We start from the raw sequence: 287992 nt of genomic DNA, 5'->3' as shown, positions 1-287992 counted from the left end.
GAGACAGGAGAGGTCTGCCATGCCATGTGGGTAGCTCCCTGGCTGGGGCTCCAACTCATGCTGCAGTGGCTGCGGATAGCTTTATAGGTTGCATCTTAACCCCTTGCACCACCAGGGAGGCCCGAAAATGCCTTTTAAAACTGGGTTGAGTGAGCAATAACCCAAAGGCCTTCCATCTATCAGAATGGGTATCTAGACCCATAGCACATAGTTAGCTGATGGTGAAATTTTCGAGGGTCCTTAATTTTCTGTTTGATTTAATAAATATCAAGAGAAGTTACAGTGCCCAAAATATTCATTCTTGGGAGGAGGGGTTTGGATATGTATCAGATTCTAAAATCATCAAACTCCCAATCACAGTGGAAAGCATAACATTCTATTTTTATTATAAAATAGGATATTTTTGATTTGGGTTTTTTTTCCCTGATTATAAAAGAACTTTTTATTCTTTGTTGGAAATTCAAGAACTAAAGGCACCAAAAAACCCATGAAAGTGGGCCTCCCCGGTGGCGCAGCGGTTGAATGCTGGGTTGCGAAGCTGCCCGCAGCCTCTGTAGCGCCGGTTCCATCACCGGCCACCGGTGAGTGTCCCACATGGTGAGCAGACCTCTCCTGCTGCGCCCGCTGCTCCCCTCAGCAGTGTACTTCGTCAGTCTGCCTGTTCTGCTCTCCGTTCTGGCTCTGGTGAATTCTCTCACCCTCCCGCTCTTCTGACCCAGTGCTTGTATAAATAAATAAATAAATCTTTAAAAAAGAAAGAAAAAAAAAAAAAAACTCACAGGGCGGCGGCGAGCGCGGCGAGCAGAGGCGGCACTCTCCGACCGGCAGAGAGGAGGAAACAACAAACCAAAACGGCCAACAAGAACAAACGACGCAGCAAGTGGGACTGTGAGCGGAAAGGAACTATTGCAGCCACCACACCCCGTGAACGGGAGCTGAGGCGAACCCTGCAGGATCCGCCGCGGCGGTGAGCGAACGGCTCCGGGCGCCATTAGAGAAGAACAAAGACCCCGGGAGACGTGCACACAGCCCGGGGCTGCCGGTAAGCTGGCGCGGGAACGCGGCGCGCTCGGGGAGCTTGAAAAGCAAGTGTAGACCGGAATCGTGGCTGCCCAGGTCCCCGCGCCTGCGACCTAGGCTTAGGAGACGACCTAGGCTTGCGGGGAGACACGCGGAGGTCCTCACTGAGGTGAAGGTCCCTCCCTGAGTGAGCAGGAACCAGGCGCCCAGGCACGGGAGCTGTGCAAAAGGCGCCATTCCCGCGCCACTGAACTGGGCTACAGCCCGCGTCCTGGAACTGAGGGCTTTGAACTGAGACCCGGGGCACGAAGTTAGGGGCGTGGGTTCCCCACGACGGTGGGGCACAAGGCAGACACAGCACCCCAAAGCTGTTGAGGTGTACCCTACCATTCCCGCTCTGTTCTCTGTCCCACGGGTTGGGGGGAGGCGAAAAACAGCCCCCCAAGGACAATAGGAGAGATCTCTGGCGCCACCTAGCGACCAGGAAAAAAAAAGTCACTAACACCCCATAGAACAGGAAATTTCTTAAGACTGCTTGAAAAGGGCAGAAGGCTTCTGGAGGACCCAGTGGCCAGCCGGGAAGTTATTCCACGCCAGGCCCCTTCCGACCAGCAGTCTGAGCCCACAGAGGGAGCAGGCACCCACGTCCGGGGCAGACCGGGTGCGCAGAAGAGTGTGCCTGAAACCGGAGGCACAGGGACTGCATCCCGCTTCGCCATTTGAGAACAGGGACATTTCTTCAGTAAAAACTGCCTAAAACCAGCAGAAAGCTCCCCCAGAAGACAGAGATGGCTCCTGGAAGAGCCAGAGGGGAGCGGAGAAGTTCACCCAAGATGTCAGTCAGTCTGAGCAACACAGTGTCCCAACGCATACGACAAATTAGAAAACAGACAGTAGGGAGTAGAAGAACCACACGCAACCTAAAAACTCCTCATGAAAGAAGCACACCACAAAAAGAAAACCACTCCCCAGATTGCAACGACAGCAACTTGGAAGAACTTCTGAGCCTTCCAGAAAGAGAATTTAAAATTGCCATGATTAAAAAAGTGATAGATCAGAAGAAGGAAATTGAGTCCCTAAAGAGGGAAGTAAGAGAAATGCAGGAGATCAAAGAATTAATGGAGGAACTAAAGAACTCTGGGAAAAGCAATGAAAGCAGAATAGATGAAATGGAAGAACGAATAAGTAATCTTGAAGACACAGAAATAAAAAGAACCAAAACAGAAAAGGAAAGAGAAGTACGAAGGAAAAAGAATGAAGAAAGACTTCGGGAACTATCTGACTCCATGAGGAAAGGAAATATAAGAGTTATAGGAATTCCAGAAGGAGAGGAGAGAGATGTAGGAACAGAGAAAATATTCATGGATATAATTGAAGAGAACTTCCCAAATGCGAAGAAGGAGCTGAAAATTGATATACAAGAAGCAAGAAGAACACCAAACTTCCACGACGAAAGGAAAAACACAGCAAGACACATAATAGTAAAGCTCCCAAGAATCCAGGACAAGGAAAAAATAATGAAGCTGACAAGAGGGAAGAAACAGATAACATTCAAAGGAAAACCAATCAGGCTGACATCAGACTTCTCTGAAGAAACACTACGGGCAAGGAGAGAGTGGAGGGACATAGTCAACAGACTCCAAGAAAACAGATGCCAACCAAGAATACTCTATCCCGCAAAGCTCTCTTTCCTCCATGAAGAAAGAATATGGACCTTCCCAGACAAAGAGAAACTCCGGAATTTCATTGCGACTAAACCCCCACTCCAAAAAATACTACAAGGAATCCTAAAGCCAGAACCTCAGAGGGACGAATAACAACGAAAGAAGACCAAAAAAAAAAAAAAAGTTATTAAAAGAATAAATAAATAAAATCAAAGGAAAGACAAACATAATGGCAAATACAGATGCTAACATATCAATATTAACTCTAAATGTAAATGGACTAAACTCTTCAATAAAAAGACACAGAGTTGCAGCCTGGATTAAGAAACAAAACCCAACCTTTTGCTGTCTCCAGGAAACACATTTAGCTACAAAAGATAAAAATAGGCTCAAAGTCAAAGGATGGAAAACAATCCTACAAGCAAATGGGCCAAAAAAGAAAGCAGGAACAGCTATACTTATATCAGATAAAACAGACTTCAAACTCAAAAAAATAAAAAGAGACCCCAATGGTCACTACATTATGATTAAGGGGACAATACTTCAAGAAGAAATAACACTCATTAACATATACTCACCAAACGAAAGAGCACCAAAATATATCAGACAACTGTTGTCCTCTCTGAAAACAGACATCAGAGAAAACACATATGTAGTGGGAGACTTCAACACACCACTATCAACAATGGATAGATCAACAAGACAAAAAATAAGTAAAGAAACTAAAGCTCTAAATAAGGACCTAGAGCATTTGGGCTTAACAGACATCTATAGAACACTAAACCCAAAAAAAACGGAGTACACATTTTTCTCAAGCACACACCGATCATTCTCCAGGATCGATCACATACTGGGGCACAAGACAAACATCAACAGATACACCAAGATTGAAATCATACCAACCATCTTTTCTGACCACGAAGGCATCAAACTAGAAATAAATCATAAAAAGAAGGCAAGGAACTATCCTACCTCATGGAGACTAAAAGCCACACTACTGGAAGACCACTGGACTAACGAGGAGATCAAAGAAGAAATTAAAAAATTCTTTGAATTGAATGACAAGGAGGACACCAATATCCTAAATGTATGGGATGCAGCAAAAGCAGTAATAAGAGGAAAATATATAGCAATAGAAGCTCACATCAAAAAACAAGAAAGAACTCAAAGAAACAACCTAATCTCGAAGCTCAAAGATCTAGAAAAAGAACAACAAAAAAACCCAGAACCAGTAGAAGAAAAGAAATAATAAAAACCAAAGCAGAAATAAATGAAATTGAAACTAAAAAAACAATCCAAAAGATCAATGAAACCAAGAGCTGGTTCTTTGAAAAAATAAATAAAATAGACAAACCCCTAGCCAGGCTCACAAAGGAAAAAAGGGAGAAAGCACAAATACACAGAATCATAAATGAAAGAGGAGAAATCACAACGGACACAGCAGAAATCAAAAGAATAATCAGTAACTACTATGAACAGTTATATGGAAACAAGTTCAACAATCTAGAGGAGATGGACAAATTCCTACAACTCTACAATCACCCAAAGCTAGATAAAGAAGAAATAGAACACCTAAACAGACCAATTACAAGCAGCGAAATTGAAATGGTAATTAAAAACCTCCCCAAAAACAAAAGCCCAGGACCTGATGGATTTACAAATGAATTCTACCAAACATTCAGAGACGAATTAGTGCCTATCCTTCACAAACTCTTCCAAAAAATTGAGAAGGAAGGGACAATACCAAACACGTTCTATGAAGCCAATATTACACTAATACCAAAACCAAATAAGGACAACAAAAAAAGGAAAACTATAGGCCAATCTCCCTAATGAACACTGATGCAAAAATCCTCAATAAAATTTTAGCTATCAGAATCCAACAATGTATCCATAAGATAATTCACCACGACCAAGTTGGATTCATTCCAGGGGCACAAGGATGGTTTAACATCCGAAAATCAATCAACGTTATCCAACACATCAACAAAAAGAAATATAAAAACCATATGATAATATCAATAGATGCTGAGAAAGCTTTCGACAAAGTGCAACACCCATTCATGATAAAAGCCCTTGAAATTCTTGGGATACAAGGAACATACCTCAACATCATAAAGGCCATCTATGACAAGCCAACAGCCAGTATCATTCTCAATGGTGAAAAGCTGAAAGCAATTCCATTAAGATCTGGAACAAGACAAGGATGTCCACTCTCACCACTGCTTTTCAATATAATACTGGAAGTCCTAGCCAGAGCAATAAGACAAGAGAAAGACATCCAAGGAATCCAAATAGGAAAAGAAGAAGTCAAACTATCACTATTTGCAGACGATATGATAATATACATAGAGAACCCCAAAATCTCCACAGAAAAACTAATTCAACTCATCAATCAATTCAGTAAAGTGGCAGGATACAAAATCAACATGCAAAAGTCAGTAGCCTTCCTATACACAAACAATAAATCTGAAGAAGAAGAAATCAAAAAAACCACCCCTTTTATTATCGAAACAAAAAAAATCAAATATTTGGGAATAAATCTAACAAAAGAGGTAAAGGACCTATACAAAGAAAACTATAAAACACTGTTAAAAGAAATAGAAGAAGACACAAAGAAATGGAAAGACATCCCCTGCTCATGGATTGGAAGAATAAACATTATTAAAATGGCCATCCTACCAAAAGCAATATACAGATTCAATGCTATTCCAATCAAAATCTCAATGGCATTCTTCAAAGAAATAGAACAATTATTGATGAAATTCATATGGAATCACAAAAAACCCCGAATAGCCAAAGCTCTACTGAAAAAAAAAGAAGGAAATGGAGGCATCACACTCCCAGACTTCAAACTCTACTACAAAGCCATAATCATCAAAACTGCATGGTATTGGAACAAGAACAGACATACAGACCAATGGAATCGAATAGAAAATCCAGAAATAAACCCACAGATTTATGGTCAACTAATCTTTGACAAAGGAGCAAAGACTATGCATTGGAGCAAAGAAAGTTTGTTCAATAAATGGTGCTGGGAAAACTGGGTCGCTACATGCAAAAGAATGAAGCTTGACCACTACCTCACACCATACACAAAAATCAACTCAAAATGGATTAAAGAACTAGACATAAGACCTGAAACCATAAAATACATAGAAGGAAATATAGGCGAAACACTACGGGATTTGCACATCAAAGACATCTTTAAAGACACATCACCCAAAGCAGTGATAGTGAAGAGAAAGATAAACAGCTGGGACTACATCAAATTAAAGAGCTTCTGCACAGCAAAAGAGACAATAACAAAAACAAAGAGAAACCCCACCAACTGGGAGAACATTTTTGCACCCAACACTAATGATAAAGGACTGATCACAAAAATCTGCAAAGAGCTGATGAGACTCAGCAACAACAAAGAAAATAATCCAGTCAAAAAATGGGCAGAAGAGCTAAAAAGAAACTTCTCTGAAGAGGAAATGCAAATGGCCAACAGACATATGAAAAAATGTTCAACATCACTTGTAATCAGGGAAATGCAAATCAAAACTACCATGAGATACCATCTCACACCAGTGAGAATGGCACATATTAAAAAAACTAGCAACAACAAATGTTGGCGAGGATGTGGAGAAAAAGGAACTCTTGTGCACTGTTGGTGGGAGTGCAAACTGGTCCAACCACTATGGAGAGCTGTGTGGAGATTTCTGGACCTACTAAACATAGGGCTTCCATATGATCCAGCAATTCCACTCCTAGGTATTTACCCAAAGGACACAGAAACATCAATTCCAAAGAGCACCTGCACTCCTATGTTTATAGCAGCACTGTTTACAATAGCTAAGCTTTGGAAACAACCCAAATGCCCAAAAATAGATGACTGGATCAAGAAGATGTGGTACATATATACCATGGAATATTACTCAGCATTCAAAAAAGATAAACACATGCAATTTGCAGCAACATGGATGGCACTGGAAGGGATCATGCTCAGTGAAATAAGCCAAAAAGAAAAAGAAAAATACCGGATGGTCTCACTCATAGCAGGAATCTAGAAAACTTAAATAAGGGACCAGGAAAATGAATATAAGAAAGTGAAAATCAAAATCAACAAAAAACTATGAACCAGAGACACTTTTTGGGGGGTGGGGGGGCGGGAGGGGAAGGATTGGGGTCAGAATGGGGCGTTTGCAATTGTATGGGGGAATAGAAAAATAAAATTTAATATTTAAAAAAAAAAAAAAAACTCACAAAAGTTACTTATTTTCCTAGCACCGAGTTTTAAAAAAAACACAATTAATGCTTAAGTATTTTTTTCCTTGGTCTTCATATTGAAATTATTTTAAAGTTAGAATTCTGTTGCTTATATAGCTATATTTTGCCTATATTTTATGCACAAAGTAACAAATACTGGTTAAAAGTCAGTATTTGGAAGGCATTAAGTTACAACAGCTCAAATTATCGCTAATTCTTGTTCTCCAGAGCAACCACTTCATTTTTTTTTTTTTTTAGTCAATTATGGTATTTAAAGTTGTATTTCTAAATAAGCCTCTTTGCCATTTCTTGACTTGCCCAGAATAGGTGTACAATGGGAAGTTGACAGTGTAATTAGTCTATTACGGAACATTTAGGATTTGGGGGAAGTTTTCACTATTGTAGGTAATATGTAAGCTAATCTTTTTTTTCCCCCTGCCATAAAGGAAGCATTTAATTCCTTTTTGTATAAGGTAACTGGTAAAAAAATTGGGTTTCATTCATATTATTTTATGTTTTCCATTTGTCTCGTATTTTTCTTCCTTTGAATTGAACTAGTCAGCAATCACAACTTAAAATAAAATGGAAAAAAATGTGGTACCAATTGAAGAGAGACATAAATTAATGGAATAGAACTGAGAGTTCAGAAATTTGCCTTACATAGATACTCAATTGGTTTCTGAGAAGCTTGTCAGGGGAATTCAATGGGAAAAGAAAATAATCTTCATTAAGTGATAGTGGGACAAAAGAATAAATTTAACACCCACCCACCCCGCCGTGGCAAACATGGGCCTGCTACCCAATGGCATATGTGAGCTAATCTTCTCCACAATTATTTTTATTGTTTTGTGTAGGATGAATTCATTTTCAAGATTTTTTTTTTTAATTTATACAAGAGCTGGGGTACAGGCCAGAGTCGTGGGAGGCTGAGAGGATTCACCAGAGACAGAGTGGGGAACAGAACAGGCAGAAGACCGAAGTACACTGCTGAGGGGAGCAAGCAGCGGGCAAGACAGGAGAGGTCTACCTCGTCATGTGGGAATATCACTGGCCGGCCGGGAATCGAACCGGCACTACAGAGGCTGCGGACAGCTTCACAGCATGGCGCTCAACCCGCTGTGCCACTGGGAGGCCCAGGATGAATTCTTTAAAGTGTAATTCCACATTAAAAATTGCTGAATTTCCATACAGAATGCTGTATATAGTGTTCCCTGTCCTAAGTTAGTTTTTATGTGGTCAACTATATCAATCTTTTCCTCCTTCATTCTGTTTGCTTTTATGCTAAAACTTCTCCACCCAAGATCAAATACAGACACACTTGTATTTTGTTTTAGGTGTCATGAGGCTTCATAATTTTACAGCAGAGACTTTGATCTAGCTGAAGTTTATTTTTGTCTATAATGAGACACAGAAGTCTGCTTTTTCTTTTCAAAATATTAGCCACTTGCCCATAACCATTTAGTAATTATTCTTTCCTTTTCCCACTGAGTCAAACGTTACCTGTATTGTCTGTGAGATTCTTCTATTCTAGGACCTGTTTGGGAAGGAGGTGGGGAAGTGATACAGAGGAACTTCTAACCTCTTGAATGAAATTAACTCAATGTAGATAAACCCACACAAATTGGGACAGCTTGTCTTTGACAAAGGAACTAGGGCCATATGGAGAAAAGATTGCCTCTTTATTTATTTATTTTTAAAGATTTATTTATGCATATAAGCACAGGGTATAGGCCAGAGGTGCAGGGGGTGAGAGGATCCACCAGAAAGAACAGAACAGACAGATCTACTGAAATCCACTGCTGTATTTTCAGTGAGGGGAGCAGCGGGCGAGACAGGAGAGGTCTGCCGCGCCATGTGGGTTAGCTCCCTGACTGGCTGGGGATTGAACTCATGCTGCAATGGCTGCTGATAGCTTGAAAGCACTGTGTCTTTAACCCCTGCCCTACCAGGGAGGCCCCAAGGTAGCCTCTTTAATAAATGGTCCTGGAAACATGGGGAGCCACTTGCAAAATAATGAAACAAGATCCATACTTAACTCCATACACAAAAATTAATTCAAAATGGATGAAATCTGGATGTAAGAACCGAAATCATAAAGTACTTGAAAGGAAATATGGGGCCACACTACAGGACATCTACCACAAAGACAGATTTGGGGACTCAACCCCAACAGTAAGGAAAACAAATGCAGAAATAAACATGTGGGACTACATCAAACTTAAAATCTTTTGTACCTCAAAAGAAACCATCACAAAAACAAAAAGGCAACCTACAGAATGGTTAAAATATTTGCACACCACACATCTGGTAAGAGGCTAATCTACATAATTTACGAAGTTCTTACACAATCCAACAACAAACATCCCAATTAAAAAATGGGCAAAGGACCTAAATAGACACTTTTCTAAAGAAAACATTCAGATGACCTACAGACATGAAAAATTGTTCAGCAGCACTTATTGTAAGGAAAATGCTAATTAAAACCACACTGAAAAACCACCTCACCCCTGTGAGAAGAGCACATATAAAAAAAGAATGGAATCAACAGATGTTGGTAAGATTGTGGTAAGAAGGAACTCTCATTCACTGCTGGTGGGAATGCAAGTTGGTACAGCCCCTTGGAAAATAGTATGGAGATCTCTTAATAAAATAAAAATGGTAATTCCATATAATTCAGCAAAACCTCTATCGGGTATTTATCCAAATATGAAAACTCATAAAAAGATTGATCTATGCTTTGTACATAGCAGCACTCTTTGTAATTGCCAAGTCATGGAACAAATCCAGTATCCTTCAACAGACGAATGGGTAGAGAAATTTTGTAGTACTCTCTGGAGTACTACAGAACTGTGAAAAATGGTGAAATGATGGCATTTGGGACAAAATGGATGGACCTCCAGTTGATTATATTGAGTGAAACAAGTCAAAACATGAAAGATATTGGATGGTTTCCACTCATCTGTAGAAAATAGATTAAAAAAATATGCTGGCAAAGTATAATAGGAATAAATCTTGAACTCTGTGAAATAATATCATGGTTACTAGAGGGAACAGGCAGAAGAGGGTGGAGGGTGGGAGAGGGAGGCATCTGGGTGTGGGAATGGGTAGTTTGGGGAGACAGGTGCATAGATGGGAGAGCAAAACTATAAACCCCCACATTAAAATAAATACTTTTTAAAATTAATTCAACATAATAGAGTTCAAGACAGATCTCCCCATGGTATGGATCACCTTTCCTTCTGTAGGGTTGCAGAACACACCACCCCCAAAACATTCCTCTTGGCAGACGGATTACTTTGGGCTGCTTCTGTTCTTTGGCTGTATACCCAGAAATGGAATTTCTGGATCATCTGAGAGTTCTAGTTAAGTTTTCAAGGTTTCGTTCATGTCTGCACGACCTTGAGTGCTTTCCTAAGGACCACACTCAAGGTCTGATATCCCCAAATCCTTGTGAATACTTAGCATCAAACCACTTTTTTAAAAAGTTTATTTTATATATTTTTGCATCATTTTTCATTTTTGTACAATGTATGCATTTTCATCTTGGTTATAGTCCCCATACAATTTGGGGATCCTTCTCCCTTCTACCCACCCCCCCCGTAGTGTGTCTCTGGTTTATGGTTGTCTGTTGATTTTGATTTTTACTATATCATAATTAGTCTTTTTCCTGATCCCTTATTTAGGTTTTCTAAATTTGGGATTTTTCTTTTTCTTTTTGGCTTATTTCACTGAAAAATATGGAATGCTTCACAAATTTGGGTGTCATCCTTGCACAGGGGCCATGCTAATCTTCTCTGTATCATTCCAATTTTAGTATATGTGCTGTCGAAGCGAGCACTGAAACCACATTCTGTTTTGACAGCAGCCATCTAAATGCATGTGAAATGGTCCCACATTGCGGTTTCGAGCTGATGTTGAACATCTTTGACATGCTCCCTGGTCATCTATAAATCTCCTGTGGACCAAAGTCAAGTCCTTTGCCCATTTTTTAAAAATTGTTTACTTGCATATTTTTGGTTTTGGTGCCTGTGGACATAGATACAGTTTTGATTCTTCTCAAAAGATGACAGGAAATAAATCAAATCATTGAAAACCATAGCAACAGTTGCTATCAACTTAAACATCTTAGGACCTAATGCTTTTCACGCTCCAATGTGTATGTTCTCAGGCATGAAAAGAAATGAAAAGCTTTTAAAAGTCATAGTGAAATGAATTTTGAAAATCTTAGGAATCATTTCAGCATTGTAAATATATATTCTCTAAATCACATGTATTTTATATCAGAGCTAGCCCGTGGTGTTTGGGCCACCCTTCTCCAACATGCCTGGGATGTGGGTAAAGAAATAGCCCCCTTTTTCATGTTGAATCCAATTGGGCTTCTCAGTCTTCTCAACACAGAGCTCACCCATCACACTAAGGCAGCACACCAGACGAAGCCCACTGGCCATGCTGTCCTTGAAAACACTTCCCACACATGGTGGCAAAGCACAAGTCCTCCCACAACTACACCGAAGCAGGACTGGTTCGGAGTCCAAATGAGCACACGGTACTAAACCCACTGAGAAGCCCTCCCAGAAGGACACCCACACACGGGTTGATCCATCACTCGCCCCAGCAATGTGGCCACACTTTTTTTTTATTACACTGTTCTTATTATAAACTATGAAGCTAGATGTTGATGACGTAGGTATTTGAAATGTTGTAACAGGTCTCTGGTATGTCCCATAGAAGGATCACTTATTATACTGCTCTCAGTGGTCTGAAAAATGTTATTCAAGTGTCTTGTGGGATTTGGTCTCCACAAACATTGTAATGGTTAAATAACAAGAACATGTGTTTTAAAACAGGAGATTACTCTATCTTCGAACTGGGGATGAAATTTCCAAAGTCTCAGAAAGGAATTTCTAAAAACACTCTCCAGTGTTTATTTTAAACCACAAATGATCAAGAATGAACAACAAAAGGGAGGTGTCATTATTCCCTGGATTCCTACCTGGTATTTTTGCACGAATGAGCAGCATGGCTCTCTGTCACACTACCTACAACCTGACTGTCATTTAACTATGTATTTTTGTTTCTGTACACTTTTTGTTCTTTTCGAGGGATGATAGGAAATAAATTGAATCATTAAATACCATAGTGACAGTTGCTGTCAACTTTGGAAAACATCTAACACCTAATGCTTTTCACTCTCCTGTAGGTGTGTTCCCAGGCATCCCATTAGAAGAAGTAACCTGTCTGTTCTCCGGAGAGTAACTTACTGTATGACAGGAAACATGAAGAGCTGATTTCTTAAACATGACCTAGCATGGAAACAGAATTTATTCAAGAATAAATGTAACCATCACAATGGTTATTAACATGACCCTGGGTGGTCTGGAAGCTTATGGGAAATGCAAATTGCAGGGCACCTCACTTTCCTGCCCCCTCCACTGATTCAGCGGTACTGAGGGAGGGTTCGGTAAACTGCATCCTCCAAGCTCTCCAGGTGATTCTGGGGTACAGTGAGGTTTGAGAATGATCCTTCTAGTTAGAGCTTGCTCTGTCAAGGCTCATTCCTGTGATGTGGATAAGAACGGAATTCCACCCCCCCCTTCCCCCGACTGAAGAGCAGAACAGAGAGACCATTTCCAAACATAACATCTAATGAGCAATCTGAAGTGACCCTCCCTCTGCAGCAAAAATGAGGACAGAAGTTGTGTATTTTTAGAACACAAAGATTTGCTAGTGTTTTCAGCAAAATAAACCAACTAAAAAAGACCCACTTTCTTTGGTCACTGGATTTAGATGACTGGTTTATAAATAACAAATAAAAGGGAAAAAATAACAGGATAAGAGTACTGCCATGAAGTTGACTAATATCACTGGCAGCTTAAGGAGAAAATACTGTAGCCATTCCCCAGCTGTGACAAAGATTCCAACTTCTGTGAATAGACAGAGGACATCTTAAGCAATGGAAGGCTGCCTGCAAGGCAAATGTAAGGGTATCTTTGTAGTTGGAATGGATCCTGCGACCCGGGAGGCGGAGGAGGCTGTGGGTTGGGCATAGGTGGCATCCAGCAGCTGGCCAGGAGGGAAACATCAGGACCCACCACCACTTTGCGAGTGGTTGAAGTCTACCTACCTCTCACTGACCTTGGCATTCAACTGTAGAACAGTATAAACTGTGCTGGAAAACTGGGATTCCCTGGTCAGGCATTGTTTAAAATCCTGGGTATTGCTTCCATTTGGGGGGACACTTTCTTGTATGTCTCTGGAGCAGATCTTCCCTACCTGGTCATTGTTGACATTCTGGTCTGGATCATGCTTTGTGGTGGGAGGGTGCCCTGCACAATGTACAGTGCTTAGCAGCATACCTGGCCAAGACCCCGCAGATGCCAGGTATATCCTCCACAGGTCCTCTCAGGCTCACCTGTATATGACATATATAATCCCTGGCCCCAGCGTCCTTCAATCTCACTGAACTCCAGAAAAGCCCTGCTCTGGATTAAGTCAGCTCTGACACTCCCTCTCCTACAGCATAGAACTTCCACTGAGAAAATCCTAAGTTTATGTAAATTCATGGTCTCCCACGAATGAGTCGTGATAAGGGAACAAGAGGTTCTTGTTTCTCTTCCCCCACCCCAATCTTTTCCATCCTCACTTTGGAAAGGTGCTCAATATTGAACAGGTTATTTTCTTCTGTCTTAATTTTGTTTTATTAATTCTGCACTTCGAAGAATGAAAAACATGGGGTGGGGCAGGGAGGGTCATGTAGCTATAAGGAGAGACCAACCCAATGGATGCACCTTTACCCAGCCAGAAGAAGCCATGAACAGTCCTTTCCCCAGCCCCGACCATAAGGCCAAGCTCAGGAAGGATCTCCCAAAAGATGAGAGGAAAAGAAATAAAAAGGTAGGTGGGAGAGGGCAGGGAGAGACCGAGTTATTAGTAGGCATCCTGCATGAGTAGCCACATAAATCTACTAGAGAAAAGCTTGGCTCCATCCACTGACTCCTCAGTATGTCCCTGGTGATCTAGCTAAAGGCAAGGTTGTAGGACAGTGCCTCTCCTGGTGATGGACTGCAATCACATATCTCTCAGGTGTTACAGGGCAAGGGACTTATACTTTATGGAAGCCACAAAGCAAATGTGTGTAGCAGATGTACAAGTGCTAAAGAGAAGGGAGCGAAAGCATACCTCTATAGAAAGCCAACAAATCACAAACGAAGAGAGCAAGGACAGAGAGAGAGGGGAAGGAAGGAATTACAAAACAATCAGAAACCAATTCATAAAATGGCTGAAGGACATATCTATTAATACTTACTCTTAATGTAAATGGACTAAATTCACCAAAAAAAGAAAGTGAATAGAAAAAAAAAAATTAAGCCTCAATTCTATGCTGCCTGTAAGAGATTTATTTTGCCTTTCAGGACAGACACACTGAAAGTGCAAGGCTGGAGGAAGATAGTCCATGCCACTGGCAATCATATGAAAGCAGGGAAAGCTAAGCTTGTATCAGACAAGTTTAAGCCAAAGTCTCTCTCAAGAAGATTATATAAGGATTAAGGGATCACTATAACCCATAGTGATCTACAGACTCAATTCAATCCCTGTGAAAATTCCATTTTTTCATGAAAAGAGAAGACAATCCAGAAGGATCAACTCATCAAGAGGATATTAGTTACTGTTTCTACATCCAATGTAGGAGTAACTCAAAATATAAACATAAACAGTTCTTTTTTTTTTAAGATAATACTTTATTTTTTTTTAAGATTTATTTATTTATACAAGAGCTGGGGTACAGGCCAGAGGCACAGGAGTGTGACAGGATTTACCAGAGTGGGGAGCAGAACAGGCAGACGACCGAAAACACTGCTGATGGGAGCAGCAGGCGAGATAGGAAAGGTCTGCCACGCCATGTGGGACTCTCCCTGGCTGCTGGGAATTGAACCCGTGCTGCAGAGGCTGTGGACAGCTTCACCATCTTGAGCTCAACCAGCAGCACCACCAGGGAGGCCCTAAACATGAACAGTTCTGAAAGGAGAAAAAGGCAGTAATACAATAGGAAGGGCCTAACAAAAGTCACTTTCAGCAGTGGATGATCATACAAACAGAAAATAATATAGCAACAGACTTTACGTGTCAGATCAGATGGACCTAACCTGCATCTACAGAACATTCCATCCGACAGCCTTATACACATTCCTCTTAAACCCATGCGGACCAGTCTCCAGGACAGATTAAATGCAAGGCTACAAAATAAATCTCACCATATTTTAAAGTACTGAAATCCTATCAAGCATCTTTTCTGTTCACAATGGTATGAAGTTAGAATTGCAATAACAATGGAAAAATTCACAAATATGTGGAGACCAAAAAGGCTCCTGACCAACCAGTAGTTCAAAAAAAGACATCAAAAGAGAAATCAAAAAATACCTTGAGATAAATAGAATAGCTCCTCAAGAAACTATTGAAACAGAACAACAAATTAAGCCTAAAGTCAGAGGAAGGAAATAAACATGAGAGTAGAAACAAAAGAGGCCTAAAAACACAGTAGAAATATCAATGTGAACAACATTTATATTAAATGTTTTTATATTTAAAAATATAAAATATATAAAATGAATATATAAGGATGCCCAATCTTACCACTTATATTCAACATAGTATTGGAAATCCCAGCCAGAGAATTTAGGCAGGAAAAGAAAAGACCTCAAAACACCAAAGTCACTTGTCTCTTTGTTGATGACATGCTCTTCTACAGAAAACCCTGGAGACTCTACCACAGAAATGATTAAAAGAAAAAATTCAGTAATTTGCAGGCTATGATAATCAATATATAAAAACCAGTAGTATTTCTACACACCATCAGCCTATCAGAAAGAGAAATAACAATCATTATAATACTATGAAAATATTACAATTTTCAGTATAAATTTAACCAAGAAAGTGAAAAGTCTGTATATGGAAAACTATAGACACTGATGAAATAAATGTAAAGGTATCCTATGCTCTTGGAGTGGAAGTTTCAGGGAAAATTGCATTGACATTTTTCATGGAAATAGAAGACAATCGTAAAATTGCATGGAACCATAAGAGGATTCCCCCGTCCCCCGCCACCTCCCAGCCAAGAGCTTGAGAAAGAATACAACTAGAGGCATCCCACTTCCTGATTTCAATATATGCTGTGACACTACAGTAGTCGAAACAATGTGACACTAGCATAAAAATCAGCACATAGGTTGTTAGAACAGAATCAAGAGCCCAGAAATAATCTTATGCATATGGTCCATTTTTGACAAAGGAGCCAAGAATATCCAGTGGGGAAAAGACAGCCTCTTCAATAAAGATATTGGGAAAACCGGACACATTAGAAAGAATAAAACTATCTTTCACCAAAACTATAATCAGCTCTAAATGGGTTAAAGACTTTAATAAAAGAACTGAGACCACAGAACTTCTAAAAGGAGACAGTGTTAGCTTGTTGACATAGTCTTAGCAATTATTTTTTGAATTTGATACCAAAAAGGGAATAGAAGCAAAGAAATCATCAACCAAGTGAGCCTACGGAATGTGAGAGTATATTTGCAAATCACATACCTGATAAGGGGGTAATATCCAAAATATATAAGGAATTCATATAATTAAATAAAATAGGCTAGACACTTAAAAGGACATTCACCCAAGAAAGACACACAGATGGGCAGCATCACATATCATCAGAAAATTACAAACCCACAGTGAGATCAACCGCTATTTGCTAGGGTGGCTACCATCAAGAAAAGAGACAAGTGTTGGTGGGGACATGAATTGGTACAGCCTCTATGGAAAACAGGAGGGAAGATCCTTAAGAAATGAGAAATACAACGTCCACGTGAACCAGCAAATCCCACTTCTGGGGATATACACACAGGCAATGACATCAGCATCTCAAAGCTATATCTGCACCCCCACCTTCACTGCACTATTATTCACAGATGCCAAGAAAGGGAACAACACTGTCCGCCACCAAGCAAATGGGTGGTATATCTAATACGTTTCAGCCACAGAGAGAAACCCCGCCACTTGCGACAGCATGGATGACCTTGAGGATTTCATACTGAGTGAAATAAGCTAGACACACCAAGACATGGTCTCTCCTAGTGCAGATTCTGTGAAGTAGACTTATAACAGGGGGCAGAATGGCCATTACCAGGGGCTAGGGGGGTGGGGGCTCAAGCACGGCTGGGGATCTGTAATCAGCAATCATGTACTGTGTATTTGAACTTTGCTTAATAGTAGATCAAGTGTTCTCACCACACACAAAAATGGTAACTATGCAGTTATGGTTGTTAATTAGTTTGATTATGGTAATTATACTACTACCTTCATAATGTGTAAACATCAAAACATCACATTGTATGCCTTAAATACATGCAATTTTTGTCAATCACTAGAAAAAAAATAGAAAAAAGGTGTCATTGTGTGCTCCCATTGTTAATCTTCTGAGCTAGGACAAGGCATTTTTGAGTGGGTCCATTAATGGAGTATAATATTTGAATTCTGCCAGTGAGTTGTTTGTGGTATCCCCTTTGACTTTCTTTCAGTGAAGCAATCAACGCGAGTACAACATCTCATTAGATTTTTACACCATTTAAATTTTTCTGAGTGCTGTTACATTAAAACACATGCAACGGGGTTAGACTTTTTTTTTTTTTTAAAGATTTATGTATTTATTTGTACAAGCACTGGGTACAGTCAGAAGCGAGGGAGGGTGAGAGAATTCACCAGAGACAGAGCAGGGAGCAGAACAGGCAGCGTGACAAGCACACTGCTGAGGGGAGCAGTGGGTGGCAGGAGAGGTCTGCGCGCCATGTGGGACCCTTGCTTGCGGCCGGGGATCAAACCGGCACTGCAGAGGCTGCGGGCAGATTCGCAGCCCAGCGCTCAACTGTTGCACCACTGGGGAGGCCCAGGTTAGACATTTTTACACTACTTTAAAATCAAGCATTTACAGTTGTATTGCTCACATCATTTTACCAAAAAAACAAAGTAGCAAATTCCCTTTTTAAGATTTTCCCCAAAGATTTGTTTTCATAGAAACCATCCCTGTATATCAAATTTTCATCACTTTACAATATGCTCTATAAGCAGTACCACTGGCAAGAGCTGTCACAAAGAAGAAAGTGTTCTTTAGGGAAGAGGCCACCCCCAAGCTGACCTGCTACCCAGTCCGCATGCCCCGTCCTCCCAGGCTGAACAGAGGAGGCTCCTCTTCTTGCCCCAAATCTCTCATCTGGGACTTGCCTCTTGTCTCCAACACCTCAGAGCCCTCAGTTCATCTCCTCCTGGATCTTCAACAAGTTCCTCCATCTCTTCAGCATTTAAACCCACTCTATTGACGCTGACGAAAAAAAACAATCATTGATAGTCCTAGTCTTCATCCACCATTCTCCTCCACAGCTGGATTATTAACATCTGTTAGTCACCCACATTCCCACTGTCCCTGTCTTCTCCTCCTCACCTCCAGTTCACTTGCTGTCCCACACCCTTCCACCTGCCCCTGAAATGCTCATCAGGGGACACAGTGACATCCTGGTATGTCCACACTTCTGGGTACTATTCGTCACCGGAGACCATTTCCTCACTCTCTGGAATATGCCTTCTCACTCCTGCTTTTCTCTCAACTCCTCAGTCATCCAACTCTGGAGTCCCTCCAGGCTCAGTCCTGGCCCTCTTTTCATCTACACATCTGATTGTCTGTGACCTCATCCACTCCTGGAGCTTCCCTCCCACCCAAATGCTCTAATCTATTATTCTAACATGATCCTTCTCCTTAATTCTAGAACTGTGTCCCAGTAATCCACTGGTTATACTACCCCTCAGTTTCAGAGTTAATCTGGACATGTCCAAAGTGTAACTCATCCCTTTGCCCTTCCTACCCAATCAAATTTTCCTCCAGTGTCCCTTGTAGTCCTGTAAAGTTCCAGATTTACCCAGTTTCCAGGGCAAAACCCTACCAGGTGCCCTTAATTCATCATGATTCACTCTATCCACTGGAGCAACTACTTTCAATAAATATACAGCTATCTACAGCAATTCTTTACAGGTTTAAGATGTCAGTTTAGCAGAGAAAAATCCAAAACCCCTAGTTAAATTCTAATTTCCAACAATGAATATAATTTTTTGTGTGTAAGTAAAAATAAACCCATGCACTGAGACATGCCTATACTGAAACAATTCTTTGCTATTTGTCTGAAATTCAGATTTAAATGAGCATCTTTCATTCAACCTGGCGATCTTAACTATAGATTTTCCATTTCAGTTAGTCATGTCGTGGCCTTACAATGCTAAAAATGAAACAGAAGCCATTACTGCAAAATTGATAAATGGCAACACCAGCTCTCTGAGCTCAACTTGTATTAGCTGAAAGCCCATGAAATAGTTCAACAGTAATTCACAGGGCCTGGGGCAGCAAGACAAGCTTGTTACTGTTCCAGAAGTACCTTAGTCTACACAGGCTTCCATAATTAAATGCCAGAGACTAGGCAGCATGAACAGAAATGGATTTTCTAAACTGTTCTGGAGCTGGAAGGTGGAAGGAGTTGGAGGAGCCAGTCTGGTGGGAGAGGGAGACTGGGCCACTGCCACCACACTCCCTAAAAAGACTCATCCCATCATGGGCTCCACCCTCACATGCTCACCTGAACCTAACTGCCTCCCAAAGGCCTCACGGGAAACACCCCCTCACTGATGGACAGGGCTCCCACACACAGGAATGTGGGGGGCCACAGTTCAACCCCCACACAGGAGGTGCTTAGTGCAACATTGGACCAGTCCTGCCCGAATGTCACTAACTCACCCCCACCTAGCGGTTGCCCCACACCTACATGCTTCCTAACTCCCCACCTGGAGCCGCTGCTGGGATTCCAGCAAGACACTGTTCTCCCCCATCAACAAGGCTGTGGTGTGGGGCTGTAACAGCATTATCAGGTCTGTGCCCCTAATGGCCAAGGAGGTTCCTTTCCCTCCTCTCTTTTTCTGTCTCCCTCTGCGTCTCTCTTTCAGTGACACAGCGTTCAGCCAGGGCTCAGCTCTCTTCCCTTCAGGGGAGAAATCTGTGGAGGCCACTGCACCACAGCCTATCCTGTCCTGGGGTCACACCTGGTCAAGCTAAGCAGATTCTCCTCAAGGCTATAGACCCTCTGCCCTTGCTTCCACCCCCTTATCCCTTCCCGAGAGTAGGAGACAGCACCGAGGTCTGCAGCATAGCACCCCGCTCCCACCTTTGCAGGCAGATGGCTCCTCTGACAAGCTCCTTTTGACATGACCTGTTTCTCCTCATGCGCAGTTCTCATGGACCCACTTATGTCCTCATCATAAACAGACATTATCAACTGGTTGAGGCTTTTCCCACCCAGATAAGTTTGTTAGAATCTGCCATCACTTGGGGACCCAGGGCAGGACTGGGAAGCACGAAAGATGAGAGGGGCTGGACCGACCCCTGGCTGGAGTCTGTATCCACTGACACTGGCTGTGAGTTGGGCTCCCAATGCCAGAATTTTAATTTAGCAGAGGGATGGGCATAGAGCAGGTTTTCCATGGTCCTGTGCAGACAGGGGAAAGGGGGAGAGTGGCGGTGCCAGCGGAGAGCATGAAAACATCAACAGGGCTGCTTGAACCAGCGATGAACCTACCCGGTATGGGTTGGTTGTGCTACATTTGGCGTAGATGGCAAGACGGTTCAAAGCAGGATGGTTCGACACAGACCATTAAATCCTTTGAAACCTGGGGAGGGATTGAGAGGTGGCCGGGCTTCTCTCCCAGTGGGCACCTCCCCGGGAATGGCCAGAGGTAGGTGGATCCCCGGTGCAGTTGGAACAGGCCCTATACGAAATAGAAGAGACCCTGGATAGAGTGCCTGCGAGGCGGCAGGGGCTGTGGGATGGGTGTTTCTCACAGCTCTGCGAGAGGCTAGGCAGACAGAGCGATCCAGAATCCAGCAAGTGCAGGATGAGACACGGGAACTGCAACAACGTATGAGGATTCTGGAGGAAGAAGTTCAGAGAAACCAGCCCAACATTCTGCAGATGCCAGACCCCTCCTCAGGAGAGGCGGAGAGGGAGGCTGGCCCTTTGCCCGAGTCCCAACCGGCGATGGCAAACCAACCTGCGACCCCGGAGATGCCGGACTCCTCTGGAGAGGAGGAGGAGGCTGGTCCCATGCTCTGGGCCCACCCGGTGGCGACTCAGAAAATGAAGCCACAGCGGCCCATGGCCCCAGGGGGTGAGGCTGCTGGACCACCACAAATGACAGAATTTACTACGTACCGACCATACACCCAGGTGGAACTGGTGGACTTGGGCAACAAGTTCCACCAGAAACCAAGAGAACCCTTGTGGGACCTGGGGGCAGATGGGATTATTTGCATGTCACAAGAGAGGGAGAGACTGGCCTCAGTGACTTTTTATCTATCCTTGAGACAGAGGCTGCAGAACAGCTGGTGGCATGGCCGGGGTGATCACACCCTGCTGGAATGGATAATTCTGCTATGTGAACAGTATGGGCTGGTGCAGGAGACGTGCCGGAGATAGTGAGCAGATGGCAGATGTACCCCGAGTTGGTGCAGGTACTTCAGGAATTGGGGATGCGGCAGGCCATGTTCAATGTGAATACCCGTGGTCCTGACGACGAGCGTTTCACAGCAGGGATGAGAGACTTGGTATTAAAGAGTGCCCCTTTATCCTCATTTGGATCTCTCATGGCAGTACTAGCACCCTCTGTGGGACGTCAGATACACAACAATGATAGCTAGCGTGGGCGAAGTTGAGAGCCGGCACTCTCAAACTCAGAAAGGAATATGGGTAGTTGTTGAACAGTCAAAAGGAATGCCAAGTAGGGCAAGGAAGCCTCTTGGCATTTAACAGAATCTGTTAAAGCTACCCATAACCAAATGTGGACAGATTTAGTGAGAGCAGGTGTAGATCACACTAAAATACATGTGAAGCCCAATTCGCATTTGTTAGAATTATGGAAGCAGCTGCAAGAAGACCAGAGGTTCATGCCCATGAGAAGGCCTGCTGCTAAAGGGAAGCCTGGAAGCTTCAGGCGTCAGGCACGCGCCCTGCACCTGGAAGACCACTTGCTGCCTACCCCGTCATCGGGCGATGGCCTGATCACTTTCGAATAGGGTGAGGGCCAAGGAACTCATTCATAGGGGATGGGTAGGGACTGGAGGCCACATATGGAGCTTGCCCTACACTGGTCCCCAACTAAAGTGCAAAGTGTTTTAGCTCTGGTAGACACAGAAGCAGAATGTACTCTGCTCTATGGAAATCCAGAACAGTGGGCATTGTGTGCAGTGCCCCCAGACCCTACAATTCGCCAGTGAAGAAGCCTGATGGCTCTTGGCACATGACAGTGGATTATCATGAGTTAAATAAAGTAGTTTCCCCCTCGCATGCCTGCTGTGCCTTCAGTGGCAGACTTAACCGATTGTCTAAGCCATGAGCTGGGCATGTATCATTTTGTAGCCGATCTGGCAGATGCTTTCTTTCTAATTGATATAGCTCCAGAGATTCAGGACCAATTTGCTTTCACCTGGGAAGGCTGACAGTGGATATTTACTGTGCTCCCACAGGGATACCTGCATAGCCCTACAATGTGCCACCAGCTGGTGGCAGCAGATCTGGCCCAGTGGGAGAGGCCATCTTCAGTCTGTTTGTATCATTACATTGATGACATTTTATTGACTAGTGACTCTTGCAGATTTGGAAAGGGCAGTCCCTCTCTTATTGATACACCTGAAAACATGTGGCTGGGCAATCAACAAAAGCAAACTACAGGAGCCTCTACTGTCTGTTAAGTTCTTGGGGGTTGTTTGGTCGGGTAAGACAAAGGTTATCCCTGATGCTACAATAAAGTACAAGTTTACCCCACTCCAACTACAGTGAAGTAGCTGCAAGCCTTTCTGGGCCTGCTGGGTTACTGGAGGGCATTTATAACGCACATGGCCCAGCTCCTACGACCCCCGTATGTGTTGATACGTAAGGGGGCCACATGAGATTGGTCAGCTGAGGCAGACAAAGCATTTGCCACAGCCAAACGGACTATAAAGACTGCTCAGGCCTTGCAAGGTTTTCAACTCAGCCTGACCCTGTGAGCTCGATGTGCATGTTACTCAGGAAGGGTTGGGGTGGGGACCTTGGCAGAAATCAGAGAGGCTACAACAGCTTATTGGGTTCTGGTCCCAACTCTGGAAGGGGACTAAGATTAGGATTTCCTAATTGTAAAACAGCTAGCTGTGGTATATGCAGCCTTCCTAGCTACTGAAAGTATAACTGCTATAGTTCCTGTCTTAGTGAGAACCACCTACCCAATAGCCGGGGTGGAGGAGGGTTGGGGGGAGGGCCGGGCAGTGCACAGGATGCTTTTGGCCACCAAGGCCTACCGGCCATGCCTTAATTTTCATCTCCTGGGGTTTACAAACGATACCATCCACCCCCAGGTTCCCCAAAACATAACCTGTCAAGGTTCCTCCGCCTTCTGGCAGGATCGTCAGTCCAGTCCATTGGCCTCTCCCAGCATCAGCACTGGCGAGCTCCGAATCGTGGTCCTTTCTTCCCCGACGATTCTGCTGCCTCAGGAATCGTAGGCTGGTCCTCGCAGGCCATCTCATCCTCCAGGCGAGGTCTTGTCCCACAGCTCCTGGACCTTGTCCACCTCCTATGTTGCCACGGCGCCTCCAGCGTTGTCACAGGCTCAGTCAGCTACTCCTCAGTCCCTCCTGAGGTATTCGGAGGGCTCCATACCCGTCTGCTTCGGATTGTCTTGCCGACTTACACCAATTGTAGGGGCTGAAAGGGCACAGGGCAGATTCTCTATGATCTGAGCAGACGGGTAAAGGAGGAGTCCTGGAGCCCTCAGTGACTTTTGCAGGCTTTTACTGGGATTTACCAGGTACACGGCAACCAGAGGTGCCAGGGGCCAGGAGGCTGGTAGGCCTCCTAGCCCCCAGCGAGTCTTCATTCTCTCTGGGGTCTCTGGCGTTCTCCTTCATTCTGCTTCACTCTGCTGGCATCCCTGTGACATCACCCTTATAAGCCCAGTCTCTCAGCCCAGGTGTACCCACCTATGTATGCCCACACCCTACTCCAGGTGCCCGCCATCACACATGTATTCGGGGCCACAGGGATCCATCATCAAACCTAATGGCAGGAGGGCAGAAAAGCCTGATACTTTTTTACCTTACCCTACAATCCACCCCCTCAGGGTTTTCTGCCCTACAGTCTTTATCAGTCTATATACAAGTCATATATGTCTCTCTTGGCAATAAAATACTGCAGCCATGGCCCACAAAAGTAAATAGAATACATCACAATATAACAAAACAAAACAGAACACAAATAAGTCCAGGCAGGACACCAACCCAGTGGCAAAAGACAATTATTGGCACCAGCAGATGATCCACCAAGTCTGCTGCCGAAGGCACTGCTCATACGAGGGAGGGAACCACTCAGGCATCTGCCATCACACACCAGGAGCCATCAGCCTTCCTGGCCTTCTCCAGCTGTGGGGTCAGCCACAAGCCGCATAACGCATCCACCCCCAGGATGCACTCACTCTTGGATTGGTGATTCTGTACTTTGGGGATAATTGCCCAACCCTCAGGGTTTCTGTCTGCAGCCACTCCAACACTTGGCTTTCATAGCCACCATTGCAACACACAGACGCCTGCACTCAGGCCAACCCACTGCACAAGCACATGGGTCGGGGATCCATGGCTACAAGCTCCACAAGAGGCCTCTCTTGGGTCCCCTCTTCGGTTTGGGCCCCACCCCAAGCCACATTCCTCACCCGTCCCCCAAGGACGGGGTCCTCAACTCCTCACTCGCACTCGACAGCGAGCAGGGCATCACCCACAGGTGATTTTAAGAGACTCGTTGCCTTCTTTAGCATACGTAGGCTGCTTAACAGCCGCTCACGGCTTCCAAATCACAGCACCAGCTTTTGCCTTTCTAAATTGGCTTTTTTCCTCTGCCTAGCTGCTGGACAGTACACAGGCTGCTTTTGGCCACGGGAGCCCATTGGCCACCCCCAGATTCCCATCTCCTGGGGTTTACAAACGATACCATCCACCCCCAGGGTCCCCAAAACATTAACAACCTACCAAGGTTCCTCCGCCTTCTGGTGGGATTGTCAGTCCAAGTGCATTAGTTCCAAGTCCATAGACTTCTTCCTTGGGTCAGCACTGGTGCGCTTTGAATCATAGTCCTTTGTTCCCCAATGATTCTGCTGCCTCAGGGGTCGTTGGCTGGTGCTCTCGGGCGTCTCCTCCTCCAGGTGAGGTTTCGTTCTGCAGCTCCGAGAACTTATTCATCTCCTGTAGTGCCATGGAGCCCCCAGCATTGTCACAGGCTCTCAGTCTGTGTAGGGGCAGGAATAGACACGGTGCAGGTTTTCTATGATCCAGCAGACCAGTTGAAGGAGGAGTCAGAGTCCTCAGTGGTTTTTGCAGGTCTTTTATTGGGATTTACCCAGTACACAGCAGGCAGGGGTGCTGGGGGGCCGGGAGGCTGACAGGCCTCCCAGCCCCAGCAAGTCTTCACTCTATCTGGGCTCTCCGGCGTTCTCTGCTTCTCTCTCGGCTTCTGCTGCTTCTTTCTCGGTTTCTTTTTCGGCTTCTGCTGGCGTCCCCGCCCTTAAAAGCCCAGTCTTAGCCCAGGTGAATCTCATCTACCTATGCCCACACCCTACTCCAGGTGCCCGCCATCAGGCATGCATTCAGGACCGCAAGGATCCATCATCTATCCTGATGGTGGGAGGGCAGAAAAGCCTGACATTTTTCCTTACCCTATAGTCTGCTACTCCTCAGTCCCTCCAGAGGTCTTCAGAGGGCTCCATACCTGTCTGCTTCAAATCATTCCACCGACTTATGCCAAATGTAATTTAAGGGCAGGAGAACACAGAGCAGGATCTCTATGATCGAGCAGATGGGGTAAAGAAGTCCTGGAGCCCTCGGTGGCTTTTGCAGGCTTTTATTGGGATTCACCAAGTACACGGCAGACAGAGGTGCCAGGGGTGCCCAGCAAGAGGTGCCCAGCAAGTCTTCACTCTGTCTGGGCTCTCTGGCGTTCTCTGCTTCTCTTTCACTCTCATTCTCTCTGCTCCTAGTAGTTCTCTTCTCTTCTACTCTGCTTCTCCTGTGGTTCTGCTTCTCTGTTCCTGACATCCCCGTGACTCCGCCCCTAAAAGCCGAGTCTCTTAGTCTAGGTGTACCCACCTACGCATGCCCACACCCTGCTCCAGGTGTCTGCCACCAGGCATGCATTCAGGACCGCAGGGATCCATCATCAATCCTAATGGCAGGAGAGTAGAAAAGCCTGATACTTTTTTACCTTACCCTACAATGTGACAGTCATTGGAATGGATGGGACAGTCAGTGTGGATGAGGGGGCACAGAACCCAGAGACCACACTAGTCTGGAGAAAACAGGACAGCCTCCTTAGTCTATAGGAAGTTCCAAAATCAAGGAGTCTGGGCTTCCCCGGTGGCACAGTGGGTTGAGTGTAGCGCTGTGGAGCTGTCCGCAGCCTCTACAGTGCGGGTTTGATTCCTGGCCGGCGCAGAGAGATAAGACATGGCACAACAGACCTCTCCTGTCTTGCCCGCTGCTCCCCTCAGCAGTGTATTTCAGTCAGTCTGCCTGTTCTGCTCCCCACTCTGTCTCTGATGAATTCTCTCACCCTCCTACACATCTGGCCTATACCCCAGTTCTTGTATAAATAAATAAACCTTTCAAAAAAAATCAAGGCATCTGAAGAGCCACTCGGAGGCTCTTGCCTTGCTGTTTGCCTCCCAGTTGCTCCAGTTGCTCCTGGGGTCTGAGCAGTCTGGTCTGCTGCAGTCCAGGAGCGAGAGTCCTCGTCCAGGAAAAGGACAAGGCTCAGGGGCTGACCACAGAGCTGGAGCTTGCAATGAGGGAGGAATTGGAGTGATTGGGAGTGGGGGAGAAGGGTGATAGTTTGAGGGTGGAATATTGCTGGGAGGGCTGCACCTAAGGGGAATGATTACCATGCAAAGGTGACTAGGTAAGAAAATAAAATAAAAATTCTGTTTAAAATTGGAAAAAAAGGGGCCTCCCGGGTGGCGCAGCGGTTGAACTCTGGGTTGCGAAGCTGCCCGCAGCCTCTGCAGTGCCGGTTCAATCCCTGGCTGCCAGCGAGGGTCCCACATGGTGCGCAGACCTCGCCTGCCGCCCGCTGCTACCCTCAGCAGTGTATCATCAGTCTGCCTGTTCTGTTCCCCGCTCTGGCTCTGGTGAATTCTCTCACCCTCCCGTGTTTCTGACTGTACCCAGTGCTTGTATAAATAAATAAATAAATCTTTAAAAAAAAAAAATAAAATTGGAAAAAAAGAAAGAATCTGCCAATACTAAGCTTAGGATTTTTATTCAACAGAAGCCTCGAGCTAGCTCTGGTGCCAACTCAATTCATCTACACCCCCTCCCCCCACCATCTAGAGCATTGGGAAACCTCACTCCAGAAAAGCTAAATTCACACACTCAAGATGTGGTCCAGAGTCCTCACAGAAAGGGCAGGTGGAGGGTAAGGTAAAAGGTATCAGGCTTTTCTGCCCTCCTGCCATTAGGATAGATAAGGGAACCCTGCGGTCCTGAATGCATGCCTGATGGAGGGCAATTGAAGTGGGTACACCTGAGCTGAGAGACTGGACTTTTAAGGGTGGCATCACGGGGATGCCAGCAGCAGCAGAAGCTGAGAGAGAAGCAAGAGCGGCAGAAGCCGAGAGAGAGAGAGGGAGAATGCCGGAGAGGCCTGTCAGCCTCCCGGCCCCCCGTACCCCTGCCAGCTGTGTACCTGGTAAATCCCAATAAAAGACCTGCAAAAAACCACTGAGAACTCTGACTCCCCCTTTGCCCAGTCTGCTGGATCAGAAAACCTCCTCAGTGGTCATTCCTGACCCTACAGCAGGACTTCAAATCTTGACCAAAACCAGGAGCAGAGAATTCTTTAGCTACTGAGGAGATGAAAGATACAGTGATTACTGGGGAAGAATTGCTTCTGTCATTATTTAGAAATGGCATTTCAGGCATATTAGCCTGTCACACAATGATGAAAAGTAAAGGCAAATATTAAGGTGAAATGAGCTAAAACTTGGTAGGTGGAAGTTTCTGGGTGTAGGGTAAGAAAAAAGTATCAGGCTTTTTTGCCCTCCCACCATTAGAATTGATGATGGATCCCTGCAGTCCTGAATGCATGCCTGATGGCGGGCACCTGGAGTAGAGTGTGGGCATGCGTAAGTGGATATACCTGTGCTGAGAGACTGGGCTTAGAAGGGCAGTGTCATGGGGACGCCAGTAGAACCATGAGGAGCAGAGACCACCAGAGAACGCTGAAGAGCCCAGATAGAATGAAGACTTACTGGGGGCTGGGAGGCTGGCAGACCTCCCAACCCCCAGCACCCCTGCCAGCTGTGTACCTGGTAATCCCAATAAAAGCCTGAAAAGCCACTGAGGGCTCCAGGACTCTCTCCTCCTTTACCCCGTCTGCTCAGGTCATAGAGATCCTCCTCCGTGTCCCTATCCTGCCTCTACACTGGGTCATTTTGTATCTTTGGCTTTTATAGCACGAGCACTGTGATGGCCTGCCAGTAACAAGTATCCTCACAGGGGGAGAGTTGCTGCCCTCAACGATTCCATGCGGGAGTGAAAGAGAAATTTTGTAATCTTTATGAGAATTGATCGTTCCAAGAAAGTCTAGATTTTGATCAACTTTACAAATTGCCAAGCCAAGTTTCTCATTCATCTTCTATCAAGTGAATACTAGAAAGCTAAAATTAATTTTAATTAACTTAATTCATTTAATTTGGCATCAATTTTATTAGTAAAGATAGTTATTTATCATTTACTAATGCTTTTCCTTCCAAAGTTTTAGCTTACTGTTGATTCTTGTTATCCATGGTCATATTCTATAACATTTCCGTGAATACGGAATTAGCAAATACTGAATTGCAGCTCCCTACAGGAAAGTCAGGAGTAGGTTCCTTTGAGCCTCTGGTCCTGACATTTTCATCAATTGATCACCACCTAACTTTGTTTTAAGTGTGTTTCTACGAAAAGACACCACATTTAATATGCACTATCAGTTCATTAACACAAAATCACCAGCCAACAGCACTGGAGCTCATGCCTGGCTGATGCTTATCACACACTTTTTTTGTCTGTAAGGCACATCACAGCCTTCTTGTACAAAGGCACGGGAGAGAGCACTCTCACACTGTATTTGGGGGGCCATTTTAAACAGTGACATCACCAACAAAAAGCACAGAAATCCAAAAGCATGGTAACACATAGTCCACAAGAGGGCACATGTTTACAGCATGAGAGCTGGAACAGAGGGGGCACCACTCTGTCCATCCTCAGCTGGGCCATGTGGTCAGACAATTCTGCACAAATCCTCAAGGGACCTCAAAAACAGCAAGTACTGGGGCCTCCCTGGTGGCGCAAGGGGTTAAAACGCAAACTATGAAGCTATCCGCAACCTCTGCGGCCCAAGTTCCATCCCCAGCCGATAGGGAGCAACCCACATGGCACAGCAGACCTCTCCTAACTCGCCCGCTGCTCCCCTCAGCAGTGTATTCGGTCTGTCTGCCTGTTCTGTTCCCTGCTTTGTCTCTGGTGAATCCTCTCACCCCCACCCCCACACCTCTGGCCTGTACCCCAGCTCTTGTATGCATAAATAAATAAATCTTAAAAAAAAAAACCCAGCAATTATTGATTTGGGGAGTTCACACATCCACTAATAAGTAGATCAATTGGCAAATAAGAAATCTGTGATACTGAGGCCTCGTTGTATATATTCTTGGTTCCTGCAGCACCTCTCTTTCAAGTCCCTTCTTTCTTTCTTTAAACATTTATTTGTTTATGCATACAAGAACTGGGGTACAGGCCAGAGGTGCAGGGGGGTGAAAGGATTTACCAGAGACAGAGTGGGGACAGAACAGGTGGATCCACTGAAATACACTGCTGAGGAGAGCAGTGAGCAAGACAGGAGAGGTCTGCTGCACCATGTGGGTTACCTCCCTGGCCAGGGATCGAACTCATGCTACGGTGGCTGTAGAAAGCTTCATAGTGCTGAGACTTAACCCCTTGTGCCACCAGACAGGCCCCAAATCCCTTCTTTCTTAGCCTATTATTCTAGAATCTTCCTGGGCTTGCTTTCCTAAGGCAAGGTCCTAAAGGGGAAACTTTTCCTCCTTCTTGTTAAGTAGCCTAATATTTATCACTCTCTGCAGAGAACATTCATGAGTTAGCAGTAATTGGATGGAAAAATTCAACCACATTTAAGAGGTGATAGCTGACATGATCCCTGATTCAGAAATATTTATAATTCTATAAAATCTGTTCCTTAATATTACAGACTGAAATTTCAACAGGAGGATGGCAAATTTACAGTAGGGGGTACCAGAGGAAACAAACGAAGGAGGGCACACCTTTCTGCTATCAGATCATAGAAAGGACCCCTGACTTTAGGTTCTGAATTTTTCGTCTTAGACCCCTGGTACTAAAGCATGTTCCTGTGAAGTCTGTGGTTCTGGAATTTTCGTTGACACCAGCCACGCCTGGACATTGAGCCCAATCTTCCTGGGGTCTCCCTGAGGATGACAAGCTTCCATCTCAGTGTCCAAGGGGACATATACCTGCTGATGGGCCCCCATCAACCCCACCAGGTGGGGTTTTGGGGTTGAGTACCCACATGCCATAGGAGATCCTAGCCTACTGGCTGGAAAGCAGGTTCCATGACAGCCTTCCGCGGGCCATCAAGACTCCATAGCGCGGTTTGTGTCCACCGTCTGTTTAAAGGCTTATTGTTAGGAAAAGGGGATTCAAAGCAGAGCCTGCTGAGATGAAAGCTGCTGTCCCGTCCCATGCTGGGAGACATGAACGCTGGTTCAGTGGCAGTGCACACAGCTCTACAAATCTCTACCTTGGATGAAAGCCCAGCTGCAGGATGCAACCTCTGCTTGTCTGTCTTCCCTAAAAAATGGTCACATGCGCTCAGACATGAAAGGATGACAAGGTGGCCCTGGGCAGAATTTCAGAAATGCCTGTGGCCTTACCAAAATGAATCTTCTGAACCAAAGGACAAAGGAGGAATGAGAGGAGACGGGGTGCCGGGTGCTGGCTGGACCCCTCCTTTGCCCCAGCCGCCTGCCCTCCAGATGTTTTTGCTGAGCTTCTTGGCTTACTCTTTGGCTCGCTCCCCAGGGAGCAGTTTGAATACAGCAAGTAAGGCAACTAGTGCACAGATCAAGAGGAAAAGGGCCTTTTGCTAGCTAAGAGACTTTAGTTTACTTTTCAAATGACACTTTTTCCCCTAATTACCAAAGTCGTCAAACTCATGACAAAAAGAAAGTTGAAAAATGCAGAGAAGTCACCAAGTCAAAACTATAGCATGCAGCTATAACCAATTTTGAACTTTTGTTAGTTTCTTTCTCTTTGACCTTCTCTCTCAGTGAATCAATGGTAGCAAATGTGCTTCCTGTGGGATTACACCCGGCACACTGTTTTGAATCCTGACATTTCCCATGCTTGGCAGTACAGTCTAAACATTAATATTTTGCCTTGAGATCCCCTATCTTCAAACTATCATTTAAAAAAAACAGGTCTTGGTTTTTAGTGCAGTCTTTAGGTTCACAGAAAATTAAGCAGAAACTACAGAGATTTCTCATATGTCCCTGTCCCCACACATGCACAGCCCCCCTCATTGTCAACACACCCTTAACCAACATTTTCAATCACTGTGTGGTTTTCCCGGGTCACAGTTCTCTTAATCAGTTCCTACTGTTGAATTTTTACATAATTTTCAGACACTGTATTCAAAATATGTAGGAAGCATTTAACAGCCAGTAGCCATGAGAGTCAGCAGAGCTGTGCCCAGCTGTGCCCAGTTGTGTCCCAGGCTGTGCCCAACACTAGCCTTAGTCAAGATCTGATGCCAGGGGCTCCAGGGAAGGATCCAGAAACAGGCGGTGCAAGGATACCTAGGCCAGGGAAGGGAGGAATTCCAGCAGGATCTGTTTATCAATCACAACAAAAGATTTTGAATATGTTAATAATCCATATCACATGCTGGGGCAAATTTCTGAATATCAGAAAATTTATCAGTATTACAGATAGAACAGTTGTGAACATCTTTCTAGATCTCTGATTATTCTAGATGCACACTGGCTCCAAAGGTAAGATATACCTGTAAGGCATTCAGTAAAGAGTTCCAAATTGTTTTACAAAAGCTAATATGATTTGTACTTTTACTGAGCTTATTAATTTTTTTTTAAGCAACTTTCCTCTGAAAACTTGTGCACCATGGGGGGTGGTTATATCTCACCTCCTCTTAATCTAGAAAATCTACTTGTAGACATGTACCTAAGAAAATTGTCTTGTATGTTCCCAAAGAGAGAATCATACAGATATTCATTGAATCATTCGTAATGAGAATAGCCCCCCAAACTGAAAGCGAATGAAATATTCAGAGATAGAGAGAATGGAGATTTAAATATGGGAAACCATATTGTGGATTATTATACAAATTATTTTTAAAAATGAGGAAAAATAGAGGACTGATATGGGAAGATTTAGACACATTGAGAAAGAAAAACAAGTTGTAGGATAGAATAAGCATTATGATCGCAGTAATGTTTAACAAAAAATATTTGACTATGTAAGGCAATGCATAAATAAAGACATAGTGACTGGGAAGAATGTACATCAAAATAGCTATACCTCTGGGAAGAGGAATGAAATTATTGTATAATGCCAGTGCATATTTATGCATTCAGGCTGCATATTTTTATAGTGTTTGAGTTCTTATGATGGTCAGCTATTCATAGTCAGTGACTTTTAATGATATTCTTTAGAGTATAAAGGAGTTGAAGCCTGTTGTTTTCTACTTGTGTCTTTTGTTTTCTAGCAGACATCCCCCACCCCAAAAAAAAAAACAAAACTCAGTGAAATTTGAACAGATGAATCCTAAAATTATCACTGGTCTAGTGGCACCCCAGCCTTAAGGGCAAGCGATTGGGGTGGCTGCATTCGACCCTCTTTGACTACAAACTCTGCTGCTTGAAATCAATAATTTCTGACTAAGGGGCCCCCATTTTCTCTTTACTCTGCAAATTGTGTTTGGTCATGACAGAAGATAAGACTCTCACTTCCAAGAGTCTTCTGTGAGCTTTCAAAGTGTGAGAACCAGTCACTCCCCAGCTTGGAATTGGCCTCTGTGGAACATTCTGGGTGGCCCTTGACATCTCAGCTTGAAAGGGCAATCATCTGTGCAAGCACATCTTTGCAGTCAACAGCATGTGAAGGCTAAGTACATCTGTACCACTTTCATAATAGCATTTCTATCTGAGTGTCTTCCAGATTTCTGGAGAAAGTCCCTAAGAGTATAGGCCAAGTCAAAATCTTCATATGAATAATAAACTTTTTAACCCTAAAAAAATTTTTTTAAAGATTTATTTATTTATTTATACAAGCACTGGGTACAGTCAGAAGCGCAGGAGGATGATAGAATTCACCAGAGCCAGAGTGGGGAACAGAACAGGCAGACCAATGAAATACACTGCTGAACCCTAAAAAATTTTTAACCAGAACTTTAAGCTAAAAATGAAATGTAATATTTTCATGTTATCTCACCTGGGAGGATATAGGACAGTTGAAACTTTAGGTACAAGAAGAATATGAATTAATCTACCTGATTTGTGGGTATTTTCTAGCAGAAAAATTAAATTTCTTCTCATGGCTTACTGGGGACTTCCACAATGATTTTGTTTTCTCTTCCGCTGTCTACTGAACTGTTAGATGTTGGGGAGAAGATTTTGTGCACAGAGAAGTGAAACTGCATCTTCGTTATACAAAAAGCAATAAAGTGAGGCTTATGGACTTGTCTTGGAAAACCCACATCAGTGGCCAGAAACCACTGCTTCCTCTTCTAACAGCTTGGAAACCAAGAGCCTCCCTAAAGCCTTGCCTGAAATTGCCATGTTCCCAAAGTGCAGACTGGAAAATGTTGTGCCCTTACAAGAAGCCCCAGCCTGACCCTAACCCAAGCTTGCCTGACTTCCTGCCTCTCTCCTTTTCTTCCTTCCTGAAATCGTCACTATATAGAAAAATCACAAAACTTTCCCAAATATTTATGTTTAACCTTTAGGTGAACACTGTGCAAATTCTCTATGTACAGAAAAAATATAAACATGGATCTAAACCTGTCTTCATATAAATTTCTTTCTTTATTGCCTTCACAGCAATTAAATAACAAAGGAAGAAAACACAATGAAATCTGTCAGAAAAACTCTCTCTTCATCAAATTCCATTTAAACCGGAGTTCCTTACCTGTGCATTTTAGACAATTTCCCCTGACAACTTCCTTCCCCTTTCTGCATTTTCCCAAACAATAGTTGAGGCTGCTTGCACTTATGGTGGAAAACACTTTAAAAGTGTTAGAAAGGCCATCCTGCCCCCATGAGGGTCCTTGCCTGACCCCTGTGCTCGGCTGATCTACAATGTTTGCTCCACGGGCCACACATCAGTCACTCAAACAACAATGACTGTTGATATTATTTCTCTTTTTCTAACCTGGAGGTCAAGACTGTCCTGGGCATCCTTTTATGTCCTGCCTTATTTAGCACAGTGCCCTAGATTCCATAAGCAGATGATGAATATTTGATAACAGACGAGGATGCTATTACCACCGCATAAAGAGAGGTCCCCTTGATGCTTTATTCCACAATCTCTGTGAAGCTGTACACCCTGCGTCCCTCACCGTTCCCACTCCATGCACCCTGTAGCAATTTCTACAGTTCAGACTCTCTGACGTCAGTCATATATTGTTTAGAGTTTCAGTTCCAAGATCTTTCCTTAAGATCACAGGACACAACACAGCCTCCTCCCTTTTTCAATTTCTTTTTCATTCTTTCAGCTCAATATCCTGTCAGACAGCACGTTGCCCTTTTACTAGAGGGCTGGAAGGCAGGGGCTTTCCAGGTGTCGAGTTAATCATCTTTTCCATATCCTGGGGCTGTAGGCCTTACCACCCAAGGTTTCTGGGCTGCCACTTCTCTTTTTGAGGCCTGCCTTTTTCCAGGGACAGGACTGAGAGCTTTACGTGTGATGATTCCACTTCCTATTATTTACAAGACGCCCACGAGGTAGACAGGGTTCCTGTGTTTGTTGTTGAGAAAAGGCAGATCCCAGAGACATTAAGTGACATGCAGACATCCCTCCGTCCTGGCAAACTTTGAAAGGAGAAGTAATCAAAACAGATTAGTTTTTCTAACTACTGGGTTCACAAAAATGTTTTAGTGCATTGTTACTTTGATTATATATATTTACCAATGAATACCCTCCAAGGAAAGTGGCTCATTGGAAGGCTGTGATTCCTTTGAGAATAGAATTGTACATCTTTGTTCCTTTCTGGGAGGTGTAATTCCTGAAGTCCCTGGTCCGCATTGGGACCTTCTGCCAATATATTCAGGGTTCAAAATTGCCACTGGGTGTCCAGTCTCAGGACCTGCTGGGGTTGGGGTGTCCCAGTGACCGGTAGGTAGGACAAGCCAGGTCACAAGCAGAATGCCCAGTGGGGTAAGACAGATGCTATGGTGAGACCCACAGGCCTGGGTAGGGGGCATCTATTTCCCATTACCTAGAGTTTATGACGCTGGACGAGAAGTGTTTTTGGAAAGCTGCCAGGGGCGTGAAATCCAAGATGCAACAATGGTGGGAGGGCCTAGGTTCGGTGCTGCCACCATCTGCCGGAGCTGCCTGAGCACCCCAGCTTCACTTACATTATCTATAATCTTTAAAATGGGATTCCCAAAGGGTAGTCCAAGGAGCACAAAAAACTCTCTGGGGCCTAAAAAGTACGAGAAACCAAGGGGCCATTTCCAACCCACCAAAGCAACGCGATTGTGAAAGGCCTTGGAAATACAAAAACAAGCAAAAACCTGGCCATCAACAAGCCACATTCGAAGCATTAAAGACCAGAATGTGTAATGAGCACTGGAGATGGCAACTCCAGTCTCTGCAACGTTGAGACACTTACTATGAGGATGGAGACAGATGCTAAAAGTGAAAAAGGGAAGGATTTTTTTTTTCCTAGGAGGAAACAGGAGCAGTTTGGACACAAGGCAAAGCACCAGCACAGAGACCAGTTTGACAACAGAAGAAGGGTTAGTAGGTCTTTCCTCAAGGAAACAGTGAGCCCGGTGGGCTGGCAGAAGAGCAGCTCAGAAAGTGGTTATGAAATCGCAAAGAGAATTGATAATTCATGGACAATCACTCCCAAAAGGAATGAGGTCTGGATGAAGGAACTTGAGGAAAGCATGGGCCGCACTATCTCTGAGCGAGAAGGGGAAGAACACAAAGGAATATTCTGGATGGAGAAGAGTCCCATTCAGAGCCAGATCAGCAGGTAATGCAGAGCCCAGGTTACTGCTTACAGGATGGGGGGAGGGTTGGTGGCATTGGTGGGCAGAGGGCAGAGTGAGGAAGCTACTGAGAGATGACAGCTGTGGGGGCCCTTCTGCTTGTGGCATTAAGTTTTGCTGAATGATCTTGAGAAGCCACGGTGAACAAGCTAAAGATATGGTGGAGCTTAACCAGTTGGTGGCTGGGGCCAGATTAACCAGGTCCAGGTTAGACCTCCAGAGTCCTCCCTTTTCAGAGGTGGTTGTAGTGCCAGCAGGGCACAGAGCTGGTTCTCTATGATCCAGGCAGATGGGTAAAGGAGAGTTCTGGAGCCCTCGGTGGCTTTTTAGGCTTTTATTGAGCGCTTTTTACACTATATGTAGTGCAGTAATCAGGTAGACGGCAGGCAGTGGGTGGGGGGCCGGGAGGCTGGCAGGCCTCCCAGATCCCGGCGAGTCTTCACTCTTTCTGGGCTCCCTGGTGTTCTCTCATGGTCTCTACTTCTCCTTTGCTGCTCTGCTGGTTCTGCTCTTGTTCTCGTTCTTGTTCTCCTACTGATATCCCCATGATGCTGCCCTTATAAGCCCAGTCTCAGCCCAGGTGTCCTATGCATGCCCACACCCAACTCCAGGTGTCTGCCATCAGGCATGAATGTAAGACCGCAGGGATCCATCATTAATGCTAATGGGGGGAGGGTGGAAAATCCTGATAATTTTCATTTAACCTGCAGTGGTGGAATTAGTTAACATATGTAAATCACTAAGAAGAGCACCTGGCACACTAGCAAGTACTTTTATTGTTGTTGCTGCTGCTGCTGTTCCTATTATTGATATAAAAATGTGTGGAATCTCTTATAAGATCTGGTGATTTTTCTTCAGGGAAATTGAGGTCATCTGGAACAACCACAGCAGGGAGCATCGTTGTGCTAAGGCAGGGACCCAGGGCTGCAGGCTCCCCAACAGGACCGTGGGAGGTGACAGGTGGTGGAGTCAGGGTTCCTAAGTTGGATGGAGGTATATGGGGCCCAGGGGAGAAAAGTGAGATACCTGAGTTTGAGCTTTTAGCTGAGAAAATGCTCCGGGTCCTGGAGAGCCCTAGATCATCGCCATCGAAACCATGACTACTGTCTGCCTATGTGTTCACCCCATTCCTTTGACAAAAGCTTTTTGAGCACGTACTATATGCAAGCCATTCTCGTGCTGGGGCACAGCAGCCAGCATGTGTGCAAGCAGGCCTGTCCTCAGGGAGCAGCATCTAGCAGCTGTCCCTGCCCAGTTCCACCTAAGCTCCCTCCTCACTTATCTCCTTAATCTTTTCAACAAACTGATTAGCCAGCTGTTAGCCAACCCAGTTTTCAGACAAAGAAATTCAACTTTGGCTTGGAACCAAAATGCTAATACGGTAATAGCAGCTTTCAAGCACTGACCTCACTCTAAAGTGCAGGCCTGCAAAAACCATGCTGTCCCTTGCTGCCTGGTAACTTTGGTAGCTGAAGAGGAAAATCTTGAGCATTGAGGGGCTGGGATTGTAGGGCTGAGGTTCTTGAGCGGGACCTTGAGGCACGGAGGGAAATGTGACTGTGGCACTGGTCACATGGACACGTGCTGTGGAGGGGTAAGTGGTAATGGAGCTTGCAGTGAGGTGGCAGAGGCCCAGGGCAGGAGCAGCCCAGGTGTGCAGATCAAGTGCCTCCTGTTCTTTTTTTTTTTTTTTTAAGATTTATTTATTTATGCATACAAGAACTGGGGGGTAAGCCAGAGGTGCAGGGGGTGAGAGAATTCACCAGAGACAGAGTGGGGAACAGAACAGGCAGATCCACTGAAACACACTGCTGAGGGGAACAGCAGGCGAGACAGGAGAGGTCTGCTGCACCCTGTGGGTAGCTCCCAGGCTGCTGGGGATGGAACTCGTGCTACAGTGACTGGCGAAAGCTTGATAGCTCTATCTTTAACCCCTGCACCACCAGGGAGGCCCTGCCTCCTGTTCTTGCTGTGTAGGAAGGCGTGGGAGAAGTGGCCTCCATTGCGAAGGGCTTGGATCTTGCCTGAGGAGCAGGTGTGGAGAAAGTTAGGAGAGAGATGGACAGAGGGCTGGAGCAGGAGGATTTCATTTCCAGAGAAACAAGGAAGCTGAGACAAGCTGAGATGTACATTAGGAGAGAGGCAGATGAGCGCTACATCCCCGGAATCTTGCAGGAGGGGTTGAAGGTGTTCTGAGTGGAATGTCAGAGAGGCAAGACCAACTGCAAACTTCCCTGCCGAGGTGCACAGCACCCACCGATGGCCTGCTCTGTGCCTCTGGCGCCAGGGGAAGGAGGCTCTGGCTTCACCACAACTTGCCAGGGAAGCTTGCCTGTTGCTAGTCTACCCCACTGAATTAGGAGGTTTTGTGATTTCCGAGTCGGGAGGGGCAAGGATATCACGAGGTATGTGTTATTTCACTGTTGTTCCCTCTTATCATAACCTTACCAGGCACCTAGAGTGACGTCAAATTCCCAACTATGGGAATCGTGTTTTAGTAACTGGTCCAGCCACCAGGTACAACATGAGGGAGATCTGTCCTGGAGAAACTTCTTCGAAATGCTGGAGTTCATCAACTGTCTTTGAACTGATGTTGACTGATGCTTCTCCAAACACGATATTCAAGGTTCTGATGAGGTGGAGGAAGGAGGAAAGATCCATCCCATTTGTTCCAAACAGTCCCAGAGGCCAGTGATGTAAACATAGAGGAAGGAAGGGAGAGGGTGTAGGGAGAAGAGGGGTATGAGCTTAGGTCTTGAGTTCAAGTCCTACTGAATGTTAATATGCCTGTGAATCCTGGGGGGTCTTATGGACAAGAAGATGCTGAGTGAGGGGTGGAGCTGGGTGAGGGAGCCTACCCATTCAGAAAGCCCGGCGAAGCTGCTGCTGAGCCCTGTGGGCCATCCTCTGAGTGGCATGGACCTACCCAATTAGTCAGACGTTAGCTCCAAAAGATAGCTGGGTTTTGAGGTAAAAAGGCCACTAACCAATCCATTCCAACATATCAGGCATCAAAGTGATATATAGTAGGATGATGGCAGAACTTGTAGCCAGAATTTGAGGTTTCAAACCTGATTCTACCTCTTTCTGGCAACAAAATCACGGATGATTTCTGAGTCTCAACGTCTGTTTTTACAACAATAGGGAAAATAAGATCTGCCTGAGTTGGCTGACCAAACGGGGTGGATGTGAGGGTCAGGAGAAATGACTCAGTGGAAGTGCTTTATAAACTGAAGGTACTAGACATGTGTAAGCATCACCATCATTATTGTTGTTGTTACCACCACCACGATCACCATCACCACCACCACCATCACCACCAACACCACCATCATCACCCCCATCATCATCACCATCATCACCCCCATCGCCATCATCATCACCATCATCACTTTCACCATCATCTTCCTCCTTCTCATCTTCATCACTTCTATGAAGTTAAAGCAACCTTACTGGTAGCTCTCATTTCCACTGGTTTTATTTTGATAGATAACATTGCTGAGTGTTTGTATCTGACACTGTGTCAAGCACAATAAGAGTTACTGGGTTTATTCCCACAGTCCTAATAGCATCAGTAGTGCTCAGTGCAAGCCATTGGGACATCAGTTGCCAAAATAAGGAAATCTTCCTTGTTTTCCATAGTCTCATTTTTGGACAGGAAAAAAGGCACTAAACCAGGCAGATGTCAGTGTCCATTCATCTTTCGGAGCCTGGGATGTTGTCAGCAATGCCTAACATCTTCAGGAAACAGATGAATCTGTCTGCATAGGACTGATGGCCTGGGTGGGTTACAGTGTCCTTCCTGGAAGGGCTCAAAGCTTTATTCTTCCTCATTCCATCTGAGTCGAGAAGATGGAGTTGCCAGTCAAAGGTTCTGCCTTTTCCTGTTGCTTCTTTCTCCCTGGGGGCCCACTAGCACCGCATCTGCCACGTATCTACATGTAGGTTAAGGCTAAAGCTCCATGTAGAACCTAGATGAGGGACCTGGCCCTGGTGGGCTGCAGAGTTCCAAGACCTCTGAGGCTACCAGTGTCTCTCTCCTCCTTCCCCTTAGTCCTAACCCGACCATCAGTCAGCCTTCCAGGAGACTCACCATCACTCTACCTTTCCTGTCAGTCTTCAACCCTGCTACATCTCTGGGATTCTGTCCCTCAGAGACCTGGGGACCAGGACACTCTCCAGTTCAAGGTCTATTTACCAATTGTCACTCACCTAGACAGAAAGAGGGTTTCCTCCTGGGATGCTGAGTTCCCTGGTAAGCGGGACATAGGCTCCATATGCACTCTGTCTCATAGTTTTGCAGATGAGCTTCCTAGAGCCTGACTCTCCCCTCTCTGCCTGCTTCCCATTCCTCTCATCTTTATTTTCCCACAACTTTGGCTGCCAGTAATTCCCCTCTCTGCTGCCAGCCCACACTCACCTGTCAGGCTAGGATGAAAAAGGATCCTATTCTCAGGCACAGCTGGTGGTGGTGTCTACTGGTTGAAGCTTTTGGAAAGTAATTGGGGGATATTTCTCTAAGTCCTTAAAAATTTCTGTATTGTTAATTCCAATTCTAGGGAAATAATAGAGATGCACTGAAAACTACTAACAAGGATATTCATGACTATATTTTTATAATTGTGGAAAATTAGAACAAACCTAACTTTTAAAATTAGGAAAAGAATAAAACAAATATCAAATGAGTGAATGGAAAGAAAGAAACCAATATATTGAGAGGGGCTGTGTCTGGACATCTCTGAGGTATCTCCAGTTATTCCTAGGCTATCAGTGACTTTTATTTTGTTCTTTCTCCTCCTCTATTATTATGATATATATGTATATAATCAGAAAGAGGTTACCAAAACAAAGGTTCTCAGGGGCCTCTCTGGTGGTACAAGGGTTAAATCTCAGCACCAAGAAGCTATCTGCAGCCACTGCAGCACGAGTTCGATCCCTGGCCAGGGAGCTACCCACATGGTGCAAAACCTCTGCTGTCCCACCTGCTGCTGCCCTCAGCAGTGTATTTCAGTAGATCTGCCTGTTCTGCTCCCAGCTCTGTCTCTGGTGGGTCCTCTCACCCCTGCCCGCACACCTCTGGCCTATACCTCAGGTCTTGTATGCAGAAATAATAAATCTTTTTTTTTTTTTTTTAAGGAAGTTTCCCATGCCCCCTACCCTAGCTATTTTGTATTGCTGAATAATATTCCCATCCAAGGACTCAAAGTCTATATTTTCAGTTTCATGCAACCTTCATGTTAGCCAGAGAAATCCTGAGGGACAAGTCCCTCTCAAGACACAGGACTTTTGTATATATTTAAGCAGAGAAAACTAAGAGCTCAATTTAGGGTTCCTTACTATTGAGGGCCAGTTTGGGATGAAGAAGGGTTTAAAGCCACAGTCCTTGAAATCAGCGTGTCAGCATAGGGATGTCGTTGCCCATCCTGCCATGAACCCCTTCTTGTCATCACCATCTCCTGCAGAGCTGGGGCCATGGCCCTCATGAATCTAACTGACAAGATATCTCTGCAGATGAAGACAGTTGGGAAGGAACATCAGTGGGTCAAGGAAAACAATGACTTTCTTCAGAATGTGGGTGCTGAAAGCAGAATGCAGAAGTAAGTGGGGCTGAACTACTGGGGCTCTGTCTGGGTCCTGCTGCTGGTGGAATGCAAATGACGAGATTTCCAAGTCCAAGGTTGGGTTGACATTCTTTTCCACAGTTCTTCTAACTAACTGTGGTCTCATGAATATTTATTGTGGGAGCTTCAAGGACACACTAAAGGGACCTCGAAGCATAAGCTAGGCAGACATCTGTCAAGTAGGAATGGCCAAGACCCTCGTCTCAATTTATGAAAGTACATAGATTGTTTTGTGCGTTATTATCTTTCCTGCTAAAGGTAGAAGTCATGTAAAGTACTTTTTAGAGTAGAGGGAGTACAAATATCCATATAAGCGCACATGTGCATTTGTTAATACATGATAAAAGGCATACTAATAAAATCCAATTAATAACCACTTTTAATAGGAAATAATATTTTAAAGTATAGGATTTTCTAAAACCCCTCATATGTCAAAAACCTATTATGATATCAAGGCTGTTTTTAAGAGCATTTATAATCTATGCATAACAGAAGTACATGTATATATATAGAGAGAGAAATTTTGGCAGTATTTTCTTAAGTAGTCAATATTTATTCAGCCTAGAGAAATATATGTGGATTCCAGGACACTGTTCTCTTTGTGTAGGTGTAGAATGGTCCCTACTTCAGGGGTCAAGGGCCACAGACTGGTAACTTGTGCCCGTAGACATCTAAAACAAATTCACTGTGATTCATTTAGATGTGTGTGTGCACCTGTGTGTGTGTGTACATATGTACATGTATATTCACATCAACCCAATTCACCCAAACAATAGTCCAATAAGGAATGGGCAAAGAAAATTATCATAGAAAAGAAAATATTACTCAGTTTTATGCATACAGGCAAAGATGCTCAACCTCACTTATAAAGAGTTTAAAAGTACAGTGAGATACCATTTTAAACAAACCACATTAGCAAAAATAAAAAGTTTTAATAATCCACTTATTAGATGGATTATTAATAATCCGTTTATTACAAATGGAGAGGGAAAACAAGCACTCTCATTTTTGCTAGAGTTGTAGATGCGTTCAACCTCTTTTAAACAAAATGTGGCCAATTCTATCAAAATTTAAAATATGCCTGTTGGCTTAGCAATTCCACATTTAAGACTGTCCACCTTAAGGCTGTGCTTATGTGTATTAACACATAATCACAATGATAGAGGGTATTCATGACAGCATTGTTTGTGGTAGCGATTGATTGAAAGCAATCTACATATTCATTAATGAACAACTGATGAGCAGTTCTTACTATATATTTCCATGATTCATAATACCATAAAGCCATTTTTAAAAAGAAGCAGCTCTTTATATGCTGTTATGAAATGCACTCTAAGACAGAACATTAAAAAGAGACATACGTGCAGAATAGCATGTGCAATACTGTCTCATTTATATTTGAAAAGGCATCTATATTAACAAAACATAACTACTTAGTTATGCATAGAATTTCTAGAAGGAGAAAGAAGTAAACATCGAGTGGAAAGATGTGAGCTAGAGATCACAAAGTCACAGTAGACTTATACTCCTTTCTCCATAGTCTTTCCTATCTTAGGATACTTGGTAGATTCACTTTATAAAAAAGGATATTTATTGTTTGTTTTTTTTACACACACATGCAGCTGCAGTGACTGTGGAATTTGGAATCTGGCTGTTCAATCATTTATTGATGCAGTCAGCGCATAATTGTCCAGCTTCTGGATCCCTGTCTGTCTCACACCCCATGGTGGACATTATTTCCATGGAAGGAAATCAGTACCACAGGTGCTCCTTCGCACCAGGAACCACCCCAGGGTGCTCCCTCCTGAAATGTCCAGGGTACATAAACCATAGACTTCAGGCACCATGACCACATCTGTTTTGATTGTATGACTTGCTGTTTGCTAAGGAAAATCACCAACATGGACCACACCTTGGAAAGATCAGATGATGAGGAGGCCATTGGCTCTGGAAACCCTCAGATGAAACTCCTTCACGAGGTGGAGACTAAGAAACAGGTAAGGGAGAAACCTACACGTCTCAGTGGGTGATGAGAGGAGCTTCCCACAGTGAATCTCAAGCATGAGAACATGTGTCAGGGCTTCCTCATAATAAGAGCAGGGAGGGCAGACTGAAACCAGAGCCACGGGCTGTTTGGCTGTTGTCATGCACGGGACTTACTAGTCTTGCTGTGCAAAAAAGAAAAAAAGAAAAGAAAAGGAAAAGTGCCTGCTCTGTTCCCTTTGTCCTTGGGATTTGTGAGGTAAATGACAGTTTCCGCCTTAGAGCAAATCACCATATGTAAATTTGCCCCCAGTAGAATACATGGTGCTTCATTCCTGCTTGCTTTGATAGCAGCATCTCTGAAAAGCTTTTCTTCTACGTGATCAGAATACCACTATCACACTAGGTACACCAGTCCCACAGCACAATCTCATACCCTCCCTTCTCTCAATATTCTAAAGCTCTCAACTGTCCCCCACGTATCTGTGGCAGTCATATTTTTCTTTCTTTTGATTTACAGCGCCATGTATGATCAGGGGCAGGTTCATACCTGGCCAGATGCACATCATCAGTACACACCCTCCACCAGAGCACCAGCCAGAGAACTCCACCAAAGTCCAGTGGGTCCTCCCCACTTTGTCTGCACCCCACCCCTCCCCCTCTAGTCATCTCAATTCAGCAGTCAGATTTCTAAGTTTTGTTTTAGTTAAGGTTTTCAGTTCCTTTGTTATTGCTCTATATTCCACATATGAATGAAATTATCTGATATTTGTCTTTCTCCCTCTAGCTTTTTGATTAAATGATTGAGTTGTATTGTAAAAGGACAGGTTTATTAAGAAAAGGAAAAAGGAAAGAAGAGAGGCACCTGCACGGGCACAGGTGGGCAGGAGAGCTGCCACGGTTGCTTTGCAAAGGGAAAACGTTTGTAAAAAGAAACATCTGAATAGTCACAGGCAGGCAGGAGAATTGCTCCTCTGGCTTATGCTCCTCAGCATCAGCCCTTCCAGTTCTATCCACATTGTCACAAATGCACCATATTTTTCTTAACTAGCACCCAAACAAGCAAGATCTATTTGCAGTGCATTGGGTATTCTATCTCTTTACACTCTCTTAATACAAAACAGTTCAACCTCCCTTTTTTTTTTTCATGATACTGATTTTTAGAACAGAGCAGAACAGTCATCTTTCTGAGAAGAGAGCTGGAGCCCATGATCAGCTAGGGCTCTATCCCCTCTCAGCACTGGAAGAGCTCTGCAGGAGGACTCAGGGATCCCACGAGGGCCCGCAGAGCCTTCCTCCCTAAAAGTAGCAGAAGGGCATTTGCTCACCTTCCCAGTGTGTAAGAAGGCTCCAGCTTGACGGGGGCCTCTTGGGAAAACCCTTACCTTCTGCTCTGCGCTTTCATCCTATTTATCAGGATATGTTGGAGCTGGAAGCTGAGCATGACCAGCACCTGCAGAGGGAACAGGATGAGCAAGAAACATATCACCTTCAACCTGAGGATCCTTCTTTGAAATTTTCTGAGAACATCCCTAAAAGGTAAGCCTTATTACATGCAAAGGGGAACATTATTAATGTCTTGTGCAAGGGAAAGTGAAATTTAGCAGAGGAGTTAAGGGAAGCTTATAAGATTTAAAATTCATCATGTCTTTAACCATAAATCACTTGTGTGCACAAGGAATTCCCTGCATGTCCCAGCAAGAATGCAGAGTGAGGACATTTCTGGGGAAAGAGGCAGAGAACTGGGATTCTCTTTGCAAACTTTTCTTTGCAGCCTGGAATTAATACATACATTTTCACTCTCAGATTATTTTCTTGATCTGAAAATTATAAGCCCTGATGGGCCTTTTCCTTCTTATAAACCTTTCCTCTCCTACCAAGATGCAGTCAATATCCTAAAATCAATACGGAACATTCATTCCATGCTGGGAAATAAAAAGTATAACAATGTATTAGTTTCCTAATTATAAAGTGTGCTTTATTTTCTCAACCTATAGAAAGTTCTGTTAAAGTGGCTATCAAATAAATGCCCGAAATCTTTTTCTTGAAGCCTAAGTGCCTGCCTTGCTCATTTTAGTGACAGAAAATAAACAAGTAGGCCACCTGCCATTTGAAGGAAGAGGGCTTCAGGTTATGTGAGATGTTTTCCACTTTCTACCTTAAAACTGATGACGCTAATTGTTCTACAGGGGTCAGAACATGTTCTTCCAGCTAAACCACTGGAATGTACACATGGGAAAGCAAGAGAAAGAGCTCGGGGCTGATGACAAAGACTGGCTGGAGAAAATTAACAGTATTATACAAAACATAGACCTAACAGAAAACACAGTGAAGAGGTAATTGGAGGGTGGGCGGGTCAGATAGTAGTGACAAATTCACAGCTCCAGAAACTTCAGAACTCCTGATTTAACACGGAATCAGAAGTAAAAATCTGGTGATTAGAAGTCAGTGTAACAAAAACTCAAGGCTGCCTGGGTCTTGGCACTCTCTTCTCTCACAGGAAGGATTCCTCAGAAGTTCTCCTTTTGAAACTATATTAGTAGTTATTAAAGGGAGGGCTTCAGGTCCCTGGACTCTTGAGCTTTGTCCAGTATTTTCCAAAGGGCTCCTACCAGTATGACAAGAAAACAAATCAGAAAAGATATCTGTAATGCTTCTCTGATTTGAAGTGGAAAATTTCAAGATGAAATAGAAAAGACAAAATTAATTGGTATTTTTGTAGTCACTGGGCTCTGGGGTCAGAGGTACCAAGTGTCACCCTTGACATTGACATGGATAAGTGAATCAAGCTTTTTTATGTCTTGACTTTCTCTTCTATAAAACGGGACTAATGCCAGCCATGTCACTGGGCTATTGTGGGTATGACATGAAATGTCATATGTAAAGAATTAAGGGAGCGCTGCTGTATGACGGACAATTAATAAATGGAAGCTGTTCTTACACATCAATTCTTACAGTTTTCCAAGCTTTCTTACTCAATTCCAAGCTCCTCTAGATATAATCTGTCTCCACTTTTATCTCAACATCTTTATGTTCAGTTTATCACCAGACTTTTCATGTACACATGTTCTCATGGTGGGTTTCTCCCTTTCTAACCCTATCCAAATCGGCCTTTTTCTTCTTCCAAAGCATTAATAATAATTTTAAAAACAAATTCTGTGACTTTTTATGAATTCAAACCCATGTATTAATGGAAATTTTCTTTCCATTAAAACAATTAAGGTGTAGTTTATACACAGTAAAATTATGTACAGATTCGTGAGTTTTTGAAAAGGACCGACAGCTGTGTAGACACCATAGAGAAGAGACACACACACTTTCATCACTTCCCAAGTAGCTAATCACTCTCCCCGCCAAGCTGCCAGTGGCCACGATCTCTATCCCAACAGTTTGCCTTTTCCAGAATGTGGCAGGAGTGGAATCATACTGTGAACTGCCTGTGGGGACACCTCCCTTTACTCGGTATAAAGCATGTGAGATGCACTTGTGTTCTTGCCCACGCTGGACTCTGTATAGGCCAGAGGAAGCCATCTTGACTTTTTCTGCCATATGCTGCTGGCAATTCTGTGACTCATGGACCCTTCCCATGGTCTGAGTTTGCATTTCTCTGATGATGACTGCGCTGAACATTCACGTGTCTACCATCCAAGCATCTCTCAGGGAAAGTCTATATGTGTCTTTTGTTCATTTACTAACTGAATAGTTTGCTTTTATTAATTCTGAGTTTTGGGAGGTTTTTATATATTCTAGATACAAAGCCTTTGCCAGATATGTCATAAGCAAATCTAACCAGGGTCTTTGGCCAAGCATAAGTTTTAAATTTTGATGAGCTCCAATTCATCCATTTTCCTTCCTATAGGATGTGCTGTTACTGCCAACCCAAAGAATTCTTTGCCTAGGCTTAGATTTTTCAAGGTTGAAAATTTGTTTTTACATAAAAATTTACCTAACCTTCTATTTTAATCATTTAAATCTCCAGCCCTTGTATCCATTAGTCCCTTTATCTCTTTCCTATCACCTAGGTTATTTAGAGTGGTTTTTTACTTTCTTAGATTGCATTTATAACTTCACATCCCAATACAATCACTACCCAGGTATCTTCTTACATGAGAATAAGATTTCATCCCTGAAAGATCAAAAAAGATTGTCCACTGGGTGATTTTTTTCTTAACCCACAGGACTTAGTTCATTTCCTGGTTTGTTTGCAGCTTATTACAGGAAGTGATGTCCCTGGAGGGCCAAATTGAAAAGCTAGAGTTACATGGGGACCTCGACCCTGACCAGTGGACAAACATCGAGGTAAGCAAGGGCTTGGACAATCTGGGAGGTTGTGGGAACCCTGCCATCTCTTCCCACCCTTCCTGTTGATGGACAGGTCAGACTTAACAAGAATTAACACTTACCTTCTGTCACTAGGAACAATCTCCCTGGTGGCCACTGACTTGTGTTTAGTGATGATACAAAAAGTCTAGACCTTTCTATTCTAACTAGACACTTGGTCAGGCCAATCTGATAGGTTTATATCTTGATGCCAGTGGAAGGGAATGACCCTCTGTTCTTACTCTTTGCTCCTCAGCACCTAACAGAACACAGAAGACAGCCAGTGGGTAAACGCATGTGAAGCCCTGCTTCTGAGAGATATTTGACTTTCTTTGAAGCCCTCCCAAGAAGTTCTTGTTTGGGATTGCACGGGCTCCAGTTTTCCTGTCGTTCTATGTTCTTGCACTTCTTAGAGACACTCTTCAGAGAAAAGTTTAATTTCCCCCTTTAAAAAGAGACTGTAAGAAGGGAAAGGCAGTGATCTGCACTGCCTTGATCTGCACTGGATAAGAAGCAGACTTAAGACCAACTGGTAGTTTTTCTGTTCTACTAGAACTTCAGGACTTTGAAGTAAAGATTCTAAAATAGTCTGTTTCTAATCCCTAAGCTCTGCTCCATAGGTCTGAAGGTTGATGGGAAAGGCTGTGTTAGAACAAATGCAGTGATACAAATGATAACATGCTTTAAATACCATCACTACAGAAACAAAAGCTGTAGGAATGTTGTGGGTTTACTCTGATGAAGAGGAAACTAAAGATCTTGAAAAAGAGATATAAGAACAGCAAACAGTGTGAGAGAACTAAAGGAGAAATGAGTTAATTAAGTTAAAATAATATGTGTTTTGGAGCATTTATTTCTCAGGAAGGAATGAAATGACTCAGAAAGGCATGAAAAGAAGAGAAAAATTGATAGAATTATTTCTAAAGCGCTTGCGTGTACGCACACACAAGAAACAAACAAGTTTAAAAAACCTGTCAGCTATAGAAAGGACCTGAAGGTGGCCTTGGGCAAGTCACAAAGCTTTCTGAAATCTCCACCTGTGCTTCTAGACTTTCACTCTGAGACTGACTCCTATCTCAGCACTTTGAATACAATTCTCTTTGATAAGTTTTGTGTAAAGATATCTATCACATGAATAAATTAGGGAACCTAATAAAATAAGATGATCCTATCACAACTCCTTTCTAAACAACTGAAATACACAGTGTACCGGCTGGTGATGAATAAACTGGGTAAAAGAAAGGTATAGACTAGACATTCTTTATAGGCTGTCGAGGGCAAACACTCTTATTGCCTGTGTCCAAACAGCATAATGGCCCTTAACATAGGGTGTGGCCAATAATACTGATTTGATTTGATTTAATGTTGACTTTGGAGATCAGCATCCAGAACAGTTTGGAGAAAAAAAAACCAGCTTCTATTGTATCTGAGATTTTTTGATGATGGGTAAATTTTCTCCTAAAAATTATTATGTTTAGTTTCTCCAATTCCACACATCATTCATTTCAACTTGTATTTTCCTTTTGTTTTAAAGGAGAAGATCGTGGATATTAAAAAGCAATTAGGAGAAATCGATTGTGAATCTGTCCAGGTAAGGATAAAGTAGCTTTATAGGAACAAAGAAAAGCAGTTCTTCAATGAAATCTCAGACTTGCAGAATTTTCATGACTGGAATCGAAAATTCAATGAAAAATAAACTTGAATTTTAGACATGGAAGGGAACTTACTGTTATTTAGTCTCTACCATCATTTTCAAAAGAGAAAACTATGACTTGGAAAGATAAAGTAAATTTCAAGATGAAAAGAATCATTCTTGCTCAGTGGACTTTGGTGGAGGATTATGGGGGGTTTGGTGGTGAATGTGACGTGATACCATACATTTGTAGAATTATGAACCTGTATTTCTAACACATATACAGTGCTGTAAACCATTACCTTTGCTCTTGCTCTCCCATTAAAAATTAAAAAAACAGGGCCTCCCTTGGTGGCACGGCAGTTGAGCGCTGGGTTGTGAAGCTGCCGCAGCCTCTGCAGCTCCAGTTCAATCCCCGACCGCTGGTGAGGGTCCCACATGGCGCGCAGTCCTCTCCTGCCGTGCCCACTGCTCTCCTCAGAAGTGTACTTTGGTCCTTCTGCCTGTTCTGTTCCCCACTCTGGCTCTGGTGAATCCTCTCACCCTCCCGCACTTCTGACTGTACCCAGTGCTTGTATAAATCAATCAATCAATCAATCTTTAAAAATTTAAAAAACAGGAAATGCTTTTTTTTTTGGTTGATAAAGCATTTCCCGAAAATTATAAAACACTGATAAAAGAAACCGAGTAAGACAAATAAATGGAAAGATATCCTGTATTCATGGATCAGAAACACTAATATTAATAAAAATAATATAAAAAGAAAAAAATACACATGTATATTTTTCTTTAAACAAAAGTAATGCATGCTTAATTTAATCATTGCAACATAAGAGAACTATTTCATATTTAAAAATAAAGAAAAAACCTACCCCCTCATAGATAAGCACAATGGGCATTTTCTTATACTTTCATTCTTCCAACATTTTCTATACGTATATTTACATATTATTGTTACTGACTTAATAAGATTATATTATACAGATTGTTTCATGACTTGCTTTTTTCACTCATTTTTTTTCCTTAACAATTTATGATGCCAAGTGATGTCATTTTAACTTTCCCTTTTCAATGTTTACATGATGAGGGATCTAATTTTCAGATAGATGAAATTAATTTTGTTGGATAGTTGGGATTTTATAATCAACATTTGTCATTGCAAAGTATGCCTCAGGTATCTATCTTTGCTTGCCTTTGCAGTTACTGGGGAAGGAAATTCTATGGGGACTACACCTGAGGGGATGGGGGAAGCAAATATTGTTTAAAAATAAACAATGGTATAAAAAAATTTAAAAATTAAAAAAAAATAAAACAGAAGATATGCAGGCTAAAAAAAAAAAAGAATCAGTTCCCAGACATGGCATCTCAACAATGCATCTTTCTTAAATCTCAGAGCAGGGTCCTTCCTGCAGTGGCTCTGATTTTCAGGGTATCCTGTAAGTCCATTATGGGATGATTAATTAAAAACCTTTCAAAACATTATTTACTCCTGACATATGTGCAACTGGCATTCATGTCCTAAGAGAGGATGGTTTGCTTTCAGCCTGTGTCTTGATCTTACTGATAGAAAGTAAGCAAACCATCTGTTCTTTCTGTCTAGGGACCTTAAGGAGGCCTGGGAAGAAAAGGGAAGCCAGACTCTTTGTGGACAGCTCTTTTGTTAAGAGATAGGCCTGGATATTCTGACTAATAGAATGAGAGCTTACATTTATAGACTCTCAATTTTAAGATATTTAACAGAGGTACAATTTTTTTCCCCATAAACATATTATATTTCTCCAGCTAGTTTTTTTTTTTCATTTTTTTGTTTATTTATTTATTTATTTATACAAGCACTGGGTATAGTCAGAAGCGCGGGAGGGTGAGAGAATTCACCAGAGCCAGAGCAGGGAGCAGAGCAGGCAGAAGGACCGAAGTACATTGCTGAGGGGAGCAGCGGGCAGCAGGAGAGGTCTGCGCGCCGTGTGGGACCCTCCTGCGGTGGCCGGAGAGCAGCCGGGGATCGAACTGGCACTGCAGAGGCTGCGGGCAGCTTCGCAACCCCGTGCTCAACCGCTGCGCCACTAGGGAGGCCCACTCCAGCTAGTTTTTAAGGAGCAAGGAAAGAATATTGAATAGAAAGAAATTATTGTTTATAATGATCTGTTATTGTGTGAATTTATGCTTCTAACATATTGAAAATAATCTAATCAATCTTTGGGTTATTCCTTCTGCAATGTCTCATAATTGCATTATGAAGTTGCTCTAACAGGAAGAATTTTGTTGAGTGAAAGTCACTTTCCATGCAGCCGTTGTGCAACAGAGTGATGTCAAAATGAGCAAGATTTTATTGTATAAACCTGACAATTACTGGGTTTTTTTATTTTATCCAAAATTGTGTCTTTTCAGGAAGATGCTTATAATGAAGTTCATGAGCTAAAGGAGAAACTCATTGCAAGAATAGAGGTAAGATTTCAAGTTACACACATTCAAATAATGGTAAAATTTTAAAAAGACTTAAATTTAAATCATGGTTAATTCTTTCCCTAGAGGTTGGTGTATTGCTAGTCTTGCCACCTACTTCTTCCCTCCTTGCCTGCTGCTTTGGACCAAAGCCCCCCATTTATCCTTATACACCCCCCAGTGCTTAGAGCCTTCAGTGCCTCTACCTTGCTCCTCTCCATCTGGAGCGAGTCCTCTGTGTCTCCACAGAGCACATTTTTCAAGGATCAGCTTAGACATCATCTCCTCTTCCAGACTTCTCTTAGTCTCTCCTTGAAGAAAAATGACTATCTCTGATCTCCCACAAATCATATACACTGAGGCAAATTGAGAATGGGTGAATGAAACAATGATTCAATCAACCAACCTGTTACCTGTGCAGAGGCACCCAACCATCCCGCCTGCAGACCTCAGCCACCTCTGTCTCAATACCTTGTTTCCTCCTTAATCTACAGCATAAAATGTCTATGTTCTTAACTGCTTATTGCCTGGCCCCCAGCTCCTTAAACACACCTGTAATTCCCCATCTATTGTGTTAACACTGTATCTGAGCTTAGTGCCTGGTAGGAGTCACTCAGTAAATGTTTCTTGTAGATGAGCAAATGTAATAGATGAATTCAGCACAAAAATATTCACCATCCTACGTAAACAGTGTTTAATTCTCCGCTTATTATGTGGCTGTGTCTCTTTCTGTTAAGTGAGTGTGCACCTGCCAGTGACCTCCGCACAGGGCTCACATGTGATTTGCACTGTGGGTTTCCAAGAGGGAAAAGCTTCTGCCTCAGCTACAAGAAGGCTGGCAGACACCCTGAAACATTTTCAAATATGATAGCTCATTGCTTTTTCCCCCCAGAACTTTTGCAAGGATGTGACTCAGCTGAACACAAAGTTGGGGGTGTACCCTACGCAGGAAGGGAAAACAGACACTCTGAATCCTGAAGAAATGGGTGTGGGAAAAATGGAGGCTCTGCTTCGTCCATCTCCGTCACCCCCATTAGTACAGAGCTCTCCTCCCCCAATCTGGTAAGTCTGAAGTGTCTGGGGGATTCACAAAGGCCCCAAAGTGTGTGGAGTAGAGTAAGATTGAAATTTTCTAAGGGTTGACTAACATTTTGTTGTATCTTATCTTCTTTTATAAGTTATCTTTGCATATTCTTAAAAAGTCTGCTTGTTTATTAGGGTCATGTGAATTTTCTTATGGTTTTAGATATAGATTGATGCCATTAGTTACACAGATCTGGATATTTCTTAGTGCTTTAGGTAACAATATGTACACAGGTAACTATACAAAGAGGATGACACCGCCACCTTCACCAAAGCAGCATGCCTGCAAAGCAAATTTGAAAACCAGAGCTTCTTGGGCAGGCTGCCTCTCCCTTGGACATTTGGACACATGCATAATGACAAATCCTAACCTGGAGATGCGGCACCTTCATCTATGCCCTAAACAGCACCCTCCTCTAAGAAAACTTATTCGATTCTTCATCCACAATCACCAAACCAGGCAGGCTCTTCAGCTCCCTCTATATCTTGCAAATAATTGTACCCATAGTGTATTACTATGATTAAATTGTTTCAAATCTGTCCCCTCCTAATACTCCATGGGCTGCTTGAAAGTAGGAATCTTGATCATTTTGTGATGTGATGTGTGAAAAATGTTCATAATACTCAAAAACATTAAATTAATAAGTGAAGATAATTCCAATGAAATTGATAGAATAAAGACCCCATATAATCAATGAGAGACCTGGCAGGGGGAGGGGGGAGGGAAAAACAAACAAACATGGTTACAGTCAACTTTTTCAGAACCCTGGAACACTACTTACCTGAAAATAAACCTCAAATTCCACAGATTGGAGGCTCAGCACTGCAGGGGTGCTCCCCACCCACACCACCCATCCACCCCTGACTGGAGACACAAATAGTGAGTCCAGGTTCAGCCTTCTACAACTTTATTTCTGACCAACTCAGAGGTTCCCACCATGACCTCTTTGAATTCAATTATTTTTCAGAGCAACTCACAAAATTTACACTTAATTTACAGATTGTTGGCTTGTTATAAAGGGATGTAACCCAGGAATAGCCATGTGGGAGATAGGAGAGCGGGGGTGGGTGGAGAATGACCTCAGGGCTCCAGGGCTCCAAGCCCTCTCCAGGCATAACTCTCTCCCTGAATCTGCAGTTTTGGAAGCTCTCCAAGCCCCCTCCCTTTTTTGTCTTTTAATGAAGGCTCCATTATTACTTAGGCACAGTTGGTGATGGATCCAAACTCCAGGCCCTTTCCCAGCTCTGGTGGTTGGGACTGAAAGTCCAACCCTATAATCACATGATGGGTCTCCTGGGAACCAATCTCCAGACTTCCCTGCTTCCCAAACAAGAAACATGTTTGTCCACTCTTGATACCTAGGAAATTGCAAGGGTTTTGGGAGCTCTGTACCAGAAAGGAGACAAAGACCAAATATGTATTTCTTATAAATGACAGATGTGAAACACATCCGTACCCAGATTACTCTACTATAGATTTTCTGTTCTGAAATGTATTATAGAGGATAATTATTTCAAAGTAATTGGATTATCTGTGACATTGCTTTTCTTCTGTGTGTTCTTCTGGATTTTCCAGATCTTCTACCCTCATTGTATATTACATTTTTAAGTAGAAAATAATGCAAGACTTAAAAGCAAATAAATAAAATACATCAGAGGTATAGCCCAGAAGGAGGGATCATCAAAAACTTGAAAAAGTTTGTGTTACTTTATGTGACAACTTTGGTGCCAGGACAAGTCTGTGATGGAGTTGAATTCCATTTGTCCTATTGCATCTTGTGTCCCACGGAAAATCATGTGCCTTTAATTTCCCCCCAAATAGGCATCAGAAACTTCACAAGTTAGGTAAAAATAGCAAGAGTCAACTTGAGTGGGAGAAGAGCATCTGAAAGGAAAGAGCCCCACCATAACCAGGGTCCCACTGTTTCATGGATGTTGTGCCTTAGAATTCCAGAGGCTGCCCTGGTTTTAGGTGCTCATGTGCTCTAAGCTCTTCCTTTTGCAATTGTCAACAGAGGTGAAAAGAAGTTCAGTTTCTTTACAAGAATGTGTGAATGGAGGGACCACAAATTAAAAGTAGTTTTCTTCAGACTGTTCTTAACACATGTTTTCTTGCCTTACAGGAAACGTGCACTGAGGATTTTCATCATGTTATATGTCCTCACCTTCACTGGCCTGTCATTTTACATATTATTTTTTGATGCTACGTTTATCTTTGAAAGTTTGCTCCCTGCCATGCTTGGGCGAGGCAGAATGTGGGAACTCCGGGAGCTCATCACACCTTTCTTGAATTTGGAAGTGGAAGACTTGTTACCTTCCTAAAGATACAGAAGTTGCCATTGCCTTACTAACTTCCTCCCCAATGAAATTCTGGTTGTTCTTGTATTATGGTGGTTGACTCTTTTTTCAAAAAAAAAAAAAAATACTATAGAGTGTTTTACAAATGACATTGTAGTGATGTGGAAAGTGGTTGATCACAGACAAAAAAAAAAAAGTAGGAAGGAAAATGGTTTATATGTATCCATATGACTCACAGTGACTTCTGAATCATTTAAAACATCATTTAAAATATTTGCTTCAAATCACTTTTCTCCCTCCTCCTTCAACCCTGAGTATGTTGAGACTAGTGTGCTTCCTTGGTTCTCTTCCTTCATTGTGACCTCTGGATGTTTCAGGAAAGCACGAGATTCCTTTCTGTGTTCAATCTTATTTTAACTGGATTTGGGCCATATTTTGGGTTTAAGGGACATTTTCTGGTTTTTCTTCCTAACATCCACTTCTCCTTTGGCAACAGCATCCCAATTCTGTTTTGAAGGAACCATCTTTCCCCTAAGGACATAACTGTTGGTGGTCCTTCAGCCACTCTCTTGTGTTCCTCTGGACAAGTGTTCCAAATATGCTCAATCAGATACTCTCTAAAAATGAGAATTTCGAGAAGAAGCAAAGAATGGAAATGACTGGAGCTTCAATTTCATGCACTAGTTCAGACTGTTTTTTGCTTTAGTTAGATAGAATTGGTTCTAATGCTTTAAATCAAAGGAAATCTAAATGACACAGTAGGTTCATTTATTTCCCAAACTTTGCAGATAATGAGGAGATAGTAAACTTTATTTGTAACAGAAAAATAGTTATAATTGAATGGTGTAAGATTAACAGAGCCATAGAGAATAAATTGGAGTAGGGGGCAGAGGGTGTTGAAAGATCTGTTAAAAGGCCATTGAGTGGTTGTGGTGGGGTGAAGAGGTGCATATGGGAAGGAAAAGGAGGTGATGGGCGAAGTATATATTGTGAGAGTGGATGTTAATGTTTTTTGGTTGTGAATGGATCTTGAAGGATAATATTTTTCATGGCAGAGGTGAGGAAAAGACATTTCAGAGAAAAGAAAGGACATGAGTACAACTTAGGATATAAGCAACTGTAAGGCCAAGTCAGGAGACTTGGTAAAAACATGTTGCTCACAGCACCACTTTGCCCTTTTCTTTCTTTTTTTTTTTTTTAAAGATTTATTTATTGATGTGGGCGGAGCAACATGGCGGCGAGGAGACGCTGCGAGTAAGATCTCCCATTAAAAAAAGTTAATAGGGAGGAAAAGCGGCAGGTCCCAGTGAGAACTGGGACACAGAAGATAAACGGACGACTCCAGCAAATTACCCGAAGAAGAAAGTGACCATAAAAGAGGACTAGAAGGGAGGGAAGCGCAGAACCCTGCTCCCCTCCCCCGCCCACAGAGGCGGCACTCTCCGACCGACCAGCAGAGAGGAGGAAAACAACAAACCAAAACGGCCAACAAAAACAAACGATGCAGCAAGTGGGACTGTGAGTGGAAAGGAACTATTGCAGCCACCACACCCCGTGAACGGGAGCTGAGGCGAACCCTGCAGGATCCGCCGCGGCGGTGAGCGAACGGCTCCGGGCGCCATTAGAGAAGAACAAAGACCCCGGGAGACGCGCACACAGCCCGGGCTGCCGGTAAGCTGGCGCGGAAACGCGGCCCGCTTGGCGCGCTTGAAAAGCAAGTGCAGACCGGGATCGCGGCTGCCCAGGTCCCCGCGCCTGCGACCTAGGCTTGCAGGGAGACGACCTAGGCTTGCGGGGAGACGCGCGGAGGTCCTCACTGAGGTGAAGGTCCCTCCCTGAGTGAGCAGGAACCAGGCACCCGGGCACGGGAGCGGTGCAAAAGGTGCCATTCCCGCGCCACTGAACTGGGCTACAGCCCGCGTCCTGGAACTGAGGGCTTTGAACTGAGACCCGGGGCACGAAAATTCGGGGCGTGGGTTCTCCACGACGGTGGGGCACAAGGCAGACACAGCACCCCAAAGCTGTTGAGGTGTACCCTACCATTCCTGCTCTGTTCCCTGTCCCACGGGGTAGGGGGAGGCGAAAAACAGCCCCCCAAGGACAATAGGAGAGATCTCTGGCGCCACCTAGCGACCAGGAAAAAAAAGTCACTAACACCCCATAAAACAGGAAATTTCTTAAGACTGCTTGAAAAGGGCAGAAGGCTTCTGGAGGACCCAGTGGTCAGCCGGGAAGTTATTCCACGCCAGGCCCCTTCCGACCAGCAGTCTGAGCCCACAGAGGGAGCAGGCACCCATGTCCGGGGCAGACCAGGGGCGCAGAAGAGTGTGCCTGAAACCAGAGGCGCAGGGACTGCATCCCGCTTCGCCATTTGAGAACAGGGACATTTCTTCAGTAAAAACTGCCTAAAACCAGCAGAAAGCTCCCCCAGAAGACAGAGATGGCTCCTGGAAGAGCCAGAGGGGAGCGGAGAAGTTCACCCAAGATGCCAGTCAGTCCGAGCAACACAGTGTCCCAACGCATACGACAAATTAGAAAACAGACAGTAGGGAGTAGAAGAACCACACGCAACCTAACAACTCCTCAGGAAAGAAGCACACCACAAATAGAAAACCACTCCCCAGATTGCAACGACAGCAACTTGGAAGAACTTCTGAGCCTTCCAGAAAGAGAATTTAAAATTGCCATGATTAAAAAAGTGATAGATCAAAAGAAGGAAATTGAGTCCCTAAAGAGGGAAGTAAGAGAAATGCAGGAGATCAAAGAATTAATGGAGGAACTAAAGAACTCTGGGAAAAGCAATGAAAGCAGAATAGATGAAATGGAAGAACGAATAAGTAATCTTGAAGACACAGAAATAAAAAGAACCAAAACAGAAAAGGAAAGAGAAGTACGAAGGAAAAAGAATGAAGAAAGACTTCGGGAACTATCTGACTCCATGAGGAAAGGAAATATAAGAGTTATAGGAATTCCAGAAGGAGAGGAGAGAGATGTAGGAACAGAGAAAATATTCACGGATATAATTGAAGAGAACTTCCCAAATGCGAAGAAGGAGCTGAAAATTGATATACAAGAAGCAAGAAGAACACCAAACTTCCACGACGAAAGGAAAAACACAGCAAGACACATAATAGTAAAGCTCCCAAGAATCCAGGACAAGGAAAAAATAATGAAGCTGACAAGAGGGAAGAAACAGATAATATTCAAAGGAAAACCAATCAGGCTGACATCAGACTTCTCTGAAGAAACACTACGGGCAAGGAGAGAGTGGAGGGACATAGTCAACAGACTCCAAGAAAACAGATGCCAACCAAGAATACTCTATCCCGCAAAGCTCTCTTTCCTCCATGAAGAAAGAATATGGACCTTCCCAGACAAAGAGAAACTCCGGGATTTCATTGCGACTAAACCCCCACTCCAAAAAATACTACAAGGAATCCTAAAGCCAGAACCTCAGAGGGACGAATAACAACGAAAGAAGACCAAAAAAAAAAAAAAAGTTATTAAAAGAATAAATAAATAAAATCAAAGGAAAGACAAACATAATGGCAAATACAGATGCTAACATATCAATATTAACTCTAAATGTAAATGGACTAAACTCTTCAATAAAAAGACACAGAGTTGCAGCCTGGATTAAGAAACAAAACCCAACCTTTTGCTGTCTCCAGGAAACACATTTAGCTACAAAAGATAAAAATAGGCTCAAAGTCAAAGGATGGAAAACAATCCTATAAGCAAATGGGCCAAAAAAGAAAGCAGGAACAGCTATACTTATATCAGATAAAACAGACTTCAAACTCAAAAAAATAAAAGAGACCCCAATGGTCACTACATTATGATTAAGGGGACAATACTTCAAGAAGAAATAACACTCATTAACATATACTCACCAAACGAAAGAGCACCAAAATATATCAGACAACTGTTGTCCTCTCTGAAAACAGACATCAGAGAAAACACATACGTAGTGGGAGACTTCAACACACCACTATCAACAATGGATAGATCAACAAGACAAAAAATAAGTAAAGAAACTAAAGCTCTAAATAAGGACCTAGAGCATTTGGGCTTAACAGACATCTATAGAACACTAAACCCAAAAAAAACGGAGTACACATTTTTCTCAAGCGCACACGGATCATTCTCCAGGATCGATCACATACTGGGGCACAAGACAAACATCAACAGATACACCAAGATTGAAATCATACCAACCATCTTTTCTGACCACGAAGGCATCAAACTAGAAATAAATCATAAAAAGAAGGCAAGGAACTATCTTACCTCATGGAGATTAAAAGCCACACTACTGGAAGACCACTGGACTAACGAGGAGATCAAAGAAGAAATTAAAAAATTCTTTGAATTGAATGACAAGGAGGACACCAATATCCTAAATGTATGGGATGCAGCAAAAGCAGTAATAAGAGGAAAATATATAGCAATAGAAGCTCACATCAAAAAACAAGAAAGAACTCAAAGAAACAACCTAATCTCGAAGCTCAAAGATCTAGAAAAAGAACAACAAAAAAACCCCAAAACCAGTAGAAGAAAAGAAATAATAAAAACCAAAGCAGAAATAAATGAAATTGAAACTAAAAAAACAATCCAAAAGATCAATGAAACCAAGAGCTGGTTCTTTGAAAAAATAAATAAAATAGACAAACCCCTAGCCAGGCTCACAAAGGAAAAAAGGGAGAAAGCACAAATACACAGGATCATAAATGAAAGAGGAGAAATCACAACGGACACAGCAGAAATCAAAACAATAATCAGTAACTACTATGAACAGTTATATGGAAACAAGTTCAACAATCTAGAGGAGATGGACAAATTCCTACAACTCTACAATCACCCAAAGCTAGATAAAGAAGAAATAGAACACCTAAACAGACTAATTACAAGCAGCGAAATTGAAATGGTAATTAAAAACCTCCCCAAAAACAAAAGCCCAGGACCTGATGGATTTACAAATGAATTCTACCAAACATTCAGAGACGAATTAGTGCCTATCCTTCACAAACTCTTCCAAAAAATTGAGAAGGAAGGGACAATACCAAACACGTTCTATGAAGCCAATATTACACTAATACCAAAACCGAATAAGGACAACACAAAAAAGGAAAACTATAGGCCAATCTCCCTAATGAACACTGATGCAAAAATCCTCAATAAAATTTTAGCTATCAGAATCCAACAATGTATCCATAAGATAATTCACCACGACCAAGTTGGATTCATTCCAGGGGCACAAGGATGGTTTAACATCCGAAAATCAATCAACGTTATCCAACACATCAACAAAAAGAAATATAAAAACCATATGATAATATCAATAGATGCTGAGAAAGCTTTCGACAAAGTGCAACACCCATTCATGATAAAAGCCCTTGAAATTCTTGGGATACAAGGAACATACCTCAACATCATAAAGGCCATTTATGACAAGCCAACAGCCAGTATCATTCTCAATGGTGAAAAGCTGAAAGCAATTCCATTAAGATCTGGAACAAGACAAGGATGTCCACTCTCACCACTGCTTTTCAATATAATACTGGAAGTTCTAGCCAGAGCAATAAGACAAGAGAAAGACATCCAAGGAATCCAAATAGGAAAAGAAGAAGTCAAACTATCACTATTTGCAGATGATATGATAATATACATAGAGAACCCCAAAATCTCCACAGAAAAACTAATTCAGCTCATCAATCAATTCAGTAAAGTGGCAGGATACAAAATCAACACGCAAAAGTCAGTAGCCTTCCTATACACAAACAATAAATCTGAAGAAGAAGAAATCAAAAAAACCACCCCTTTTATTATCGAAACAAAAAAAATCAAATATTTGGGAATAAATCTAACAAAAGAGGTAAAGGACCTATACAAAGAAAACTATAAAACACTGTTAAAAGAAATAGAAGAAGACACAAAGAAATGGAAAGACATCCCCTGCTCATGGATTGGAAGAATAAACATTATTAAAATGGCCATCCTACCAAAAGCAATATACAGATTCAATGCTATTCCAATCAAAATCTCAATGGCATTCTTCAAAGAAATAGAACAGTTATTGATGAAATTCATATGGAATCACCAAAAACCCCGAATAGCCAAAGCTCTACTGAAAAAAAAAGAAGGAAATGGAGGCATCACACTCCCAGACTTCAAACTATACTACAAAGCCATAATCATCAAAACTGCATGGTATTGGAACAAGAACAGACATACAGACCAATGGAATCGAATAGAAAATCCAGAAATAAACCCACAGATTTATGGTCAACTAATCTTTGACAAAGGAGCAAAGACTATGCAATGGAGCAAAGAAAGTTTGTTCAATAAATGGTGCTGGGAAAACTGGGTCGCTACATGCAAAAGAATGAAGCTTGACCACTACCTCACACCATACACAAAAATCAACTCAAAATGGATTAAAGAACTAGACATAAGACCTGAAACCATAAAATACATAGAAGGAAATATAGGCGAAACACTACGGGATTTGCACATCAAAGACATCTTTACAGACACATCACCCAAAGCAGTGATAGTGAAGAGAAAGATAAACAGCTGGGACTACATCAAATTAAAGAGCTTCTGCACAGCAAAAGAGACAATAACAAAAACAAAGAGAAACCCCACCAACTGGGAGAACATTTTTGCACCCAACACTAATGATAAAGGACTGATCACAAAAATCTGCAAAGAGCTGATGAGACTCAGCAACAACAAAGAAAATAATCCAGTCAAAAAATGGGCAGAAGAGCTAAAAAGAAACTTCTCTGAAGAGGAAATGCAAATGGCCAACAGACATATGAAAAAATGTTCAACATCACTTGTAATCAGGGAAATGCAAATCAAAACTACCATGAGATACCATCTCACACCAGTGAGAATGGCACATATTAAAAAAACTAGCAACAACAAATGTTGGTGAGGATGTGGAGAAAAAGGAACTCTTGTGCACTGTTGGTGGGAGTGCAAACTGGTCCAACCACTATGGAGAGCTGTGTGGAGATTTCTGGACCTACTAAACATAGAGCTTCCATATGATCCAGCAATTCCACTCCTAGGTATTTACCCAAAGGACACAGAAACATCAATTCCAAAGAGCACCTGCACTCCTATGTTTATAGCAGCACTGTTTACAATAGCTAAGCTTTGGAAACAACCCAAATGCCCAAAAGTAGATGACTGGATCAAGAAGATGTGGTACATATATACCATGGAATATTACTCAGCATTCAAAAAAGATAAACACATGCAATTTGCAGCAACATGGATGGCACAGGAAGGGATCATGCTCAGTGAAATAAGCCAAAAAGAAAAAGAAAAATACCGGATGGTCTCACTCATAGCAGGAATCTAGAAAACTTAAATAAGGGACCAGGAAAATGAATATAAGAAAGTGAAAATCAAAATCAACAAAAAACTATGAACCAGAGACACTTTTGGGGGGGTGGGGGGCGGGAGGGGAAGGATTGGGGTCAGAATGGGGCGTTTGCAATTGTATGGGGGAATATAAAAATAAAATTTAATATTAAAAAAAAAAGATTTATTTATTTATCCAAGAACCAGGGTACAGACCAGATGCGCAGGAGGGTGAGAGGATGCACCAGAGACAAAACGGAAAACAGAACAGGCAGACTGACGAAATACACTGCCGAGGGGAGCAGCGGGTGAGATAGGAGAGGTCTGCTTTCATGTGGGATTCTTGCCAGCTGGCTGGGATGGAACCCGTGCTGCAGAGGCTGAGGACAGCTTCACAGTGCGGCACTCAACCGCCTGCAGCACCAGGGAGGCCCCATGCCCCTTTCTTAGAGACAAAAATATATGCCTTTTTCTTTCTTGGGGAACAGAGATTCTTCCCAAATTCTGGTCCATTGACTGGATGGATCAGAAGCATTTGGGGAACTTGATACATTAGAGATTTCCAAACCCACCCACAGATATTTAGATTCAGTAAAGCTAATGTGGGTTACTGTAACTTCATTTCAAAAATCTCCACAGCTAAATCTAATACAAGCCCAAATTTGGGAGCCATCCACCATAGGACAAAGCTGTGCACCCAGAAGGTATTCCACAAATACCTGTTGAAGTAAATTAAATTATCGTTGCCTTGATATCACCCCATCTAGCACTGCACTCAACACTTACTCATTAATTTCCATCACAGCCATTTCCCCAATGCCCCCATCTCCTCACACCCATGAAGTCTAGGATTTCCTGATTCTTCTACAGCAAATTTTCCTACACCTGCTCCCTTTCTTTGCATTTGTCATGGCTCTATTCTGGCAGGTCTATAATACAAATGGACTACTGCTGGGAAAGCCAGCCCATTGCTTCCACTTCCGTGGACTGTTGTTACACACAACACCTCAGAAAAGAGTAGATTCCAACATCCTGTGGCCCTACAGCCAGAAACCAAGATCAGTTTCTTGGAATGTGCGATTTGCTTGTGAGGAGTTCTCGAGTTGTGATGTTGGACAGAGACAATTAATTATACATTTGTCTGTGCATCACCTCCAGAAATCCTAAATCTTTAGATCTGGGATGAATCGCTAAATCTCTAATGTCTTAAATTTTTTAAATTGTTTCAAAGATTGATTTATTTATGCATACAAGAACTGGGATACAAGCCAGAGGTGTGGGGGGTGAGAGGATTCACCAGAGACAGAGTAGGAAACAGAACAGGCAGATTGACTGAAATACACTGCTGAGGGGAGCAGCAGGTGAGACAGGAGAGGTCTGTTGCACCATGTGGGTGGCTCCCTGGCCAGCTGGGGATGGAACTCGTGCTGCAGAGGCTGCAGATAGCTTCACAGTGCTGTGCTTGACCACTTGCGCCACCAGGGAGGCCCTATCTTAAATTTTAATTGTTTCCCGTACACTTCTAATGGCTCCAGTTCAGAACCATGATGCCATGCTCATTGACAACAGCGACCTGGGATGACAAGTTGGCTGAGGTTCCACATAAGCCAAGAAGTGACTTAATTTTTGGAGGGAGGGAGGGGGAATGAAGGACTGGGGAGGGAATTTCTAAGACATACAGAAAAGGAAAAAACCAATGCCTGAGAATCATGAGTAATAGATTCAAAAGGTTTTGTGATAGTGAATAGGCTGACAGATTTTTTTTTTAAGTCACAATTACAGGTAGAGGGATTTTTCAGACCCAGTTTTAGACAGAACTTGATGTACGTTTTAATAAATTAACATTGCTGGATAGAGTATCAGATGATTTATTTGTAAAACCAAAAAAAGAAGTGTGGGGTTTATGTAGCTCAAATAAAGCTAAAAGCCTTGTCATAATCATGTATCTCTAGTGATGAAGGTAAGGAACTAGAGATTTTTAAAGAACAAATGAATATTTTAATAACTTCTAAGATATATTTTATTAGCATTTTGACTCAGATGGGATAGTTTTCCCTGAGGGTGAATATGCTTAGAGAGGGAATGATACTATTTTCATATCAATTGGGTTTCACTTGTCAGCATCCCCAGCTAGAGAGCTGGCTGTCACAGTGTTCTACATCCTAAAGGAAAACATTTAGCAAAGCACAGAAATATTAAGATGTCAGGAATGCCTGCATGTGGTAAGTTAGCTGTTTTGGTTTGATTGGCTTTTATTCAGATCTTTTCAGTGCTCTCTTTAAGTCAAAGGCTATGCTCAAAAGCAGTTACCAAAAAAGTCAAAGTCACTGTGCAAACATTGGATGTTTAAACATTGGGTTAGGTAGAAAGAAAATGAGTGGTCACCAAATCTCCACTTGTTTTATTTGTTTTTTGTTTTTTTTTTTTTTTGAGTGAAGATAGCTGTGTGGTAGAGAAATGAGCTTTGAACTTGGATTCATGCAAAAACTGCAGGGAGCTTGTTGGCGTGGGGAAGCTGTGGGCGGGTTAACTAGAAGCAGGGCATCCTATGTAAGAGGTAGGAGTTCATGTTGGATTTTCTCTGGTTGGTCCTAAATTGGAAGGATGGACAAAAATTAGGGAAGCTGTTAGTTATTAATCACATCTTTGTTTATACAGGTATAAATTCAGGTCAATAATACCTGCTTCACAAGGTAGCTGGATTAAAGGACCTGTTTAATAGGTTTAATAGGGTATCATTATTATTATTATTATTATTATTATTATTATTAATCATCAGTACCATGGGCAAATTCTTAACTTGTGAGATTGCCTAAAGAAGAATCTTGAGTCTAACTTAAAAAAGGAAAAAATGAATTTGAACATACTTCCTAATTTACTATAACTTCAAGTAAAAGTGAGTGAACCAAAAATTTTGCCTCCTCTGTCCTCATATTCTACTCATAGATAGCCAGGAAAACTTGCTAATTCTGGGAGGGGAGGGGGACCAAAAAAGCAGAATTCAACCACTTCTCATCACCTCCCTAATACTCACTACCCTAGATTCCACCATTTTGGCAAAAATCTACCAATGGTCTCACTGATTCTTCTTGATTTTCCATAGTAATTCAGCAGCTAGACTGATATTTTTAGAATGTAGGTCAAACCACATCACTCTTCTAGTTCCCATTTCTTTCAGAGTCAAAGTCAAAGTCCTTGCTTAGAATGACTTTCACTGACCGGGACTGTTGCTCTAACTTTGCCCTATTCTACTTGACCCTCAGTCACACCACTCCAGTGTCACTGCCATCTTGTGTTCTGCAGGGACATCAGGCACTCACCTCAGAGCTTAGCCCTGGCCAGCTCTCTTCCCCTGAATAGCCACATGGTTCACTTCCTTCCACAGTGCCTTCAAATCTTAGCTTACATGTCACCTTCTTGGCTCCAACCAGGACAACTGATAATACTGAGTGTTGATGAGGATGTGGAGAGACTGGAACCCTCATATATTGCTGTTAGTATTGGAAAAAGATCTAGCCACTGAGGAACACAGTTCCTCAAAAAGCTAACATTAAAGTTACCATCAGACCCAGTAATTCCATTCCTAGGTATATACTCAAAAGAACTGAAAACATCTCCACACAAAAACCTGGACACCAATGTTCATAGCAGCATTATTCATTATAGCTAAAAAGAACTCCAACAACCATGAGTGGCAAAGTAGATAAATAAAATGTGGTAGATCCACACAATGAAGTATTATTCAACCATCAAAAAGGAACGGATCCAAGCACTGATTGTTGCTATAACATGAATGAGCCTTGGAAACACCACACTAAGTGAAAGAAGCCAGACACAAAGGCTACAGATTTTATGATTCCATGTAGGTGAAATGTCCCAAGTAGGCAAATCCCTGGGAAAGGTAGATCACTGGTGGTCAGGACCAGGGAGGAACAACCACTAAAGAGCACAGGGTTTGTTTCTGGAGCAATGAAATATCCTGGAATTTGATGGTGGTATTAGTTGTGTAACCTTGTGAAAATACTTAAAAAAAAAATCACTGAATTGATCTCTTTAAAATGGTGAATTTTATGGTATGTGAATTATAGCTCAGTTTTTTGAAACATCATGTTTTTAATGAAACCTATAGGACCATCGCATTTAAAATGTCAATCCTCCCAACCCATTCCATCTCTCCAACCCTCTTCCCTTCTATTTTTTTGCCATGACTTCTAATATAATACATAATTTACTCATTTATTACCTTTATTGTCCATCTGTTTCTTCCCATTAAAATGTGAGCTCCACAGAGTGGATACTAAGCCCGAATGATGTAGACAACACCTGATCTCTCCATACGTAGCATCAAAAAACATGTCCATTTGTAAGTGAGGATGCCAGCATCACAATTACCAAGAAAAATTCTCTGAGGGGGATTATTGTGCTCTGAACAGTAAAGCCTAAAAAGGAATAAGATATATTCAGGATGAAGGAGTAGGTTTAAAAGGGAAATGTAATTACAAGGGAGAGAAAGGGCTTAGATCAAAGAGAGGTTTGCCCCTGAATGGCGGATTAAAGGAGGAAGAGGAAAGCACATCCTTTATATGACAAGTGGCTTTCCCAGTTAAGATGACTCAATTCATCCATATAATTTGTGCCATCATCTTAGGCTGGTAAAGAGAAAGCAGACAGGCAGGAATAAATGGCCTAAGATGTCCAGGCCTGAGGGATCCTGAGGAGGTAGAATTAAAGGCACTGGCTGGTGGAAGGAAACCTAAGGTCACATGATCACTGAGGATTGGAACTGGATGAGACTCTCCTCAAATTCGGGGCCCTGAGCCCTCTGGCCAAGTAGAAATGAGGAAGGGTAGAAACTGCCATAGGACATTTAATTTGCATTGGGAGCTGGTGTGTGAGAAGGTGGGTGTGTTGGAGAGGTCAGGCCTCAGGGGCCCTTAGACTGTTGGTTACCTAGGAAATCAACTTCAATTATGGCATATTTCATGGAGTATGAGCCATTTAGTTCTCAGTTTTTTTTTTTTTTTAATATCAGTTGTCAAATCTTTTTTTTTTTTTGGCATGACATTCAGAAAACTCATTAATATTCAATGTCACAGAATAATTATAACCAAGTAACACGTGAATTTCATTTCAACTTGACCGCTTGGGATGATGACTTTTTCTCTATTTCTCCTCAATTTGAAACTGACCGATAATACTGATAAAGACTAATTGCAATTTTACTTAATAACTAGGGCAAAGTGCAGAATAAGTTCCAGTGCTTATCAGCACCGTTCCTCACATCCCTTCCTCTGGTCAGGAGTCCACCTTTGCCCTGGATGGCCCAGAATCAGACCCCAATTAGCCTCAGTCAAGCATAGTGGTCCTAATCCCCTTGTCAGTGATTAGATACAAACATGTGATTCAAGTCCCATCTACAAAACTTGAAGATATATCTGCTTGGGGAGGAAAGCTCCCTGGGCTAATGTTTTCTTGGTTTCAAGAGACTGTAGGAAGAAAAGCTCACTCACGTGTGTACTGCTCTCGCTCTTTCTTGCTTGCTTGCTCTCTCTCTCTCTCTCTCTCTCTCTCTCTCTCTCTCTCACACACACACACACACACACACACATTTGGATGTCTTTTCCTTAGGTCATCTTGTGACCATGAGGAGAATGTACAGTCCAGTCTGGCTTTGCAACTATCAGGATGAGGCTGACAGACACCACAGGGATAGATATCACAGAAAACCTGGGTGCCAAGTGGTATCCGTGAGCCACCAAATTAACCACATCTGTCATCCTATTGTAGTTGCCTTTCTAACTATTCTCTTAGATTCAGATCTGAGGAGATGGGGGCAGGGATAGGTTGGATCATTACTTTTCAAAGTTCAGCTTGATTTTTTAAACCATGTTTTATTGAAATGAGTGATATGTATTTATAGGTCTCATATATATGAGTCTTGTTTTCTTTAGTAAAGGCATCCAGAGAAATTTTAATTTATGGAAACATTAAAACAGCAAATAAAAATTTTAATGGGTGTATCCTCCATACATAGTTCAAAGTATTTCAGTGAATCCAGGCCTACATAGAAAATAAAGCTAGGAATGCTGGGCTGAGATAAGTTCTTTCAGGGATTGAATTACTGTTTTACCAAGTGCTTGTACTGTTTTCATGGTAAGTTTGTGTTCCAGAACAGGAGAAAGCTGTAGAGTCTATTGTGACAGTTGAGCTAACTGAATGAAGAACACTTGACTTGAAGTTTCATATGTGGCCAAATGCCTCCTGATAGTACTTGACAAGATCCAGATATTTTCAAAATAACACCAAATGTGTGACATTCTGTCATACCGGACAGTTAAAATTTGTGGATACAGAAATAATTTCTCATGTTCAAATTTTCTTCCTTGGGATATGGTCAGTGAGGCACTGGTGGGTGGGGTGGGGAGGGAGAGAAAGGTCTTTCATAGTAGATCAAGTGACTAAAAATCCTTTGGGTTTTCAGACTTTAGGTAATACAAATCCTTTCCGAAGTGGATGTTTATTTTGTATTTGGAAAGGTCCACTCTTATCTCTCAGAGTGAGATAATCTCTCCAGGTGAGATTATGGCTGGTTGGAAGGGAGAGTTGTCCTGGGGCACCTCACACCTTCAAGCCTCTAACTCTCAAGCTTTCTTGTGTTACAGGCCAGATGTAGAGGAAAGGAGAGTAAGGAATATTTTTGACTCTAAGATTGTAAACACATTCAAACCAACCAACTCCTTGACTGTCTTCAAAGATGAGCGTACACTCAGCTTTTGAGCAGATTATCATCAGCAATTCCATCCTCTTTAGCACAACAAAAGCACAAAAAATAAATGATAATATTGATAACAGTAGCAGCTATTACAAATGCTATACCAAATCATCCAACATGAAAACAACAAAAATAATAACAACCACCATGTTGTTTGGGAATGATTACTGTGTTCCATTGCCAGTATTAAGCATGTTATGTCCATTTTATTTTTTAATGCTTCAATATTACTTTGAAATCCAGGTACTGCTGCTGTTCTCATTTTTACACAGGAAGTCACTTAGGCACCAAGAAGATAACTAGCTTGTTCAGAGACCTGTTGTAAATGGTAGAGTCAGAGTTTGTTTTGTTTTGTATTTTTAAGATTTATTTATTTATGCATACAAGAACTGAGGAACAGGCCAGAGGTGTGGGGGGTGAGAGGATTCAGCAGAGACAGAGTGGGGAACAGAACAGGCAGACAGATTGAAGTACACTGCTGAGGGGAGCAGCAGGTTAGTCAGGAGAGGTCTGCCCCGCCATGTGGGTATCTCCTTGGCCAGCTGGGAATCGAACCGGTGCTGCAGAGGCTATGGACAGCTTCACAGCGCTGTGCTCAACCCACTGTGCCACCGGGGAGGCCCTAGAGTCAGGATTTGAATCTAGATCTTTTTGGCTGTGACACCTGCATCCTTTTTAGGTGACACACAGCCTCCGTGTGCATAAGCTCTGTGAGGGTGGGAACACTGCCAGTTCAAGCCCTGGGTATTTAGCACTGAGTATACTATTGAAAAAATAGCAGATTCTCAATAAGTACCTATCAGTGACTCAGTGGTCTGGCATTTATTGTTAAGTGCCACTTCCATGAATACCACAGCTTTCAGACGCCTCCTGCCAAAGTGCCCTTCCCTGGCATCACCTCTGTCATTGATCATTACTCCCAGAAGACATATTAATGCAAAGGTCATCACCACAGGCTTGGAATGGTTAATGGCCTGCCCTCCACCCAACCTGTACACCAAGCACAGTTACTGGGCTTCTCCTGGAGACACAACCTGGTCTGTTTACTCCAAATTTGAATTCCCCATGGAAGCCCAAACAGGTCTAAATAAAGCCTCACCACTTTTTGTATCTCTCAGGGCCTCTCTAAAATGGAGATTAAAATTGGCCTCCACTTTCTAGGCCTAAAGCCTAAGCTGCATGTCCCACTCTGGAGTCTTGTCTGTTTAGCTTTGAGCTGATGAAATAGCCTCATGCTCAAAAATCAGATATGGTCCCATGAATTTTTTCCTTTGGAGGAGCTTTTGTCACATGTGGTTGATAAATGAGCAAAACAAAGGGTTGTACTTCAAGATGCTTTTGTCTGTCACAGTACACCTAAAAAATATTTGCTCAAAGAATGGGAACATTTATTACCTCAGGTGACAAGATGTCCAGAGCAAGGGTGGTTCCAGAGCTGCTTAATAAAGCAGCTCCATGGTGTCAGGGTTCTGAATCACCTCTCACTTTCCTTCATGGTCCCACGATAGCTACCACTGCTCCATGCCTCTTTACAAGGAAAGAAAAGAACAGAGGATAATCTTTCTCATAAGCTCCCAGGAGAGCTCCTCTTAGAAACCATTGGCCATCCCAGTGGCACAGCAGTTGAGTGTTGGGCTGCGAAGCTGCCCTCAGCCTCTGCAGCGCCGGTTCAATCCCTGGCCACCACACGAGGGTCCCACATGGCACACAGACCTCTCCTGCCATGCCCACTGCTCCCCTCAGCAGTGTATTTGGTCCTTCTGCCTGTTCTGCTTTCCTGCTCTGGCTCTGGTGAATTCTCTCACCCTTCCACACTTCTGGCTGTACCCAGTGCTTGTATGAATAAATAAATAAATCTTTTAAAAAAAAAGAAACCATCAGCCAGACTAGACTAGGTCTCAGCAAAACAACTGCAACCCTCCCCATACCTCTGCACCCACGAACCAAAGCATAACAAACTCACATAACAAACTCTTACCCTGTCCAGTTGTTACCAAAGAACTCTTTCCTTCTAAAGCAATCAGGTGTTTCTTTATCTTTGAGTGGCGGGATGGCAAGTAACTTTTCCTTTCAGAAAATTTTATTCAGTGAACACATGTCACTTCTTCAAAAATATCTGATTTTATAAGAAATTCAAACTTACAGAAAATTTGTAAGACTGGAGTGAGGCACTTCCATATATTCTGGACCCAGATTCACTAGTATTTAACATTGTGCCACCAACTGCTTTATTAATTTCTTTCTCCATGTATTTGCTGGACCATTTGTAAGTCTGCATATACTATCCCCTTTACTCTATAATATCCAAATTAATGTGTCCTAACATTAGAATATTCTCTTACAGATTCACAGAATGATTATAAAATTTAGGAAAGTTATTATGAATACATTACTTTTTACAATACTTTAATCTACTACCCTTATTCTAACATTGTCAATTGTACCAATACTGTCCTTTATAGAAAATTTTTTCTCATAAGGATCTAGTTCGGGATAATGCATTGCTTGTCTTTTAAATCTTCTTTCATCAGGAGGGATTCCTCAAGTCTTTCACACTACTAATGTTTTTAAAACCCAGCAATTCCACTCCTAAGTATCTACCTTAAGAATACAAAAACACAAATTTGAAGGGAAACATGCACTCACTGTATCACTGTTCACAATAACCAAACTATGGAGAACAACCAAAGCGTCCCAAAACAGATGAGTAGACCAAGAAAATGTGGTATATACACAGTGGAATACTACTCAGCTATAAAAAATAAACGTGCGCAACATAGATGGAACTGGGTGTTTTGGTGGGAACACTAGGGTAACAACCCTTGAAACGGGGGAATCCTATACTTCCAAATACAATGTTGTAAAACAGTGTTACCTCAATAAAAAAAATTTTAAAAGAGTAGGCCAATTAGTTTATAGCATGATCTCAATGTGAGTTTGTTTAATGTCTGCTGATTAGATTCAGACTGTGCATTTGGGGCTCGGATAGTACCTCAAACTGTTACACCTGGGACCCTATGACGTCAAGCTGCCCCTCATTGGTGATGCTAATTTTGATCACCAGGTCCAGGTGTTGTCTGTTGTACCCCCACACCCTGTGTAAGTTTTTTAATCATAAAGGGAAATGTCTTTTTAAAAATAACACATTGTACAAGATCGCATTATAATAACTAGAAACTGAATTTCAAGAAAAATCATTTGTCATGCACTCTCATTTGTGCAGAGAACCCTTCCTACGACCCATTGATGGTGCTGAATTTGAGAGATCTAATGGGGCTTGAAAGCATTGAGTTGCAGAGAAGAAAATAAGGTCTGGAGAAGTGAAGTCATTTATCCAAGGTGAGGCCAAGGTGAATAACAGTGCCGGGACTGAGACCAGAGCGTTCTGTCCCTGACCTGCCCCTGCGATCCACCCGGAGAAGCTATGAGCCAAAACACAACTTGCTTTCCCTGCACAGAGCTCACCAAGCTTGTCCTGGAAAGAAGAATTCTGGTGCCCCCCTGCTTACAACTCTGTGTTATAATACCCCCAGATCTTCAGTCCAGACTCCAGATCTGTTCACATGAAAACAGTATCCTTGTTCAAAGTGGTAATGGGTTTCCTGCTTTATCATTTAAATGAGTTACCTTACTCCCCAGTTATCTCAGCAAACCCACTTCTCACAGCTCACCGCTTGGAACCAGTAAAAGAATGAGATAAAAAAGCCAGACCACAGAATGTTGGCTGCATTCCACAGAGATGCCTTTGTGTAACTTGTGAGTAAAAGTGTAATAATTTTTTTTTCTGGTTAGAAAGAGTCAACTGTGCTATTTTGAAATCCACCAAGGCAGACAGTCCGAGAACCTATAATTGTACAGAGGGGCCGTCTTTTCTGGCAGCTGTGTCTGTGTGTGTAGGTTGTACAAGACTGAACGGACCCAGCAGTAGATTCAGTGCCAGGAGAGCTGAGGTCTGGACCCAGTCTAGCATTATCCTGAGATGTTTCCTGTATTGCATTTCATTTCACGATAGCAAGTACTGATCTTTCTCTGCCTCCATCTATTTATCTGCTTGGGGATTTGTGAGGACAAATAGATCGTCGTGGGCTGAGAAAATTGTAGTGGTTCTTCCCTTACTGTGGGTGTGTTGTGGGCTGGAATCTGTGCCCTCTCCTGCCCCCAAATTCTTATGTTGAAGTCCTAACCGCTGGTAACTCAGAAAGAGGTCCTTTCTGTAGGCCCTGTAAAGGACCACTTTAAAGAGCCCCATGAGGGTCTATGAAGAGGTAATCAAGTTTAAATGAGGCCTCAATCCAGACAATCAGGTTAGGACACAGAGGTAAGGCAACTAGAGTGTTACAGCAGAGACCAAACCAGACACTGATCCTGGGCTTCTTGACCCCAGCGCTGTGAGACAATTTCCCCCAAAATGAATATCTTGGCACCTTATTAACAAGACGGCATCTGCAGAGCATTCAGCCGGGTATGGGACCTCACTTGGGAGGCCCTGAGAGACGGTGCCGGTGCTCTCTTGCCCCATGAAATCAATGCTGCTGCTTCAGTTTCTTTATCTGGAAAGCAGTGACAACATTGCCCCTTACCTTCCCATTGTTTGAGAAGATTAAATCAGATTCTCGGACTTTGCGCTCACAGAACATAAGGATGACCAAAAACAGGTATTCCAAGTTTAACATAAATGACTTGCTGGGTGGAGCCCAGGATCCCAAGAAAGATTATGTGGTTTTGAAACAGGAACCACATGGTTGCTACTACTGCCAGGCGTTAAGGGACCTGGGTAGCACTGATGTGGCTCAGGGACCAGGGACGTGCAGGCCCAAGTTTCCCTCTTGATTTGGTCCCGGAATTGAAAAACAGAGTGAGCTGATTGGAGCGTGACTGACACCAATCAGACAGCAGGACATGGAAACTGGTGAGTGAGGCTGCAGGGTTGGGGATGTCTGGTCCCAGCTCCTGGGGCTTGATGCCTCAGACCTAGGAACTTGGGCCTTCCCATTCACTCCTTGGGAAGAGGAGTCTGGACCACCAGGGAAGAACTTCCAGAACATTGAGACCTCCACATCTGATCTCAGCTTCCAAAAGCAGCCTAACCACTGCTCCTGTCTCCCACCGCCCTCCAAGGTCACCTGCCGAGGGCATGATTAGCCAGTGCCCATGACCTGGACCTGAATCTCAAAGGGCTGGATCGTAAGTGCCTGCACTCTGGCACCGGGGCACCGTTGACTTGTGGCCACTCCTGAAAGTTGCCTGCTGCTTCTGCGCGTCAGCAATGCCTTCTGGTGCTGTGGCATCTACCACTGTGTGGGCGGACCTTAAAATAGGCGTTGCTGGCTGTTGGGGTGCCCCCTCCACAGCACTGCACATCCCACTGGGCGGTGAGTTGACTCTTGGCCCGCTGCACGGCAGTGAGCCACAGGCTCCAGGCTCTCACCCAGGAACAGTGCCATCTTGGAAGAGTGGCCCTTGTTTGGGACACTGGACACTGTGGAAACTGTCTGGGATGAGACAGCAGGGCACTCTTTACCTTTGCAATTCTTTCTTTTTCCCAATGTCCCGTTTGCTAGTAAACCTGTATTTGTTGCTCCTTGAGCCTGAGTGGGCCTTGCAGTTGGGAGGGCCTGGGTGAGACCCCACAGACAGTGACCTCCAGCCTTGCCACTGTTTAACAAGCTCTTTTCAGTTGTTTTCTTTTTCTCCCTTATGGTCAAATGAGCCCTTAGACAATGGGAGGGGACAGTGTATAGGTATGGTTGTCTGGGGGACAGGGACATTTCAGAGCTGAGAGACTTTGCTGCTTCTGCTTAGTCATTTGCTGGTTTATAGAGTTAGGTGTCTGCTGCAGGGCAAGTGAGGTCTTGCTCCCTGCTCTCCCCTGCTTGTTCCCGGGGAGGGCCACTCCACTGCAAGTGGCTGGACCCTGGCTGGCGCTTCTGTGTTGTTGTCTGACTTTCTGACAAAAGCGTTATTATTTCTACACATATGACTCTTTTATTCTATAAATAAATAGAGCTTTAGAAGGCAACTGAACACACCCTGATGTCTAAAATAGGACAGAATAAATAAAGCTGATCCTTATAAGATTAAACCTCATAGGAGGTGAAGAAAGTCAGGGGTTTGGAGTGGCATTTTGGAAAGTGGCAATTATGTTCTTTGACAAGTTTATTACCTTCTAAAAGCATTTGGAAGCCAGTGGGTTGAATGGATTAGAATAAAATGCCTGACACTAATTTTCCAACTATCATATAATAGCGATAATTTTTAGTGTAAGATCTAATGTTCTCAATCTCCTACTGGTTTTTCAGCAGATTTCAATATTTTGCAGGTCAACCTCTCCAAGGCAGGGTTGAATCCAGTCACCAATTCTTTTCCTTCTTAACATGATTATGGAATCAGTGATTCACAGTATCCATCGATTCACAGTATCCACCTCTTGGGTTGCAAAGCTCAGAACTTTGCAAATTAATCCCATAAAAAAGCAACATCTGTTCCTCCCAGTGGTCAGTGTTATAAATGTACTCCAAGTAAAATGAGGTTGATGGAAATTTGTTTTTCTTTCAGTGCAACAAGAAGATGGTAACAAGATATGTCCTGACTTTATTCTCATTATAATTAGAATAAATCTAAAGTCCTTCAAGACCCTAAGCAATCTGGCTGCTGTTGTTGAGGTGGTAGAAAGATAAAACAATCTTCAAATCCTTTTCTTTTGGCCTTTGTTCATTGCCCCTATAATCATCGCCTCTTCCTTCTAGTTGCTGAGGGAAGGAATGAGGCAGAACAGGGTCATGTAATTAATATAATTATATTTAATGAATATGAAATGATAATTGCATGCTGAAAACTAATACATGCTAAAATTCCCGCAGTGTGTGGCAAAATAGACCATCGAGCCAGACTGAGCCCAGCCCTCAGGAATGTCACGAAGAAAGAAGATGTGGAGGCCAACTCAGTCCTGATCACCAGACCTTGTCCTTAGAACTTTCACCTTCTTTCAGAATGTAAACACTTCACTTTGTCCCATGCCTTTCAGGGAATGTAAAATGCTCTCACATTTATTACCTCATTTGAAGTCACAGTATTATTTAGTCTCTTTCAAGTGGTAAGGCGTTAAAGAGTGTTCTGGTGACCTCAGGCGCTGGTGGTTGAGTGGGAGACTACCCAGGGAGTGAAGGAAATTTGGGAAGTCATTGAACCTTCAAGCCTCGTGAGAACAAGAGCATGGGTCAGGACTCAACATAATCCCATTTGTCTGTCATTTTCGAAGATTTTTTATTTTGCATAGAAGAACTGGGTGCAGGCCAGAGGTGCAGGGATGTCATGAGAGGATTCATCAGAGACAGATTGGGGAGCAGAACAGGCAGATTTACTGAAACACACTGCTGAGGGGAGCAGCGGGTGAGCCAGAAGAGGTCTGGTGCATCATGTGGGTTAGCTCCCTGGCTGGGAATTGAACTCAGGCCATAGTGATAGCGCTGAGACTTAACCCCTAGGCCACCAGAGAGCCCCCATGTCTGTCACTTTTGTAAGTCAGCTTTTCTCTTAGAAAACACCGTTGGCTTGTTCTGCTTCCTGGCAGGCGACCATGGAGAGGATACTTCAGGTCTCTGTGGCATAGTTTCTTCACATGTGAAATTGAACAGACCTCACTGCAATGAAAGCATTTAAAACAGTCCCAGGCATACACAAATTGGTGTTTCCTATGATCATTCTCATTTTATTATTGCTGTGCTTTTGATTACCTCTGTGGCTACTGTTCACTGCCTGCGTGTGTCCGTGGCTTCCTGGTGTCTATTAGCTGTATGTGACTTTCAGCATCTGCCCTTTTCTGCTGATGTTCTACTTTTTCTGACTATTCTCTTCTGACCTCATTTTCTATACTTCATGCTTCTGTTTACTGCCTTCATTCTTTGTCCCTCTTTGCTTCTTTCTATTCTATTACCTGTTTTTCTATGTCATATTCAGTTTCTTGAGAGAAGGTGTGATAAGGTCACTTAGTAACTATTAAACAAGGAGCTTTGCTGAAAAATTCCTATGCTTGCTTGCCCAGACTCTTGGCAAGTTCATACTTGACTGTCTTTGATTCAGATGAAAATCCATGCTTGAATGAGTACTGTTCAAGGTAGCCAGGATCTTGGGAGGTTAACTGAGAATCCTGTGTGTAGAGAACCCTTTTGGATCCTGATTCTGTCAGAAGTAGGGTGTGAGGGTAGCAGCAATCAGGATGGCATTATTAGCATCCCATGTATAGGTGGAGAACCTGCAGCTCAAAATTTCAAGCAGTTTTCCAACTCAGAGTACATGCATTGCTTTGTAAATTTTACAAAAAAAAAAAAGAGGTGTGATTTCCTCTACTTCCTTTTATTCATAATATAAAAAGTAGTTCTATGGCTGTGACATTATATCTAATCCAGAATTCAGGCAATTTAGGAGCAAATGGAAATTATCTAAGGTGAAATTAGAGGGAAGAGGTTTAATTTTAAGACATACATTCTAAAGCAATAGTTGAGAGACTTTCTTTGCTCCCTTAATACCCAGGCGAGTTTAACAAGCCACAGTACTAATTACCTGGTAATTCAGATGCTACACAGTCAGCATCCTTCAGTGGAAAGGTTCTTCTGGAGATAGAATCTGGAGCACTTAGGGGAGAGAGTAGAGAAACCCATCTTTATGGGATGTGGGAGATAAAGGTTCTAGCCTGAAGATTTAGTTATCAGCAACTTGTTGCAACACGTCAGGAAAGCTTCTTTAATGCAAGTATGTATTTAACCCAGTTGTCTCATATTCACCTTACATCTGTTTTTTCCTAAAACTCACTCCTCTCAGTCCTTTTAGAAGTTTTGGATCAAAGTACAACAGGCCATTTTTAAATGTAAATTCTAGTTGAATAGAAGAATTTTAGTTAAGGATTAGGAGAGACTGAATAAAGTAACAGTAAATTAATGATTGTCCAAGTGGAAAGGTGAGTGGAGTAGAAATAAAGGGTTCCATATGAAGTCTGAGAATTAAGTATGGCACTTGTCCAGAGAATGGGGTTCACCATAATGTCAAATGGAATACTTATTTACTAGTGAGCCAGGACATGTTCTTTGGAAGATGAGCCTTAATTAATACTGTGGCAGGTGAAACAAGGTGGCCATTACTGGTTCCGAGGAATGCTGCTCTGTTGACTGAAGTTCTCGGACCTCTCAAGCGGTCTGTGTATGGTGCCTGCTGGGAGGAAGGAATGGAGGTGATCTGGCCCCCTGGAAAGGCCTTCAGCCTGGGGAGAGGCTTGGCTTGCGTGGGAAGAACACTATGCAACTCATCTGCATGGAATGGAAAAGAGGAATTGCTGCTATGTATTAAAAGGGCTGACTCTCCCATTTGATGGCCTCCCTCAGTGTGGGGAACAGACATGCTTTTAAAGAAATTCAATTAACTACATTTGTAAATGGGGTTAATGGTTCAAGGGAATTTAATTTGTTTAATTTAGCCATTAGCTGAACATTAATCAAAGACCATGAAAAGCAATATTCTGTATTTTTAATTAAAAATTTTCCCATTTATAAATAGAATTATCAAATGGGTAACCAGGTTTTTGGATTTATCTGGCAGGCAACCAGAGAATAACCTGCACAGTAGGGGTGGCAAGGAAAGAGTGATAAAAAGGAGACTCTGCATGGAGGGAGATAGTGGGCCAATTTCTATCGTGCAAGGAGAGCTGGATTCAGAACTGATGTCTGTGGTGATAACCAAGTCATGGCTTAGCCTCCAGCTACAGGATATTGAAACGATGCATGAGTTATCACCAAAGCCATGTTTAGAGTCAGACAGACTAAGCAGCAATTTCTTTAGAAGGAATCTTAAGGCTCAGTTTGTTTCATTTGAATTTGGGTTTATAATTTATACCATGTGTCCAACCCACTCTCTTTGGCGATGTGACTGGGAGAACAATCCGAGGCTCCCCGATCCTTGAAGATTCCTTTAGTTGAGTTCTTTCTGAACTTCTAAAGACCTACCCCATAGCAGGCTTGAAGTGTTAAACAAAAATTTTAAGCATTCATTCATTCCGTGAACTTTTATTGAATGTCTATAAGGCAACACAAGATTCTAAAGCCCATCAAGGAAACAACATTATCTCAATTTTTAAAAAAAGAAAATTCTCGGGCCTCCCAGGGGGCGCAGTGGTTGAGCGCTGGGTTACGAAGCTGCCTGCCTGCAGCCTCTGCAGGGCCAGTTCAATCCCCTGCCACCGGCAAGGGTCCCACATGCTGTGCAGACCTCTCCTGCCACCCGCTGCTCCCCTCATCAGTGTACCTCGGTCCTTCTGCCTGTTCTGCTCCCTGCTCTGGCTCTGGTGAATTCTCTCACCCTCACGCGCTTCTGACTGTACCCAGTGCTTGTATAAATAAATAAATAAATCTTAAAAAAAGAAAAGAAAATTCTAAGGATTAAAAAAAAAAAATTCCAAAAAGGATATAAAGATAAAACAAATCAGCATCCTGCCCTTAAGGACTATAGTCAGTGTGGAATATAAGCCATATATAACAATATGGGACAACTTTTATGTCATAGGAAAAAGGAGACTATACTTATTGATGACTCATGTGGTAGGTGGTGTGATCTGCTATCTTGCATACATCTCACCAGGTCCTCACAACAACTCTGGGCGGGGACTTTAGTAGAAATGGGGAAAAAAATCATCCTTCACCAAGGAGATGTCAGCAGGAGGACGGTGCGTGGTCCTTCAGCCTGGGCAGCGTGGGATTGTGAAAAGCAAGCACTCTAAGGAAGACAGTAAGTATGAAAAGGAGAACTGGGGACCAGGCTGTTTAGGCTTCTGGACATCAGTAGAGAGTTTGGACTTTTTCCCTTGCTAAAGGGTACTTAGGTAAGAGTTTTCGAAGAGTCAAGAGTGATTAGGACTGTGCTTTGGTGAGTGGCAACTGGGAGCCCATGAAAACCAGTCAGGCAACGACGTGACCTTGATGAGCCCATGAGCCTCTCCTGGCATCTGCACCTGCACTGGGGAGGGTGTGCCCTTGTGCCCTTCCACACTTGGGTGCAAGGTAACAAGACAACCTGCTCTCACTCCAGAGCACAGATGGGAAGGAAGACAGCCAACTGCAGACAATCGAGGCTTTGGATCCAGAGAAGACCTTGGTTTCAACCCTGGTTCTGGGTGTTCTGGAGTGACTGACTCCGGTAATCTTGTAGAGCCTTTGATTCCTTATGTTACGATGGGATGAGTAATGCTCTGCAGTATGGTTGTAAGGGTGACACAGAACACATGACAGTTCTTGGGGGAAGAGTCTGAAAAGCAGAGTCTGCATGCAGGAAGGAGGATCTTTTGCCATGGACTGCAGTAAAAGCGACCTGCCGGGAGTGCTGAAGCAGGGCACTTATCTCCAGCAGGTGGTTGACCGTGGGTCCATTTCAGGTTCTACTTCTGTTCCTCATTGCAGGTTTTCTCCTGCTTTCACAGCGCTCCCTTCCCACCCTCGCCCCAATAATATTACCTGCACGATCTGCAGGTCCTAAAGGTCAGGCTAGCCATAGGAATAACTAGATATTACAGAAAGTTGGTAGCTAGACCTACAGAGCTAATTAGTGTTGAAACCACAGGAGTTTAAACGGACTTGTCCACCAGTCAGCTAAGATCCAAGATGGTGGGTAAACCCTGGGTAACTGCTTATAGGGGATCCTATTTCCTATTTCACTTCTGTTACAATGTCCTCTTTCTTTAAATTATTTTGAAGGAAAACAAAACAAAATATTCACCCCATTTCTTATTGCGCCTCGGTCTTTCTTCCATCCCCCCAACATTCTTCACCTTTGCTAACCTTGGTTCAGTTATCAAAGTCTACTAGTTTATTTTTAGTTTGTTTTGTCAGTTCACCTCTTTGTTTCCTTATATTACTCATATATGTGAAATCATCTAGTATTTGTCTTGATCTTTTTGGCTAACTTCACTTCGGATAAACCCCTCAAGTTCCTTTCATTTTACTGCAAATGGCAACATTTCATGATTCTTTAATGCTAAATGGTATTCCACGGTACAGTAAATACCCTGATTCTTGGGGCCTCCCTGGTGGTGCAGAGGTTAAAGACACAGTGCTATCAAGCTATTGCCAGCCACTGCCTCATGAGTTCGATCCCAGGTCAGGGAGCTAAGCCATATGGTGCAGCAGACCTCTCCTGTCTCGCCTGCTGCTCCCCTTAGCAGTGTATTTCAGTAAATCCGCCTGTTCTGCTCCCCACTCTGTCTATGGTGAATACTCTTCCCCCCACACCTCTGGCCTATACTTCACCTCTTATATGGATAAATAAATAAGTCTTTAAAAAAATCCTGATTCTTTAAGTTTTTCTGAGATACCAGAGGCCAGTAGTGTCAATATAGTTATCTGTCATAAATAAGAAATATTACAGTAATAAATATTTTATAAATAATTAAAGTGTTAGAAGAAATGAAGCATTGTGGTGAAACATTAAATGAAGCAAATGTAGAACAGATAAGAGCTATCACTCCAATTAATGGTGGTTGATGAGGGAAGGCTGCAGTAGGCCCTTGGTTCTTTCCTCACCCACTGTGGCACTCCTGGTTAATAATGCTGCTTCAGCCCTGGCCGCTTTTCGGCTTTCTTAAGTCTTTTGTTTTCTGGACTCTGATGGCAGCTGTTATCACTCCAGCTGCAGAGGGGATGGGAGGCAACTTCCTGTTATTTTATCCTGCCATCCTTGTGGGTTGGGATATTCCCGCCCCCGTCTGCTGCCTTTGGAGAGTGTGAGCCTGGATGCAGCCTTCCTGAGGCTGGAAGGACTGCTAGCCACCCAGCTCCTGCTTGGAGGCAACTGGGAGCCAGGTTAGTAACAGGCTTGAGAAGACAAGGTGTCCCGGAGTGAGAATGAGGGAAGGGGGAGTGTCTAAGGAACAAGCTTAAGTGGTTGTTGCTGAAAATAAGAGGGGCTTACAGGTTGTTGAATGAATGGTGAGAGAGGAAAAAGCGATAGAGCATAAACAGATAGTAGTAAGGGGTGGTGGATGGAGGGAGGAGATAGTTGGGTTTCTGGCTGTGAGATTATTTGGGGGTAGGGGGCATTTAAAGGCATGAAGTGGAGTTAGGAGTGATACAAGGATCCATTTTCTTGTGATCCTGTATTTTTCCTGAGTCTTTTCCGTGAATTAGGGGTAAGGACAACATAGAGGTCAGTAGCATGGAACTTGCCCTTCAGGGTGTGAATAGGGAATGCATATAACTGGATACATTTAATCATCTGTTTACATATCTATACAATGTTGTTAAAGCTTGTATAACCTTTGATGTCTTATCAGTCCATTTTAAAGAGGCAGTAACAAAGGTTTTAATGGATGCTTTATTTACTGTCTGGTCCTAAGTTACACAGCAGATTCCTGGCAGAGTTGAGCAAAAATTCAGAACACTTTTTCTGTCCACTGTAGCACCCAGCAAGCACTTGGACCTTGTCTGTGCTTTAAGAGAAGGCAAGAAATCCAGGTAGGCCAGAAGGTGAGAATCATACCAGGTTCTGTGAATAGACCTTTTGGATCAAGGGCAGATTAGGCAAGGCTTGCAGGAAAAGGGAGGGGGTTTGACTTGAAGGGGAAGATGGTGATGAGTTTGATCCCAAACTCATGGGATAGTGATGCATAAGAGACTTAGAGCTGGGACAAAATGGAGTCAGAAATGTTAAGTGGGAGCTAGGAATCATGCAGGTCTGACAGACAACGTGATATTGTTATAGGACAGGGAGAGGGGCAGCCCAAACCCCGCAAACCTGCTTATTCTACATGGGTTCTGCCATCCGCCACATCAATACAAAACATAGGAGACTTTAATGGGAAGGAACTTTAATAAAACTAGGAAACAATACAGGTAAGGCAAAGAGTCTAGTTTCTAGTTTCTAGTCTAGTTTCTAAATAAAGCATCCAGAGTTACCCATCCCCTCGTGGGTAAAAGTCCATCCAAATGGGATTGGCCCAGAACAAGGCCCCAAAGCCTGCTACAAGTCTAAAGCATCTTCCAGTGGGGACCCACAGAAAAGGGTCACAAACAACTGGACAAGCCCGGAAGGAAAAGAGCAAAATCAACATCAAGATAAAAGCTGCCATTGTCACCTCCCCACGGGTCTCACCCACATCTGTGTCACCCAGTCCACGACCAAAAGACAAGCGCAGTTTCTTCACGTGTCTCTAGGCTCCATGCGCCTCCTCCAGGTCTCCTTGCTCCATCCTGCTTCCTTCCTCAGTCTCTTCTGCAGATTCTCCTCTTCCTGCTCAGCTCCACCCTCCCTTGGGTGGGGCAGGGAACCTCCCCCTTTCCTGGGGACCACCCTGTTACAATATGATAATATCAAGTAGGTCTGTGGGAGCAATGGCCTGAGTCTGTGGATTTTTATTTTTTAGCATTATAGTGTTTGAAAGAGTGCAAATTGTGGGCAATCAGTGCGTTAGAGTAAAGTGAACAAATGCTTTGTTGAAAAAGGAAACTGGGTTTAACCTCAGTTCTGATTGTTTTAGGGCAATTTATTTACATAATCTGGCAGAGTTTATGATTCCTTAGGTTAAAATGGGGCTGATGATTCTCACACTACAGGGGGTTGGTGAGGATGAAATGAGACACAAAGTTGGACTCTGCACCCTCTGCAATTTTTGGCACAATGGTGAAACAAATGACATCACAAAACAAATAATAAAAAGTAACAGCAGGGCAATAACCAATTTATTGTCTTTTCAGAAGATGACAGATAATATATCTCATAGAAGTAGTATGTAATATTTAGATTTATAACAAGATAAAATGTATCTCATAGAAATAAAGCCACTTTCACCATGAAGTTCTGCTTGGGATCATATATTAGGTAAATTGAAAGACCTGTCCCCTGAGAACCTTTGTGTTCTGTTAGGCAAAGGGATTATAGGCAGTGATATCCGTCAAGGGTAAATGTTAGTTAATTCTTAATTGATAGCTCAGCCACTGCAATTGGTTCCATTCAGCAGTAATTACTCTCATGTGGCTTGTTGAACTCAATTGTCAGGTCCCCTCCCCCCCGCTTTCAGTAGTGCATGAAAACAGCAGCCTTAAGGCCCTTAGCAAGGTAAATAGTAATTTTTCTTACATCGGAGGTTCCAATTTATATGCCTGCAAGCTCGGTTTTTGTTTTTTTTTTCCCCCTCATGAGGAGAAAAGCAACAGCAACCACATGGTGGGTGACCCCGAGTTAATAATTCTGAGCTGGGACGCCCTGGAAGTTCTCGACCGCGGGCTGAGGGAACCCCCGGCACTGCCACGATGAGAGGCCAGAAAGGCGAGCAGGCGTTTTCTTTTATTTGCTGGACTTTAAGCCATTTTCAGCTCCTCGCGCCGCGGGGCTCCTGCCTGTGACACACAGCAGATTGTTGTTCCTTCCAAAGAGGGCCAGGAGGGAGTCGTTTCCTTTCCTCAGGGGTATGGGAACTCTACCAAGGAGAGTTGAAGACACGACCCGCGAGGTTCTTCCCCACAGAATTACTGGCTTTCCTCAGCGATAGCAGGAAAGGCAGCATTTTTTTCCATCAACACCCACCAGCAGCCGGAGTCCAGCTCAGCAGGAATGTGTAAAATTAGTGGATGACCCTGAGCGACAGGGCCCGCGCCCAATCGCGGAGGGTGGGGCGCGCCGGCACCGCCCCCGGCGCACAGTCATTGGCCAGCGGCGCGGGGGCGGGGCGAGGCCGAGGAGGGAGGTACCTGCGCCCGCGGGAGTGATGTCAGCGCCCGCTCGCGCCGCGCCGCCCGGATTCCTGACTCCGCCGAGGGCCCGCGGGGTGTAGGCGGCGGGCGGGAGCCGACGCGCGGCGGGGGAGCCGGCCGGCGGCGGGGCCCTGGGAGGGCTGGCGGCGCCCGGGGAGTGAGGCCAGAACTTCGGGAACTCGGCGGTCCAGGTAGGCGCGGGGCGGCCCGCCGACCGGGAGGCGGCTCCGCGGCGCACCGCCCCTCCGCTTCCCCGGCGGCTTCCCTTCCCCAGCTCCCCGCGCATTCCCGGGGGGAACGGGCACTTTCTTGGGGGGCTGAAGTCCCGGCGCTCCAGGCTGGCGTCCGATTGAAAAATGCCTCCAGGCTGGGGCTTGTGGGGTCTTGTCTGTGTCCTCAGACCCCCACACCCAAGTCTCTCAAGAATGGTACGACTTGGGAACTGGAGAACCCCACAGTCAGGGGAGAGAGAGAGAGAGAGGGAGAGAGAGAGAGAGAGTGTGTGTGTGTGTGTACGCGCGTGTGTGATAAAGGGCTACCAAAACTTTGTGAAATAGCGACTTAAGAATTAGGCTCTGAGAGAGAACAAAAGTTTTCTATTTTTTTGCTTCTCCTCGGGCCTATCACATACAGATTTTGATGAAAGTTATTCTTATATGGTCTTAGATCAGCGTAAAATCTCCTTTTCTGTAGCCCAATCAGGGTGTGAGAAATTCAGTTGGGGTGTCTTAATTTTGAGTCTTTGGGGGTACACTTCCAACTCCAGTTCTCTTTCACTCGCACATTTCACACGGAATCGCTCTCAGATGCCAGCCTAGTGGTCTGAGGGGTGAAGAAGGCTGCTGGGAGCCTTCAGGACTGTTTTCTATGGTTGCTGGAGGAAGGGTGGGGGCTGTGGTGTGTCCAGGGAGCTTTGGTAGAAAGGGGAGTTTTAGCAGAGAAAAGTGGCAGAAGGTGTTGTTTGTGACATACAAACTCTTTAGTATAGGGACATGGGATTTTCAAAGGTGGCACCAAAACCAAGCCTGCCTTCCAGTAAGAAAGTGCAGAGAGTAATTGAACTTAGTTTCCTGTCCAAGTTTGGTATTTAGGGAAGGTGGTTTTCTGTCAGGAGAAAGGTATTTTGAGAAGTGGAAGTATAGAATTCTGCTTTTTATTTATCTCCTGTTTCAAGCCCTTTTTTCCTCTTTGGAGATTTTGTGTGCCTCAGGCTCTAAATGGGTGTGATAGACCTTCTGGGGAAAAAAATTAACTTGGTGAACTGATTCAGAACATTCTTTACCAGTGCTTAAGGCTCTTCATTTTAGAGAAGGAAAAAAAAAAGGCATGCTTGGGCAAAGGGTTGAGTCAAGTTTCCCTTTTCTTTCCTCACGGTTGCTCAGCAGTGAGGATCCTTCTTGGGTGAGGTCTGGAGGAAATGGGCGTGGACTTCCTTTTGCCCCCAGAGCTACATCCCAGGTGCCCAAACCAAAGGGCATTTCCCGAGATGAGGAAAGTAAGCAGCCACGTGCAGCCACATTGGTCCATCTACCAAACCCAAGTAGGATGTGTGGAGATAGAGCACTTACAGGCAGGCTGCTCAGCAGAGGACACTTGGTTTCAGGGCTAGATAGAAGTGTTTGTTTTATTATGGTTTATAAAACATTAAGATCTATGTTGTTCTTAGCTCCTGAAAAAATGGAATAGCAGGCTTTTTGCAGAAGGAAGGTAGGCTTTACTGGATAGGCCTGGACTCTTTCATTTTGGTTTGTGTTTTGGTTAAGAAATAGAACTTGCTCTCAAATAATGAATGGTGAGTAAGTCTTGCCTCTATGGGAAGTACACAAAACTTTTTCAGTAGGAAAGAGAAGGAGCTGATGTCGAATTCCTGTGGGTTGATGTGATATCCCTTAACTGGTGGAGTGTTCAAACTGCAGTTTGTAACAAGCAGTCTAGTAAAGATGAGCTTTCAGACGTTGTCCTCATGGGCCAAATTCAGATTTACATGTTCTTTCCAAGAAACCAGTCTTTGGATACACCAAAGCTTTCCATTTCATTCAGTTTGAGTAATAACAGTGCTTTTACATACTTAGCTTTATTTTGCCAATATTTCTCTTTCTCCATCCATGTGTGTGAAGAAAATGTGGTACAGTTAAACATGGTACTTCGGAAGGACAAAACTTGAACTATGTTTGACTTAATGAGAAAGATAGGATCAAGTTTTGGTTAAATTCTCTTCAACCAGTTACCATCCTATTTCTAGTAGCTGCTTTAAAAAATAGTCATCTGGCCTTGTGGATAAATGTTGACAGGAAATACAGGGCACAATGGTTCCAGATCAATAGTACCTACTTTCAAGGGCCTCCTAGACATTTTTTGGAAAATAAGCTCCAGGAGGGAGAGTGTGTTAATTGTTAATAAAGGCTTTTTGTCTCTCATTGTACCAGCATGAGATACATCAGAACAAGGTCATTGTCCCCTCAGTTACTGTCTAACTGACTTTCTTTTAAAGCGTATCTTTCACATTCATGAAATAGATGCTTTTCGTAGTCAAATTTAGATTTGATAATTGGCTACACTAAAATTAACCTTTTGAGTGTCTCATCTCCCTCTTTGAAAGGTACCTAACCCAGGTAGCACATTTTTCAAACCATTCTCTGTAAGTAAACCTCACTCATCATTCTTTCTATTTCCAAATAGAAATGTTTGGAATGTTTCTGACCTGGTTCGTTCGAACAATCTTTTCAAAAGAATAAATGAATGAATGGATGATTATCCACTCATGTTTGGGTCTGTGACTTGATTCCTTATTATAGAAATGTTTCCAGTTGCGTGCCTATGATCTTTTTGTTCCTAGAGATTTCTCTAGAGGGTCTTTTAGTTCTGAAATTGGGGGTAGAGGGAGAGGAATACAGTCAAGCAGCCAGTTGTCAAATCTTCCAGAGAGCCATGATGATGATGATGATGATTTTTAACCAAATTGAAAGGATGGTTTTAAGTGTGAGTCACAGCTGTTATAGTTAGTGACTCTTAGTGTTGTTTTTGGGGAGAAGGGATCACAAAAAATGTGACCTCTGGCCAGAATTTATCTTCAACTGAAGGCTGATAATTTTACAATGAAATCCATCACCAGACTGGCCAAAAATTGACATAATCCAAAAACTGGGTTGTGCATTTCTTTGCACGTAGGTATGTCATTTGTGTCTCAAATTCATAGATTTCTCCTTGTCAAAGTGCTGGCAGCTCTTGTCACATACATCACCACTGCAAAGATTGATGCTTTATTAAATGGAGCTAATGACTTCAAGAAAATGAAACTGAACTGGCCCACACTGCAAAATACAGTGATTCTTTTATTTCTCTTATACTCTTTTCCTAAAGTACCCTTGACCCTTAAAAAAAATGAGTTTGATGGGCCTCCCCTGGTGGCGCAGCGGTTGAGTGCTGGGCTGTGAAGCTGCCCACAGCCTCTGAAGCGCCGGTTCGATCCCCGGCTGCCGGCAAGGGTCCCACATGGCATGCAGACCTCTCCTGCTGCGCCCACTGCTCCCCTCAGCAGTGTATTTCATCAGTCTGCCTATTCTGTTCCCCACTCTGGCTCTGGTGAATTCTCTTACCCTCCCGCGCTTCTGACTGTATCCAGTGCTTGTTAAATAAATAAATAAATCTTTAAAAAAAAATGAGTTTGAATGATGTGGGTCCACTTATACATTTATTTCCTTGTAAACAGTGTAAACTTATAAGTACTTATAAATTATATAAGTACCATATAGCCCAGCACTGTAGATGTATTTTCTTTTCCTTATGCTTTCTTGAAATGATTTATTTTCTGTAGCCTACTTTATTGTAAACATATAATATGTAATACATATAATGCACAAAATACATGTTAATCAGCTGTTTGTTATTTGTGAGGCTTCTAGTCAACAGCAGACTATTAGTAGTTTAGTTTTGGGGCAGTCAGAAGTTGTCATGGATTTTTGACTATTGTTGACTGCACAGGGTCAACAACACCCTCCTGTGTTATTGGAGGATCAACTCTAATTATTGATGCCAATTTGGCATTAGCTGGTAATATATCAAAAAGCCAAATGGTGAGGATTTCCTTTACTTTATTTTTTTATGCTTTGAGGGATCCACAACACTAAACAGCTGGATTTTAGACTTAAAAAACTGGGTCCTTTCAAGAGTTTTACATTTGCACACAGTTTTGGTGGCAGAAGAGGGTCTGATGGAATGGGATACCAGTCTGTACCCATTGAAGACCTTCATTTCTGAAATGTAGTTTGGTACTCTGAGTGGACCATGCATGTGTGTTGTCTGTCACAGTTTGTGACTAAACTTCTTTTTTTTTTTAAGATTTATTTTATTTATTTATTCATACAAGAGCTGGGGTGTAGGCCAGAGGTGTGGAAGTGTAGGGTGAGAGGATTCACCAGAGACAGAGTGGGGAGCAGAACAGTGGATTTACTGAAATACACTGCTGAGGGGAGCAGTGGGAGAGACAAGAGAGGTCTGCTGCACCATGTGGGTTAGCTCCCTGGCTGAGGATTGAACTCGCGCTGCTGTGCTGGCTGCCAATAGCTTCTTAGTGCTGAGACTTAACCACTTGCACCAACAGGGAGGCCTGTTTTTGTGACTAAACTTTGATTTTGTATGTCCCTGGAATAGGTGTGACTGGCCCACATGCACATCCTGGTTTTTGTGGGATGAGTGTACAATAGAAAGATCATTTAGTGGTGCACCTGAAAATATCTCTGACTGAAGGAAATGTATAGACTCAAGTTGCAGAGACTATCAGTCGGCACAGGCGCATGCGTCAAAAAATGAATCATGAAAGAAGATCAAGTATGTAATGTTTGGGGCTGGCCTTAGGTTTTTATGGACACTTTTTTTTAATTCATATATATTTTACATCATTCTTTTTTGTACATTTTATGCTCTCTCCTCTCAGGTCTAGTCCCCATAGAATTCCCACCACCAATTCACTTGTGCACCATCATATGGACACTCTTTGAACTCCAGAGTCAGGCTGGGTATTTTCACCTTTAATTTGGAGAGAATAAACATTTGGTATTAAAAAGATGCAAGTTCAAGAGAGCAGGTGTGTGATTACGTGTGTGTGTGTGTGTGTGTGTGTGTGTGTTTGCAACAAGGACAAACTTGATTTATCCTGATGAGTGAGAACCCAAGTGGCCCCCTTTTTTTAGGGAAGTAGGATTGTTCTTGGAAGAAGTAGGTAGGCCAGTTGGGAAGTGTAACTCTTCCATGAATGAATGTAATGTAATTCTCCATCATACCAGGATAAATGCCTGTATTATATTGCATTTCTGTGTCTAGGATCTGGCTCACAGAAGTCTTCTTGTTGCCTTTGTCACTCTTTTCTCCATCTGTGGCATTTGATAGATGTCGTTTTCCCAACACAGAGTCAGTTGTATGAGGTTTTTATGAGAAAAGTTTATTGAATTTACTTTGTTTGGAAAAAAGGGAAACTAAAACTTGATTGCCTGTCTTAGTATTAACTTGACTGTGGCATAAATAATGTAAATAATGATAGTGCGACATTTGTCTTTTTCTGAAGATGCTACTTTTCATGACACATAATGGAGAATACTGTTTTGTCTGACTGACATTTGAACAGACTCTACTCTTATGAATGATGGAAGATGTAGTTCTCATCTAAATTAACTCTGGGAAGTGAGTGGGAGGAAGGGAAACAGACCCAGAGGAACTGTGGTTGAACCTGCGAGTTGCCAGGACCATTTGTGTGAAGTCACCTGGGTCTCAGTGTTTTTCCTCTGGATCAGCTGCTTTGATGCTTTTGGTAAATTTTCACATTCTTCCATCCTCCATCCCCATCAGCATGTGACTTTGCACAACCTAGAAAACTTCTAAACACAGATAAGATTTTTTTATTGCTTTTCTCTCCTCAGGGTTCCTCGATTCTCTAGGGTGACTTGCACTCTGCATCATCCTGTGGGGCAGTCATAACTGGAGCCCCAGACCCTCCCTCTCCTTCCTTATAGCTGGACCCACTTTGTTTAGTTCACCAGCATGGCCAGTTAAAAAGTCTTGGTTCCTCAGTGTCCTTATACCTGAGGGAGTCTCTGTGACAGAGTCCTGGCTGATGATTTCCCAGAGACCCTTGTGGCTGAAGGGTTTCTGGCCCCTGCAATATATGTAGCTGTCCCTTGTGCTGACTGGCTGTGTGGCATTGTCTTCTGTGAAATGGGAATAGTCGGGTAGTTCTGAGGCTGACATGGGATTATACATGTGCAACACTAACGAGCTGTTTCCCTGACTCACAGTGAGCACTGATGGATATTGTTGAGCAACTCCTGGAGTTGAAAGGAGGTCCACTTGGAGAGCTGTAAGGACAAGTAAAACATGGTCTTTACCTTAAAAATAAACAAACAAGGAAATGTGTGCATTGAAGGGACATTCTATCCATAATCATAAAAAAAGATCTGTACTATTATTTACATACACGTATATACACCTTTAAAATATTGAAAAAATATACTTATATATACAGGTGTCTAATAAGTATATTTTAAGGGAAAAAAATGGCCAAGCACACATGTAGAGTTTGTATTTTTTAGTGCATGGAAACTGCTGCGGGTAAAATTAGGACGTCAGGGAAGATAAAGGGAGCTTTGATTTTTTTTTTTTTTTTAAAGCATATGCATGTCTCTTTGCTCAGGCATTACTCTTGAAATATAAAAATATTAACATTTTAAAAATCAGTTTGTTGACCCTTTGTTGACCCTTTGATAGGTGAGGGAAGGACCAGTCCACAGGATCAAAGATTGGGGGTTGGTGGGTCCCAGGAGAGGAGGTGGTTTTGAATGAGCCTGGAAGAATGAATGGGAGATTTTGGCAAGGCAGTGGGGGGAGATGAGCACGCTGGGGTTTGGAGCAAATGTGGAATATGATGAGATTTCTCTCATGTTTCGAGAGGTAAACCAGAACTCACTGTTCTAGCCAGAGCCAGATCTTAGAGGACTTCAAGAGCTACTAGATTATACTTTCAGTTGAAATTTTTTTTTTTAAAGATGAGGAGGGATATGAGAACTATTGTTTTACAAGTATGTCAGGCATTCCTAGTGGCGTATGCAGAGAGGGGAGGGACAGAAAACCCTTCATCAAGAAAGGCACACAAGCAGAAGCGGAATTTTTTTAAAAAAAGATTTATTTATTTATGCATACAAGAGCTGGGTTATAGGTCAGAGGTGCAGGGCGGTGGGTGAGAGGATTCACCAGAGACAGAGTAGGGAGCAGAACAAGTGGATTGACTGAAATACACTGCTGAGGGGAGCAGCGGGCAAGACAGGAGAGGTCTGCTGCGCCATGTGGGTTAGCTCCCTGGCCGGCCATCGAATTCATGCTGCAGTGGCTGTGGATTGCTTCATAGTGCTGAGTCCCAAGCAAGTATTTAATTTAATGGAAAATAAGATGAATTAAGATTTTAATAGCTAGAGTTCAAGATTGCACAACTTCTCATTGTGCATAGGAGTAAAATAATAGTACTAGCCTCTAGTTTTTTTAGAATAACAACAGTTAATATAGCATCCTTGGTGTATACCGAGCGCTGTTCTATTCATCCACGTTTTAACCTAGATTTGTCTAACCCCTGCATCAGCCTTAAGAATAGGCACTGTTGGGCCTCCCCGGTGGCGTAGCGGTTGAGCGCTGGATTGTGAAGCTGCCCGCAGCCTCTGCAGTGCCGGTTCGATCCCGGCTGCTTCCCGGCCACCGCAGGAGGGTCCCACATGGCGCGCAGACCTCTCCTGCCGCCCGCTGCTCCCCTCAGCAGTGTACTTCGGTCCTTCTGCCTGCTCTGCTCCCCGCTCTGGCTGTGGTGAATTCTCTCACCCTCCCGCGCTTCTGACTGTACCCAGTGCTTGTATGTATAAATAAATAAATAAATAAATAAATAAATAAATAAATAAATAAATAAATAAATCTTTAAAAAAAAAAAAGAATAGGCACTGTTATTATTCCTATGTTACACCTGAGGAATCTCAGGCACAGAGAGGCTCAGTCATTTCTCCCAGGTCACACAGATTGTACATGCCAAACTGTGGACTTAAAGACAGGGGCAGTCTCAGATCTGTATCTCAATCACATCCTGTGACTGCCTCTGGCTGAGTTTTGTACTTGGGATGTTAAAAAAGCCATGAAGAGCTGTTAGTTGATTTTAGCCACATGAAGATGTCAGACAAAAATTTGGAGTTTAGGCAGAATCCTAGATGGAGGGGTCATCTCTATGGGGCTGTTACATAAAGGGTGAGAAAGAAGAAGCAAGTACACACAGCCTCAGGGCACTTTGACCTTGAGATCTGGACAGCACAGAGAAATGTTATTAAAAGAGACAGAGCAGGAGCCCCCAGATGCTAGGAAGGTGGTGGAGGCAGAGGGAAGGGGCTCACCCAGCCAGTGCAGGGACACCTCCACGCCAGCTAGTACAGGGGAACCATCACAGGGACAGGCTCGCCACTGCCCCAGGCAGCTGCAGGCCTATGGTGACCTGGAGGAGAGCAGGTGCAGTTGTCTAGTAGAGGTGGAATCCAGAGTGCCAGGGTTGGTGGGAGAAAAGACCAGGGATCGAGTCAGAGTAAGTGCAGAGTGGCAGCTTAGTCTTTAGAGGGGCAAGCGGAAAGGAGGTGATGGGGAGGGAGAAGCATGGAGCAAGTCCCTGCAGGTGCTCTCATCTTATCAGTCTAACAGCAGGCCCTGAAAGCAAGTTCATAGATAAGTGACTCAGGCTCCTGAGAGGCTGACTCTTAGGATGATTAGTACTAAGGAAAACATGGGAAGGGGTGACAGAAGTCTCTCATCTAAATACTGCAAACAGACGTGTTTGCCAGAAAGTGTCTCCAGGCAGGAAATTAATTGGAGTGGAAAGGAGGAATACCAAAAAAAGGAGAATGAAATGAGACAAAGGAAAACTTGACTGGATTTCAAGGAGGAATTTTTGGACAACCAGACTTAATGGTTCACGGAACAACTTCCCAGGGGAAACCTGAGTGTCAGTGGTCAGACACAGCTGGGGTTGCTCACACCAGCACCACCACCGCACCAGGCACCCTCTGTAGGAGGGGTGGGCTGGCAGAGGTCTTTACATTAAATACTGTTCTTGATCAGGTTGCTGGGCTTCCATTTCATCCTTTCTAGAAAGATATTCATTTGTAAACACACTAGTTGCGGTGTTTCAGCACATTTGTAATGACATGAGGGGGTGGAGAATGGGGACTGAGCAATCAAATCATTCAGAGACTGGCAGTAAGAATCAGCACCGCCCCCATCACTGCATGGGTGGGGCCTTGTCTTGGGGTGTATGTGGCATTTAATGTTATCCTGAGGGAAGAAAAATGAAAAGTTGAGATGATTAGCATGAGTTTTACTGTTGATCTTTATATTGTGTCATGCCAGTGTAATGCATGATTATAGAGCATTTAACCCAGAGGCCCAGTCACTGAAACTGCACACTTCCTATTTTGTCATTTGTAGGGATATTGTCTTTACCAGAACAGGGGAAACATACTCAAAATGAAATTACCACTTTTATTTCATTTGTTGATACCTGTGAAATAAATCGTCTTTGGCTTATGGGGGAAGGACTGGTGTGAAGGAGGGATGGTAGGAAAAAATGTGGGCTGCCCTGTCTCCTTTTCCTCCTATGCCGCCATTTCAGTGCAAGTGGCTGTAACAGGACCAAGGTGGATACAAGAGGATTTCTTAGTGTTTTGTTTCTTAGAGAAAGACATTGCCTAGTTTCTGCCTGAGAAGCAAGCTTGGTTAATGGAGAGTGTAGCCTCTTATAGCTCTTAGCTCCCCCCACCTGCTGGCTTATGTTCGTAACACACCGGACTTGAACGCACTTAAATCCTGATGACTTCCTGAGCAGAGTTGCCCTCTGAAATCCTGCACGTGGGCTGTGCATGTTCTAGGTGTGGATGTGAGTGGCGTCTGTACACCTTGGATGAATCTCCTCTGCACGCTGCATCGACTCATCCACCAGACCTAATGCACAAGTGTTAAGAATCTCAAGACAGTGACAGCAGAGCATTAAACCAGGGTGGGTCCTTGCTGGGTCTGGGGCTCCATGTGATTTAGGAGGACAACTCTGCCTCTTGTAAGTCCAAGAGCCTGCACTTCTCACAGGCCTTCAAGTCTCGGCATCATTACAGTTTGCTGTGGATCAGGTCTGTGTTGGGAGTTTTGGGGCCTCTCTCCAGCCATCAGCAGTGTCCTTGTTGGCTCTCAGATGTGTTTTGAATCACTGAGTTCCTCCACCATCACTTGCTTCACATCCCCATCACACTGGTATAAAACCCTGCCATCTATTTTTGCCCAGAATTCAGAAGCTCTTCACCAGACACCTAAGGTCTTCCAAAGTGACCTTAGGTGCCAGCTGATCTACTTGCTTCCCTGCTATCCGACTTCCTGTGGGCCCTGGCTTATAGCACAGCCTCATACTGGTCACCTGGGCTGGAGACCACGTGGAGACAGGTGACATTTGACCTCCACAGTATCTTAAGAAATTTAAGCCAATAATTCAAGTTTTAGAGAGTCCATCTCTTGAAGTCCAGGTTTAGTTATTGAAAAGATTTGTTTATTTATGCATACAAGAGCTGGGGTGTAGGCCAGAGGTAGAGGGAGGTTAAAGGATTCACCAGAGACAGGGTGGGGAGCAGAACAGGCAGATCTATTAAAATACACTGCTGAGGGGGATCAGTGGGCAAGGCAGGAGAGGTCTGCTGTGCCACGTGGGTCACCTCCCTGGCTGGGGATCGAACTCGTGCTGTAGTAGCTGAGGATAAGCTTCATAGTACTGACATTTAACCCCTTGTGCCACCAGGGAGGCTCCTGAAATCCAAGTTTAAAGAACAGTAGACTTGGCTCTTTGGGTCCTCTTTCCTTGTGCTGTGCAGGGCCCTAGAGAACTGGATGATCAGTGAACATGGGGTGAGGAGATGTTTGGGTTTATATTTAGGGCAGATTAACTCTCTGTCTGGAAAACAATCACTTTCACTTACATAAATTTAAGACAGGTGACTGCTGTTCAGTGGGATGCTAGCAGGCTCAGAACAGATCTCGGAATTGAGAAATGTGCTTCTCCACTTCACAGTTATATAAGCTGGATGTGTGCTTGTGGCAGGCCTGGGTTGCTTTTGGGGGAGAGCTGTTTCTTCATTGTTAATCTGGCTAGTGTCACCACAGTGTGATCTTGTGTCCTCATCTAACTTTGACCTCTTTCTCCAAGTTTGTCTCCTGTTCCCATGCCTCAGGCCCAGATCTGGCACCTCTGGAGCACTTTGCGGCCCCTGGCCCTTCTTATTTATTCCTAATCTCTCCTCTTTTAAATTTTCCTTCCACTGGGACACCTTTACCCAGAGTTTCCCAGAGCTCAGCCCCAGAACTCTGCTGAAAGCAAGTGATTGAATCTTTGAATATTTAAATGCCTCAGTACCAGTGGGTGGGGTTGAGGTTGCTTCATAATGTTCCATCCAGTCCAGTGGCTTTGAGATGCTTCCAGTGCCTGTGCAAACTGATTCCCATGCATCTGGTATCTGGTTGCTTTCTCACTTGTCCTTTGCAATTAGAATTTGACTCACACAATCTCAGTCAATTAGGAAGGCAGCACTGGCTTTTATCTGTGTTTTGCTATGATGAAACAGTCTTTTCTCCAAACGAGCACTGCAAGTGACTCTTCTCCCATTATGTGTTATTTTGCTGAAGGTTATGACCGTGTCATTGTTGCCATCCTTTCACTTCCATAGGAAGTGACTCAACGTTTATGTGATTTACTGACCTATATGCATGGGGTGCAAAGGAGGCTCATGTAGCAAATATTCGTGATGCTGTAAGATCAGTGACCTACATGTGTGAATACACTGTGGAGTTTGGATCTTGGGCAGGAGAGTGAGGTGGCCCTATAGCTGTTTCTCAGTTTCCTCATCTGTAAAATGGGGGCAATAACTGCAGATTCTGAAGCAGTGAGGGATTGTGCCCTGTGGCAGTCATTTGATAATGGTGGGATAAATTTTTTCCTGTAATCTCAAGTAGGGAAGTGAGGTGGTGGGGAGGGGGTTGACGTTTAATGAGTAGAGACTAGGGATACTGCTGAACACCCTCCAGTAGATAGCACAGCCCCCTGTAATGGACACTTATACAACTCAGAAGTGCTGAGGTTGAGAAAAACCTCAGGATTGTGAAAATGAAACCAGGTAGTGAAGGTGAAGGAATTAGCATGATTAACTGTCCCTTGAAGAAACCATCTCAAAGGCCACAGACCAGCTTTTGGGAGGGTGAACCCCAAAAAGTTTGATTTCAGCAGCACTTGGTCTCGCCGAGGAAAAGCCTATGTGAAGGATTTCATGCTCTCCTGCTTCGAGGTGGTGACAGGCTCCCTGGGAATTGTTTGTGTGTGTTACACTGTGTACTCACATGAGCTGTAAAAACAATTATTAATTTTTAGGGTGTTCCTGGTAAACTTCCTGCTTGTTTAACCAATTTGTTCTGTAGAGATAATTTTGTTGTGTGGGTTTAAATCTTCTGATGGAAAATGTTTTGCTTAGTGACTTTCCAAAGTATGTTTTGATAAGTGGGACATGAAAAGTTTTTGTTTTTCACATCAGAAGTCTGATGTTTTTCTAGCGTGGGGGTTTAGAATCCTCCTCCCCACTCTTTATCTACCCACTGCGCGGTGTTTGGCTATTTGTGGGAGCGGCCTGGAGAGTGGTTGAATTTCCATCTATTGTTGATTGTGGATTTGTAGCTGAGATTGTTGTTTACTTGTTTTGTAAAAATAAAAATGATTTATGCAACTTACAGAAAATATTTGAGTAGCACAGAAAAAAATATACTCACAATTTAAAAAAAGTCATCAGTAATCCTTCCTCACCAAGGTACAGCTGCTGTTGGTGTTTCCTCCACTCACATATTTATTTCCATACTTGCAATACTCTGAGTATGTCATTTTTTTTTATTTAAAAGATTTATCTATTTATGCATATAAGAGCTGGGGTACAGGCCAGAAATGTGGGGGTCAGGGGATGAGAGATTCCACCAGAGACAGAGTGGGGAACAGAGCAGGCAGACTGACTGAAACACACTGCTGATGGGAGCAGTGGGTGAGACAGGAGAGGTCTGCTGTGCCATGTGGGTAGCTCCCTGGCCAGCCGGGGATTGAACTCATGCTGCAGAGGCTGCGGATTGCTTCATAGTGCGGTTCTTAACCCCTTGCGCCACCAGGGAGGCACCTGAGTATATCATTTAATGTGATTTTTTTTGTTTACTTGACATTGTGTTATTTGCATTTCCCTACACTAATACTGTACCTATAAATATTATTCTAAGCACCATAAAATATTCCATCTATGGGTGTTTCATGATTTACTTAATGCTGGTGCAGAGCATGTAGCCTGCTTTTGATGAATATCCCTCTGCAGTCACAGCTTTCTGTATTTTAGGTCATTCCCATCTTTATAGTAGAGGGCCAAAAATAGAACTAGAGGGGTAGTTATCTTGATCGATATTGCTATCAGTTGCCAAAAAGTGGCTACTAATTTTTGTTCCCATGAACAGTGATATTCTCATTTTAATATTTCGTCATTTTCTAGGAAGAAAGACTTGTTTTACAATTTTTATTTATTTGATATTAAATCAATACTTTTAAAAAAATTATAAATCTTTATTTTTTTTTATGTATGTATGCATTTATTTATACAAGCACTGGGTACAGTCAGAAGCACAGGAGGGTGAGAGAATTCACCAGAGCGAGGAACAGAACAGGCAGAATGATGAAATACACTGCTGAGGGGAGCAGTGGGCGCAGCAGGAAAGGTCTGCGCACCCCCATGTGGGACCCTCACTGGCGGCCGGGTATTGAACTGGCGCTGCAGAGGCTGCGGGCAGCTTCGCAGCCCAGCGCTCAACTGCTGCGCCACCAGGGGAGGCCCTTAAATCAATACTTTTAAGATTTATTTTTTTACATACATAAATATGTAAATAAATACAAGAGCATACCAGACCTGGGGTCTAGGCCAGAGGTGAGGAAGGTGGGGGAGAGAGAATTCACCAGAGACAGAGTGGGGAGCAGAATAGGCAGATTTACTGAAATGCACTGCTGAGGGCAGCAGTGGGGAGGAAGGAGAGGTCTGCTGTGCCATATGTGGGTTAGCTCTCTGGCCAAGGTTCGAACTTATACCACCGTGGCTGGTGATAGTGCAATAGTGCTGAGACTTATCCCCTGCGCCACCAGGGAGGCCCTAAAATCAAAATTTTTTTTAATTTAACGAAGTACGATTGTTTTACATCCTTATTATTTTGACAGTATAGGATTTTGCCCTCAGGTGTGGTCACTGTTGCTCTCCTAGCAGTAAAGACCAAACGTGTTATGATTGTTGGCTTTATTTACTGACCCACAGACTGTTCACCTGTTTTGTTTTATTTATATGGAATTAGTATTTTCCTCATTTGTCATAAACTTCATTTTAAAAATATTTATTTATATATATAGTTTTCGTAAACTTCATTTTATACAATATTCTACATATCAATTCTTATTAACCCTCTCTTACTGCAACTATATTCACCCATTTTTTTCCTGGATTTTAATTTGGTTTACCTTTTCTTTTTTTTAATATAAAGTTTGAAATTTTTATATTGTGAAATCTATTGGTTTTCTTTTTCACCTGTGGTCTTCTCCCTTCCTTTGTGTAAATTGTATAAATTCCTACTTTGGGTGTCACTATACTGAAGTATTAGTGTTTAGGAATTGTATCCAAAGTGACCACAGTAGTTTCCTAATGGGCATAAAGGGTCCTCAAGTCCTCGATCTAGTGAGGGCCCTGGGACAACAGCCATGTGGGTATTGAGTGTATGTGCATGCGTATTTGTGCGCACGAGTGCACATGTGCATGCATGCATTTATGCGTGCACATTTATGTGTGCATATATGTATGTGTGTATGTTTATGCAGGAGTCTGTATTTCTGTGTGTATTTCTCTATGTATGTATTTATATGTGTATATGTTTGTGCATTTGTATGTATATGTGTGTTTGTATATGTTTGTATTTGTGTGTGTCATTTATATGAATGTGTGTGAGTGTGTGGTTAGGGAAAGTTGATAGGGAAGGATGAGGCACTCTCACTGAGCCTCAGGCCATTTGGTTTTGTTTTTGATTTCCTTCCTCAGGGTGAACGGGTGCTTCCTGAAGGCAGGGGCTTCCATTGATTCCCAGAGTGACTGAGCATTCTGTGGCTGTGCCTGGCACAGGGTTGGCCCACAGCAGTCATTGCTCAGTGCACAAGAATGCAGACTGGGCAGAGAAGGTGGCCAGATCCTCTCCACTCCTCACTTCATGGGTGTCCTCCTCTGGGCTCCAGGCTCTCTGTTGCTCTGCCTGGCTATGGTGCCTCCCTGCCTCAGGGGTGGACTCAGAGCACCCCAGCTCTGAGTTACATGGCTCACCAGCTGTGTTAGCTTGAAGAGGGAGGTGACCTGAAGAACTAGTGCTTACCGGTTTTGCAAAGCCCTTTCACTGGGGCTTTTTAATATGCTTCTCACCACAACATTATGAGGTTTAAATACTGTTTTCATCTCTATTAATTTGGAGGAAACCACCACTTGATGGAATCATAATTAAAATCAAGAGCCTCTGACTCCAGAGCTGGTCCTCTCTCCTTAGGAAACAACCCATCACTGTCATTTCTGGCTGTCATTTCTTGGGTCGTGTTGGGCTTATGGTAGCAGCACTGATCCAGGATCTGGAGGCAGGCCTACTTGGATGTCATCCCCACATAGCTGTGCCTCAGTATCGTGACTGTAACTTACCCAGCTTGAGCCTCAGATTCCTCATCTGAGCAATGGAGCAGTGATGTTGGCCTCACAGGGATATGAGAAAGAGTAAACTAAGGTGAAGTATGCTGGCTCCTTCATTGTAGGAACTCAGTAATGATTCTTTCCTAGTGTTGAAGCTGAAAATGCTGCTCTTCATTTATTGTTGAAAAGAAATTCAGAATAACTGGTGAACCTGCTTGGATTTGTGAACTAGTCGTAAATATTTTGTATATTTAAAGACAAGAAGCCTTTATTAATCTGACTTATTTTCCTGTTGGACAGATGTGCTTTTCTGTTATGGGTAAGTCGCTGCTTCTCTGAACAACTCCTGCTTAGAGAATTTTGGGGTGAATCCCCAGCATTGGATTTACTCACAGTTGGAGTTAAACATGTTTTGTCTCCATATTTATTTTAAAAAGCACAGACAACTCTGAGGAAGGGCCCTAACCCAGCCATTCCTTTGCACATAGTTGAGATTGTTGGCATCACTCATGGAGTTGTTACTAGTCCATGTATATAAACATTTAGGAAGCAGAGCAGCCTTTTAAAAATAGGTTGTAGAAAATCATGAGAAAAGGCAAAGTTTCTAAATAACTCAGGAGCAAAGTCATAAGCCAATATTGATCTTTTCACATCATGTGAAAGTTGGATTTGATTTGATTGGCCATCATGCTGGACCTTATTAACCACAGAGAAAGAACTTCACTCAGATTTATTAAGAACGTCAGCATGAAGGTTGTGTTGTTAGGTATTAGGTAACTTCTACTGTATGTTCAGACATTTCCATTTTATTTTATTTTATTTTTATTTATTTTAAAAGATTTATTTTTATTTATACAAGAACCGGGGTACAGGCTAGATGTGTGGGAAGGTGAGAGGATTCACCAGAGACAGAGTGAGGAACAGAACAAGCAGACTGACGAAATACACTGCTGAGGGGAGCAGCGGGCAAGACAGGAGAGGTCTGCTTGCCACATGGGTTGCTCCGAGGCTGCCAGGGATCGAACTGGCACTGCAGAGGCTGAGGACAGCTTCACAGCGCTGCGCTCAATTGCCTGCGCCATCAGGGAGGCCCCTTATTTTATTTTTTTTTTAAGATTTATTTATACAAGAACTGGGGTACAGGCCGGAGGCACGGGAGGGTGAGAGTATTCACCAGAGACATGGCAGGGAACAGAACAGGCAGATAGACTGAAAGCACTGCTGAGGGGAGCAGTGGGCGAGACAGGAGAAGTCTGCTGTGTGCCATGTGGATATCTCCCTGGCCAGCTGGGAATCAAACCCATGCTGCAGAGGCTGCAGACAGCTTCATAACACTGCACTCAATCTGCTGTGCCACTGGGGAGGCCCCCCAAATGTTTCCATTAAAGATAACACCCTTTGGGCCTCTTCTTTAAAAGCTGTCTCGCATCTTCTTAGTTATTTCTACCCCAAGCCATGGCTGCCTTTTTATCAGTATTGGAATATAGGGAAGTACTGTCCTTCATGTGGTTAATAACAACCTGGTACCTATTCTGGGGAATCTATATCGGTTGCCATCTGGCTTTTCATATCCTCCCTTTTCTTTAGCAGGAATGGAGGGACCAGGGTAGGAAAGCCTTTTTTAAAAAAATTAATTTAATTTCATAAATTAGAGGTGGGTTTTTTATAGACTCCTTACCATATGTATATGCTTTACATAATACATGAATACAGTAAAGTATCAGTGATTAAATGAAATTTGCATAATTTCTGAGATTCCTCTGAAAATTGTGGTTCAGTGAGAGAGTGTGCAGTTGGCCAAATTTTGTGATTCTTGCCAGCCCAGTGTGGGGCACTGTTAGTGCCTCTCCCAGTTTGGACTTATTTTCCCAGAGTTCCAAGCCAGTTGTTTGATTTGTTCATTTGTAATGAAGGGGACATCCGGGGTAGAGTGGGTGTCGTGATAATGGTGACGAGAGATGAGTCTGAAAGAGTGAAATCGGAACTGACTTAATATTGATTTACAGGGTACAAGGATGAGAGACTGTGCTTCGCGATCCTGCGATAACCAGCCAGTGGGGCAGCCTGCGCCTATCACTTCAGCCAAGTCATTTTGGCACCAGTCCTTGGAAACAAAGACTGAGAAGCCAGCAGGTTTGACCAGGCGTTTCTTGTTCCTGGCTGGTTGGACAAGGGAGCAAATAGAGCAATTAGCTCTTATTAGCACGCCCACAAGCTGCAGAGCATCCACCAGAGGCAGGGAATCCTGCTCTGTGCCTGCAGAGGTGAAAAGTCCAGATTTCATTTCTTATATCCAGGCCTTTTTGCAGAAGCAGATTGCCAACTTGGCAAGAGTCAAGTCCACACAGGGCCTCTCTTTAGCAGGACTGTCAGAACTTCTTACTTGAGTCAGGAGAGAAGGTCTTCCTGAGAGTGACGACTACTCAAAGCTCTCTTTGCCTCCACCCGCTCTTGTTCATGCCCCAGTCCTGAGTCAGAGACACTGGACGGGGCAGTTACACAACTCATCCCTCAGCCCTTTGTCAGTTGTGTTTTGAAAGTTTGTGATATGTGTCAGCTGAGGGTCCTGATGGCCTAGGGCAGAAGAGAGACCTATGGGGGTGGGGTGGTGACCCTGTTCAGGAACACATATCACCCACAGTTCTTGCGCCCAGGGAATGGAGGTGTGTAGTGTGAAAGGCAAAAGGGTGAGACAGAGCTTGGGAGGCTTGTATAGAAGCCTGGAGAAATATATAGAAAACATAGCAGGATTTTTAAAAGAAAGAACCCTCAATCAAGAAAGTGACTATCGGGCCTCCCCAGTTGCGCAGCGGTTAAGCACTGGGGTGCGAAGCTGCCCGCAGCCTCTGCAGCACCAGTTCGATCCCCGGCTGCTCCCCAGACACCAGAGGAGGGTCCCACATGGCGCGGAGACCTCGCCTGCCGCCTGCTGCTCCCCTCAGCAGTGTGTTTCAGTCCTTCTGCCTGCTCTGCTCCCCGCTCTGGCTCTGGTGAATTCTCTCACCCTCCCACGCTTCTGACTGTACCCAGTGCTTGTATAAATACATACATACATACATAAATAAATAAATAAATCTTAAAAAAAAAAAAAAAAAAAAGAAAGTGACCATCTGGTCCTGGTGTTGCTCAAGCAGCCACACAGCTGCTAGCCTCACGGTGAGGGTCACAAGGACCCAGGAAACAGTGTGTAAAAAGCTACACAACACTACAGTAATAGAATATTTCCCCAATGTATGCATATTTATTTAGTTATAAAGTATGTAGTGCTCTAGCAACGATGAATATAATACAGGTGACTTGAAACATTCACACATGGTCACATACTTTCTTTGCTCTCAGAGAGGTATAGTTTATATTTGGATGTTAATTTTGATGACTGCACATCACTTCAACCATTATAAACCATTATAAACCTATAACAAGATCTAGGTTTACGCGGAGTGGATGTAAATTCTTACTTTAAACCATCATGTTAATTGCATTTGTTCTCCTGATTTCTTAGATTTTAGTTGCCCATATGTGTGTATGTCATTTGATATGCATACACATTTTCTAAACCATGTGATACAGCTGATGAAGAGCTTATATTAGGAGATTTTATCCGGTATGTTCTTGTTCGCTAGTGCTTGTATGATTAGAATTATCATCAGTTCACATTCCCCATAAGGATTTTTGAAGTTACTTTCCATCTTGTGAGTTTAAGGGAAAGTAGATAATGTAATCTGTGTGTTTTAATAGGATTGTAAATCAAGTTTTTCATCTGGAGTGCATTGTCTACATATTTAACCTTCCAAGCCCAGTACAGTATATCGTACAGTAATACGATATACTGTAGAAGTAATACGATATACTGTAGAAGCATCAGCATCAGCATTTCCTCTGACTTCTTTTTTTTTTTTTTTTAAAGATTTATTTATTTATTTATACAAGCACTGGGTACAGTCAGAAGTGCGGGAGGGTGAGAGAATTCACCAGAACCAGAGCGGGGAACAGAACAGGCAGACTGACAAAATACACTGCTGAGGGGAGCAGCGGGTGCGGCAGGAGAGGTCTGTCGTGTCATGTGGGACCCTCGCCGGAGGCCAGGGATCAACCGGCGCTGCAGAGGCTGTGGGCACCTTCGCAGCCCAGTGCTCAACTGCTGCGCACCAGTGGAGGTCCTCCTCTGACTCCTAAGTCTGGACATCCCTTCTCCATTCTGGGCCCTCAGCTAGAGGACAGCTAGGTGTTCTTTGGAGTTTTCCAGAAGATGCCACCACAGTGGCAGAGATGCTGGATTCCTGCTCAGGCCTGCCTGCCACCTGCTTTAAATACTTTACACCTGTAGTAAACACTCATCATGAGTTTTTCCTGACTACTAAAAGTTTGGAAAGCAGGAGTAAATATTTGGGAGTCATTTACCTACTTGTGTGTAGAGCTGCTCTCTTCAGGTGGTTTTAGGGTAGAGATTTGGGATTGGTGGTTCTAAAGCCAGTCTGTCTTCGTGAGGACAGGCACATAGTAACTATTGAACCTGGGATCCCCTGGATCGGGTATTTTGTGCTCTAGTGACACAGATGCTATGACATATCTGTTGCTCGCCGGTGGCCCTCTGCCGCCTTATTTACTGCCTGGTCTCGCTGACACTGTTGGGCTGCTGTTCAGAAAGCAATCTGAGCTGAGCAGCAACAATTGATGATATTTAAACCAAACGTCCTTGTCACCAGTGTGTTTTAAAGATTGATTTTGGTCTTCAAAAGACTTCTGTTAGAACCTGCCCCCTGGGGCTTGTGGCTTCCTCAGTCTACTTTCAAAAATAGCTTTCTACCCTCGGGTAGCTACCTGTCTTTGTGGAGGTTCATTGGGATCAGCCTGACACAGGAGCAGCATGCTGGAGAATGTCGGGGATAAGGAAAATAAGGCTATAGGTCAGAGTGGAGAAGCTGACCAGCACTGTGGTTGCAACAGAGGACCGGCTGCATTTATGGGGAACTCCCTCCGGAACTAGAGTGGCCCTTCCGAGTTGTCTTCAATTGAGGCCAGGGGCTGCACCTTTGTATTTTGTATCAGCCAGTGTTGGCAGCTGAGTAGCCCTCTGGGTGCATAACCGGGGGCGAGGCTGTGTCCTGTGGTGGCTGAGGACCTGTGAGCCCAGCACTTGGAAATGGAGATGACTGCCATGAGGCTAAAAAGGGGTCTGAGGGGAGCACACCTGTGTCTGCTACAGCGTCTCAAAGAATCTAACCCCTTAACAAAGCAATAAGCCATAATAAGTAATAGTAGAACCCCAGCATCTGCAAAGTAGGAACGATTGAATCCTTTAGCAAAACCGAAGGCAGAAGTTGTTGCCCCTTAGGTAATGATAAATCGGAGACCTCTGGTTTCTCAAGAGATACAGCAGCTCTTAAGCAATGATGTTTTGTTCACATTTCATTATAACATTGATGACAGAGGAGAAATGCTGATGTTGAACAAAATGACATTATTTGAAGACTGCTCTTGATGAGTCATTTCGAGCAAAGCTGCAGTTTCCAAGAAACTCCTATTAATGTTAAATGAGGACCTACTATGCTGGTTACACTGGTATCTGATGGTGGTCTAGTGGGGGATGGCTTCTAATATTTGTCACAAGGCAAATCCACGATTAATTTTGCCCCAAAACAAGTTAACTGCCTGTGGGGAAAGTTAATCCTATGTGTCCCTAAATGCATTTGTGTCCAGGATCTTTAACTCGGGTTTGATTTATAGAATCGGTCACCAGCATAAAAGGCAGACAGGCAGGCCAGGCATCCAAACTGTCAAACTTATGAACTTCCAAGGGATCCTGGAGTTGGAGGGAAACTTGGGACCATAAAGCTGTGGACACAGTGTTCTGGTCATGGTCCAGGAGAACGACTGAGGAGTGAATGTTACCAAACTATGTGGAGAAAATGAATCAGTGTTCTGGCATTTCCAAAAGAAGCTTGTCCTCAGCAGCATCTGAAACTGTCTGGCTTGGTTTGTGCTGTATGCTGGATGAATGAACAAAGCCAGAATCATACAGAATATCTTTCCCAACTAGAGATCAAGTCCTAGCTGCAAAAGTTATCTGGTTCTCCTATTCTTCCTATCTTGGCCTGAGCGAGAGAACCAGTGGGTTGTGCTGACCCATCGTCCTGAGAGCTTGAGTGTGTTGTGGGCGCTGGAGGGAACAGGGCCTGGAGTGTGTACATTCTGAAGTGGGCTTCACCTGCCATGCGCCCCCTGCGTTCCTTTGTGGCCCTAACCTTCTTGCCTTCGTCTATACTGCCACCCAGTGCTCTGGAATGCCAGCCCTGGGGGATGTTACTGACCTGCGATGGGTGTAGTGAAGGGCAGAACGGGTCACTGTTCCTCAGGCAGAGCAGGAACAAGCCCAGCTGCCATGGTGACAGGTCCTGCAGAAACATGCTCATCTCTGGAGCTCTTAGAGGAATGGGGCAATTGGGTGATTGCTGTTGCTGGAGAGAGTGCCTTCCTCTGCTGGCTCCAATTGGCCAGCCTTGAACCTGAATGTGTCTCTATAGGGAGTAGAGACTACTAGGGCCCTGGGGGCATGGGGTGGGGGTAGGGGGCTGGACCCCAATCCAGGCCTTGGGGGTTCATTGTTTAAAGCAGCTATAGGTTTTGCCAAGGGCTTGGGTGTTCAGCCACTGCCCCTTCTGAGACCTGTGCTTAAAGCTCCTGAGGGACAGCCACACGTTTTCTTGGGTGCTCTGAGCACTATGCTGAAATTTCCATGGATAATGGTTTGCTCCATTAAATAGATGTAAATACTTATTCACCTCCTAAGCATCTCCTCCACACAAGACTAGACACATAACAGTATAGAGAGTAATATTCTGTCAGGCTCCTGTTGGTGTGTTAGGGGTTTGGTGATTATGTTCTCTGTCCCTTACTACTGTGCGAGGAAGGCAGGAGCATCGGTGCTACAGAGATTTAAGTAAGTTAATGAAGAGCCAACACATTCCAGTTTCAATGATGTTGAAATGTGAAAAATAATACACCTTTTTATTAATAAAATGTAGTAACTAACAGAACCAGATGCTGCCCAGTTCCTATCTGATTTTACCCCCACCACACACAAGGGCTTGCTGTTTACCTACTTGGCAAAGAGAAAACAGGCATTGATAAGATGCCTTCTGTGTGTCCAGACTGGAAAGGGGAGCAGTATTAATAATAGCCAGTGTTGGGGTACTGTTTCCGAGATGAGGCAGTGCTTTAAGGGCTTTCATAAAAGCATTTTAATCCTTACAGTCACTCTGAGGTATATACAGTGATTCTCTTTGTTACAAGCAAACAAACCCATAAGTGCTCTTAACTCCCATTTTCCAATGAGAAAACAGACACAGGAAACTTCCCAAGGTCACATAGCTAGTAGCAAAAGTAAATGCTCTCAGGTAGCTATTTAATTGTTCAAATTTATTGATATGATAGACCTAGAGAGGGTTTCTCGTGTGACCTGCCGAAGGGGGGAGCTCATTGTTCCCCAGGAACATCTAAGCCAACATTCTCTGGGGTCCAGAGAATTCCAAAGGCAGTGACAGCCAGGCTCAGTGGAAGATGTCTACCTCTCCATCACTTGCCACCAGGATGCTAAAAATAACCGTGTTACCCTAGGTTACAGGCCTCTGCTAGCATCATCTCTCTAAACCTGGCATTAGCTAGGAGGAACTGGCTGTATTTAAAATTCACATTCTTTCCACCTCCAAAGAGAAAGAGGTGGTATACAGGGAGCATTGTAAATTAGACAGTTATTTTGAGACTTGGTTAGATGATTGTATAGAAGGTCTCAGAATTCCAAAAATTAGCAAAAAGAAAGTCAGTGATACTCCACCTTGATGACAGTAATTTCAGTCACCTGCAGGTGAATGACCAGGTAGTCACCTGGTTTTCTCTTCCCTTCTTGGGCTGGGAGAGCCCATCTGTGCTCATGTGCTGGCTGGCCAAAGTCTCTAGGGCAGCTTGGCGACTTGGTTCTCCATTTTTCTCAAATTCCTTTGATGGAATTAGTGATTTTAATCTCAAGGTGATGTGTTGCTACAGGATGCAAAGACGTGCATCAAGGTGCCTTCTAGAAATAAGGCATACTATTTTTATTTTTAATCACCTGTTATTGATTTACCATTTGTTTACAAAACTATAATTTGGGGGGGTATAACTTCACACCTTGATATGTATATGTGCTTTACTCATTCACCTCTAAAGATCTAAAAACACGGTATTTTTAAATGAATAGATCTCCTGTCCATTTAAAAATAAATCTTGCCAACTTCTGTTCCATAAACAGACAGAAATGTTAGCGGGCCTTGAACGAGCCTGCATTACATAGGCCCCTCATTGCTGGGTAACCAGCTACATTGCAGGTGTGTTTGCCTCTCAGGGACCTCTGTCCCCCAGCGTTCTTATTTTTAAACTGAGGAAGTAAGTAGGTTAGAGACTCCCAAACTTTAGAGACTCTGAAATTCTTTTGATGCAAACATTCCCCATCAATTCTAGCATGCCTTTTGTTCTGATGAGTTCACCCGGGGTACCTGCTTATACCAGAGGTTATTTTATAGGTGTGTCACTGAATGGCTGCAGTGATTATCTTGAATTTGGATCACCTGCAGACTGCCTCATACAGGAAGGTATTGAGGACATTTGTCTTCCATACTTCTTGAATGGAGAGGCTCTGTCATTGTGAATAGAATGGAACTGCGGTAGGTTTTGGGGTCTAGAGGCCTTCTTGCTGCTGGTCCACCCCAGCACCTCAGTCTAGCTGAGCTGTTCTGGACTGTGATCAGAAGTACTGACATGGTGTGGATTTCCTGGAGTGCCTTGGAGCCATCGTGTGCATGGCATCCAGGGAGACCCAGCTGCGTGGAGGCTGGGACTAAGTTTGGAAGGGCTGAGCATGGCAGAGGGAAACTATTCCCAGTCTGTTCCTTGAAATAGAGGTGGAATTTGAGTTCTAACTCTAAGTTCATGTGTCACAGGGAACATGGTTCTCCTCCTTTGCTCTGATGTAAAGCTGTTTAGTGACATGTGACGTGACCCTAGTGCAGGACAGGGAAGCATTAAAAATAAAGATGAACTTGGACTTACAGTGCTGTGAAGAGAGCAAATCTCCTTCAGATGGGCAACGGATGCGTCGACTTTGTCCCGTGGGTCCCCAACAGTGCTTCTTCTGTCACGACCAATCCACCTGGGTGGGCATGGCACTCACCAGGACTCCGAGTGAATGCTGTCTTGTGCCCTCTTGTGTGAGTCCTTCTGCAGCCCTGGCTGCAATCCAGACAGGCTGCCCCACCGCTTGCTTAACTGTTCCAAGGCTGAAGGCCTTTGGCTGCCCTGGGAAATCTCCATCCTCCCAGGCATGGACTGATGTAGGAATGGCAGAGAAGCCAAGCATGCCGATGTGTCATGAGACTCGTACGCTTGAACAGTTGCTGGTACCTGTGAGTTCTCAGCAGCAGCTTTCACGTTCTGTGGCTTTCTAGGACTGGCTGAGCAATAGGAAATGCTCTTGTCCAGAAAGCTCACTAATCATTGTGGGCCAAATGCCCAGGGAGTGCCAGTCACACCCTTTGTGTCTGCAGCCCTTATCACACCCTCGCGGGAATTCTCCTCAGCTTGGAGGACACTTTTGATGATCCTTTGTTAGAAGAGGGAGAGGAGCAAATGGTTCCTATTTCTCTTCCCTCCTCCAGGTCTTCCAAACTGAAAGTCTAGAATGCTTTCTGAGTTATGCGTGTGATTTTGGAGAGCTGTTTCAAGAGGCAGTTTATAAGCAACCCTTGTTTATAGTTGCTTGTTGATTTTGATTTTTACTTTATTATGATTAGTCTTTTTCCTGGTCCCTTATTTAGATTTTCTAAATTCCTGCTCTGAGTGAGACTATCCGGTGTTTTTCTTTTTCTTTCTGGCTTATTTCATTAAGCATGATCCCTTCCAGCTCCATCCATGTTGCTGCAAATTGCATGAGTTTATCTTTTTTGATTGCTGAGTAATATTCCATTGTGTATATGTACCACATCTTCTTGATCCAGTCATCTATTTTTGGGCATTTGGGTTGTTTCCATAGCTTACCTATTGTAAATAGTGCTGCTGTAAACATAGGGGTGCAGGTGTCCTTTTGAATTAACAAGCAACTGTAAACCAGAGACACACTATGGTGGGCGGGGGGGGGGGCGTGGAGAGGAGGGAGTAGGATCAAAACAAGGGGGATGGGAATTGTATGGGGACTATAACCAAGATGAAAATACATACATTGTGCAAAAATGAAAAATGTAAAAAATATATGAAATAAAAAAATTGAAAAAAAATGTAAGCAACCCTTGCTGAGTGCCTTGGATCATCAATCTGCTATCTTAGTGAACCAAGCAGGGCAGAAAAAGCGTCTTTGGGGAAGGCTAGTATTTCCTACTGAGTACCGGTTAGATTGCATGCTGAGATTATATTTGGGTAAAGTAGATGTGAACTGGCTGTCCTGTGAAGACTCCTGTAAATTCAGGAGCTGATGCATACCCAGGTGTATCCAACATAAATATAGTTAAGATTATCACATCAGCAAAACTGTTTCTAACCAATGATTTCCTTACATGTTGCCTTTCACAGGTTTCTCAGCCTAATGAAGCTGTGTATTGCATTTAAAACAATAGCATTATGAAAAGGTATATTTTCTTGGGTAGAAAAAGATGTGCATTAATAGGAAATGGTGTAGAATTTAGAAGTGCTCCTCACAGGATTGTTAATCAGCCTTTTAAAATCCATGTCCAAGAGTTGTGGCTGATCATCAGAAAACAGTCCATCCAAGAGGACCTGGTAAACTACAGCTGATAATAGTTTAGTGAATAGGGCAGTAGCCCATGCTGTGAATTTATCTTAAAAACAATCAACTGGAAATAGACAGGAGTTGGTTTGATCCAACTTCCTGGGGTTGTAGTTGAGTGCAAATGCTGTGATGCTTTGTGAGGTAGAGTTAAAAGTAAACCACGTGCAGCAGATTCCATGTGAGTCAGCAGCGTCTGTCTCCCAGAGATAAGGGTCATGCTCTGTGTTGGAGGTTCTCGTGTTCCAGCCCCTGCAACTCCACATTGAAGAGGAAGGTGGTCAAATTAGCAGATTGCCCATGTTGGGTTTGACCTTAGCATGAACAGAGCTCTGGAAACTGTGTCTTGTTAGGAGGGCTTTGACAAGAGGGCCTTAATGTCCTAGGACATGATGGGAGACAGAGCCACTATTACAAAGTCCTGTCTGCTTGCCAAGCAGAGGATGGAATAAGCTTGGACTGTGCTCCCCCGGCAGTGAGGCTGGGCGGGCCCGCATGTCTGGCTCAGGAAGGCAAATCCTTCCCGGATCTGAGGAAGTCTAGCCACTCAGAGGATGTGGCAGGATCCATAAGATGTGTCAGGAAATGGCCAGGCTTTGGGTGGATGCTTGAACCGAAGTTGGCTCAGGGCCCCTCAACTTATGGTTCCATGATGTTGTAAGATAGCCAGCTCCTTCCAGTTCTTGTTAAAACTTATTTTATTCTGAGAGATAGAATGGTGGAAGAAAGTCTGGTCTCTTTCCTGGGGCACAGGTCAGAGAAAGTACAATTACTGCTTGTTTCTGACATGAGCTGAAAAACGCTAATAATTTCTCTAAACATGGCTTTTCTTGTTCTTATTTTCTGCAGATCCTGCCCAGGACTATAGATTCCTTATGCCTTTCTTTGGCTTTGTGCTTTATTTGAGTGGGCTAAATAACAGTGATTATTATAAGCAAAAAAGATTGCTACTGAGTCCTCCCCCCATGTAAAAGCTAAGCCTTGTTTTCCTCTTCTTGGCAGAAATTGGACTCTTCTTTGGAGGAAAGCATAAATCAGGATGGAAAATGAAAGATATTTTAATCCAAATCTTCCCCATTTCTCTGTGGAGTAGCAATCCGTGGTTGTGATAAAACACTGCAAAGCCGTTCTCCTGTTAACAAGCTTGTATTTTTATTCACTCACATCCTTTTAAGAAATACCTTTTTTTGGGGGGTGTGGGGGGAACCCCTATTTTATATCAATTGTCCCAATCCCTGTTAGATTTCCAGATCCAAGTGTACTTAATCCTTTAAGCAAGTTGTGCACTGTTTTACATATAATTTTGAGTAGCTCAAATTACTAATTGAAAGAGGGAATGCACTGAAAGAAAAAACCCCACATTTATTGGTCAGTGTTAATTTTAACATTAAAATTGAATTGTAAAACTTGTTGAATTATGAGTAATGAATACAGAATATCTTGAAATTAGCAGTTAGCTCTGTGAATGAACTGCTTACTGAATACACTTAAGAGTTTTTGGAGTAAGTATTTTTTGGTGTGGTGACACACAAGTCATTTTGTTGTGGTTGAGCTGCTGGTTCCAAGATCTGCTGGAGAAACAGAAGATCCGGTGTCAGTCTTTGATTTCCTACGTGCCTAGTAAGGCCATTCCACCGCCACCTGGAAGATCACGGAACCTAACATTTATTTCTATATTTTAGTGAAACACAAATATACTGAAAGAAAGATTATATGAGACTTGGATCCATAACAGTGTTTCCATTCTTTGCCAATGGTAAGTTTGCTATCACAGAGTAAAAGCAGTTTTTTTGGATACCGCCAGATGAGGCTGGCTGTTGGGAGATTCCATGTGTGCTAGTTACACAGATTTGGTAAAAGATGGGATATGAGGTTAGGTTTGCAGGAGTTAAGAATTCAGCCTATGCCTCCTGTTTATTGTTTTGTTTCCCCAAGTATTGAATGTCGTCCACACTAGGGGCCTTACCTTTACTGAAGGATCCTGAAGTGTCCATTGTGCTTGCTGTCCAGTCTGGATTTGCCTGGTTGTGGAAAACATGTCTTCATGGCCACACAGCCCCAGTGTCCAGCATTGGCCAGGAGAGCTAGTAGAAGAGTGACTCAGAATGACTGCACAGTATCTAACCTGTCTGCTTTGGATTTCTTGGAGCTTATCTTGTTGCCTGTTTTTTAAGATAGGGCTATTTTACATTCACTAGGTCATATGTATTTGGAGGGGTGGGGGATTAAGAGTCTTAAAATCTCAATAGCGATCCCATTTAGATTCTTTTCCCTCCATTCCCTCCCGCCTCCCCACCAAAAAATCCCAACTTTGAGATAGAACTGATTGTCTTGTGCAAGTGGCTTGGATTTTGTTTAAATTTCAAAATCTGAAATGCCATTGAGTCATCTATTTTGATAATCCTCCATGACTGGCTTCATGGGTATTTCAGGGAGAAAAAAAAAATCCTGTAGAAATCTCTTATAGCTTGACTTTGAATTAGTGAAGGAAAAAATTTATCTCCCCCAGCTGAGTTTCTTTTTTTGTAGCAAGCTAAAGTTTTCAGAGAAACATGATAGTAATAATACTTTTACCCACGGGAAGGGAATTACCTGAAATTTTTAAATGTGAAGTACCTAAAAAGTCTATAGAATGGGATTTGATATGAATGCTTACAGATATATGTGCGGCTTACAAAGGCTCTGCCTTTTGAATATCAGTTTCTATACTTGTATCATTTTTATTAAAAGTTTCCAGCAGATAAATTAGTGGTGAGACATACTCTACTCTGTGTGAGCACTAAATGTCTCCCAATCAGATTTTATATGAAAAATGAGGGATGCAGATTTATTGTGGGCACTTGCAATTACTGGATTGTGATATGCCTTCTTAGAGTTTCAAGTACTCAGGAATGTTCTTTCCCATACAGATTTCTAAACAGTTACTCTTAATTTTATTTTCTGATAATCCTGGGAGCTGCAAATCTCTTAGATATTGAAAGGATCTCATTTTGGGGGAAACTATTTCTCTATTTCCTGTGCTCCATTACACTTTGCGTATTTTGAGCGTATGCTTTACACACTCATAAGGTTTTACATATTTATTTTTATATATTCTGTTTCTCATACCTGCTTCCCCCTAAAGACCTTTTGTGTCTTTGCAACATGATTTGTAATTATGATTTTAAATGAACAGGGTTATTTTCTGTAATTAGATCATACAACCAATAACTCGTGGTTCAAAGTGCTTATTTTCATGTTATCTCTTTCCCGGAATGGGAACAATGCAGAGCATTAGGATATGTGTAATTATATAGGATATTATATATTGTATATCACAGATGCAATATCCTATATAGGTCAACAATAGCTTACCTTTTGCAGGGGAGGGGTTTGGGAAAGAGTTTCAACTGCTAGATATTTTGCTCTCCCCACCTCCACACTCCCCACACTCCCCAACACAAACATGCTTGGTAGATTTGAGTAAGACATATACATTATATGTGGACTTCTAGTGAGTCCGAGACCTGGGACACGACGGTGAGGGAAATCAGACATGGGGCACTGTCATGTTTAGCATGCAGTAAATCTTTTATTGTCTTAGTGCTCATTATATGCTATTTTATTTGCAGCAGGTGTAATATCAAAGCATACCACATAGTGATAACATGTATGAGTGATTAGTCTATTTTCTTACTATTATCTATTTACTTCAGACAGTAGGGTACCAGGTGGTTAGTTCTCACGCACATAATCTTATCACCCCCTAGCCAGAGCCTGGGAAGTTCGCTCATTATTTTTGTTATTCTCAAACTGTGGAGATGTACGCAGGTCACTTCCAGGTTCTCAACACCAAGTCCTGTCACCCAGAGGTTTTCCTCCGAGACGCATGTGTTTTCACATGCCTTAGGGACTCGGGTCAAGGCCCTTCTGCTCACTATGTGGGGTGTCCTCCAACAATTATACATTGTGTATATGTTTCTCTTGTGCAAAACAGAATCATAAGAGGAACATATGGAACACCACAGTATGGTTTCAATCAGGAAATTTGTTATCACAAAGTCTTGTTAACATCACTGGAGGTAATAAGGTTAAACTTAGTACCCTAAACTTGCCATCAACTTTTTTTTTTTTTTTTTATAGAGGCATGTTTTTATTTATTTATTTGTTTGTTTGTTTGTTTTGTTTATACATGCACTGGGTACAGTCAGAAGCGCGGGAGGGTGAGAGAATTCACCAGAGCCAGAGTGGGGAGCAGAGCAGGCAGAAGGACCGAAGTACACTGCTGAGGGGAGCAGCGGGCGGCAGGAGAGGTCTGCGCGCCATGCGGGACCCTCCTCTGGTGGCCGGGGAGCAGCCGGGGATCGAACCGGCGCCGCAGAGGCCGCGGGCAGCTTCGCAACCGAGCGCTCAACCGCTGCGCCACCGGGGAGGCCCGCCATCAACTTTTTGATAGATGTAACACAAAGATTCATAATAATGATTCTTGAGCATCAACAAGTGTGTATAAAAATCTCAGTGCTAGATACTAATAACAATTTATATTAGTTTATTTAAAAAACATTTTCACCATTAGATTTTCTGATGCTTCCTAATGTTAAGAATGTAGATGTTTAGGGGCAGGGGAAGCAACCCAATAACACAGTACCAGAACTCTCTGTTATTTCAGAAGTGGATCATAGGGTACCTATGGTATTTGAAAACCTAATTATTGTTATATCTCATGGTGTAATTATAAGTTCCTCTGCTTCCAGACATGAAAATTAAATGGTAAAATTTCTATGCACACACAGAACACCAATATGGAACAAACCCTGCTATTTCTCTACATGAAAAAGGAATGTAAGTGGGCCAAGTTGACATTCTCACGAGAGGACACATAGACCAGGAGATAATAAAGTTGTTTATTCCTCTCCCTCAGAAAACAAAACACTGTAATTGTCATTTAAGGTTAACTGTCAAATGCAAGTGGTGGAGGTTTTCCTTAAAGGTAAATCTATGTAATATTTATTTGTTGAAAGACTTTGTCTTGACAGGTAAACATAACACATGGAAAACTTTATACATTTGAATGTTTTTGAAATTTTCACCCAGAGGTTTGTCATTGGGTAAAATTTTTTAATGCTTTTTAAATTTTATCTCAAACAGCATTCAATAATCCTCCTTTTTGTTTGATTATTATTTCTTTTTTTAATCGCTTAACATATTTTAATAACAAAGTTACAGGAACAACTCAGAAGACAGAGAATACTAAAAACATGTACTTGGGGCCTCCTTGGTGGCGCAAGGGTTAAAGTCTCAGGACTATTAGGCTATCACCAGCCACTGTGGCATGAGTTTGATCCCTGGCCAGGGAGCTAACCCACATATTAAACAGCAGACCTCTCCTGTCTTGCCCACTGCTCCTGTCAGCAGTGTGTTTCAGTAGATCCGCCTGTTCTGCTCCCCACTTTGTCTCTGGTGAATCCTCTCACTCCCTGTACCTCTGGCCTACACCCCAGTTGTTGTATGCATAAATAAATAAAAAAAAATAAAAACATGTACTTGCATGTGAGACAACTCAGAAAAGTAATAATGAATAGAAGGAATCTAGCATATGATAAAAATGCTACAAAAACCATTTACATGCTGTCAATAAGAAATGTACTGGTCTTAAAAACATCCCAGTTGTTGGCATTATTCAGAAAAATTTGACAGCGTTATTTATAATTGTTAAGAAGTTGAACAGCTGAAACTCCTTCAAATTATTGGCCAGCTCTCATCTTGACTGAAAAACTTGAGAGTAACAAAGGAACACAGATTTCCCCGAGGAGAGATGGGTTCACAAAACTCTTGAATTAATTAAGTGCAAACTCCAGAATGAGTTAAATGTAACATAAGCCCCTGTTTGGGTGACTTGGATATGGAGTCCTTTGCTGCAGAAGCTCAGGGTTCTGTCTGTTTGGGTTTGGGTCATTAAATTGGATTGGACTGGTATTATCTTTGAGAGAAATTGGAGCGGAGGGTACAGGAAGGGAAAGAAGTCCAGTTCACTCGAGATGTGTGTCTGGTACCCACCACACCCTACCAGCCCATCAAGCTTGGACATTACCCTCACAATAGCTGCCTTACAGGGTACTTCTATCCGCTTAGTGCTGTGTGAGGGCTTTGCTTCTATCAAAAGAGGCCGAAGAGAAGAGGCAGTTCTTCTTTCCTCCATCTTAAGCTAACTGTCCTGAGGTTCACATGGACTGGGGAACTGTGGTGGCACAGAATCAGCCACCAAATCCAGGGCTCCTGATGCAGAGCCTGTGAACCCCATCCTCCTGTCCCCTAGACCCACCTTTGTGCCCTTGAAAATGAGCCTGATATCCTGTGCACCAAACTTTTCTTTTTGATGACAGGTATTGATAGAACTGGCAAAACAAAGTTCATAAGCAATCACTATCATCACGAAGAAGTAATTATTGATAGATTTGGTGTTTGAAATTCCAATTCCTTATGGGTGAACTCTGCCATTTTTTCTTGTAGGAAAAACCCTCAGATAGCTTCTATTCTCTATCAGAAGGAAATCCCAGCCAGTCTTTAAAATGACTCTGAAGGGCCTCCCTGGTGGCGCAAGGGGTTAAGACACAACCTATGAAGCTATCTGCGGCCTCTGCAGCATGAGTTCGATCCCCGGCTGGCCAGGGAGCAACCCACCTGGCACAGCAGACCTCTCCTGAGTCGCCCGCTTCTCCCCTCAGCAGTGTATTTCAGTCAGTCCATCTGTTCTGTTTCCCACTCTGTCTCTGGTGAATCCTCTCACCCACCACACCTCTGGCCTGTATCCCAGCTCTTGTATGCATAAATAAATAAATCTTTAAAAAAAAAAAAGACACTGAAGTCCTGCATCATCCTCTGTCCCCCAATTCTCTAATGTCTCCTATTCTCCCTGCCTTTTCTGCCCCATGTTCCCCCCACCTTGTTTTCTTTGCTCCAGCCCACTGTTGCCTCCTTTCTGTTATTCTGGTTCTCCAGGCACACTCCTGCCCCAGGATACTTGCACTTGCTATTTTCTCTACCTGGGATCATTATCCTCAGAAAATGACATGGCTCACTCATTTCCATCAGGACTGGTTCTTACATGACCATACTGGTGTGATCTTTACTGACCAACTCGTGTGTGTGTGTGTGTGTGTGTGTGTGTGTAAAACAAACAAAAGAACAACCTCTCAGAGCTTCCTGCTTACTCTGCTTTTTTCTCTCCATGGTATTATCACTGTCTCTTATATTTTCACTTGTTTGTTTATTTGCTGTTTCTAGGCAAGGACTTTGTTTTGTTTATTGCTATATCCCCAGCAACTGGACAATATTTGTATCTGCACAAAGGAGCTGCTCCATAAATATTTGTTGAAGAGAAATGAGTGACAATGTACGCATGGGCACACACACATGTACACTTCTACACCCTGTGTTTTGTAGCCTGCTAAGCATTAGACTGGTGTTGCATTATATAGCTATCTTGTAATTGTCAAAATTATTCAGATTTTTCGCATAATGTAAATTGTCTTCCTTATTTTCCTAGTAGAAACTGCTGAGATGTCTTTGGATTCATATGATTTTGTTAACCTCAGCTTGTCCTTCAAATGGTAGTTGGCTCTGATTTTTTTCCCTTAATTTCCTTCAAATTACAAAAGCAGTTCATTGCTAAATCCTGTTGGATTTTCTCCCCCTCTACATTAGTGACAACATCACTATTCCTAGTCTTCTTTTGAATTCATGATTATGCCATGCTTTCAGGAGTGTTAGATTGCTAAAACTGGGTATAATTCTGATTCTCCCAGCTCCAGGTCTTGTGTTCTCACCAAAGGATTTAACTTACTTTTGTTGATCATAATTGTGGTGATGATGATTATTTAGCAGAGTTATATGCAGGTTTGATTTATATAATGAGCAGTACTAGCTCATTAGCATACCCTGAAAAATCTAGACAGACTATAATCCTTGAGTCAGCATTTTTTCCACCTCAGAATATAAATGAACATGGTAGGTATAATTCTAAAGATGCCCCAGCCCCTCCAAGCTCATGCAGTTATGTCTTCAAATGATTTAATCAGGTACTAATCTAGGTGTTTTGGTGAAGAGCTTTAAAGATGGAGTGAAGATCAGTAATCAGCTGACCTTGAAGATACAGTGGGATGTCTTATTTATCCAGGTGGGTGATTTACATCAGCCTTTAATATTTGTAGGCTGAGAGATAGGGTGGCGGAGGGGAAGTCTGGGAGAGTCAGCCTGATAAACTCTACCTAGATGCTACTGGTTGGGGCTGACTTTGAGAGGAGCCACAAGCCAAGGAATGCAAGTTGTCTCTGCAACCTGAGAACAGTCCCCAGACCACTGCCCACAGGAAATGTGGACCTCAGTCCAACAGTGAGGAGAAATCAAGTCTACCAACAATCTGAATGCACTTCTTCTCAGAGCCTCCAGAAAGAACATGGCCCTGTCACCATGAGATTTTCTGCCTGTTAAATCCATGCCAGAGATCCAGCTGGGCCACTAAAAGTGAGGTGGTCATTAGAAGGTGTCTGAGAGTGTTCACTGTGTGGTCGTATGCTGTGGCCATGGTAAGAAACTAGCACAGAGATTGAGAAATAAGAGCAGTGTTGGAATGGTTTTCAGGCATGGCTACCCTTAAAAACATTTCTCCATCTTCACAGTAATGCTTGTGAGTGAACATGCCTCTAGATGAAAGACTGGGAAAGTTCCCTTGATCCGCACTGTGTCTTCTCATAGTCTAACTTGCATTTTCTGCAACTTTTTCATACACTTCCCCACAACACTTGTGCTGAAAGTTCCTTGGATTACCTTTTAGCTTCTGCGGTTGATATCTACCTTTGTGGGAAGATAGCTTTGGCTTTTGGCTAAAATAAAGGATGTAGACTTGGGGCTGCCCTGGTGGTGCAGGGGGTTAAGACACAACTTATGAAGCTGTCCGCAGCCACTGCAGCATGAGTTTGATCCCCAGCCAGGGAGCTACCCACATAGCACAGCAGACCTCTCCTGCCTTGCCTACTGCTCCCCTCAACAGTGTATTTCAGTCAGTCTGCCTGTTCTGCTCGCCAGTCTGTCTGTGGTGAATCCTCTCACACCTCTGGCCTACACCCCAGTTGTTGTCTGCATAAATAAATCTTAAAAAAAAAGTTGTTTAACTTTTCCCAGACATATACAATGTTCATACGCACATATATGTATTTCTAGAAATTTTTGTGAGTCTACAAAAAGCACAGTTCCTGTTGTTCTTTTGTTTAGCAGCTTCATTTTATTTCTTCCCTAGTGCCCTGAAACATCATTCAGTATCTATAGCTCTGTGGTGTTTTATAGCGACAAGGTGGTCCCATTGGTTGGATAGAGTGAATTTATATACATTTAGATGTTTCCCAATGATTCATTATCTCTAAAATGTTGCAGTGAGCAGCTCACAAGGGCAGTTGCTAGGCAACAAGCCCTGGGTATTTAAAATGTTATCTGATGCTGCTAAACTGTCCTTCAATGAAGCTTATGGATTTACAGCCCTTCTGTGATTTAGTAGATTCTCTGAGGGTACATCCAGGAAACGATTTTTTTTTTTTTTAGGATTTATTTATTTATACAAGCACTGGGTACAGTCAGAAGCTCGGGAGGGTGAGAGAATTCACCAGAGCCAGAGCGGGGAACAGAACAGGCAGACTGACGATACACTGCTGAGGGGAGCAGCGGGCGGCAGGAGAGGTCTGCATGCCACGTGGGACCCTTGCCCGGTGGCCAGGGATTGAATTGGCGCTGCAGAGGCTGCGGGCAGCTTCGCAGCCCAGCGCTCAACCACTGCGCCACCCGGGAGGCCCGAAACTCTTGAATATTTGATGTCAAGGAGAGGAACTGGGTGTTCCTGGAATTGATGGGGAAGGAGACAACAGCTCCTTTTGTCCCTTTGAAAGTATGCCCCTTTAAGTCTCAGCGCTCTCAGCGTTATCACCTGAGTTCAATCCCAGACAGGTTGCTGATCCACATGGCACAGCAGACCTCTCCTGTCTTGCCTACTATTCCCCTCAGCAGTGTATTTCAGTCGATCTGCCTGTTCTGTTCCCCACTCTATGTCTGGTGAATCCTGTCACTCCCGCATACACGCACCACTGCTGCACCTCTGACCTACACCCTAGTTCTTCTATGCTAAAAAAAAAAAAATAGTTTGCCCGGGGCCTTCATTACCTATTCAGAGCACATGGAGCAACAGCACTGCTGCCTTGCTCTCTCCCCACGCTTTTACAAATACTGTTTTAAAGGCCATTCCAATGTATGAAATAAAGGGCCTCATTTTTGTTTTACATTTCTTTGATTATTACAAAGGGTATATTAACTTCATTTTAGCACAGTTTATTTTTTAAGATTTATTTTTATTTATGCATATAAGAACTGGGGTATAGGCCAGAGGTGTAGGGGGTGAGAGGATTCACCAGAGACAGAGTGGGGACCAGAACAGGTGAATTGACTGTAGTATACTGCTGAGAGGAGCAGCGGGCGACCAGGAGATGTCTGCTATGGCCTGTGGGTCGCTCCCTGGCTGGGGATTAAACTCATGCAGCAGTGGCTGGTGCTAACTTGATAGTGCTGAGACTTAACCCCTTGCGCCACCAGGGAGTCCCCTTAGTACAGTTTAATTAAAAACATTCTGCTTAAAATTTATCAGTACACCCAGGCATTGGCGATAAGGCCTGAACTTCCATCCCTCACCCATTGTGACATTACCACCCCTTGCTGCTGGCCCTGAAGAGCCACCAGGCAGCGGGGGGGCGATGTGACCATGGGGAATTATTCTCCGCATCTAAGTTGTCCCTTGCTGTGGTTTGTGTGTGTTTCTCTATTCATAGAGAGACTTGGGGAGCATGCAGACCCCCCAAAGGCTCAGGCCCTTCTGGATGAGGGTTATGAGGACTGGATTCCTTCCCTCTGTTGTGTATTTGCTGTGTGTGAGACATTGAGGACTGACTGAACTTTTGATCTTTCTTCTTTAAAACTTGAGATAATGTTTATAGCCCTCTGCATAGTAGAACAAAGAATGAGTGTACTTATTATCTAAAAAATAGTTTTTTAAGAATCTTTCAAAGGAAGTAAAATGTGTAGTTTAAAAATAGTCTTTAGCATCCCCACTGCTCATTTCACAAACATTTAATTCTCTGTACTGTGACTTACCAAATCTGGTCTTGTTCTCTCTCTCTCTCTCTCTCTCTCTCTCTCTCTTTCTCTCTCTCTCTCTCTCTCTCTTCTCTCTCTCTCTCTCTCTCTCTCTCTCTCTCTCTCTCTCTTCTCTCTCTCTCTCTCTCTCTTCTCTCTTCTCTCTCTTCTCTTCTCTCTCTCTGTCTCTGTCTGTCTCTCTCTCTCTCTCTGTAAAAGAAAGTCACTTTAGCTGATTTCTGTAAGTTGAATAGCTGGGAGATGAAGCTAAATACAAGGTGAATTTTTGCAGGATTAACTTTTCCTTTTGGCCTAGTTGTAACTACTTTCACTTTCCTTCCAAAGTGAACTTCTTCCATGTAGCCTTTACGTGTGTCTGTCCCCTAACATTTTTTATAAAGATGACGCTTTCAATTTTTTGCCAGAAAAATACCGGAAAAACGTTTGTAGTTGTTTTCCAAGTCTCTCCGAATGCCCTCCCTCCTCCTGCTCTGATCTTCCTTGGGCTCTACTCCAGGGCAGCTCTGTCCTTGCTGAGATCCTCACTAGCTCCTGGAGCCCTGTGGCCTCCTGTCTTATGTCCTGATGCCCTGTGACCTCTGTTCCCAGCCTGTAGGGCACTGCCAGGCTCCGTGATAACGCTCTATTCTCTCTCTTGGACTGGTTGAACACAGTTCTTTGATTTTTCAATGATTGTTGACTTCTATTATCTTTCCTTCTATGACCATCATGATGTTTGTTCATCATTTCCAGGTCTCAGTCTGTAGGCCCCATGTACTCTCAAAGGTGACATCATCTTTTATTGGAAAGATTTATGCAGGGGTGCAAACTCCATTACCTAGATGGACCATTGAAATTATTGGAATGAATGAGGGGATGATCAGGGATAGCAGTGGCTTCCAGGTTCTGGCCATGTGGGTGCTGGGAGTGGCAGCAGCTGCTGTCCTGTGGAGACTTGGGTCCAGTGTATTCCATCTTCTGTTTTTTTCTCAAAAAAGTTATCTCAGACCTCCCTGGTGGCCTAGGAATCAGCGCTATCACCACTATAGCCTGAGTTCAATCCCTGGCCAGGGAACTAACCCACATGGCACAGCAGACCTCTCCTGTCTCACCTGCTGCACCCCTCAGCAATGTATTTCAGTACATCTACCTGTTCTGGTCCCCACTCTGTCTCTGGTGAATCCTCTCAGCCTCCACACCTCTGGCCTGTACCCCAGTTCTTTAATGCAAAAATAATAATAATTAAAATTTAAAAAATCAGTTATCTAAGGTTAAAATCTCAGTTTTTGAAATTGAAGGTAGAGCAGATCTGATAGTTAAACCTCTTGGTTCTCAAATTTCATGGTCTGTTTTCATTTGAACCTATTTCTGTATTTTTACTTGCTGCCATTTCTGTAGTTTCAGGGTTACTTTTTTCCTCTTTTAGGTGTCAGTCATTCCCCCTCACCTCCTTTTATCTGGTTCAGAACACTTTGTAAAAATGATTCACTCTTCGTTGCTCTTGCCTGTATCACTGTTTCCCTCATCTTCTTTATTCCTCTGTATTGTGCATTAAACAGGGTCTGCATTCATGGCCTTTGCTGCTTTACTCAGTGCTTCACTCAGTGCATCAGCTCCTCTGCAGTTCTCATTCTCCAGATTCCATGACCTGTACTAACCTGAATCTTCCTCTCTGAATACCACATTTCCATCTGTTTTTCCTGCCTCACCTTGCTACATCATAAACCCTGTTATTTTTCTCATATTTTTTCCTCTTGGCCTTGGTGACTTGCTCTGTGTGTTCTGCTGGTGCATCAAATTCCACATGTTCACATGGGATTCAGCATCTCACCACTCTCCCAGCCCCAGCTCTTTGAACTGATTTATATTTTCACTAATGGCCCCTCTGTTTTTTCCAGATATTTGGGTTGAAGACCTTGGAGCTGTCTTTGAGTTTTCTTCCACCTCCTTTATCATTTGTCACCCAGTCATATTTTTTCCATGCTAAATATAGCTGGTATTGGTATGTTCCTTTCTTTTTGACTTGACTTGGAAGTCCCTGACTTCTTAATTAGGGTCTAAGTGATCTCCTTATCTCCCCACCTCATTGCATCCCAACCCATTTTCGTAAAACACACCTCTGACGGTGCCATCTGTTGGCTGAGAAAGCCTGTCAATTACTTAACAAATCTACCCCGACTTCTTTCCCACCGCACAAGGGTTTTTAGAATCTAGCCGCATTGAATCTTTCTAACCTCCTGTCCCTTCGCACAGCTGACACTCCACTCAGTCACAACTATTGCCGTTCCTGAGCCCTCCCCACACCTCAGCCCCCACTGAAATTCTCTTCCTGCTCCTTCCAGACCTTCCTCTGGCTGTTGAAATTCTATCTACTGTTCAATGTAGCATCTTACCCATAAATGTGCTTCTTAAACAGCCCCCTATAACTACCCTTAATTTTTCCTAGTATTTTATTTGTCCCTCTCATGTGATACTTATGTTGTATTAGAGCTCTTTAGTATCTCTTCTAATGGCAGTAAGCTTTCTTTGGCACTCTTCTAATGGCACTAAGGCAGAGACTATGCCTCAGTGTTGACTTTCCACTTCCCATAGGACGCAGCCCACTATTTGGAACTAAATACATATTTTAAAAGGGAACTTTCAGATCATCAATTATTAAACCATGAGAGCGTTGGGTTTCCCTCCCCCCAAGCCCAGCAGTTAGAATTCACAAGGCTTCTAGTGGTAAAGGCTATGCTTGACACATGGTAGGCTGTTGGTCAGAGGAGACACATCTCTGCCTCTCATTAAAATGCTCCCTGAGCACCCAAGAAGATTAGTTCAATGACTGTTCCAGGACAGCTGATTCCACCACTGTTTGAAAATATGGAAGCAATATTACTACTTAGGCGGGTAGTTTTTACTCAGAAAAGCTTACAGACAGAAAGTGGGAGAAACTCAAATGAGATAAAAACTCTGAGGGTAAAACCCACTTAGTGTAGATTCTCAGAGAGGAAGAAAAGAGGTTCAGTTTTGAGAAGATTTTCACTTTTAATTAGGGACAATAATAATTTAACAAGGCAAATAATAATAACTTTTATTTGAGAACTTTTTCTGTCCCATATCACTGAATTCTCACACAGAATATTCTCCCCATTTTATAGGGAAGGGTCCAAGAAGTTAGGTAAGCTCCCTGAAGGTCACATGGCAGGAGAGTGGTAAAGCTGAGATTGATTGCTCTGGAGCCCACCCAGAGCAACCTCGTTATTTTGTGAGGGGGAGTGGGAAAGGGAAGGGTTGGATGGATCTGGAATCTTGGCTTCCTATCCCTGTTCCTGTGATCTCAGTATTACTTGATAAACTTCTGGATTTGCTTCAAAGATAACTTTGTAGCGTCCTTGAAAATTTTCCCTCAGTTTTTCCCCAATATTAATTAATATCAGCAGCATAGAAAGTCTGGTTTCTTCCAGTGTACCATGAGAATCTAAACCAATCATCCTTCTCTCCCTCCCTCCCTCCCTCCTGCACACCCAACTTCTACCTATCTACCTCCCTCGCTCCCTCCCAATCAACAAAGGGCAAGAGAACATTAAGCAACCTGATTTTAAGGGGGAGCTGGAAAGCTGGAACATGTTAACATATCCCTGGCAGTGCAGTCAGACTGTGGGCTCTGTTACAGGACAAATAGCTTATTTTCTGCCATGAATAACTGGCAAGGAGAAAGAGGAAAGAGGAAAGGGAAACCTATAGATTAAAAATGCTTAGCACACCTTTTAACCTCTGACAATGATGGTCCTATGAGACCCTAATTCAAACAATCAAATTCATGGTTTTTAGAAATAAGACCTTCATAAGTCATTTGGAAATGGGATCTTTGATGGGAAATGTGATGGCATTGAAGTAAATTCTCTTCCTGACAAACATTATTACTCATTTTAGGGGGTATGATAGTATGAGATGCAGAGATTTTCATAGAAGAAATGTTGTGATTTGGGGGACTTGTTCAGTATAACAGGGGTATGGGGGTAAGGGAGAGTGCAAACTGAATAGGCTGGCTGTGGGTGGTGATGGGTGAGCTGGGGATAGGTACCTGGCGTGCAATGGATCAGTCTGCTTAGTTTTGTTTGTCTTTGAAATTTTCCAAAATAAAAATTTTTAGACACAAACGAGTTGGTAAATTCAATTTGCTCTCTCTGTATTTTAAGTCTGAGAGGGTGGTTTAGCCTCAATGAGGTTTAATCCTGACTTGATTATTCAGTCTAAGTAGATGTAGATGTGTTCAGGACTCTGAGTCAAACCCAAGATAAAGTTTATGTCCCTATATTTATCATTTTGTAGAAGTTCCAGATTAAAAAAAAATTTTAAGGGCATTGGAAAATTAAGGGCAAATAAAATTTGCTTTTCATCTGGCTTTCATTTCCTCTTGAGACAAGGTACTGACCATTCATATTTGCCTCAAAAAGCTGGAGCCCCTTTTGACATCATGAAGTTGAAGGTCGGCCAGGGTCTCAGGGGTAGTGAATGGTGAGTTACTGCTGGTTGGGCAGGTGTGTCAAGCATGCCCTCAAAAATTATTTTTTCATGTTTTCAGAAAGCACGTTTGTTATTTTTTTATTAGTTCATCATTTAAAATGTCAGTCGGTAGGGCAGATATTCTCATCTAGTAATGGCATGGTGGTTGAAGATGCCAAGATTCATGAATGTTCACCACCAGGCTCCCAGCCCACATGCTGGCACTTCCCTGCATATGTTACATTGGGTTCTGTGCTGGACACCTTTGTGCAGACTTATTTTTCCTTTAGGCAAACCATTTCCTGAGATAAATGCATTGGAGTGTGGTGCTTTCTTAAAGGTTTCATATTAAATTCAGTGCCATGATCACTACGTTGTAATTTCAGTGCAATTTCACTATGTTGAAACTGTTTCAAGGTTTTTGTTTGTTTAGCTGTATGTAAAAATGCAAACTAAGGACTGCTTCATGCTTTGGTTACCATTGCAAATGAAAATTTCCCTTTGTCTTTATTATATCTCTTTTTCTTCTTGAATGAGACTGGGGTTTAGACTTGTTATATTAGAAGTTTAAGTACTTAAAATTTGTATTTTATACAGTACATAGAATTATTTCCTTTAACCAACATGGGCTTCAACTAACTTCTGTATAATATTACTTGCCCATTTGTTGGATGAGGAATGTCAAAGTTTAGACAGGTTAGGTGAATTGATTCAGATCATATGGCTAACAAGTTATGGACTTGGGATATTAAAGCTCAGGCTAATCTGTTTCGAATTCTATATTCTTAGTCATCATGCTCTTTTTGGCAGACAGAAATAATACATAAAAAAGAAATAATACACATAATCTTCATTGTGAGATTATAAAGTACAGATAAACAAAAAGGACAATAAATTCTCTTTCACCTGAGATTCTACCACAGAGAGAACAACACGTATTGGAATTTGTTAGCCTATCAGGGGAGGGCGGGGCAGATCTATCACAGTCTCTAGGATTGGGAGAGGTTTTGAGAAAACGTGTCTACTTTTCCCTCCATCTCCCTATCCCTCCCCACCAATAATAGATGTCCATGGGTTCAGTGATGAAGAGAAAGAAGAAAGTGCTGAAAGCCGTACATGACCTTTTAGATTATGTATATTTAGAAAAATCGATGACTGTGTCATGGATGTCCTGTGTGTCATGAAGCAGTGGGGTCTGCTTAATATTCTGTCAAATGCATGCATCTTGCGTAGCTGTTAAGAGTGTGTCCATTTTTTCTCATAATAAAGTTAGATTGTCTTCATTTTTCTTTATAAATGTGAAAATTATATACATAAATATTTGCTCATTAGTTTAATTTATCTCCATTAATGTGGAAACCTGAGTCAAAGGCTGTTGATCACTGTTGCTAGTTATCAATTTGCATCTCTCAATGCGGCTGCTTTGAATATGAGAAAAAAAGGGAAAGAAAGAGATAGAATTCACTTTCTTGATCCAGTAGAAAGGATGAGAAAGGCGAGTAGCAAAGCCTGGGATGGTGTGGTGTGAAGGTAGAGGGGTTGCCTTTTACTGGGATGAAGTCTTTGGTGGGACAGCTGAGTGCCCTCTTGTCGTTGGTGTTTCTGCCTCCTAACAGCGGTAAGGGTGTGTGGGTAGCACAGCATAAAATGTTTCAGCCTGTATCCTGTTTTAGGACTGCAGTGATTTTCAGATTGAGAAATTTTACTGGTCGTTGTGTTTTTCTGCATCTGGTAGCAGAAAGACAAATCGGTACTTTAAGTGCTGTTTCTTAAATGAATAGATTCTGTGTCAGTTTAAATAAGCCTCTCAAACTCCAGGACTTAGGTTGGTGGACAGAATTTAACAGGAAGTGGCCAGGGAGGATCTACGTTAGGCAGAAAGCCCTCAGTGTTGTGTGTTCTCTTCTGTATTGCGAGATGACACTGTGTTTAGAATGCCCTGCTGTAAGCCCCTGTGCATACTCGGTTCTTTACAAGTCAGCAGCTTCACTCGTAGGAAGTGCTAAGTTAGGGAGCCATCAATCATTTCTTTCTAAAAACATGCACCACATAGGAGTCTATCAGTGAAAACACCTTGTCCAAGTGGTTGGGGGGGCGTTGAACTTGCATAATAAAGGGTTTGATTCCAGGGGTCTGAAGTTATAGCTTTGTATTCATACAGTCATGGTGGCAATCCCTGATGGGGATTATTGCCTAATCTTACCTCAAAACAAGGGTGGAGGGGTGGGAATTGTATGGGGACTATAACCAAGATGAAAATGCATACATTGTATAAAAATGAAAAATGTTGTAAAAAAATATATAAAATCAAAAAAATAATAATTAAAAAATGGGAAAAAACTAAAGTCTATCAGTTAAAAAAAACAAAACTATGTCACTCAATAGGTAAATCCCCCTTTAGTTGACAGTGCTCTTTCTGAATGCCCACGGGCTGATTCAATTTCATACTTTTGGGTGAATTTCGCAACTTCACGTCAGTTAATGATACAGGCCTAAGGACCTAAATTTTGGGGTGCTGCAGTTTCTTCTACATTTTCAATAGGGACAGGACATATTTCAGAACACTTACAGGATATTTTTTTTTCAGAGGAGGTCCCTGAATATCACCAGTAATCCATGATTTCTAAGAGACCGCCCCTAGGCTTCAGGAAGAGTGCCAGTCATGGGAGTGTCTGCACTAAAGTTCTTGCCCCAAAATTTATTGAAATCCTCTGTTAGGATATGTTGTCAGATAGATTTTATAGTATGGTTCATATGCTTTTCATATAAAGTGTTAATAGCTTGTTCAGTAACATTTTCACATTAGTTGATGATATTTCTCATAAAAAATGTTTAAAATATTTGCCACAAACAAAACTTGGTGTATTCAGAAGCTGAGCCTTTTTCATCTCTCAGGTCTCCTCCTAATCCCCAACATACTGCCCCCTCCACCTCGCTGTGCATATATTGATTTTTATGTAAAACTTAATGGCAGATGCCAATCATTTTTATCAATTCTGTTAAACCTTTCAACAAATGACAACTTCTGAATTCACAAAATTGCCGAATAGATCTTTGAATTAGAAGTTTTCTGTGAGAAATGAAAAATAACTTGCCACTACTGGCAAAGAAAACTATGTATGAAAACTTAAGAAAAATAAAGTCAAGTTGTTTCTAAATACTATAAATATAATTGTGAAGCACATGTTAATTTAAAAACATGTGGGCCTCATCGATGTCAATCTGACTATATTGCATTTGATTTGGGTATGAAAAATGGATGCACTGAGACCTTTGGACTTGAGAGATGAGTGGATTATTCACTCAGTACGTATAGCCAGGTGCTTGGTACTATCAGAGCACACACAAATCATAAGGAATAAACTCCAACCTTTTGTCTATCATCAGATTTGCAAATATACTATAACATGTAATTTGTTTAGCTCTTTAAGGCCTATTTATTTTTTAGTTTTTAGCTAAGAGCCATCAATTACACTACTTAGCTTGATCTTTATTTCTACCATTAGCTCTAGCTATTAGCTTTTTTCCTGACCATTGAACAAAGGTGTAAGTTTTAGATATGTTCGTATGATTATTGAGTAGGCAGCAAGCCTATTGGAATACAGATGTGTATGGGTGTCTCAGCCCCAGGTAAGTAGCCAAACAGCCCAAACTTGTAATTTAAATATATTTCCAGCTAAAGTAGCACCTTTGTCAGAGACCTGGAACTTCAAATATAAAGTGCCAACTGTGGTCTGTTTGAAAGAATCATTCTTTGATAACAAAGTCTTACTAAGAAGGCAAAGCCTACTTTTGGAATATTTAAACAGTGAAAACCAATATGTGATTATATGCTTGAATGAATGAATGGGTGGAAGTAGGAAATGCTGTTGGCAATGAGAGAAGGGAAAGAGGCCATAGGGACAAAGTATGAAAAACCTTGTTATTTGAGCAGGACGTGAAGACTGGCTACCCAAAGGGTTACTCATCTGTCTGGTTTATTTAATTATTACTCCTACAAATCCTATTTCCAATTAAGAGTAGCCAGATCTTTGGACCCCAGTCTGTCAGGCTCTGAAGTTTGTGATGACAACCTTTATCCTGTATGGTTACCCCTACAAATTTGTCAACTCAACCAACTCTTCCAGGTTTCCCCTTCCTTCACTCTCAAACCCAGGGATGGTCTCTCTCTCTCTCTCTCTCTCTCTCTCTCTCTCTCTCTCTCTCTCTCTCTCTCTCTCTCTCTCTCTCTTTCTCTCTCAGGTCTGTTTAGATCCCTCGTTCCTCTAGCACTTTGAACTGTTAACATACAGCTGTGTTTAGTCTTGTATGTCCCTGTTTCCTCCCTAGATTGCAAGAATGTAATCCTCAAAAGAAATAAAAATGACACCCCACAATATTTAGCCCAGAGATTGGTCCTGTGCGCTGGGTATGCTGTTAATAGTGGAAGAGAAGGTCAGGGAGTAGAGAGTTTAGCTTCAGATGCAGGAGTAGACCTGATGCTGATAGAAAACAGGTTGTCCTGGGAACTTGAAAGACCAAAAAGAGAAGGAGGAAAGATTGGAAAAGGAGAGAAAGGATAAGATGATGTTTTTAAATATCAGATTTGAGGATCTGAACTTAATCAACAGAAACAGAAAATCAATTGAAGACTTGTCTGATTTTTTAAATAAACTCCTTTAACCTCATTCATTCATTCACTCATTGAATTTATTTCTCACCACCTTCTTAAATTCCCCTCTGACCCTTCTCTCTCTCCCCTCCCTCTTAACCTAGAAACCTTAGTCTGGTTATCAGTAATATCCTGATTGAAAGGTGGTTGAGACTGTCTCAGTATGAAGGTGGTGATCAGTGATTTAGCAGTACATTTCCCCCCTATTTTTTCTGGATTTCATAATCCTACCTTTCAGTACAAAAGAGCCCTGGGTCACATTGAGGTGACTCATTTCCTCCAGACATCCTGGAGAACTTGAGGCAGTGGTGGGGATGAGTCAGTGGTCCCTGGATCCAGCTCTTCCTGCCATGCACTCTGTTGAGGCTTGCTCAGCCTTTTTCTAGATGGGAACTAGAAAAGGGCTAAAGCTAGATGGGAACAAGTGTGGTCAGTCTTTATCCTGAAGGCTCTGAATTGCCATGGGAAAGACCACTGGTTAGTCAGATTGATTTTTTTATTACTTGTAGAACAAAGTAAGGAAAAGGGGAAGGTGGTTATAATCCCAGTTCCCCAAGGTTAGCTCCATCTCGCAATTGGAACTCTGTTGTAGTCCATATATATTCTTATTTTAGGTATCTTATCCTAAACTCTGCAGAGGTATACTTTACCTACATTTCTAACATTTTGAAATTTCTTTTTATTATCTATAACTTTAATAAAATTAAAATTGTCGGTATAACTTAGAGGCTAATAATATTACCAGCTCTGGATCCAGATTTCCTAAGTCCTGACTCTGATTTCATCCACTTAGCAGCAGTGTCACCTTGGATAAGTTATTCAACCCCCTCCACCCTCCCACCAATTTCCTCAACTGTAAGAAGCAGATAATCATTGACTTCAGTCATAGGGTCATCAGGATTAAATGTATGAATTCATTGTTCATGTATTAAAAGTGAAACCCTTTGAATAGTGCCTGGTACTTAAGTACTCGATATCAGTTATTATATCGTGAATGAGAAAATTAAAACAGTTTAAGGATGAGTGACTTAAGTAGTTATCCAACTAGTGACTAAACCAGAGTTAGTGTTTCTTATTTTAAGTGTTACCTCTGAGGTAACTGTTTCCTAGAGAAGAGGTCAGCAAATACTAGGTATCAGATAATATGTAGGTATTTTACACTGGGTGAACCTTATGTTCAGTTGCCACTGTGTCTTGGAAAAGTACAACATATAAATGAAGGTCATGGCTCTGTTCCAATAAAACTTTATTTACAGAAAAACAGGTGAAAGCCTATGTACAGCCTGCTGCCAACTCCTGCTTTGGACACTTATTTCTTACCTCGGTGGAGACTTTGGAGCCCAGTTTAATTTTAAAGCATGTACTATGTCAAGCAGGGATCTCACTTCCTCATGATTATATCTGATGTGTTGCTCTGTTATGTTCGTTGTGGTTTAGAATGTCAAGAGGCCTGAAGAAAATATGCAATAGCAATAACCATGTTTTCCCTCTTAAAGGGAGATATAGCAGTCACTTATTTAATGGTGTGAAGGGTTTTCTTGGAATTTGAAACCTGAGATTTGTGCAGGATGTTAAGGGCTTATTTTATTCAGGGCACAAGTACAGAATGGTTTTTGTGTTTTGTCACCTCTGTAGGAAGATTTGTGAGTCAAATAAAGTTACTTGGAATTATGTTTATCCTTAAAGTAAGGGTTTTTCTGCTAAGAATGTTGTTTGCACGGGTTTGGGCTTTCTAATGACTGATTTTTTCAGTTAAATAATGTGTTCTTGTTTTTAGATTAAACTTGCCAGCAAGCCTTTTTGTGAGGCTGACTGTTGGTTAGTTGGTAGAGTTTACGTCTGTTTCTGAGGAAATGACTAAAGTCTCTCGCATTCGATCAAACCAAATAACAAAGGACATCTTTGACCGACTTCAACAAGGCTCGCGATGGAACCTCAAAAATCCAATGGTTCATGTTAATAAATGTTTTTATGTATTCAGGCTCAGTTGGGCCAAATAATCAGAGCTCTGTGTTTGAGGGAGGGATTGAATATACTCAGTGCCTCTTAGTTAACATCTATTGCTTCTCAGCAAGTTCAGGCAACACTTTCTTTCTTTCTTTTTTAAATAATTATTTTAATATATTTTTTACATCATTCTTCATTTTTTTTTTCTAACAGTGTATGCTTTCTCATCTCAATTATAGTCCCCATGAAATTCCCACCACCAGTTCACCCATGTACCATCACCATAGTCCCTTGCAGGCAACCCTTTCTTATAATATTGTTTTTAAAGAGTTGATTTTTATTTTAGATGTTTTGAACAGAAAATAGGTGTTTGTTCCTTCTTTTGTGTTCAAAGATTTTTGCATTCCACTGATTTTTTCTTTGTTCTTATCCCAGAGGCTGTGACCTATGCAAAGTAGCTGAAGCTTGAGCATGTAATTCTAGCAAGGGGCAAGGGAAAGGTTGCTGAAGGGATGGGGGCAGAGTCTGGGAAAGAAATCCACTGTGTCCTGCTCTCTGCCCCATGTCAGAGCTTAGTGTCCCCACCTCTGGATCCTCCACAGGTTCTGCCTAGGTTGGTTTGCTCCTCCTGCCTACCTTGTGCTGTTTGTCCTGGGCAGGAGATGAAGGTGCTGGGTGGGATGTGTTGTCTTCACTGTAATTAAGCCAAGGGAAAGTGAGTGAGTTTATTAAAGAATCAAGACGGGTACAGTCTCCAGAGACTCCTGGGGAAGTGATCTGAATCCTGAGCCTCACCAAAATCCTAAGGATTTTATACAGTTTGCAAGAAAAACATTTCACATTTTCAAGGATTTTTACAGAGAGAGTCTGTTTGCTGTAGCTCTTTGATGTTGTCTGTGCATTGAGGAAAGCAGGAGCTCTGTTAAAACTCACCCTGTCTATCTGGAGCCTTCCCTGCTGGGGACTAGGAGTCCAGGCAGTGCCGCAATGAGCTCTTTCTTTGAAGTTAGGGATTTGCTTCCATCACTTTGTTGTTGATGCAGTTTCTTCAGTTCTTTGCAAGGCCAGCCAGTCTAGCTGTGTCTGGGCTCTTCAGCTTGTCTCCTTTAGTGGAACCAGGGACAGGGGTGCCTTTTAAATTGCTGACTTTAGTTTACAGAGGGGAAAAAAAGACCTGGCTCCTGTCTTCTTGACCCTGGCTGACCGGTGTCCTGGGGTCCAGGCTGGCTGGAACTCGTGTTTCCCCATGAAGCCCTGTCTGAGTTTTTGATGGGATTTGTGTGACATCACACTTCTAGATCAGCTATGTTGTTAGCTACCATTGTATGGGATTTTCTGTTCTAGCTTTGAATGTAGTCAGCACTCAGTTTCAACCCTTTTACAAGCAGCTCCAGGAACCACTTCTCCAACTACAACTTGAACCAACGTGTAAACAGCTGAAGGTGGTGGCTCTGCCTGCTGCCACACATCCCTTCACTGCTGTCTTTATTCTTAGGCGCACTTACGGAGCGAAGCAGGGTCCCAGACACCACTTTGAAAAATGTTGATAATACAGCTTTACTTTAGGGGTATGTCCTACCTAGTCTTAGAGTCGGACTTGCCTATGTTGCATCATTAAGTGCTTAAGATTTGCCAGGAATGGTGTACACTTGTGGATCCAGCTTTAGGGAAAGCTGAACAGCTAGATGCTACCTGAGTGGAGAAATTCCTTCCAGAGAACTTCCATCTGCCATTCATGCCCCAAATACCATTGTCTGTACTGCAGTCCATGTTTCAGTGACCATAGTCTGAGAACATTTTTATGATACAATACAAAGTACAATGCAGGGCAATAAGGTATTTTGAGAGAGAGTACATTTACATAATTTTTATTAGATTGTATTGTTACAGTTGTATTTTGTTCTTGTTGTTAATGTGTATACCTGATTTACAAATTAAACTTCATTGTAGGTATGTCTGTATAGGAAAAAACAGTCTCTGGAGGGTTCAGTATTACCTGTGGCTTCATTCAACCACTGGGGTCTTGAAACATGACCTCCAACCCCTGCTCTGGATGAGGGGGGCACAGCTGTAACGTATTTTATTTCCATGATAAGCACCTACCTCTTCTGAAACTTTCTTTTAAAAATGAAAGTGTCTCAGGAAGGATATTCATTCTGTTGTTGCCACTTTGGAGTTTATCCTTTTACTCCCCTACACGACCACACCCTGGGACCACTGCCTCCTCAAAAGGGCAGACAGAGAAAGAAGCAACCGCACTTGTTTGTACAGTGTGTCCAGGCCTAGCTCTGATGAGTTTGCACTTGAGAAATCCTTGACAGGTGACAGATATGACTTAGAGACCCCTGACTTTCTCATTTGTATTTGGGTCAAGGTGGTTATCAGGCATTTGAAGAGTGGGCACCTCAAAAGGGACTTGTACTGTCCCTAAATATTCCTTCACCGCTGTGGTATATTTTTTAAGATTTATTTATTTATTTATACAAGCACTGGGTACAGTCAGAAGCATGGGAGGGTGAGAGAATTCACCAGAGCCAGAGCGGGGAGCAGAACAGGCAGACTGACGAAATACACTGCTGAGGGGAGCAGTGGGTGTGGCAGGAGAGGTCTGCGCAGCACGTGGGACCCTCGCCAGCGGCCGGGGATCGAACCCGCGCTGCAGAGGCTGCTGGCAGCTTCGCAGCCCAGCACTCAACCACTGCGCCACCAGGGAGGCCCACCGCTGTAATATATTTCACTGCTGTAATAGGACAGCTCCACATGCCATGGGTATACTAATGGGAATTTTTTCTTAAGTGTGCATTATTTAAAAGAGATAAGGAGGGCCTCCCCTGGTGGCCCAGCGGTTGAGCGTTGGGCTGCAAGGCTGTCCGCAGCCTCTGCAGCACCAGGTTCGTTCCCCAGCTACCGGCGAGGGTCCCACAAAAAGAAAAATAAAATAAAATAAAAGAGATAAGGAAATCAATCAGAAATGCAGATCTGAATAACAGGGTACCCTTATTTGGTGAGAACGTGCCTTATGCCGCTTCACATTTATTGACAACTCCAGAGTGTCTGTGTGCACATGAAGGAAGGCACTTTGAAGCGTGTCCCCTTTGTTTTTATTTTTTTTTAAGATTTATTTATTTATGCATATAAGTACTGCGGTGCAGGCCAGAGGTGCGGGAGGGTTAGAGGATTCACCAGAGATGGAGTGGGGAGCAGAACAGGCGGATTGACTGAAATATACTGCTAAGGGGAGCAGCAGGAGAGACAGGAGAGGTCTGCTGTGCCATGTGGGTCACCTTCCTGGCCAGGTATTGAACTCGTGCTGATACCTTCATAGTGCTGAGACTTAACCCCTTGTGCCACCAGGGAGGCCCAGAAGTGTGTCCCCTTTGACCACAGAGCCAACGAGGCACAGCCTGTGGGGTGGGCTCTGCAGCAGCGATGCTCAGGCTCTATGTGGCATTTTTAAGAAATTAAATTATGTTTATTGAGGTAACAGGTTTACAGCAGGTATGTTTCAGCCATGAAGCTTCTCACCTCCTCAGATGTTTGTTACCAGACTTCCCTCACCACCTAAGACCCCACAGTCCTCCAGCCGCTATTGGGCCCCCTCCCTCCTTTGCTCTAGCCCCTCCCTGACTTACAGCCTTAATTCTCCAGGCAGATTTCTAGGGTTTGTTTTGCTTTAGTTTTGTCTGTGTCTTATTTCTGTTTCTCTATATTGCTCACAAGTGACATCTTCTAGTATTTGTCCTCCTTCTGACATACTTCACTTTGTATCATCCCCTCTAGTTCCTTCTATGTTGTTGCAAATGACCACATTTCATCTTTTTTTTTTTTTAATAGCTAAGGAGTATTCCATTGTGTAGTTATATGTACCACATCTTCCTAATCCACTTTTCTGTTGCTGGGTGCCTAGGTTGTTTCCATGGTTTGGCTATTTATTATAACTAGTGCTGCAGTGAACATACACGTGCAGTTATGGCACCCAGTTAGTGTTTTTGCAGTCTTTGGGTAAAGACCAGGTCATATGGGAGATCTATTTTTAAAGTTTTGAGGAACCGCCATCGTGTTTTCCGTACAGGCTGTACTAGTCTGCATACCCGGTGTGGTATTTGATATGATCTAGAAAGTTATTTTTGAGTTCTAGAAATGCTTTAATTTTTTTCCATATAAATTAATGGTAATTGCTGTTTTGGCTGATGAAACATTTCATGGGAACACCCTACTTTTGCTTAACGAGGGAAGCCTGTATATGTTGCTACATGTCTTCATACTGTTCTTGTGGATTAAAATGATAAATTTACTTATTTTTTTAAACTTAACAACTAAATATTATAAAATTATGGTTCACTCCTGTATTTAGCAATCACTCACAGAGTATCTCGTGTGACCTAGGTATTTGTGCTGTAAAACTGGTGATGGTGGTTTTCTGCTAAAACTCAGGCTTTACAAAATATTTGAGATTGTCCAGTAACTGGAGGTAAGGAAGAGAGAGGGGGAGATGGGAGTGCTGGTTTGGGAGAAGGAAGGAAGAGGAAAGGGCAAGGAAGGGATTGATGAAGGATAAATGGAAAGACGTTATTGAGCAAGTTAAATCTTTTGGTTCTTAATATATTTTCTTGTTTTTAATTACACATGTGTTACCTGGTTTGGTGCTCCTTGCTTAGACAATAATTTCCCAGCTATGGCTTTTATTTTTCCTTGGCGCACTATAATTTGACATTAGTTTTAATATAGTTTTTTAAATATTTGTTTCTTTTCAGTATAAAAGAACTTTATGGACCAGTTTGCCAACAAGTACCTGCAAAATTTGAAGAGCTGAAGAAAAAAAATCAGTATTAAACTTGTTTCTTTAAAAATGTAAGTAAATTCACACTCCTTGGCAGTATTCATTTCTGACATCTTTACAGCCTTCAGTTATCTTTCTGTATACTCAGTGTGAATGTTTCCTCCTCATTAAGTCTCGTGAGAATTCATGATCTTTTCCCCTCTTCAAAGATATATATTTTTTTATTCAAACTATATGACTAATTAAAGTGGCTAGAATTGACACATGTTATGGCATTCAAGGAGAAGATCTTTTTGGAGGGACACCATGAGGGAAAACAAAGACCTGGTAAAACATCAAAAGCACCACCCGCTTCTCAAAACCTTTATTGCTCTTTATCCCACAGACCAATTCAGTGCCCACCTAAGCCAGTGGGAATTGCTTGTCCACCCATTCTGGACCCCCCAGACATAGAAAAATGAAGGGTTTTCATAGAAGCTTATTCCTCCCAGTTTCTCTTGCTCAGTGATTATACATTTCAACTGTTCATTGAGCTTTAATCTACTGAGTGACATGTGCTTGACTAATCCATTTCACTCCATGGTCATTCAACCAATACTTTCCCTGACTGCTTGCCATGTGTCAGGCACCATCGTGACATTGTCCTCATGCCACCTGGCAAAGGAGAGGATAGCATTTTGGTGTTTGGATAAGGAGTTTCAGAGTGGGGAGGAGCGTGCAGGTGACCACGCAGCCAGTGAGTGAGCTGCAGCAGCTAGGAGGTACTGTCTGACTTTACCACTTGCCTGTTCTTCCTGGAACAGCAGTGGGTAGGAGACCAGAACCTTCTGGGAATGTGATCCTATCCTTGTAAACCTTGGCGGCACTCACAACAAGGAAGGAAGTTAGAAAACCAATTTCCCATTTTTGTCAAGTGTCTGTACTTTGGTGGGAGTTCAGAGCATTAATGTCCAGCCCAGCTCTTCCATGGACATCCTTCATGGATTGGGGCTATCTGACCTCCACGGGAAACAACCACCCTTTGGCAAACTAAGGATAGCAGGCCAGCCTGCCTTGAGGGTGTCTGTTGGCCAGCTTTTCATGGAAGTTTCTATACATGGAGGAAAGGGCACACAGGTAAGTGGGTGGCTGGATGGACTGATTGTCTCAAGTGGATACACCTGTGTTGCCAGGGCCCCAGAGCCCTCCTCCCGTAATGCCGCCCAGAGTAATAACCAATTTCCTGATTTGTAATGTTTTTGCTTTGTTTTAACTAGTTTTAAAGTTTATGTAAACAGAATCTTTCAGTCCCGCCGGTTTTATCATGTTGGGCCCTTTTCCTATGGCTTCAGTGAAATTCCTCCCCTGAGATGTGTACTGTTGGCTTTTGTCTTGGTCCTCGCTCCCAGGGCCTTCTCTCTCCATCTCATTTATGGTCATTGGGAGTGTAGCAATGTCTAGTCTGGGCACATCATAAACAGCACTCCAGGGAGTGTTCCTGTGCTTATCTTTTGTGTTTGTTCAGGACCCCTTGGTCCATGGAGCAATGCTAAACTAGGTCTTTGGTAGCAGACAAATTGATTTAGGAAGCCAGGTGACTTGTCTGCTTGGCTTGCGGTCCTAGCTAAGCATGCTGGACAGGAACAGAGGAAGTGGTTGTTATTGCTGTCTGTGGGGGGCAGGTGGAAGCCCTCTGAGATTGTGTGTCAGGTGCCAGCTTGCTCCCCTGGCCTGTAGGCCATCGCTTGCCTGGCCCTGGAAGGGACTTCAGAGAGGAAGTCAGATTCAGAGGGGAAACATATTCAGAAGGGAGATGTGTCTGGCCACCACTTGTCATGGTTAGGTTATGTCAACCTTCAGATCGAGAGCCTGGAATGTGACCCCCTAGGGGCAGAGTTGACTTGTGAGACCTGAAGTGTTTATGAACAAGAAGAGAAACAGAGAAATAAATATTGACTTGAGCAGGCAGGCTGGGTCTTAGAAGGGGTTTGAAAAGCATTTTTCTTAATAAATTTATCAAATCTAACTTTGTTTTAAGCAAGACTTGAAAAACCAGTCCCTAAAGTAGCAATCGTGAACCAGGAATGAACTTAATCAGCAAAATTGCCAAAGTAGGAGAAAGGTCTCTTTTTCAGATGCAGACAGCATGTGAACTTGTGGCCTTGAGGTGACATAGTTCTGTGTTCCTCTGTATTCATGGCCTCGCTGGGTCAGCTTCCTTAGCTGTAAAATGGGGACATTCATATGCCCATGCTTGAGGATTGTGGTGACAGGTTACTGGCATAGAGTGAGCAAGAAGTGTCTGGGCATAGAGCACAAGCACTAAAAACAGCCATTCTCATAATTATCCCATCTTACTATTACTGCTATCAGCCATGTCATTCTGTATCTGATATTGATAGGCGTTTTCAGATCTGTTTTTTAAAACAATAAAGCTAGTTTCTTTTTTTAAGGATGGTGAAGCCTAGCAAAAATATTTTCCCACTTGCATCACCCTAAACTGAAACTCAAAGGCAGGATGAAGGGAAACATTTGTCCGTGTGTCCCTGGCCTGGCCCTCCCGGGGTGAGTCACTGGGAACTCTCGGTGGTTGAAATGCTTTACTCGCTAAGTTCGGGGAGAGCTCTGAGGGACATGGCAATGTTGGATCCTTTCACACAAAGCAAAGTAGCAATTTTATATATACGGCACTCAAGTCTTGCCAGGCATTTTGCCAACAAAATCCTGTTACCCAGAGTCTTTGGTGATAGGTTGGGAGGGAGATTCACCGCAGATCACAGCCAGTCTCGGGGTGTGTTCAGTTGGCTGTGGCCAGTGGTATTTTCCCACATGTTAGTGAACCCTGGACCAACGATTGGGCCACGTGGTGTAGACTCAGCTTGATCTTGCTGTCGGTGACATGAACCTTTAACAAATTAATAAACCAGTGTCCTAAAAAGGAGACTTTTAGAGTGACTTTAGTAAAAGAGATTTGACCCAAAATGTTGAAACTCAAGTTCTGACTTCTTTGCCCACAAGCTGTGATGCCTCAGGTCTGTCGTTAAGCCTTGGAATCAGTTTCACCATCTGTAAAAACAGAAGTTAATTTAAAATGGGACTAGGAAGTTGAGAATTCTGCGAGTTCTTGAAAGGTAACAATACCTCATTCTAGGCATGTTTATAGATTCATCCCAAGTGAGCAGATTTTGCTACTTATAATAGTGGGGGTGGAGCTGGAGCTGGAGCGGTTTTAGCATGATCGAAGTTCATGGAATAATGTCCCCAAAAGATGAAGAACCCATGAGTGGACTCTTCTGACTTTAAGCTGTGGGAGGACATTTGCCTTCACTGTCACTCTGGCGTCTGCTATAATCAGCTCAGGTTCACCTGCTCTGTCCACTAAAGGACGTTTATATGTCTTTTTAAATTAAAGGAATAATATCCAAGACATGATTCTTAAATATAGGGCTCAGCTGCATTTGGAAAGCCGTGATTGACCTTCCTTGGGTTTCTATTTAAATTCTCCAGCATTCCTGTAGTAGCTGGATGAGTCCCAAATGAAACTGACCTTTGTTTTGATATTGTTTCTGATGTTGAAGAAAATATTCATTAAAGAGCATTATTTAAAAATTAGCATGGACATGAAATGTTGGCGTAAATGGAAGTAATACATGAGAGTAAATGCTAAATAGCGTCATCCCATCAAAATTGCATTTGAGTTCTCACTTCTGTCCTTAGAGGTGTCTGCATGATGCTGACGCAGGATGATGCATTGGAAAGAATTTAAGTAGCAGCTTGGGCATTTTTGTGCTTCTGGTCACTTTAGATGTTCTGACAGCGGACCAGGAGAAGTGACTCTGCTTGTGCTGATGGTTCTTATGGATGGTGGAGGGAAAAAAGCAGTGAGAGCCTTTGAGTCTAAGGATGAGCTGGGGCTCTCATTGGCTTCACTGTTCTGTCTCCCTAAGGCCCAGGAGGCTGTGCGATTTTGCAGGGCTAGACTCAGGCCACCTTGCTCATTCCACCTTGGGTAGGAGTTGTTTCTACTCTGGGATTGTAACTACTGAGGGGCAGTCATTCCCAGAGGAGGGCAGCCTCCATCCCACTGCCCCTGTACACCCAGCTCCATGCCCATTTTGCAGCCTTCATCACTTATTTGGGGATGAACTCTACTACCTCCTGTCATTTCTGGACTAAATATCGCTTATTCATGTGAAAAGACTGCTGCATGTAGCCCTCCTGTTTGCAGTGATGTCATCAGTTCTGTGGTGGGTTTTGCATCACTGGTTCATTATAACGCGAGACAACACGTAAGTGAAGTTTTTTTCATCAAGAAACCTCTCAAAAGGGTTTCCCGTTGCTTTGTTTTCATTCTTTCTCCGTCTCCTACCAAATATCTGAGATCACCTTTCCCATAGAAAGTTGATGGAGTTGGGTCTTTAAGACTGTTCTTCAAGTAGACACTTCCTTGTTGTGTGAGTGTGGATGGAGGGTGAGGCTGAAGTCCTTTGCTCGTCCGACTGAAGCCATAGCAGCCCTTGTTTTCTTCTCACTTTGTAGGTATCAGCAGTCACTGACTTTGCTTTTTTTTTTTTTTTTTAACTTACACAGAGTCACAATAGAGTTAACTGCAGACAGAGAAAGAAATGGTTTTCCACATTTAGCAAATGAACAATTCAAGAACTTGGGGTGTGGGTATGTGAGTACTGGCTTTGGAATGGGACAGGTACATGCTTTTCTCTCAAGTTGCCAGACATTCATCATGTCACTTGAGGCCTTTACTATCTCTGATGGCACTTACGTTTGTAATCCCAGCAGCTTTTTAAGAAGGGGCAAAAGGTTTAAAGGAATTCTGACTTCAGCTAGTGGGTCTGTCATGTCAGGTTTGGGTATTTGGGGGAGACTTGTGTTCTGGCTGCAGAGGTGGAATCAGCTGAGGCTGTCTGTTGATTTAGGAGTGAAGAAGTGGAAGAAGGGGTTCCATCATTCCCACTACTTAGCTCCAGACTGTGCATCATCAGGAAAGAGCTGTGGCAGGGCCCCCAGAAGTTCTGTGCCCTCGGCATACCCTCAGCTGTCTCCTCGTCAGATCAATGCTGGCTTCTTCGAACAGGAGACTTAATTAGCTGTGGGCAGTTAGCAGCTACTAGGTAGCAGCCCTTTAGTGTGTAGGCAAGAAAGCACACATGCTGTCTCTTTAGAAATGATGGTTGATGTCAGACCTTGAAGTATTCTTGACAGTCTCCTGTGGCCATGACCTTGACCTGTGACCATGACCTTGAACTGAGGTGTGTGATAACTCTGCTTGTCCCTGGTTTTCAGTTTGTGTTTTAAAGGCAAAATTGTCCTCATACCATCAACTTTTCTTGGTTGTGTGTTTGTTTTTACTTTATTCTTTTTCTTCTGTGGTAGGAGTTATGTGCTTGACTTTATATACTTGGGCCATTTGGTCCTATGACATGAAGGGATTGAGAAGAAAAGGTCATCAGCTGTCTTTCTGGGCTATTCTGGGCATTTTGTACTATATTTTAGATCCAGCTTTTTTTCCCTTTTGCTCTTGATTGCTGAGGAGCTGTGCCTCTTCCTCCCACGTCCTCTCCTCTTGCTTGGAAGCTTTTCAACAGATCTGCAGTTGGATGACCATTGTGTTCAACAAATAAACACTCTCTCAACCTGGGAGAGAGTCAGGAAGACAGGATGGAATTCTCCATTGTAGCCTTGGGTTCTCATGCCTGGAATTCCTGGAGCTGAGAAGGCAGATCCCACACAGTGATGTCCTGAAGTTACTTCCTGCTGTTGGGGGTTAGCTTTCCTGAAAGGAAGCGTGGCTTTTGGGGCGTTCTCGAAAGTTTTGGATCATTAGGTGAGATTTAAATGGTCTTATTTTCTGTAAGTTTTGAGAAGTTAAGGAATGAGTTTGCTGTTGAAAAAACTGGACTTTTTGATTCTTTACAGTCACAATTGGTCCTGAGTTTTGGTGCTTTCAGAATGGTTGTGTCATCAGAAAACCCAGCTTCAGGCAGGAAGGACGTGGCCTTCAAGAAGTAGCAGGCCTTTACTGTATAAGATTTCTTCTAAGAGAAAAACCAAAGCCAAGCCCTCTTATCTTGTCCCCGGTGCCTCTGGCCTGCTGACCCTGCTCCTTCCTGCCCCGGGCAGCTAAGCAACAGTGAGCCCTTCCTGAAGTGAGGCCAGGTCTGATGCGTCTGGAGGGGTAGAAGATATGGTATATTCTACCCAAGTGTGGTGGCATCCAAAGGTGATTTTGGTTCCCTTGCTTGTGACTCTGCTCAGTGCGTCCTCAGCAGACAGAGCTGACCGTGGTCGGTGTATTCTGGCTGCTGCCTTGCAGCTTTGCCTGACTTAGTCCAGGCAGTTGCCGTTTGTAGAAGTCCAGCCTATACAGTTGCCATGAATTGTGAACTAGAGAGAAGGAGCTTTTGCTTCGGGGGGCAGAGGACAGGCTTGGGTGGCTGTCACCCTGTCACCACATCTTCTCTGCTGATTAAGGCATAACTTTCTTCTGTCTAAAGGGAGCTCTTCAGTATTTGGTGTTGGCTCATTAGCAGTGAGCTTCCAGCCAGCAGCTCTAAGTGATGCTTGAGTAGTGAGGCCTGTCTCATGTACCTCATTTCTCCCCCATAAAGCTTGTTTCACCCTTCCTGCATTTTGGAACACTGACTGGCACTGCAGGACTAGGTTTGGGGACCACTTGACATAGTAAAATCACCCCCCAAAAGCCCCAGTATACACGAAATGGGGCCTGGACACACTCTGCTTGTTTAGTGGATCAAAACTGAGCTGATTCGAGAAGGTAGAGCGGGCAGGCCTGCTTGATCTTGACCTGGACATGCACAAAGTTATCTGATTTTTGCTGCTCTGTGCACATCCACACGTGACTGTTAAAGCATCCAGAGTATAGATTTGGGGTTAGAAATAAATTTCAGTGAGTGGGCAGATTCACAATTGTCTACTCTGTTATATAAGCAAGTCATCCCAATGACTGTGGCAGGAATCTGCCTCAGTCCAGCTCTGCAGGTCATGTAGAAACCATTCCTTGAAGACAAGAATGTATTACGAGCTGGTGCTATGAGCAATATTCACAACACATTTGGGAAGATCACGGAAGATCGAGGGCATCAAGGAAAACCTGCCCAAGGGGTATTTCCTGTTGTTGAACATATGACAGTGAACCCTTCTTCCTGGGCTTTTAGCATCACAATCACCTGTGTGTCCCCATGTCCTTGGCATGAACCGGAATAGTGGACTGCACATAGTGGGACCTCAGCGAGTGATTAGGAGCTAAATACATGAATGAGAAAAAGAGCAAAGAGCTCTTGGCTTTGTGGTGACCACAAAGGGCCCACTGTAGGCCCCCTTAGGAGCCTGGGCATCTTTTCAGCATATATAAGTCCTAGCTGTATTGACTAAATTAACTCATGGACAGGCTTGCTGTCAGAAACAGGAGTATCTTAGAGCTGGTGTAGCCTGGAGAATGAAATAAGGGTAGTGTCAACCATATGGAGAAAATTGCTTAAGTGCGTTTGACTCCTTCTATCTTGCCAGGGAGCCTGGCTGGCTGTTTGCCTCCTTCTAATATTACTGCCACATTGCTGTGGTTAGAAACTTCTTTCCATAACATGGATTTAATCACCTCAGTCTTTTGCTTCAAAATCTTCACACTCCCCAAAGGACACAATTCAAAACTCCTTAGAAACCTGGCTCCATCCCTCCACTTCATATTTTGATCTCCTACCATTTACCCAAATATACCCAATTTCAAGTTACAAAGGGCTTTGTTCTGCTTCTCCAGTCTCTAGGACCTCTGGCCTTTGCATAGGCCATTCCCTATGCCAGTGTTGTTCCTCTCTCAGCTCCAGTTCCTATTAAAGTGTCCTACTGTGCCTGGTGAAATGCACATGTCCTGGCACATGTGAGTTCTTCAAGGCAGGCTCCGTCATACTCTTCCCTTTGTACAGCCTCTGGCATGTTAAGGTTTGGTAAATGTGTTTGAGCAAATGGATGAGTCTAAGCATTATCTGCAGGATTTGGAAATACATAGGCTTTTGAAATGTCTTAAATAAAAAGAGGTTAGAATATCGGTTTCCTACTCAGACAAGTAGAAAGATGTGGCTCTTCTTTTGTTGACTAGCTTTATCTGTTGTACAGAACTGAGCTTTCAACTCAGGAAACACCTTATGATGCCACACACATGCTTCCCAGAATGCATATCCAGGGATTAGGCTCAATTAAAGTAGAAGCTGGTTAAATTTTATATGAGAGGAAATGATGTACAGTTTCAGTGCTATTTGTTTTAATTATTCCTGCAGATTAACCATTTGTTTCACCAAATATTTATCATGGAGCTAATAGGTGCAGAAATTAGGACAATGATTTTGGAGCATGAAAAGATAAGCAGAACAGAGGGGTTTTTGTCTGGTGTGAGAAAGCACATTTCTCACAGAATAATGTGAACACTTGCTACAGGATAATGTGAACACTTGCTACAGTGCTGTGGTAGCACAGCAGAAGGGAAGGTTATTTCCAGGCTGTGCAGTTCTTTAAGAAAGCTTGAGTTTAATGGAGCCTTGAAGGGTGGCTTGGGGAGTAGGTGGGTAACGGCAGACTGAAGTGGTAGGGAATGGTTCAAGCAAAGGCACTGAGGCAGAAAAGTACAGGAGCAACAGCAGGGGGCACACAGTACAAGAAGCATGAGGGGTGAGAAGCAAACCTTGTAAATAAGCCTGGAACTACATCAGGATTCTATTATAGAGTGGTAATGGCAATTTGCTTGGATTTTATTATGTAATCAGTAGGAGCCATGGCAAATTTTTAAAGCAAAGGAATTATATGACAGCAACTGGCAGCAGCTACAATTTGTAAGCTCTCGGTAGCAGGCATTTTTATTCAGTCCTTACCACAGCATTCTGAGGTCAGTGCTGTCAGTATCACATTTTATAGATAAAATGAAACGTCGTGAGAGGTTAAATAATACCAAGTAGGTGGTGGGCCCAGGATCTGAAACTGGGAGTGTCATCTAAGATTTAATGAACCTAGGATTGAAGAGTAGGGCACCCAGAGTCTCTTAGCTTTCTGAATCATTAGCACAGTGTCCGGGACATAGGAATGTGTGCACTTGTTTAAAGAAAAGCTATAGCTTTAATTGTAGGAGAAGTCATTGCCAAAAGACATTAGTGAAGATGGTAGTAGCACCTTCCTTTCCGATAGGTCCAGTGCATTATGTGGCAACTTTTTGCTAATGTTGCTGCTTTGGTTGGAAGAAGCAGAACAATCTAGCATCACCCAAAATAAAAGGAAAAGTCAAACAACTTGTGGGAATTATTAGTATCATTATGCAATAAACTGTACCTGGTATATGAGAAAAAGAAAATGCCCATGAAGTTCTTTGGAAGCTAAACATGAGATGAGCAGGCCTCAAATCCTGTGATAATTGGTAGCTGATAAGTAGTTTGTAGGGTAATTCTTGGAGACCAGGTACGTATCCTGTTCTTCAGCAGGCAGTCACTCACTTAGCGTTTTCAGTGTTCTTTCTCAAACCTCACGTGACTCAGAAGTGGTCATGTGCCACTTAACCCCTGGGGTGCCTTCTGAGAAATGAATCCTTAGGCAATTCTGTCAGTGTGTGTCATGGCTCCATCCTGATGGCCGGACCCTCTGCATGCCTAGACCATTGGGAGCACACTTATATTTGTGGTCTGTTGTGACCGAAATGTCATTAAGAAGGTGTGACTATATTATGAGCAATGTTATGATATAGTACTAGACCTGAAATTTTGAAGTTACTTTACTGGAGGAAATTTTTCCCTTTGAACCCCCATTGGAGTAAAATCTAGGCCCCAAAGACATAGCAGAGAAGGTGAAGAAAGTGAAACTCAAAAATAGCCAAACATAGACCAATATATATCCTTGCTTTTTCAAAGTTTGAGTTACATCATGAAGTTTTTAAAGACCTATGTTAGTGCCTGTTGTTGTGAGCCCAGAGAAATCTGAAGAGGATTCAAATTTTGGGGGCAGAAAAAGCAAAAATAGAGTTTAGTTTGTTTTGCAGTAGCACCCCAAATAGTGAGAAACCCCACCAAGTCCTTCCCTGGAATAATTTTATACATGTGCATATTTATCATTTCATCCCTGCTTTTACTAGATGCTAGTGTTGTTTTAGCTTTCATATGTTATCTGGTATGATTTGGTAGGTTTTTGTTTGTGTCTGGAAATGCTCAAAATTTTTCCATGTAAATTATTGGTAATCAATTCTTCACTTAACATCCTTTGGGTCTGCGGTAGGTTTCATAGGAACACTGTTTTCAGATAGCAGGGGGAACCTGTGTCGCCTAGTGTTTTCTTTTTTTGAGTAGATATGCAGGGAAGGAGGGGGTAAGAGAGAGATCTTTAGTTTGGGGAATTTGTACTTATGATTTTTATCAGTGCAGATGAGGAATGAACAGTACATTGTCATTGTGTGATTTCTTTCTAGACTAAGAAAATTCAATAATAATGTGATCATTTTTACCCCACAGCCACCATCTAAGAAATATTTGATGTTTCCCCTTCCATTTGAAAATGCCCCCCATTTTTTTTATTTGCCCCCAGAAGTAGTTTTTACTAAATCCTGTTAGATTGTATTTGAATGGAACCACAACCGTGGAATCCCTTTGAAAGGCGGAATAATAAGCAGACGTTGTTTAGGAAGCGGATTCCTTGATCAAGGCTTATTATAATCCTTTTGGGAATTTATCCTAAGGCTTCTGTGTGTACCCTGTTCATGACTGGCTCACTTAGTGACTCAGTGTTATCTGATGGGATCTTATTTCAATTTTGAAAGAAGTGTGTTGTTCTCTTACTTGAGGTATTAGGGGGTAGCAGGAAAAGCTTGGTTCCAGGCAAGCAATATAAAACCCACCTGCCCATCTTGAAATTAGAGAGCATCCTGCATGCAATGTAAATTCTCTCACTTGCATTTCATAATTATAAGACTTGTACTTTCGAAGCAGTTAATAGTTCCTCTTGCCTAAACAAAACTATTCTTAAACATTGGGGTGAGGACCTTACCAGACTCCCTCAAGCAATTCATTTGTCATTTGCTTTGTGTTCTTCCTGTTTTGTAAGAGGATTTTGGACACTTTTTTTACCACCAGGTAGACCTGGACCCAGGCAGCCTCCAGAGTCATGAATTTGCACATTGCATTGTTTGAGTCTGGAAATGACTGTTTCATTTTGTTGTGATTCAGTCACACTCTTGTTTCTCTCATGGGGGGCCTGCTGAGTGAGACATTAGCATGCTGTGGAGTGGTCTGTAAGATTTACATTAGCCTACTAAAATTCCATGTTTGGGGTGAGCTAGTCCCTCCATTGGCTTGATCTATTCTCACACTAGCTTCTGTTATGGGGTTAGAGATTACAGAATGTGAATATTTGAGGTAATTGCTCACTGATTTAGGCCCTGAACTTGGTGGGTTTCAAGGTGAAGCATTTCACTTGAAGAAATGATTTTTGGTTGATCTATGAGATAATGGATCCTGAAAATTTTGGTTTACGAGGTAGTACGTGCCTGGCAAGTGTAGTGACTCTACAAGAGGTTCGAGGTGACAGTAAACCTAGTGTCCATCACTGTTTGCTCTCAGCCCTTCAGGGGTAGTGAGCCTCTTCCAGCCCCAGCCCCAGCCCCAGAGAGGGACAGATAGCAGAGGACCTGCTCAGAGTTTGCTGTGCTGCTTAGAGCATCATAGCACAGTGGGCACAAGGATGTGTGAGGAGGTATGGTGATAATTCCTCTTCTCAAATGCTTACACTGGCTTTCTGGGACATGGTGGTGACCCCAAGGAGCACTTAAAGTAGACTTTATGGTAAAGGCTTGCAGAGTCCATTGCTTGACTTTTAGACTAGAGTCACATCTGTCAGGCAGGTTTAGACAACACTGAAAAGTAGACCCAGCTATGTTAGAAATCCACAGTTGGACCAGGGTGCTTCTTGGTGTGGGCCATCTGGGTGGAGTTATCCTTCATGACTAGAGAAAAAATTAAGTTAACTACATAACTGTGTGCACAATGATGGAAGGAGACATGGCCTTCCTTTTCGGCACATCATTGAGTCTTGTCTAAAGCAGTGTGAAGGCTCTGGTGTATTGTGGAAGTAACTTTCTAGAGGAGGTGCTGTATTCCTCTTGTCTTGGTTTCTCAGTCTATAGGTCACCACCTTTGACTGTTCACTGATAACCATTTCCTCTTCTTGCTTTCCCATGCCCCCTCCCAGCTCTTAGCCCTGCTAGCCAATTGCTTTTGACTCAAATAATAATAACTCTAGGCTGTTATGTTTCACTTAAAAAATTATGTGGGAAAACATTCCGAGAAATAGGTACCCAGTATACAAAAAAGTTAATATAGTGACAGCAGGCACTGTGTTAGGATCTTTGGTAAAAAGGAACTGAGACCAGATGCTTGCAGACCTTCAAGAGCTTGGAGTCTGGATAAAAGAGTCATATAAAGAGAACTTAAGAACACATGAAGGTACAAGGGCAGTAGGGTGGGGTCAGGGCACAGCTTAGACAGGGGCAAGTCAGCAACCCCTGGAAGGATGAATCTTGGCTTCAAAGTAACCATAAAGCAGGGTCTTTAAGGACCAGTTCCCCAGGGCTGAGGGGATGGAAAAGCCATGGGGTTCTGCAGGAGTGGAGGAGGGCTTCCCCGCGCCGCCTTCTGGAAATAGGATTTGGTCTAATCACAATAGGCATGGTGGGGTGAACATGGGCACCCATTGAGATGTGAAGTGGTGCTCTTCCAGTTATATAGTCTTGTAACCAAATGGCCCACCAGTAGCATTTAACTTAAAAAAAAAAAAATCTTAATTCGCCCATCCAAAATCCCATCTCTCAGCCACCAAGGATTATTATAGTTTCTAATACTTCCCTTCGTGCCTGTAAATAACAGCCACTTAACAGATGATGCTAGTTATCATCTGGATGACAGAACCAAAAACATTAAAATGCATAAAACAAGTAATAGAGGTTGAAACATAGTAGGAAAGGGGAGAGGAGGGAAAAGAATAGCTTCAGATGAGAAAGAATGACACTGCTTGGACTTGCCGAGAGCACATTTCAGTTTCCTCGACCACATCTGAGTCCAGGGGGCCTTAGAAAGAGCAAGAGATGGATAGCAAGACTATTTGTTTTGTTTATTTGGGGGGAAATTACCTTCTGGGAAATAATGAACGGGGCTATGAAAAAGCTTAAAAATCGGGCAATACAGACTGTCCTATTTCAAGGGATTCCTGAGGTTGGATTCGCTTGCCTCTATGAAAGAGTCTTCTCTTTTGTGGTAGCTGATGGGGGTTTTGGGGGGCCTGGTCAGGCTGCCCTCTCCCTGGAAGTGAGGAGAGGACTTGTCGCCAGAGCCAGCGGAAGACCCACCTGAAGTTCAGGCAGGACCCGGTCTGTGTGTGGCCCTGGGCATCCTCCCGCTCCAGCTGACCTGATGAAAGCGAGGACTCCCTGATGCTTGTTCTTCGGTTTCCAGTGGCCTGACTTGACCTCTGCCAAGAAAACGAGTGATGAGTCAGAGAGGTGCCCCTGGACTGCAGTGGAGTCGATGGTGAGCCATGTCTGGGACTCCGGTTCTCTTGCTCAAAAAACCTCTAGTGTTTTAATACTGATCAGTACTTACATGCATCCATGGCAGGAGGGCAGTGCTTTCCTACTCCCTACTCTCCCTCCTATTTCCTCTTCAGCCCCACCCTGACCCCTTTCCTTGCTGTTACCAGTCATCCAGGTGGTTCTGCTCCCCATGTTGCACTTACTCCCCGCTTCCCTTGGGCCTGTCCCCTGCTTGCCTGGGATGCATCTGTGTGCTCACCACAACAAGTTCCTGCTCCTGGAGCCATGAAAACCTCTGAGGAGGCTGCATAACCTCTTCCTTTTCCAGTGGGTTGAGGTTGGACAGATCTTGACAAACATTGTGTTCCTGATGGCTGGTCTGGACCATATCTGGAAGGGAACTGCTGGACAGCTGGGAATCTTCCTCCAGAGCAGATTCAGGGAACACAGAGACATCATCTTCTTCATCTTTCAGATTTTCTAGAAATCTGTCAAGCTTTTGCACAAGATTATGGAGTTTGCTGAGAGTCAGTTGTGTCCCCCTGTTAGGATGCTTTTCTACCCACTGGGTGTCTCTGATTTGGTCCAGATGAGCTATGGGGTCTGCATGGTGAGCTCCCACATCAATATCCCAGGCCAGACTGATGCTTAGTTTGCAGAACTGCTCTGGGCTGTCCTGAACTTGGTCTCGTTTCCCTACAAGTCTCCCTGCCCCTTCAGTCCACCATGTCCCTTGAATCGGAGGGACAAAGGGCAGGATCAAGGGACCCTCAGATGACGTGTCTTCGTAGGAGATTGTGTTCTCATAGGAGATGTCCTCACAGGGGAAGTGGCCCACAGAGAGGCTCAGGTTTGATTCTGAGCTGCAATCTTCCATGTCAGTAGGGTTGCTTCTGCTGGAAGAATGTGCCATGTAGTTGCCAGCTCCAGTCTCAGTTTTCCCTTATCTCAGGAAGCTTCAACAGAAAAAAAAAAAAGTGGGATTCAGGAGAAGGAAAGGGGAGTCCTGACAGCTCAGCCACAACATCATCCTCCCCTTTCCTATCTGGAACTCGTATTCTGATGAAGTCTGTCCTCTTTGTTCAATTTTGAGCAAAGGACAAAAGAGGCAGCCCTCCCCCATAAAAATTCATGTAACAACCCTCTCTACTATGCATTCCACCACGTGCCTCCCATATTCTGTCTTAGCTGCAGTTCAAATAATTTGTATTATAAACAAAAAGGGATACCGCAGAATTTTTAAAATACAGAGAAGGATAAAGGTGAAAATAGACATGTGATCCCCCCATCCAGAGGTAATGGTAACCTTCCTGGGCGCATTTGGTGGGTTTCCTTATTATCTTTTCTTATATGTGCATGCATGTACATGCCATGTGTACATATAGGTGCACATCCACACATGAGAAGTGCATGTGAATGTCACATCAGTGGTTGAAACTGAGCTTTTCTGATTTATGGCACATCCCCCAGTAAACATGCATATGGTAGTTCTGTCCTTTTTAATGACTTACTAAGGACTGCTAGGTGGTAGTTATTGTTTCAGTAACTAAATTCTCAATGAACTGTCCATAAATCTCTTTGTATTCCCATATGTGAGTTAAATGGATCCAAGACCTCAGATAAACTAAAAGACTCTTGATGGTACCAAATGACTTTCCAGAAACATGTAGGTAGCCCAGTAGAAGCCTAGCTTCCCGCCCCCCGCATCAGGTGGACCTTACCAGTCCAGCTGTGTCTACAATGCCCAGTATGTCTGTGTGGTGGGGAACTCACAGCTGTGCACATGTACCCTCCCTCACATGCACACGTCACCACCTGCCAGGGCCTGCTCCTGAGCCATAAGCTAGGGACCTTAGTTAAAAATCCTTCGCATCCTGAGTCTCAGTGGCTGAAAGTCCAACTGCCAGAAGACTGTGTTCTGGGACTGTTGGTTACCATGGCAACACGAGGACCCATGTTATAATCAGAAATTTGCAATGAGGGGAGAAAAGGGTTGAAAGCCACAAGCGCTGTCCCCTTGCTGCCTGGGCATCCTCTCTCCACACCCACGGGCTGAAGAGGATCCCTGCGGAGGGAAGAGGCCAGCGTAGCGGTGGCCACTGCTGCCTTGTCATGTGGTTGCCTGAGGCAGTTCCTGTCTGAGGAATGTAGAGCCTGTTGGGTGAGGCGAACATAAAGAGCTTATTTTAGGACAGCACGGTAAGTAGCACCAAAGCTTAAAAATAATGTAGGGAGGATGGGAGAGGGAACAGAGACCCCTTACTCAGCCGAGGTCCAGCTGAGGGGGCGCAGAGAGGCTCCTGTTGGGGGGAGTAGAAGTGAGTGGAGTAAAAAGTGGGTGGGGTTGAGAAGACAGCCTGGCTGAGCAGGGACACTGTGTGAGAAACAGCCAGTGGTGGGGAAGAGCAAGCGTGATCTGGTCAACGGGGTCAGCAGGAAGGTGGAAGGCTTTCTCCCCTGGGAGGGGACTGTCAGCCATAGTGAATGGTGCTATTTCCTGAGGAGGCCTCCTTCTAGGCCATTCAGAATAGACTGAAATATTTGACATGGTTTAAACAGATGAAACTTCCAATTGATCTGGCAGGATAGACGTTACTGGTCCACTTAAATGAGAAGGGAGTCAGTGGCTTTGCTCCAGGTGGAGGGACGAGCGAGAAGAGATGAAATGGTAGCAGTGGATCCAGACAGCACTTCAGAGATGCCTGAGAGGGACGCAGTGAAAAGAGGGAATGGCATGGAAGTCAGCTCCCCCGCCCCCAATAAAATAGACAGGGCGTTCATTCAGGGGGAGAGTTTCAAAGTAGAAAAGAATGATTCTGTGAAGAGAGACAGTTTCATGCCTGGGCAGAGGGGCGGGTTGCAGGGAGTACGTGATTCCCTGATGTTAAGGGAGAAAGTGAAGATGGAGAATGATAGAGTGCCTGGTTGAGTGGCTTCATTTTCTGCTTTGAGTTTCCCAACTATGAGTCTGCCTTCTGCTGGGATTGTCTGGATTTTTTTACACCAGTTCTGTTCACTAGATCTCTACCCTTGTTCTCTTTGGTCCCAAATTAACAGCCTCTTCAGTGCCACGTGGTGTCTTGGTCCTTCTAGAACTGGAGCTATGGCTTTCCTTGTCCTCTTCTTCCCTGAGAGGTCTCCAAGCCCCCCCACTTCCCTGGCTGCCCTTCCCTAGACTTCAATCAGTGGCCCTTTCCTGATGGCATCATGAGATTACTTGGGGGCTCAACAGGTCCAGTTTGGCCACTTTGCCTTCACTGTTCCAGTGTTCCTAGTAGGTACTTCGAAAGTGGAGGTGCTGGATCTTTCATTGTCTGCAGGTGTGTGATTTTGAGGACAAGTGTGAGACAAGAAAGCTCTCTATCCATAGGCCAAATCAAAAAAACTTTTCTAAGTGCAAAATCATCTTGGCAGATGTAGTTAAACCTGCAGTCTGGTTGGAACTTCACAGCCAGGGACCCTGTTTGCAGACATTGCAGTGATGGCAGGAAGAGAGCAGGGCATCTGCTCTGAGTTCCCAGGAACAGTGAATGTGGCTTTGGTTTGCTTTTGGTCACTTTCTAAAAGATTTCGATTTTTAAATAGCATTAAAAGTAATCATAAAGTTTTTATAATCATTGAAACTGGGCATAAATTTAAATGAGTATGTGCACACACACCCACACTTGCACATATGCACACACTTATACCACATAGTGTACACACCACTCACATACATAAACCCACACACATAAACCCACGGCCACACACTTAGTTGACCCGTGAACAACTTGGGGGTTAAGATCACTGACCGCCTCCCCATTCCATACACAGTCAAAACCCCTGTATAACATTTGACTTGCTGAGAACTTTAATAGCCTGCTGTTGCCCAGAAGTCTTAAGGTAACATGAGCTGTCGGTCACACATATTTTGCATTTCCTGCTCATAAAGTAAAAGCAGGTCATCTTAAAGTCTTCACCCTCGTGTTCTTCACACTGAGCAGGAGCTGGAGGAGCAGGGGGAGGACAGGAGGAATAGGAGGAGTACCTGGCCTTGTTGTCTCTGGGGTGGCAGAGGACAAGCAGTTGGGCAGAGCAGGAGAGTCAGTGCCCTGTGAGACATTTTGCTTTTCATTCCCCGAAAGTGCTCCTATATGGGGCCGACCTTTCTTCCAGCGCTTGCTGTAGTTTCCGTGCCCGTATCTCAGATGTGATGGGCATCACGAGGCAGCCCTGAGCAACCTGGCCCTGCTGCAGAGGGTCTCCTATTACTTTCTGACCCTGCTCTTTCCACCTCTCTTCTCCTCATCTGGCTCTGGTTCTCAAGCTCGGGTCTCCATTAGTGTCTGGTGAGGTGTCCGTCTACAGAGAGTTGGAACCACGTAGTTCAGACCTGTCTTGTCAAAGGGCGGGCTGTTTATACGTATGTGTATACATTTCATTTTAAATATATTGCTCAGTTGTGAAAGTCCTTGATACCCACTTCTTTCTGTCCCAGGAAAAGGATCATCACTGTCAAGTCTGATGTGTTTTCATTCACACAGGAGTTTTCTTTGCTGAAGCATCATGAATTAGCCACAACACATGTCATCCTTGGATACCCTGTGGAGCAGTACGGTTAATTCTAATGGGACTTAGCTTTCATCTCTAATTAAACAGACCAGGGGATTTACATTTGGATGCTCTTTTCTTTTAGGCCTTGATTTGACTTGCTGGGCCAACTTCTTGGATCACAGTTATATTATCTAAATACCTTTCTTCTTGAAGCAAAAGCATCCATAATAAAGTTTCTGGAAGTTCCAAAAAAAAAAAAAAGACATGAACTTACAGTGTTTTAGGCCTGAAGCCAGTAATAATAACTTTAGAAACTAGAACACCCATTTGACTTGATGGGATTTGGAACCCAAATTTTATAGAGTAGGAAGTTTCTAATTTGGAAGTTAAGCTAGAGTGATGGTTGATTTTAATGTCAGCTTGTCTGGGCTGGACCATGGGCTACCAGGTTATTTGGTGGAACTTTAATCCTGGGTGTGTCTGTAAGGGTGCTTCTGGGTAAGATTAAGTAGCATTTGCACACAGAGAAGGTTGTCCTCACTAACTTGGGTGGGTCTCATGCAATCTTTGGAAGGCCTGGATTGAGCTATTGATCAAAACCCGATAAGGGGAATCGGGCTCTTTGCCCAAGTGTCTTGAGCTGGGAGGTGGCTCCTCTCCTGCCTCCAGGCTTAGACTACACTTGACTTCATCAGCTCCCCTGGTCCTTAGGCCTTTGAACATGGACTAGACCTACAGTCCTGGCTCTCCAGCTTGCAGACAACCTCAATCACCATACAAATGAACTCGTTCCTTAGAACTTAGAATAAGTTTCTTCTTTTGTTCTTTGAAGTTATGAGCTCTTTCACAAGATACGGACCCTGTGACCTGAGGTGTTGAGGACACAGCATCATTTGTGCCGTAGTCTTGCTGATAATGCATAATCTCAGCCTCATAATGAGACAGTAGCAGACAAGCCCCAATTGTGAGATGTTCAACAAAATAACTTGACAAGCGTCAAGGTTTTAAGCAAGAAAAGATTGACAGTTGCAGATGGCAAGTGGTGGCCAAGTGCCTCGGGGCTCTAGGTCAGGAGTTGGAACAGAGAAGGGACATGATGGGAAAACCGGGCTGTGCCAGTGAGGTCTTCATTTGCGTTAATAGAACTCTCCCAAAGCTAATTTCCTGACCTGCTTGTTGTCCTGGGTTTGTGTAAGATGTAATTAGGAGGGGAATCTACAGATTGTGTGTACACCTTATCCCCAAGTCCAAAATTGGGTCCATGTCATTTTAAAAAGAGTACATAAAAGCATAGTGAATGATGTAACAAATGTGTAAACTTACAACTCGGTTTGGCCAAGTCTACACATTTAGTCCTACTCTTTTGCCTTTTTTAAAGAAAGAAAAAAAAACATTCTTTATAAAAGTCCCCTTCCTCCTCGCCCCCACCAACTTCTCCCATGTTTACTGTCCTCAGCTTGATGTTAATTTATCTCATGCATATTTAATAACATTTTTCATATTAATATATTGTTTTACCTTTGGAGACAAAGACTGATGTAAATGTGAATTGATTTAATGCTGCTGCACCACACACTTACAGGAGATTAAGCTGTTAAACTTCATGGTGTGTTTATCTTACCACAGGAACAAAGGAAATGGAGGGGGAGAAGCTCCTATAGTGGAATACCAGTGAGGCTTAATGGAAGAGGCTGAAGTGCCCTTCTTTCCATCGCCTGTTCTGTTTAATCAGAATTACTGTGACAAGGACATCCTTTTTGCAAACCCAATTCTTAACTGAAACATTTTTGCAGTGTTTATTTTGGGGGGCGGAAAGAGGACAGGTCTAGCTTCTGATGCTGTGTTTACATGTCCAGTCCCAAACAGGCAAGGCTTTGTCAGTGCTCACGGACTTACTAAAGGAGGGTGGGGATGAAGAGAGTGTGTTTGGATGGAGGCCAAGATCAGGGTGAACCAGCTGCTGCACTGTCAGGGACCTGTCATCCACAGGACTGCACTCTGAGTTGTGTTTTGATCATCACTTGTGCAGCTCACAGCACCCCCATCAGCTGCCAGAGCCCATTCTGTCCTCCACAGGTGTGTGTCTATCAGGGGTCGATGGATTTGTCATGAGTCGCGGTGGATGGGATGACAGGTTCTTCCACACAGCTCTCCTAGGGCGATTTCTTCCATACTCATTTAGTGGCCAGTATGCACAGAAATACCACTCACCTTGTTTTGAAAGCTCCAGAACTGTGCCATCCATCAGAATGCCACTGGTCACACACACAGTTACTAGTAAATGAGAAATGCACTTCTTCGCTCACCCAGCCACATTTCAGGCACTTGGTGACCACCTGTGACCAGGTGCTTCCTGGTTCTGTGAGGCAGGGCTGCTCCAGAAAGTCTGTCTGCTCTGTCCTTTTTTGCATTTGGATTCCACTCTGAGCAAATAGAAGTGTCATCAGCAGGAGCTGGGTCAATAGTCTAGCCTCAGGCATTCACTGACCTTCTTGTCAGGGCCATGTGACAACGTCCTCCGAAGTATCTACAAATGGGAATTGGCAGCTGAGAGCACCACTTTGAAATGCTGATCACTGGGTCCGGCAGGTTCCTATATTCAGGTTATGCAACATGGGACTATCTGCCCCGTACTTGCAGCCCTGCATGGGCAGCAGCTGCTGGGCGGAAAGAAAGCCCTAGGCTCTGAGCATCTTCCGAGATGAACACGGTCAACTCGATCATCAGTTTACACGAGCTGATCATTCTGGTGCTAACTTCCCAGAGTACAGGTGAGAGAGAATCACCACCTCAGTGTCATTACATCTGTCCACACTGAAATCTTTGTAGAAAGCAACAGTACAGCAGCCCTTGGGTGGATTGCCTCCTTCAGTGTTCCCCACCCATTCCAGTAGCATTTGTAGGTATTAAGCTCTTCTTGGGCTTGGTTGAATTCTCCATAGTCCTGTGGCTTTTGCATGACGGAGTCAGCTGATTATTTCTTAAGTGAGAACTAAATGTCCACCGTTTGTATAGCTGTTCAACGTGTAAGCGTATTTAGCTTTTCTGGGTTTATTTCTGATCATCAAGGCTCATTCCTACTTCAGGCCAAGGCTGATAGTGGCTCACGCAACAGCAGATCTGGGGTCCTAGCTCTTGTCATCTCCTAGCTCTCTGTTGGAATACTGGCTGTACTTTTTAAGTTTTAAAAATGAATTTAACAACCGTGTGCCTCCCCTTTGAGTGTCTACCACATTGCAGGCCACTCCTAGTGACAGCAAGTCCATTCTTAACCTGGCTTTGCTTCATCAACAGCATAGACACAGTAATGTCTTCCTTTTGTAGAGTTTTGGTATGATTGGAGATGATGTCTGTGGGATATGCAGCAAATGGTTTACTTTAGTGTGTAATTGAGGAAACCAAAACAGCTTCCTCTTTTGTTGGCATTGCCCCTCTGGGGAAAATGTTTTAATTTTATTTAGAGATTTCAAACACAGATTTGTTCAACCCTGCTCAGGCCTCACAGTTGTGTGTTCTTAATGATCCCATTTGTGTTTGCGTAGTTGTCTGATGGTCTGCCCCAGAGTTGGGCGTTGATCCAGGAAGAGTGTGCATTCCCCCACAGGAACTGATCTTTCTTATATTCTGGAAAGGCTGAAAGATGGTAGGAAGTATCTGAAGAATGAACGTGAATGCCTTTTATAGACAACAATTAAGTTTCATTTAATTGGAAGGGAATTTGAAGAAAAGCAGGATGGCATGGGTGAGCCTGGGGTGGGGGCTGGAGGGAGATTCAGGTTGATTGTTTCTGGTTCTCTCCTGGCAGTCATATCTGACATCACGGGTTCCCACAGGGACACATAGCCTAGGGACCAAAGCTGCTGTCCCCTTCCCCTCCCACCTTTAAATGATTTACCCATTCACTGCTTTACATTTCTGTCCAGTTCACCCCCGCCTTTTTTTTTTTTTTAAGCACAGATAAAGCTTTCTCTCTACTTCCTTGAGGCTAAAGAAAATTCAGAGCTCCCCACCTCTGCCTGAGACTGTGAATGCAGGCTGTTGTGTGTCTGCACAGCGTCTCCATTCACTTACGGACCACTTGTGCAAGGCTCCATTTGTTACCCAGAATGCATCTGTGGGGCACCTCCCAGCTTAGGAACTGGTTAATTATGACATTGGTTTATGAGGAAGCGGTCAGGACAGGCTTTTTAAAATCTTCTGAAGTTAAAATAACTTTTTAAAAACTATAAAAACAATTCAAAATGATTATAGGAAATTTGAATATACAAGACAAAAAAGGGCGGGGGGTGAGATATATTTTTAAAAGACAACCAGAAGCAAAACTTTAAGAAAGTTGGATGAACTTTCTTAAATTAGAACTAGAAATTGGATGAGTGGCTGACAGGAGCTGGGGGTGCGTAAATGGTATGTGCTACACTGAACAGAAATCTTCTTGTCTCTTTACAAGGAATCTATATCAGCACTGTCCTTAAGTAAAAATGAAATTTGAGGCACCAATGTAAACCAGTAACTTTTAATTTTCTAATGGGTACATCAAAAAAGAAACAAAAAAGAAAAGAATGTTGTCATTTTATCATACCATCAGGAAATTATTAAGCGATCTGTGTTCCTAACCAAGCCTTGGATGCCAGAGTGCCCTGTCACACAACATCTGATTTCCAACTCATCACATTTCAAGGGCTTGGGAGCTGCACTTGGCAACAGGTCAGCGCTGTTTTGATGGTGATAGGCCTGTACATTTATCAAAACTCAACGAACGGTATACCTAAGAAAGGGTGTTTTGTACTCTGTGTAACTAAAACCTTAATATGGGAAGAAACAAAAGCATTTTCCTGCTAATAAGAACGAGGTTCCTTCCATGAAGACCTATTACAGTTACCCTTTTAAATCTCTGGAATGGAATTTGGTAATTTTTTTCTTAAAGTAAAAGTTAAGGGTATCTATTAGAATTGCCTGAGACTAGCAATTTTCGTAGACTGAAGATGAGTGTGTCTGTTTTTTCTATTACACAGTTTACTTTAGAAAGGACTGGTGAAATTTTAATTAGACAGTAACATTTTTAAGAAGGGATTTGTGTGCGACTGACAAAATAAAGCCAGCATGAGTTGGTTGGGGAAAGCCCATCGCTAACTTCAGGAAAGACATCCTCGTTACTCCTGTGCACTGCCTCATCTTAAGGGATTTAACAATCTCTTGTTTCTGAACTTCCATCTGCCTCTTTTACACTAGCTCTGTAGGAACTATTTTGACTGGCTCTGTTGTATCTGTGGTATTTGGGGGTGGGGTTGGGCGTGGGGTTCCTGTACCCAGTTGTGAGTTGGAGGCTGAGGGCGGTTGGTTGTAGGGGAGCAGGCTGAGCTTTGGTAATGAAAGCCAGGACATACTCTTGGCTGGGGGACCATGTGTCCCTAGTTATAAATAACAGTTGCCACTTGGCAGCTAATTTGGTCTTTTCTTTTTACACTTAAAAGTCCCTGTTTAAATTTTGTGGGCGCTAATGTAAACATTAGCCAGTGACAAATGAATAAGGCCAAGAGGAACAGGCAGATGCAATCCTCCAAATGGGTCTTAAATCCCAGAAATCAAGACTGAAGGTAAAAAGGTCAAATTCATTAGGACTGATGAACCACCTCCAACCCTGGAGGTCAGGGGAGACACAAGGACAGGAAGTCGACGCAAGATTTGTTGGTTGATTGATTGAGTGAATGAATAAATGAATGATGTAGTTTTCAAAATACATTTAGCAAGTGGACTCCCGGTCCAGAACAGGAGAAGCTTTTCTCATTCTGCTCATCCCAATTCAGGACTTCCCTCTCTGCTGGATGTTCAGGAAACACAGCGTGATCTAGGTCTGTGCTGTTCCCCAGGTGGCCTTCCTCTGCTACAGCTGCGGGCACCTGTCATTGGGTGTGGAGAATGCAGATCTGTGTCCCCAGAAGTGCCCCTGTTTAATGGGCCAGGAGTGGTGCCTGGAATTTGCACCCTCAGCACCACTGCTGGCGGATTCCATCTGGAGAAGCACTGACCTAGAAGGACTTTGCTTAGGTTACCCCTCTGTGCAAGACACCATGACACATTCAAGTGGGTGGCTTGGGTCCATTTGTGCATGTGCTCTCACCCCTCATGGGACAGGCATGTCCTGAGGGAGAGCGAGCCCGTGTGACGGGAAGGAGAAGGAACTGGTGTTGGGCACCTTGAGGGAAGCATGTGGGGCCCGTAAGGGAGGGTGGATCTTCACCAAGGCAAGGAGCTCTGAAGGATGCCTTTCTTTTGAAACCCCGAGGAAACTTTAACAGGGAAAAAACGAATTAGGAAGGAAGAAATGGACATGGTCTTGGTCAGTGGTCCTGGACTGGAATGTACTGAGGCATAATCTTTGAATTCCCGGGTGGCCCATGTGGATGGGGCGGCAATGTCACCAATCTGATTTTCAGCTACTCTCTGTGCTTCACTCACCCAACCATTTCACTCTGCAAACAAAACATGTTTAAAACTGTCCTCCTGGAAGGCATTTCTAGACTTATATATCCCCAGGGTGTTAATGGAGAAGATGGTGAATGTGACACTTGGCCTTCCAAGAACATTTGTGCAGTTGGAAACTGGTGGCCCCTCCACGCGCTAGGTGGGGCACCCTGGGTGACCACACAGCCAGATGAGTGGCCCAGACCCCACTTGGTTTGCCTCCAAGTTCGAACAGGTCTGTTTGTCCTATTTAGAAGCAAAATTCTGGACAACTTCTGAAAATACTTCCAGCCCAGTGATTTACTAGTAATAGCAGATACAAAAAGACATTTATATCATGAAGCTCTAGAGGTTGTTCTGGGCCTGATCAGAATAACATGGATATGTCTCTCCATGCCAGCTTGGTTACCTCCATGGTCCCGCTCAGTAGGTCTGCCTTGTGGTTAAAGATGAGGGTGATTTCAGTATAGCATGTCTCTACACCCTGAAAGCCGGGCCACATGGTTGCCTACACGGAGCACTTCCACTTGGTAGGACATGTCTGTGCTGGTGTCCTTAAGTATTTGAGACCTGGCAGGAGAAATGGAGGAGGAGACCTAGTTCTTGCTAAGCCCGAGTCACCCACTAGACATGTCAGTCGAATGTTTTATTAGGCAGTTTCACTAGTGCGACAAAGCTGTTCTCAAATCCTGGATGACTTTGGGAGGTGTGTTATGTACCTCCTAGTCCTGTGTGAGGTCCTTGCATAAGTCTCTCTCTCAGCAAACTCTGAACAGTGATGTTGTGATTTTGCCACTTGTTTTTGTTTCCCTGCTTCTGAATTTAGCTGTGGATTGTCTGTCCTTTGTGTGACATGTGTGGAAAGGGAACCTGGGATTCCCACACGCCCTGTGTTGTTCCTCCTCTCCTTTTATTGAAAAAAGTAAAGGATCTGGTCTCAACATATGAGCTTTTTTATCAACTCTCTTGGTTGTTATTCATAAATACTAGTTGCATAGAGTCAGGAGACCTATCTCTATCCTACTTGTGCTGTTTCTGTTGCTGCCTCATTTCTTTAAATACATACCATCTCTATCCCTTCATCTTCTGTGACTCCATTTTACTAACTCACAGTTGTGACTGTCCCCTCTCCTGTGCTCTGTCTCACAGCTCTGCCTGTGAGAGGCTGTTGTCCCATTTTCTCTCTCTCTCTCTGTGTGTATGTGGTGTGTGTGTTTATGCAGGTGGTTAAAATAAGTATTTTGTCATTTGGTTTGCAAATATTTGGTGAGCCCTTGGTATGCTGGAGATTATGATAGGAAAATAAAATACTTAAAACAATGTTTCGTGGCCAAGGATATTAGAAAATCTAAAGATGTGGGTGAAAAAAATGTAAACTTTTGATTATGGAAATTCTCAAAGATATAAAAATGTAGACTTATTACCCACCTCTGACAACTCTAAGCTAGTGGTTAAACTCCTTTCGTCTGTTCTCATATTTTTTCTCTTCATTGTTTTAAAGCAAATTCCAGATATTAGCTCATCTATATTTTGCTAATCATCTCTGAAAAATAAAGAAACTTTAAAAGATAACTGGTCTGTATCCCAGCTCTCGTATGCATAAATAAATAAATCTTAAAAAAAGATAACTTGTAACAAAAACTATAGTTCTTCAATAGCAAATACATTGTTCACATTTCCAGTTAATAGCCTCAATATTGTACTTATTTAACAGTTTGACAAATGCTTGTTGTAACCTTCACTCTCACCCCTCTACCCAGACCCTCGGAACTTGTCTGCTTTCCACATTCCCCTGCCTCCAACCCTCACTTCTCACCATGTTGCCCTTTTCAAATGATTCTCAATTAAATGTGGAGGTTGTAAGAGCAGATTGGAAGCACAAGGGTTTGGACTGGCTCAGTGGGGAGGACGAAAAATGTGATGACAGATACATAGCAGACACTCGGGAAACAAGGAGGCTGGCGTAAGAATCTTTAAATGTTGGCGTCCTACAGATTTCGTAGTTGAAGTTTCAAGGGCAAGGCTGTTGGAGTTGAAGCCTGAGTTGCTTCTTCAGAGCTGTTATTTTTGGATCCTCAGAGAGAAGCAGGAGGGCTGGGGAAAGCGGCTCTGCCCTGTTTACCTTGGGAGCCAGTTGCAACTTTACCAGGTGGCGCCTGTCCCCGAGGACATTTATGCCCCTGCCCCCGCCATGCAGGGCAGATCCACATCACCAGGGAGGCTGTGGGTGGGGCCGAGGGTTTACCTCTGACAGTTCTGGGATGTTGCTTCTGCTGCTACTCTTGAGGCCTCACCTTGAGATCCCTAGTCCTTCCTACTCCCTTTTTGTCTCTCCATTTTTAAGGCACTTTATCATTTTTTTAATTGCAGTACATTGCATGGTATGACATGATGCAAGTTTCAGATTATGTAGGAACTCTTCATTGAGAATCAGTATGAGTCTGTGCTCCATTGAGTTCACCACTCAGCGTCCACAGCCATCCAGAGCTACCTACCTTGGAAGTCATTGTGTGATTGATTAACCCTGGGGAACACCTTGGAGGGAAAATTGGTGGGAAATCTGTGGGTGTTGTATATATTTCATTTTCATAATGATCACATAACTGCTTGGTGCTCCACCTGCCTGGTTGAATGTGTATAAACATTCTTTCACTAAAGGGATTTCTTCTCCTAAGTGTCTCAATCTCAGTGATTGTATTCATCTCTGGGCACAAAATTGAAAGTTTCTCTTTCAAAGATGAACCTTTTACCTAAGAAAACTGTGGAAGCTGAGACAAATGTCATTCGCATAAAGTGGAATGACAAGGTTTCTAGTCTCCTTGCAGCCTTCCTTTCTTCCTGTCAGAGAGCCGGGGTGGCTAGCCTGGCCTACCACATTAGTCAGTCAGCAGGGCTGCAAGAGCGAGGGTTTCTGCCAACCTGTTTGCCACCTTGCCCTTTGATGGGACGTTCCCTGAGAGGGGGACTTAATTCAGATCTGCTGTTAGTGGGTCCTGATCAAACTTGAAATAGTTCTTATGTGGGTCTTTTTCTGTCCTTTACCAGAGTAGGTGTTATCCTCAGGAGATTGCTCTTTTAAGACTTTTCTAAAAGCTTGTTTTTATTAGAACACTGCAACAGGAAAGCACCAGACTGAGGACTTCTGCCAACAGAGCTGGTCCGTTTACATCACCCAACAAAGATCTATGACCAGGAACCCATGTCCCACCGCTTTGCTGTGGTGGCTGTTTCCTATCCCTTGTCCTTTGGAAAACACACAGAGGAGATAAATGTTAGCTGTTTAGGACCCACAGATGAATTTGCTGTTATTATTGGATGACGTTAAATTCCTATGATTTTGTCTACCCAGAAACCACATTATAGTCAGCAGGTTTTGGGGTAAGCAAAGAATGAGAACAAAGAAAGTGGACATTCTGTGGACTGTTCACTGTCCTTGATCCCTGGTGTTCTTCTACATGTCCTGCTTATGTTCACCCATTTATTTCATTCATTGACAAAGCTTTTCTTTTCTCATTTCTAACAATCCACTTTTTACCTCATTTTGAAAGTTTGAGGTGAAATTTAATATGCAGTAAAATGCCACACATCAAAAATATGAATTTTGACAAATCTATAAATTTGTGTCACCAACAGCTCAATCAAGATAGTGAGCAGGAAGCCCACCCCATCTCTCATTTCATCATTTGTCATTTCCTACAAGTGTTACTCTAATTTCTGTCACCAAAAGTGTCTGTGCTTGAATTTCATATAAAGGGAGTCACATGAGTCCAAAGTTATTTGTGTCTGGCTGTTTTTGCTCAGTATAATGTTGTTTTCTTTTTTTAAACATAGCATTTCTGCATCGTATTGGGATGATGTCCCATTGTATTCAGTGTGTGAGGGCATCCAGTCACAGGACTCCTTCCAAAAATGTTTCTGAGTACACAGGACAATCTTTTTAGAGTGTGGGACTTTCTGAAGTTCCTTTATTAGCCTTTCTGTTAAAAAAAAATACTTTGTTTTGAAATTGATGGAACTTCATGAACACAGATACTCACTAAATTAGTCCATCTCTAAAATAACTCAAACCAGGGATAAGTCAGAATTTTAATGAATATGGGAATTCTGTTCTTAGCATTAGTACTTTATCATGCCAAGTTGCTGTACTTATTCTGTGTGGTCCTTTAAAACCCATGTGGAATTTGTTGAGACTGGTTTTGTGGTCTGCAGAGTTAGCCTAGCCTAGTGAATATAACTTGGACTTGGAACATTCTATAAAGTGAATTGGATCGGGATGATTGATAGTGCTGCTCAAATCATCTTTATTATTGCTGGGTTTCTTTCCTTCTATTTTGTCTCCCATTCTAAAAGAAGATTGAAAGGAAGGGCCAAAGGACATCTGGGACAGTAGACTTAAACCAACACATCAACAGTCGCATTAAATATCCAGGGAGTGGATCTGTGTGATTCTCCCTTAGATGTGCCAGGTTTTGCTCTTGTGTCTGGAAAGCTCATTATTCGTTGCAAAAACATTTGTCATTGTTCTGACTTCCTGATGAGTTGACTGTTATTATTATAAGATATCCCCCTTTCTTTCTAGTGATACTTGTTGTTGAGAAGATACTTTTTTAAAAAAAAAGATTTATTTATTTATGCATATAAGAACTGGGGTACAGGCCAGAGGTGTGGGGGGAGAGGGGATTCACCAGAGACAGAGTGGGGAACAGAACAGGCGGATCTACTGAAATACACTGCTGAGGGGAGCAGCGGGCGAGTCAGAAGAATCTTCTGGGCCATGTGGGTAGCTCCCTGGTCAGGGATTGAACTCATGCAGCAGTGACTGCAGATAGCTTCATAGGTTGCATCTTAACCCCTTGCGCCACCAGGGAGGCCCGATACTTTTCTTTTATTGGTACAGCAACTCCTGCTTTCCCAGGCTTACAGTGTACATGATGTCTCACTTATCCTCCCTGTTTATTTCTTTATGTTTGAAATACACCTCTTTTTTAAAGAAAAAAGAAAACATACCTCATTAACAGTATATATACTGTTAGATCTATCTTTTTAATTAAAACCAATCTCACAATCTTTGGCTCTTACTAGTATTTATTCTATTTATATTTAATGTAATTAGTATGTTGTTGTATTTAAGTCTGTTCTCTTGCTATTTGATTTCTTTCTCTTATTGTTCATTGTTCTGCCATTATTGCCTGCTGTTGCATTGAGGGTTTTATTAGTATTCCATTTCAACAATGCAGTGGCTTTTTTTATATCTCTTTATTATATAGTTTTAACAGACTACATGATAGTCTCTTATCAGAATACCATGAAGGAGTATTTAACATCTTCATGTATATTGTAAGGAATTTACCCTTTCTCTCCTCTGAGCCAGTAAGATAATAGTTTTCTTAACAAGTTTTAGCCACTGTGCACCCCTGGGACAAGGACACAGGTGAAAAGGTAACATGAGAATTTCATAATTCCCTTTCCACAAGAGCAGGCTTCCCTCCAGTTCCCACCTGGTTTTGGTTGCTCTAAAATTTCTTCAAAATTGTTTTTGTATCTTAACCATCATTTTGTATAGCTATTTGTGGGACAGTTGGTCTAATAAAATCTGTTCTATCATTATCAGATTCTCATTTTTTCATTTTAAAAAATGTAATAAGCACTTTTGAGTCTGCTCCCTACCTCAGGAACTTGACAGCACCCTTCATTTAACTAGGTGTGTGACCCCTCCTTCTATTCTGTGCTGCGTTCCTAGCTTGAAGTAGCCACCATCCTGAATTATGTGTTATGATTCCTTTTTTTCTTTTTGTATAGTTATGTTGAATCCATATATATTTCTAATATGTGTGAATTTTTTTTTAACTTTATAAAAAGTCTTGTTGAGTTTACCAAAGACTTGGTTTGCTATTATATTGCACAGATTTGTCCATACCACACTTACAGTACTTAAGCTGGTTATGACCACTGTGAGTAATTCCATCCTATGAATATACCAGTTTATGCATCTCCTCTGCTCTGGATGGGCCTGTGGTTATTTCCACATTTCTGACGCTGTGAAGAGTCCTATGAACATTTTTTGTGTGTGGCTCATGTTTCTATAACTTGGATAAATATTGCTAGGTTAAAAGTGAATGTTGAGTTGTAGTCCTTTTCATATTCTATAGGAGATTCTGCGAATACACATCCTCTACAGTACTTGGTAGTGTCATTTTATTTTTTTTGCCAATTGATTGTGTATGAAATAACATTTTATTGTCTTGAACTCCTTATTATTTACATCATGCATTTCTTCACATCCATCCATCCATCCATATGTGTGTTGAAAATATTTTGCTTGGGCCTCCCTAGTGGCGCAGTGGGTTGAGCACTGCGCTGTGGAGCTGTCCGCAGCCTCTGCAGTGCGGGTTCGATTCCCTGCTGGCCTGGGAGATTACCTCATGGTGTGGCAGACCTCTCCTGTCATGCCTGCTGCTCCTCTCAGCAGTGCTTTCAGTCCGTCTGCCTGTTCTGCTCCCCGCTGTCTATCTGGTGAATCCTCTCACCCTCCTGTGCCTCTGGCCTGTACCCCAGTTCTTGTATAAAAATAAATAAATCTTTAAAAAAATGTTTTGCTATATTTATATTCATCTCTTCACCCCTCTCATTTTTCCATCAATTTTTAGAAATTCTACACCTGGAATACCAACAAATCAGAAAACTATATTTAGCTACTTTTAATTTATTAAAGAGATATTTGACTCCCGAAACCCTGTTTAACTGGCAAACCTCTCCCAGCTCCAGTGGTGTCTCCTGTTATGCAGTTGCATGGGCGTTGCTTTGTGATAAGTGTAGAGATTGAGAGCAAGCATTTGTAAGCTTTCACAGCAGCTTCACTCTCATATTTTCATTAAACAAAGGATTGGTCTCTTAACATATTGGACATTTTAAAAACTCCTGGCTCTTCACATCTTGGAAAAGCGTGGCCTGGGTTCTCATACCTCAGCATCACAGCATTTAAAATCCTCACTGAATGAAAGGGAAAGAAATCTTTATCCACTACACCTGGAGATGTGCTCAGGCCCTGACGATGTGCTTTCCAACAATGCTGAGCTTTGTCTTTCTGAACTGGCAAGGTGGCCTGAGCTTCCCTGGCCATGGGCCTGCCCTGGTTTCCTTAGCCTACCTCAGGTTTACGGCCGAAACCAGCGGGTGTCTCTGTGTTTTATTTGTATATAGATTCAGCTTCATAGCATTTAGAGTTCTTTGAAGTGCTGCTTTTAGGATGAAAGGGAAAGCAAGCCACTCAGTTATGTGAAATTCAGGGATCATATAATCCTTTACATTCTCCTTTATCATGCCTCAAATTTTCCAACCTAGAGTGTTTTTTTTAAATTGTTTTCTGTTTTGTTTTCCACAAATTGAGCCCCACCTGTTTGGATTGTGTGCTTACTAAAAGTTCAGGTACCTTTCAGCATCCCTCTGGGTCCCTAACGTAAGCCTGTTAAACCCCTTATTTCTGGGTGTACGTGGGCCTTGGATATTTTCATGCAGTGGTTGTTCCACATAAAATGGCAGTGGAATTTTACACTTTTGGGAGAACATAAAGTTCTGGGCAATCTTTTTTTTTTTTTTTTTAATTTTTTTTTTTCTTTTGTAGAGGCATGTTTTATTTATTTATTTGTTTGTTTGTTCGTTTGTTTTGTTTGTACATGCACTGGGTACAGTCAGAAGCGCGGGAGGGTGAGAGAATTCACCAGAGCCAGAGCGGGGAGCAGAGCAGGCAGAAGGACTGAAGTACACTGCTGAGGGGAGCAGCGGGCGGCAGGAGAGGTCTGCGCGCCATGTGGGACCCTCCTCCGGTGGCGGGGAGCAGCCGGGGATCGAACCGGCGCCGCAGAGGCAGCGGGCAGCCTCGCAACCCAGCGCTCAACCGCTGCGCCACCGGGGAGGCCCAAGTTCTGGGCAATCTTAAGTGAACTCTATAAAAACTATAAAGTCATATTATATCACCATTATATGGTGTCACAAGAAGGCGCCATAGAGAACAAATCCAAGAAGCGGCACACTGCACGGTGACTGTATTTCTAACAGGAGGGCAGGTGTGGCTTCATGGGAGCGAGGGCAGTACTTTCCTAAGCAGCCCCTGTGTGCCAGATTGTGTCAGCACCTTCTTCTCCCAGGGGTTGGTTGCACCACTGTGGCTGCAGAGCAGCAAGAGCCTTGTTTAGTCTCATTGAGAGAATTTACCTGCGTGTGTAGTCCAGTACCTGCAAAGCACTAATTCATTTGAAAATGAATTAGCACTAATTCATCACATAATCTTGACTATTTCCTATTTCATTGTTAGCTATTTTGCAAGGATAATTTCAGTCCATTTTTAATAGGTAGTCAAATGAGTAGATCAGGACACAATATAATATCTACATACCCTTTGACAGGACAGCAGAAATTCGAAATTACAGTGGAAATCAGACAGACCTATCAATAGGTTAAAAACATCTTCTTGCTATATTTACTGGCCATGTTTCTGTTCAACAGAAATCAACAGAGATTTTTGCTGTTGTTTAGGAAATGGAGATGAATTTTCCCATTTTATAGGGTCATCATCATAGTCAAGGGTTGTGAATAACTTGTGTAAATATATGAACTCTCATAACATGGGAGTTGTTGATAACGGTACAAAGTACCAGGGTGTATGTGTTTAGTTCATATGGTCAGAAACCCTTGTCTCGGGTGGGTCTTAAGAAATATCTGCACACAGGAAAACAAAACAAAAAGGAAGAATTAAGGCAGAGTTTGGATGGGGCCAGTGCAGGGACAAAGTCATCTTGGCTAACTACGCCCCCTGTGTGGCCTCAGCCAAGATCACAACCAGCCCTGAAGCCCTTCATGGAGACCTAGAGCTCCTCAGAGAACAGCATGGAAACCATGGCCCTGGGTTTGCAATGCTGTGAGCCCATGAACACGTTCCTACTTACTTGATCAACCAGGTAGACCCAGGGACTTAGAGAACAGAGGCAATGTTGGCTTCCTGCTCCTGTACCACTGCAGATATATTCTCTGTGTGATTGACAGCCAGGTGGAGTTACCATTTGAAGCTGAATGATCTGTCCCTGCCAGGAAGCATGTGTCATTTAAAGGATGTAATGATAACATTGTGATTTTTTTCAGAACGAGGTTGGAATTTGCCCTTGACAAATAACAAAATGATGAGTGACGCAAGCGACATGCTGGCCGCGGCGCTGGAACAGATGGACGGCATCATAGCAGGTAACCCATGGCCTCCCGAGGACGGGGTACTGATGTCCACTCTGCCCTCTGGACTTTCATTGCCTTTCCACTTTCTGGCTCTCCCAGTGCCTTGTAGGTTTCCCATGGTTTTGTCTTTGTCCATCTTGTCTCTCCATTATCTACTAGAGTGAGTGTTGATTTCATTGTACAATGCCCAGAAGTCCATTTCCTAGGCTTCTGTTCCAGGATGATGGGCCTGCATCTCAGGGGATGCTGGTGCAGGTAGCCTGCAGATCTGGGTCCTGTCCTGCCCGATACCCTGAAGGTTCTGGTATCCTCCCTGCATTCTACTTGAGCTTCTCCACCGGGACTCACAGCCTATGAACTTCAGGTCCGTGTCTATAACTACCAACCACACGTCTCCCCTGAAGCATCCTGCAGCCACATCAGTCTCAGCATTTCAAGCACTGAGCTTATTCCCTTTCTTCTGAAGCGCCTTATCACCTTTATCTTGGCTAATTTCACACCTCCATCCACACCACTTCTTACAAAGATGCGTTTGTCTCTCCTGACCTGCACTTTGTTCATCAAGTTCTCGCAGTCTTATCTCCCTTTTATCCCCTCTAATGTCCGTCCTGTCTGTGCTGCAGTTGCCTTGCCTTGTGCAGGTCACCCCCTCACATGGTGTCCCCGACAGCCTTGCTCTCCCACTCTAGCCCATTCTTCTGTGGACTTTAAGAATTACCTTTCGAAGCACAGACTTGATGATGTTACTCCCTGGTGAGAATTCTCAGCGAGTCCCTCTTTGGGAGGCTGAGCACAAGCCGTAGCCACTGACCCTTGTGTTCTCAGGGTGCTGCTTTCAGTGAACCCACTCCCTCCCTCACAACTCCCTGAGTGGTGGCGCCCTAAGTCTGGGCTCCCAGGATGGTGAGAAGCAGGGTGTGGGGGCCCTCTAGCCCTCCTGGATTCCAGCTGCCCTGGCCCCACCTTCTTATCTCTGTGGTCATAAAATTGACACCCCTCTGTTTTGGTGGTTGGAGAAAACCAAAGGCGTCTTCCTCTTTGGCGTCTTCCTTCTCTGAAGGGCAGTGGCAGGTCATAGCTGGCCTCCTGTTTTATTTACACTTCAGTCTGTAGATTAGCCTGCAGGGTTGTGTTCAGTTTTAGAGTATAATTTTCAAAGGGTTATGGGCAAGCGAAGCTTATCTCAAGGAGGGTGTGTGAAGGCGAGGTGTTTAGCACCCACATCTGGGAAGGAACTGGTCAAGTGGAACCTGAGAGAGTGTAATCTTGCTCAAGACAGGATGCATTCTCTCAAAGAGTTGAAGGGCTGTTATGTGGAAGAGAGATTGGGCTGTCTCAATTTCAGAAAAGGTAACTAGAACTAACACTAGGTTCTTAGCAGAGGTGGGAATTTCACAAGCTCAGAGAAACTCTAGTCAAGAGAAGTGATATTTTTGGAAGTCGTTGAAGGGTTTGCATTTTATCTATTCCACTGGATTAATGTATTCATTCCTTAACCCTGGCAGGGCTTCAGGACAAATACAGAATTATTAATGGAAATCAAGCTTTAGCCAGGTCCCTCCTCAGACGGAGTGAGTCCAGAGCTTTATGGATAGGACCTGGGTTTATATGTTTTTTAATTAACGTCAGTAGTTCTCCAGCTGATATGAGAGAGAAGAGGAGAAATGACTGCGAACACTTGAGAAATTTTTCTAAATTCGCATTTTTTTTCTTGTGGTGGAGACTTCGATAAAGGTTTCTTGGGGGGCTGTGAGTGAGTAGCAATACTGTCGGTGGCTCTGGTGCTTGAACTGCTTGGGCAGGACACTGTTGCCCATCTGGCCTTCTTTGCTCGTGGTTCCCCTCTCCTCCTGACAACTCTGCTCAGTTACGTTTTTCTCATCTCAACCCTGCAGGGGTCCCCAGGGAATTGACTTAGCGGGTTAGGAGGAACTTTTAGCTTCAAGCCTACCATGTTAGTGATTACCATTATTACAGGGTGGCAGATTTGGGTCCAGATTGTCTGGCCCAGTTTTAAGGTGGCATGTGGAGTAGATTAGCTGAAAGCAGTTGTCCTTTCACCATCACTGGAGTGGATAAGGCCATAGTGCTGGCTGGAGAGGCACCATGCTCACTGGGTCACGGGTCTCACTCATGGTAAGAACTTTGGACTTGGAAGGACACAGCCTTCCCCTCAGCCTTACTGACCTTCAAGTAGGAGGTTACTGTGTCTGCTTGACAGAATGGAAAACGACCATCCAAGAGGTGAAGAGGCATCTGTGAATGGTCCACACAGGCAGGGGCTCCATCTCCAGATGTTTCAAACTTGATGTTAGCAAGGGCATTAAACACTAAGCTGCAAGCAAACTTGGGGAGATGTTTACACACACATGCACTCACGCACTGTCATTCATGCATTCACAAACTTGTGATCTATTCATCGAACTTCAGAGATACACCTGGTGAGACTGCTGCGTGCCGCCCACTTACCTTTGAGATTACGCCAAGCCATGTCCACACCCACGTAGGTCCTTCCTAGGGGATCTGAAGACGGGGTGGTCCCTAAAAGTTGGGTGTGCTTTTCAGTATATGGCTTAGCCCAGCCTTGGCTGCTGCCATCTTCATTTCTGCTGGGTCAGCTTACCCTCTGCCACGGCCACCACACCCTGTGCTGCACCGCATGGTTGGCCTCCCTGCTCCGTGGCTGACCTTCGATGTTTACCCTCAACCACTGTGCCTAGGAGAGGTGCACCTGATTGTTTCAGCTGTTTTCCCTCTTCTTTGTTTTGACTGTTCCTCAGTGACTGGGTTGGCTTGTCACAATCAGCTCTAGTCTGAGATTTGATGGAAACCCCATTGTACTCTCTGATTGTGTGTGTAGGTTCTAAGGCACTGGAATATTCCAATGGGATCTTTGATTGCCAGTCTCCCACCTCCCCATTCATGGGCAGCTTGCGAGCCCTGCACTTGGTAGAGGACCTGCGTGGGCTGCTAGAGATGATGGAGACGGAAGAGAAGGAAGGCCTGAGGTGCCAGATACCAGATTCCACAGCAGAAACGCTGGTGGGATGGCTACAGAGTCACATGGTAGGTTGCTCTCTGTGGGTCATCGACCCCTTGCTGTGGAGTTTTTGCTGTTTATCCTGCAACTTAGGGCAAAGATAGGTAGTTGGAACAGGGAGAAAAGGTCTGCTCTGATTTTACTCCTGAGAGGTCCTGCTTTTGACTGGTTTGTTTTACAGTACTGCTAGTGTACTTTGTGTGTGAAGGACCTACTGAAGCTTAACACAAATAGTCCTGTAAGGGAGATGACCTTGACATAATAGATGGGTATCCCTGTGCCAGGATCCAGCTGCAAATGTAAAAATAGGAAGGACAAGGCACAGACCTTTCAGAACCCCTGGGCTGTGTGGCATGTTTTGCCACCTGGTGGTTAGCCTCAGTCATTTCACTGCCAGTGGGAACAGCTTTGTGCTTGGTGACCTGCCAGTGGGGCCTGCTTGTACATGGGTGATAGGCCCCTGAACACGGTTTTGACAGGTGTTGAACCTAGAAAAGTTAAAGAATATAACCATCTATTCAAAGGGGAAGATGGAAGAGATGTCACTTTATAAGTATTTAAAAAGTCATTCCATTTTCACCAAGATGCATCCATAAGCTTATAAATTAATTGGGTTTTTAAGTAAACCGATTCTTGTGAAAGAATTAGATGTCCCTTTGGGTTGGTGGCAACGACATAAACATGTTTGCTCCAGATGTCTTAATACTACACCCTGAGGCTGAAGCGTGTCCATGTGATATGACTCATCCAGGCTCCATGCTGAGTGTCCTCACGTCCCCCACAGTACACCTACCTGTATCCAGGTGCCAAGGAGAGAGCTTCCTTTTAATACCGGGGCAACTCCACAACCTTAACTGTTGGAGATACGGTGCTTTTTTTTTTTTTTTAGCACATAATGCCTCATTACTGTACTTTGTATTTGCTCTGTAAGTTTCTCCACGACAGCACAAAGCCTGTGGGGCAAGTTACCCCACTGACTCCTAGAGAGGCAGTCTCCTGTAGATTCACATGCACGTGCTGTGTGCATCCTGCATGGGCGCCCTCTGCTTCTCTTCCTTTGGGATCATATTTGGTGCTTAATGAGAAGTTATTATTTTGTTCCTGAAAATGTGCCTCGGTGCCTGTCTTACTTATTTCAAGGTCAGTGACCCAAGTTATATTGTCCCATTTTCTCTTAATGTCAGTAGCTGCTGTGCTGAATTCAGTTTCCTTGGATTAAAAAGAGATGCAATTTTTATTTACCCACAGTACCTCAGTTTTAAAGAGGGCCAGCCTTACCCTTATTTCCTTTTTCAGACAAATGGACACCTATCTGGGAACGGAGATGTGTACCAGGAAAGGCTCGCCCGTTTAGAGAATGATAAAGAATCCCTTGTTCTTCAGGCAAGTGATTTTTATATGTTGATCTTTCCTCATGACATATTTACAAAGGCCATTTTATTTTTATTTTTTTAAAGATGTATTTATTTATGCATACAAGAGCTGGGGTACATGCCAGAGATGCAGGGGGTGAGAGGATTCACCAGAGACAGAGTGGGGAACAGAACAGGCAGACTGACTGAAATACATTGCTGAGGGGAGCAGCGGGTGATACAGGAGAGGTTTGCTGTGCCATGTGGGTTTCTCTCTGGCTAGCTGGGGATCAAACTCATGCTGCAGAGCCTGCAGATTGCTTCATAGTGCAATGCTTAACCCCTTGCGCCACCAGAGAGGCCCACAAAGGCTATTTTAAATTGGGGTGGCAGATTCAGATGTGTCCAGGAGCCAGACTTTTGATAGAATTAAGTGCAGTATGCCATCTGTACATAATAGAGAATGGTGAAGACTATGGCTAATTAGCTACTGCCCTTAGTCTACCTCAGCTCTTTAAGGGCCAGTGTCCATAAGGCAGTGTGATATGGTCTGATTTTCTGATCTGCTCATTGGAGCTGATTTTTCAGTGCATATAGAAATTCAGGATTGTATAATGTATATATAGTCATAAATTTTATTATATATTTCATAATTGAATATTATAGTTCTAATTTTTTAATTTAAAAATGTGAAAAAAAATTACGCCACATGGAGAAGGATGTAATGTAGGCTCTCTGTGGTGAAATAACAGTATCTACAGATAGTGGTCTCTAAGGTTTTATACCTGAAACCTACAAAATGTAAACCAATGTTTCTTCAATTAAAAACAAATTTTAAAGATGATATCCTCAGCCAAACAAAACACAAAGTGAGTGGTGAGGCCCTTGTGGTATGAATTTGAGTTTCTTCTTCATAGTGTCTTAAAATACTTGACATATTTTTATGTTGGTGTTTTCAGCTAAATGAACTTAGTTTATTTACTAGGCTGGTGGTGGTTAGAGAAAGCTCAGAGATTCACAATTATCTCTGATCATGAGGGATTCAGTCCAGGGCTCTCTCAGACCTTAGAGTCACTCCCTGGCTTCTAACCCATTTGTAAGCAAAGTGACCTGAAAGAGCTCAGGGAATTTGAATTCCCTGTTTTCTTTATTCTCTGCAAAGTGTCAAACCTGCACAGTCCTAGTTGACTTCTGCTTCAGATTTAGCTTCACTTCCTCTATGACCTTCTGACACCACCAAAATAGATAGCGTGTGTATACCCTCTCTCTCGCACTTGGAGGGAAGGATTTACCTGTGAAGTGTGGCCCATCCCCAGTCAGCTCTCACTTTCTCCAAAATTGAACGGGAATCCTCAGATCAGAAGTGGAATGTGAAGGATCTAAACCATTCTGACTTTCGTTTTCTCTACCCATCCTAGTGAGTGGTCATCTCTTTCCAGTTTTTGTTGTATTTAGAGAAGTGAAGTTGGTGGGGGACTTCAGATTCCTCCTAACTCATTGCAGTATCTTATTCTAAATGCAGGTAAGTGTGTTAACAGACCAGGTAGAGGCTCAGGGAGAGAAGATCCGGGATTTGGAGTTTTGTCTGGAGGAGCACCGAGAGAAGCTAAACGCCACAGAGGAAATGCTGCAGCAGGTGGGTAGGGTGCGTTGGTGGGAGGCATATTGGCAGGCCATGTGCTGAGGAGGTGTATGGGTTCCATGACTTGCCCAGACTGGCTTGTTTGCAGGCAAAACTAGAATAGTGGGGTTTCAGAGTGTGTACTTACAGTAGAGAGTTTGTGTAGTTTGAATTTGGAATAAAATACTAAGAGGATTGTAGATAATTTTAAGTTTCTTCTTTGCATTTTGATGTGGTTTCCTAACTCCCAAGCATGCACATATATTTTATGATAAGAAAAAGAATAAGCACCATTTATGACTTGAGAGGAGATCTCCTCAGTGAACATACACATGCACGCACACAGGCACTCGAGACCCTCTCTAACAGTGGATGGAGCAGGCACTGGCACATGACTGTTTATATTTGAATCCCTACTCTGCCGTTTCCTTACTGTGTGACTTTTGGCAAGTTCTTAGCCTCTCTGTTCTTCAGCTTCCTCATCTGTTGAGTAAGGATAATTCATGACATACCCTTATGTGTTTCTACCTCATGAGGTTGTTTTGAGGGTCATTTAATATATGTCAGGACAGTGCCTGGTTTGTGGAAAACGTAATGTCAGCATCAGCACTATCGTTATCATCAGACTTAAGAACACGCAAGGTTTATGCGTGCATGCATCTGCATAACACACTCCTCCCTGGTAAATAGACATGTCTTGTTCTACTCAGTAGAGGTTCACTAAAGCACATGCCTGGTGGATGTGCGTCCATGTGATCCTCCTGTGTAGTGACTACTTCACCATTATAAATGAGATATTTGCACAACAAAACAGCTTTTGAATGTTTCTCCTAAATTCTAATAGGAGCTGCTGAGTAGGACATCCTTAGAAACGCAGAAGTTAGATCTCATGGCTGAAATATCTAACTTGAAGTTAAAACTGACAGCTGTAGAGAAGGACAGGTTGGATTATGAAGATAGATTCAGAGACACAGAGGTAAGTGACTCTCTATATATATCTATATATACCGTATGTCTATACTTATCTCACATGTGTATATTTGTTCACACACATTTCTAGAGTAACTTGAGATTCCTTGGAGGTGTGTTGATTATTTTCTTGGAGGGAAGACAGTTGCTTAGTATATGCCCTCATTCGAATTCATCCATGCATCTTTTGAAGAATAAACTTTTAAATACGTTGACAATTTATCATTAGAGGCTAATGACAATTTTTATTTTGATGCTTTTGAAATGTAATATTAATCTTCTCATTAGACTTTCTTTCTTCCTTCCTACCTTCTTTCCCTTCTCCCTTTCCCCGAGTCCATCCTTCCTGGTTTTCTTTTTTGTGGAGATGGGGATTTATTATTGTCATTACTGCTGTTGTATAGTAGTCATTATTTAGCATACTGAGTATTTATTATACAATAAGTAGTTTTTAAATATATGTGGAGAACCATCAGAGATTTTTAGAAATTATTTAATATGCCCTTCAACTTTTGGTCTGTTCCATACCTAAGCCATTCCAGTTAAAGACCACTCTTCTTTTGTGAGATTCAGGGTAAATGCTACAACACTAAAAATGGATCTGTCATATGATCCAGTGATTCTACTCCTAGCAACCTACCCAAGGACACAAAAACATTACTTCAAAAGGAAACTTGCTCCCCAATGTTTATTCCCGCACTATTTACAATAGCCAAGATATGGAAACAACCCAAATGTCCCAAAATAAATGAATGGATCAAAAAGTTGTGATAGGGGCCTCCCTGGTGGCCTAGGAGTTAAATCTCAGTGCTATCACTGCAATGGCCTGAGTTCAATCCGTGGCCAGGGAGCTAACACACATATGGCACAGCAGACTTCTCCTGTCTGCTCGCTGCTCCCCTTAGTGTGTTTCAGTAAATCCACCTGTTCTCCCCACTCTGTCTCTGGTGAATCCTCTTACCGCCCCCCACACACACCTCTGGCCTATGCCCCAGTTCTTCATTGCAAAAATAAAATAAAAAATCTTTTAAAAAAAAGGTTGTGGCATATTTATTCAATGGAATATTACTCAGTGATCAGAAAAGACAATTTCCTGCCATTTGTGGCAACATGGATGGAGCTGGAAGAGAAATAAAACAGAAGGAAAAAGATAAATGCCAGATGGTCTCACTTATATGTGGTATATAGAGAAACCAAGCAAAAGTTCAAGAAAAAGTCAAAACTAGCAAGCTGACCATGAAACTGAAGCATGCAGCAAAGGAGGGGGCAGACGGGGTGGCAAAACAGGGAAGGGAAGAACACAAGGGAATGTGGTGACAGTTCACTAGGCGATATGGTGGCAGGAAAACTATGGGGACTACAACGATGTAAGGAAAAAATACTTTAATAGGAAAAGAAACTTAAACCACCAACCCTGCCATACCACCCCCACCTGTGCTTCCTTGCCTCATGCATGTGTTCTCAATCATATGCAAAGATGTACACTCATATGCAAACATATGTACACACATATGTACTCATGTACACTCATATGTACACTCATATGCAAAGATGTACAATCATATGCAAAGATGTACACTCACTCACTGCCTGCTACCTTACTGTTAGATACGCAATACCTTGAATAAAATGTAGTATGTAGACAGCCCAAGCTTGTAGGATGTATGATAAACTCTGTTATGTTGTAAAGGAAAATAATTTAAATAGTCTTAAAAATTTAAACCAAATGGAGTTTGCTCATTCTCCTGTTGAATAAAAATGAGGTGTTTTCCAGACTGATTCACAACTCCAAAAGTCTTTAACTTTGTCCTAGAACTTTAGGTTACCTGGAGATTGCTTTCTAAGGACATGTTGGGGTAGGGAAAAAAAAAAGGCTCTTCCAAAAGCAGGGAGCAAAAGTCCTAAACCTTGGAAGGTTGTCAGCATGCATAGATGGTAGGAGCCTGCCAGCAGCAATCAGCAGCGCCCCCTGCTGGTGGGAGCGCTGTTGTCACATTGAGTTGCTATGGAGACCCCAGCCACCAAACAACCACCGACCCGACCCCACCCCACCCCACCCCACCAGTCCGAAAGGGAAAAGTACTGAACTTTGAAGAAGGTCTAATTGAATTAATATGTATACCACTGAAAAAATGTTGAATGTTAAGAAACTGTATCCAAATGGGAAGATCTGACTTCCTCCAGGTTGAGGGTTTAGAGTCGTATTAACAGTGCTGATTGGGTAGTTATTTATTTCAGTAACAGAAAGATCATCTCAGTTTAAATTACATTTTCTTCACTTGCTTCTTGTTCTTTGAAAATTGCCACTCTTTAAAAACCACTGTTGTTATTAACAATGAGAAAGAGTAGGCAAAATATATAAATGAGCAGGTGGATGAAGGAAAACCACTAAGCACCCATTAAGCAAGAATGATTAGTAAATGGGAGATAATTAAATGGGAGAAAGGGACTTTTCCCTTTAATTAGCATTCAAAGGGTTATTAAATTATGTCAGTTTGTGACTTCATTTATAACAGAAGAGACTGTTCTTGTTGAAACATTGTATAAATATTAATGAATAATTACTGCAATAATATTTGCCTAATGGTATTTTTCATTTTATAAGAGGCCACAATTTAGAAGCCTGTGCGTTTTCTGGAAATTGTGTTGTCCTGTAGCATCTTTGTAGCCTTTCAGTCTTTGACCTTAGGGTTTAGAAGGATCCTTACTTAACAAAACTCTATTGAAGATTAGTTCTGATAGCTTTTGTTCTAATTATTTTTTTAATGGCATTCTTATATAATCCTGTTCTTTCATCTATGAATTTGTGGCCCAGGAATAAATGTCTTATACAGGAGAGGAACAAAAATACCTTAACTGTTGGAAAGACCTTTCACAGCTTTTACTTTAAAAAGAAAATAAGTCTTTCCATAGATTATTTGAGCCTTTCTTTTGGAGAAGTTGGTATTGTTTCGCATTCTAGTTTCCTTTTCTTACTCTCTAGCTCTGGACCAAAAAAAAAAAAAGGTCACTGTTTCTAGGAATATTTAGAGAGATTTTCTTTTTTTTTTTTTTTTTTTAGAGAGATTTTCTAAGCAAATTGGGTTCTTTTAAAAAGTAGCTGTAAAAAAGCTATCCAGTTGTATTTGTGTTATGAGAACATTAGGATTGACTTTTTCATCTTCCAAATGTAAATTTATATGATGATGCTAAGGATTCTTATACCCCCTCAAGTTGATAACCCTTGGTTTAGAGGACTTAAATTTCACTCCAGTCTCCTAGATTGAGTTGATGAACAATCTGTACTTTTGTGAGCAGAAAGAAAGAAATCATAAAATTATTTTTCATGTAAATGGTCCTAAAAGTAAATGGCTTTACTAAAGAAAACTTCTGGGTTTATTTTGGAAGACAGAGTTCATGGAGTGATTTTTAATCTAGAAAGTTCTCATCAACCATAGTAAGTGATTAGTTTCTTTCTTAATTAAACTTAGTCACCTTTTATTTTCATAATCCCTTAATTTTAGGGCATAGGCATTGAGAATTTAAAGCAGGGTTTTAAATGGGCTCCCAAGGAAACAATTTGCCTTTGTCTGATCCAATTCTTATAACTTTAAACCGAGGCACGGGACGCCCTAAGATTTGCAAGCAGCTGTGTTTAGTTAGGTATGTTAGCACTGCTCTAATACATATTTCCTTGTTTCTTTCTAAACAGGGGCTAATGCAGGAGATAAATGATTTGAGGTTAAAAGTCAGTGAATTGGACAGTGAAAGACTTCAGTATGAAAAAAAGCTTAAATCAACCAAAGTAAGTTTTCTCAGTGGCAAAAAATTCTCTTAAACAAATAGCTCCCCTACTTATCTGTGACCAATAATACAAATAGAGTGTTTCCATGTAGTAAACTTGCAAGTGGATGAAATTTACCCCAATCTGTAGACCTTCTTGAATGTAGAATAAAACTCAGGGCTTACCTGGGGGTAGGAAATAACCTGCTGCTTCTCCAAATGACCTCACCTCCTTTATAAAATTACAGTTTTCTGGGCGATGCAGCTGCCTTTTTTCCTTCTGTACTTTGCTTTCACTCCTCTGTCTTTCTACTAGTGCTTAATGGCCAAACTTTCTAGCATGAAAATCAAGGTGGGTCAGATGCAGTATGAAAAGCAACGGATGGAACAGAAGTGGGAGTCACTGAAGGTGCAGTAGCCTGTGGGGAAGGGGTCCATGGCCTGTGGCTTTCTGGCGAGTGTCCTTTTGCTGTGATGGTGTTTTCCAGTGGCATGTGCTCTCATTCTATGTGTGTGTCACCTGTGTTTTCAAAATACATGTAAAGCTGACTAAAGGGACCACGTAATTCCCTAAAATTGTTTTCAGAAGTATCTGAAATCCTTAGTGAAACAATAATAGGCAGATAAAATTAAGTATTTGTTGATCAGCTAATCTTCCATCTCTTACGTGGTCTGAGATCCTCATGTGGGAAAATAATTGGGAATATTCACTTGTGACAGAATTCTGTTTTATATCCAGTGTAGACACGGCTTCCTTTCTTTGAGACTTTTCTTGAAGTTGTCCATGGCAGCCCTTTAAGAGTCATCACTGCTTAGACACAGCACAACGAGAGCAGGCAGCTCTTGTTACCAGTGCTGCTGACAGCATCTGGCCTTTGGTGTCCACTCCCACTTTAAGTAAAAACTATGCCGCTGCCATCCTGTCTGCATTGGAGAGCTATGTCTCCTCATAGTACTCACCACAGTAAATATCACTGGAGCCTGGCAATAAAATGTACTCCTGAAAATAGGGATGCATTGTTAACATTGCATAGTTTGCTTTTCTTAGTTGGGTACACCCAGCAAAACATACATTTGCTATAAGCTAATTCTTTATCAAAATGAAAGTGAAAATTAAAACATTAGGACACCAGGCTTTTAGGGACGTTGATAGTTATGTCATTGAAAAGAAATTGACGACTTAAAATCTGTTTTCTATACCTGTTTGTTTCCATGATTGTGGGAAGTTCTGGCCTTTTGTCTTAGTGAGGAAGAATTATTTAGTCCCGTGATCTGGCTAGTGTTGTCTGTGACCTAATCAAGCTCTTCCCAGTGCAGGGAAACATTGAAATGCTGGATGAATACCAAACCAGTCTTCATGTGTATTTTCCAATTTGCATGGCATTTTGCTTTTGTGAAACTAAACATAATTTGATCATCTTCTTGGATTAATGTGGTCCGATTTCTCGTTTAATGTAACATTTGAGGCTTGGGGCTGCCCTAAGTCCTGATTACACATTAGAAGATTTATTTTTAATTCGGTCACAAAGAAACTTGGAATGTTTATGCCAGGATTATTGTAATTATTGTTGGACATTGGTTGCCTGACTTCCTGCTGTTGATTGCCCCAGTGTAACTTCTGATGTTTGCATCTAAATTCCCGTAGTTGTTTTGTGTCATTTACAAAATCTCACTATTGATAGGAATTAGCAAGCATGCTTTCTGCATATCCTCTCTTAGTCATGACCTTTCCTTTGAAAGTGAATGTATTATTTGTAGGATGAACTGGCATCCTTGAAGGAGCAACTGGAAGAGAAGGAATGTGAGGTGAATAGATTACAAGAGCAGCTGGCCTCCAGGATGAAGGGAGAAGGCATTGAAATCCCTGATCGAGGTAAGAACAGCTATTTACCACCTATTGCCTCAGTGTGTTCAAATCCCCCAAGGTCTGTAAAGGACGCTAATGCCAGTGACATGGAGTTTTGGCACCAAAGGAAATGAACAGCCCCCCATGCAGACCCAGTCCTAGGGCAGCCTGGGACTGCTTTGCTGGGGACTCCCTGCCTTCGCCTCAGCAGCTACAGGTGGGCGCTTCTGTAGTTGAGGGGCATTTACTTTAGGAGACTGAATTGTAAATTTTGATTGTGAGAGTGTTCTTGTCCAAACTTCCATACAAGGGAGGGTTAGCAAGAATGAACAGGAATAATTCACATGTCTTGAGATTACTTCCCTTGGAACTAAACTTGAGACAATGTAAAGGATTTAGAAACCTTTCCTGCCCTTTTAAGTCCAGAGAAAGTTTCAGCAAATTTTGGAGAATCAGTGAAAATTTCTTATCAGTCTCTGAGTCCTCAGCCTCTTAGAAAAGTTAATTCTTCTTTTATTTTTTTAAAGTGTGTGACTTTATCCAAAAGGTTTTTCATAATTGGGGACGTTTGTCCTGAATATCATGTGAACTATAATTTTTAAATCATGTACATTTTTAATGTAATAATTTTCAGTGTATGGAAATAGGTAATATAATTACATTTTAACAGTGTAATTTGATGTAAATTGAAAATGAAATAACAAAATGTTATTAACTAAGTAATATAACACTGGTAGAAAGTCACCTGAATGAGATGTGTTTGGAAATATAAATGCAGGAAACACCCGACAACAATGGGTGGAATTCAGCCCTTCTGTGCTATTGCAGATGGTAGCTGTGGTCCCACCAGATAGAAAAGCAACTTCTCACTGTTGGAGACAGAGCAAATTACTCCAGCACTTTTTTATCTATGTCCTGAGCATGGGAAGCATTATTGTCTGGGCATCCAGGAGCTTGAATTAGATGGCCTCTAAAGGCTATAGAATACTGGGTTTTCTATTCCTGTATAAACTATGGATCAGAAAACTCAATTCATAGAAAGAAGAAGGGAATTCATAAGGAAGAAAATGGATTTTGCTTTTCTCTATGTTTTGGCATAGATTAGAATTCGGTGTTCTTAAAGGACATTCACAAGTAGGTCATGCGTTCAGAGTTTAAGACTGATATGGATTCATAGGACTTGGGGCAGGAGAACAGATTAGTATAGAGTTCCCCACAGTCTGACCTGCAGAGTGAGGCTGGCTGAGACCTCTTGTTAGCAGGCAGAGCCAAGGAAGCACAGGGACGGGGGCAGGTATTTGGCAACGTCATGGCATGCCAGGGGGGACCTGATCTAAGGTGTGGTCAGTGGGTCCCATCCCTTAGCAGGACAGAGACCATGTCAGTGTGGCTGGATCTCAGTGGTGAGTTGACTGTGACCTGAGCACACTGCGATCACATTCAGGAGTGCCCTGTGTCACACTCTAATGCCAGCATGTACAACAAGCATAGTAGGTTTTCACCCCCTTGAGCTTCAGAAGCACCCGGAGCCAACAGGTTGCTGTTGAGAGAGATGAAGTGAGAGAGGTAGTGATTCAAACTGGGTCTTCTGATCGGTGGTGCGAGTGCCTCCTGCTAGCTCACCTGGAGCCGAGGTCACCAAACAGCAAGGAACACTGTGTTTTGAGAGAGTCCCTTTATTCTGGGTGAAAGGAGACTAAGTCTTAGTGCTTTTCAGCTATTCTTGATCATTGTCATGTTTGCTAACTTCTGATTCGATGGGTTTTCCTGCACAGATGAAAATTTTAAAAAGAAGCTCAAAGACAAAAGTAAGGCTTTTGGCATATTTTCATCAGCCTTTCCATTCACCACAAATGCTGAACTGCTCTCTGCATGCATTTTGAAACATCTCGCTTACCAAAGACGTCCAGTTGCTTCATCGATAAGCTTCCCATCTCTCCAGAGTGTATGGCACAGAGGTTAACAGGCCGGAGGAAAGAGCAGAGAGAAGGGCTTGCAGGTTTTCTCTGATGCAGACCTGAGAAGGGGCCGAATCATTCCTGCAGCATAGAGAGGATCCTTGGCATGCTCTTTCCTCCACATCCTGGGCTCTTAAGTCAAGGGATTTTGCCCTTCACACTGAAAGGAGGTTCCTAGAGAATGTACCTCAATGGAAAATGTTCACTCAGTTCTGAGAGATGCACCACTCTTTGAAAGAAATATCTGGCATAGTTTTTATTTTTCTCAGAAGCAGGTGACTTGAGCTACATTTTTCTGTTCAATTATTTTAATTTGTGACCATTTTAGGTTGCCTTTCCATCTTTAAAACGCTGGTTATTTACTTTTCGTGAAAGTATCATGCTTTGGGGCCTCCCTGGTGGTGCAGGCAGTTGAGTGCAGTGCTGTGAAGCTGTCTGCAGCCTCTGCAGTGTGGGTTCGATCCTGGCCGGCCGGGGAGAAACCCACATGGCGCGGCAGACCTCTCCTGTCTCGTCCGCTGCTCCCCTCAGCAGTGTATTTCAGTCAGTCTTGCCTGTTCTGTTTCCTCTCTGTCTTCGGTGAATCCTCTCACCCTCCCACACATGTGGCCTGTATCCTGGTTCTTGTATAAATAAATATATCTTTTTTTTTAAAAAAAAGAAAGTATCAAGTATCATATTTTTGTTTGAATATTGATTTTTAAGGAAAAATCACATTCAACTTGCTTTGGTCCCTTTGTTTTAAAATTTGTGTGACTGTAACATTGGAATGAAGCTTATAGATGAAGCAAAGCACTTCCAGTCCTTCTGTGTGACCCCCCCCGGCCCACTTCTCGGCATGACCTCCCATGTACACGTCACCTCCATCAGGTTCTTAACCTTCATGTCTCCGCCCGCTTGTTGCCGGGCATCATTTTCTGTGCTTTCATCATCACATCCCCCCAGTGTCTTCGCCCGCCACCCCAGAGGCTGCTGTTTGAAAGCTACCTGCTTTTTTAGCAGCAGCACTAAAATGACCTTCTTGTCAGCACGCCACTTTCGCCGTTGCTTTGGGAGAGAGCAGTTAATGCTTTCCTTCCCATCTTGTCTTCTTTCTGGAATGATGACTCTGCCTGTGAGATAAAGGCACTCATTTTTCAGGTTTTCCCTAAAAGGGAATCTGGCTGCTGAATGGTCCGCGTGCCTTTGAGACATGAAAGCACAACGATCGGCCATTAACATCATCACCTAAGCCACTTCCACCCCAGCATCAGTAGTTGCTGGTCACTGTTGCACTTGTTCATGAAACTAACCTGTGACTTGATGTTGTGATATTTTCAGATATTGAAGTTCAAAAAATGAAAAAGGCGATGGAGTCTTTGATGGCAGCCAATGAAGAAAAGGTATCTGGATGGAAGTGAGACGCTTGCTTGGCTGCGTGTAGCACCACGTTGTCACTCCAAGCACTTTCCCGTCCTGTCCTGCTTTGCCAGGAGTGTCCCCTCCCACAGGGGTAGTGGAGCTGCAGGAGGCCGAACATGTGGGGATGGGGACCAGTAGCCCCGCCTCACTGGGAACCACCCCCTCCCCAACCTGGGAATCTAGAGCTTGTCCATACCATCAGATCAGGTCCTCTATCCAGATGAAAGAAAGAACACAGTCCTAGCATGTCCTTTCTGGGGCCCTGGCATCTGGACCACCGTGTGTGAAGTGTGCCTCGTTGCTGTGCAGTTTATTCTTTGTACCTGCCGCTTCCCCTCAGGGGCTATCTCTGGTCTCCTGCAAAGTGATGTACCAGGAGTCAGCACAGACTTCGTGATGGCCCTTGACCCTTAGGCCACATCGTGGGAGGCCTGTCCCCAGATGCCTCTCCTTACTTTGCCAGCTGAGAGCGGGGCCGCTCTGGACATGCTCCTATATGCAGCCGTGCACACTGCGGGTAGCCTCTGCTGCTTCAGCTCCTCTCTTCAGATCTGCTCTCCCTGTGTGCCCCGAATAAATAGAACACAGAGGTGTTTCCCCAAGAAAAGCTAACTGTAAGGAAGTGAATACCAGCCAGTGTCACAGAACTCCAGCTTGACCATTTTTCCCCACCCTATGTTTTCATGATCCTCGCCTGTTGCTCTGTTTTTCTTACCTCTGTATCTAGCTTTGCCTCTCATCCTCTTCATTTGTTCTTTACTCCATAGATATAAATTCACTGTCTGACCTACCAAGCCACACATGGGTTTATTTTCGTCAGTCTTTCCAGTTGTCAGATAAAATGAGGGGCCCTTAGTGGGCTTCCTCTCCCCCCTCAAAAAAAGATTGAAATCCATTTGGTTTTAATTTCTCTCCCTCAAAAACAACAACAACAAATAAAACTGTGAAAGGAGGGCTAGCTAGGTGCCCAGACTTCTCTGGGAGCCCCCAGAGTGCTAGAACTACCAGTGCTTCCAGGAAGCTTCAAAGAGGACATATTTGAGCAAATTCTGAGGAAAAGCAAGAGTAGTTCATCAGGAAATGGAAGTTTCCGAAGGACAAAGACTCAATAAGCTGAAACATGTCAGAACCAAGGCTTGAAACAGACCAGTGCTAGGAAAGTTCTGGAGCACGAGGTAGAGGGGCTGTATTGGGCTATAGTGAGATGGTGCGCAGTTTGGCCTTCAGGCCAAGTTAATGATTGGGGACCTTACCTTGCAGAGCTTGGGCAGTGATGTAATGGAGTTGCCACTTTATATAGTGAACTCTGGTAGCTTTGAGGTGCACATAAGGGAGAGAGAACAGAACAGAACAGAACAGTAAATAGGCTGTTAAAATAGTCCAGGTGAGTGGTGGCGCAGCAGTTGAGCTCTGGGTTGCGAAGCTGCCCGCAGCCTCTGCAGCGCCGGTTCGAACCCCGGCTGCTCCCCGGCCACTGGAGGAGGGTCCCGCATGGCGCGCAGACCTCTCCTGCCGCCCGCTGCTCCCCTCAGCAGTGTACTTCTGTCCTTCTGCCTGCTCTGCTCTCCGCTCTGGCTCTGGTAAATTCTCTCATCCTCCCGTGCTTCTGACTGTACCCAGTGCTTGTATGTATAAACAAACAAATAAATAAATAAATCTTAAAAAAAAAAAAATAGTCCAGGTGAGAAATGAAGGGCTGAAATAAGGCAATGCTGTGAAGGGGTAAGAAGGGAAGAGATTTTAGAGAAATTTACAGGTTGACAAGATGTTTAAATTGTTGAATTTGAAAGTTAGTTTCTGATTTGGGCAACTGGGTGAATGATGGTGGGATTCTCCAGGGAATTCAAGTAGAGGCTCAAGTATTAGGGACAAATAATGAGCTCAGTTTGAGATGTAGTCTCCTTGTTGTGTTCATGGGACATATAGATGGAGATTTCTCATAGAAAATTGGAAAATGAATGTCACTTTTTGGATTACTGTAGAATTAAAGATTGGCAAGGAGTGATCCCCATCCACTTTTGTAGAAACAGATAATCGTCAGTTGGTGGGAGCTAAACTATAATTCATATGTCAGTTGTCTTTGTCTCCATGACGAATCACGTTTATTATTTCTCCTCTTCCTGTGGGCGGGCTTAACTGATCTCTGAGTTTGCTGGCAGCTGGGATGGAACTGGATGGTTCAGGAGGTTGTGACTCATTTGTATGGTGATCAGCACACAGCTGATCTGCGCTATGCTGTATGGCCCCAGCTGGGATGGCGTCTCTATACGATATCTTCTCCTGTATCTTCAGAGAGCCTCAGGGTTCCCTAGGACCACAGGAGAGGGCAATTCCCAATGGGCAGGTACCTCCTGCTTAAGCCATATTTGGCGATGTCCCATAGGCCAGGCAAGTCACATGACCAAGGACAGAGTCAATGTGGGAGTAGCTCAGGAGGCCATTTTTGTGACTTACCCCAGTGAGTATCTGGCAAGGAAGAGATTCAAGGGCAAAAACTTTATAGTCAGGGTTGGATAGATAGTGGGAAGTGACTAAAATGAGATATCTGTCTGGCCAGGGGATTAAGAAATCAAAACGAAATTAAAGAGTGGAGAGAAAAGTGGAAGAAGCAAAGAGTGGGGTAAGCCAGGTTGCCATCTAGAGGTCAAATTAGAAAAAGGATGGAAAATGTCCGTTGCTTTTACTTAAAAAAAAAGAAAGAAAGAAAGAAAAAAGTCCCCATGACTGACTGAGGCAACTTTTATGGAGGGTTTAAGAAGGGAAACTCCAGATGTGGTTAATGACGGCTGATAAAGACAGCAGGAGCTGATCTTTCTTTCAAGAAGACATATAAGCCAGAGAGGAGAGTAATCAAAGTTGACTTTTTTGGTGCTTTTTGTTTTGTATCTTATTACCTTGTTTTGTTTTTGTTTTTTAAAGATGGCAGCTGAAGGATAGGATCTCTAAATTTAGAGGTACTTTTTCTATATCTCTGATGTACGTAGGAAAACTATTCTAGATATTACCAGTTTTACTAAAGTTTAGACGTATGCTTTGAATAATGTAAATAATCCACGTCTACTTATTCTTTGTGTCACAATTAATGTTGACTATTTTAAAATCACAGTATTAAAGATAATCATTTATTTGTTAATAGGATCGGAAAATAGAAGATCTTCGACAGTGCCTGAACAGGTACAAGAAAATGCAAGATACAGGGGTGCTGGCCCAAGGTAAAAAAGGTAGCGTAGCTCTAAAAGTTTTTCTGTATTACTTGGTTTTAAGTGACTATGAACTTTTACATTTGGCCTCAGTTTCTTTCACAACACGAGCATGTGCATTACCCCAGTTAGCTAACTCATTCGTGCGGCAGTATTTTTGGACATCTGTTCTCTCCCTGAAAGTGGGTAGACGAGTACTCTGCAGATTGGTTGGTTAAAGAGGGTCTCTTGAAGGAGTTGATTCAATACCATTTCAAAGTGAGCAAATGCATGCACAAGAGCCTAGGGGTAAGAAGAACTTGGTGAGTCTAAGAAGGAAAAAGATATCCACTGGTGAGATAAAATGGGGTGATACAGGAGACCCAGGCATACAAGGTGGGGAGATGGGCTTTTATTTCGGCCCAGAGAGCTCATAGGAGAGTTGTGACAAGCTCCTCTATAGGGAGGAAAAACTTGTCATTTCCTGTAACTAGATTATGTTGTAAAACATTTGGAAAATAGAGAAAAGGAGTAAGGAATAATTGCATTGGCCTGATCACCTTGGACATTTTCATGTATTTTTTTGTAACTAAAAGGAGTTGTGGTTAACTATGTGGAGTAGCATATATTTTCATAAATCTTAGAAAATTGTCGTGTTTCAATGAAGAGTAATATAAACTGTGGTTTCTCACTACTAAGTATAACTATTAACAAATAGTTAATCCTCACACAACACTGGTTATCTCTCATTCATTACATTTTCTTTAGCTGGTGCCAGGAAAAATTGACTCTGATTTTTGATGATCACAAAAAATGGAACCTTCAATGTCATTGGGCTTCTTAGCTTCTTCCAAAAGTGAGGTTCCAAGGAAAAACTGCTTTTGTCCTCTCCTGCTGTGTCTTTACCTAGGCCAAGATGGAAACTACGAAGATCTCCTCTCTTCCAGCTCCTTCTCCACTTTGCTGGATGTGCAGGGTTTTAGTGATCTGGAGAAAAGTCTGTCCTCCACCCCCGTGATGGGATCTCCCAGCCGCGACCCATTTAACACAAGTGTTTCAGAAGAGGTATATATATGTCTAGTATTTTCTTCCTATTGAAGAGACTGTCTAGAAAATAGAAGGTCTTTTGAGAATGTGAGAGCCATGAGGTTTTTGCCTGGCTTGGTTACTGTCTTGGTTTGTCCTGGCCGTTTTGTGTTCTCTAGGTCTTTATTTGAAAGGTATGTTTTCCATCCTCTCTTTAATAAATAAATGCCTTGGGCAATGTCAGAATTGCTTATATAATCCAGGCAATGCGTATGAATTCCTTGGAGAGATAGATGTCTTAGTGACTTGACATTGAAATTACAGTCCACTTGTGAAAGAAAAAGTCAGATATAAATAAAGTAAGGGTGCAGTGATATTATATAAGTTGATTTGAATTACTTCTGCTGGTGACTGTGAGGAACCATAAGCTTCATTTAGCAAGCTGAGGGTTGTGGACTGTACATTGCCTGGGTGCTCCCAAACCTGAAGTCAGTCAATGAATTGATCTACAAGTATGGTTCTGGCAAAGCCAGTAAGAAAGGGACAGCTGTGACGGACACCACGGTGACTGCCTCATATCTTGGCAAATGTGGTATCCACCTGGAGTATCTGACTCGCAAGATCTGTAGCACTGGAAAAGCTTCAAGAAGGAGACAGCTGGGCCTCCCCGGTGGCGCAGCGGTTGAGCGCTGGGTTGCGAAGCTGCCCGCGGCCTCTGCGGCGCCGGTTCGATCCCCAGCTGCTCCCCGGCCACCGAAGGAGGGTCCCACATGGCGCGCAGACCTCTCCTGCCGCCCGCTGCTCCCCTCAGCAGTGTACTTCGTTCCTTCTGTCTGCTCTACTCCCAGCTCTGCTCTGGTGAATTCTCTCACCCTCCCGCGCTTCTGACTGTACCCAGTGCATGTATAAACAAACAAACAAAAACAAATAAATAAAACATGCCTCTAAAAAAAAAAAATAAATAAAATAAAACCCCCCAAAAAAAAAAAGAAGGAGGCAGCTCCCCATGACCTTTCAAATGACCTTTCTGCAAGGTGGAAAAAAGAAAAAGACTACCCATTTTGTAGAAGATAGAGATGCTGGTGACAAGCATGACCTGACCAGCAGGCTTCATGGAAGGGTGAGCTCAGGTGTCTGCCATGATTATTTTTGTAATCTGGTTAAGTTAGTAAACAATGACTGCTTGCAAATTAGAGGGGGAAAAAAGGTAATATAAAAAAAAATCTCCTCTTATGTTGCTAGACTTGGAAAAAGCAACTGGTGGGGAATAAATAGTCTTAACCTCATTCATTTTACTTTCGCCTCAGACTGGGGCTTGAGTTTTCTCAAGATGCATGGTTGGAGGCTGGCCGTTTGCTGGGATGTCTACTGAGACTCTGGCAGACTTGCAGGGGATGGCCCTACAAACTTCCTCCTGGTGCATAAGGGTGAACATCCCCAGAGGAGGAACTGACCAGTTGGTATCACTTTTTGACATGTCTTAGAAGATTCATAGTCACGGGACCACCCAGATTCAAGGAAAAGAAACAGGGACCCTACCTCCCCCTATTACTCCTCCTGTGGAATCACTTCTTTAATCCAAGATGAACCCAGCGGCCTCTGGAAAGAATCCATGCTGTAAGGGAACCGCAAGCCAAATGGTTGCCCCATGAAGAAGTCAGTGACTTGGTCTCTGAGGTTCCCAGCTGCACTCATTCACACTTGTTCAGAATTTGAATTCCTATGGTCCTCTCCTACATTCTTTGTTGGTGGGCGGGGCTGGGAGTCTCCCTACACATAAACTGACGCTCGTCTTAGATCACTGTTGTAATGAGACAGCAGCCAGGATATGTTGCCATATCTTGCCTGTTCTCAAATCTTCCTTGGGATAGAAATAGGTCTTCAAGTTCTCATCATATTGGAAATCTTTGACCTCCACATTTAGGGCTCCCCACACACACCCTGCTCCCCCCACACTCCCCTTTGATGAACACTGATGCTATCACATTGCAAGAATAACAGGTATGATGAGGTTACTAGTGCAACCATAGTGATCTGCTCTTCCACACTTTGGCTGTAACACTTTACATCCTTTTTCCATGCAGAATGCCCACCGCCTGCCCTCTCTGTAGACCCCTTGCCTAGTTAGGCATTAGCACCCCAGGATCCAGATCAGCCCTGGGTATCAGTGAAGCCCCTCAGACACATTTCCTTGGGTGTAGCTTCAAACACCTGGGAATTTAAGGATGAGCTCTCTGTTCCCCGCCCCCCAGCCCCCAACCCACAGTGGAATAGGGATGGTGTATCTGCTCCAGATACTCCCACTAAAGAGGGAAATTGAAAACATGTGTGGTGTCCCTTGTCCACAGCCAGTCTAAAATCCATCCAGATGTGTGTTGCTACTTCCTTAATTTGGGCCTGTCCCCTGTGCTCGGGCTCTTCCTTCCTAGCCAGCCTGCCTTTTCTGCAAGGAGAGTTCTGCATTTGCAGACAAGTCTTCTGTAAAATGTCTGTGTGGGTCCAGAGGCTTCTTTCCATTTTCTACTAGGTGAGTCCTTTTCAGACTCACTTAGTGGAATAATTTTAAATGTTTGGAATTTCTTATGAATCCATTTATAATGTCCTGCATTCAGTGAAAACATGTCCACAGACATCTTCACAATTAGCCTGTTTCTACCCTTGGCTCCCTTTGAGGCCTCTCTGGGGTATCCCTTTACTCATGGAGTTTTTGTTGCTTTCGAAGGACTCAGTAAGGTGGCAGTACCTTCAGTAGTCCTGGGGTCTTGACCAAGATTACACTGGGGCTCCATCTTGGGTCTGTTTTCCTGAAAGCCACTGTGCTGGGTCTTTGCCCTGGAACAGTCTCTTAATTTGAAGACAGTGTGCCACCTGGAGTCACTAGCTTTAGGGAACAGTTTCCCTTTTGAACTGGATAGTCTTGGTTCTCTGACATTTAAGAGCCCCTTGATCACTTGTCCCTCCTCTAGCATTTTTTCATAGGCAATGAGAGAAGGACCACATGGCATCTTATCATACCTCTTGCTACTTATCTGTATGGAACTTGCATTGAATGGAGATGAATTCAGGGAGAAAGCAATTCACATTTCTCCCTTAAATGTAAGAGAGGGCTTATATGCAACCTGAATAAGGAATTACTTAAGAAATACAGAGTATTTTAGAGTAAAAAAAAAAACCCTCATGGTTAAGTATCTCTTTATACTAGAGGGGAAAAAAATTACTTGTCACAGTCAATGAGTGTGACATAGAGAGGCTGCCGTTATGTGTACACTACACCCAGGTAATGTCACATCCTTACAAAAAGTCTTTGCTGTGTCAAAAGTAGTTGAATGACAGGTCTTTCTTTTGGAAAAAGAATGATTTGATGAAGACTGAGGGTGTTCAGCAACATTTCAAACGAAAAGCCAGGAGGGAACTTTGAGTTTGCAGGCCCAAAAGTTTGAAAGGAAACTAAGAAAATGGGTTACAATAAAAAAAATGGGAAGAAGAGCTAAATAGACATTTCTCCAAAGAAGACATTGATGGCCAGTAGGCATATGAAAAAATGATCAGTGTTACTTAATAGGGAAACACAGATCAAAAACACAATGCAATAGACCACGCGTGAGAATGGTCCACGTCAGAAAGACCAGAAACAACAAGTATTGGGGAGGATGTGGAGAAAGAGGAACCTTGTACACTGTTACTGGGAACGTAGACTAGTGCAGCCCCTATGGGAAATGGTGTGGTGATTCCTTGAAGAACTAAAAATGGAAATAACCTTCCCATGCAGCAATACCCCTGCTGGGTATTTACCCAAAGACTTGTTGATGAAAAGACTTGAGCCCACCTATATTCCTAACAGCATTATTAATAATAGCCAAGGCATGGAATTGACCTCAGGGCCCACTGACAAGTGATACATAAAGATGTCACAGAATCTGTACTCAGTGGAATACTACTCAACTGTTAATGAGATGAAATAGTGCATTTTGGGGCAAAACAAATGCATCTTGAAGTGATTCTGCTAAGTGAAATAATTCAGAAAGTGAAATACAGTTACTGGATGGTTTCACCATTTGTGGAATATAAATAACCAACGAAAATAAACTGGCAGAGTACAATATAAATTCTTCTTAACCTCTGTGAAAAATATACTGGTTCCAGAAGGGAGGAAGAGAGAGGTAGGGGATTAACACTGGAGATTCAGTGGAGGGTGAGTGAAGCAAGGGCACATGTGGGGGTATGAGGTAGTGCTCCCCAGATTATATCATTAAGTAAACAATTGGCAAGTCAATAAAATTTGAATTTAAAAAAATGGGTCAGTTTGTTAGCTTAGCTACTTTCCCCCACTAGGATTGGAAACTCAAGATGTAAAAGCTTCAGGAAACAGGGATGATGGCTAAGTCAACTGCCCAGTAATGATTATGAAAATTCAGACCAAAAAAAAAATGATGCAGAAGTAATCTCCTATTTTATAACAAGCTGATATAACCAGCTTGAATGAACAGAAATCAAGTTAAATGTCTTGCTTATTGGAGGAAGTCACCTTTGTGAGCAGAGGACTGCTCTATGAACTACAGATACAAGATTTCAGGATGGCTGGAGCTCGGAGTGGATATTTAGAGGCAGGGGCAGGTTGGGCTCAGCCATATGTGGCTATGGGGGTCATTTAAAACGATTAGTACTTGGTTGGCATTTAGACTTTCAGAAGTGAACAGCTGTCACTTACCAGTTTACATGCATAAGTGAGTTCAGTAATGTGAGTGTTAAGTGTTTTTTGTCTTTTTTTTTAACTGGAGTTATTTTTTTTTTTTTTAATGTTCCCATGTGTTAGTTTACAGTGTGCAATCCAAGTACTCTGTGGTTGTCAAAAATCCTTAAAACCAGAGGATAAAATTTCACAGGGTTCATTCTTAGAATGCACAAGGCATTGGTTTGGGGAAATCATATTCTATCTTCTGTCATCAATAATGATGTTTTAATAGTGTATTATTATTGGCACAAGTGTTTCAAATGGTGGCCACAGAGTACATCACCGTTCTTTTTGATCACACTTTTCATCATATGGTTCAGTAAGGTAGGTAACTTTTCCACCTAGAGAAAAATAAACTAGCCCCACCACTGTTCTTTACTAGCCTTGTGGTAGAAATCAAAGTAAAATAGTGCTTTGTTTATGAGACGTGGTACCCACATCTCATCTTAAATCCTTGTCACTCTGTCGGGGAGGCATTGCCATCCTCGTTTTGCAAAGGAGAGAACTGATGCCCAGAGTTGACATTTCAACAGGGCTTAACATTGGTAGGACTCACTACTAACTGGAAGGTAAGTTCATGATTTATGTCTCCATCCCAATATGCAGTGTCTTATTCAGATCCAGATTTTAAAATTACTTTTCTCCGGAATGTTTACTCTGATGAACCCTTCTAGATGTTTGTATCCTGGGATCATTTTTATAAATATAAGAATAGAGTTCTAGACACAGGTATGTGGAATCATATTCACTTCATCGTCATTTGGTGTGTGAATTTCTGACTTTTTATTCTTCTTTTACAGTTCCACAGCAGCATATTGCAAGTTTCTATCTCTTCGCCACTGCCGGCAGCAAAAGGTTTACAAACTCCTGAAAAAACACAATTGCCTCCTAAACCGGATACTTCACCGGATGAGAAGTATGTAATTTGTGACCTCATGTTGCAATGTAGTTCAATGATGTAGATCAACCTAAAAAGCAAGGATGCCTTGCATTTGTTTACATACATAATTCTGACCCAGAGGAGCAGCAGACATGAAGGCATGTGTGAGGGACCTTGTTCTGTATTATTGAAATACAAGGTGTGAAGCAGGGGAGGAGCAGGACATGAGGGAGGAGGTTGCAGGCAGAATAGCCAGAGTCTTGTGGCTGATGCTGTTTAGGAGATGGCTCTGAAGGAGGCAGAAGAGTGGTATTGTAATTTCTCCATTGGCAAAGAGAAGTTGGGAGAGCATGTTTCCAAATAAATTCCCTAATCTTAAAATTAGACTGAAATACAATAGAATAGACTGTCACACACACAAAAAGCAAAACTATCTTCCCTTGCACAATTTTTTATTTCTGCACAGAATTTTGCTTTGTTTTTGTTTCAACAGTTTGTTTAGGATATAACCATATGGTCTTTTATTGATGAAGTGCATATATAATTTTTTTTTTTCATGTTTTAGTGATGGAAAGACAGTCCTTGGTGCAGCTGTCGAAAGCCAGCGGAACGATAGTCTTTCGTAAGTTGTGTTGTATTGAATGTGAAAAATGTGGTTGAGGGCCTCCCCTGGTGACACAGCGGTTGAGCACTGGGCTGCGAAGCTGCCCGCAGCCTCTGCAGTGCCAGTTCAATTCCCTGCTGCCAGCAAGGGTCCCACATGGCACGCAGACCTCTCCTGCTGCACCTGCTGCCCCCCTCAGCAGTGTATTTCATCCGTCTGCCTGTTTTGTTCCCCGCTCTGGCTCTGGTGAATTCTCTCACCCTCCTGCGCTTCTGACTGTATCCAGTGTTTGTATAAATAAAATATATATATTAAAAAAAAAAATTAAAAAAAAAAAGAAAAATGTGGTTGATATTCAGGGGAGAGAGGAAGCTCCTGTTACACTAATCATGACCTTGTAGAAAGTAAATGACTGGGCCCTGAATAAGTAAATGCAGTTGTAGAGATTGGGTGGGGTGGAGGCAGGGTAGTGTGTAAGTTCAAAAAATCCTTGCTCATTTCACATTATTCACACCAAGCTTCTGCAGGTCCTTAGCTTTTCTTCATCCATCTGCATGTGAATTCAGCACTTCTAATGTCTTTTTTTCTACTGATACATATTTTGAATCTAGCAAGAAAAAAAAATCTTAGAGAGCGATGTAGTGATTTTTTTTGCATTTTGGATTTAATAAATTGACTTCACATCAATTTTTATCTAAGTTAAAGTCTGGATCCAATTAGGGAAATCTATTTTTGAAGCAGTAATGAAAGGTGGGATCTTTTCTGACTGTTATCTTTTACTTTATTTGCTATGCCACAGCTCTAGCTATTTACGCATAAATCCCTGAGAAATGCCTTTGAAAAGTTTGCTTGTACATTTATATTATTCTAGTTCAGAGAGCAGAGATGTTACTTTCCTCCCTCTCATTTTTTACTGGTCACCTATTCCTTCCTTTGATTTTGAGTCACACCAGCTCCATGTGATAAAATGCTGATTATGTGATGAGAAAGTGCCAGTGGTTCCGGAGTCACTTTCTCTGGGCTGGGTTACACGCGGGCTGTCACAGGCAGCAAGTGGGGTCCCTCGACTGTGCTTTGGTCAGGGCTGTATGGTGATGTGCTTGGCCAGATGAAAAAATTGGGTCCTTTGCAAATTGAAAAGGAAAAATCCCATTCTTTATTTTAACTAGAATGCTTATTTATAAACAAGACATGAGCATTTCCAAGTTCCTGGTATGTGTGCCTATGTGAAGTATCCACTCCAAGTCCATGGAAAACACTGATCTTTTTTTCAAATCTCAACATCCAAAGCCTGGTCCTAAGTGTTTTTCCAGCTACTTTAACATGTGCAGGCCATTTAGCATTCTTGGCAGGATACCTGACCACCCCTGCTTTTAAAAGAACTCAGTGTTATAATTTTGTTAAGCGCATAAGTGACAGCCTGCCTCCAGATTTTCCTTTAGTACCAGAATTCAACCCACACATACTTTTAGTTCCTTTTCTAGATAGTCTACTTAGAAACAGTGGCCCCACAGCTACTTATTATTAATCCTAATTATGACTGTTGTTATTTTTAGAACTTCAAGTCTACAGAAGTCTAGCAGCCTGAGCAATCTGAAGAAGGAATCATCAGATGGGGTGAGTTCTGTGTTTCCTCTGTCTGTTACCCCGAAGAGAAAATATTTGGGGCTCTTCATCTGTTCCCATTTTGCAAATAAAACTCTTAAGAAGAGTTGCTGGTTTCTCTAATGGAAAATTATTATATATCAGGGTTAACACCAAATACTAACAAGTATGAACATAAAGTACTGAAGGTAGTATGTAAAACAAAAAATGGAGACTTTTAATAAAGCATGGCAGGGAATAAACAACATGAGGTTCCATGTCTTAGAATTAGATGTACATTTAATTTGTGGAATTGTACAACAATTTCTGAATAGGATTCCTATAACAACCTTAAATGTTGTTTTGAACAGGAAAAGGAGTCTATTCAGAAGCCTCCAGAGGTAAATTTTTTTCAAAGATTTTATTTATATATATAAGACCTGGGGTGTAGGTCAGAGGTGGGAGGTAGGGAGGGAGAGGATTCACCAGAGATAGTGGGGACCAGAACAGGCAGATTGACTGAAATACACTGCTGAGGGGAGCATTAGGCGAGACAGGAGAGGTCTGCTGTGCCATGTGGGTTAGCTCCCTGGCCGGAGATCAAATTCATGCTGAAGTGGCTGCGAATAGCTTCATAGTGCTGAGACTTAACCCCTTGCACCACTAGGGAGGCCCTTAGAGGTAATTTCTATGTCCAGATTATAATTTAAAATGTTTGAGATTTCTAAGACACGATTATTTAAAGTCTCCAGTAAACCAAAGAAAACCCACTGCCTCCAAAACATGCTAAATGAATGAAACCAGACACAAAAGCAACTATTCTGTGGTTCCATGTATATGAAATATCCAGAATATCTACGTATATGACAAATCCATGTAGACAGAACATAGGTCGATGGTGGCCAGAGGTTGGAGGCGTGGCAGTATAGGACGCTGCTCACTGGGTACACGGTTTCAATTGAGAGTGATGGGAATGTCCTGGGACTAGCTGGAAGGGTAGCAGCACAATGTTGTACAAAGCTGTTCTGGATTGTTCACTTTAGTATAGTTACTTTAGTGTTAAGTAAATTTCTCCTCAATAAGTTATTGGAAAACTAAAGCAAAACGCCATGCTCTCAGTTATGCCATTTGATGTTCTCACTGACCCAAATGGGCTCCCTTGGGCTTCACAGAGAGCCCTCTTCCATCACCAGCAGTTTATTTTATGCAACCCCTGCCCACCTGCAGCCAACATTTTGGTATTTTTGAGAGCCTTACCAGCAGGGGCTTGGGCTTGCTCATCTTTCCTCTGACTTTTGACCATGAACATTATAGAGGTTACAGTCTGGGAGACGAGCTTGGACCATGTGTGGCCTCAGCGACTGTTGGCTTCTGCTTCCTTAAGTTGACATAGGATGACTGACAAAGCCCAGGTGGTGTTGACAGCTACTATTAAGGCCCCCCTTTGTTCTCCTCTCACTGATTCAGGAAATGGGTAGATGATCTTGATTTCAGATCATTGCTGAGACCTACATATTTAGCTCCCCTCAGTGGGGACATGGTGTTGTTACTATGAACTGTAGATGTATAGGATAAAATAACCACCATAAGAACTGGTATCTCCTCTGCCCTCGTCTGCACCTCTCTGAAAGAGAAACAGAGGGCAGGAGGTGTCAGAGCAAAGGTAGTATGAAACGGAAGCACCAAAACCCTGTAACAGTACATCATTCTGCCAGTTCAGAAAGCTCAAAAATAAGCAGTATTTAAAAGCACAGAATATCTCATTTTGAAATTCTTGATAAAGATCCCGAAATATTATAGAGATCTGAAGTGGCTGCTGAGTCAACCCTCCAGAATTGAATGATAGCTCTGTTGGTCTAATGTTGAGTGTCTCTAAATGTATCACAATCTTTGAAATTCAGTGATGCAGGTTTGCAAGCTGGCAGATGACATAGGACTATATCCCAGAATCCCATTTCAAGAGAACTATTTTTAGCAATTGCTGATTGTGCCTGTATTTTATTATTAATTTACAGTTAATGTTAATTAGGAGTTCTTTGAAAAGAATATTCAAGATATCTGGAGTAGGATCTCCTTACATTGCTGGTACAGAAGCTCGGACTAATGCCTACTTGGTAGAAGAATGATGTCATATATTGGATTTTCTATTAATGTAGTTAAAAAGACTGAACTATATTATAGCAAGTCTATTCTATAATTGCTAGAAAATTAACTTACTGTTTAACTGAGGTAATATCTCCATGTCTTTTGAGGAGACAAATAAAATGAAAATGGAATTTGAGAATTTCTTTATCTTAAACATGGAGAACCCTAAATACATGAATTGTAGATTAGTGATGTGTATATTTTGAGGTTGACTTTTCATTTCTAATATTTGCTATTATTTGCAATGAATTTGCTAGTTCAGTTATTCTTTGAAATACACATGTACTTAGTACTGAGCCTGGCCTGTAGCTATAACCATGGGCATTATTAGCACTATATCACATTCACTAATTATTACTTATCTCTCAGGATAAAGCACAGGCAGAAAGCAGCCCTTTTGAGAGCCTCCCCCCAAAAGTTCCAGGACATGGTGTCTCCGCAGATGACAACCCCTTTGGCACCCGAAAAGCCAGATCTTCCTTTGGTCGTGGCTTTTTTAAAATTAAAAGTAACAAGAGGACGGCAAGTGCACCTAACCTGGGTAAGTAAAGCCCAAAGGCCTTTGCTGTGTTTCTTCCAGAGTGAGGAAAAGGCCCATCTTTTGTCCCTTCCCTTGTTCATCTCTTTATACATTTCTTTCTCAGAAATACAGGATGATGACTTGGGGGCAAGGTTGCCAAAAAAAAAAAAAAAAAAAAAAAAAAAAGTCTTCTGTGGATTACATGGAGTGGTGTGAAGCTAGCTCTGTGTAGAAACTCACCTGCAGCCTGTTCTGGGGCATAAACTTAGCACAGGACCTCAGAATGTGCCTCTCTGCCTTTGAGATGAGCAGTCTCCCTGCAGTTTTGAACCTGGATCCAGCGGGGTCCGTCACCCTCAGAGGCATGGCCGGTGCCTGCCTCCTCTCCTGCTGGGTGTGTTCCAGAGTCGCAGTTTGACCTGTGTTTCATTTTGTCCTTCCCCTGTGTTCTCTCCATTGGGCTGCGTGTGTTTGTGTGCGTTGTGGGGATATCTGAAGACCGTGCGCGGAGTGCCAGTGCGCCCACCCTAGGTACGGTACCCTGCATGCCTGCCCGCGCCGCCATCAGGCTGCTCCCTGCGCTTGGATCTGTGCTCTAGACACCAGGCTGGCTCTGCCGAAGATGTAGTTACCTAGTCCTGAGCACCTTCCAGCTTCTGCCTGTGCTTCCAAGCCTAGACGCTGCCCTAACTCACACTATTGATCTGGCACAGGCTCTGAGCGGCCCTGGGCACTTGCAGTGCAGGGCTGGGCACCTGACCCTTCCCACAGCGCCCCACCACTGACTCCCAGGCTAGGGCCTTGCAGTCTTTCTCCAGGGTTACATTTCCCTCAGCATCCCAAAGAAGTGCTTTTACAGTCAAGCACAGAGGTCTGTGGAAGACATTGAAAACAGTCATTTTAGAATTTATTTCTCTTGGGAGAACATTTTCTGACATTTTATTGCTCTGAAGATGGAGGCAAGGTATAGTGACAGAAGATATAACCTTATGTGGGATTTGAGGCATGCCCCTCAAACTGACTTGAGGAGATGGGAAATTCAGGTTTCCTTTTTCAAAGGTCAGGTATGGTAGCAAAAAAGTCCTCAATGTTAAAAAATAAAAAATTAAGATGCTTTTAAAATGAGGATGGAGAAAAGGAAAAAAGTAGAAAAAAAATAAGGATTCCCTAGGAGGCGTTTCCAGGCACACTGCCACCAGCCACAGCTTCAGGAATATAGGGAAGGCTTTTCTGGGGTTTCCCAGTGGTTCCCTTCACCTTGTATAGCTATCTGTCTAGTCGCGTGGACGGCAAAGAGGGCTTCATTTTGTGTAACTTAAACGTCTAGAATGGACACTGGATGAATACAAGAAACTGATTTCTTCACACAACTATTTTCAGATGTTTTTGCACCTTTCTTAGGAGAAATGAATTGTCAAAGCTAAGAAGGAAATGCTGCTTCCTATAGTCAAAGCTCTGCTGCATAGAATAGGCAACCTCCGCAACTCTCCCATCTTGCTGAAAGACTGCCCCGGAGGGGGGGCCCGGGGTGGTGGGTTGTAAAACTTGTACTTTCCTCTGTAAAGGTGTAAAGTGCTAGCTCACCCTAGTGCTGATTTGCTAGTGTGGGATGGTCCATCAAGAAACAGCTAAAAGAGAGATTGGGGTCAAAATAAGGGGGGGTGCAATTGTATGGGGAATATAACCAAGATGAAAATGCATACATTGTGCAAAAATGAAAAATGATATAGGAAATGTATTTTAAAAAAACACTTTCAAAATTTTTGAAAACACTTTCAAAATTTTTATAAGCAAAAAAAAATAAAAGGGGGTATGTATAAAAAAAAAGAAATAGCTAAAAGAAAGAGTTAATGCTTTGACATCTGAGAGGAGCAAATTTGAACATCATTCTGTTAAAGCAAATCAACAGACACTCATTTTATGTCAGAAGAGAAGTTTGTGCAGACCCAGTTCACTCTTCTCAGTGTATAGTCATAAAAGCTTATAAACAGGAATAAATTTCCTGAATAAACAAACACTTTCTAGAACTTGGTAAATGATTGAATATAATTGTCAAAGGAGAGAAAGAAATGAAAGGAAAAATGTCAGCGAGTTTAGAATATTAATATTAATGAATCATTGAATGAGAAAACTTGAAGTCTTGCTCAGGAAAATTGCATGGCTTTGTTGAATCCCAGCTGGCCATGGCACCCCAGCATGGAAATATAAACATTCAGATACTAAGGCGGGGGTGTAGGGGGAAGGTCACCCAGAGATATTGATGTCAGCTGCTGATAAAAGTAAACGAAGCCATTGCTTAGTGCTAAGCCTAGAACAGGTGAGCTTACCAAGAGCGCCTGCAGAAGGACCTAGGACAGAACCTTGGAGTGGAGTGGAGGAGGCAGGGAAACAAGTGCTCCAGCCAAGAAGAAACTCTCAGCTGGGAAATCTAGGGGCACATCCTGGCAGAAGCTAAAGGAGGTGATAAATGGGAAAGAAGGTCATAGACAGCCTGCACAAGCAAGTGTTCAGCAAGACTGAGATGGTTTCGTTATGAATTCAGGTCATTTGAAGAAAGAATGTGGTAATCCTGTCACACCTTCAAATCTCAAAGGAGCTGGACTTTAAATGCAACAGAGTGGAGGGTAGAATATCCCTCTTTAATCTCTGCAAGGTGTTCTTTGTAAATCGCTGATTTATAGGCCAGCAGAGGAAGAATCCTTAAAAGTTACTAAACCAAGAAGTGTAACATCTAGTCGTGATCCCTCCATATTTTAAAACCCAATGTGTTTGTATTCTATTTTCGGACTAGCTGAAACAGAAAAGGAGACAGCTGAGCACCTGGATCTGGCAGGGGTATCCTCTCGGCCCAAAGAGTCCCAGGGGAGTAGTCCCTTCCAGCTGTCCCCACCGTCTCCAGATTCCAAAAAGAAATCCAGAGGCATCATGAAACTTTTTGGAAAGTAAGTGATTGCAGAACAAATGGAGAGGCTTTTGTTTTAGAGGCTGCTTGACTGTAGGAATAATTGGAAAATTGGCTGAAAATGGCAGCGGAATTGCAATGCCCTGTGTCCTCTGACAGAGGAAGGTTGTGACTTGGGTTATATGGGCTTGTTGGGGCTCAGTGAAAGTTTAAATCCAAGTGTCCACTTTAAGGATACTCACAGGGACATAGCTCAGATGCAGGCACTGGTTAAAAGTGTCTGATGAGTTGTGCTGTCCAAGGCCACACAGATCTAACCTGAGACTGTGTGTGCTGTGTCCTCTGTGCAGACTCAGAAGAAGTCAGTCAACGACATTCAACCCAGAGGACATGTCTGAGCCCGAGTTCAAGAGAGGAGGGACAAGGGCCACGGCAGGGCCCCGACTAGGCTGGTCTCGAGATTTGGGACAGACTAACAGGTAAGAACAACCAAGTGAGCAGACTTTTGCATCTACCCCAGCACCTGCAAGGTTAGGATTGTCCCGGAGTTGCAGACTGGCCTGCTGGTGGAAGGGCCCTCTCCTCTAAGCAGGGCAGCTGGACCTGTGGGAGGGAGGTGAGGAGCCAGAGCTGAAGTGTCAGTAGCATCTGAGCTGGAAGGACTTCATGTTACCTAGAGCAGCTCACGTAAGGCTCTGAAGCCTGGGCCTGGAAGGACAGTTTGACTGCATGCATCTGATTTCTGCCCTTGCCACTCCCTACAAGCTGGGTGACAGTGACCAGCTGCTTCCAGGCTCTGTGTCTGTTTCTCAGAGTGATCATCAGCACCTGCTCCCAAAGGTGAGGTGGAGATTAACCCATAGCACATGCTGTTAAGTATCTGGCAAATAGTTATTGTTCAGTAACCATTCACAGTTAGTGGAGGCTGGGAAAGCACTTATTCACTGAGTCTGATACAAGCCATCAGAATTCTTAAATGTACCAGGATGTAATATTTTCTCTGTTAAGTCTCTTAGGAACTTTTCCTACATCTTATCACAGTTCAGGCGGGGCCTTGGGTAAAAGGGTGGGTTGGCAAACATATAGCACAGCTCACTGATACTAAATCCTTCAATGGCACACTGGACTGGTGTGCCTTTGCAGCCAGTCCCTCCCTCCCAGGCAGAAGTCTGGGTGTAGGCTTCACCAAGGAAGAAACTCTGACCTTGAGATACTGAGCAGTCTCATTTGCCATATGTCCTCTTAGTACACAAGACAGTATCTCCTTCTGCTATCAAAAAATAAATAGCCTTTTTCATCTCCACATGTTGTCAAGCAAGAACACTTCTCTTCTGTCCAAGTAAAACAGCCTCTGCTGATGATACTTTTCCACACTTGGTGACAGTGCCATGTTGCCCTCTTCTCATTGACCGTCACCTGGGGAGAAACCGAGGTTCTGCCCAAGTCAGTTCAAATCAGCCCTGAGCTGCAGTCCATCTGACGGAGTGCTGTCCATGTGGGGCCTCAGTCTTCACACAGCATTACACTAGTACAGTGACCTGACCTCAGGAGAGGGTTCAGCTCAGTCTTCCTGTATGGAATGTGCTTTTATTAAATCACAGGGTGTCTTCTCTGATTTGGTTTGAAATGAAGACTGTGGTCCTTAGGGTACCTTTCAGTCCTCCAAGTATGGATTAAAAACCAGCTCTTCGTGGTCAAATGTATCTCACCAGTGAATGTCCACATGTATTAGTTTTACAGAGGTTCAAACCCCACAAGGTTGGCTCTGAATTGCTCATCATGCAAATGTTCATTTTCCTGCAGTGACCTGGATATGCCATTTGCCAAATGGACCAAGGAGCAGGTGTGCAGCTGGCTTGTGGAGCAGGGCTTGGGTTCCTACTTGAATTCTGGCAAGCACTGGATCGCCTCTGGCCAGACACTTCTGCAGGCTTCTCAGCAAGACCTGGAGAAAGTGAGTGCTTCTCTGTTTGGTTTGCAAAATGGATGCTGAGAGAGAAAGACTGTGAATGTAGGATTGTTTTATGCTCCAGAAGGTGGAGTAGGTAATGTTAGTGAGTATTCTTGAAAGTTTGGGTTTCCTGCTCACACTACTTTATCCCCATGGACTTAACAGACCGAACCTGATCTTAATGACTACTTATGAGACTCTTCAGCCACTGGCATTTTGTTCATTCCATCCATCCATCCATCCTCCATTTTTCTTAAAGAAGTTTCAGGAGAAAAAACATTACAAAGGGAAACCAAAGTGTTATGTTTTCTTAACAGAAAGTTAAATAAAAATGTTGCATTTCAGGGGGCCTCCCTGGTAGCCTAAGATTTAAGTCTCAGCGCTACCACGTTGTGGCCTGAGTTTGATACCTGGCCAGGAAGCTAGCTAATCCACATGGCACCCACATGGTGCAGCAGACCTCTCCTGTCTTACCCGCTACTCCCTTTAGCAATGGTATTTCACTAGATCTGCCTGTTCTGCTTCCCATTCTGTCTCTGGTGAATCTTCTCACCCCCTGCACCTCTGGCCTACACCCCAGTTCTTCTACACCTAAATAAATAAATCTTTAAAAAAAACAATGTTGCATTTCAAAAACTTAAAGAAAAAGGGGCGTGAACTTTAGGATGTTTTCATGTGGCCCAGGAGGTCTCCCCACTTGGCTGTGGTACTTTGGGGTCCTGGGTGGTGAGTGGGTACCCATCCACCATGCTGATGGGGCTGAAATGTAACAAACTGTTGCTCTAGGGTGGGGGGAGTTAGGCATCATAACAGGTGGCTCCCTTCTACTAGCTCTGGCTGGTGACACCCATGGGTATGGCTGGGAAGCCACTGGCCTTTTTAATGAAAAATGATCGGATAGCCATAACAGTAAGTCTTCAGCCTCTTATTTGTCAAAATCATTTTGTGCCTTTATCCCTGGCTCATCTTCCCAATGTAATATAGACAATTCAGTTTCACTTTGCAGAAAGAATAAAGAGAGCCCTACATTTTATATGCAATCATTTAACATGTGTTCCCTGTTACTTATGTACTTTACTTTTTACTACTTTTACTACTTGAGCGAAATGAGTGAATGTAATTGTTTGTTCATTTTGGAGGGCTCTGTATCCTTACTAGTGGCATCTAGCTCATAGTGACAGAAATTTAAAGTCAGTATTTCTGTTTATTTCAGGAACTTGGAATCAAGCATTCACTTCATCGAAAGAAACTCCAGCTTGCTCTCCAAGCCCTGGGATCTGAAGAAGAAACTAATCATGGAAAACTGGATTTCAACTGGGTTACTAGTAAGAGGTTTTAGAGTCATGAATGAATAGAAGGAACTATTGGATGGTCGGAAAATCATGATACATTTTTCCTCTTTTCTATGCAAAAACACATCATGACTTTTCTTTTCCGACAACCTAATGTGTGTGCGTGAAGTATGTATATATGCCTGCGTATGTGTGTATACGTGTGTGTATATATACATATATATATATATATTAATCATAAGAACTGGTGTTCTGTGACCTGGTTATGACCCTATTTCTCTCCTTAGGATGGTTGGATGATATTGGTCTCCCCCAGTACAAGACCCAGTTTGATGAGGGACGGGTAGATGGTCGAATGCTCCATTACATGACCGTGGTAAGTGGTTTTCTCCTCGGATTGGGGGAGTAAAGGTTTTTCCTTCTGATGGCCATACAAATGGAGTGAACAAATACAGTTTTCACCCTGATTGCACCAGAGTTTGAGAGTGTTGCTTTAACCTGAGGAGAGGGGAGGGACTGTTTTCTCTGAAGGTGCAGTGGCAGAATTTGGTGATTGCAAATAGCCTGCTGAAAATTGGGCACTCTGATTTAAAGCTCTCTGAAACCTATTTTAAACTAAGCTGTACAGGGCCTCCCCGGTGGCGCAGCGGTTGAGCGCTGGGTTGCGAAGCTGCCCGCAGCCTCTGCGGCACCGGTTTGATCCCCAGCTGCTCCCCGGCCATGGGAGGAGGATCCCGCATGGCTCTCAGACCTCTCTTGCTGCCCGCTGCTCCCCTCAGCAGTGTACTTCAGTCCTTCTGCCTGCTCTGTTCCCCGCTCTGGCTCTGGTGAATTCTCTCGCTCTCCTACGCTTCTGACTGTACCCAGTGCTTGTATAAATAAATAAATAAATCTTTTTAAAAAATAAATAAATAAACTAAGCTGTACAGGAAGTTGATTTCATATATATTCAACTGTGTAGACACTGATGTGTACATGAGTGGGTGAATTTTATGATATGTTAATTATATATCTCAGAAATACATTTTTAAAATGGAGAATGTAGTGCTTTGAAGCCCTAGAAGTTGCTAAGCTCGGTATTCCCCTGTTCGGTGAGCATTCAGAGGAGGCTCGCCTCTGGTCTGACATGCGAAGGGGACTAGTCTTCTCCCTTCCCTTCCACTTTTGAGGGCTGTTTCCTAAGACCCAGTTCTGCTAGGGCAAGGTCACTGTGGCAGGAGGGAAAGTTGCACCTTCTGTCTGGCTCCTTCATCACTGTTTTCAGCCCTCCACCCAATGGATCAAGGATGTTCCCTTCCTTGCGACATGGGGACCAGTGGATTCCTCAAGAGCTGTTGTAGATTCCAAGCATTACAAGAGACCTTTACTTAAATGGCCTTTTGTGATTTAGGTTATGGATCAAAATACCACATATATCTTCTTCTTTAGATAAGTTGAAAGTTTCTAACAGCTCACTTAAATTGGAAATTTTCAAAATCAAAGAAATAAGAGGTTTAGCTCATGGAATTTGTTTTGTTCTCTATAATTGAACCAAGTCCACATTTATGAGGATGCATTATGTGTGCCTGCTCAAGTGAGGTAGTGCTCATGTGTGCAGCACCTATACTGCATGCTAGGCACTCTTTCTACCAACATACTCACATAAATACTCAAGTTCCAGCTACCCTTGTTAACATTATCATTATCCCCACTTTTGACATGAGAAAATGAAGGAATAAAGAACCTTAACCAAGTTCCATAGTTAGAAAGTGGTAGAAAGTCATAGAGCATTTGAAATTAGGCTGTTTCTTTCCAGATCCCTGCCTGCAACTAATTCAGTAACTCTCTGCCTGCTTCTCTAGGTATAAGTATATTCCCATGGAAATGTGAGTAAATTCAGACTTAAAAGTATAAAAAGTATATGTGTAACTTCCATGATTATAAAAGAATAAAGTACCTTAGAAAACTTGGCCCCGAAAGTCCCGAGCCCCCAAAAGTCTGTTTTAATGTGATATCTTGGATTGGTTCCTAGAACAGAAAAAGCACCTTAGTGGAAAAGCTGCTGAAATCTGAATAAAGTCCATAGTTCACTTAAATTTTATTGTCTCTGTTAACTTTTTAGTTTTGATGAATATATCATGGCTGTATAAGGTGTTAAGTTTAGCAGAAACTGGGTAAAGGGTATATGAAATTCTGTACTATCTCTGGCAACTCTCTAATAAATCTAAAACTATTTAAAAATAAAATGTTTTAAATGAAAAAAATTTTAAAAGTCTGTTTTGTTTTAAAAGAAAATAGATCCTGTGGGCCTCTCTGGTGGTACAGGGGTTAAAGTCTCAGTGATATTAAGCTATTGCCAGCCACTGTGCCATGAATTTGATCCCCAGCCAGGTTGCTGACCCACATGGTGCAGCAGACCTCTCCTCTCTCCTGTCTTGCCTGTTGCTCCCCTTAACAGTGTATTTCAGTAGATCTGCCTGATCTGCTCCCCACTCAGTCTCTGGCTAATCCTCTGGCCCCTGCACCCCTGGCCTACACCCAAATTCTTGTATGTATAAATAAATAAAATACATCTTTAAAAAAATAGCCCCTATTTTTAAAATTGCTCGAAGTATAAACTTTTTAATAAAAAAAAAGTTATTTTTTTAAAAATTGATCCAATATAAGTAGATAAAAATAGCCTCTTTGGAAATGGTTTGACTGGATGTGTCAATCTTAGATTAAAATATGTTAATATCTTTCCTAACTAACTGATGGTAAGACACTACCTTTAAGAAATTAATCCAGAAAGAACTCAGGAAACAATTTTTTACTCAGTCAGTGGCTGTAAAGATTTAAACCGATTGTCTAATTTTATTTTTAAAATAGTTATATAGTAGATTCAAGTTTTTCTTCCTTGCCTTCCCCCCCCCCCCCAAAGAAACATGTTATCAGTAAGGTGTGGCTAAAATGGATGTTTTCCTTGTTTATTACTAGGCGTGTTTGAAAGTAGATTGGTGCTTATATTGACATTACCCACAAATCACCTTCTCCTAAAATAATTTGTTTTGCTGTGTTTGAATATTTGAAATGTTTTCTGTGACCACAGACTAGGGATGGCACTCCTTAAAGGAATGGATTAGTGGCATTTATTACTACTTACAACTAAACTCATTTTACTTCTTCACTTTCACTATGCCTTTTTTCCAAAATTGTTCAGTGTCTGCTAGCTATGGCATAATAATTTAGAACTCGAGACTTCTAGAAGCTAGGGGGAGAATATAATGAGGTGCTCTTCTGATTTCCCCCAACACAGTGATGTGCCTTAGCTTAGAAAGCCAAATCTGGACTGATCTGCTTGACTGAATCAGATCACAGCAGATCAGGGGTGGCAGGGACCTCGTACAGACCTTCACTGTGCTTCCCAGAGTGCTGGGGTCCCGCTACCCTATCAGTGTTGGCAAAAGAGAGAAACAGGGGAGGTCACCTATAGCTGGGAGAACATTAATTCTGGGCATGATTTGGTTTGGAACAGGAAAAGGGTTCTGGGCTTCCCTGGTGGCGCAAGGGGTTTTAAAACACAACCTGTGGGGCTGTCCACAGCCACTGCAGTATGAATTTGATCCCCAGCCAGGGAGCTACCCACATGGCACAGCAGACCTCTCCTGCCTTGCCCACTGCTCCCCTCAGCAGTGTACTTCAGTCATTCCTCCTGTTCTGTTCCCCACTCTGTCTCTAGTGAATCCTCTCCCCCCACACACCTCTGGCCTGTACCCCAGTTCTTGTATACATAAATAATCTTAAAAAAAAAAAAAAAGAAGGAAAAGGGTTCTGTTACTAAAGAAGCCTTTGAAATCATGGGCAGGACTTGAGGACTCCTCTTTGTGCTCACCTTTCCAAGGTATCCTGGAGAAGGCCTCTACTCCTGGCAGCTTGGTGAGCCCTGTGCTGTTCTTTTGCAGGATGACTTACTGTCTTTGAAGGTTGTGAGTGTGCTCCATCATCTCAGTATCAAAAGGGCCATCCAAGTCCTGCGGATCAATAACTTTGAACCCAACTGTCTGCGGAGGCGGCCGTCGGACGAGGTAGCATCTGTGGGGTGGCTTGGCTGTGGTGCTTCCCACGCATGGGTCTGTCCTTGTATACATGACCCACTCCCACTTCTTCCTAGAGCTGGTGGCAAAGGCATCTGGCTCCCTGAGGCGCTGAACCCCAGGCCCACCTTGTTTACTTCTTAGATTTTACCACCCTGCATCTCTCTCCCCGCATCACACCCTGTGAGGCTCCTATCTTCCTACCTGAAGCCAAGGACTGTTTTTAATTATGCTTCCTCTTTCTTGGGGCTGTTTTTTTTTTTCCCTCGCTTCCTAAGTCACAGAATTTTTCCTAAAGTGCTGCTTTTATTCGTGCAGAAAAATGTTTGAAATTCTGTGACCTAATCCTTAAAAGAGAGTTCCACTTAGCAAACACCCTTGATGCCTTCTCTAGAAGGGCCCTTTGGTAGCGCTGCTCGTGAGGCAGGCTTTTTAGACAAAACACGCAGCGGTGATATTTGGGGCCTCAGAGCTGGTGATTGAAGCTCTTGGTGGTACTTTGTCCCCACAGAGCAGCGTCACCCCAGCAGAGGTTCAACAGTGGACCAACCACCGTGTGATGGAGTGGCTGCGCTCCGTGGATCTGGCGGAGTATGCCCCCAACCTCAGAGGCAGCGGCGTCCACGGAGGGCTCATGGTAAGCCTGGAACCTTTGATTCTATCTTTATTTCTTACCAGTCTGTCTCCTTTAGTAGGGTGTGACCAGCAGGTTGCTCATAGGCCTCCTGCTGTCTAACCCCCCAACCCTCCTGCACTACTTTGAGAGCATCTTTGCTTTCAGAGTATTTCTTCCCATATGTTTTATTTATGTTATATAACTCTGGATTCGATTCAAACTCTTTCCCTTTTTTTTTTTTTTTTTTTTTTTGCCTACTGAGACCATATTTTTAAAGCCCTGCAAGGATACTCTTCTGTTCTGTGTACAGAAGTAGCATGAGGAGTTGCTTCCAGAGGCTTCCCAAAGGGCCCTGTCAGAGAGGTCGAACTCCTGACTTTGTAGTGCCCAGGCATCAGGACCTGCTCTAGTCCTCACAATCTGGGGCCGAGTCTCTTAAGACCACAGTCCATACTTTGTGTCCCACCGGACTGTTGGGAGAGGGGTTGGACATAGCCTTAAAGAACAAGCTTTGAATTTAGAAAGAATGGCATAGACTTGTACAATATCTAGTACCTTGTAACAGGTTAACCTTTCTTACAGGTTCTGGAACCTAGGTTTAATGTTGAAACCATGGCTCAGTTACTGAATATCCCACCAAGTAAGACCTTGTTGCGAAGACACTTGGCCACTCATTTTAACCTTCTGATCGGTGTGGAGGCCCAGCACCAGAAGCGCGATGCCATGGAGCTGCCGGATTATGTCCTGCTCACAGCTACTGCCAAAGTGAAGGTTGGCTTAAGCTCCTACTGCTCAGTAGCTGCCCAAAGCAGAGAGTCAGTGTTTACTGTTCCCTGATTATCCCATCTTCTGGGACTTCACTAAATTTTGTGAATGGGTTGAAGGTGTGTGTGTTTCTGGGAACACTTAAAAGGATGCGTTTTTGAAAGTTTCCTTCTAGAGCAGTGTTTGTGCAGATTGTTTATTAGAGTTAGCCATAATGAATGTGCTGTTGGCTTCTCTGACAGACTGCTAATGCAGAAAGCACACAACTGGGGCAGCCAGTACTGATAGCAGGATTTCCTGTTCACCTATGGGTGAACCAAGCATAAGAGTTACATTTCTGTTTGGATAGATTCAACTCATCTGGTTTATAATTGACTAGCTTTGCAAATTAGGAAAATATATTTAAGAAACCATTCAAGATAGACCAGCTAAGAATGGCTACTTCCTATTTACATGGGTCCTACCAAATTCAGATCACTTTTTCATCATTCCTCTATTATATTTTCCTGAAGCTGTTATCTCTACCAACTTAATGTAGAAAGAAGATTAAAAGATGTGCCAGATTTGAAACCTCTGAGGATTTGGTTCTGTTTAAATTCTCAACATCAGCCCGATCGCCATCCCCTTAACAGATGGTCTCAGGGATTATCTAGTGACTAAGCTGGAATTTCTCCTCCCCTTTTCCCTGGAAGCTTTCTCTGCTACAGGGCAGAGATTCTGTTAGCATGGACCTGTGCTATTATAGAAGCATAACAGGCACATGAGATAATCACAGCCTCACCCAAAAAGAGAATAAAGTACGTACCAATTTCCACTCTGGCCTCGAATTGGAAAGCCTTGCAAAGCTGGATGCAACCCTGAGAAATCTCATTGCTCTATGTCCTGTTAGTCATTGCTCTTGGCAATTCTGCTTTTTGCAGTGAGCTCCCAGCTAGTTAGCATGAACAAGGAGAACAAGCTTCATCTCCAGAGGCTCCTGACCAGGACCATTTCTCCTGTCTGGGGACATCACTCACATGGCTAGGATGTTTTTGTTTTCATTACACAGATCTAATCATCCAGTTGCGTGTCACTCCATGATTGAGTGGATCATTTAATTATACATATTACTGCTCCTTTGTCATAGGCATTTCATCAAACCCCTGGATGTTTTTGTTTGTTTTCCTAAAGCCAAAGAAACTTACCTTTAGCAATTTTGGGAATCTGAGAAAGAAGAAACAGGAAGATGGCGAGGAATATGTTTGTCCGATGGAGCTGGGGCAGGCATCAGGGAGCACATCTAAGAAGGGATTCAAGGCTGGCTTGGACATGCGCCTCTACGACGAAGATGACTTGGATCGTCTAGAGCAGGTATATTGCAGCAGCACATGGAACTATCTGAAGGTTCTTCCGACAGTGGAACACTACACAGAAACTGTTGTACATGTCTACTAGTCAGGGAAATTTGCTGCAAATCCTTTAAAAATAAAGATAACGAAATAATCAGAGCCACATACAGATTTCTTACTATGCCACAGGCACTGTGCTTAGCACTTGACACATATTAACATTTGTGGTAACTCTAAAATGCAGGAATTATTGTTGTCCTCCCTGAAAGCTGTGCACAGAGAGGTTAAGTAACTTACCCTAGACTGAACAGCTGGGATTGCAGCCCATTAGGCTGGCTCCTCAGCCTGTGTTGCTGACCTGTGTGGTACATCCTTGTGTGAAGGAAATCTAGGCACTCAAGCAGGCAGGAGTGGGTCCACTCATACTCCTTGGCCGTCTCAGTATAAACTCATGGGACCAAGCAGTGCCCTCTGCTCAACAGCCCTTCAGTGCCATTGTCAACATCAGAGCACTAGAGAAGAGGTAGCAAGAAAGTATTGTAGCTTTTAACATCCAGCTGGAGTTGTAAGAGGAGATTTTATTATCAGTCCCCTTACGATATTTTTGCTTAGGCTCACTGTGCTGCCCTTATGGTGTGTTTTTTGTAGATGGAAGATTCAGAAGGGACAGTGAGACAGATTGGTGCATTCTCCGAAGGCATCAACAATCTAACAGTAAGTGTGTAAAATTTTAAATTATTTAAATTATTTCAATATTGACTATAGTTAAAATGACTATAACCAAGATGAAAATGCATACATTGTACAAAAATGAAAAATGATGTAAAAAAATATACAAAATTAAAAAAAAACAAAAATATAAATATAAATAAAAGTCATCCCCAAGACCACACCCCCCAAAAAAAATATGACTCTAAAGGTAATGTTAAAAACTGCTCAAAAGGACTATGCGTACAGAGGAGCTTGTGTGGTTCTGAGCTCCTGTGTGTATGTGATGTGTGTGCACGACTGTCATAGTTCTGTGTGTGCACATGTGTGTGAATCCTCTTTCTCCTTGTTTTCCAGCACATGCTGAAGGAAGATGACATGTTTAAAGACTTCGCTGCCCGCTCGCCCAGTGCCAGCATCACTGATGAGGACTCGAATGTTTGACAGCAGTGCATAGAGGAGCGTCCTTCTCTGCTCTACTTCTCTTGTGCTCACGGAATATATCCAGCAAGCCAGAGATTGTATATTGCTTATTGTTCCAACTTCTGCTTGTTTGAAAGTGAAGATGGAAGGCGGGGGCCACATGCCTCTTCTGCAGTTGCCACAAAAGCTGACACTGGTGAATGAGCATCTAATTGCTCTTTTTCTATTTAATGTAAAAACCTGTGATATATTATATTTAAAGTGCTGCATTCAAGATGATTATTTTACCATAGTGTTTGCAATCACCTTCACAGGCCGGGGGTTGGGGGCTGTGACCAGTGTGGGGGGCACCCTGACCCATCAGCGCACAGCCCCATGGGTGTCCAAGCAGGATGCATGCTCACCCTTGCCACGTGTGCTTTGTCCAAGCCTCACCTCCGCTTGCCTCCTACTGTCCTGTTTTTATATATTTTTCTAAATATATGTATATATCTAGTACATAGAAAAAAATACAACTTTTATTTTGTGACTTAAGGAAGATGGTAAAATGGCCACATTTAAGAAATCTTTATAGTATTGGATATTTCTTCTGCCAGCAGCTTCCTGAAGCCCTGGAGATAGTCTTTGCTTCTCCACAGCTAAATTTTAACAATGTTGCTCATCCAGGTCAAATTAGTATCTAGAAAATACCCCTTCTTGGATGGCCCTACATAGAGTTGTTCAGCAGATTTTTAAGAATGCCCACATTCTTTACCTCAAGAGCAAGATACTCAAGGGGAACCTTTGAAAACTGTAAACTTGAATGCATTCAAAAGAGCCCCTCAAATTTGTAGAAAAAAATTATCAAGAAACCAAAATAAAACCCTTTACAGTATTACACTTATTGTCCTTTGGGCTCAATACATCACTGCATCAGACTCCGAGCAGCCTGCCGCACGTCAGTCACCACACGTTTCTCAGGCTCTCCAGGATGGGATTTTTTTAAAGCTAAATTTGATCTCAGTCAGGGTTCAGAAACTCTGAGGCTACGAAATCATTTTACAATGGCTGTGGGGTGATACTACAACGTACCTCATGTTTTTCTGTAACACAGGGTCCAACTATTCTTTCTAAAGAAAGAGAAAGCCAGAGCAGAAACCATCACTGTGTTTTTTTTTTTTAAGGGTGTTATAACAAATACTCTATTTTGTATGCTACCTGCCATCATTACTCATGGTGACCGACTGTGGCAAAGACAGGTTTTCACAAATTGGTGGGGGGAGGGGGGAGGGCACGGGCAGCTGGGTAGGCTGACATAGGCCCATGGGCTTGGTTATAAACTCAACTTGAAGGCTAATTGTATGTTCTTTCACGTGATCAGAAGTCAGTCACCAAGCTCCTCTTCAAGGAACTTGAAGCAAATCACTATTTACTCATAACTAAAATAATATGAGGAGGATAATGATCATTTGCTCCCTTCCACTCATGATTTAGTAACTGTATGGGCCTCTTTCTGTATTTGTACTTTATTTTAATGTGGACCTATGTCACCATTCAAGGAACAATTTGTTATTCAAACCTGGTTAAAATACCCAGAGTCTGTTCTAGATGCCAAATACTCTTTCTTCAGGACATTGTAAGTAATGCTATGTGATAAGGTTAAAAGTCTTTTTGATGCTATATTTACAAAATATTATGCACTGCCGGTATTCCCTTATGAAAGGAAATAAAGTCAACTGATAATTGCCTCACGCTTCTTATTGTCTAATAGTTTTTTTGTTCAGAATAACAAGTAGGATTTATTTCTGATACAGAGGAGAACAACACAACCTCTTTGCATTTGACAAACTGTCATAAATGTGTTCAGGTGGAGCTAATCACGTGGCTCAACAGGTAAATCAACACTGGAGGAAACAGGAGCCGAGCTGGGGGAGGAGGAGACCCAGCCGCCAGGACAGAGACGCAGCGAACGGGAATGAGTGACCTGCCAATTTGAAAATGTCAGAGAAAGAGGAGTGCCCTTCTTTAAAGAAAGGAATTCTATTAATTTAACTAAAATTTGAAGAGCAGAAATATATCTTAGAAGAAATTGCTGAGTGAACACTGGGTGAATAGCACTAGTGAGCAGCTGTTTTGTGTGAAAGTCACTATCACTAACTCAAGAGCCCCGCCAGGACCTGCGTGAACCAGCACACCCACTTGACAAACAAGCCCCAACTGTTTGTTTAGCCTCGTGGATATATGCTCAGTGGCACCAAGTACGCTGTTGAATTACAAGATGATGACCACAGGACAGAGGTGACTTTCTTCATGACATGAACTTGAAAAAAGAAGCAGTTCTGACAGAGGCTCCTATGTTCGCTCTTTGGGAGCGATTCTGATCAGGCGCAGAGAAAAATGGGGCAAAATACATCCCAGCTATCAGCTCCTAAGGGGCAAAATACATCCCAGCTGTCGGCTCCTAAGGGGCAAAATACATCCCAACTGTCGGCTCCTAAGAGCAGCAAGGAGGTGGCCAGCGTCTGTGAAGTGGTCAGCGGAGCTATGGTGCATGCAGCACAGAAGCTGACAGAGTACCTGGGATTCCAAGATCCTCAGAGCAATCTCCGCGCAACTCCCAACACACTGAATGAGATCTTTCTCATCCACTTTGTCACTTATTGCCAAGTCAAGGGAGCTGGGGAATGGCTCACCACCAGCAGGATGAGCGAGCAGCAAGTTTCGCTGTTGGGGGCCGACTGGGTTTGGACCTTTTGGGGACCTGATAAGCAAATAAGGCTGCAGCTGGCAGTCCAGACTCTACAGCTGGCGGTGCTTCCACCAGTGGAATCTCAGCCCACTGACCTCTGCCATCCAGACTCCAGGGCACAGGAGCCTTCCAAGGAGAGATGTAGGTTTGATAAGATGGAAAGCTTCTGCCAGTTGATGGGAGAGGATTGTCTGGGCCTGTTCATCATCTTTGGTGTGCCAGGAAGGCCTACAGACATCAGAGGGGTTGTCCTGGACAGCGTCAGGCAGGAGTTGGAGAGAAGCCAGCTGCCTCGAGGGGAAGCCCTGGCATGGTTTGTCCTGGAGACTGAAGATTGCATCCCCATTGATGAGCTTCTGGGTAACTGTCTGAGCACGACGGACAGGCTGAGAGAGGTGGGCAAGGTTTACATCCGCATCCTCTGAATCGGGTATATGGCAAAAGACTGATCTGTAAGGCATAAGGAAAAACATACTTGATGCTGATCAGCAAGCCCCTCTGCTTACTTTCCTCCCACTGCAGATATTGTTTTCCCCCCCAACCCTGTCTCCTATTGACTGGAAATGATTACCTGGGTCATATTACCTAGAACATGTTAGCCTCATGATTGTGAGTGAGGGTCTCAGGGGGAGGACGTTGGGTGGGAAATTACTTTGATTAAGTGAAACCAGGGAAGGAGAGGATAATAAACTCACCATTTAAGTTTGATTTGCAAAGAAAAATATGTGTCTTTGTTTGAAATAAGCATTTGAAAAGGTGAAAAGGGATTTTGTTGGTGTCAAAATGAGGGGGTGGGCAGCTGAGACAGGAGACCACAAACAGGTGTGGTCATACTGACAAAACCAGTTCAGCTCAGGACTCACCGTCAGACTCTACACGACCCCCTCCCCAGCCCTGCTCTTCCCCTCTAGAGAGGACGCTTGAGTGTTAGCTTAACCGATGGGTTCAGCACAGCAACCCATGTAACTTGCAGTCATCACCACCATTTATTTAGCATTCGCAGTAAGGACAGTGTTTTCCTGAGTAAAAACCACCTTTGCTCTAAAGCCTGGTGGGATTATTACAGTACTGTAGGGGCAGAAAAATCATCTTCCCTCTACCCTTCTAGAAGGCAGAAGCCAAAAATGCTTAAAACTGTCAGTGGAAGAGAAAATGATGAACACATGACAACCAAGTGCCTGGTGCTGCTCTCTGCCAATCCCGCACAAAAAAACAAAGTCCTCCTTTGGGAAGTTTCCATCTTATTGGTGGAAGAGTTATAATACACAAATGTATGTACATATACTTTAAATACATCTTTAAAAATACAGATCAGGGATGCTACAAAGAAAACTAAAACTCAGGTAAGGGGATAGAGTGGAGGCATAAATTGGGTGGTTTTCAACAAGCAGATGGACCCAGGGGGATGAAGCTCAGTGAATTACATGAGATGAGAAACACAAATACTGGGTGATTTCACTCATGTGGGCTCTGAAAATATGGACAAACAAAACAGAAGGAAAAGTCTTAGATACAGAAAAGAGGTGATGAGAGGGGAAGGGAGTGAGGAGTGGGTAAAACAAGTGAAGGGGTCAGTTATACAGTGATGGTGATCATGATGTTATATGGTGAAAGTAGGCTTTTGATGGTGATCCTGATGTTAGAAACAGATGATGGAGTATAAAATACACCTGAAACAATGTTATAAACCAATGTTACTTCAGTAAAAGTATTTAAGGGAAAAGGGGTGGTTAAGGAGTGCCTCCCTGTAAAGGGAGCAGTTGACCAGAGATTGGAGTGGAGAGAAAGAGGGTCAGTGCAGACATCTGGTTATGAGTGTTCCGGACACAGCACAAAGGCAAAGTACCTGAAACAAAAGTGGATCTGCTGTGTTTGTGGCACAGCAAATAAGGGTGGTGTGAGCCAAGGACTTGATGGGAGATTAGGTCAGAGAAATAGCCAGCAGACAGACCAAGTAGATCATCTTTGCAAGGATGCTAGATTTTATCCAGAGTGATACAGGGGTAGAAATATTTTATTTTTTTTAATTTTATATTTTTTACATTTTTCATTTTTGCACAATGTACGCATTTTCATCTTGGTGATAGTCCCCATACAATTTCCCCCCGCTGGTTTTGATCCTGCTCCCTTCTCCCTAACCTGTAGTGTGTCTCTGGTTTATAGTTGCTTGTTAATTTTGATTGTGATTTTATTATAATTAGTCTTTTTCCTGGTCCCTTATTTAGGTTTTCTAAATTCCTGCTATGAGCGAGACCATCTAGTATTTTTCTTTTTCTTTCTGATCCAGCAATTCCACTCCTAGGTATTTACCCAAAGGACACGGAAACATTAATTCAAAAGGGCACCTGCACCCCTATGTTCATAGCAGCACTGTTTACAATAGCTAAGCTTTGGAAACAACCCAAATGCCCAAAAATAGATGACTGGATCAAGAAGATGCGGTACATATACACCATGGAATATAACTCAGCAATCAAAAAGGATAAACACATGCAATTTGCAGCAACATGGATAGAGCTAGAAGGGATCATGCTCAGCAAAACAGGGGATAGAAATCTCGATATGTTTTATTCTTTTAGAACCTCACTTGATTACTGGGTGGATGCTAGATTGTAGGGAGGAAAAAAGCAGCAGGGGGCAGCTTGGAAGCTCTCAGAAATCCAAATGAAGGAAAAGATGGCCTGGACCAAAGAAGTAGAAGACAAAGGATGAAGAGGTCAGATTGGGGACTAGCAGGAGGTGAAAGCATCAAGCCTTTGCTTGATTGAACGAGGGGTATGAAATAGTTCATAAAGTCTAAATTCTTAAATAATAACAAGAATATATACAAGGGAAAAAGTATGTTTGTCTGACACTCTCATTTCGGGCAACAAAAAGGTGGAGAAAAGCATTTTAGCCCTCTACCTTCGGTAAGTAGGCAGAAAGAAGTGCAGGAGGCGTCTCCTGAAGCTAGGCGATGACTATTGCAGCTTGGAATGTGCGGGGCAGGCTCTCATACACAGTTCCTGTGTCCTTGGAGTCCAGTAACCACCATCTGCAGGAATGCTGTGCAGAGTAAGCCATCAATGAGGTGGCTCAAAGTCTAGTAAAGAATTTCAGCTTGAAATCCAAAGTGGGTTGGCCTCTCAACTTTTTTTTTATTTGCATAGAATAAAATAAAATGGGTGTAGGGTAGAGGGGCAGTGAAATGATTCACCAGAAACAGAGTGGGGAGCAGAATAGGTGGATTCGCTGAAGTACACTGCTAAGGGGAGCAGCAGGTAAGACAGGAGAGGTCTGCTGCACCATGCGAGTTAGTTCCTTGGCCGGGGATAGAACTCAGGCCTTAGCAGTTACGGCACTGAGACCTAACCCCTACGCCACCAGAACATGTTTTAAGTTGTATAACTTCACACATTAAAATCCTACAGTAATTTAATATTCGAATTGCTATTCAATGCAGACTAATTCTATTATTCAAAAACATGGTAAACATGCAAATAATTTAGTATAAATACAAACTAACTTTTTCAACTATTATTACTGGAAGAATATCAGATCATATATCACTTCAAATTTGGAATAATTTTGTAGATTATCCATGTGTTTGAAGTGTGGATGCATGTATACATTCGAAGCAAATGCAGTCTGTTTCAAACACTGATTTAACGTTTCATGGGACAGAAATCTTAACAAAAGGATCCATTTCAAACCATCTTCTTCAGGCAGAGAAACAGCATTCAGATGTCTCCAAGTCTCCACAGAGCTCCCCACAGGCACCGAGCAGGTCATCTGGAATCCAGGTCTGGAATGAGTGAAAGCCCATCTGTATCCATAGGCAGCCACCTCTCAGTCACAGCCATCCTCTGTGACCTGCATTTGAAGAGAATATCAACTTAAGTCCATATGCAGAGTTAACTATTTAGGATGCTAATTTGTCAGCATAACTCCCCTTACAGTAATGCATGTACTTAGATTTTATAAAGTTCAGATGACAACCTTAAAGAAATCCTGTTTTACTTTTTGTTTTACTTTTTGAAGCAGTAAAATGTGAACTTTTTGATGTTGTGTGATTGGGATGCCATAGTATGTGCTACCCAGGCCAGTGCCCTCCATTCTAACCTAGCATCACATTGATATACAGACTCAAAAGAGGACATTGTGCTATTCAAGAAAAGTAGTAAAGGGGTCTCCCTGGAGGCACAAGGGGTTAAGTCTCAGCACTATGAAGTTATTGGCAGCCACTGCAGCATGAGTTCCATTCCCGGCAAGGGAGCTAACCCACATGGCACAGCAGACCTCTCCTCTTTTGCCCGCTGCTCCCCTCGGCAGTCTATTTCAGCAGATCTACCTGTTCTGCTCCCCACTCTGTCTCTGGTGAATCCCTCACCCTCCCGCACCTCTGGCCTACACCTCAGCTCTTGTATGCATAAATGAATAAATCTTTTTTAAAAAGAGTAGTAAATATGCAACAATGTAAATGTGAGATGTTAAAAGTACTACAAGTGCCTCTAAACAGTATGTGTAAATATGTTGATGGGGATACAAACTGTTCCCATATTTACGGAACTGCAAACACAGTTTCTACCTCACAATTTCACTTTAGAAATGAAGATTAATATATTTGAAAAGGTACGCCAATGAGTGTGTAAGAGGATATTCATTGTGTTATCTTGAGGTGGGAACGTGGGTTAAAACTAACAAATATCAATGACTAGATGTCAGTTTATTATATTCATATAATAAATTGCCCTGGAAATGCTTACTCATGTCCCAGCTCACTGACCTGGTTCCAGTCCTCTTCTGCCTAAATTATAGAAAATAACAGGATCCAATTCTGCTGGGTGATAGATCCTTTAGAGGTTTTTTGCAGAGAGGATTAGAACTAACACTACTGGGGGTGAGGTGGGCTGGGGAGACCCCTCTACCAGCATTCACTCCATTTCAGATAAACCCTGGCCTTTCATCAGCCTTGTCTGGATGACTTGGAAGGAAGACATTAATTATGAAAGAACATTGAGTTCTTGGAATTCTGTGTACAAGAAATCAGTGATTTTGGGCCTCCCCGGTGGCACAGTGGGTTGAGTGCCACTCTGTGAAGCTGTCCACAGCCTCTGCAGCGCAGGTTCAATTCCCAGTAAGCCAAGGAGCAACCCACATGGCACCGTGTTTTCTGTCTGTCTGCCTGTTCTGCTCCCCACTCTGTCTTTGGTGAATTCTTTCACTGCCCCCAACCCCTGCGCCTCTGGCCTGTACCCCCGTTCTTGTATAAATAAATAAATCTTTTTTTCTTCTTAAAGTAACTTTTTAAAAAAAATTTTTTAAAGAGTTATTTATTTATTTTTACAAGAACGGGGGTACAGGTCAGAAGCCCTGGAGGGTGAGAGAATTCACCAGAGTCAGAGCGGGGAGCAGAACAGGCAGACGGACCCAGGGCACTGCTGAGGGGAGCAGCAGGCAAGGCAGGAGAGGTCCACCACGCCATGTGGGGTTCTCAGAACCAAACGGGTGCTGCAGAGACTGGGGACAGCTTCACAGCGCGGTGCTCAACCACTATGCCACCGGGGAGGCCCAAGTAAATAAATCTTAAAAAAAAAAAAAAAGGAAATCAATGATTTTGAGGACCCTGAAGAGAAACACTGGTTCCATAAAGGCTTTCCCCCCGAATCATCACATTCTGTGTTTTCTGAACAGAGGGCAGAGGAGAGAGCAGCCTCTGCTGGCTCCCTGGAAATGCAGCCTGCAGGGCTTCTCCACGCCCTTTTACAACCCATTTGGATGCCAGGCCGTCACTCCAGGAGGCCCTTCCCTGGCTGTTACTATGTGGGTGAATTACTTTCCAACTTTGAATTTCAGTTTTTAAAATGGGCCAAATCCAGGGGGATTTATTACCATTGATGTCAGTCAATGAAAATACCACTCAGATGTAAGAGCTTCATTGTATTCTCTTATGTCATCTCTGTGTAGCCAACTGGTCTGGACAGCACAGTGGTCTCCCAGCAAGGGGACAGGGTAGCCCTCCAAGGAAAGAGCCTGAGATGCAGAAGTGAGGCCCTGGGTTCAGCAGCCTCTGGCCCTGTGGCCTCCAGAGGCACTGGCCCTTCACCAGCTTTGCTTTCCTCTACCATCAGCTGGGTACATTTTAAAAAGAGGTATATTATTTTTGTACTGTCCACACTGCATTCCTTTCTGTTGAATCCCAGCTGATTTTAGAACAAAGGGATTTAGGCATTTACCTTTGAAAAGCCATCATTCCTCCATCCCTGCTCCCTCCCCTCAGGCTGCTGGCCTTTACCATCAATTCTCCTCCTCCAGGGCCTCCCTGGTGGCACACAGGTTAAGTCTCAAAACCATCAAGCTATCCCCGGCTACCTCAGCACAAGTTAGGTTCCAGGCCTGGAAGCTGACCCACATGGCACAGCAGACCTCTCCTGTCTCACCCGCTGCTCCCCTCAGTAGTGTACTTCAGTAGATCTGCCTGTTCTGCTCCCCACTCTGTCTCAGGTGAATCCTCTCACTCCCCCCACACCCCTGCATCTCTGTTCTACACCCCAGTTCTTGTATGCACAAATAAATAAATCTTTAAAAAAAGCAGCTCACATAATTTTTTAGATTTCAAACAATAAGACAAGAAAAATGTCCCACTCACATTTCATAGAGAACTGAAAATTGTTTGGTGGGATGTTAAGATATAGTTAGAATGAATACAGTAATTGCCGTGACATTTGGGAATGAAATACTGATAGTATTGAACACTATCTACACTACGATTTTCTTTCTATACGTGAATATTGGTGATCAAGCTTCATTTATAAATGAAGCACAGTAAGAGGTTAACAGGGATAAATAATTTTGAAAAATTGTAACAATATGCTGTAATAAGTTATGTGAATGTAATCTCTCTCAAAAACATTGTACTTTCAGACCTTCCACCACTTGCCATTTATAAGAAAAATGTGCTAGCCTTAAACATTCATTTTTGTTTCCAGTTATAACTAATTATATAGGTGACTTTAGACGTAGCTTGGTCATCCATAGATAGATGATTTGGACTAAATTATGTTCATGGTTCTTTATAATTCCAGGCATGTAAAGTTTGGTGCTTTTTATTTATTTGGTAGATTCTAGTCAGTGAGTAAAATACTATCCCAAAATATTGGTTCAGTGACAACCAACTGAGGTACTGCTGTTGAGGAAAGTAAGATAATATGGTAGAAATACTCTTTGGCATGAAGGAAACAGGAACTTAGTGCGGTTTGCATCTTACTTGCCTTGAGATCTTAGATAAGCTTATTAAAATTTGTTAATTTTGATATTCCCTATATAAAATGGAAACAATTGGCCATGAAACAATTGTCTTTTCTTACATTACATCTGTTAATTCACCTAATGCATTCTGTTTTGCAGAACAACAGACCCGAGTAATAATTTTAATGTGACATAAATCCGTGTTTCCAAGTAAGAGCCTCCCCCAGGGACTGCAAAGAATGTGCAGTTTCTAAGGTTATTTACTACTTCTTTGTGTCTTAGAAGCCAGTGATCTGCGTGATCCACTTTCACAGCCTGCACCATCCACACCCCAGCCCCACCCTTTTTTAGCTTCCCCGTGGGGGTCTGGCTGTTTCTGGAGACACCATCCTTTCAAGTGCTATAGGACAACTAGGACAACCCTGCACTGCAGCTGATGAAGTGACTCCAAGTTCAAGTCACACTTGGTCATGTGCTTCTCCTTCTCCCACTGTCCATTTTTACTTATTTGGAGGCAAAACACAGTGCAGATACTTCCTGAGCAAAGGTTAAAATCTCCAACACTCAGGTTTTTCCTTTCCTGTCTGTCTTGTGGTATAAAACACGTCCCACAGGCAATTTCCCCATGAAGGATGCAGAGGACTTGCAAACGTTGCCAGACATTGACCCCCTAAATAAGTCCTCTAAGCCTTGAGTAAAAGCACAGTCCAATCACACCAAGCCTGGGCATCCTATAGGTCTTTCTGCAAATATTCAGACTCATTTCTAATAATTGCTAGTGTATTTAAGGTTATTGCACAGATTATATTTCATATAACTGTGCCACTACCTGCTATACACCTTGGGAAAATGATAATGAACATTTGGAAATTCTCTCTCTCTTTTTTTAAAGATTTATTTATTTATACATACAAGAGCTGGGGTACAGGCCAGAGGTGCGGGGAGTGAGAGGATTCACCAGAGACAGAGCAGGGAACAGAACAGGTAGATTGACTGAAATACACTGCTGAAGGGAGCATCAGGTGAGTCAGAGAAGTCTGCTGCGCCATGTGGGTAGCTACCTGGCCGGGGGTCAAACTCATGCTGCAGAGGCTGCGGGCAGCCTCATAGGTTGTCTCTTAAACCCTTGCGCCACCAGGGACGCCCCAAGGAAATTCTCTTTTTATAAGCAATAATGTTTTATAGCTCATAAAGTATAAATGAAATAAATTCTTCTAATTTTAATTGCATATGGGCCATTTATATCATACCATTTCTGGGAGATTTATGTGTCTATGTTTAAAGGTGGCAAATGACAGAGGTAAAGGATTGCAAGTATGTACTCCCCAAACATACCATCTCTCAATTAATCATGTCATTTTTACTGATGTTGTTAAAGACAAAACATATTTTTTAAAGAACACATGGTGTACATTTAGGCAGGAAAACGCCAGGCTTTCCATCTTCCCCGGCAGATGTCAGGAACATTTAAACAGCTGGCGGACCAGTTCAAACTGTCATCAGAAGTGATCTTAAACCAAGCTTAGTTTTTAAATGTTGTTAAAAAAAAGAAATGAAAAAACAACAGTGTGCCATTACACAGCTGTCTGAAATATTAAAGGCTACTCTTCAAACTTTAATGGTTTAGAGAATGATTCTGTTGTCTCAGATCTCTAAGAACATGAGTCCAGACAGCTTCAACACCTGTGAAAGACCCTGTCTAGAAACACACTTGCGCACTTCAAAGTTCTTCTCTGCCATTCATTGCCAAACCTGTGCCAACAATAACAGAACAAATTATCAGTGATATTTGTGATAGGCAAGACCCTCTTGCAATGCATCATTTAGAGTGTGACTAAAATCCTTTGTGCTTTAATAAACTTTATTTAAAAAAATTCACATTCTCTTTTTAGTGGATAATACCAACACAGATCAACTGGGTAGCAAAGAACTGAGATAATTTTTGCTATATCTGAATCCTAGATAATAAAACAATTTATTGTAGAATTAGCTCTATATACAGGCAATTGTTTTAAATGTGATCAACTTGAAAATGGTTGTTTCATTCAGCCTATATGACACAAGTCCTGGCTTTTAGAATGGAAAAGGAAATACTTTGCAAAGAGGTATCAGGACTATGTTGCAGTGTGATGTGAATTAAACTATCTTGCTCATATAGTTGATGTGGACACGTGTTACCTTCTCATGAGGGGGAATATTTGCAAATGTGTCTGGGTATGGACAAAGATTCAGAATAGCTGCAATATATTCTACCTGTGATACAATACTACTTTGAATTTAATCTGCATTAATCTGCAAAATGGGCAATTAGCCTTGATCAAAGCGACACATGATGGCTCTCCATGTGTGTGTCAGCCTGGAGAAATTTCTGTTCCCAAATGCTTCTGAGTCACTGAGAAGTCAAGTATAGGATTTAAAAATCCAAGTGACTATTTAAAGTCACTCTTACTTTACTTGAAATTAGGCACTTATACACCATTACATATAACAGTACTGAAAGGATTATAATAAATATTTCACTTGAAAAATATAAATAACTTCTATTCTAATGCCTGGACAATGAGAAACATTTCTTTACACTGATATTAGATTGCAAGATTCAATTTCCTTATGCTCCTGGAGATTCTGTGGTTCCACATTTAAAACCACCAGGAATCATTTTTAAAAACTGATACCCAGACTATACTGCAGACTATACCTCAGACCTATACTTCAGAGGTTGATTTGTTGCATCAGGAGTTTTTAAATCTTCAAACATATTTATAATATACATCCAAGTTTTGAAATCATGTGCAAAACTTGTAAATAATCATGTGTCAACTACAACCAAATGATGTGTTTTATGTTAATTTCTCTTATAGTTTGGAACCTATAAGAAAAAAAGTTTATTAATGAGTAGGTGTCTATTTACTTTTATTTCCTTGGAGTCTATTTATTTTCAGCTTATATCTAATTTTATTATTTTACTTGTATAACATTTACTGAATTTTAAATAGTATTTCCATCTATCCGTTAGTCCAGTCTCTTCTCAAAGTATTTGTCACAAAACATTACTAGTGAGTTCTAAAATTAAATCTAAAAATTAGAGAATTGGAAGAACTGTGAAAAACAATTTAGTTCACCCTTATTATGAAAAGTAACTTAAATTCAGATTTGTATGATGTATATTCCTACTTAATTGGGGAAGTGATTTGCACATTACACCATTGACAAGGGCTGATCTCAAAGATCCACAGAGTTCATACAAAAACAGAGTTCATTCAAAAAAAAAAAAATGAGCAGAAGGGTTACGTAGACACTTCTCCAAAGAAAACACAGATGCCAACAGGCAAGTGACAGATGCCCATCATCACTGATCCTCAAGGAAATGCAGATCAAAATCACAGTGAGATGCTCCCTCCCACCTGTGAGATGGCCTAGATCAAAAAGACCAGATACAGCAAATGTTGGTGAGGGTGTGGAGTAAAAGGACCCCTTGTGCACTGGTTGTGGGAGTATAGATTGGCCTAACCCCTGTGGAAAACAGTATGGGGATTTCTCAAAACATTAAAAATGGAGGTTTTTTGTTCTTTGCTGTACTCTACAATTTTACAATTTTGGGTAAATTGCCAAAAAAGCACTGAGAAGAATAAACTGTTCAAAGAATTTAAAGGGCCTTGAATGAAGTGCCACTGTATTTTGACCATAGCACTTTATTTTAGTCTGTTAGAAAAGTTTATGGTTTTTTTACATTTCCAATCTTGTTATTTCAACCACTACCGCCCAAACCAAATTGTTTAAATACTCAGGTGTTTGTTTTTTTCCTTCTTCCCAGAAGGTGTATTTTCTATGAAATTCTTTATTACTTTCCTGGTTTTGTTTTAAATTACTTTTTAAAAGTCAGTCTACAAAGCTTCAGTATATTCTTAGTTTAAGATGGAGAAAGCTGAATCTTCTTCATGAAGTGATAAAAAATTTAGGTTTGTCTTTGAAATACTAAAGTATATTTTAAATACTTAAGTATATAGCAATACTCGGTGTATGTCCTAATTGAGAAATTTATTAGAAAATATATGTCCTATGAATTGAGAATATTTCATTAATGTAAATGTTTTTACCACATACATATCATATATATACCACATATATGATACATTCCATATATATGGTATATGATACATACACATGTATTTATCAGATGATATATACACATGTATTTATCACATATATGATATATATATATATATATACACACACACACACACAGATTTTTATATATAAAGGTCTTAAGACCCCTATCTTTACCATCTCAAAGGTTACCAACTAGTCAGGCAACAAAGCAAAATGAAACAAAACTTACCTAAATGTGACCTAAGACTATTTTTTAAAAAAGATATATTTATTTATGCACACAAGAACTGGGGTACAAGTCAGAGGTGTTGGGGGTGAGAGGATCCACCAGAGAGCAGGGAACAGAACAGGCAGAATGACTGAAATACACTGCTGAGGGGAGCAGCGGGCTAGACAGGAGAGGCCTGCTGTGCTACGTGGGTCACCTCCCTGGCTCCAATGGAACTTTCTTCCATTTGGGAGTGTCTTTCTGGACTTCTTAACCCGGCTATGAATTCGCAGACCGCGCGCTTCCGTTTTTTCCAGCTCAAGGGGCGGGGCAAAAAGAAGCGCGCCTGCGCGGGAGCGGCCCCAGAACTGCGCCTGCGCGGGCGCGCCCCCAAGCGTGTCCTCTCCGCTTTGCCGTCCTCGCCGCCATGGCGGCGGTCGCCCGCCCCGCGTGGCTGGCTCTGCGGCCGGCCACCTGGACTCTTCGTGCCTTTTCCACCGAGGTGTCTCCGGCCCCTCGCGCTCCTAGGCCGAGCCTGCGTGAGTGTCAGCCGAGTCGCCTCCGGGCTTTGGGGGAGGTGAGAGGGAAGGTCGCCCCGTGACGGCTGACCCACGCCTGCCCGTCGCTCCCCGGCGGGGCCGCGAGTTGTCTCTCCGCGCGCGGGTCGCGGGCCCCTCGCCACCGGTTTCTGCTTCTCAGCCTCCCGGGCGCGGCGAGTGTCCCTCCCGGTGACCCGCGTTCTCAGGTGCTCCCGTCACTAGCACTGTCACGGGTTGTCTCGCTCTCTAGTTCCCGCTGCTCGGGAATGTTTGTTGGACAGTGTCGAGCCACGGTTTTCCTGAACTGTAAAAGCAGCATACAGCTGTCAGAACAAAATGCAGCTCCGGGTTCCAGGCCTGGCTGTGCCACATGTGAGGTGACCTTTAATCAGTAGCCGTTAGCGAGGTGACCTTCACTTAAGAGAGACTATAGTAGGAATGCCCCTTCCAGGCATTGCCCTAGTAGAGTCCAGGGGGAAAGACAGATGTGTGACGGAGACGCACTGTTATGTGAGGTGCTGTAATGGAAGCATAACCTGAGTGACTGGGGGCGGGGGTGGTGTGTGTGGGGGGAGCTCTGTCGGGGGTGGGAGCAGGCCTGGCCAGTGTCATCTATAATATCTCTAATCTCTCTACTGACTGAAGGGTTTAAACCACCAGCTCACTTTTACCGCCAGAGTGAAATGTTCAAAAAGCAAATCTGATACTACCACTCACTACTTTAGAATCTACAAATGGCTTCTCATTGAGTGAAGATAAATTTTAAGCCAATGCTTCCTACTCTTAATGCTAGTTTGTTTTTAATTTTTCTTTCATTTAATCATTCATTCCACAACTACTAAACTAGGCAGTGTTCTAGGGCCTGGGAAATAGCAAGGTCCCTTGTCTCATGAAATTTGCACTTTTGTGGGGAAGTCAGACTACATACCAGTAAACAACTGAATAAAATATCAGGTAGTGATTTGAAGAAAAATAAATCTGGGTGTGGAGGATAGATGGGTTGGAGTGTAGTGGCTACAGGGCAATCAGGAAGGACCTCCTTGGGAAATGACAAATTGAGCAGAGCTCAGAGCCCAGACAAGAACTGAGAAAGATCATTACTGGCATGGGGAATAAGTTTATATGATCAAGGAGCAGAAAGAAGGTCAACGTGGCTATAGTTAAATGAGCAAAGAGAAGAGTGTTAGTGTCTCAGAGAGAGTGATACAGAGTGTCCTGATCTTGTAAATGCTTGTAGGCATATATCTTAGCTTTTATTTTAAGTTTGGGATCACATTGAAAGATTGTGAAAAGGAAAGTGATATGTGATTACACTTTTAACTGATCTCTGGTTGCTATGTGGAGAGCTAACTTTCGGGGTCTAAGAGTGGAAGCCAAGAGACCTGCAGGGAGCTTTGTTGTAGTGCCAATGAGATAATGTGACTAGGGTTGAGGTAATTAATAGTGGAAAAGGTTGTATGGTTGGGTTTGGGATATATTTTGAAGGTAGAACTAACATCTTACTTATAGATTTGATATGGGGCTGAAGGGGAAAGGCCCAAGGGCTTGTTAGATTTGGTCCTCAAGGCTTTGTTAGATTTTTGAGCAGTTACATAACTGGTCATTTGCAGGGTAAAATAGTTTTTCAGGCTTTTCTGCCCTCACACCATTAGGATTGCCCTGCCTGATGGGGCACCTGCAGTTGTTACGTTGTTGCAAGCTGTCTTGTTTACTTCTGTGGGCCATGGGAAGAGTATTGAGATAGTCACCTAGAGAAGGAGAAGCAGGAGGAGAAGCAGGAGAGAAGCAAGAGAGAGGTAGGAGAGAAAAGGGGAGAAAAGAAGGCCAGGGAAGCCCAGAGTGAAGACTTGCCAGGGGCTTGGAGGCCTACCGGCCTCCTGGCCCCCTGGCACTCCTGTCTGCCAATGTACCTGGTTGCTGTGATGCATGTAAAGCTCAAAAAAAGTCTGAGAAAGCCACCAAAGACTCCTTGACTGGTCTGTTGGATCATAAAGAACCTGCCCTGTGCCAGTCCTACCCCTACATCATTACAGGAATTGGGAAGACTGGAAAAAGGGATCAGAAGCTTTGCCAGTGATGCCAGTGAAGCTTTGCTCTCTGCTCTGTTTTGCTCTTAAATTTCAGCTATACTGAACTTGTTTGCTTTGATTTTCCATATTCTTGCTCTCTCTAGAATATTTTCTCTCAGTTGTTTGTTTCCAGAGCTACCTCCTGCTCATCCTTAAGGTTTCAAGAACCCACTATGCCCACTAACATAGCCCCTGTGATATGTTTCTGTTAATATTTGTCGTGCTCATTGAAATTGCTTGTTAAAGATTTGCTTTATTTGACAGACTCTGCCATCTGTGAGAGCCGGGGCTTTCTTTTGTGCATTGCTACCTTCCTAATTTCTGGTAGACAGTATCACTCAATTTTTGAATGAATAAATGAAGAGGAATTCAGGCATGAATAGGAGTTTGTAGGATGAAGAAATGAAGTAGGGAGGTGGATGGGGACAGAACTCAGGCAGATGAATTGGGGTATATTCCAGGCAGAGAGAACAAAGTCCAGAGAAAGACTCAAGGGCCTGGTACTAGGAGTTCTGCATGGTTGTGGGGCTTGCAGATGGGGGTGAAGCTAGAGGTGGTTCAGAGAGTAATCTGTCCTGTGTGAGGTGCTGTGGTCACCTTAACTCCTTGCTCCTCTTGGCTATAAATGACCTCTCAGTGTAATAATAGTACTCACTGTTACTGCGAAGAATAAGGTTGGTTAAGAAAATAATGGAAAACATTTAGCACAGAATTTAGTGTACTGAAGAGATGTAGTAAATATAGCTATTATTATTTTAGTACAGCAAAACATTTATTTAGAGGTGCATAGTAATATTTTAAAGGGTATATGCTGGGGCCACCCTGGTGGCACAAGGGCTTAAAACACAACCTCTGAAGCTAACCGCAGACTCTACAGCACGAGTTCGATTCCCGGCCAGGAAGCAGCCCACATGGCGCAGCAGACCTCTCCTAACTTACCTGCTGCTCCCATCAGCAGTGGATTTCAGTCAGTCTGCCTGTTCTGTTCCCCACTCTGTCTCTGGTGAATCCTCTAACCCCCTGTACCTCTGGCCTGTACCCCCATTCTTGTATGCATAAATAAATAAATCTTTTTTTAAAAAAGGGTATATGCTGTGTGTAAGTATCACCCTAGTTATGTGATTTATGAAAAATGGGTATGATTTTTGTTTTCGGTGTTATTGTGGCACTGACAATTTAACATACATTAGAGAAGGAAAAACTGAAGGTTTGGTAAAAAACAGAATAACTCCAAATGTGAGCAACTATATTTATAATTAGAACATTTTAAGGCAGTTACTATCAAAGATGTAAAATGCTTATTTCTAAGATGTTTTAAGATCAGAGACTGAGTTTGACAATGAACCTTAAAATGTATTGAAAAGATTTCTTTAGATGATGAGTTCACTATATTATCAATCACAGTACACTTTATATTCAAATAACTGGAATTTTCTTAACTATTTGTGACTTGATATTTTTATTAAGATTATTTTAGTTCCTGAGTTTACCCAAAATGTATATTATTTCATTTTTCTGCCACTCAGTACCTTATATTGTGTTCTAATTATGTGATCATGTGTTGACCACATCTATGTTACAAAATTCTCTGTAACTATTGTGTTGTCTTTTAGGTACAACAGAAAGAACTTCCAAGCATGAAAGGCCCCAGAGAAGAAAGGTAAATGACTAGTATGCCCTGTAAATACCATCTGACTGGTTTCTGAAGTTGTGAAGTGAGGTAGAGGGTGTGGGAAGGCAGAAGGGTGCTGACAAAGATGGCTTTCCAAAGGGTTATATACATGGTGCCTGCCATGTTGCTGACTCCAGTCTGACTGATTTTTTTTTTTTTTTTGCCAGTACCCCAACAATGGAACATGTTTGAGAGGCTGACTCATACACTTGCAGGCAATAGGCATAGCAACCAGAATATGGACCGACTTTTGCTGATGATTTTGGAATGGGATGGGATGCATACGTTAATCTGACTAGTTTTTTTTTTTTTTTTAAAGATTTATTTATTTGTACAAGCACTGGGTACAGTCAGAAGCGCGGGAGGGTGAGAGAATTCACCAGAGCCAGAGCGGGAAACGGAACAGGCAGACCGACGAAATACACTGCTGAGGGGAGCAGCGAGCGTGTCAGGAGAGGTCTGCGCACCATATGGGACCCTTGCCTGGTGGCCGGGGATCGAACCGGCACTGCAGAGGCTGTGGGCAGCTTTGCAGCCCAGCATTCAACTGCTGTGCCACCAGGGGAGGCCCTAATCTGACTAGTTTTATCCTGTGGGCATTTCTGTGGAGGAATCCAAACTATCAGGTCACTTGGTGAGCTTGGGTCAGAACAAAGGTGCATTAGTTAGAAAATAAAGGGCAGCCTATTAATTGTCCAGAGCAGTCATTTTTACAGGGGTACTGCCTTCTTCCAGGACACATATCACACTGGTATTGGTGTGGTTAAATGGGTCTTGTCGGATTTGCCTCTTTATTTTTTTAAAGATTTATTTTTATTTATTTATACATACAAGAACTGTAGTCTAGGCCAGAGGTATGGAGGGTGAGAGCATTCACCAGAGACTGAATGGGGAGCAGAACAGGAGCATCTACTGAAATACACTGCTGAGGGGAGCAGCGGGCGAGACAGGAGAGGTCTGCTGTGCCTTGTGGGTTAACTCCTTGGCCAGGTATTGAACTCATGTCACAGTGGCTGGCAATAGCTTGATAGTGCTGAGACTTTAACACCTGTGCCACCAGGGAGGCCCGGATTTGCCTCTTTAAATCCAGTTTTTATATGCTGGCCATCCCTTTCTGTTGACTAAATTTGTTGTTAATTTTTTTTTAAAATATATGTTAATGTGATTGACTAGACTCATGTAGCAATTTTCTGGGACATATAATTTTTTTTACAGCGTATTTACTCAATCAGCTTAACTCTAATTTCCTAGTCCTTTTTCTTTATTTTTCTTATATTTTCCAAGTTCTCATCACTCATGTATTCAATAGAGAACTTTTTGGCAGAGGACACGTGCTGCTAAAGGTGGCCCCTTGCCTGAGGGTTTAGGAACAGTGCAGAGATGTTTAGACAGGTGTGGTGTTTCATCATTTGACAGAAGCAGCTTTGTGGGAGGTTTTATGGTTGCAATTCTGCTTATGTTTCTCTTAATTGCGGCTTTTTAGCTTTACAGTTAAAGAACATGTTTATATTTAAACTACGAAACTGTCTTATGTTCCTTAGGCACTACCTCCTAGGACAGAGAAAATGTCTGTTGACCAGGACTGGCCCAGTGTTTATCCCGTTGCAGCACCCTTTAAACCCTCAGCTGTACCTCTTCCTGTTCGAATGGGTTATCCAGTGAAAAGAGGGGTGCCTATGCCCAAGGAGGGAAATCTAGAACTTTTAAAGGTAAGACAAGTTGCTGGTTCATTAACAAGGACTTATGTCTAAATAAATGCTGATCTTTCTTGCACTCCTACCAGAACAGGCAGATTTATTGAAATAAACTGCTAAGGGGAATAGCAGGTGAGACAGGAGAGGTCTGCTGCACCATTTGGGTTACCTCCTTGGCTGGGGTTGCACTCATGCCACCAGCGGAGGCTGGCAGTAGCTTGATAGCCCTGAGATTTTAACCCCTGTGCCACCAGGGATGCCCCAAATCATAAACTTTTTTTTTTTTAATAGAGGCATGTTTTTATTTATTTATTTGTTTGTTTGTTTGTTTTGTTTATACATGCACTGGGTACAGTCAGAAGTGCGGGAGGGTGAGAGAATTCACCAGAGCCAGAGCGGGGAGCAGAGCAGGCAGAAGGACCGAAGTACACTGCTGAGGGGAGCAGCGGGCGGCAGGAGAGGTCTGCGCGCCATGTGGGACCCTCCTCTGGTGGCCGGGGAGCAGCCGGGGATCGAACCGGCGCCGCAGAGGCTGCGGGCAGCTTCGCAACCCAGCGCTCAACCGCTGCGCCACCGGGGAGGCCCCCAAATCATAAACTTTTTGAAGAAAATATCAGTATGTTTAGCCTGGAAATGCAAATCTTAGGTGGTTTCCTTTTACCTACAATGGAATCAACAACAACTGTGTATGTATGAATCACCTGTATACTTCATCCATTTCTAGTGCATATTGATGGATAACTGAGTTAATATATTCAACTGAGTTAATATATTAACTGAATTAATATATTTAAAGTACATAGACCAGTGCTAATACAAATGCTATGTAAGCATTATCTATTATTTTCTTGCATTTATGGTTCTGACATTACATTTCGCATTTCAAAAATGAAAGCAGAGAAAACACAGGCAACTACCCATAATCCCAGTTTTTAGTGTCTGTTTTCTCTTGATTAAAATAAACCTTTCCTGATCAACTCTCAAATGAGTTTCTTGAAACTAAATTCTATCTGCAGGTGCCTAACATTATTTAAAAAATTTCTTGGAGCTGTTATTTACTTGAATGAATCAAATCTCTGGTCTTTCTTAATTTTCACGGACCCTTTGAAGAAGATGATAGCCTCTTAATTTAGTGTCATAAATCTATTCCTCCCTTCTTTAAATGGTTCAGTTAAGATTTGCTAGCATCATTTATCCATTCAATTTATAAGATATTAAGTGGGAAATGTATCACAATACTTTGTATTTTAGGGAAATTAAATAATGACTTGTTTAATTAATGTCCTTAAATATTCTCAGTTTTGTGAGGAAAACATATTTATACCTGTAGTTTGATAGCAGGAAGGAAGGATTCTGTAAACATAATGTTTACTTTCTCCACCAACATTGTCATCATAAGATAGTTGATACTGAATCTACATTTTTAAGGCATTCATAACACATGTGACTTACACTATTATAAAAAAACTATCAGTTACTATTTACTACAGGGTTTGTGGGGCCTAGAATTTAGTTTAATGGGGAATTTTTTTTTCATGTGTTAATGCATTGGTTAATTTATTCTTTAAACATCTCTATTTTAGATCCCCAATTTTCTGCATTTGACTCCAGTTGCAATTAAAAGGCACTGTGAAGTTCTTAAAGGTAGGTGGTTGTTTAGTCTTATGAGCTTGATATTGACTTGGCCATAAACATCTCATTTGTAGTGATAAAGGGGTCAGTTCAATAAGAGGATATAACATATAAATATTATGCCCCCTAAATAGAAGCATTTCAATACATAAAGCAAATATTCACAGAACTGAAGTGAGAAAGAGATAGCAAGACAGTAATGGTGGGGGACTCTGATCCCACCCTTTTAACAATGAATAGATGATCCAGAAAGAAAATCACTAAGGAAATAGTGGAATTAAACTATATCTTAGACCAGATGTACTTAACAGACATTTACTGAACTTTTCATTCAGTAAAAGCAAGATACACGTTCTTTTCAAGTCACATGAAACATTCTCCAGGATAGATCACATGTTACGACCAAAGCAAGTGTTAACAGATTTAAAAATATTACAATTGTACCAAACATATTTTCAAACCACAATGGTGTTGAAACCAGAAATCTGTTGCAATAAGAAAACTGGAAAATTCACAAATGTGGCGCTTAACCAACTCAGCCCCCTAAACAATCATTGGTTCAGTTAGGAAACAAAAAGAAAAAGTAAAAAATAATCTTAAGTCAAACAAAAATGGAAATGCAGCACTTACGGGATGAAGCAGAAGCAATACTAATAGGAAGTTTATAGCACATATTAAGACAAAAAGAAAGATCTCAAATAAACAATCTATTTACATTTCAAGGCATTAGATAATGAAAAATAAACTAAGCCCTAAGTTAGCAGAAGGAACAAAATAAAGATAGAAGTGGATGTAGTGACTAAAAAGACAAAAGATCAGTGAAACTAAGAGGTTTTTTTTTTTAAGAATAGTCATAGATAAACCTCTAGATTTACCAAGAAGAGAAATGACTCAAAATTATAAATGAAAGAACAGAAATTAGAACTGGTACCACAGAAATGCAAAGAATCATATAAGACTTATAAAAAATTATACACCAACAAATTGGCCAACTTAGAAGAAAAGAAATGGATAAATTTCTAAAAATATATAACCCACCAAGACTGAATCACATAGAAATAGGAAATCTGAACAGAACAATAATGAGTAGGGAGATTGAAGCAGTAATCAGCCCTTCTAAGTTCAGTACCAGATAACTTCACTGGTGAACTGTAAGTATCTAAAGAATTAATACCAGTCTTCAAAATCTTCCAAAAATAAGGAAAGTATGGAGCATTCCAGTTCGATTTTATGAGGACAGTATTACCCTAATACCAAAACCAGACAAGATATGACAAGAAAAAAAATTATCAGTCAATATGTCTGATGAGCTAAAATGGAAAAATCCTCAACAAAACATTTAGCAAACTAAATTCAACAGTACATTGAGGGCTCACACTTGATCAAATGGAAATCAATGAATGGATACAGTAACAAAATGAAGAGTAAATATATGATCATCTCAATATATGTCAAATAAAAAATTGACAACATTCAACATCCTTTCATAAAGAAAAGCTCTCAACGTAGTAGGTAATACAGGAAACATACCTCAGCATGATAAAGACTATATATGACAAACCTCATAGTTAATATGATTCAGTGATGTAAAGCTGAAAGATTTTCTTAAGATCAAGACAAGAATGTCCATTCTCATTACTGTTATTCAACATGATACTGGAAGTCCTAGCCATGGCAGTTAAGCAAGAAAAAGAAATGAAATACATCTAAATTGGGGAAAAGTGAAATTGTCTCTTTGTAAATAACATTATCTTACATATAAAAGACTTTAAAGACGCCACTGAAAAGCTGTTGGGATTAATAAACAAATTCTTAAAGTTGTAGAACATAAAATTAGTTATCGGAAACAGTTGTGTTTCTATACACAAGCATGAACTATCAGAGAAATTAAGAAAATTTCCATTTATAACAGCATCAAAAAGAATAAAATACTTAGGACTAAACTTAACCAAGGAACTGAAAGCTCTGTTCACTGAGAACTATAATATGTTGATGAAAGAATTTGAAGAGGACACATGAAAACAAAGATATTTGTGCTCATTGGTTTAAAAAATTTAATGTAGAAAACCTAAATAAGGGACCAGGAAAAAGACTAATTAATACAAAGTAAAAATCAAAATCAACAAGCAGAGATGCACTACAGGGGATGGGGGAGTGGAAGGATTAGGGTCAAAATAAGGGGGAATGCAATTGTATGGGGAATATAACCAAAATGAAAATGCATACATTGTGCAAAAATGAAAAATGATGTAAGAATTATATAAAATAAAATATTTAAAAAAAAATTATAGTGTTGGGCCTCCCCTGGTGGCGCATTGGGTTGAGCGCTGCGCTGTGAAGCTGTCCGTAGCCTCTGCAGCGCCGGTTCAATCCCTGCTGGCCAGCGAGGGTCCTGCGAGAGTGCTGCAGACCTCTCCTGTCTTGCCCGCTGCTCTCCTCAGCAGTGTATTTCATCAGTCTGCCTGTTCTGTTTCCCGCTCTGTCTCTGGTGAATCCTCTCACCCTCCCTCGCATCTGGCCTGTACACTGGTTCTTGTATAAATAAATAAATAAATAAATCTTTAAAAAAAAAAACAAACAACCTATTACATAGTTGAAAGTTACTAAGAAAGTAGATCTTAAATGTTAAAAGAAATGGTAATTATGTGATACAGCTATTAGTGCTATGGTGATAATTTTATAATAGATAATTATACTGCATCAACTCATTTTGTGTCTTTGAGTAACTGCTTTTTGTCACTTATATCACAGTGAAGATGAGGGGGAAGACTCTCCTTTCTATAATTATATATACTATTATATGTAACTATATATATAAATATATATATATATAAAATGTGTAGCCTTATATTTTGAGTCTTTGCCAGATTCTTTTTTTAGACGCATATTTTAGTTGTTTTCAGTGAATTATTGGAGGTCACATCTATAATTTTTTTTGGTAGACTACTCTGTAAGTGTGAATAATAATTAGAATCAGAGATCATAATTCAGGGACTAATTATTAATAGAAAACACATACATTGAAATGATTAAAAATTATTGCAGCTGGGCCTCCCCGGTGGCGCAGTGGTTGAGCTCTGGGTTGTGAAGCTGCCCGCAGCCTCTGCAGCGCCGGTTTGATCCCCGGCTGCTCCCCGGCTGCACCCCGGCTGCTCCCCGGCCACCGGAGGAGGGTCCCACATGGCACGCAGACCTCTCCTGCCGCCCGCTGCTCCCCTCAGCAGTGTACTTCGGTCCTTCTGCCTGCTCTGCTCCCTGCTCTGACTCTGGGGAATTCTCTCACCCTCCCATGCTTCTGACTGTACCCAGTGCTTGTATAAATAACAAACAAACAAACAAACAAACAAATAATTGCAGCATATTGCCAATAGAAGCTAATCCACATGGTCTAAAGACCCAACTGAAGATAGCATGGAAGGATGCTGAGTAGCTGAATAATCATTGTCATCAGGAATAGGATGCTTTGCAGAGAAGAGTAATTGTGAAGAAATTATTTAAAATTTTAGAGACTTGGAAGTGATGTATACATGCGGTAGCAGCAAACTGTAGAAGAGCTGATGGTGAAAGCAATAGTTTTAGGCTTCTGTTCCACTCAGATCTCTCATTCCAGTATTGTTATTTAGGGCTGGGAATTACTTCTAGAGAGTTCATTTGTTTGTTTCTATTCTCTCTGTGTGTATTTAATATACATACTCTCCATGTATGTAATATGGATGTTATTTATACTTTTTATATAGTCATATATATATACATATTTCTATATATACATGATGATACATGTATATATGATGGAAGTAGTCACCTGAATATGGTGATACCTCCAGTTCTAGCTCCAGACTCATTGAAAGTGAACAATATCTATTGATTTCCGGATATTTGCATAGGCTTTACTCATTTGTACTGTCTTTCTCCTTCCCATATGCATGGAGGTAAAGGCAAAGAACAGTTTTTGTTTTTGCATTATACTCATGCTGTGCTTAATGACGTGAATGTTTTCTGAGAAATGTGTAATTGGGAAATTTCTTCATTGTAAGCACACTGCAGAAGGTCACTACATGCACCTAGTGATCCAGCCTCCTACCCACCTAGGTTCTATGGCTTGGTCTATGGGTACTGCCTCATATATGTGGTCCATCGGTATCAAAACATTGTTAAGTGGTGCATGACTGTGTATAGGATAAGCAAATACGGGTTGCTTTGGGGTTCACAGCTATTAGTGATTGAGTAGTTTAATTCAAGAGTTAGTATGAATTCTTAAATTCATGTTGAGTTAAAAGTGATGTCTCAATGCTCTGTAGACTTGTAAGGGCTTTTCAGGGAAGAAATTTAAATCTGGAAACACTTCACAGGTAGCCTGATTAAGTTGGAAGGAGAAATAGACTAGTGAACATGATTATGATGAAATTTGAACTTTTGGGAGGGCTTTTTATTCTTCCAAAATATAAGGAAGAAAGAACCAAAAGGGAAGAGAAATCTATTTTATTTTGGTGGTCTTCTGCTTTGTTACATTAGGATGCCTTTCTTTTGTGTGTTTCTGTATTCATTGTTGCTTTGTTTTTGCTGGTGTTCACTGCTGCTCTGAGCCTGCACCTCAGCGGGCAGATACACATGCCACTTTCTGATCCTGTGTAAAGCCAGTTAACAAATGCATGGCACTGTGAAATAAGTTCCATTTTTCTTCTTAACATTACTTTAACACACGCATTTATTACCCCGAAATGGGGCATTTAAATGGGATATTTCTGAAGTACTTCGTAATTTTCAAATGAAAGGCTTTCATAGAGTCCCTTCAGAAGAGTAGCAATATTTTGCAGCATTTACCTATTTTAATCTTCTCTTAATTTTACCTTTACACTTTCTGCTACCTTATGGATTTAGATTGTAGCTTTCAAATAACTCAAAGCCTTTTCAAATATTTATTCTCAGTTGTTTTTCTTTTCTTTCTTTTTTTTTTTTTTAAAGATTTATTTATTTATATAAGCACTGGGTACAGTCAGAGCACAGGAGGGTGAGAGAATTCACCAGAGCCAGAGCGGGGAGCAGAGCAGGCAGAAGAACCGAAGTACACTGCTGAGGGGAGCAGCGGGCGGCAGGAGAGGTCTGCGCGCCATGTGGGACCCTCCTCTGGTGGCCGGGGAGCAGCCAGGGATCGAACCGGCGCTGCAGAGGCTGCGGGCAGCTTCGCAACCCAGCGCTCAACCACTGCGCCACCGGGAGGCCCCTATTCTCAGTTGTTTTTCAAAGTAGGTCAGTTCATATTTTATATCTCACTTGCAAGTGGAAAATCTGAAGCACAGGAAAGTTAGGTAATTCACCCAGACTTTCATAATCGGTGGTAGAAGGTAAGGAAAGCCAAGGCCGGTTGTTCTCCCCACTGTTGAATGAGGCTCATCAGCTCTATTAGTACTTTCCAGTTGACTCTGTTTTTTTAGACATATAAGCAGGTAATTTAATTTAAAAGCTATAATTATAATTTGGTGAAATGACTTATTCAAAGTTAAAAAAGATTTAGTAAACTCAGGAGCTTATAATTCCCCACACTGGTCTCTTAGAAAGTGCTTGGCAGCACCCCATCCTCCAGTGCGGGACCTTGGAATGAGCCAGAATGAGTGAGATTTAACCTCAGCAATCCTGCTCTGTTCGTTTTATTTAAATGTCAAAATGTTCTTAATTTCAAAGATTCTTTTGTCCCCTCAAAGTGTCTGAGTATTGATCTTTTAAACGGGGAACTTAATTTGCTAACCTATATTTAGTCTAGAGATTGGAGAATACTGTAACTCAGAGAGGCATTTTGCTGACTCTTATTTTATAGCCGAAATAGAAACTAAATATAGAAATGTGGAATATAAGGAAATAGTTGGCTTGGGAGAGGTTACTGGCAAAGGGCTTGTCACTACCTCTTTGGTCTTCACCTGGAAGAACTCTCACATCTGCCCTTGAGCTTTTCTGGAAGTTTCACAGATCTTGCAGATATATTCATGGATTTGACCTAAGAAACCAGTTACTTCTAGGTCTTCCTAGAATAAGGTGGTTTAAGGAATTAAGTTTCAGGTCCAGAGGTTTTCATCCCAACTGGAGCTCGCTACTACCTACTTGCTAGGACAAGGGTGAGATGAAAGTGCCATGCACCTATGGATTCCCCACCAATTGGTGGGGGGGCTTCCTCTTCCCTTTTGTTTTTCCCAGTTGAGACCTGAGTTTTCAGCTCTGTGCTTTGGAGCTAGGCAGTGAGTGCTCCAGTGCTTGGAGTTTCTCTCTGGGCTCCCAGTCTTGCTTGGAGGTGAAGCCTGGTGTGTCCCTCTTGACATTTAGCCCACAGTCACAGAAGGCATACACAAGAAACATCATCCTTTTATATTAATAGATACCTAGGCTTTCTACCTATTTCACTTTGGGACCCTTTTCAACTCAGTTTCTGAAAGAATGCTGACCACATCTCAGGTTCTCTTAGTGCTTTTTCAGAACTACTTCAACTGATCTTTAGTAATTTTCATGGGAGTGATTTAATATTATCTGCAGCCTTTTCAAAAAATAAATAATGTTTGGACACTATGAACTGTTTACTATTCATTGGTGAGAAGGAATTACATTTTCCCATAAGAGGTTTGTGAAAAGCTTCCATCAAGTCATAGTTCCCTTTTAATAGAACCTTAACTACATCACTACCATGATTAAATTCACCCAAGAAGAAAAGGGATGAAGAGTGATCATGTGATTTTAAATGCAGAAGAGAGTTTGATTTCATGGAACCTGAATTCACTCTTTGAGTAATTTGATTTTTGTCTGGTTACATTCATTCCAATGAGAATTTACTTGCAAAATTACATTTGAACTAATTTTTAATTTCAGATTTCTGCACTGCATGGCCAACTGCACTAGATAGCGATGAGAAATGTGAGAAGCATTTTCCAATTGAAATAGACACAGCTGATTATGTTTCATCGGGACCATCTATCCGAAACCCCAGAGCACGAGTAGTCACCTTAAGGGTAAGAGATTTTTTTTTTTAAGATTTATTTTTATTTATGCATACAAGAACTGGGGTCCAGGCCAGAGGGGCATGTGGGGGGTGGGGGGGAGGAAACCGGGGCAGGTGGAGGTAATGAATGGATGCACCAGACACAGAGTGGGTAGAAAAACAGGCGGATCTACTGAATTACACTACTGAGGGGAGCAGTGCTGTGCCATGTGTGTTAGCTCCCTGGCCGGGGATTGAACTCATGTGCAGTGGCTAGGGATAGCTTGATAGCACTGAGACTTTAACCCCTGCATCACCAGGGAGGCCCAAGAGATTTTTGTTTTTATTTATTATTTTTAATTTTTTAATATTGATTTTTTTATTTTTTACATCATTGTTATTTTTAAACAATATTTGCTTCCCCCACTCCCTCAGGTTGAGTCCCCATAGAGTTTCCTTCACCAGTGCTCCCGTGCATCATCACCTCAGTCCTCTGTGCTCCTCCCTCCCTCTCTCCCTCCTTCCCTCTGATCCCTTTCCCTCCTCCTCCCCTGCAGTATGTCTCTGATTTATACTTTTTCGTTTTCGCTTTGTTGTGTTTTGCACTGTTATTTTTTTTTTTTTACACTGATGTCTTATTTGGTTCCCCTATATTCCTGCCATAAGTGAAACCATCCAATATTTTTCTTTATTCCTTCTGGCTTATTTCACTGAGCATAATTCCTTCTAGTTCCATCAACATTGCTGCGAATGACATGAGTTTATCTTTTTTGATTGCTGAATAATATTCCATTGTGTATATATACCACATCTTCTTGATCCAGTCATCTATCTTTGGGCATTTGGATTGTTTCCAGGTTTTACCTATTATAAATAGTGCTGCAATAAACATAGGGGTACAGGTGTTCTTTTTAATCAGTGTTTTTGTGTCCTTTGGGTAGATCTGTAGCAGTGGAATTACTGGCTCATGTGGTAGCTCCATTTTTAGTAGACTGAGGAACCTCCAGACAGCTTTCCATAGTGGTTGGACCAGTTTGCACTCCCACCAGCCATGTAGGAGAGTTCCTTTTTCACCATATCCTTGCCAACATTTGTTGTTGCTTGTTTTTTTGATATGTGCCATTCTTACTGTTATAAGGTGGTATCTCAATGTGGTTTAATTGGCATTTCCCTCAATGTAAGGAATGTTGAACATTTTTTCATATGCCTGTTGGCCATTTGCATTTCCTTTTTGGAGAAATGTCTTTTAAGTTCTTGGGCCCATTTGTTGACTGGATTGTTTATTTTGTTTTTGTTTAGTCCTGTGACTTCTTTGTATATCTTTGTTCGGTCCCCTATCAGTTGACTGACGTGCAAAGATTTTTTTCCAATCAGTGGGGTTTCTCTCTGTTTTAATTAATGTCTCTTTTGCTATGCAGAAGCTTTTCAGTTTAATGTAATTCCAGTTGTTTATCTTTTCTTTGACTTTCTTTGCTTTGATTGATGAGTTTTTAATGTTATGCAATGTATGTCTTGTAGTATTTTACGTATATTTTCTTCTATATATTTTATGGTTTCAGATCTTATGTCCAGTTCTTTTATCCATTTTGAGTTGATTTTTGTGCACAGTGAAAGGTAGTGATCTAGTTTCATTTTTTTGCATGTGATAGTCCAGTTTTCTTAGCACCATTTACTGAACAAACTGTTCCATTGCATATTCTTTGCTCCTTTGTCAAAGATCAGTTGTCCATATAAGTGTTTTTTATTTTTGGGCGCTCTATTTGGTTCCATTGGTCTGTGTGTCTGTTTTTGTTCCAATACCAAACTGTTTTAATTATTATGACTTTGTAGTGTAAGTTGAAGTTTGGAAGTGTGATACCTCCTTTTTCTCCTTTGTTTTCATCAGTCGGGCTTTGGCCATTTGTTGTTTTTTGTGGCCCCATATGAATTTCATCAGTATTTGTTCTATTTCTTTGAAGAATGTCATTGCGATTTTTATTGGAATAGCCTTGAATCTGTATATTGCTTTTGTAGGATGGACATTTTAATAATGTTAGTTCTTCCAATCCATGAGCAGGGGATATCTTTCCATTTCTTTGTGTTTTCTATTTCTTTTAACAGTGTTTTATAATTTTCTTTGTATAGGTCTTTCACTTTTTCACCTCTTTTGTTAGGTTTATTCCCAAGTATTTGATTTTTTTGTTTCAATTATAAAAGGGATGGTTTTCTTGATTTCTTCTTCCGATTGATTGTGTGTAGGAAGGCTACAGATTTTTGTGTGTTGATTTTGTATCCTGCTACTTTACTGAACTGGTTGATTATTTCGAGTAGTTTTTCTATGGAGTTTTTAGGGTTCTAGTTTTTAGGGTGGTAGTTTTCCTTCTTTCCCTATCTGGGTTCCTTGTATGTCTTTCTCTTGTCTTACTGCCCAGGCTAGGACCTCCAGTATTATATTGAAGAGCAGTGGTGAGAGAGGACATCCTTGTGTTGTTCCTGATCTTAAAGGAAAGGCCTTCAGCTTTTTGCCATTGAGAATAATATTGGCGGTGGGTTTGTTGTATATGGCTTTTATCATGTTAAAGTATGTTCCTTCTATCCTGAGAATTTCAAGGGCCTTCATCATAAATGGATGTTGGACTTTGTCGAATACTTCTCAGCATCTATTGATATGATCATATGGTTTTTATTTTTCTTTTTGTTGATGTGTTGGATTACACTGATGGATTTTCGTGTGTTGAACCATCCTTGTGCTCCTGGGATGAATCCCACTTGATCGTAGTGTATTATCCTGGTGATGCATTGTTGCATTCTGTTGGCAAGGATTTTGTTGAGAATTTTTTTTTTAAAGATTCATTTTATTTATACAAGAACCAGGGTACAGGCCAGATGTGCAGGAGGGCGAGAAGATTCACCTGAGACAGAGCAGGGAACAGAACAGGCAGAATGACCGAAATACACTGCTGAGGGGAGCAGCAGGTGAGTCTGCCACACCATGCGGGTTGTTCCGCAGCCTGCGGGGATCGAACAAGCACTGCAGAGGCTGCGGACAGCTTCACAGCGCTGCGCTCAACCGCCTGCGCCACCAGGGAGAATGGCCTGTAATTTTCTTTTTTGTACTGTCTTTGTTTGGTTTTGTTATTAGTGTAATGTTGGCTTCGTAGAACGTATTTGGTAGTAATTCCTTCTTTTTCAATTTTTTCTAAGAGTTTGAGTAGGATAGGCACTACTTCACTGCTGAACGTTTGGTAGAATTTATTTGTGAAGCCATCTGGACCGGGCTTTTGTTTTTGGGTAGTGCTTTGATTACTGCCTCAATTTCACTGCTTGTAATTGGTCTGTTTAGTTTTTCTATTTCTTCTTTGTCTGGCTTTGGATGATTATATCGTTCTAGGAATTTGTCCATCTCTTCTAGGTTGTTGAATTTGTTTGCATAAAAGTGTTCATAGTAATCTCTGATTATTTTGATTTTTACTGAGTCTGTTGTGATTTCTCCTCTTTCATTTATAATCCTATTTATAAGTGTTTTCTCCTGTTTTTTTCTTTGTGAGCCTGGCTAGAGGTTTGTCTATTTTGTTTATTTTTTCAAAGAACCAACTTTTGGTTTCATTGATCTTTTGGATTGTTTGTTTAATTTCTATTTTGTTTATTTCTGCTTTGATTTTTATTATTTCCTTTCTTCTACTGGCTTTAGGGTTTTTTTGTTTTTCTTTTTCTAACTCTTTGAGATATGAGATTAGGTTGTTTCTTTGAATTTTTTCTTGTTTGTTGATGTGAGCCTGTATTGCTATAGATTTTCCTCTTATTACTGCTTTTGCTGCATCCCATACATTCTGGAAAATGGTGTCCTCCTTGTCATTCAGCTCCAAGTATTTTTCTATTTTGTCTTTGATCTCCTTATTTAGTCCAGCGGTCTTCCAGCAGTGTGGATTTCAATCTCCGTGAAGTGGGAGGGTTCCTTGTTTTCTTTTCATGATTTATTTCTAGCTTGATGCCTTTATGATCGGAGAAGATAGTTGGAATGATTTTGATCTTCATGTTCTGTTGATGTTTGTCTTGTGGCCCAGTATGTGATCAATTCTGGAGAATGATCCGCGTGCGCTTGAGAAAAATGTGTACTTGGATTTTTTTGGGTGCAGTGTCTTATAGATGTCTGTTAAGTCCATGAGTTCTATGTCTTTATTTAGGGCTCTAGTGTCTTTATTTTTTGTCTCATTGATTTGTCCATTGGTGAGATAGAGTGTATTCCCACTATGTATGTATTTTCCTTAATGTCCATTTTCAGAGCTGATAATAACTGTCTAATATATTTTGGTGCTCCTTCATTTGGTGAGTATATGTTGATAAGTGTTATATCTTCCTGATGTATTGTCCCCTTGATCATAATGTAATGTCCGTCTGTGTCTCTTTTTACTTTTTTTAATTTGAAGTCTGTTTCATCTGATACAAGAATAGCTGGTCCTGCCTTGTAGGATTGTTTTCCAACCTTTTACTTTCAGTCTGTGTTTATCTTTTGTGTGTTTTCTGGAGACAACAGAAGGATGAATTTCGTTTTTTAATCCAGCGTGCTACTCTGTGTCTTTTTATTGATGAGTTTAATCCAATTGCATTTAGAGTTAATGACCACTTGGACTACCTTATCAATGAGGATCTGTTCTGTGCCAAGACCATGCTTGAGTCAGGCTGCAGTGTTGATTTGTTTAGACAGAGACCTTCTGAGACTGAACTCAGAGATACAAGCAAATCATGCCATAGCACAGATCTACCGTCGTTTAACTTACCCATATTATGGGTCATTCAGACTTACTAGAAAAATGTTATAAATATCTTTAGAGAATTGGTATTTTTATATATTCCTGAACAGTCCCTAGGATAGGGCCTCCCCTGGTGGCGCAGCGGTTGAACTCTGGGCTGCGAAGCTGCCTGCAGCCTCTGCAGCGCCGGTTCGATCCCCGGCCGCCAGCGAGGGTCCCACATGGTGCAACAGACCTCTCCTGCCATGCTTGCTGCTCCCCTCAGCAGTGTATTTCTTCGTCAGTCTGCCTGTTCTGTTCCCTGCTCTGGCTCTGGTGAATTCTCTCACCCTCCCGTGCTTCTGACTGTACCCAGTGCTTGTATAAATAAATAAATAAATCTTAAAAAAAAAAAAAGTCCCTAGGATACATAACTCCCTAAAAGTTATCTTAGGGGGTACGAGCATGAAGTGAAAACTAAGGAGATCTGAACCAAGTGTCAACTTTAAATAATAATGCATCTTGTCAGCTCAGGTTAGGGGTGCAGATCAGGTCAAAGGATGTAGGTACATCTTATCAAATTTTTTGTTACAGATTGTGAAAGTGTCTTGATCATGTATTATGACATTAAATATAATAAAATAATATGATAAATTGTAAGACAGTCTGTTTTCCTGTGTCCTCACTTTCCAACCTAGATTATTATTATCAATCAATTTGATAAGTAAAAAAAATCTTCAGATTTGGGCCTCCCCTGGTGGTGCAGGCGGTTGAGTGCCACACTGTGAAGCTATTCGCAGCCTCTGCCGTGCTGGTTTAATCCCGGCCGGCCAGTGAGGGTCCCAAATGGCACGGCAGACCTCTCCTTCCGCGCCCGCTGCTCCCCTCAGCAGTGTACTTTGGTCCTTCTGCCTGTTCTGCTCCCTGCTCTGGCTCTGGTGAATTCTCTCACCCTCCCACGCTTCTGACTATAGCCGGTGCTTGTATAAATAAATAAATAAATCTTTAAAAAAAACTTCAGATTTGTATGTTTTTGAATTCTAATGAACATGTATTCCTTTCCAAAATACTTTTTTGTCTTTTGCCCACTTAATGGTGTATTGGTTTTCTGTAGTCCTATTTCTTTGTAATACAGCTTTCTTAAAAATGTAGAATTTCATCCTTATAAAGTGTTAGGTCAGTGGCTTTTGTTGTAATCATACAGCAGTACACCTATTAGTACTTATTTTTTTTTAAAGATTTATTTATTTATGCATACAAGAACTGAGGCACAGGCCAGAGGTCTGGGGGGTGAGAGAATTCACAGAGGGGGGAACAGAACAGGTGGATTGACTGAAATACACTGGTGAGGGGAGCAGCGGACTAGTCAGGAGAGGTCTGCTGGCATCATGTGGGTCACGTCACCTCCCTGGCCAGGGATTGAACTCATGCTGCAGTGGCTAGGGATAGCTTCATAGTGCTGAGACTTAACTCCTTGGACCACCAGGGAAACCCCTAGTGTAATCCTTTAATTTACTGTGGTATATATCAGCTCTTACTCCTTTTTATTGCCAAGTGTTATTCCACTTAATGGATACTGTATTTTTTATCCTTTCATTAGTTGGCAGACATTTGGGTTGTTTCCACCTTCTGGATTTTATGAAGAATGTTTCTGGGCATTCACATACAGATTTGTGTGTGGATGTATATTTTCTGGATTGTGTACTGAGGAGTGGAATTGCCGGGTTATTTGGTAACTCTATGTATAACATGTTGAGGAACCGCCCAGTTGCTTTCCAAAGTGGCTGCACTGTTTCACAGTTTCACAAGCAATGGTAGAAGGTTCCAGTTTCTTCACATCCTCAATGGTGACTATTATTGTTGGTCTTTTGAGTTCAGCCATTTTAATGGGTGTGAAATGCTATGTCATGTGCTTTTGGTTTACGTTTCCCTAATGTCTAGTGATGTGGAACATTTTTGTGCTTGTTGACTAGTTATTCAACACTTTAGTGACTGCTGCAGTGTGTAGCCTCTGGGTATGAGACTGGGTTTCAGTTCTATTACGTTAACAATGTATCCTATTCCTAATTTCCTCGCATTTTTGAATTAATCTCTTGAATAATTGAATAAATGAATATATTTTCAGTTACCAAAGCATTTCTAAACCCTGATTGGTCCATGGTATGTCTTTCTTTTACTCCTCTGCTGACTTTCTTTGTTAGTACTTTATTTATGATCCATTGTCCTAATCTCATGTTGCTTTGGAGAAAAATCAACTCCCTAATCTTACCAGAACAAGCCCCCTTCGTAGCACCTCCAAGTTTGGTCATAGTCACCACTAAATGAGTGTTTAAAGCCAGGTCAGCCATGTGTTTAAGGAATCTTCATACATCTGGCATATATTTTTCAAACAGCAGTCACAGGGCAGTTACCTGATATGTTCTTAAACTTTGTACTTTAGAAACATTTTAGATTTACAGGAAAATTTCTAGCACAGTTGAGCATTCCATTATATTTCACACCCAATTTCTCCTGTTATTAACATCTTGCATCATTATAGTACATGCGTCCCCACTAATGAATTGACATGATTCGTTATTAAAGTCCACACTTGATTCTGGTCTCCTTAGTTTTTACCCTATGCTCTTTTTCTGCTTAGAATCCCATCTAGGAACCACATTACATTTTGTCTTCATGTCTCTGTGGTCTTTTCTTGGCTGCGATGGTTTCTCAGAATTTCTTGTTTTTGTTGCCATCAACAGTTTTGAGAAGTACTAGTTTGGTGGAGTACTAGTTTGGCTCTTCAGTTTAAATTTATTCTCTGTGGTTAGCCTGGCAAGGAGCTGTGTCATCATGCTTGGCACCTGGCAGGACTCAACATGGGCAGGGTTGCCCAGATCACCTGGGTTGGTCATATCTGCCAGTTTTCTGTACCGTAAAGTTACTCTCTTCACTTCCCTACTGTACTCTGGATTGAAGTCATTAAGCACAAGGATCAGGAGTTATCTCCCCCTCCTTTAGAATCATCACCTAACTTATTTAAAATTCTTTCTGGGAGATTTGTGTACTTAGTCAACCATTTTGTTATATAAGTATGAACTCATGGATATTTATTTTATTCTTTGAGTTACAATCAGTGATGTTATTTATTTTGTGGCTCATTTTATTGACTTCAGTCATTGGGTGCTTTTGGCTCCTCTGGTCCTTTGGCATGACTCAGTCTTCTGTTTTAAATTTTTTATCTTTTGGCACCATGTAATGCTCCATGCTGTTTACATATTCTCTGTCCAGTCCTTTTTCTCGTAGGAAATGCACTTTTGATTCTCCTATCCCCGAGAGTTGCTGCCACCACTTAGGTCCCTTCCAGGACTCTCAAAAAAACTTTCCACATATACTGGCAAAAATGTGACTAAAACATCTGCAGCCATTTTCACATTATGGGCTAACTAGGCAATGCTTACTTCCCAGAACTTTTTCAGTACTGGAGCTGTGATTGATTTGGAGTTTTCTTTACTGAGTTTTGGTATCAGGGTTGTGCCACCTTTATGAAATGACTTTATGAACCCTCTAATCTATTTTTCTCCATAGTACAGTTGAAACATCATAGCAATATATTTTTATATTTGGTGAGTTAAAAGTACTTGAGATCACAGGAGATAATTTTGCCATGTTTACTGTGTAAAATTCAGAAAGTCTAGAATGGACTAATAATACCTGATACATTTTTAAGACCTTAAATAACACTACTGCTTTTTAATAGTAATGATATAAACAGCTAACAGTTACTGTGCTATTTAAAAACGCCTTTGAACTCAGAGTGAGGCAACCTAGACTCTAATCCTGTTCTTTGTCTTAACTTTGGCGGCACGGCCTCCAGTACTAGAGTAGACCTCACAAGTCCCTACGTGTCAGGTTTGCTCATTTAAGTATATGCCCTGCATAGCCCTTATTGTCCCTTATTGTCCTACTGGACACTTGTCTGCCTTTCTGGTCTCTTTTCACTCCATCTGCTGACTGTTGAGGCTCAGTAGTCTCCTGGATGATGACATAAAGTTCAGGGGTAAAACAGTATGACTGTGGTGGGTGCATTTTGGTGTGATTTGACACAGTATTGTGAGGGTGAAGCAAATATTATAAAAGAGATATTTAGACTTTTTTTAAATTCTGAGATAAGTATAATTTTCTTGACTAGTCATGAAGGTACTTAAAAATTAAAAACATAAACATTTGTATAAGACTTCAAAAAGTGCTTTCTGCTTTTAATCTCATTCGTTTTTGATGAAACTCCTGTGAATCCTTCTATTTTATAAATAAGAAAGGGTCTCAGGAAGATAAAATGATTTTTCCTAGTTTGCTTAGTTGATAGCAAATCTGGATATCAGACCCAGTTTTTGTCTCTATGTAGTCACACCCTGAATTCTTTAAGACTGCATTGTAAATTGGGAAAATTTTTTACACATTAGGCTTGTCTCAATTTTTGCAGTTCTTTTAAATGTGGGCTTTTGAGGATACGTAGAGCCAGTCTCCTGTGATTTGAAGTGTCAAGGTTGTTTGGGGGTTATTGTTATTAATAAAATATTGATTCTTTAAAATATAGCAACTCGAGATAAGAAAAATCTAAGGATTCTTTTGGATTTTGGGAAAAGAATGACAACTCCAGTTAATTCCAAAGTCAGGTTTAATCCAGGTTAAGGCTGCAATTTTGCAGTGCTTTAGCATGCCAGCAGGTGGCATTAATGCACCACACAGCTGTTTCTGAAATATTTATGTGTTTCTGGCATAAACGGTGTAATTTTGAACATTAAAATGTCAGTGTGAACATGAGTTTTGAAGCACTTGTTACAATAATGTTCAGCATTGCTGCTACTTTTTTTTTTCTTACATGAAAAGCTAGAACACTTAAATATTTTAAATGGTACTTTTTTAAATGTATCATTAAACATGATTTCTTTAAAGAGTTTTAAAAGGAAACATTTCTTTGTCTATACTGTGTATATTATATGTGCATGTATTTCCTGTTATCATAATGTGAACACATTTTTTGGTTTTCTTATATGTCACAGAGAGTGTTACCATAACTGCTTATTTTTTCCTTCAGCTGATAACCTAATTTTGGTACATATTCTTTTCATGGGACTATGGCAATTCACATTGTCTGCAACCTGTGACTATACTGTTGGATTAATAGTTAATAGTTTGTGTTCTTACTGCTTATATTCATTAGGAGTGTGTTTGTATTTATTTCTTCATATTTTCTCTTGTTCACATAAAAAAAAAATCACAGTACTTTAAAAAACTGTCTTTCTTTTAAAAATTTTAATTATTCATTCAGCGAACACATTGCATGATTTTCAAGTAGGCCATGACAGATACCATTTCAAGCAAGGCAGATACCATTCTTACCCTCAAGGGTTTGTAGTCTAGTGGGAAAATAGAAAAATAAATAAGCTCTTACACTGTGTCTTGAGGGAATTCCAGGGTTATTGAAGCTGGGGAGAAGAAATGGATGGATTTCATGATCTTTTTATCTTCATACATTCTTTAACTCTAAAGAGTCAAGAGTTAAGACTCTTAATACTTTCCTGGAGCATTTTCAGGTTTCTCTGTCAAACTGTATTTTAGTGTCTGTCCTATTTTCCTGTGTCATGCCTGGTCATCTAGATACGACCTTGGTCCTTGCCATAATTCCTTCTAAATTCTCTTAAAAGTATGTTCACTTAGTCCAGTGTTTTCCAGAATATGTCTTCAGGAAGATTAATTCTACAAACTGTCCTTTGAAAAGTGGAACTGGGGTCACCTGAATTTGGGCATCATTATATATATAACAACCCCCATCTTGTCATTTCAGAATGCTTAGTAGTATATTAGCTCCTCCGTGAACTCCTGCTAAAGATGCCAGCTTAACTCAGCATTTCTAAATTCATTTGACAGGAAGGGCCTTTTTGAAAACAGTACCCTGAGCAGCCTGTGGGACTAGTGTTAACGTTTTGACAAATGGTGGGCTGAAGTATTTAAGATGTTCTGACCCAGCAAGATGCTGTCTTCCAACCTTCTTGAAATATTTGGAGCTTTAAAAATACATGCCCCTCAACGAATTGCCATGATATGGGTCTCATCCTTGGCACACATTTCTTAAAACTCTTATGTTTTATCCAATTAATTCTTTATTTCAGCTTTTCTCATGCTAATTGAGTTTAATTCCATTAGTACTCCTCTTAAGCACCGTAATTTTGTTTCCCTGAGAGACATGTCATTAGCTTGAAGGAAAAGTTCTGGTGCCCAGCACTGTCAAAGAACTCCAAACCCTTTTGCTCCCCCTCCCAAATTTTTTTCCATGCATAAGATCAGGCTTCTTACTGCGTGCCAATTGCTAACTCTCTAGAAGAGAGTTTGGAAATAGTTCTTTTAGGTCAGTTTCATGTTAATGTAAATAACATTGCTACTGTTCTTTTTCATTACACTAAGTTTATGAAATAATTTTTTCCCAATAATTTTTTCTTGTATTTTTAAGGTTAAACTTTCCAGTTTGAATTTAGATGATCATGCAAAGAAGAAATTTATTAAGCTTGTGGGAGAACGCTACTGCAAGACCACAGATGTGCTCACCATCAAAACTGATAGGTAAAGGAGAAGTTCCTGGGTCAGGCCCTCATGCTGCTGTCGTCCAGTCTGACAGTTCTTTTTAAGATATGGCACAGAAGATACGGTAGCTTTTTCTATCAACTGACCACAGAAGTTGTTTAATTTATATTTTTAATATCCTCACACTAATCTACTGTTGCTGTGGTCTTTATGTGTACAGGGAGGCTTTCCCAGCTAAGTTCAGTTATTGTTATTTTTAAACTTTATTTTAAATATATACATATATGGAAAACTCAGTGACAATTTTAGAAGAAAACAGAAGTATGATTTGCTAGTGATTAATGCTATATAGGTTTTTACCAAATCTAAATATATAAAAATCTTATAGTTCAAATTTTAAATTATTCAGTTATATATATGGAAAGTTAATTTATCAAGATACTTTCATAAATAAGTAGAATTTAAGAGCTAGTCTAGAAGTTTATAAAAGCTGTACTAAATTTGTCTTACATGAATTTATAAATTAGGCCAATGAAAGTTAAAAATGTTTATTGGTATGCTTTTATTAAGTGATTATTTTGTTTCTAGAATTTTCTTTTGGTTGTTTCTAAATTATGTCAAAATATGCTTTCATACTTCTTTAAGGAAAGCAAAGTGGGGTAGATATCATTTCTCTCTCCCTATCTGGGTTTCATAGCATTTGGATATGTCAGCGCCAATTAGGTTTATATCCTCTTCTTAGTGGTGAGAAAAAATAGCAGGATGGCAAGAGTATGGAGGCAGAAAAAGCTTGGGAACCATGATTTTAGATTATTACCATATGGGGAAAAATAGAGATGAAGTGTATTAGTAATATTCTTTTTACCATCTTTAGAAAATATAATGTCATGGTTTTAGTTTGTGCAAATTTAAAAATACCTTTTAAATGTTATTGTTTGAAATTCTGTACGTATCTGATAAGTTTACAAGTGTCTGAGTGTGTATCTTTTATGGGAACGATTTAGAGGAGAGGACTATTAAACCTAAATGACAGAATAAACAGTACAGTTAAAGTCATTTGTCATGACCTAGTTTTAGTTTATATTTAAAATGTAAGTAATTGTTTCTTTTTCTATAGTATTTTATCAGCTTCAAAGCCAAACAAGCTGTCTCATGTTTATGTAGAAGTTTTACCTGGTATTTTGTTGTTAGTTCCCTTTTAAAGACAGTAATAGCAATGCAGTTTTGTATACTGTAGCTCATTTTTAAAAGGTGCACTCTGGAGAAATCCAGATGAACATTCAGATCAGCATCTCTCATCAGTCTGCCTCTGTTGAAAATGAACTCAGCAGGTGCGCTTATGCTTCCAAAGACTCTTAACTCCGAGAGTGTAAAGGGCACTTGGATTGGACCCAGTTGTGTTAAAAATAATGCTCAGCTTTTCTCAGATACACATTACTCCATTAGTGGTCATAACAGAGAGAAAAATAAAAAGAGCTCCAGTTTTCAGTATCCTCTAGTGAAATTATTCATATTCCAAGAACAGAATTTTTCTAAAGCAGATAGGGAATACCTGAATATAAGTTTGCCTTGTATTTAGTATTTGTATATTTTTCAAATTATTCTCTGTATTGAGTTTTTAGAATTTTGACATTTTCCCTCTCTCTTTTAAAGGTGCCCTTTAAGGAGACAGAATTATGATTATGCAATGTATTTACTGACAGTTTTGTACCATGAGTCTTGGGTAAGTGATTGTATATGAATGTTTAACGATTTTGCCTGTAATTTAGGTGATGTTAACTTTTCCAATCTGTGTGACATGTGCTCAGCTGAGGGTTTCATGAACTCAAGATGAGCAAGGGAGTCTGTGACTGCTACTACCTTGAGGCTGGCCTGCACACCGACATGCATGTCAGGCTATTTTGGGATGCTTCATAAGTCAGACAGCTAAGATGCCTTTAGAATCCTTAGCTTCTGATCTTGACTGGGAAATTCAGAATTTTCAGTTTTTCAAAGTTTTTCATTTGACTTCTGACATTTGTGAAGGTTATTGCAGGGTAATTATCATCCGTATCACGTGAGACTTTGTAATTCATCTTGTTCAAATAACAAGCAGAATAAAGCTCTAAAACATTGATTTCTGTATTTCAAGTGTTCGTTGAAACTTTTTAAAATTTAAAAATTTTTTTTTTTTAATGCATCTAAGAGCTGGGGTACAGGCTAGAGGTGCGGGGTCCAGGGGTGGGGGGTGGGTGAGAGGATTCACTAGAGACAGAGTGGGGAACAGAACAGGCATATTGACTGAAATACACTGCTGAGGGGAGCAGCGGGCAAGTCAGGAGAGGTCTGCTGCACCATGTGGGTAGCTCCCTGGCTGGGGATCAAACTCGTGCTGCAGTGGCTGCAGTTAGCTTCATAGTTTGCGTCTTAACCCCTTGTGCCACCAGGGAGACCCTTCGTTGAAACTTTTAATTTACCCGTAGCTTTCATGTGAACACTTCCTTGATATATGTTAGGGATTGGTAAGGGCTTTTCATTATTTAAATAGCATGAAACATAGTATTATTTTAGTAGAAGTAAAGCATAGTCACAGATTTAGTAGAAGTATACACATCTTAGAGGAAAATTTTGCTGTGCTTAAGCATCTACTCATTTATTTATTTTAAAAGATTTATTTATTTATACATATAAAAACTGGGGTATAGGCCAGAGGTGTGGGGGGTGAGAGGATTCACCAGAGACAGAGTGGGGAACAGAACAGGCAGACTGACTGAAATACATTGCTGAGGGGAGCAGCGAGTGAGACAGCAGAGGTCTGCTGCGCCATGTGGGTAGCTTCCTGGCTAGGGATCAAACTTGTGCTGCAGAGGCTGCGGATAGCCTAGCAGTGCTGTGCTTAACCCCTTGTGCCACCAGGGAGGCCCTCCACATCTACTCATTTAAAGTTCTAACTAAGTTTAATTTTGAGTATTTCTGCAAATTAAAATAATTTAAAATTTGCACACAAGTTACATGTTTTGTAGATGCTCAGCAAAGGCCTGGGAGTCTGAGCAGCATTTCCTGTCAGGAGTGTTTTTAGGTTACAGACAGCTAGAGAAATAGTTACCCTGTGGCTGTTCATAGGGTTTCATAGGAAAGAAGACCAGAGGAATTAGTTATGACTTTAGGATCTCAGCAAGGTAGAAGCAGTGGGAACCAGACTTTAGTTCCCAGAGTGAGAACATTCTCTGGAGAGCCATCCAAGTGGTGTGGGCCGCTTATTTGGTAGTGTGTCCCTCCCTTGACTGCTGTGGGAAAGGGGAGCACTCCTTGGGTAGGAGGTACATAACCGCCTTCCATCCCCAACTATTGTTACTTTGTTCACACAGGCAGCCATTTTACTAGCCACTCATGGTCTTCCTTGACATTAATAATAAAACAGTTGTGGCATGAGAAGGATGAGTGGAAAATAAAACTTCAAGGCTAGTAAAGAACAAAAAGTACCCAGGAGCACTTCTATTCTTTTGAGGTATTCTAACAATCGCAGCTCTTCTGGACTTGGTAGGCTACCGAGCAATATCGTAATAGCAGGTAATCTCTCTTTCCTGTCAATTGAATTTGGAAATGCCTTTGGCTTAACATAATTAAGTTCATGTTTGAACCAGCCACGTGGCTGAACTAGCTGCAACTCCATGACTGCTGTTTAAAGAGTTAATACCAAACAATAAAAACCAGCCAGTTTTGTGTCTCTTATTTTGCCAGCAGCCTGTAAAATGAATATGCCCCAAAGGAAATGACAGGCATAAATAAATTCAGTGAAAGTTGACTTACTGGATTCTTTCTGTGGTTCCATGACATAGAATCCAAACAAACTTGGATGCTGTATTCACGCAAGGGGCCTTTGATCTTTAATGCTGATGACTTAGATGCCAGAATGAGTAGCCACATACAACTGTCCTGAACAGATATAATTAAAGAATTCCTATATTAAAATTGGCTCTTGATCCTTTCTAAACAAGTAACATCAGTGGCAAAGCTTTAAGAGAATGCAGATGAGCCGTGAAGTTTTGCAGAGCTGGTGGAACAGAATTTTTATTGAATTGAAATTCTTTTTTCCTTCACCAAAATGGAACTCATACATGTTACCACCTGGTATTTAATCAAATATTTAGAGAGTTCCTCTTTAATCCATTATTTTTTATAGGCTGGTTTTAGAGCTTTTAATACCCCAAAGCTAAGCTTCTCTTCTTAGCTTTTTAACATTTCCATGGAAGTTGCCTCTGAGTGGTGTTGAGAGGAAAGTACTCAGTAGTTTTATGTGGCTTGCAGCACTGAAATTTCTCTGGAAAAGTTTATCTAGACTCAGTGTAAGCAAGTTACTCTTGTGTGCTGGTCATAGCACTTGAACTGAGAAGCACTGAAGTAGCCTTCTCAAAGAAGACTGCAGTATAGAGGCTTGGTGATCGGTGTGTCTGACAGTGAAGGGTGGCTATAAATATTGTTGTTAACCCTAAAATGAAGAAAGCTGTATCTTACAATTTCAAATTCATTGATTCCCAAATCTATATAGAGCTTTTAGTTAGCTTCACAGACAATGCAGGTAAAGTACACCTGTATCTTGTTTTATTTGAATCTTTAAAACACTGTCTTACTCACATTCTAACATAACTGATAATAACAAAACTCCCTAAATTTTACCTTTATTATGGTATATTTTAAACCTTCCGCAAGTGATTTGGTTGAGAAATGATTGAAACATTTTGCAAGGTGACTTCACAAAAGGTAGACTGACATACACTTAATAATGAGGGAAAGAATAAAGCACTTGTTTTAGAAAATGTAGTGATTGGAAATCAATTTCTGAGTGGTTTTGGATGATTCAGGTATTGAATTACTAATGGTAGATTATTAAATTTTGAATCTTGGATTGTCTTTTTAGATTTCATCATAGTCTTATTACTATGAAAAATTATCTAGATTTGTAAGAAAGGGATTATGAAAACTCACATAATGAAAGCTTTTAAAAAAGGTCAGATAACTTTTCTCTCTGAAAGAATTCTTTTTTAAAGGGAACCACATTGCAAAGGTTTCTGACAAAAAAGATGAAGGGATCCTTCTGTAGAAGATTGGTGGTCATTTCATGTTTGGTGTATGGGCTCATTGTGGTTGTGTGTGTGCTTGCCTGCACAGACGCTCCAGGTTGGATTAGAGGACGCCTGAGTAGAGTTTCTGTTGTTTCCACTGTTGTATTCTTGGGGACAAGGTATGGTGATCCTGTGTGCAGAACTGTTGGATGAGGATGCTGCTTTCTGGAGGCACCTTTCCCCCTAGGAGTTGAAGTTACAGTACAGTCTGTTGTGCTTTATAGTGGGGGTGGAAACTGGGGCTGCAAGAGGCACAGACTCTGGTTCCTTCTCCTTGAAGTGCCAAAGGAATGAATGGTGAATGGTTTTGCCAGAGGAGTGTGCACTAGAGAAGCGGGTGAAGGGCTTTCTAGCCTCGTGGGTGTTGACAGCCTGCAGTTTGGTGTGGCCAGGGTCTAAGATCTACAAGGCAGAGGTAATGGATGAGGCTGAAAAAATTAGTCCGAGACAGACAAGGAACAGGTTAGTTTACTCCAGTGCCGATCCATAGCCAGAAGGGGGCAGCACTGTGTGGGTATCTCCTTTGTGGATCTGCCTCCTTTCCTGTTGGGGTGTTCAAGAGGAGGAAGCAGTCCTTAAGTGAAGGTCCCAATGCTTTCATAACAATGAGCAGTTTATTGATTGATGGATGATGCTTGTTGGTTGCCTGTCCTTTCCTTGATATTGGCTGTGGAGGTTAATCCTTGAGAGAAAACACTAGTGAAAGCAGGTGGGTTCCGTAATAAATATTGATGTGATACAGGGCTGTGTCCTTTACTATTTGGTTTTTTATTCTCTACTTCTTTCTTTTTTAAAAAAATTTTTTTTAAAGATTTATTTATTTCTTTATACAAGCACTGGGTAGTCAGATGCGCGGGAGGGTGAGAGAATTCACCAGAGCTAGAATGGAGAGCAGAACAGGCAGAGTGACAAAGTACACTGCTGAGGGGAGCAGCAGGCGGCAGGAGTGGTCTGTGTGCCATGTTGGACCCTTGCCTGGCGGCCGGGGATCCAGCCAGCGCTGCAGAGGCTGCAGGCAGCTTCGCAGCCCAGCCCCCAACCGCTGCGCCACCAGGGGAGGCCCTGAAATTTTTTTTAAAAATTCATTTATTTATGCATACAAGAGCTGGGGTGTAGGCTAGAGGTGTGTCGGGGTGGGGGGGGGAGAGGTATGAGAGGATTCACCAGAGACAGAGTGGGGAACAGAACAGGTGGATTGACTGAAATAGACTGCTGGGGCGAGCAGTGGGTGAGTCAGGAGAGGTCTGCTTTGCCATGTGGGTAGCTCCCTGGCTGGGCATTGAACTCATGCTGCAGTGGTGGATAGCTTCATAGTACTGAGACTTAACCCCTTCTGCCATCAGGGAGGCCCTCTACTAATTTATTTCTTAAGTACCCTTCAAGAGTTAATTGATCCCTTCTTTAAGCCTGTTATTCTTCACTTTCCTTGTTGGTCACTGGACACTTGATTGCAGACAGTCGTTTCAGTCCCTCATTATTTCTCACGTTTTTGACTTTCTATGAAATTGTAAGCTGTGTCTGACCTTCTTGTATTTTTACTTCCATGCAGCTATTTGCTGCTCTTTAAGAGCTAAATGTTCAACAACAGCTACTGAAACATTGTGTACTCTTTTGGATTTCCATAAATGGGCTTTTGAAGTCAGATGTCAACTCAAAGTGAGGTGACAGATGGCAAGTAGATACCCTTTCAGTAATATAAAGTGTAGCATACTTGTTAGATGTTAGCAATAGTTGGCATACTGGTATAGATTACTAATGATGTCTATAAAATTATTAATAACTGACAGTCATTATGCCCAGTTTTTAAGAACTGTTTTTGCAGCAGTTTGAGCCAATAACCCTCTCAGTGCACCCGCCTGCCATGCGGGCCCCTCCTTGCTTCTCAGGAAGAGCAGACTGGGTGCCCACCCGCTGCCCTTGTCAGCACAACTGCAATGAGTGTCAGATTGATCAGCAAGTTCATATGAATCTTGTGATCCACTGCATATGCAGCCCTTCCTCCCCCTCCAGTGGGAGGGAATCCTTCTGGGACTGTTGTGGGTTCCTGTGGACACATTCGCCTCACTCTCTCCCACTGCAGTGAGGGCTGTGTTCCTTCGCTGTTTCCGGCGCCTGGACAGTATCAGTATATCAGCAGTCAGTAAAGTTCTTTTTGTCAGACTGGAATTGAATTGAATTCCCTGACATCTTTGGTTAAACATTTAGCTTTGGTAGCTGAAGGAATTGGCAGTATTTTTTATCCATTAAGGATATTTACCTCATTTATGACTTTCAAATAACTTGGATTTTCTTGATGGTTAAGCTGTTTTCCTTCATATAGCACAATGCCATTCTTGTAACTGTGAAAGTGGAGTATCCCTATGTTTCATGTCCTGGGCAAAGGCCCTTGTAAATCAGATGGTAGATGGTGACAGATAAGCGTTTGGTGGCACAGACATCTCTTTGACCTGTTACCTCAGAACACACTGACTGTTCCATGAATTAGCTATTATGTTTTTACTTTGTCTTAAATTTATGCTTACAAGAGAAAAAAGCTGATAGGTTCAAATGTAGCTATTATTTCCTTCTTTGACGTTCTTTTTACCACGTTCTTTTTACCAGTCTCAGTGTTCCTTAGACTGTGTCTGCCACTAGCATGCGTTATGATTTGGGCTGCTATTTGGTTACCTTGTGTGTCAAACATTAATAATGCTGCCTCTCTGGGTGGCTTGGTGTGAAGTTAAATGAGCTGATGTGTGTCAGTTAAATGAGCTGATGTGTAGGTAGCACGTGTTCTGGACTGAGTTAGTCAGCCTCACCTCCTGGCACTTTCCTCTCCTTGGCCCACATTATGGGCCCTAGTGCACTCAGCTTTTCACTGTCTCCAGGTCTTTGTGGGTGCCTTTTCCTCCACTAGGATCCCTTTCTGCCACTAACTGGCTCCTGCTCAGTCCCAGCAGAACACCTGCTGCTTTCAGGAAAGGGAGGGAGGGAGGAAAGGAGGGAGGGAGGGAACAATAATCCAGCTGAGTGGGGGTTCTGTCCTTGTAGGTGGGGACGAAGAGACTATTGATACGAGTGTGTGTTATATATCCACTTGTCAATTAAATGGTGAAGTCACAGGTTCAAATATTAAAATAGTATTCTACAAATTCATCACTCTCAACCTGAATAGTGATCAATTTGAGTTACAATGCTATTTTTTTATTTACCTCCCAGTAATTTGAATATATTCTTGTTTATGCCTTAAAGTTAATACATCACAGCTACACTTCAAAAAAAGAAACTTTTACACAGTTGCCCACTTCAGTCCTGGATGTGATTACAGAAGCTAAAAATTTGACAGTCGATTATAAAATTAGGGTACAAAATTGTAAAGGAAATTTAATCATGGCAGTGGTTTAAAAAAATGCCTTTAAAGAAGTGTACCAAGTCATCACCTGCGTGTGTTATATTTGGGTGCTAGACTTTTTCACTTTTCAGTATGTTCCCTCTTTCCTGGGAGAATGTACACAGAACTTCAACCTGATGCTGTGTCAGAATTCATTTCTGGATTTCTCTTAAACATTAAAGCCCAATTATTAGAGGCTTTTTAATACAACAGTGAACTTTCTGCTTAAAGACAGTGAAATTAAAATGTGTTTTTTTGTTTGTTTGTTTTCAGAAAGGAAACTTCCAAAAAGGCCATTTTAAGTCAAATAAATGTAAAAATCTTATTTCAAATTTGTTTTTAAGTATGATATCTTCCAAAGACACTGCTTGCTTACAAATAATACTGAAACATAACTGTAAAATTTCTAACTGGAGTATGTTATGTTTCTAGAAGTGTCTGCCCTGTGTTCTGGTACAAGTCAATCACATTTCATTGTTTCCCAGGTTTGGTCCTTTCCCTCTTTTTTTCCTCAGTGTGCACATTCTCCCAGGGGATACCAGGTATCGTGTGTATGCCGATGACAGCTCTTTTCCGTTCTGGAGCCTCTCTCCTGTGCCCCTGTATTGCCCGAGAGCTCCTGTTGAGTCACAGTCACTCAAACCAGCTCAAGCAGAGTTGGTGTGACCAGGGCAGGGTGCGGCCTGTTCCTGGGGCTGGGCCGGGAGCTGCACCTCAGACAATGTGAGGCTTTTTTAGTCTGGGCTGTGGCAGTCTCTGAAGACTGATTCCCTTCCTCTCCTGTCCATAGTCAGTGGTATGACCTTGACTCTTTCACACTGTGTAGCACTAGTCACCCCAAGGGAAAGGGGGAAGCAAGGAGAGAGTGGCAGAACTGGTCCAGTGCATGTGGACCGGCATGAACAACCCAGGGAAGCACAGCTGTCAGGGCCCAGGGCCTCATTCAGGAACTGTAATTCACTGACTGAATTGACTGGGGGAATGAACTGAGCTAGGGGAGGCCCTTGTGAATCAAAACACTGTCAAATTAATGTTACATGGTTTTGACTTTTTAAATAGCCTTTCTTTTCTTTTTTTTTAAGATTGATTTATTTATACAAGCACTGGGTACAGTCAGAAGCGCAAGAGGGTGAGAGAATCCACCAGAGCCAGAGCGGGGAGCAGAGCAGGCAGAAGGACCGAAGTACACTGCTGAGGGGAGCAGCGGGCGGCAGGAGAGGTCTGCATGCCATGTGGGACCCCTGCCAGCGGCCAGGAATCGAACTGGTGCTGCAAAGGCTGAGGGCAGCTTCGCAGCCCAGCGCTCAACCGCTGCACCACCAGGGAGGCCCATTAGCCCTTATTTTCCAAAGAAAAATTACTAATGTATTTCCCTAATTAGATGTTGAAATTTTCACTAATTAGACTTTCTTTAAATAACATAAACAAAACTGTATACAGTAGGAAAAATCACCTCATGTAAAATGATTGGCTTATACATTGAATTAATTTTGCTACAGCGGTCACTGTTTTCACATTTGATTAGTGAAATGGTGTTGTTTCAGCCAAGTCTCTATTTTACCTGAAGGGGAATTTCAGCAGACGTCTTATATAAACAAATAAATACACCTTTTGTCTAAAATATTTGGATGTGAAAACATTAGTTTTTAGCTGGGGTTCCTGGGAACATCAGATTCTGCTAGTACTGCCCAGCATATAACAGGTTTTCAGTCAGTTATTTTTGAAGTGTGCTCCTGGAAGTGACAAACCAAGAGGGAGCTTTGTCTGTTGGGCTGCATTTTTTTTTTTTAATAACCATAAGGCTTTCTTTTATTTATTTCTTTTATTTCTTTTTAATTTTAATTTTTTTAAACAATATTTGCTTCCTCCCACCCCCTCAGATTGAGTCCCCATACAGTTTCCTTCCTGAAGGCACCTGTGCACCATCACCACAGTCTCCTGTTCTCCTTCCCTCTGATCCCTCTCCTACCTCCTCCCCTGTAGTATGTCTCTGATTTATAATTGTCTGGTTTTGCTTTGTTGTGTTTTGTACTGTTACTATTTTTTTTTACACTGATGTTTTATTTGGTTCCCCTGTATTCCTGTTATAAGTGAAGCCATCTGATATTTTTCTTTTTCCTTCTGGCTTATTTCACTGAGCATAATTCCTTCTATCTCCATCCACATTGCTGCGAATGGCATGAATTTATCTTTTTTGATTGCTGAATAATATTCCATTGTGTATATATACCACATCTTCTTGATCCAGTCATCTATTTTTGGGTATTTGGGTTGTTTCCAGGTTTTACCTATTGTAAATAGTGCTGCAATAAACATAGGTGTACAGGTGTTCTTTTGAATCAATCTTTTTGTGTCCTTTGGGTAGATCCCTAGTACTGAAATTGCTGGGTCCTATGGTAGCTCCATTTTAGTAGACTGAGGAACCTCCAGACAGCTTTCCATAGTGGTTGGACCAGTTTGCACTCCCACCAGCCATGTAGGAGAGTTCCTTTTTCACCACATCCTCGCCAACATTTGTTGTTTTTTTGATATGTGCCATTTTTACTGGTGTAAGGTGATATCTCAGTGTGGTTTTGATTTGCATTTCCATGATTATAAGGGATGTTGAACATTTTTTCATATGCCTATTGGCCATTTGCATTTCCTCTTTGGAGAAATGTCTTTTAAGTTCTTCTGCCCATTTCTTGACTGGATTATTTATTTTGTTTTTGTTGTGCTGTGTGAGTTCTTTGTATATCTTTGTGATCAGTCCCTTATCAGTTGATTGGAGTGCAAAGATTTTTTCCCAGTCAGTGGGGTATGTCTCCATTTTGGTTAATGTCTCTTTTGCTGTACAGAAGCTTTTCAGTTTGATGTAATCCCAGGTGTTTATCTTTTCCTTCACTATCACTGCTTTGGGTGATGAGTCTTTAAATATATTATTGCGATGTATGTTTTATAGTGTTTTCCCTATGTTTTCTTCTATATATTGTATGGTTTCAGGTCTTATGTCCAGTTCTTTTATCCATTTTGAGTTGATTTTTGTGCACAGTGAGAGGTAGTGGTCTAGTTTCATTTTCTTGCGTGTGGAGGTCCAGTTTTCCCAGCACCATTTATTGAACAAACTGTTTTTGTCCGTGTTTGTTGGGCTATATTCTTGAAGTTTATTTGTTGCAGAGACTTTTTTTGGATGTAAGCAAAAAGATTTTGCTGATGATACCATAGTGTAAGTTTTAAATTGGTGATTGGACCTAGGGACTTAAACACATTCTAATTTGATTTTTTAAACTACTGCTTATTTGGTATGAGCTTCCCCCAAGAAGTTCATGATAGCTGATCATTTCTTTTCCTTGTGACCTTAGTATTACAGCTTTTTTAAGTTAGAAGATACAGAAAAATTATAGTTTTTTTGACAGTGAAAATTATAGGTTTTTACTATACTGAAAAACAACTATAAAATAAGTTTTAGAATCACTGATCCAATTAAATTTCAAAAAAAATCTGGTCTTCCAAGCTTTAAAGCAATGTTAATTTTTATGTGTATAGAATATTGTCTGGTATGTTTGGGTGACTATAACAGGATACTACACAGACTGGGTGGTTTATAAGCAGCAAAAGTTTAGTTCTCACGGTTCTGGAGCCTGGGAGACCCAAGGTGAAGACTTGGGCAGATTCAATGTCTAGGGAGGCACTTCTGGTTCATAAATGAACCTCAGGCTGTGTCCTCTTGTGGTTGAAGGGGCAAGGGCTTTCTCTGGGCTCTCTTTTATAAGATCACTAATTCTTTTCACAAGGGCTCTGTCCTCTTACTTAGTCACCTCCCAAATGCCATCATTTTGGAGATTTCACTTGCACATAAATTGTGGGTTCATAGCATTTAGACTCTATGTGCATGTAAAGTGTTGTCCTCTAGGTTTAGACTCATTGGCGCTTTAGACTCACTGGAACTAAAGCCAGGAACTTTACAGGAAGTTCATGTAAGTAGTACAAAAAAGATTTCGGAATCTCATAGTTGCAATCCTGTAGTACAGATCTGGTATGCGTATGTGATAAAGTAGCTTTCTCCTGCTCTATCTTCATTCCTTAATGTCATATCCAAATTGCTTTTACATCCATCCAATGATTTATTAATTTTAGGTACTGTGGTTTTCCATTTCCACTCTTTGATTTGATTGTTCATTCTTTATAGATACCAAGTCTATGTTGAAACACTTGTTTAATCCATATTTCCTGTCTTTTTCTCTGTCTTCTTAAACATTAAATTTTCATCATTTAAAAGTTTTCTCTGGATCATATGGAATTCTCCTTTTCTTGTTTGTTTCCCTTTGATTATTATCTACATTTTTCTCTTCAGATCTTGCGGTTGTCTAGTAATTGTTTACTATGTGTCAGACCTTGTGTATAAAAGACCATAGAAGCTTCAGTTGATGTCATCTATCAGAATGAGTTTCCACTTTAGTCTCTGAGCCAGAATCGGTTGGGGCCTGGTGTTTTTAATCTAGTGGGGATTTAACTGTACCAGTTTTGTAAGCTTTGGTTCATGTCTAGTTTGTCCCTTTTCCCTAGGCCTAGCTATTCCAGGCTGCTGCCTGGGAATTTGGTGAGTCGGCCTCCACATCTGACAGTGAACTCAGCGTAAGCCTTCGTGGCAGTCTCACAGTTGAGGTTGCTTGTGTGGGGAAGCAGGCTTTCTCATTCTAGCTGGACTTTGTTTCCTAAACATTATGTGATTGTGGAGGTTTTCCTCTGCCTTAGTGGCTCCTCAGATTCCCATCAGCAGTCCCAGAACTAAACCCTGTCCCAAGTTTTGGATTCTCCTCTTCACTCTGTCCCACCAGCCTTGTGTAACAGCTCAAACAGTCTTGTCTCTTACTTTTCCATCAGAGTCTCTCTGCAGGGGCTCTGCATTCAGTGAACTGGAAATTGCCCAGGTATTTTCAGAAGAACACTCTTCATCTCCTTCCAGCCTAGAATTTTTATTCATCCAGTTCTTACTGATTCTGTAGCTCTCTGATGTCTTTTTTTTTTTTTTTTAAGATTTATTTATTTATGCATGCAAGAGCTGGGGTGCAGGCCAGAAATGTGGGGGGTGAGAGGATTCACCAGAGGCAGAGTGGGGAGCAGAACAGCCAGATATACTGTGTACTGAGCAGCAAGCTCAACAAGAGAGGTCTGCTGAACCATGTGGGTCACCTCCCTGGCTGGGGATCGAATTTGTGCTGCAGTGGCTGAGGAGAGCTTCACAGTGCTGCATCTGAACCCTTTGTGCCACCACGGAGGCCCCTCTGATGTCTTTAAAGATTGAGGGGAGGGTGATGTCACTTACTTGCCTTTTTCCAGTTGTAGCTAGAGCCATGCCACGATCTAATACATCCTGTTTGAAAGTGGAAATATAATGTAAAATTAAAATAATAACTTTCTGGTATGTTTTCCTCTCAAGGATTTTCTCTCTTTATCCCTTAAAAGTGTGTGCGTGTGTGTGTGTGTGTGTGTGTGTATTTTCTAATGTATATTTGATTAAACATAGAAAGGCTGCACCCAAAGGAGACTGTAGAAACTGGAGATAACTTAGTGACTTTTAACTGAGAAAATTAAAGCTAATCAGTAATGCACTTGTCAAGAAGTAGCAAGCATCTTAAATAATAGATCAGTAATAAGGAAAGACCTTCTGTCTGTGTATTACTTTATCTAAACTTTGTAAATATCACCCTTATGATTGAGTGAAACAGCAAGGTAAAACATCTGAACACTACATGTGTGTTTATATTTACCTTTCAACTTTGAGTTTACTGCTTGAGTGTGGTCAGTGGTGTCCTTGACATAGGAACATAGACTGCAATAGAGAAGAGGGTCTGCAACCCACTCTTGTTCACCTTGTTCTCACAAATTCGTGTTAATGAGAACACACACTACTTTCAGTGTGGACTGTGCATTGAGTGCCCCGAGTCCCTGGCTTGCCTGCCCTACCTCGTTTAACCCTCAGCAGAGTCCTGTGGCCTTGGGTTTCAGATGCACTCTTGCCTAGCAGTAAGTTCTGGAGTTAGACTCTGTTTCATAAAATACCAAAGCTCAGGTTAATTACTATGTCACCGTCCTCTGTGATCTTGAGCCAATCACAAATATTATTTACCTGTTATTTTTAGACCCAGAAAGCTTTGGAAGTTGCTAATCTTTTCATAACTTATCTGTAGCAGAATGAACTAATAGATGAAAAGCTGTTTATAGCCTTTCTATCCCATTTAGTGTGAATATTTATACCCATGGCTGAAGAAATGTATTCACCCCTGGAGGTGTTCCAAAATACATGGTATTTACACGCATTAACTTCCTTAATACATAAAACATACACACAATTCTGAGATCGCCAACTTCCCTAGGAGACTGTGGCCCTCTGTTTAATGCTCATAGTTATTTTTCTTATGTATAGAGATATTAAGATCTAACCCAGTAGTTGGTTTCAATAAGGATAGGAACTAATTGACACATGCTGTACACATTGAAGTATGTGTTCTGTACATACTCATGCCATTCACTGGAATTGTAACTGCTGCTAGCTTGAAGTTTCTTTGTAGCCATGCAGAGTTTGAGTCCTAAAGCTGGAATGTGTGAAACTGGTGGATTTTACTGTGCCTGCAGCTGAAGTCTGGCCCTGCCCCTTGCTTGTGCAGGTTGGTAGGAAGCCATGCCTTTGACACAGGAAGTTGTTCCGCCCTGCCTCCCTCATGACAGTTAGGATAGCAGCAGCATATGCTGCCCTTTTTATGTGATTGCACACCTGGAAAATTCTCTACTGAGATGAGTTAAGAGGAAGGTGCCTGCAGCTGCTCTTGCTGCCTGGGCTTACCCGGCCCCTAAGGGCGGAGAGAGCCAGGATCACGGCACACCTGTGACCCACCATGGGCAGGTGTGTACCAGGTGCAAGGGCAGTAAAGGAGATGTCGGAAATGATCAGTTCGTTTACTTTGGTTACCTTCTCTGTCTAATTGACCATTTCAATTTTTTTCAGCAATTATGTCTTTTAATTGTTTGTCTTTCAGCAGTCAGGAATAAGACAGAATGATTGCTTTGCTTATGCTTTATAAAATGTATTTTTTTAAATATATGACACTTATAAGTTAGAATTATGAAGAAACTGACACTGTCTTGAAACTTTGAAAGCATTTCCTGTAGTAATTGAATTACAATGATGTAATTGAATTAGGGCATTTGTATTCTTAAAGGGCTGATAATTATTTTTCCCCAAATATTACAGTAACAATTACATGGGGTAAGGTAATTTTATCCGTTAGTTTTCTAATGTACAAATTTAGAACTTGGCTTTCAGAAGTTATTTGGAACAGGGGTGTGGAGGGCTTGTTTCCTATTATCTCCCCCTTTTAGCAGATGAAAATGGGGCATTGAGTTGATTTTCAGTCAGTGAAGGTATTTCTAGCACATAAGTTGGGGCACTGTTCTCACCATAAAGTCAGTTTAGGGATGTGGGATAATGGTGTAGGGAACTGTGAGCATAGACATCCACCTGGACTGAGGAATTTGGGGGTAGGGGAACAAACACCCCACATCCTGTATTGTGGTTGGAAAGGATAAAGGAGCACTTCTTTTTTGCGGTCTCTGTGGTGGGGGAACCCAGTGATCTGAGGGGTCAGCTGAGTCAGTGTCATCCCCAGCTGCCATTTGTGGTTGGGGCTCCTTCTCACTTTTTTTGAGTGGTAGATTTCAGATTGCCAGAGATTTCCTTTTTCCATGGGTTCTGGGGGAGGGCCCAGGTGGAAGCTGTTGGCCTCCTTTTGGTGCTCACTGGCTCTGAGGAGCCTTGGCGAGTCTGCTCAAGCTGGGATCTGTTTCAAGAGGAGTTTTTCAGAGATAAAATATAATTTTTAACAGCCTTACAAATCCATCTCTCTTTTAATACTTTAAAAGTGTTATAATTGTGCTTACCACCTTTAAACACTGTAAGAAGAGTGGATGATTCTGTAATAGCCCATAGCTTAGAAAATTGTTATGTGTTAATTTGGAAAGAATGTAACTGGTATTCAGCACTTTGAACCAGGGCATGTTATTTACTAACTACACAGCTCAGTCTTTTCACAGAATATTACATCTTTATTTAAATCATAAATCTGAATTATATTGCCATAAAACCTATTAATGTTCTAGAATAATGTTACAATTTTTTATAAAAAAACAAGCAGTAACAAAAATTGATTCCATTATAGGGACAGAAAATAAAGATAATTACAAAACTGAATTCCAGGATATATGAAGTCATTATGACTAAAAGTCATGTCTTACACATGTACGTTATATTTTAAATTTTATTGTAATTGGCCTTCCCTATTATCCCCACAGGCATGTTACAAAGATAAATAGTCTTCTCTCAACTCTCATAATATATTTGAGCTAGGAAATGTGAAATGTTGATGTGTTAGAGTTTAGTGATTGCAAAGCTGCAAAAAATGAGTATTTTCTATCTTATGGGAAATAGTATTGCTTGATAAGCAAAGTCTGCAAGGCAGACAAAGGGTGAATTCTGTGGGGGGTTGCTGAGTGGTAGTGGAGAGTATGGACCAGGGCTGCTTCCCCCCAAACAGTAAAACAGAATATCTTTGGATAACATTTCTCAAAAATCAAAATTCACTTTTTGCTTTCAGAAAGTGGAAGAATGGGAGCAAAATAAGACTGAAGCTGACATGGAAGAATATATATGGGACAACAGCTCCTCAGAAAAAAATGTCCTGGAAACTCTTCTTCAAATTAGAGCTGCTGAGAAACATCTGAAAGTAGGTAAAGAAGAGCTCCTGGGCACTAAAGAAGTTGAGGACTACAAGAAGTCTGTTGTTAGTCTGAAGAACGAGGGGGAAAATGAAAATACCCTTTCTCAGTACAAAGAATCGGTGAAGAGGCTATTTAATTTGACATGAATTATGTAAAAAAATCTGCTTCCTTTATTAATTTTATGATACATTTGTGCTCATTATCTAACATAACATAAAATTGAAAATGTTATTAAAAAGCTATTATTTTACATGAGAGTTAAAATTATTCTTTTCATAGTAATGTGCAAAGGCAATGATGATTCAAAAGTTTTCTTGTGCACTGGGACAGTTGGACTCATTTAGAAAATCTCTTATTTCTCCTGATTCTAAATTGTTCATTTTTGGTTCTACTGTAATAACTTTAGATTCATACCTGTACATATACTGTCTTGCCACCTGCTGCATTTCCTTTCTTATTCATTTGCACTTGGTTGCTTTTGAGTAATGATTTTGGTTGCTTGGAAAGTTAGGCCCAGAACCCAGTTGTCTGGCTGCAGTTTGGTGCTTTATTTATTAGGGAGGTGGGTCTTTCATGGTGTAGTAGTAATACGTGCAAATGCAAACAGAGGGGTAGCTGTGTGTAATAAAGAAGTTGGTCCTGGGCCTCCCTGGTGGTGCAGTGCTGTCAAGCTGTCGCCACTATGAGTTAGATCCTGGCCAGGGAGCTAACCCACATGGCACAGCAGACCTCTCCTGTCTTGCCTGCTGCTCCCCTCAGCAGCATATTCAGTAGATCTGTCTATTCTGCTCCCCACTCTTGTCTCTGGTGCATTCTCTTACCCCATTGCACCTCTGGGCTGGACCTCAGTTCTTGCATGCATTAATAAATAAAATTCTTTTGTTCTTTTTCTTTTTTAAGAAGGTCCTGCCCAAAGAGAGATATGCCCTTTGCATCAGCTTCCGGGAAGTAATCTGTCTTACTTCACAGAGTGACTTTGTGTTTGGCAGGAACCAGTCACCATGGATTTTAGGGTAGGGCTGGCCACCACTGACATCATAAGTATGCCAGAAAAACCAGCCAGGTGATTTAGGGTGGGGGCTTGGAGTCCACCCTTCAAACCCTAAAGAAATCAGTCAGTCATACCTATGTCATAGAACCTCATTAAAAACTTTGGACATTGACGTCTGGGTAGGCTTCTCTGGTTGGCAGTAGTCTGGTCACATTGTCACAGGCTATTGCTGGGTGAGTAATGCATCCACCTTTGGGGACATCAATAACTATGAGTTTGAAATGCTTCTGGACTTCACTCTGCTTCTCTCTGCCGATTTTAATCTGTCCTTTCTTGTAATAAAGTGTAACTGAGTATAGATAGCTTTCATTGAGTTCTGGGAATTCTAGTGAAGGACTGAGCTGATGGTTTCACATTTACATTTGGTGCTGAAGTGAGGGTGGTTTTGTAGATGACTGTGCCCTCTGTCTTGCACCATTCAGCTAATGGGGCATCTGACTTGAGGTCTCTTCACTTGCTACAGCTTCGACTTCTAATGGTAAAATCTTAGACTTGTGAGTTGAATATGAAAGTATCTCAAAAGGATAACCATTGTTGTTGTCATTGTCATTTTAGCAATAGTTAAACAGCACTCTTCGTCATTAGTTAGATCCTTTAATAGTCCTTTAAACTATTCATTGATCTAGTACATGTGATGAACAGTATCATATTTGTCCTTATATTGAGGGTTCTAGGCTAGTACAGACTTTGCTATGTTGATATTTAGTCACTTCTAACTTCTAACTATTGTTGTTTAGATCAGAAGTTGCTCTTGAACAAGTAGGCAACTAAGAAATAGAACAGGTATTGTAACAAGGTGGGCAGGGAGAGGGGCAGCCCAGAATCCCTAAACCTGCCTGCTCTAAACAGATTCTGCCATCTACCACATCAAGACAAAACATACAGACCTTTAATGGAAAGGAACTTTAATACAATTAGTGTGTAAAACAGAAAAGACAAAGAATATAGTTTCCAAATCAAGCACCCAAAGTTACCCATCCCTTTGTGGGTAAAAGTCCACCCAAACGGGGTTGGCCCAAAGCAAGGCCTGAAAGCCTGCCACAAGTCTAAAGTACTTTTCAGCAGGGACACATAGAAAGGGTCAGAAAAAGCCAGACAAGTCTGGGAGGAAAAGAGCAAAATCAAAATCAAGGTAAGAGCTGCCATTGTTAGCCTCCCCACAGGTCTTTTACCCATATCTGTTTTCACCCAGTCCAGGACCACAAAGCAAGTGCAGCGTCTTCACACATCTCTCTGCTCCATGTGCCTCCTCCAGGTCTCCTTCTTGCTCCCCATCCTGCTTCCTTCCTTCCCCAGTCTCCTCTCCAGCTTCTTCCCTGCTCACCTCCACCCTTCCTTGGCTGGAGCAGGGAAACTGGAACCTCCCCTTTTCCTGGGGACCACCCTGTTACAGTATGTTTTCTTAATTGTAGGATCCTTTAATAGTTCTTTGTATATTTCCAGTTTTGATGAGCATTTCAGAATACTGGATCATTATAGACTTTTCATAAGAAGTCTGGCTAGTTACAGTGTTGGAAAGATTTCAGTATCCTGACTATTAAGCAAATGAGTATAACCTCCTTAGCCTTAGTTGTTGTCTGGCCCTCATATCTTTGTTTTTTAAGAAATCTCTATATTCACTTAGGACTCCTCTATGGCTCTGCTGACTCCCAGGAAGGACATGGTTTCTAGGCCATCGGTTTAGCAATAATTGGTGACTCCGGTCTGGTGACCTCTCCAGTCTGAGTTTACTTACCTTATCTGATGATCAAAGGTAGAGTCTGGACAAGAGTAGAGTTTGTTTTCATACCAAATATGATTTTTCCAAATTATGGTCTTTTCTATAAACTAATCTCAGTTTTAGAGAGTGAGTAAAATTATGAGAAAAACAAAGGGAGAGAAACCTTTCCCCCCCCCCCTCCTATCAACTCTAGTTATTGTTGGGAAATCTTTAAACAATTTTACATATATATGTATATGTATATGTGTGTGTGTATATATATGTATATATATTAAAGAAAATAAATTCAGAGGGCCATGGAAACTCAATTTTTAAAGACAACTTGAATTTATTTACATATAATTTTAAGATAATTTAAATTGTGAAATCCTTCTTAAGCAGCATGTTTTCCCTCCATAATGTATCAAGAAAGATTGATAAAATTTATGATACTTATGAATAGCATGTAAAAGTCAGTTGAGGGCCTCCCCAGTGGCGCAGCGGTTGAGCGCTGGGTTGTGAAGCTGCCCGCAGCCTCTGCAGCGCCAGTTTGATCCCCGGCTGCTCCCCGGCCACTGGAGGAGGGTCCCACATGGCGTGCAGACCTCTCCTGCCGCCCGCTGCTCCCCTCAGCAGTGTACTTCGGTCCTTCTGCCTGCTCTGCTCCCTGCTCTGGCTCTGGTGAATTCTCTCACCCTCCCGCGCTTCTGACTGTACCCAGTGCTTGTATAAACAAAACAAACAAACAAACAAATAAATAAATAAAACATGCCTCTATTAAAAAAAAAGTCAGTTGATTCAATTTTTAATTCACGCTTTTATTTTACTGAAACAGATTTTGTGTATTTTGTACAAAATCTGTACAATCTGTATATTTCTTTCTCTCATATTAAAAAAAGAAGACATTCTCTTCCTTGCAGTAAAAACATTAGAGAAAGAAAACAAAAAATCTCTCAAGCCACTGGCCAATTTGTTTTAACATTTGAGGAACAATTGCTACTCATTCTTAATGCTTATTTGCTATTTTTTAATATAAATGAAAATGAATTTTATTCCCACTTCTCTTTCTTCCGCCTTTCTCCCTCCTATTTCCTCCTTCCTTTCTCCTCCACCTCTCCCCCACCTTGCTCCATACTCTCCCTGCCAGGGGAGGAGATGAAAGGTCTGACATTCAAGATCATTAGAGATTACAGTTTTGCACACTTAAGAGTGTAAGATTTAGGGGCTAAGTTGGTATAAGGTGTGGACAAAGCTATAATACTTAGAGCTAATAATGTACAGTAGTGAACAGTGTAGACAAGGGTGGCTATAAACTAAAACGCCCAAACTTTATTCAACAGAAACAACACACAATTCAAAGCTTTCACAGCTGTAATAATTGAAAGACATGTGAGCTTTAAAAAATGGAGATGCTGGAATAGGATTGAGAAGGACTAATAAGTCGCACATTGAAAACTGAGTAAAACCAGGAAGCATTTGCTTGTGGGTTAGTAATGGTAATAATAGTGTTCTCCTGCTCAATCCACGGAAAGATTGTGTTACTATTAGTGGCATTAATTTGACCTTGAATGGAGAGAAACCTGCTCTTTTTCTCCCTTCTCCTTGCTTATTTGAGAGAATGGAGTTTTCTAGACTAACTGATCTCATGCATGGATTTCAAACCAGTTTGCCTGTTAAGTCCTGGCTCTACTACTTACTAGCTCGGTGACTTCAGGCTTCGACACTCAGTTTTCTCATCTGTAAGATGTAATAATGGTTAATAATAACAAACCTAATGTACAGAGTTGTAAGAATCCAATGAGTTAATATTTATGTAAAGAACTAACTATAATCTCTCATTTGGTGCTAAATAACTATGGGGTCAGAATTTTGTAACTTTGGCAAGTAAGGGTTCATTACTAAAAAAATGGAAATAATCAAAAAAGCAGTTATGGTTATCAAGCATGCCCCTTTCTCTTTTAGAGGTTGGCAGGAACGGGCATCCTGTGCAATTATTTTTTTAACCAAACTGACCTTTCTTACAGAAAACTAAAAGCAAGACTCTTGAAAACTTACACTCTCTTTTCAGCTTTTATTATTAAGAGTTCTCCTTCAGAGTGTTAACAAGTTTTAATTTGCCTGGATCCTTACCTTCTCTGTCCTGGTTTATACTGGCCCTGCTGCTTTCAACAGCATCCCCACTTCAGGATGACTACACAGCAGCTGAGAATCATGATGGAGCTGCAAAGGGACACAGGAGCCAGCCACAATATCCAATCCCCAGGGGTGCCCTCAGGCATGGCATCATCGCCCTGAGATGTGCGGTTCCTGCCATTGTGCCCTTTGGTTTTGTTCGGTGACTGCTGGCTACTATTGAGTCTAGCTGGAATAGGCATATGAGAAAGTTTTGTGTCTATGGGCACAAATGGAGAAATAGTCTTGTTATCTGGATTGTTGATGGGATCAGTACTGGGGGACTCTGCATTTACCTCAGTTGGGATGGAATCCTTCAAGGAAATGAATCTTACCCAAGAATCTGTGGGCAGTTCTTTGGAAGACCTGGTATTGTTGGTGTTTGTCATCAGATGATACGTGGTTGATGGCGGAGTTTCTATTGATGGTAGCATTTGACTGATTATGTTGGTTGGTTGTTTTCCTAAATTCACAGCTTTTAGAATCCTTACTCTGTCCCATTTGTTAGATGAAGAACGGGTATTTAGATAGGTAGGAGGTAATTGTTCAAAAACCAGCAAATCTGGATCTAAACCTGAAAAAGAAATAAGGCAGCATTCATGTTATTTTTAATTTAAGAGAGGACCATAAAGTACAGCTTGGAGAAGCCTGAGTTCTGCCATTACAGGCTTCTGAAAGACCTTGGAACATGCTGACTGCACTTGAATTTATCTTAACTTTCTAGGGCACTTTCGGTTATGAACAAGTTTGGCCACATCAGGGAGAGTACTTTGTGTCTGCCAGGGCTTCGGAGCAATAATACAAAGTTAGTACAAGAGGTGCAGAAATAATAACCATTGAGGGCCTCCCCTGGTGGCGCAACGGTTGAGCGCTGGGCTGCAGCCTTTGCAGCGCTGGTTCAATCCCCGGCCACCGGCAAGGGTCCACGTGGCACACAGACCTCTCCTGCCACGCCCGCTGCTCCCCTCAGCAGTGTATTTCATCTGTCTGCCTGTTCTGTTCCCTGCTCTGGCTCTGGTGAATTCTCTCACTTTCCAGCGCTTCTGACTGTACCCAGTGCTTGTATAAATAAATGAATAAATCTTAAAAAAAAAAAGAATAACCATTGAGATACGTAGTGTTTTAAAATATAGTTAAGTAATAGGATTTGAAAAGTATGACTATACTCAAAATCCTGAGTGAAGCCCTAAATCTCTTTCTAGTCCCTGAGGGTCCTTAGTCTTAAGTCCTTTCCCTCAGACTTACGATATTTATAAATACTGCTTGCTTTTTAGCAGTATTCTGGTTGAGCAGTTTCTAGTCTTTAGTCCTTGGTTTGCTGTATTTTCTCTTCATCTCACATCCCTGCGACCATCAATTGTCACCATGCCACTGCTGGCAGTAAAAACCACATCGGCTTTTTTCCCTTTTTGGAACTCTGGTCTGATTTCTCCTGTGTTCTGCTGGAGATTTCCACCGAGATGTCTCACATCATCCCAAGCATCCCCAAAGCCAACATTAATGTCTGCCTCTTCCATTCTTCCTCATGCAGGCTAGACTCTGCACTGCAGAGTGATTGCAACCCCCTGTCCTCTGCCTTCATCCGGTAAGTCAGTCCTGAGAGTTAGTTCCCAGGGTGCTGGTTGGTAATCACCCTCCTCTTGACTTTGTCTGGATACAGTGCCTCCCCAACTAGGGGAGGAAACTGCTCCAGAATTTCCCTAGATATCTGCCCATGTCACTTTAATGCTGGCATTTTGTCATTCAGTTCCATTGGCTGGTTCCTTATTTCTGACAGAGCAAGCTAAATCTCCACTCTGCCGGAACCCTTTTATTACCCACCCTCAGCCCACCAGGCCAGTCCCTGTCCTCCTTCCAGTGGGATGTGGAAGCCCTGTCTTGCCCCTGCCCGCCTGTCCTGGCCCTGGAGCCCCACCCACATCATTTAGCTGGCTTGAATCTCTGCTGCTTTTGAGCCTGTCTAGTGAGGCGGAATCACATATTTTTTGCATTTAAATGCATTTTGCATTAATTCTACATGATCCACTACCTAAGACTTGTCACATTGACTAGATTCTAAGGCCCTGGGATCAAAAAAGAACAGAGGGACCAAGGGCTGATGTGGTTTTCTAAATTAACATATGCTGGTCATCTAGGGACAGAGGATCTGCTAGTGGGCATGAGCAGGAGGGGTATGTGGCCCCGTCCCTGCTCTGTCCTGGTGAGATGCTGATTAGCCTCACAGCTGCCGCCTCCACATTCTTCAACTCCTAGTGGCATCACAGCCACTGTGGGGAACCCAGAGACTCCATTTGGGCTCTTGCTGAGGGTTTCTGGGATTAAGGAGATGAGTGTTCCCTTGCACATTTAGTCACATAGGAACTGCCATTGTCTGGGATGGTCTTGTCCTGGCTGCACCTGCTAAAGTAAGGGAACTTCCCTTCTTAATTTGCTGCCCTGGATGCCCCCAACTTTTCCAGATAAGGTTCCCTAGAAAATGATTTGGGGGTTCAGATATGATGCTTGCCAACCACTACTGAAATAAAGAAAAGGTTACCGTCAGTGATATTGTAGAGGACAGCTCCGGTGGTGGGGGCCAGGACGCAGCTCTCCAGTGCGGGGCAATGGACGTGCAGGCAGTTGGCGCTGTCGTGGACGGGGTCGTGGTAGAAGACAGCCAAGTTACAGGAAACTGGAGAGACAGGCACAGCACGTTGGCTGTGGCCCCAGCCCACCCGCACCCTGCCACAAATGTGGGGTTCACGCACAGTCCAGAACATTAGGAGCCATGTCAGCTATTTCTGTGAATACAGAAAATGCCCTTTTATGGAAAATATCTGCTGATTTTCTCTAAGTGATAAAATTCAGTGGGCTACAAGACCCACAGGGGATTTACAGCTCTATCAAATTTCCAGGTGTGGTGCCCTGGCAGGAGTGCACCCGAGAAAGAAAAGGGGAAATGGAGAGACTAAGGACAGCAAGAGAGTCATGGGGAAGGGGAACCACGAGCGACTGCCTTGTTCCTTGATGGGGGGAAGGCCAGGTGAGTAGTACCTGACCCAGGTGCACACTGGCCTCTGGTTGGTCGCACACTCACATCCAGTGACATGTTTCATTGGGGTCCATCAAAGAGAAGGAGCAGACAGACAGGGTGCTGGGCCTGGAATTCTAGAGGGGAGGGGCATAACGCTTGTGCTGTCTCCCTCTTCCTAAGTCAGCTTGCTCTTTAAAACACATCACGTTATTTCTGGGGAGCTGGGGCAGATTTGTTGAGTGCAAATGTTCAGTCTATTCCCCACTGTGGTATCACAGGAGGAGCCATATGACAGGGACTGTCCACTGGCCAAAACCTCTCAAGTTCTTTAATAAAATACGATTACAGCTGGACAGCACATGATACCAGACCTCAGAGCACAGCTAAAGATGCCGAGGAATGGTGGAGGTCAGACCCATACTGTTTCTGTGCCAGCTCAACTGCACAAACCCTACTTCTCCCATTCCTTCTGGGGCACCCCATGTTTCTGCGCCTGCTGAAATAATTGTGCAAATAATAATACATCACCAGTACATCACAGATGACACATATTCCCAAGGACTGTGCCCTCAGGTGTAAAGGAAAGGAATTGGGCAGATTCAAGTTTACACATCCCTGTTTCTCATAGGAAAGCAGTTGATGCCGTGGAGAACAGTTTCAGTCCTGGCTCACAGTCCTGCACACTGCAGAGGACCGGCTGCGCAGGTGTGCTAGTGCAGGAGTCGGGCATGTTTAAGATGTGGTTTCTGGCTAGAAACATGTGCGTGCACACCCTTTCTTGTTCTGGAGGAAGAAGGCTGCACCTTGGAAGCCATGGAGTCTTCACAATCAGAAAGTCCTACTGGATGTGCATAATATCTTTGGGATTGGGTGAGATAGAAGTCTGCTGTGCCATATGTGGGTTAGCTCCCTGGCCTGGGATTGAACTCAGGCCACAGTGGTGATAGTGGCTTGGAGAATTAACCCTTAACCCCTATGCCACCAGGGAGCCCCAAGGTCGGGGATAAGGGGGTGGAGGGTTACTTTAAAACATCTCGCTTTCCTGTATGGAGATTTCTGGACCTACTAAACATAGAGCTTCCATATGATCCAGCAATTCCACTCCTAGGTATTTACCCAAAGGACACAGAAACATCAATTCCAAAGAACACCTGCACCCCTATGTTTATAGCAGCACTGTTTACAATAGCTAAGCTTTGGAAACAACCCAAATGCCCAAAAATAGATGACTGGATCAAGAAGATGTGGTACATATATACCATGGAATATTACTCAGCATTCAAAAAAGATAAACACATGCAATTTGCAGCAACATGGATGGCGCTGGAAGGGATCATGCTCAGCGAAATAAGCCAAAAAGAAAAAGAAAAATACCGGATGGTCTCACTCATAGCAGGAATCTAGAAAACCCAGGAAAATGAATAACTCAACAAAAAACTATGAACCAAGCAGGGGAGGGATTGGGGTCAGAATGGGGGGCTGCAATTGTATGGGGAATATAACAATAAAATTTATTAAAAAAAAAAAAAAAATAACCAGAAATATGAACTCAGCTTTCATTGTTTCCTTCCAGGTAGCTTGAAAATCTTAGAAAAATGAAAAATACACTAACGATAGCTGTCAAAATTGGGCAACAATGAAATATTTTCCTAAATTATAGGCCTGGATCATATTAAACAGATGATAATTAGCCCTGATTTCAGACAAAAACAATCTGTTAGAATATGTTGAAAATTAATTCCTTCCTCAAATTTGACAAGCATGAATCACAATCTAAATTCCTATTCAATATATCCCCACATCTCATCAACCCAAGCAACCACATTTCAAAAATTTGAAATACCAATCTCACCAAAAGGGCTTTGAGAGGAAAATTATTTATAAATATGTTTGAAATCAAATATGCCCTATTTGGGCTCTAGAAACACTGTTAGTTAACCCCAAAGGAAAGATTTTCATTTCGCACTTCCGTGAAGAAAGGAGAGCGTCTGGGACCCAGAGGCACCACAGCTGGGTCATTGCTGGGTTTGTGAACCCAGCTGCCTGACAGTCTCTGTCTTAGCCTCTCTCCCTCATCCCAGGGCATCTCCCTAGGCCTTTCCTAGGCCTAGGCCCCTGCTGGGGGTGGCTGACTTAAGTAGTCATTCTGAAGCCCCCTGTGGTTTGCTCAGCACATAGGGGAGACTTACCATCTTTCCTCAGGCAGCAGCTCCGACTGCACTTCTGGCCAGTGTTTTCACTGTAATACTTTAAGAACTGGGCTCCCAGCTTCTGAGACTCTTCCAGGTCAACAAGAAGACCTGGGAAGCGCCGGATCCAGCAGTTTCTATAAAATATGGTGGGTGAGCAGAGAGCATCTGAGACATACCCCATGCTCAGGAGCAGCAGCACATCCACTGCCGCCGCTGCTGCAGTGTGCATCTCCCTGGTGTGAGGACTCAGCAAGGCTGTGCTCCCCAGATGGAAGCTGGGCTGACCATCAGGGCTTAGGAGGAGTCTGGAACACGGAGCTGTGGCTCAGGAGAGCTGCTTTGGGACTCTTCCAGAGGGTCACTGTTAGAGAAATGAGGCCGGTGTTTGACTGTATGGTCATTCGTCTTTTGTTTCTTTCCAGTCCAGCCTCAGGTGAATATGGGGCATTACCTCTTTCCAGGTCATTGCAGTCCTCTCTGTCCCTTAGCCTCTCGAAGATATGGTTCACTCCTTTGCTTCTTTTCTTTCTCTGACAGTGAATAGTCACGGACACCTTTTACTAAGGAAATATAAAGACAAGTGGAAATGGTAGTCCCCAGTCTTTCTGGGGGAACAATAGTTCAGTCACTTGATGCTGGATAAAGGAAGGATTCATTTCACCAGAAACAAGACATAGTTTTGTCCAGACACTTCTGTATGACCTTAAGGAACTTGTGACTGCAGATTTTTTTCAGTCATCTTTTTTATTTCTCCTTTGAATCGGCGTTCTCGTATTCAGGTTCACTGGAAAATCAGCTTGGGCCTAGGGTTAAGTTTTTTGGTTTTACTAAAAAAAAAAATCTTGAAAATAAATGAAAGCTCAAAATGAAATAATAACTTAGAATTTTAATTTGACAGTGATTTCAAAAACATTACTATGGATCCTGGTCACTTCTTGGGGCCAGGCATTTTTTTTGCAAAGGCCAGCCACAAACTTTCTTCAGAGAAGATTAAAGAACATTGTCATAAGGTAGATAGTCTTCAACACCCATGGAGGTGTTTATGGTTCAATCAAGAATAAAAAAGTGTGATTTACAATGAAAATCATGAAGAAATTCAAGCTGGGGCTGTTTGCTCTCTGTCCTGATATTCTTGTTTGCAAATTATAAAGAGGAAACTTCTTGGAAAAACATACATAAAGGCAGATATAGTATCTCTGGTTGGAGCAGAAAAAATTGCTAAAAAGTGTGCATCAGTTAATGATAAGGTGGTTTTAAATTTTTAAATATTAGTAAAATTACTTCAGTTAGAATGCCCAAACATGAAAAGATATTAAAGTCAGTGCAAATGGCCTCTTGTGACAACTGTTGCTTTCATTGGTATCCATTCTATACAGATTTAGTGATAACTAACTTGGCATAAAGTACTATATTGCTCTTTTTTGGGGGGAAAAAAGCCACCTTTTCTATCTTGTGATGTTTCTTTTATGAATTTTTTGCTGTCACGACTCCTTCACTTGTCACAAAAATGTGAACATTCTTTGAGCTTCCATCTCACCACCTGTTTCCTAATAATAGCCTAGTTATCACATGTTTTTGGATATTTAGAAACAGGTAATATTACTAATTGATAATAAAGAAGAAAATATTCCTCTGAATGATGTTAGCAACAAAAACAGCTCATTTTCTTCCGAGCTAGATTATATCATGGACTAACTCCCAACCTTGCAGAAGCCTTATGAAATATACTAAAAATGATAAATATTTTATTCTAATATACTTCTCATAAAAAGCAAGTTTCAGAGTTTCTTACCTATTAACAATAAGAGCATCCCATCTGGTTGGAGGGGAGAGGGAAAGGAGCTTCTCTAATGGCAAAGGGAGAGACAGATGAGTGCCTTTCCTCCTGAGATTTCCCCAGATATTTTGATTAGCTCATGCCCTGGGAACATAAACTGGAAAGTCTGCTTTCTAACCTTGTAACCTCCCGTCTTTCAGTCACATTAAATGTAGTTTCTTTTGTGTGATCTATAATTTCTTGCAGTTCTCATGTTTCCTGCAGGGAAAATGGAACAATCCACAATTGTTTAATCCTTTTACCATCAAATGGTGTTCAAGTCCAGATCAGAGTTGCATTTTCAAGAATCTCTGCATTCTGACTTGAAAGCATATTTGAATAACTTTAAAGCGATTGTTTTGGTGATGGCACAAACACCGAGTCTGGAAACAGATAAACCCGTTGAAGCCAGGTATTTTGCAGGGCTTCAGGGAGATACGTGACCCAGAACTTTCCATGTCCATGGAGATGAAACCGCAGAAGCCAGGAAACCACTGCAACGCTCAAGAAAAAATGGCTCCATAGTCTTTAAATAAATTCTGTCAAACTATGACAGGATTACAGTGCAGGGCTACTCCAACTGGATGCTCTTAAGAAGCGTTCAAAAATTGGATCCAGACCTTAGAACCACTTATCTCCCCCCAAGAGCTGGATGTAGGAGCTCTGGTGTGGGAACCAAAATTCTTATTTTTAGAAGTATCCTAAGATGTTTAGAAACACTGATGAAGGTGACTGGGATAAATGGAAGTTTTACCAACATGAAGATGCTCAACCAAGTCAACAGAGGCAGGTAATACCTGTGCAGCTTTACTCGTTTCAGTGGCTCTATGTGCTTAATAAAAGGTAGTTATTACATTTTTTTTGAATGTTAAACAAAAAGTAAGTTCTAGGAATACTGGAGTGACTGAAAAATACACTTTTAAGCAGAAGTAAAATAATAGCATAGATTTACTCCCATTGTTTGAAAAACATCCACTATTTCATCCTTATTTTA

The 287992-nt window shown here is 42.4% G+C and overlaps 6 protein-coding genes and 1 non-coding gene across 25 annotated transcripts; 4 read left to right on the top strand and 3 right to left on the bottom strand.

Annotated features, from left to right (window-relative positions):
• Positions 1-10669: 10669 nt before the first annotated feature.
• On the bottom strand, positions 10670-10776 carry LOC119248546 (U6 spliceosomal RNA). Its single transcript, XR_005125969.1, has one exon. It is a non-coding gene; the product is annotated as a U6 spliceosomal RNA (small nuclear RNA).
• Positions 10777-38604: 27828 nt separating this feature from the next.
• Positions 38605-55873, top strand: SMCO2 (single-pass membrane protein with coiled-coil domains 2). 3 transcript variants are annotated; one of them, XM_054696805.1, is made up of 10 exons: positions 38605-38806; positions 41913-41998; positions 43911-44019; positions 45423-45544; positions 46195-46341; positions 48214-48304; positions 49860-49916; positions 52347-52403; positions 53293-53462; positions 55607-55873. In XM_054696805.1, exons 2-10 carry the CDS (start codon positions 41913-41915, stop codon positions 55803-55805), a joined length of 1038 nt encoding a protein of 345 aa, XP_054552780.1. In that variant the 5' UTR covers positions 38605-38806; the 3' UTR covers positions 55806-55873. The 3 variants fall into 3 exon arrangements, with proteins under 3 accessions (XP_054552780.1, XP_037371163.1, XP_037371164.1); XM_037515266.2 differs by having other exon boundaries at positions 41864-41998; XM_037515267.2 differs by lacking the exon at positions 41913-41998.
• A 26824-nt stretch (positions 55874-82697) lies between these two features.
• Positions 82698-219463, top strand: PPFIBP1 (PPFIA binding protein 1). 10 transcript variants are annotated; one of them, XM_054696333.1, is made up of 29 exons: positions 82698-82763; positions 139263-139359; positions 172980-173078; positions 175927-176132; positions 177403-177489; positions 178981-179094; positions 179924-180055; positions 183740-183832; positions 185569-185683; positions 187432-187464; positions 188935-188996; positions 192152-192236; positions 193105-193259; positions 198753-198868; positions 199398-199454; positions 200993-201053; positions 203535-203706; positions 204184-204216; positions 206477-206627; positions 206938-207066; positions 208391-208541; positions 209752-209863; positions 210118-210206; positions 213751-213873; positions 214394-214519; positions 215081-215269; positions 216434-216613; positions 217240-217305; positions 217657-219463. In XM_054696333.1, the coding sequence occupies exons 3-29, from the start codon at positions 173015-173017 to the stop codon at positions 217741-217743; spliced, it is 2988 nt and encodes a 995-aa protein (XP_054552308.1). In that variant the 5' UTR covers positions 82698-82763; positions 139263-139359; positions 172980-173014; the 3' UTR covers positions 217744-219463. The 10 variants fall into 10 exon arrangements, with proteins under 10 accessions (XP_054552308.1, XP_054552312.1, XP_054552307.1 ...); XM_054696337.1 differs by lacking the exon at positions 82698-82763 and adding an exon at positions 85770-85840 and having other exon boundaries at positions 192152-192227; XM_054696332.1 differs by lacking the exon at positions 82698-82763 and adding an exon at positions 85770-85840.
• CUNH12orf71 (chromosome unknown C12orf71 homolog) lies at positions 141627-154759 on the bottom strand. 8 transcript variants are annotated; one of them, XM_037514189.2, is made up of 4 exons: positions 154361-154759; positions 153109-153805; positions 152667-152788; positions 141627-142333 (listed from the first exon to the last, which is right to left on the bottom strand). In XM_037514189.2, exons 2-4 carry the CDS (start codon positions 153760-153762, stop codon positions 142327-142329), a joined length of 783 nt encoding a protein of 260 aa, XP_037370086.1. In that variant the 5' UTR covers positions 153763-153805; positions 154361-154759; the 3' UTR covers positions 141627-142326. The 8 variants fall into 8 exon arrangements, with proteins under 8 accessions (XP_037370086.1, XP_037370085.1, XP_054552316.1 ...); XM_037514188.1 differs by lacking the exon at positions 141627-142333 and adding an exon at positions 151581-151723; XM_054696341.1 differs by lacking the exon at positions 141627-142333 and adding an exon at positions 152395-152619 and having other exon boundaries at positions 152728-152788.
• Positions 219464-219556: 93 nt separating the features above from the next.
• Positions 219557-222448, top strand: REP15 (RAB15 effector protein). Its single transcript, XM_037514182.2, has one exon. The coding sequence runs from the start codon at positions 220099-220101 to the stop codon at positions 220873-220875; it is 777 nt and encodes a 258-aa protein (XP_037370079.1). The 5' UTR covers positions 219557-220098; the 3' UTR covers positions 220876-222448.
• A 9967-nt stretch (positions 222449-232415) lies between these two features.
• On the top strand, positions 232416-278474 carry MRPS35 (mitochondrial ribosomal protein S35). The gene is made up of 8 exons (XM_037514180.2): positions 232416-232534; positions 236217-236263; positions 237817-237984; positions 239553-239613; positions 246451-246590; positions 257759-257868; positions 259483-259552; positions 274932-278474. The coding sequence occupies exons 1-8, from the start codon at positions 232423-232425 to the stop codon at positions 275199-275201; spliced, it is 978 nt and encodes a 325-aa protein (XP_037370077.1). The 5' UTR covers positions 232416-232422; the 3' UTR covers positions 275202-278474.
• Positions 278475-279931: 1457 nt separating this feature from the next.
• MANSC4 (MANSC domain containing 4) lies at positions 279932-285411 on the bottom strand. Its single transcript, XM_037513194.1, is given in 3 exon segments — positions 279932-280551; positions 282514-282648; positions 285180-285411. Coding segments are annotated over 3 exon segments (987 nt in total).
• Positions 285412-287992: the final 2581 nt, after the last annotated feature.

This window comes from Talpa occidentalis, unplaced genomic scaffold, assembly GCF_014898055.3.
Source record: "Talpa occidentalis isolate TD23 unplaced genomic scaffold, MPIMG_talOcc4v2.1 talOcc4.16, whole genome shotgun sequence".
NCBI classification, from domain to species: domain Eukaryota; kingdom Metazoa; phylum Chordata; class Mammalia; order Eulipotyphla; family Talpidae; genus Talpa; species Talpa occidentalis.
Note: the sequence above shows the minus strand (reverse complement) of the source record. Positions and strands in the feature narration are given on the sequence as shown.

Excerpts from the sequence above, each read along its gene's own strand:
- SMCO2 (XM_037515266.2), top strand. The coding sequence starts at position 41,874 with ATGGCCCTCATGAATCTAACTGACAAGATATCTCTGCAGATGAAGACA. Across the intron at positions 44,020-45,422 it reads AGGTGGAGACTAAGAAACAG|GATATGTTGGAGCTGGAAGC; the intron begins GTAAGGGAGAAA and ends CCTATTTATCAG. Across the intron at positions 49,917-52,346 it reads TCGATTGTGAATCTGTCCAG|GAAGATGCTTATAATGAAGT; the intron begins GTAAGGATAAAG and ends GTGTCTTTTCAG.
- CUNH12orf71 (XM_037514183.2), bottom strand. The coding sequence starts at position 153,762 with ATGGCACATTCTTCCAGCAGAAGCAACCCTACTGACATGGAAGATTGC. Across the intron at positions 152,789-153,108 it reads AGGAGCAGGAACTTGTTGTG|AGGTCAAGTCAGGCCACTGG; the intron begins GTGAGCACACAG and ends TTTTCTTGGCAG.
- PPFIBP1 (XM_037514191.2), top strand. The coding sequence starts at position 173,015 with ATGATGAGTGACGCAAGCGACATGCTGGCCGCGGCGCTGGAACAGATG. Across the intron at positions 185,684-187,431 it reads CATTGAAATCCCTGATCGAG|ATGAAAATTTTAAAAAGAAG; the intron begins GTAAGAACAGCT and ends TTTCCTGCACAG. Across the intron at positions 206,628-206,937 it reads ATCATGAAACTTTTTGGAAA|ACTCAGAAGAAGTCAGTCAA; the intron begins GTAAGTGATTGC and ends TCCTCTGTGCAG.
- REP15 (XM_037514182.2), top strand. The coding sequence starts at position 220,099 with ATGGGGCAAAATACATCCCAGCTATCAGCTCCTAAGGGGCAAAATACA.
- MRPS35 (XM_037514180.2), top strand. The coding sequence starts at position 232,423 with ATGGCGGCGGTCGCCCGCCCCGCGTGGCTGGCTCTGCGGCCGGCCACC. Across the intron at positions 237,985-239,552 it reads GAAATCTAGAACTTTTAAAG|ATCCCCAATTTTCTGCATTT; the intron begins GTAAGACAAGTT and ends TCTCTATTTTAG. Across the intron at positions 246,591-257,758 it reads CACGAGTAGTCACCTTAAGG|GTTAAACTTTCCAGTTTGAA; the intron begins GTAAGAGATTTT and ends TGTATTTTTAAG.